Source organism: Homarus americanus, unplaced genomic scaffold (assembly GCF_018991925.1).
Source record: "Homarus americanus isolate GMGI-L3 unplaced genomic scaffold, GMGI_Hamer_2.0 scaffold4060, whole genome shotgun sequence".
In the NCBI taxonomy this organism is placed as follows: Eukaryota; Metazoa; Arthropoda; class Malacostraca; order Decapoda; family Nephropidae; genus Homarus; species Homarus americanus.
This window is the reverse complement of record NW_024746161.1, coordinates 3,995,882-4,284,239: the sequence shown is the minus strand read 5'-3', so window position 1 is coordinate 4,284,239 and position 288,358 is coordinate 3,995,882. Positions and strand designations below refer to the sequence as shown.

The following is a 288,358-nucleotide window of genomic DNA, read 5'->3' as shown; positions in this document are numbered from 1 at the left end:
AGAATGGCTGTGTCGACATTATTTCTTTCTCTCGTCTATTAGCGGATCCAATATCTCTCAATGATGGGGAATTCTTGTCAGTTAGGAGAGTAGTGGGGAGGGGGACTAGCAGCTCCAGATAGCAAAAGGATATCCATTGACGGAAAAAGAATATTAAAATACTCATCAAAAAGCCAAACTCTTTCAATAGTTAAATCTGTCAAATTTTCACAACTGGCTTCATGATTTTATTGCACAGTACAAGTATTTTTGAGAGAATGTGTCAACAGTTTTTTTGAGGGAAACTCTCCTTCCAAAACTATTGGCACTAGTCTTACACTTTCGTCTTATATGCAAGTACACATCCTCCTATTGCTAACCTACAAGTTTGTATTAAGTGACATAGAGTTGCTAATCAGACCTCCGTGATTATAATAAAAGAATCATGATAAGTAACATAACACGCCAGGTTATGCATGAGAATAACAGATAATGTCACTGATAGATACATCATGTACAGTCACTCAAAAAACTATCTCTTCTTGGTGGTCGATGAATTTCAAAATGAACACTGCGACTCCTGTTGTCTCGGTAGGGTTGCCGAAATCCTTCGTCCATTGTGTCATTTTTTCAACACAATTTTGTATAGATAGATTTTTTTTTGAGTGACTGTATAGTACAATTAAATCAATATTTTATGTTTTCTACTTCCCTGCATTGATACGAAATGAGAGAAACACCTGCTATTTGTCACTGGTAAAAGTGATAAATTATGATTATTATCATCGTTCACACAATCATAAACACAGATTCACGTTCACTGTTAAATCCATGTGTTCATTTATTACACATATCGTTTTCTTTTGAGAGTAAATTGTCGACAGAAAAGTGTATGATGTAAACCCGGCCTTATAAAGTTGCACATAATATACACATTTGAAGACTATATTGAGACCATAACCTGTGAGGGGACAGTGAGACGCCAGGTGTAGAAGAGGGCGCGTTTTCGCTCCATTGTCAAGAGCGCCTGTAACTTGCTGGATATTGTCTACAACAATCACATCACTGCGACGAGGTTACAGTGGTTAGCGATGGTTTAATATATTTTACAGTATTTACCTAAGTATCAGAACATGTTGTTAAAAGGCTTAAGCGACACTCAATGGGGTTAGGTTAGGTTAGGTTAGGTTAAGTTAAGAGTATATAGAAACAAGATTGACTAAGATTTAGTTATAAACTGCGTCAACATGGGCTGGTCAGACGTAAGTCCTCTTAGTTCTCATCCTATCAGTCTCTCAGGTATAGTGTGCACAGAGGCGATTGACGCAACTAAATATCAGGAATCTGGGTAAATATAAAGAATAAATAAACATTGGCAGCAGAAACACTTAAAACATACTGACTTTATATTTCGATCTGTTGATTATTATTGTAATTATTATAATTATTAATATTATTATTATATTATATCCAAGTGAGTTAAACAATTATGATTCAACTTTTATCTCAGTGTTCGTCTCTTGACTCCAGCTGTCAAAATCATTTCTGCTTCTGAATATTTTTAAAGTGTTGTTATTTATTCTCAGTTTTGGTTTTGGTTTTGATGCTGTACATGTTCTTTAGCGCGATGTTATCAGTTCAGCTCAAAGACGACTTATCCACTTAAAAATATCTAGATCACTTTACAGTAGTCTTGAGTCAGCTCAGGATAAAGGAACTCACTGAGCCAACTGTACATATCAACGACTAAAGGAGCAATCATCATCGTAGTTGTCGGAATATAAGCTTGAGGATGGTTATACACTGCTGCCATAGATACCAGAAAACATAACTAATCGTAAACTGGCATTGATTAAACTGATCAAGACGTAATTTAACCTTAAAAATTATATACAATTAAATAATGAAAAATATATATTTTTTTTATTCTACCACTCTAACTTTGTATTATATATCAGGACGTGCAATAAATATGAACCTAAATATCACTAGGAATAATGTTTAAAATATAGTAATTATCTAGGGTTCTTGAGTAAAAAAAAAATGATCTCGTATTATTTTCCTTTTTGTCTTATCTTTACGTAGATTTTATACATAGCTCAGCATCACAGCCCAGCATACGACAAGTGTAATCATCAGTCCAATTGTGTACCTATAGCTCAACGAAGACGGGGTAGAACTGATCATGTCAGTTAGTACTTAACTTTGGAAGTAAAAAACAAAAACATACTTGATTGATTCACTTCTTAATATTGCCTCTGGTTCTTTTCATGTATTTATTTGTCTTTGCTTAGAGAGTTGGGTGTGAATTGTCAATCAGATTTCATTGATTTTTACTTAATTGGGACTAATAAAATAATGTATATGCCGTAGTTTCTGTCCTCATGCCATAGATTGGAGTGAATCTATTATATACGTTACATAACTCAAGTGGGAAGAATATAACGTGAAAACATTGAGAGTCTGGGCCCGGGTGAGTTAGGCTACACTGGCCCTCTGGTGGCGGGGTGCGGCGGGCAGCCCTCTGACGTGATCATATCTTCATAATGAAACCATAAATCATTCGCCTTCCCCTCATGAGCTACGGGACATTGCGAATGATTTGTCCTTCAAATTTAATAGTTCTTGAAGTTCTTTAGTTAAAACAGGCGCAAGTTTAACTGATGAACAATAATGTCACGAGTACCACACGACCACTGAATAAAGACGAAAACGAGGAGGATTTTGTTGTGACAGTTGTTGATGTCGTGTGGAGATGGCTGGTGTTGAGGATTCTTGACACTCATAGTGCATGTTCCCCGTGTTGAAGGAGAGGAATTACCTGTGTTAAAAACGTAGTTTGCATATCTGTCGTGCCTCCCGTGCATCCCAATGATTGTGGTACTAATGGTCGTCTCGTGTGTAGTTCAAACAAAGGAAAGGAAAGGATATGAGGGGCAACTGGGGTGGTGAAAAGACGGGGATAGAGGTATGAGGATATACAAGTACATAAACCAACAATAAACTGTTTTTTGTGGTCTATATATTGTGTTGACGTAATCCTTCTCTCCAGTTATCAATTGATCTGTTCTTTGTAATATATCAATGCTTTAAGAGAGCAGCATTCAGTTATTTCTATGTGTAAATAAAGTTATGAACATATGTTGCATAAATCACAAGGTGACCCGAGTTCAATAACCGAGCCAACAGCTCAAGAGCCAAACCCCGCACTGTTTACCCCTCTGTGACACACATCCTTAATAAAAGAGATCCACAGACGTCAAGTGTACATGGTTACGGTGGCTGTACAAAACATGACTGGCACACTCAACTCTTATCTGTATATGAGAGCCTGGTGGACCAAGTAACATACAGGTATAGTTGCCTTTGTCTACAAACTTGGTCCAACATAGCCATATTAAGAAAGTTTGCGCCCCTCAAAACAGCTAAAATAGCCTAACGTAATCGGTGATAAAGATCACTGCCATCATCTCACTCTGACATACACCGCAGAAAGCTTGAAAGCTTATGAAATGTTTACCCTCTATACTCATTTACTTTGATATTGACATTGAAACAGTTCATTTAGACAGAAGAACACAGATACATATTCGATTAAAAATTATAATATAGCATCATAGCTTTTTCGTTGTTCATACCGTCTCCGTCCAGTCGAAACACAGGAACATAAACTACATTGTACTTGATTTTGGAATAAGTCTTTAATAAGGTTTCCTAATTGGCTTTGTTATTTTATCCTCTACAGTTGAGGTATCATTGTATGTCCTCCTTTACGCCCTAGATACTTCCTGCGAGAGGCGATCTCATCCTCAGTGTTAATGTAACTTTCTGCGACTCGATAAGCTTTGCTTATGTATTTATTTTTTACACCAACATTCCATTTGAACTTTTGTTGATCTGCATACAGCTTTTAGTAAAATAAGTCTGTACTCCCTCGTCTTTATGAACGTTTTATTTTGGATATCGTTATCTTACAAAGTTTAATACCAGCTGTTAACGTAGTGAGTGTTGCAGAGTCTAACTAGGTTTACAAATCCTCCCATTAAGTTTTGAATAAAACTGACAAACATTCACTTACTCAGCATCTCATCCAAGACACCTTATTTTTGTTGTGTTTTTTTTTTTTTTACTGGTTGTAAGGCCTGGTGGTGCCAAGTCTTGTTTCCCTTCTAATATTTTACAGATCGGTTGTTACATTACAGCAACTTCCTGCAGCCTTACCTATGGCATGATTATTTAAAAAATATAAACAACAGTATCAACAAGTTCATGACAACAGAAACACGTCTTCACATCTTAACTCACATCAAAATCTATGAAGAGTCCTTAAAATTTGTCAACCCCGTCAACTAAATTCCACTCATTTCCATATACCTAATTACATTTTCAACTCATCTTAGGCACACTTTACCAACACTGTTACCCTTCTCCACCACACCAGTTATTACCGGTTATTAAAACCTCTATTGACAATATGGTGATTTGTTACAGCACTTCCGATCATCACTTAATAATTAGGCAGGATTACCAACCAGAAGTTTCTACACCGTAGTCAAGGTAACGTGTACTCAAGGTATGGTAGAGGGTAGGTAAAACGAACAGTGAGTTTTCTTATTATAATTAAGAATACTTATTTACATACAAATATTCATAATGAGCTCACACAAGTACACTATTAAGATTAAGTAAATACTTGTAAGAATGATAGAAGTGGTTTTCTGTTTATTGGCACCAAGAACCATATAAGATAATGATTCACTTTAGTTGTGTTAAAATCCACTTGTATTGGCGATGGTCGTATGAATAAAAAAATATATGAAAGAGGTGGCGTAATCGGGGGGGGGGGGGGCTGCTTCTCCGGGGCCCGTGCCTATTAAGGGGGCCCGGATTAGGCCCATTTATATATAATAAATTCGCAATAATCCCGTTTTCCCAAAAACCCCAAAATTATATTTATATAATAAATCTGGAAAAACCTGTAATATCTGTAAAATTATGTACGCCTATATAAAATCGTAATAATCTGTAAAAGGCGTAATAAATCTATGAATTTGGTAATGGTTTACATGTGAGAGTTAGCAACTCTGCCTTGGTGACCACCGTGATCTTGGTCAGCTGTCATTTACGAGATTCAACAAAGGTTTCTCGAGTTTGTGGACTGCAATAAAAAGACTAGAGAAGAGATTCCAAAGCTAATTATTAATACACTTTGTATGTATAATATACCCATTTCAGACTGCCGTGGCCAAGGATATTTACAATGGTAGCCATATGAGTGGATCATACAAAGGTGCTCAAGCGCATCTTTTGCAAAAGAGTCCTCGGGCATTCAATCACCTTGTGTGTGCCACAATTTAAATCTGTGTGGTAACTGTACACTCGGAAACCATATTCTCTGGCCCACCTGGGTCGGTGCTGGAGGTTTGTACAGTGTCCTTTCTGAATGGGGGCCCACTCTATGTATAAATATTGTATAATGTATATGGCATTTTATACTCTGCATTATCTTTATTATATATGAACAAGAAGAAAAATTACCATAGGTTGTAGTTACGAAAGTATGAATGGAAATAAACACTTCCAAACCACCCAGTGAGTCCACACAACGTTTACAGCGCTTGTGTGTGTGTGCCAGACCACAATGCTTCCACCACACCCCATCATTCGCGTAACTATTTGAAAAATTGTTTAATATAACTAAATATTTCAAAAACCTTAAATTACATGTGGATCAGTCACTCCTCATTTGACACACTTATAGTATAATACTTTGGCCATCCCACCTGGGCACATGGAGGCCCACGGTAACTCTAACGGGGCAACATACACACGAACACACAAGTTATGATATGAACCCTTCCAGGCTTCACTATCTTTATCATGTTATGTTCATCGTGCTCTGTATCTTGGTAACTAGTCATAGTATCAATACATGACAGTGTTATTAGTATAATATTGTAACTTTTTACCTACAGTTATTGTTGTAAATCGTGGTCAGGAAGGATACATAAATTGTAATATCAAGCGTATGGTTCGCAGGTGTTCCTCTATTACGAGCGACTGCCTCGTGGCTAACGTGCCATCAGACAGTCAAGGACGATAATGGAGAGCCACTGAGAGAGTGATGCGTTGGAACAAAAGATGACTGAGTTAATGGAACACATGGCAGCCCTCATCAGGCTGCACCTAAGGAATAAGATTTTCATAAATGAATTTCACCCCTGACTGGAGTTATGGTAATATGTTAATGTAATTGGGATACCATTTTGACCACTCTGTTTGTGCCATATGTCCTATATTTCTGTTGTGGTGACTTGTGGTGTTATGGTCAGCATGCTCACCTCCCAAGTGAGCAGACCCGGCTTCGAGAAGTGTGAAACTATGGGCAAGTTTCTTTACGGCATTTTCCTCTGTCTTCCCAGCAGTAATTGAGAACCTGGATGTTAATCGATTCGCAGATCGTGTTCCGGGGTAATGGTTAGCCAGTGCAGTTGGCGAGTTGTCAGGTCTTCTTGGACTACTCTTGACACTGGGTCTTGCAGCTCGTTAACTTAGGGTGTGGTTGTTGTGTTGGAGACACCTTAAACAAATTCATGCCAAGGTGGCCCTTGGGCCGGCCATCCTCGTTACACGAGGGGCAACCATTATTTATTATATTTCTGTAATATGTAATCCCAGTTATTCGGCACTTAGGGGATAGAGAGGTACCTTATAAAGATATTTTCCGATCAATTGAGCCTCACTCTTAGGATCCCCATATAAATCCTACAATTCACTGAGCTACATGCTTACCTTACTGCCATCTGGAACTTCACCACAGCACAGCATCTCTTACAGGGGTGCTGACACGGGGGGATGGGTGTTGGAGTGGTCGGGGAGCTGTCGGTGGGGTGTGATGGAGTGGGCAGAAGCTGACACTGGTGGGGTTATTGGGTGGGCAGGGGTACTGACACTGGGGGTATTGGAGTGGGCTGGGGGGGAAGCTGACACTGGTGGGGGTGTATATGTGGTAAGTGAACGTGTGTGGTGGTGGGCTGTAACTGTGTGCTTTCCTGATGTGACGTCATGGCATACACAGCACAGTGCAGCAGCCACACATCTCAGTCCGTTGGTTGACAGCCTGGCTAAACTGTGTCATGTCAGTCAGAGGATAATTTGAGTGTGGAAGGAGCTATTAGTTTGTACATGAAATGCATTATTGTATTTTGTGATATGTTATGTTTTTCATAACAATAAATATGGCAGCTCATCCCTGTTGCGCGCGGTTAGAGGAAATGTGTATAACATCTCAGGTAAGGGACACTATAACCAAGAATACTTACAGGAGTGTAGTTCAGGATCCTAACACTGCCGGCGCTGCATAATTTCATTTAGTTTCGATACCGACTCGTTCAAGAGACGCGGACTTTTTGATGTGACTGGACATCTCTGTGCTAAACTATACTTTCTATACGTCAGGCAGGCGCTCCTCTTCCGTAAACTATAGTAAACAACTATATCGGACAAGGAAAGATGTTTGGTTGTAGTTTACTAATCACAGTGTACTTGCACCAATCAGGAGACCGAATGTCATCTGGGACGGACGGTATAGCCAATCAAGTCGCTGCTGCCGTGAAATTACCTATAATTCCTTGTCTTTCCATGGACGGTTATTTTGTAAAATTACCGGCATGCATACTGATAATTTTGCAAAATAACTTAAAAACAGACAACCTAAACTAACCTAACCTTATGGTTTGGTTAAGTGAGATGTTAGATTAGGTTAAGCTAGGATGGCTCGTATAGACTGATACACAGTTAAGTGGTTCTGTTCTTTTTTTTTTACTTTGGTTAGCCTGTTTGTAAGTTATTTCTCAAATTACCAATATGCATGCCGGGAATTTTGCAAAATAACCGTAACATATACACTACCTCCTGATGTATTGTATGGGAAGTGCAAGTTTTTCTGTGATCTAATCAGGACTGTTCCCCTCTGAACCTGTTGCCGACTGAAGACATAAATATCGTTGTCGTGACTACTAAGTGTTCGTGAAGTGCAATATTGAAGGTGATGTTAGAAGCTATGTGGGGGTTGTGTTAACTGCGGCCACATAACTTACAACTGTTGTTTTGGAAGTTAGTTTATATATTAGTAAATACTGTCCATGGTGTTTAAGATTTCTAACCCGTCTAAAGTGGACTAGTCAGAGACGGTACATGACCTCGACTCCGACAGAATACGACATTTTTAATGTCCAGCATATCACAAGTGAGAAAGCTGGCACAGTAGCTGTGATCGAGAACGATGCTGACAGTTCTGGTTTGTTACAAACCCGTTATCATGTTGATATAATTGTTTATACTATGAAAGTTACCCAGATCAGGTTTGAAAAGTAATTATTATGAACGTTTCGTTTGAAACGTACCGCCCCCTCGTTCCTGACCTGTTAGAGCACACGTCCTCATGCCCTAGAATTTGCAACAGTATAAAACTTGATAGTACTACGATCCAGTGTACATTCAGTAAGTCACTTGCGTGTTATTGGTTTAACCTCTCATAAAAGTCACGAATTAAATTAAGACAGTCTGGAGTGTTACCTGAGAAGACAACTCACCATCTTACGGTCCCACTGTTTAAGGAAGGTGCCGAAACGATTGTTAAAAAATCAGAAACTCCGTCTTTGGTGTTCTGCTCGACGTCTCTCTCATATCTGTGATAAAGACACCAGGCAGCGAGGGATGCAACACTGAGACAAGATCAGTATTTATAACCCATCTCTTGTTGTTGTTTATTTCAGTAAAGTAGATATCATGTGTTTACAGTTGTTTACTGGTTTGGATTATTTCCATGCACTTTTTCTTTTTAGGGGAATATCCCTATATAACATGGAATTAACGATTTAATTTAAAACACGTAATGTGTTCAATTGTGGTAGCCAGTGTGGTATCATTATTAGGGTGGATTGTGATCCTGTTAACAGCAAACTGTGGGTTATTCAGCCGCTGTCACTTGGGACGGGAGGACAGTAGGGCTCATTCAGTTAATGACTGGAAAAGTTTTGTAAAAAATCAACGAATATATGACATTACAGTATCTGCCTGTGTCCGGACACGAGTATTGGAGGTTTTTTGCATGATTTGTCGAAGGCATAGAAGGTCATCAAGGTGACAGTGTCTAAACCTTTATGACGGATCGAAGTCTTATATCAGTGTCTAGATCCCAGTTCGAAACTTTGCACCTAGATGTGACTCGCTTTACTTAGGCTGTTTTATAGAAGGATTTGCCACAGCCACACACATTATGGGTGGTTGATTAACAGAAGCAACCTTCCCACTTTATTAGATATCTCGTAGCTCCTGTGTGCAGCAAAATAGCCTAAACATAATACAACAAACCTCCGGGAGAGCCTCGTCTTCCTGCTGTGTCCAAGCAAACTGGAGATACGGCAATTTTTATGTGGGATCCAGGCCCTCCACTTCCGTTCCCTTGACGCACTACACTCAGCATAGATAGTGTATCGCTCTCGTTCTAACTCATCGCCACTTAAGTCTCCAGAACGACAGTTTACAAAAGCTGATCCTGCAGTGTTACAGGTTACCAAGTACGAGGAAACAGGACACGTCATTAGCTGAACCATTAGTCCTTAGTGCTACTTCTGACACAGAGGACACCCCACAACAGAGTACCCGGAGAGAGGAAGACATGTGTTAATAAAATATACCCGACCTCATCAACCAACTGCTGGTGTAATCAAGAAAGGGTTAGAATTTCTGACCCTGGACTCTGCTGTTAAGCCGACACAAGTATTCCCCACTGTAGTGATTAAGGGTAACAACATACAAAGGTCCAGACAGATGCAATAGTCGACTCTAGATATCGATCTTTCATGACCTACAGTAAGGTCATTGACAGGCATGTGTAAGATAACGTGATCCATCGACACCCTTCCTCGTCATGAAATGTTTTTCGAGACAGTCATCATGGCCTGGGTACTGCGTCTTTAAAAGCATTATAGTATAAAGAATTTCAATCACAAGGGTTAAAATCACGTGCATGTAAAAGTATAAATATTATGGGTTATAGTGTAAATATTAGCGGTGTAAAGTACAGGAGTGTATTGTGGGACCATTATGTTGATAGACGACAAGTTGGCGCGTCGTGGCTGGTTCCCGGGAGTTAAGTAAAATGATTGTGAACTGTTAATTTAAAATGAATTGTCGTACGCTGGAAAAATTGCCATAAAATATATATGACTTTTTTATATTTATTACGTCTGCATTGTTCATGTTAATGATATTATTATATATATTTAACCCCTTCACTACGGGGACGTCATTTTTAATATTTTATTTGCCTAACGCCAGAAGATTTTATGCAGCACAGATGGGATCCCCGTACACTTGCTTATTTATTCCATGAGAAATTTTAGAATATATGACATCTCATTCATTGTTGACCATTTTCTATTTTTTTATAGTACTTCCATTAGTCACATATGAAACCCAAACAGAGAGGGGGGGGGGGGGTGCGTGCGTCCGTATACAACTATCCGAGAACCTTTCCTCAGGTTTTAAATGCCTCGCTTGCCTATTTAAAGTACCCTGTGTCAAACGTAGCTGTTGGACGTGGATTTTCTGATCGAGGCCATGTTAAAACTGAACACGGAGATCCTCTTTCTGTCACAACGGTTGATTGCGATGATTTTTGCCAAGTATACCGAACGTTACTGGTCATAATAAGAGTATTTAAAGTTGTCTAGATACCCGCGTACCAGTATTGTAACAACCATCTGTTAGAGTATTAGCCACAGTTAAACAAGCTTTTATCAGTTATGGACAACCTAATATTCATTCCTTACAAACAATGACCATCCTTAAGAGTATTTAAGCAAGTTAATAAAGGGAGCTTTCGGTATGAATGTACCAAAACATGTCCTCAGATTATGAACCAACTCGAACAAGCATTTTAAAAACTTTTCTGACAGCCGAGCCCATTTTTCTTGAGTGAACGCATCAGTTGTTGCCGCTTGCACAGCCTTGTCATCGCTTGCATAGCCATGTCACATAAACAAGCGAACGAGTGTTTGGTTTATGTTGTACAACTTTTGATGACAATCAGGCAAGGTGTTTTGTCAGATATAATAAATTTTTGACCTGTTAAAATTGCCTTACGACAGTTATTTGAAAATATTATAGGTCACCATGTGAAGAGATTGACGAGACAGGTAGAGAGAGCTCCAGCGTTACTCTGAGCACAGGCGATGACTAGTGGACGCCTCAATTAACTAACAAGTCTGCAGCTGCTCTTGAACTGCGCCCAGGCAGCTGCTGTACAGCCTATCTGGGCAAATAATTATTTAGTCAAGTGCACTCTTTCTCACTAGTTGGGGCACTATCTTTGGCCTGTTACTACAATGAACTGTCTAATTCGGCCCGGCCAAGCTCAGATAAGTAACCTTGGTGTTTTGTAGCAAGACTGCGAATCCTGATGAACTGAGTGAAATTAGTGGGTGAGACACAATGAGGTTATGTAGGTATCACTTCACTGGGAGACAAAGTGATTCTTATGCCCTCTCCTTGACCAAACTCTAGGGCATTCACTTTTCGTATTTTAGTTAATTAGTTAAGAATACATTGATGAATTGGGAAGATTGAACCCATAAACGGCAAAGTAAGTGATTTGAAGTTTGATCACTTTTCCATACAGACAGACTATCTCTCACCGTCAGTCACTGATCTATACAGACGCCCAGGCATCTTCATCTCACTTACTTGTAATTTATCGGGGACGTACAACAACAGCTAACATCACCCGTCGAATAATGTCACCAGTTTCTGTAATGACCAAATAGCCTTTACCACGACCTCTGACAACTGTTGTGTTCTAAAACATATAAAAGGCGGATTAGGCGCCATGTTTACAGCCCTCAGTGGCCCAGGATGACACACTTGGAGCACAACAGTTTAAATCTATTGAGTTAGGTAAAGGTTATTTAGGTAACTTCCTGACTGGCACCCTCACTACTGGAGCTGCGCGCAAGTTTTGGAAGTTTAAAACAGCTGTCAAACTTGGTCAATGGGGAAACTTCCTGAGAAACCCTACCACCAACACATTTCCTGGGAAGTAAACTACTGTAGTCCAGTCCGTCACTGCCCGTGTGACTACGCTGCTGACCACTAACAATGGTCCACCCAATTTACTGTTAACTCCTTGCCAGACGTTACCCAAGGCTACCTGAGGAATACCAATATTACCTGGTCGATCAATATCGAGACAACGTGCAGTGAGAATGGTGATACACCCATCACACCTGGATCACTATACCGTGCTCTCTTTATATAGTCTAGCAGCTCATGTTAAAACACAGGTGAAATTGAGCACTTGAGCCACCCGACGCACGCATCTGTGTACCTCGTGAACAGTTGGTAGGCTCTGGAACCTTTGGAAAGGGTGGCCAATTACACCACTGATTAGCATATTTACTTTATCTGATGATCATTCGTTAATGTAGGTGTGCGTGATCCTTGTATATGCTGATAACCGCATAGGAAATAAAGAAAAGACGAAGTTCCCAAGCCCTTTCGTGTAATTCACATCTTCAGGGGTGAGTACGGACTAAGGAGTAGTTACTAACAAGGCTAATATATACAGTAAAGGAGAGTGAGATGTCCCTAGGGACAGCAGCTTTTTTTTCTTACGGGGCCCAGGGGGCGAAAAAATAAGATAAAAAGAATTTAAAAATAGAAAAGAAAAGGATTATATTAATCTACACCACGAAGGTGCCGGAAAACCAGCTTTTTTAAGTGAAACAGATTGTATGAGTATGGAAACACAGAAAAAGGCAATGTATTCCACAGTTTGGCTGTATGAGGAAAGAAGGGTGTATTATAACGGGTTATTCTAGTTCGACCGACATCCACAGAGAAACGGTGTGCACCTCGGGCAAAACGAGTGTTACGAGACTACGATCTTGCCGACGGTACACAGAGTGCCAAATCCACCGAACATTGCCCGTTAAAGTACCTGTAAAAGAGAGAGAGTGAAGCAACATTGCGGCGCAGAGAAAGGGAAGAAAGATTATCAACTAAAGGAAGAGAGTCAATAAGACGAAATGCCTTTGATTCCACCCTATCTAACAGTTGGACAGAAGAAGAGCCACCCCCAGATATGAGAGCAGTACTCCAAGTTGGGACTAATGAATCCCTTATAAACTTCAAGCAACTGCTCAGGAATGAAGTAGCTACGGCATCTGTACAGCATTACCAGCTTTCGGGAGGCAGCCTTAAAAGGAAGAGGAAGAAGAAGAAGAAGAGGAGGAAGAAGAAGAGGAGGAAGAGGAGGAGGAGCAGGAGGAAAAAGAAGAGGAGAAGGAGGAGGAGGAAGAAGAAGAAAAGGAGGAGGAAAAGAAGAGGAGGAGGAAGAAGAAGAGGAAGAGGAATAAGAAGAGCAGGAGGACGAAGAAGAAGAGGAGGAGGAGGAAGAAGAGGAGAAGGAGAAAGAAGAGAAAGAAGAGGAGGAGGAAGAAGAAGAAGAGGAGGAGGAAGAAGAAGAAGAGGAGGAGGAAGAAGAAGAAGAGGAGGAGGAAGAGGGGGGAAGAAGAAGAGGAAGAAGAAGAGGAGGAGGAAAAGGGGGAGGAAGAAGAAGAGGAAGAGGAAGAGGAGGAGGAGGAGGAGTAGGAAGAGGTTGATGAGAATATTAAGCAGTGCAGGAGGTACTGTAGATGCCAAGATCCAGGGGAAAATAATGACAAGGCATCAAGTCTGGGAGTGGGGAGTAAAGATTAAGGAATGTGTCTGAGAAGCAGGGAAGGTGACGGTAGACTGCATATAAGTCAATCTGGACAATCCTCCATGGCAGAGTGTGAACTATACTGTAGAGTGAATTCTTTAAGGTCCAGCGGGATGCACCTAATTATTATTAGCTCTTGTATTTGAAGGTTATTGAAATATGTGCTGCTAGGTTACGGTGATGCAAACCCAATGTGGCAAACGTCTTTCTTAATTAAGGCACCGACAGTGCAGCTTTACAAATTACATAGAGCGCATTGTGATATGAACAATGTACGTACACAGACAACAACAATAATAACAATAATAATAATAATAATAATAATAATAATAATAATAATAATAACAACATTAATAATGATGAGAATAACATTAGTAATAATATTAATAATAAAAATAATAACAGTAATAATGACATTAATGATGATGACTATGATTATGTTGAATAGGCTATTGAAAAGTACAGCAGTCCAAAAGCTGATACTATACAAAGAAGGCATACTGCTCTATACTGTACATTATTAGGTATAGTGATACAGGGGAGAGGATTATTTTAACAAAAGTTATATATACGTCACTGATAATGTGGTGTTGTAGAATATACACAGATGGTTGTAGTACTTCCCTCTCTGGTGGTAGTGTAGAGGATAACAGATGGTTGTGGTTGTTGTACTTCCCTCTCTGGTGGTGTTGTAGAGGATAACAGATGGTTGTAGTACTTCCCTCTCTGGTGGTGTTGTAGAGAATAACACGTGGTTGTAGTACTTCCCTGTCTGGTGGTGTTGTAGAGGATAACAGATGGTTGTAGTACTTCCCTCTCTGGTGGTAGTGTAGAGGATAACAGATGGTTGTAGTTATTGTACTTCCCTCTCTGGTGGTGTTGTAGAGGATAACACGTGGTTGTAGTACTTCCCTCTCTAGTGGTGTTGTAGAGGATAACACGTGGTTGTAGTGCTTCCCTCTCCGGTGGTGTTGTAGAGGATAACACGTGGTTGTGAGTACTCTGGTGGTGTTAATGAGGGATAACAGATGGTTGTAGTACTTCCCTCTCTGGTGGTGTTATGAGAGAGGATAACACGTGGTTGTGGTCTTCCCTCTCCGGTGGTGTTGTGGGGATAACACGTGGTTGTGAGTACTTCCCTCTCTGGGGTGGTGTTGTAGAGGATAACAGATGGTTGTAGTATTTCCCTCTGGTGGTGTTGTAGAGGATAACACGTGGTTGTAGTTGTTGTACTGTACTTCCCTCTCTGGTGATGGTGTAAGAGGATAACATGTAGTTGGTGCTTCCCTCTCTGGTGAGGGTGTTGTGGGGATAACACGTGGTTATTAGTACTTCCTCTCTGGTGGTGTTGTAGAGGATAACACGTGGTTGAAGTACTTCCCTCTCCGGTGGTGTTGTAGAGGATAACAGGTGGTTGTAATACTTCCCTCTCCGGTGGTGTTGTAGAGAATAACACGTGGTTGTAGTTGTTGTACTCTACTTTCCTCTCTGGTGATGGTGTAGAGGATAACATGTAGTTGTAGTACTTCCCTCTCTGGTGGTGTTGTGCGAAAGATAAAAGTTGTAAATACTGTCAGCTGACCGCGACAACAGCAATGTTTTTACTGACCGCTTCACTGTTACAGCATCACATTCATTCCTTTTCTAAATGATATTGTCATCACTTCCTGCAGTGTTCTCTTGGTGAAAGTTTGCTGGTATATTTTAGGAGAGAGGAGTTGAAAGGAGGGAGGTGGTGGGAAGGGGTCTTCATGTGACCCTTTGGCAGCTCACTCACAGAAACGCCCAGATAGGCATGGCTTCGTGGCAGTGTGTGTATGTGTGTGTGTGTACGCACGAACATGAGAATTTGCTCTGGAACATAATCAATTAGTAATGTTGAGTCCCTTGAGTTACTTTAAAATGAACCTTTACGCAGTGTTGAACACCAGTGCTTGTCTACACTGCACCATTGTAGAGTAATGTGCTGTGGGAGCTTACTCACATCCTGCTTACTGATATGGAAAATAATAAAGCCAGAATAATGAGAAACTAAGAAATATTTCAATATTCAAAAAGGCAAAAGAAAAGTTGAGAAAAATATAAGATTAAAAATGTGCCAGGGAGAGTGGCCGACTGTTGTTGTCTGTCCACCCTTCTGTTAGGACGGAGAGGAAAGAATGCGGTGTGGGGGGGATGGAGAAAGGAGTGAGGACGGAGGAAGGAAGGGAGCCGATACGGAAAGCAAGGGAGAGAATCGAAAGCGAGTCAGAGAGTCGAGAGTGGGGGAAGGACGAAAGCGAGGGACAGAGAGCTGAGGGGGAAATGGAATGGAGGGAACAAAAAGAAAAGAAGGAAAGGAGTTGTGAGGAAGGGAGGGTGGAAAGAGAGAAAGAGGGAGATAATCGACAAAACAGGAGAGGAGCGGAGAGAAATGAAAAAATAAAAAATACAATAGAGAGAGGAAGGAAAAAGGACGGGAGGTAGAGAAAGAAATAATACGGAAAATAGGGAGGGAAGGATGAAAACGGAAGAGAAAATGAAAAACGGAAGGGAGAGAAACAGAAGGGAGGGAGGGAGCCGGAAGAAACAGAAGGAAAGAGACGAGAGGCAGTGAGAATGGAACTACGAAGCGGCAATAAAAATTAGAGAAGAGTGAATTTAAAAAAAAGGGACGGAAAACATAAAAGTATTTGGCTCTATTGAGGGATGACTAAAGGAAAAAACAAGGCGGAGATATGGTGTCTTTTTTTTAAATTACAACTTTTTAGGGTAGACTTTTTTATCAGAGGATCAGATAGTGGCAAAGAAAACACAGGTGAGAGTGATAAAGAGGACACTGAAGGGGAGAGTGATAAAGAGGACGATGGAAGAGAGTGATAAAGAGGACACTGAAAGGGAGAGTGATAAAGAGGACGATGGAAGAGAGTGATAAAGAGGACACTTAAGGACAGAGTAATAAAGAGGATACTGAAAGAGAGTGATAAAGAGGACACTGAAGGAGAGACTGATAAAGAGGACACTGAAGGACAGAGTGATAAAGAGGACGATGGAAGAGAGTGATAAAGAGGACAATTAAGGACAGAGTGATAAAGAGATTGCTGAAAGAGAGTAATAAAGAGGACACTGAAGGGGAGAGTGATAAAGAGGACAATGGAAGAGAGTGATAAAGAGGACACTGAAGGAGAGAGTGATAAAGAGGACACTAAAGGACAGAGTGATAAAGAGAATAAAGACATGTTCAAGAGAATGATGAAGGAGAGTGATGGTCGACTGGTAATGGATATAATTATTACTTGTGGTGTGGCCCTGAGGGAGTAACAGGGGCTGGTGGCACCTCAAGGGGTGACTTAGAGGAGTGACTAAGGGTAATGGTAGACCCTTTAATGTGAGTAGAAGTCTCGGGGTGGAAAAACAACGCCATGTGTGAGGGGGTGAAGCCTTCAGGGAGTAATGGCGCTCCTAGAGGTGTGGTGAAGCTCTCAGGGGTGATAGAACCTCCAAGGAAGGTGATAGAACTACCAGATGAGGTGATAGAACCATCAGAGAAGGTGATAGAACCATCAGAGGAGGTGATAGAACCATCAGGGGAGGCGATAGAACCATCAGGGGAGGCGATAGAACCATCAGGGAAGGTGTTAGAACCATCAGGAGAGGTGATAGAACCATCAGGGGAGGTGATCGAACCATCAGGGGAGGTGATAGAACCATCAGTTGAGGTGATAGAACCATCAGGAGAGGTGATAGAACCATCAGGGGAGGTGATAGAACCATCAGGGGAGGTGATAGAACCATCAGGGGAGGTGATAGAACCATCAGGGGAGGTGATAGAACCATCAGTAGAGGTGATAGAACCATGAGAGGAGGTGGTAGAACCATCAGGAGAAGTGATAGAACCATCAGGAGAGGTGATATAACCATCAGTAGAGGTGATAGAACCATCAGGAGAGGTGATAGAACCATCAGTTGAGGTGATAGAACCATCAGAGAAGGTGATAGAACCATCAGAGAAGGTGATAGAACCATGAGAGGAGGTGGTAGAACCATCAGGGGATGTGATACAACCATCAGGGGAGGTGATAGAACCATCAGGAGAGGTGATAGAACCATCAGTAGAGGTGATAGAACCATCAGTAGAGGTGATAGAACCATGAGAGGAGGTGGTAGAACCATCAGGGGAGGTGATAGAACCATGAGAGAAGGTGATAGAACCATCAGAGGAGGTGATAAAACCATCAGGGGAGGTGATAGAACCATCAGTTGAGGTGATAGAACCATCAGAGAAGGTGATAGAACCATCAGTAGAGGTGATAGAACCATCATGAAAGGTGATAGAACCATCATGAGAGTGTGATAGAACCATCAGAGAAGGTGATAGATCCATCATGAAAGGTGATAGAACCATCATCAGTAGAGTGATAGAACCATCAAGAGAGCTGATAGAACCATCATGAAAGCTGTGATAGAACTATCAGTAAAGGTGATTGAACCATCAGTAGAGATGATAGAAACCATCATGGCGCTATGATAGAAACCATCATGAGAGGTTATAGAACTACCAGTAGAGATGATAGAACTATCAGTAGAGATGATAGAACTATCATGAAAGGTGATAGAAACTATCATGAGAGATGATAGAACCATCAGGAGAGGTGATATAACCATCAGAGAAGGTGATAGAATCATTAGGAGAGATGATAGAACCATAAGGAGAGGTGATAGAACCATCAGGGTAGGTGATAGAACCATTAGGAGAGATGATAGAACCATCAGAGAAGGTGATACAACCATCAGTAGAGGTGATAGAACCATCATGTGAGATGATAGAACCATCAGTAGAGGTGATAAAACCATAAGGAGAGGTAATAGAACCATCAGTAAAGATGATAGAACCATCAGGAGGGGTGATAGAACCATCATGTGAGATGATACAACCATCAGTAGAGGTGATAAAACCATCAGAGAAGGTGATAGAACCATCATGAAAGGTGATAGAACCATCAGTAGAGGTGATAGAACCATCAAGAGAGTTGATAGAACCATCATGAAAGGTGATAGAACCATCAGTAAAGGTGATAGAACCATCAGTAGAGATGATAGAACCATCATGAAAGGTGATAGAACCATCATGAGAGGTGATAGAACCATCAGTAGAGATGATAGAACCATCATGAAAGGTGATAGAACGATCATGAGAGGTGATAGAACCATCAGTAGAGGTCAAGAGAGGTGATAGAACCAGCAAGAGATATGGTAGAACCCCCAGAAGAAAGATAGAACTACCATGGGAAATATAGAACCACCAGGTAGGGGAAAATCGTAGTTTCTCAGGGGTATGGCGAACTATAGGGCTGTGAAGGGAATGACCACAATTGTCAGGTTTTCAAGTTGTGTTGTGTTTGATCAGCTGACGTTTGGATGTGGCATGAAAGAGGGTAAAGAACTATAGGTGAATATTTTTGTTTGGTGTGTGTGTGTGTGTGTGTGTGTGTGTGTGTGTGTGTGTGTGTGTGTGTGTGTGTGTGTGTGTGTGTGTGTGTGTGTGTGTGTGTGTGTGTGTGTGAGGGTTGGCCAATCACTAGGACAACACCAGCTGTGATACCTCACTTTTGGGAGGAGAACAATATGGAGAGATTCAGGGGTTATAAAATTGCGTGTTGGTGGAAGAGATCTGTGTCAGATAATAGAAACTTAAAATAATTGTATATAAATCATAAAAATATATATTATTACATATGGCTCTGTATTTACATTCCGGTAATATATTAAGATGTGTGCTGCATATTCTTTTTGTTTTAGTTCCAGTTCCAAAAGCGGTTTGGTTTTCTAAGAAAGGTGATATAAAAGATGTGTGTCCTTTAGTTAGACTTAGTACATTTGTTTGTATTTAATTTGAATTATATTGGTTCAATGAAATTCTTAATATTTTGTAATCATATAATATTATGTACTTATACAAAGAAGTTTCGAGTTATGACTCTAATTGTAAAAAAATATATACATATATTTAGAAGTTGCCTTCTTCCAGGGATGAATACAGGGTGTCGATGTGAGACCAGGAAAGTGATTGTAATCTTGTTTCATTCATTGTATATCCCAAATTCTGGCATTAATTTACTCACCAGCATTTGGGTGTGAAATCTAAGAGATATTTCTGTGAATGGAGGAAGAGCCATATTGGGAGATTAAGATAGATAAATTACTAAGTCAATTGGGCCACAAGGCCATGCAGTGTCAATGTCTGTACTCTTGTTTTACTGTAAATATATTAGTTGTTAACTATTATAAATTAGTATTTCTCAGTGCTGACTCAATTTTTACAGTATAATGAATAGTTTCCTTGGATGTATTGTCACAGTGTAATAATATTAAATGACATCTTCAACTGTCAGCTAGATGAAGCAAAAGATTGTCAAAATGATTCTGGTCTGTTAACCAAAGCCGATATTTCAGAAAGTGAGTCTGATTAGTGGGCCAAGGAGTTGGAGCACTGCTGAAAGAAGAAGGTTATTCAGGAGTGGCCGTAACAATATATACTGTACTTACAGAATGGGATAGAAGGGAGAGGAGATGTACTGATTATAAAATAGTTACTAGAGTTTATGGACAATACAGTGAGAAGGTTCATTGTATATATATATATATATATATATATATATATATATATATATATATATATATATATATATATATATATATATATATAATATATATATATATATATATATATATATATATATATATATATATATATATATATATATATATATATATATAAGGCATAATGATGTTATGATTCCTATATGGAGCATTCTTAGGGATGAGAGGCGCAGTGAGACACATTTCTGTTTCTGTTGTCAAGTTGTCACCAGTTACACATAACGTTACTTGTGTCTCATATCTTTGTTAACTGACAACGTTTTATATAATATGAATTTTTTTTGTAAATTCATATGTGAAATAGGATTAGTTGACTTAGATCACAAAACATTTTCATAAGACGTGGGTGGTACTTTAATGCTAATGGTTGGACATGAGCAACAAAACTTATATATCTAATTACATGAATAGAATCAGCCGAATCAATTGCTCATATATGGAAATAATTCGTGAAAACTTAGGTCGGTATATCGCGACGTGGACTCTAGAATGGATGTCCAAATAATTTGATGCTAGTGGAAATCTTCAGCTCAAGTGGAAACGTAAATTCACAATGGAGACGTTTTGCCGTCTCTGCCGTCGTGCCAGCCTTTGAACCATAACAAATACACATGATCTCGCCCGACTAAAATTCGAAGAGAGGAGAGAGACACGGCCCTGATAAAAGAGACTTGACTGTAGGCACTGGTTGTACAACTTATGTACTGTCGTTTTACACAGGCGTTGATTCTGTCTCATTTGTACAACTTTTTGAACACCGAAATTGACCAATAGATTTTTTTTTAACGTAGGCATTAATTTAATTATTATTTTTTCGCTGTTAACGTTGATTCCTAGTTCTGAGCATAAGTGGCGGTTGGTGCGCGTCAGCTCTATGCACTGGCCCAATATCCGGCACCTAGTAGAGTCGCTTTTAAAACCAATATATTTTGAAAGTTTTGTATATATATATATATATATATATATATATATATATATATATATATATATATATATATATATATATAGTATCGGCTGGACCATCAGTGCGTCAGTATTATTAAATTAAAACGTTGGTTCGTCCGTCGATCCAGAATTTGGACGTGACTTTACTAAACTGAAACACTGACAGGCTTTCACAGGGTCGTTGATTGAATTTCATAGAGACTTTAGTTTGTACAAGTGATCGTGGGCCCTTCGTGCCCTGTGGCGAGTCCGGTGGTACAGTTTACCGAGGTTGTTATAATCATGGTCGAGGTTGTTATAATCATGGTGGTGGTTGTTATAATCATGGTCGGGGTTGTTATAATCATGGTCGTGGTTGTTATAATCATGGTCCTGGTTGTTATAATCATGGTCTTGGTTGTTGTAATCATGGTCGTGGTTGTTATAATCATGGTCGTGGTCGTGATACTTACAGTATCTAATATACTATAAGAAGGAATAGAATAAAGGTTAGAATAATTAGTTAAAGAAATATTCGCCATAAGGAGAGGTTAAAATCATAAAAAAAAATTATTATGAATCACCGATGATCATTCAGAGATAAATTATATTATGAAGAGAAGTGACCTTGATTCTGGTTAGATTAGTCACCATCTGCTTAAGTCATCACCTGTGTTAAGTCATCATAGTCATTATCTACATTAGTTAGTTTTAGGCCCATCTCACATGACTGACCGACCATCGATGTTCTTTCCGCGCGAGGGTGTTAGTTTTCAATGCATCTTATTATTTACTCTGGTGGATGTAATACCTCCTACCCTCACTGACGCAGCTATGGTCAATTTGGTGTTATTCTTGTTTATAAATGCCTTCTAATCTGTCTCAAGTCTATCCGTCCTGTCTATTGCCATCCCAACTGTCTGTTCGTCTGCGTGGTGTTTGAATGTAAGCCCGTCTGTACTCTTTGTGTCGTCAAATCTGTCTGTTGTTGGCGTGTGTCTGCCTGTTTGTCTAATGTGAACCAGTCAGTCAGCTGTCTGTCTGTCATGTTAGTTGCCATATTGTCTATTTGTGCATGTATGAATCTGTCTATTTTTGTCAACCTCCTGTCTGTTTCACTGTCTATATTCACCCTGTGTCTATTGTAGTCATCTTCTCCATGCATTCCTGTTATTATCTTTTTATCTCTTCTCCTTTTCCATGTACAGTCAGCCACAGGAATAAGTGTACACAGTAGCTGTAAGGTCGTCTAGTAACATTGAAACTGCGGATCCAGACGCATGATGAAACTCAGCTCCCCCTCCCCCCCACCTGTTATCTTTAACTATTTCCTGTTTCCCCTTCTTTATTCTTCTATTTACTCATCTTCCTTCCTTTACTAATACAAACAACATTAAAAAAAAGTAGGCTAAGAAAAAACGTGGGGAAAGGAGGAGGAAGCCGTACGATAACTGCAATCTTGGGCTGACAGTGTACAGCGAATGAGGGTGCGCCAAGTCAGTACACTTGCATCGTTTTCCAGCATAAATAAAATGGTTAATTATTGGCTTCCTAAAGAAACCATCGATATGGGACCAGGTTTGTTCCACTCTACGATTTTTTTGCGATATTTCCACCAAGTTTGATGAAAAACGATTGTGCCGTTTCGGCTGCCCAGAACAGACACACACACACAAACAGACAAACAGACACACGCCTAGTCCTATAGTATATTAGATTTGTTGGTAGTTAGAGTAATATAAACTACTGTATTTACATGCAGGGAGACAGGGAGACGAGAAGCAAGACAGGAACTACCATGTCAAGTCCCAGTGAGGCTGTCTCCCTACTCTCGCTCATCCCGCTGTGCTACCAGTGGAGGCTACAACAATGGCCAGTCACCCAACTTTTAAAATAACTGCTGCCATTCTCACATGAGCCAAATGTTAAAGCTGAAAAATATCTGAGTGTCGGCAGAAACTCAACAAAAATGTGGTTATCATCAAACAATTATAAAAACATGAAGTAACAAATCTATGAAATTCATAGACCAGTGAGGGAGGACAGAGCCAACAGCAGGAGCCACCATAAATCGGAAAGCGGTGGTATAAGGGCGAACCTTTCGTTGAACAGATATGAACATTTCGGTGAAATAGTTTCTCCACACACACTGTGTTGTGTTTCGTCAGTTTGTGGTAACACCTTTCAGTGAATGTAACAAAAATAATTCATTGAAGAAAGTAAACACGATGTAGAAGGATCACTGTGAACTAAACTGAAGAAGACATGTTTCTGGAGGTTAGGGCACTTTATAGGAGTGTTAAATTACTTAGAGGAAGTTTTCCCCTTCTTAAATCAATCAGAAGTGACCCACCTTGACACTCATTATTTATGGTAGAGAGTTTTAGGAGTGAGGCGCTGTAAATGAACACTGAAATGAAGGTGTAATGAGACTGACATAACCTTGCGTTAAAGGTTCAACACCCTGAACTTTCTTGTCCTCCCGCCCCCAGGAGAGTGTATGTGGCGCAGATTACTAACTTACTTTTTACAGATGTACGGAAATGTTTTATGATATCTGATAACTACTTCTTTCAACTAGACATCTGCTGACAAAACTACAGCTTCCTCATTGATTAATAAAGTTCTTGAAATACAATCACCATTACGAATTCTGGAAGTGTTTTGTGTTTAATAGTAGAATTTGTATAACTGACAATGAACGAACTTATTCTTTAGTGAAATTTTTTAGGGATTTTCACATCTTGTGTTAACATTATGAGAGGTAATAATAAATCCTCAGAAAAGTATCAAATGCTTCCCGTCACAAATAATAAGAGGTTCAGTCGAAAGCAATACTATACAGTAAGTCGTCACTGGTGGGGAAAAAAAAGAACATTTAATAAACCGAAACCTTGATGTTATTTTTCGCTCTCCTTCCAGAACCTGATGCTCTCGACTACCAGAGAAAAATAATTATGTCGAAAAATTTCGCAATATAGCGATGGTCACATTTCCACATAGGCATAGTACTCTCCGGTGTCCTGTGTGAACAATACTCCTGTATACAAACTTTGGTCCTGTACCTCCCTCACTCTACCTGGCCCTCCAACCTGTACACCAACACCAGCTGTCACCAAAGTCTCTCGTCCCCCCACTCTTCACTTGTACAAGCTCAGTGGGTGAGGATAGTAATGGCATTTATGGGATTTTCTCGAGGGGACTTTGTAACATATACTGTAAGTATGTCGAGATGATAATACAAATACGTATGTGCTGGTCAACTCCGACAGCAGATATACTGTATATATATATATATATATATATATATATATATATATATATATATATATATATATATATATATATATATATATATATATATATATATATATATATACACATATATATATACTCACACACACTTGTATGGACATTTACATTTATAGAATATTCCATACTATCATACTATGTTAAGTTCGTTTATATTTTCTATGAAACTATTCATGTATACGTAATACGATGCACTACACGGCCGTCGAATAGGGATAACTTTTTGGCTGCATTGCTTTAAAGTAGTGGAAATTAATTCGTGTGTGGTAAAATTTAGTTTACTTCATTAATTAAGACTTGATTTACTGTTATATGATAGCCAAATAATGTTTGTTAGATTAGGTTAGTTAGGTTAGCTTCGCTTAGCTTAGCTTAGCTTAGCTTAGCTTAGCTTAGCTTAGGTTGGGTTGGGTTGGGTTTTGTGTTAAGGTATTCATTTATGATATGCATGACAGTAAACAGGCGAAGCAGGTAAACACTGGTTTGGAAATAGAGTAGTGGACGAGTGGAACACGTTACCAAACATTATCATTTACTTGAACACGCTGGATAGCTTCAAATATAGGATGGACGGATATAATGAGCGATAGGGCTGCCCAGTAGACCCCTTCAGTTTCCTCCATTCTTATGTTCTTTTGTTCTTATGTTTATGGTCAGGCAGAAGTTTCCAGAGAACAGGAAAATTAATTGAATTTAAGAAAATGAAATTACATAAAAACTAAATGACATGTTCTAATGACAACATTTATACCGCATATCGCACAGCTTTATCTGTAATATTGTAATTTAAACCTTCACATATCTTAAAACTAAACCCAAACTCAGAACTACAACAGTGTTTGTTCTTCCACGCACTATTTTGGTCCAGTTGTTGATTCTATGAGTACAGAAAGTTTCAATAAGATTAGTCTACTTTACTTTTTATAGTTTGATGAAGTACAAATAAATAAACAGTTACATAATTATATGTAGTGACCAAACGCAGAGTAAGATATCCCGGTCTCGGTGTCATTACTGAACCGTATATAATAAAAACAAAAATAGGATTATAATTTGTGATACTTTAGTTTTTACTTTATCCACTTTTTTCTTCCTACCAAAACTAAATTTTTTTACTCAGGCGTAGACAATCATCTGTCTCTGCCTTGCACACCCTCGTCAAAGAGGTACGGAAGCCAAAAAGCTCTCCCACTCCCTGTCTTACTCACACTAACTAAAGCCCTTCCCCTCGTCCAGTACCAATTACCAACCCTCCCTATATATCGCACTTAAATCTTTATCCGTCCCATATTCACCAGTGCCTTGCTCAACCCAGAAGTATCATTTGATAATTAAACCAATCTATTTGTTGTAAATGTGTCTAATTCTTTTTTAGCTTGCCTTTATGTATCGTAAGGATGAGTAAATTCACGTGTAAAGTTATATTATTGGTCAAGTCTAAATCCTGTTATGAAGATGTAATTAAAGGAAGTCTTCTTGTGTTTTCACCAGGACCTGTCACGTCTGGGAGGTAGTGAGCGTGAGGAAGGTGAGGATCTCCCTGTGGGTGGTCACGTGCTGGCTCAACTAGGCGACTAATGACGGTTCTTGTGTAGTAATTGGTAATGTTCGTCGTACTGTCGCGTGACATATTTTGGTGGTACTGTACGTTCGTGACTGATTGACACACACACACACATACACACACACACAAACACACACACAAAAAACACTATGTACAAAAAGTGACGCACACAAACATACACAAAACTGTTCTCAACAAAAACAGACAAAGACGCAAAATGCTCGTACAAGAAATACTTACAAAAACATATACGCACACAAAGAATGCATAAAAACAAACACACATGAAAACATACACAACACGAAATATAAAATCATACACACTTACAAAAGCACGCAGTCGTATGAAGTTATTGTCATAATTTTTACATCCAGTTGTATTACGTCATTCATGACTGACAGCGTGACGTGTTTTATATTTATTCTGTCATGTTGGTCAGTCACATACCTTGGGAATTTTCTGATGAATGTTGAAGGTGTGTCACAGCAGGAAGGAGCTACCTCAAGTGATGATACCTAGTCAACAATTAATATTTTCTGGTTGTCTATCACTGGTCTTGCATGATAGATATATAATATATAACCACTCTCTGAGGAAGTTTTCCCTCACCAACAGATCATCGGTCGTGCGGTAATGCCGGGTGTATGATTCTTTTCCTGGTTCTCATGGAAAGTCTATACATATTTTTTTTAATCTCTGTTTGGTTTCATCTATTAATTTATTGGATACACTGACCTGACCTGACATGACCGGCCCCTGAAACCTAACCCTTATATTAATGTCTTCTATCTTAGTTTGAAATTTCACCCAGCATGGCTAAGCAGACACTCACAAGCAGCAGTAGTGGGGTGTTGAGCTTGAGAGAAAGTAACACAATGTCGGGAAAGACCTCAGTAGCTCTATTCCATCCCCTGTGCATGCCAAGTAGCTATCAAGCTCCTTTAGTTGAGGAGTTTGTCGATAATTGTTGCCTCCGTAGTGCCGAACAAGGAATTGGCGGAATGGGCGGCTTGGGAGCTTAAACTTAGTATTCGGCTCTTGGGTACACAGATGATACGTGAAGAAACGCTTGTGATTGGTTAGCTTCCAAGTTTGTCCTGCGTGGGGCATGAACAAGTAACGAATTTTGTTTTTTCAATTGTATTGGGGCAAAAATAGAGGTTGATCATACAGTACTTAAGTAAATGTAAAAGTACTGAAAATTTCGAGGACTCTGAAACAGTAAATACCCCAGAATGTTACTTGAGTACAGTATTCAAGTAAATTTACTTAGTTACTCTGCTTGTCACGTGGTACAGTGGTAACTCTCACTCGTCAGATTCATTACTTTTCAAAGTGCATATTCTATTAGAATATATGGCTTAGTTCCAAGCCATTCTAGTCCATTTTGATTAGTAAATTGGTGTGATTTCGCTTGACTGATCTTCATACAGGAACACCAAGTGCCTTAACTATGTGTGGTGCATGACTTCTTGAGGTTTAGTTTACTGACCTCCATAGAGCCAAGGAATCATGAGCGTCGTGCTGAACATATTTTGCTGGCTTCCTGTTCTTGCAGTCTTCTGGTTGAAGGATCTGTGAGTGTAAGAGACCTTCAATATAACAATCTTACAAAAGTGAGGTCAAACTTTCACAACCCAGCAATAGTGGTGGTTATTGTAATAACATCCGACGGTCATATTCAGAAACCCAGTATTAAACCAGAACTAGACGGACATACACTAAGAGCTAAAAACATAGTAAACACAATTTGGATATTGGTGATACACTTGTGTGTTAATGAGGGTCAGAGGTCAAAGTCATATGTTAAGATCAAGAACATCCGAAAAACAATTGAATTGTTGACTTAAATTTTGCATAGCATTTGCATCCCGTTTACTTCTCTATCGCCCTGTCGTCTGTCATCATTATCATCCACTGGTAAAATTCTTTGGCGGAAGGAAGGTGAACACATGATTTACTATAGCATTATATTTGGTACCTTTTCTTCAAGTAATTAATATGAAAACTTTCCGAGTACCACCAGAGTGAGGAATATCACGTGTGCAAAATGGCGTCAGAGATGGTAAACAGTATAGTGATCATATTAAAGTTACTCATATTATGGAAGTTATAAGTTATAGGATAGTACAATAATATAAGGTTTTCTCTCCATCTATGTTTGTAGCATTAACTTATAAAGAAAAAATGTCAATGTCATATTTCCAGGATTGGGTCAAAAGTGACTACTCAGATATTGAGACACGACCATAATCTAGGAAACCTTTACATTTTTCAGTACGTTTATTACCTCGTCCCCGAGGGGCTTATGAGGTAATGAATGACTTTTTTAAGAAAATATCATTTTAAGATTATCCTTTAACTTGTATCTCCTTTTACTAACGTTTGAAAAGTATAAACTATTTCTAGTACTTGTACTACTGGGGTGGCTTGCAGAATAATGGGTGTCAGGGACGCTTGTCACTCAGAGCCCTGACAGCGAGGTCCAAGTCCACCGGCTACTGGTCACACGAGAATATTGTTGACGTCATGGGTCAACGTCATACATAATAGGGTAGTCCCAGTAGGTCGCTTCACTTACATCTTACTGTAAACTTTTAAATAAACTTCATTGATGGACTTCAGATCATAAAGTAAATATTTTTGTAAAACAATGCTTTTTGTTCTCAATATATTCAGAGACGTATTTAACACTCCCAACTACTCGCTACATTTGCCTTAAGTAGCCGTGCCTACTGATCACTTATTGAAATTCGAATATTGACTTCCAAAATGTCAATGTTATAAGATTAAATATAAAAATTAACAGGTAAAGACCGTTAGAGATTTTGCAATTAATTAATAGTTAGCATCTTAACAGTACTTGTAAATAATACAAAATGTACTTTCAGAGAAAACAAACACCGAGGTACTTGACCATCTTTTGAGAGATATAATCGATGAATCAATCACAAGACAGAAAGATTAACCAGACCTAATGAATTTCTTATATATTATCTTTTTTCTGGTGTTATATTTGAGGGGCTACTTTTTACTTTTAACGCGAGTAAATTTTAAAAATTTTTACTCTAACTTAAATACATTTCACGAGTGATACTTTTACTTCAGCTTAATTAACTAGTTTCCTTATGATTTCCACTCCTCCTAATCCCATAATTTGTGGTTGTCGAAGGATGAGGAACACTTCAGGAGGTACATTAGCCTGTGTAGTGCTTTGTGAGGAAGTTTGTTGCTTTTTAGAAGCGTCGAGGATATATATACCTACTTTCAATCTCATCATACCATCTGACTTATCTTCCAAGGTGTATGTGATCACACTAAGTTAATGGCTCAGGCTCCAGGAATACAACCTTCACTTGAATGGTGATAGAGGCTGGCCAAGACCTCGAGTATCACCCAAGTTTTCATTTAGATATTAATATTTATTTATGAATTGTGCCGTACACGTCACACTCCTAATGTCTAGGAACTACTGTAAATGCTGAGGTTACTTGGTAAGTTAACGGTGATATCCTTTGTCGTTAGTCTAAATATTTCCTAGTCTTTGAGGTCTTGGATTTTTGCTGAATTTTGCCCAAACGTACGATAGGCTACTTGGGAAGGTGGTTGATGACTATAACTACTACATCTGTTTTAATGAAAGCGAAAGTGTTCTTGAAATGTAGTTAAACTGTCAGTCTCCTTTAAGTAAAATAGTTGATTTTGTCCTACACAGCGTAAACCACTAATCTGCTTCCCGAAACAAAATTGATTTGGTGCCATGAACCCTTGAACTTGTCGGCCTGCCTAAACGAGGTATTGGTTATAGTGAGGTTGTGTGCAGCACACTGGCTGAGGAAGAGTAGGACGTTGGGATTATACTTGCCTAGTCCATTTCTCCCTATGATTCCCTGCCATAAGTCAGCATCTCTGCCAACTCTGGTATTGAAGTCACCTAGAAGCACAACCTTATCTTCTCTGGGGATAGAGGTTAGCAACCTGTCAAGGTCGGCGTAAGAAGCCTCCTTGATGTCATCCTCTGCATCCAGTGTTGGGGCGTATACACTGATGAAAAACGCATGACGAGAGTGATTCAGTGGGATTCGGAGCGTCATAAGGTGCTCGTTGATCCCAACAGGTATTTCCGTGAGCCTATGTAGGATGCAATGGCAAATGGCAAAGTCAACTCCATAAATGCGGTTATTCTCCGCAGCAGGCTTATCCTTCAAAAAGAAGGTATAGTTGACCCTCGTCTGGGAGCCGGGACTTGCTAATGGCTACTATGTCGATGTTATATCTACCCAGCTCTTTTGCCAAAAGAGCAGATCTTCTTTCAAGATGTTCATTTGTGCCAGTATCCAGAAGGGTCCTGATAGTCCATACAGCGACCATTAGAGGTTGCATGGTTTGTTTTTGTTTTTATATGTGATTATGATTGTGTTTACGACCTCATGTGGATAACCTTACTGGGTGCTGTTGCCCAGTCAGGTTGGTTCTTTAGGCAGGCTATATTTGTGGCACCTTTTTTAGCCCTCTCCCCATGTGTTGTGAGCAGAGTGGGTCCGTGAGAAGGCTACTCAGTCGTATAGACAGGACCGGATTGCACTGTTGCCTAGATCCCAGTGCATAAACGACCACCTTATCTGTGCCGCCCATGTGCAGAGTTGTGACAAGAGACTCCCGGCAGTCATCTCTACCTGTTCCCATCGCCACTCGTCCGTCGTCATAGGACTTTTGGGGGTATTGGGGTTTTGATGATGATGAGAAGCATGATGAGCTGGATGATGGCTACACGTGAGTTGATTTATGTGGTGAGGCAGGAGCGCAGGCTGCAACCTCACATCTTGGCTCTCTCTCTTTTCCTGATCCAGTGGTGCAAGTGTTGCATCGACAGGGGAGAGGAAGAGTTGCCGATAACTCCGTTTGTTGGGTTCTCCCTTAGTAGCCTTTATCCGCCGGTGTAGTCGATGGGTTTCCATGTTGGTCATCTCTTCCGCCTATACTGCCGTTGGGGTCTTGTTGGAGTTCTGTAAGCATGTCTTCCTGATGCAGGGCTGTACAGCAGATTTTTCTATCAGCATTTACTCCCGTAGCCATATACCTACTAAGGTTAATCCGCATGGCAGCGGGGCAGTGGTTGGTAGGCGCCAGGACGTGTCCACATGCCAGTGGGCATATGTGCGGTCCCTCTGGGGCCCACTGCTGCTCCGAAATTCCCTGCTGGTTTAGCAAGTTGTTTACCTGTTCACCCCGACGGCTAGCCAGTGGCGGTAGCTGAAAGCGAGAGGGAGCGGGCAGTGCTTGCACTTTAACACTAACATAATGTTGGCACACTAGACGCATTACACCACCCTGTTCACACGCACACACACACACACACACATACACACACACACACACACACACACACACACACTACAGTACAGTACAGTACAGAAAACAATACCCTGACCCAGCAAGGTGATGGCTAAAAGATTAATAACGATAGGATAAATGGACCTTCCATAAATAACTACTACCATCACCTCACCTGCCCCTTGATCGAACACAATGTCTTTGGTGAGTTTAACAAGATATTCGCGGTCAAGTTTTGTGGAGGAAGCCGCTGGAAAGTTGATCCCACGTTAACTGGTAAATAACTCCATTATTTTAGTTAAATGTAAGTGGTAGACATTATCGTGGGAACAGGGTGTTACCTGTTGTATTATATATCCTATATATCTGTATTTATTTATTCTGTAACCTTAATACATATATAGCCAGCTATCTTATTTAGCCAGGCACTTCAGGAAGATATGGGCCAGACTTTAGGGTCGACCTGGTAGTTTGTGTCGTTTACCCCTTATTTTTAATGTCGTTCCTTTTATGGTAAGATGAAGTTTAGTTAAACCGTATATATCAAATTTCTTCATAAATTGTTTATTATCTAATTTTCTAACGTAATTTGAGCCAAACAAAGAACAAAGAACAAAGAACATCGTTCATCACAATAGACATTAAGGTCTAATAAAACAATAGGGTCCTTTTTTAATGAAGTCCTGTTTGATGGGTGAATGAGTGTTTATGTATATAAATTATTAACTTTGTCGCGAAAACTTCAGTGTGCATAAAACATAAATTATCAATTTAACGTCATGACTGGGTTTAAGCAAGATATTTTATTAGAAGTTTCTCGGAAGTGTGTGTGTGTGTGTGTGTGTGTGTGTGTGTGTGTGTGTGTGAGTGTGAACTAACTAGTAATAACGATATTTAGAAAATAAAATTAGGAATTTTATGTTGATTTCCAGAATACTTTTGTCAAATTATTCAGTGACAGTGACACAATCATTATGGGTGACTTGAACGGCCGTAGAGGCAGAGACAGATTTAATGGGATATTTTGGTTATCGGATAAGTAAACGAAGAGGGAAATAAGCTCATAGATTTTTGCCTTAGAATAGTTGGTCCACAATGACAACCTTCTTTCAGCAGCATCAATCGCATAAATACACTCGGTATGCTATAGACAAAATAGTCGAGCTTTTTTCTTTTGTTTCTTTTTTTTCAGGGATTAGTCAAACAGGGCACAGGTCACTGACCCACATCAGGGCTTGGGGAGCGAAAATGTAATAATACTAACAATATTAATAATTAGTTCATAGTAAATAAAATTTATCATAAGAAATACAAAATTAAAAATAAAATAATAATTATAACAACAACAACAACAATACTGATAATAATAATAATAATAATAATAATACTAATAATAATAATAATAATAATAATAATAATAATAACAATAATAATAATAATAATAATAATAATGATAATAATAATAATAATAATAATAATAATAATGATAATAATAATAATAATAATAATAATAATAATAATAATAATAAAAGATCCATAAAGAAATACAAAAATTAAAAAAAAAATCAAAAGTGAGAAACAATATATGTATGTTGTGTTGTCACTAGTAAGAGAAACAATTGAGACCCTGCAATTGTGTGTAAATGAGGTAGAAAGTCAGATCAGCAACCTGGGACTTAGTCACAATTTTTGTGATGCTATATGGCAGCAGGGTCTACTATTAAACAATACATTATGCTTCCAATATCTTTCCAGGCGGTAGTACCTCCGTGTTTGGTAGCTGCCTACTACCTACACAGACACATTTTATCATGACAAATAAGGAATATGTAATAAATGATATAAAAAGTATCTCTTATCGCCTTAGTCTCTTTTGCTTTGCCCATAGATATAAATAATAAAATAAGGGAGAAAAAGAGTGTGAGAGGAACATATAAAAGATGTTAATGAAGATATCGAAAGGAAGATAAAAGATGGAAAGGAAAATATCGGAGGTAATTCCTAAGAGCAAAAATTAAATTCTTTTAGAACTCTCCTCCAACAAATTCAGACTGACTTAGACTTAGTGACTCTGGGGGTAAAAAGTAGAAAATAATTCATGCTGGTCAGGAGGCAAAAGAATAGGCTTTCTATATAGGTCACAATTCCAGTTAGCAGAAGAGAAGATGAAGTTGGGGAAGTTTAGATGATCGAGGGCAGTGCCGACCATGCTGCCTCCTTGCGTACCGAAGGCAGTGGGATGTATCCACCTCATCCCTATCGGGCAGAGTTATACCCACGGGATCCACCTTCATAGTGTTAATTTTAGTGTAAACCGACCTGCCCCTGGAGACGAAAGTTGGGTAAGGGCGCAGTGTGCAATTTAAATAATGCCTTGTATGCGTTTCCCTTGGTACTGAGGAAGGGGGGAGCGGTGTACTGAATAGTATAATGTAAACACTGAGCGTAGATCCCGCAGACTTCCTGCTTCTGGTCGTCTCCCTCCTCACCACCTAACAACAATTATTTCAAAATTTTTCTTTGAATATATGATTAAGCTTTCCAAATGCATTCCGACCCATTATCATTCTTTTTATCTGCTTTTCATTTGGTGACACCAATTACCCTAAATATGTAGGATCATTATCTTTCTCTGGTGTTAAACTGTTCCCCTGTTAAACATGGTTTTGTTTAACTTAAATATCAATCTCATGTATCCCCTTATATAGCTGTTGTATATGTGTTTATAGCTCTCCGGGTTTGAAGAAAATATCAGGTGAATCAAGCAGGCTCCGTTGATATTTCATATGCCTTCCTCAGTGACTTGAAACTTTCTTTTAATGCCACCGTAAGGAACTTCCACGAAATAGTGTCATCTTGAAGCACTCCTCTCTTGTGTTCCTTGGTGGTAGGTTTAACATTTTTATACATGTTATTGATGATGTTAGTGTAACTCTGAAGACATTACTCACTGTATCAAACACCTTCCATAGTCGATGTATCCTAGTATAGACATAGTGGCACTTCATGGCCATTGTATCTACGGAATTATTTCTGTCGTACTAAAGCGGTTAAATTATTATACTGGAGGGGTTAAATTATCGTACTAAAGGAGCTAGGTTACCATACTAAAGGGGTAAAGTTATCGTACTGAAGGGGTTAAGTTATCGTAATGAAGGTGTTAAGTTATCGTACTGAAGGTGTTAAATTACTTGTTTTCTGTTTCATATCGAGACAATTGCAATCCTATTTTTGTTGGACTGTCATTACCTCTGCTACACTTACACCACCTCTGCTACACTGACGTCACCTCTGCTACACTGACGTCACCTCTGCTGCACTGACGTCACCTCTGCTAAACTGCTGTCGCCTTTGACATTGGCATCGCATCTGCTTAACTGGTTTTACACGCTGGTCTTTCAGGTTATGTTGTCTCCGCTTCTTCAGTCTCACTGGTCCTGGGCTTTCTCCTTCCCAGGTCTCATCTGATCTTCTGTGGACTTAACTACACTCAGCCGAAGACACATAGCTCTCACACTGGTCCGTTAAACCTTCATGCTTTGTACTGGGCCACTCTGACTGGATCCATACTCCGGCGGGACGCAGACTCGCGCATTAGGTTAGTTTCGGTGATGTTACTCAGTTAAAATATTTCTGTAAATTAAAGTTCCCAGTACCTTCTTGTACTTGGCAAAAGGTCAATGTGGGGTCTTTGTGAGACCATTTGAATGCATTATTGATCACATAGACAGTTTCAAAGGAGAGGATAACGAGAAGTTGAAAACCTTAAGGAACGGTTTTGTTGAGGATGCATTCTAACCTCTCCTGACAAGATGTTGGCAAGTGGGTTGCATCAGTCCCGATGTACATCGGGACTGATACAACCTCATAAACCTGGGGGAACGGCAGAGAGCTATTATGGGATTATTCCTATGTTTCTGTCTTGACCAATACCTACCTATATTTAATTTAATGAAGGATTTGAACATTTGACCCATTTTTCTCCTTGTTATTAAAAAATCGCTCTCACTGTGGTAAAAGGGTATACATGTAAATATTCAATTAGAGTTTTAGGCCACCAGCTTCCTATTTCAACATCTTAATATTACAATTGTTACCAAGGAGGCGGAGGATATGTAGAATCTTTTGAGTTTAGTGTTTCTTTGGGGCTGACTTTCGTATTTTCAATTAGCCTATATATACCAGTTTTAGAGTGTTGTTATACACGTTTGTTGTCATCTATCAATAATCTGTTAGTGATTATATAAATCTTTGTACAGTATTTAGTTGTTCCATGCTATTGCATGATCATGTATGGGCTTCAGGTATATCAAAGTATAATGTTTCTCTGGATCCATGTGGCCATCTCATAGTCACTAAGAGAAACAACAGCGAATATTGTATATAGGTGGACGAGATTGTTTTTAATATTTAAAATTATAATCTCAAATACAGTAGGATTAGTTTCGTTGGGTAACTTATAAATGTAACAATAATAGATAAATTTGGTGGAATCGAAAGGTGAAGCCAGAGCAGATGAGGCCTGGGAAGACACGAATGTTTGGCTGACAGGCGCAAGAAAGATCAAAGGGGATAGGAAAAAAAAAACAAAGATTTATGCACAGGAAAGAATTTAAAAAAAATAGTTCTCAAAGACATAGTATATTGGGACATGCTTGAAGAGGGATAAGGTTTATGTTAGTATGGGTTATATTACACAACTATGATAACAGAGTTGAAGAGTATCGTCCACTGTCATTAAGAGATAGTTCTGAAGAAAGAGGCAAAATGGTATGAAAAGAAGCGAAGTCTCTGTCTCTACCCTTCAACTCTCCGATTGTCTTCTGCAACTGGGATACTAAGACACTTGCACCTGCACACAACACTCTACTTGGTACTGGCTTGTCCAGGATGAGTATAAAGTACACTGAAGCTCGTGACATCTTCTGCTTCATCATCACATCATCAGGAGTCTAATGTTTACTCTCTATCATGCGATCGAAAATCCACTTACCTTTCTTTGCACAACTCACAATGAAGTCGAGCTGCACTCCTGGTCAGACACAATCGGCCTGAATTTTCACATAGCCACACAGATAGTCTTACAGGGAGTGCCTATCATGATTCACGAGTGTAAGACTTCCTCTATGTTCAGGAAGACACTCAAGAGAATGCCCTTGCAGCGTCATCACTCAGATCAGTTCCATCTCCTAGACCAGTTCCATCACCCAGACCAGTCCCATCACCCAGACCAACCCCATCACCCAGACCAGCCCCATCACCCAGACCAGCCCCATCATCACCCGGACCGACCCCATCACCCAGATCAGCCCCATCACCCAGACCAGCCTCATCACTTCAGACAAGTTCCATCTCCTAGACCAGTTCCATCACCCAGACCAGTCCCATCACCCAGACCAACCCCATCACCCAGACCAACCCCATCATCACTGGACCAACCCCATCACCCAGACCAGCCCCATCACCCAGACCAGCTCTATCACCCAGGCCAGCCCCATCACCCAAACCAGCTCCATCACCCAAACAAGTCAAATCACCCAAACCAGTCCCATCACCCAGACCAGTCCTATCACCCAGACCAGCCCCATCACCCAGACCAGCCCCATCACCCAAACCAGCTCCATCACCCAGACCAGCACCATCACCCAGACCAGCTCTATCACCCAGACCAGTTCTATCACCCAGACCAGCACCATCATCCAGACCAGCCCCATCACCCAAACCAGCTCCATCACCCAGACCAGCACCATCATCCAGACCAGCTCTATCACCCAAACCAGTTCTATCACCCAGACCAACCCCATCCTGGAAATATCACCACAGTAATGTATAAGAAAGTGTCAGATTAAGAGATCGCCTGTATTCAAGCGGTAAGTGCCCTTATGCCAAGAACTTCCTTCTGACCATCGCTAATATTCTCTATAAGTATCCACCTTTATCCTCAAATCATATGTATCAACGTAGTTCTTCTCCTTGCCGGTCTATCCATCCTGAGCACAAGTGTTTCTGAGGAGGTGATAATGAACCACCAGGGGCTTCGTGGCCTTCACTGTATAAAATATAATGGATGATACATCGATGTCTCACCGCAGTCCAATGTTCAGCGTTTTCGGGTCTGACTACTCCCGAAAATAAATGTGACAGGGCAACCACATCTCTCTGGTAATATGACAGACAGCTGGTGTACTTCTGTTTTGGTCAACATATATCTTCGTCCCAGTGAAGACGCTTCGAATCTCAATACTATCTTATCCCAATAGGACCAGAAACTTATGGTCCTCGGTGGCAATGGTTAGAATTTTTTAATGAGCTGAGGCGACCGTAGATGTATATCAAGCAATCTCCTGTTCCATAATTATAAGCATTGTGATAGAGCGAGGGAGTGAGTGTTGCTTTAACCCTGCGTAGATCCACAACCTGTGCTCTTAATAACTTTCAATTGGTTCAATCTGAGGATAAATCTATATATCACGAATCTACATTTAAAAACAAAATTCAGAAAATAATTTTTGAAAAAATCGAAGGGCAGTAGAAATGAAATTGACAAACTAAATAGAAAACATATTTAACGATGTATTGTGTCTCATATCAGTTCAACACTGGTAGTGATCATAGAGGATAATATAAGGCTGGATATAATGTTGAAATAAATAAAGCATATTAAGAAGTAGGCGTCCTAAACTCATTAGGAAGTTCAATAATGAAATCAATCAGGTTTCGAATTTTACGAGAGAACATATTTAGCGTAATGAGGAAAATAAACTAAGACGCAACAAAATATACAGAGATAAACATGAACTGGGACACACAGTAGAAAAGCAAACTGCAACGCAGGATCAAAATTATAAATGGGAAGAAAATGAAAGACGAAAGTTGTCAAAGGAATTAAAATTAATGACAGATTGTGTAAAAAATAAAAAAAATAATGGAATTATCTCATAATCTAGCATTCCACAATGAAATAAACTTACGATTGTGATATTGCTGTTTTGTCTTACAACTGTTAATCAAATGGTATACTCGTGAGTTGTATTAGGTGACCACATGAACGAACTCAAGTGCCTATTTCTGCCTTTGTTTGAGGTAAACTTCTTTTTAATCACTTGAAGAAATTTCACCCAAGATTATTTCACCTAAATCTTAACCATCCTAATACTATACGGGGGAATGAGGTTAAGTTAGGTTAGGTTGCTTAATCTTTTGGTGAATTAAGCTGGGGTGGAGATTCTTTAGGTAATTTTTTAATTTATGAAAATTCCAGGAAAACTTAGAAAATGGGTTTTTTACCCAAGGAACCTTATTTGTTATTAGAAGAAACGTATATCAGACTTAAGAATAGTTTATTGTCTACCAACTTTTTCTTTCACTAAAATCAGTCAGTAAATAAAGATTATAACACAGGTTCGTAAATTGGAGGTTCGAGAAACTGGTGTGTAAATTTTGTGTGTGTGTGTGTGTGTGAGTGGGCGCAGGCGGGTGTGTCTTGCCCACGTAAAAAAATATAAATCTAGTAATTACGTTTCAAATTTGATAAAGTGCAGAGTATTTAGTACTATTTACATATTTTTATTTATCAGTGTTCATGAATAAGGTTATATGTGGAGTTCCCAGAATCCTCTGACCAGAGTCTTGTTTTTCAATACATGTCTTCAGACTTCTGATAAACGTAGCGAAAATATTCGTACTACTCGTTCTACAATGGGTCTGTCCCCCAGCACTCAGACTTACTTGTTGAACCAAGGGAGCAGCAGGTCACTCAAGGGAAGGAACTGGTAGAGGCGATCAATTGTTTCCTCAACCTCTTGACCAATGCCATTAACTTTGTCTAGTGATAGTTACTGGTGATGTAAGGAGCACTGAAGATTTGAAAAATCCATCAGTCTATATCAGACATTGATGCAATTTTAAACAGGGCTGAAAACTGCCATCTTCGGGGCTAATTTTCGTGAAACAAAACAAGACGTGTTACGTATATCTTCATAAAGTTCAGGTAGCCTCTCAGTGAGCTGCTATAACTTCTATCTTCCATACTAGTAATTAAACTCTCATAATTTACATTTGGTAACCTTCTTACCACACTTCTTACACAGTTCAGTGAATCTGATAACTCTTGATTCAGGATTCAAACACTTTATGACATGCATCAACTTTAGATGCTTATCACACTTCTCTATCATCACTTAGCTTATTGGATTTTCTTGTATGTGACTTTCGTATTTCTTCCTGAACACAGCGAAAGAAGTGATAATTTAACATGCAAACATATCAACAGTGAAAATAACACTGTAGTAAAGGTGAAAACAGTCATAATCCATCCATTACCAAAACATCCATCATCTGTTTTAAAGCCTTGTGCTGCTAACTCTCCCAACATTGTCAGACAGACGGTGTGCTCTGCCTATCTAGATGTGTCTCTTACAAGCGTTGGCAACAATTTTAACTAAATTAATTTTAGTAGAGATGGGTTTTAACCCTTTAGGGGGCAGGGGTTTCTCTCAGCTGAACTGAATAAAGGCGTCTGGCACTAATTCACAGACACGGGTAAAGTTATCAGTTAATACTAAGGTATATTTGTTCTCTCGCTCTGTTGGAGCCAGGCCTCCGAAGCTTACCTTGCCCCAGGGACATGTTGGTGCTTGGTGTTTTATAGCAGCCCGATAGGCGACGGGATTACCCTTGTGCTCACAGTATACAGAACCTCAATTTAAAGGCAAACACCTGTATCTGTAGCCAAGTGCGGCTTCAGATATTTAAGACCTGATATAAGTTAAATACCCAAACATTTACCCAAAGAACGCGCGCGCACACACACACACACACACACGTGTGTGTGTGTGTGTGTGTAATAATAAATAATAATAATAATAATTAACGGTTTATTGAAAAAGTTCTGCGGTCCGAAGGCTGAAAATATACATTGGACATAAATTACTTATTACATACATTGGTGGTTTAACAAAAGCCTTCATTAGAGAAAGGTAAAGGAACATACAGTGAACATACAGATAAATGTAGGTGTTGAACAGCAAACACGTAGTGTAGTAACTCCCTCCCAGATGGTGTTAGGAAGGCCCTCACGTGGTGTAGTAGTTCCCTCACAGATGGTGTTAGGAGGGCCCTCACGTGGTGTAGTAGTTCCCTCACAGATGGTGTTAAGAGGGACCCCACGTGGTGTAGTAGTTCCCTCACAGATGGTGTTATGAGGGACCTGGCGTACTTTAGTAATTCCCTCACAGATGGTGTTATGAGGAACCTCACGTGGTGTAGTAATTTGCTCACAGATGGTGTTATAGGGACATCACGTGGTGTAGTAACTCCTGCCCAGATAGTGTTAGAAGGGGCCTCACGTGGTGTAGTACTTCCCTCACAGATGGTGTTGTGAGGGACCTGACGTGCTGTAGTAATTCCCTCGCAGATGTTGTTATGAGGGACCACACGTGGTGTAGTAATTCCCTCGCAGATGTTGTTATGAGGGACCACACGTGGTGTAGTAATTCCCTCACAGATGGTGTTATGAGGGCCTCACCTGGTGTAGTAACTCCCTCACAGATGGTGTTATGAGGGGCATCACGTGGTGTACGAATTCCCTCACAGATGGTGTTATGAGGGGCCTGACGTGGTGTAGTAATTCCCTCACAGATGGTGTTATGAGGAACCTGACGTGGTGTAGTAATTCCTTCACAGGTGGTGTTAAGAGGGACCTAACGTGGTGTAGTAATTCCCTCACAGATGGTGTTATGAAGGACCTGACGTGGTGTAGTAATTCCCTCACAGATGGTGTTATATGAGTGAGGTGTGGTCCCAGGCCTTCATATCGTAGACGGATTAACACATCGCTGGTTGTTGTTGGGTCTCACGGGTAGTTGTCACTGGGTGCTTGGGACCTCACTTTGTGAAGGTTAACTTGGGTACGACTCGGCTGTTACTGTTGAGTTGTTCTCACTGAATTAAGCACCGTTCACCACTGTTCACCTCTATTCAACACTGGTTCCATTCCTTTCCTAAATGAAATTGTAACTTCTGGCGAGAACTTGTTGATATTCCGGTGGGGAGGAGGGTTCAGGGGAGGGAGTTGGTATGGGCCAACTTAACAATTGACCTGGCTGCTCCCAGAGGAGCGCCAGGTATGTGTTGACCCTTCGGTGGTTAAGGATGTGTGTGTGTGTGTGTGTGTGTGTGTGTGTGTGTGTGTGTGCGTGTGTGTAATAATAATAATTAACGGTTTATTGAAAGAGTTTTGCAGCCGGAAGGCTGAAAATATATAGTTGCATATTTAGGGATGGGTCACTTGATTGACAAATAATATACAAGTAACATAAGTGATACAAATATGATATGCAATAACTAGATAGGGAGAAGGTTATACTACAGGGAATGTAGCAAAGTGACGGTGCAAAAAAGGTAAGATTGGCTGGGAGTGAACACACTGGTTGATTACGAGTTGTTGGTAATTTTTACAATGGTTGGAACTGGGCTGTTTTTATAGCGATCAGTTTGTGTGTGTGTACGTGTGTGTGTGTGTGTGTGTGTGTGTGTCGGTTATTTTGCAAAATGACTGGCTAGCTTGCTGGTAATTTAGCAAAATAAATTGCAACAGGCCAACCTAACTTAACCTAACCTAACCTTATGGTTGAATAAGGTTAGGTTAGATTAATTAAGTTATAAATTAGAACATTACCACGAAACTTTCAATCTAGCTACTTTGCTGTCACTCGGAAGAATCGAGTATGACGATCATCCAGCAATGATACAGTGAACTCTGAGGTCACTCCAGAGGCCGATACGGGACCGGCAGCCGTCCTCAGATGTTGCACATGTGGAGGGTTAAATCTAGTGCGGGGAGGGCAGCAGCACTGTCTTTCCGGCGCTGGCGCTTGTCTGCCTCGGTATGCAGTCGGGCTAACTCGAAAGTACTGACACTTTCTCGTGTGGTGCTCCTCCAAATGTTACGGTGTGGAGCGATCGTCTCGCAAGTGAGGGGGTCGATTGGTACTTTTTCAGGTTTTTCTTAAGTCTATCCTTATATCTTTTCAGTTGCCAGCCAACGTTACGTTTACCATTCGTTAGCCTTGATGCTCCTACAGTTGGTGTCAGCGAGAATACTGACATTTGTTCTCATGTCTTTCCAGCGAACTCGGAAGGTGGAATGTAGACTACATTGGTGAAAGTTTTCAAGTACCTTAAGGTGCCTCCTGTACAGGAGGGGGGGGGGGTTTATGTGACTCATGTCTCGCTATCATACAGCAGCGTGGTGAAAACCATTGATCAATATGCTGCAGCTTTGTAGATAATTTCCGCTCCCTACAGCTGAAGACCTGGGTACAGAGTCTGCCAAATGGCGGAGGTGCACTTCTGATCAGATGTTGAATCTCATCATCGATGTCCGCGGTGGTGGACAGGTGGGAGTCGAGATACTGAAAGTGGGTAATGTTACTCACTTTCAATGGTACCGTTAATCGGGATGGATGGTGGAGGTGTGGCTAAACCAGAGGCAGACTTTAAAAAAATCTGAGTGTTACATGCATTCACCTCAAGGCCGAAGTGTGAATATACATCTGCATGGGTATTCAGGACCTCCTGTCGGTCACGTTCAGTATGAGCGACGAGGGTGAGTTGGCCTGCATACTGAAGTTCAGTAATGGAAGCGACCGACACCTTTTTTCTTGCTTGGAGTCGTCTTATGCTAAAAAGTCCCTTCATCCAGAACTAGATATCCACCCCACCGGCAAAATTGGTACTGGTATGAGTAAGGAAGGCAGCCAAGAAAATGGAAAAGAAAGTGGGTGCCATTGTGCAGGACACTGCTGTTCATGCCATCGTGGAGTTGCATCACAATGGCAATTAATTTTGGTGGGCAACCATATGACTGAGGGTCCGCCAGAGGGCTTCCCTGTTGACCTAGTCGAAGGCCTTAGTATGGTCAATGAAGGCCATGTACAAGTCACGACGCTGTTCTCTGTATTTTTCCTGTTTCTAGCAGGCATCAAAGATCATGTCAGTGATGCCGCACACCGCGCACGTGATGGTCTAAAGCCGCATTGTGATTCTGTTTATGACTCGGGCGATAATCATTGCTAGCTATGGACACCCGCAAATTCCCGTGGTAGTTGCCACAGTCTGACCCGTCTCCCTTGTTCTTATAAATCTTGACGATTTGGGGGGATTTCCTCCTCCTTCCATAAATTCTCCAGGAGAGAGTGGAGACTGCTGGTAAGCAGAGGACTTCCTGCTTTATACATCTCGACTGAGATTCCATCAAATCTGTTGTTTTGTTATTTTTTTATCTGCTTGATGACAGTAACTACATCATTACGGGATGGAGGATAGCTGAGGTGGGTCAGCTATGGGTGTTGAGGTACCTGCTGGGTAGTCAGGACATCTACATCGGTGTTTCGGTTGTGCAGGGAATGGTAGTTCTCTTTCCAGTGCTGACGGATGCCTTCTTCATACTTAATTAGGGAGTTACCGTCTGATAAACAGAGTTGGGCTGCGCCATGAGTAGTTGGATCATAGTTTACTTTAGTGGAATTGAAAAATTTCGTGCATCTTGTGTTGATCTGCAAATTTGTGCCTTTCAAATACTTTATTTTTCCACATTTCGTCCTTTAGATAGCGATGTTTGCACTGGGCCATCGCTTTCTTCTGGTGGAAATTATAAGCTTTGGTCTGAATCTGACGGTTGTTCTGCCAATCAGTGAGAGCAGAACGTTTACCATTGATGAGTACGTTGATTTCCTGGTTATTTTCATCAAACCAATCCTGGTGTTTTCTTCCGATCTGGCCAAGGGTCTCGCTGCAGGTTTTGGCACTCGGTTTTAGCTTGTTAGTTGTTGAGTTGTGTATCAGCCCATTCTTTGAGCATGTTCTACCTCCATATCCTCCAGTCGCTTGTTGTTAAAACCTCTTCTGGAGGCTTGTTGTCTTTGCCATTGGGGGGTGACGTGAAGGGAGAATTTGGCTCTGCTGAACCAATGATCTGTGTCACAATGGTCTGAGCCACGCATGGCTTGGGTGATGAAAACATTTCAGTGATCTCTTTATCTGACAATGATGTAGTCAATGGGATGCCTATGTTTGGATCGTGTGTGTTGCCAAGATCCCTTGAACTTGTTACCCAGCCTAAACAAGGTGTTGGTGATGGTGATGGTGAGGCTGTGTTCAGTGCACTTGCTGAAGAAGAGTAGGCGTTGGGATTACAATTGTCCATTCTGTTTCTCCCTATGGTTCACGGCCATAAGTCAGCGTCTCTGCGAACTCTGGCATTGAAGTCACCTAGGAGCACAGCCTTATCTTCTCTGGGGATATAGGTTAGCACTCTGTCAAGGTCGGCATAAAAGGCCTCCTTGATGTTTTTACCACAGGAAGAGAAGGAATGAGGGAGAGAGGGGAGAGAGAGATGGGGGTTGTATTTTGAAGCTACAGCGACAAGTCCATTAGATACTAGATAAGAAAATGAGATGTGGTGGCCAGATGTGGGGTATTTAGCTATGGTTGAAACATACCATTCGGAACATACCTGGTTGAAACATACCATTCGGAACATACCTGGTTGAAACATACCATTCGGAACATACTTGGTTGAAACATACCATTCGGAACATACCTGGTTGAAACATACCATTCGGAACATACCTGGTTGAAACATACCATCGGAACATACCTGGTTGAAACATACCATTCGGAACATACCTGGTTGAAACATACTATTCGGAACATACCTGGTTGAAACATACCATTCGGAACATACCTGGTTGAAACATACTATTTAGCTATGGTTGAAACATACCATTCGGAACATACCTGGTTGAAACATACCATTCGGAACATACCTGGTTGAAACATACCATTACCGGAACATTACATTGGTTGAAACATACCATTCGGAACATACCTGGTTGAAACATACCATTCGGAACATACCTGGTTGAAACATACCATCGGAACATACCTGGTTGAAACATACCATTCGGAACATACCTGGTTGAAACATACTATTCGGAACATACCTGGTTGAAACATACCATTCGGAACATACCTGGTTGAAACATACTATTCGGAACATACCTGGTTGAAACATACTATTCGGAACATACCTGTAGTAGAGCAGATAATGGAAAAATCGTGCAAATGGTGATACAAGCATGAAATTTGGCATGATCATACCCTAGGGGCTACTTGTCAAATCTGCCTGATTGGCCATTTAGAAATCCAGGATGGCGGCCATTTTTCAAGATGTCTGCTAAATTGACTTTCGAAAGATGATTTTTTTTATAGAAATTGATGTAGTTGGTCAACCTAAATGATCTTAGTGTCGATATGTATTTTTTCAAGCATGTTTAGATGATTTTTTCTATTTCTGATACTCTCAGATATATATTTGTCTTATTTATGACTGGTTTTATGTACTGGTTTTATGTTTTTTCCAACTAGGTGAGGGTAGCATGCACAAAAATCTTTCTTTGAGACGGTGGAAGCACATTCCAAGGTGCTGCGGGAGATAGGCAACCCTTTCCCAGAAGAGTCATCTGACCTTCTGGTGTTAGACACAAAGAACATTGCAGATCCAGATATTGATAAAATGGTTGGTACACACCATGACAGAGGAAAAGAGCAATTCCAGTCATTCTTAGAGGGACTAAAGAATGAAGGTAAATGTCTGTTCTACCATCCAATCAAGAAAAACAGATCCTCCTTCTTCAAACATGAACACGTTGTTAGCAGTTCCAAAGAGAAGGTACTGAAAGATGACTGTCAGCTGTTCTCGCGACTCATCTCCAGTCAGAACAGACAATATGACTTGCAAGAATTCTTCAAGCATGAGAACCAGTCAGCTCCTGCCTCCCTCAGTGACAATGGCAAGCTTCATACATGTCAGAAGTCACAGCTGGCTGAAATTCTTCAAGCACAAGTGAATGCTACAGAGAGAGAACCACATGGAGATGCTATCATCATAGATGACTCAGCGCTGATAAATGCCCTGCCTCCACGCACCTCAAAGACTTTTGATGCCTATGCCAGAGAAGACATCTGCCCAAAGCGGAAGTCTATGGTGCCAAATGCAATAGGGTGGATGTAGTGTTTGATGTGTACAAAAAGTCAAGTCTGAAGTTAGAAGCCAGGTTGAAACGAGGACAGGGGATCAGGAGAAGAGTTACAGGAACCAGTAAGACTCCCCAAACGGAGAAGCTTTCTGCGAGATGACAAAAACAAGACAGAACTATTCCATTTTCTCTGCGAGAAAATGTGTGAAGCACAGACGACAAGCACGTTGGTTGTGACAAAGGGAGAAGATGCCATCAGTAACACAGAGAAGTCCCTAGAAGCTGTGGCTCCATGCTGTCATGAGGAAGCAGACACACAAATATTTGTGCATGCTAGGGATGCAGCAATGGAATGTAACATGTCCCTCATCATCAAAGCCAATGACACTGGCGTGGTTGTCATAGTAGTATCTGTACTGCCATCACTAGAGGAGCTTGGTCTTGATAACATGTGGATTGCCTTTGGCCAAGGAGCCAGTCATCGATGGATTCCAGTTCATGATGTAGTTTTTGCGATAGGGCATAAGAAAGCTAGTAGGATCCTATACTTCCATGCTTTCACTGGCTGTGACGTTGTGTCTGGCTTCCGTGGAAAAGGAAAGAAATCTGCATGGCAGACATGGAATGTCTGTGACGACGTTTCAGAAACATTCACCAAACTCAGCCACTGTCCAACAAAAGTTGCTGATGTTGACCTGCAGAAGCAGGAAAGATTTGTTGTCCTCATGTACGACAGATCTAGTGCAGCCACTGGTGTAGATGAGGCAGACTAAATTTATTTTCCCGCAAGCAGAGATCATATGACTCCACTCCACCAACCCAGGCAGCCCTCAAGGAACATGCAAAGCAGGCTGCCTACCAAGCTGGCATCATCTGGGGCCAGGCAACAATCTCCAATCCAGAAACCAGCAGTCCTGTCAACTGGGGATGGACGCAGAAGGGAGAGGCATAGCAGATACGTAGGACGACTCTTCCCCCGATTGCGACATGCTGTCAGGAGCTAACCAAATGTTCCTGTAAGAAACACTGCAACCAGAGATGCAAATGCTTTCGCTCTGGACTTTCCTGCACAGCACTTTGCAGCTGCATATGTGAACAGCAGTAAATGCACAAAGATGTACTGTCAGGAGAAGTCAGGAGTACTTTTTTTTAGTAAGTTCTCTTTTTGTTATATTTTTTTACTAAAAGTGTTATTTTATGTGGATAAAAATGTTACAATGGACTTAAAACTATAAAAAATCATCTGAGCATGCTTGAAAACATACATATCGACTCCAAGATCACTCAGATTGACCAACTACATCAATTTCTATAAGAATAATCAACTTTTGAAGGTCAATATGGCGGCCATCTTGAAAAATGATCGCCATCTCGGATTTTTAAATGGCCAATCAGGCAGACTTGACTAGTAACCATTAGAGAATTACCATGCCAAATTTGGTGCTTGTATCACCATTTGCATGATTCTCTTGAAAAATTGCATACCTGGTTGAGACATACCCTTTGGAACATACCTGGTTGAGACATACCCTTCGGAACATACCTGATTGAAACATACTATTTGGAACATACCATTCGGAACATACCATTCAGAACATACCTGGTTGGAACATATCATTCAGAATATACAAGCCGGAACATATCAATCAGAACATGGAGCTGAACAGGAAGAGGTAGATGGAAGAGTAATGCGAGCCCCGGCAACGCCTGAAAAGGGAATACGAGTCCCAGTTGGGTCCATGGCTCCTGGTCAAGGATTGACACTAACTGAAATAGAACCAAGGAATGTGGTGGGCACCAGTAGGCCCACTGAACAAGGAGGAAGATTAGAGGCATGGACAGCAGACAGGGACAGAGAGGAAAGAAACCCTAATGACGCCTACTGGCAAAGTATTATACAAGCCATGAAGATGCTTCAAACCCAGACCATGACGCTCCAGGCGTTCTTGACGGAACTGGAAGGTACAGCAGAAGCTGAACAGATGATTAATGTCACGTCACGAGTGTTACCTGAGGTAGTTGAGAGGTCAATGGGGGAATCAGTCCGGAGTGGCAGTACTTATGAGCGTAAACATACTTCAGAGACACGTAGCCGAGTGGTAGTGGGAGTGAAGCATTACAATGTTCGGTAATCCAGGAAAAGGATGAAGAAGCTCACAGAAGGCTAGCGGACGAATTGGGCCCATGCATATTGAGTTTGGAGACTGTTAGGACGATACATGAACTTGACACAATCCACGCAATGGAGACTTTATCCCGTCGGTCGTCTGGGAGAACAATCGTTCGATATGAGGGTGAAACTTTCTCGTTTAATAAACGACATGGCCACTATCCGGGAGTCGAATGAGTGGGGAACTTCATTGGGTGCTCCCGGGAAGCACTCATAATGACTACATCCAGTGAGCTCAACTATGCGAGAAAGGGAACGCCCTTATCGTGTAGAAGTCGGGAGAAGTGATAGGGCCAAGACACGATCGGAAAAAAATAAAAATAAAAAAATAAGAAAAAAATATATAAATAAATAAATAGGACAGGCCTACGGGAGCATGTGAGAAGAAGAACGAGCTGATGAGTCCTGGAGGAAGAACACTCGAGAAGTATACAGCCTCTGAGGGATAGGATCAGTTGGAAAAAGAGACCCTAAGAGCTCAAAACTGGAGAAAGATACTAGCAGGAACCAATAACTAGCTCTGGCGACGAGAACATCACAGATTCATAAGGTGGCATTACCCATAGTAGAAGTGAAGGTGGCGGGCAAAGGATCAAATGATACTGTATGAAGGAGAGCGCTCCTGGATTCCGGCTGTAAGGGCTGTAATGATCGGGATGGTTGTATGCCGCTCGTTTGCTTGCTCGCGGCCCCACTCGGGGGTTAGACGGAGGTGAGAAGGTCGCTGCTGCCTCGTCTCTCACCAGGCCTTTACACCGGCAGCAACAGAACGATTTGCGCCGAATGGTTAGCAGTTCACTTGAAGGCAGCTCGAAGGATTATACTTGACACTATGACACAAGTAACGGAACAACTGGTCATTGAAGTGGACTTGGAGGTTAACTGGGTATGCTTTCACAAGCCTAATCGGAGGATATTACCATCCTATGTGATTGTCACACAAAGACTGCCAAATACCTTAAGGGATTCAGTTGCCTCCATACAAGATGTTGCGCAGTGGAAACACTTGCAAGGGATGGTGCCATTGAGTATGTACGAAAGGAAGATACGATTGTTCGTCGGACTTGATACACCACGAGCATTAAAACCTCTGGAAGTCAGGTCCGGGGGGAATGGAGAGCCCTTTACAGTAAGGACACCACTTGGTTGAATCATCAATGGACCGGTATGGTACAGGGCAGGTTGCGTTGCAATGGCGAACCGTGACACAAGAGAAACACGATTGACGCGATTCGAAGTACAAATGAGACAGTTTTGGGAGTTGGATACAAGTGGCTTGAAGAAAGGTAATGCCGTATCAGTGGAAGACAAGAGTGTATTGGAGCTGTGGTCCAACCAAGTGATACAGGTGGCCGAACGTTACCAACTATCAATACCTTTTCGACAAAACCCACTAAAGTTCCCAGGCAACAAGACTCAGGCTGAGCGGAGGTTGGAGGGTCTAAAGAGAAGGCTACTAAGAGATCATCATCTTCACTGACGTTATACAGAAGAGATGCAACTATTACTATACAAGAACTATGCCGAAATGATCCCTACTACAGCACTTATAGTACGAGAGGCCCATGAGAATGAAGCGGGACACTCAGGAAGAGAACATACTCCAGCAGGATTACGATAGAGGTTTGAGTTTCCAAAGGGTGTAGAGTGATTGACAGGGTGCCGAAGCAGTGCTTTTGTTTGTCGACGGAATAATTGGAGGCGAAACCCGAGGAGGATGGTGTAGTGAGACACGTGAAGGTAAAGACGTCTGCACGCAAGAGTCTGCCTTGGCCTGTGAACAAGTTATGTCTAATTGGAGGGAGCAAGGAGTAAAACAAAAACAAAACAACAACAACCTACCTGCATCATACTCACATGTAATATATCTATACACGCACATTCACATGTCCTTCAACTGCAATCATGTAAACCTATGAACATGTTAAAGGTTTAGTTAGATTTGACGATAAGTGTCCATATACCTGGTGACCACAGCAATTGATCTTCCTCTAGGTCCCATTTTACGCCGAGTGCCCTTTCCAAAAGGAGTATTTGCATTTCAGATCACCTTCTTTCACCCTCATGTGACTTTCCTCCACAGGTATGGAGTCAAGTACGTCCTTGCACTTACTCAGCCTATTTAGTGAGTCGGAAGACCCCACCGCCAGAACATGTCGCAACTGCTCAGCTGGTCATATCTCTTCATTGGTGGACTGCAATGAAAGGAGTAAATCGTCCGCATAGAAGTTCCGTTGGGCGTCCATTACGTCAGCATGGAATATATCTTTATGATCATGGAAGGTCCTTTGTTGAACATATGTGGCGCACGAGGGACGCCAAATACCGCCAAAGAGGTGTACTGCCATCCTGTAGGAGAGAGGGGCATGTAGCATGTTCTCTTCTGTCCACCACAGAAACCGTAGCACATCCCTGTGCTCTGGCGTGACTTTCAGCTGACGGAATGTGAATGAACTTGGTCGTCACTGACCAGCAGGGGGAGTTTTACTGAAGGAAAGAGGGAGAGAGAGAAGAGAGAAACGAGGGCTGTATTTTGAAGCATCAGCGACAAGTCTATTAGCTACGCGATAAGAGAATGAGATGTGGTGGCCAGATGTGGGTTTTTAGCTATAGGATGACAGTGTGTGAGGACAGTGAACAGACATGGCAAGGAAGGGCAGTGTGTGAGATACAGTGAGCACACGAGGTGGTCTTGCAACGTGTCCGGAGACGACTTCTAACCAATATCAAGCAACTGTGCATCAGTGACCCAGCTACAGAGTTCAGTGTACAGTGATAACTCACCCAAAATCGTCTGCTACTGTTCTTACGCATGTCATAACAACAGATCCGTCAGAAGTGAGTTTAATCAATTGCATTCAGCCAAATTGGGAATTTAGTCACTTCATTGCTATTATTATTAGATATGAGATAAATACGAGGTATGATGGATACTGTTTGTGTGTTTGGTATTTACAGCTGATAGTGGGACATGTATTTCCAGGTATGGCCGAATAAACATTGTCGTGTAATACTGGACGAATCTCATTCAAAACCCAACCTCACTCCAGTCAGGCCGTGAGCGTTGGGGCATATGCACTGATGAAGAAGGCATGACGTGAGTAATTCAGTGGGTATCAGAGCGTCATGAGGCGCTCGTTGACCCCAACAGGCATTTCAGTCAGCTTATGTAGGATGGATTGGCGAATGGCAAAGCCAACTCCATCAATGCAGTTACTCTTCAAAGAGGGCTTCCCCTTCCAGAAGAAGGAATAACCTGACCCCCGTTCTGTGAGTCGTCTCTCGTCTGGGAGCCAATCCTCACTAATGGCTGCTATGTCGATGTTGTACTTAGACAGCTCTTTTGCCACAAGAGCAGTTCTTCTTTCAGGAGAGTCCATGCAGCGACCATAAGAGGTTGTATAGTTTGTTTTTGCTTTGAACTGTGATTATGTCTTTGACTGCATTAGAATGATTTTACTGGGTACGGTTGCCTAGTCAAGTTTTTTTTTTAGGCAGGCTATGTTAAGGGTACCTTTTCTAGCCACCTTCCCATGTGGGGTCAGCAGAGTGGCTTCTGGAAAGGGCTACTCGGTCACACATACAGGAACGGATTGCACTGCTACCTATATCCCAGTCTTGAGTTGTGGCTAGAGACTCCCGGCAGTCATCTCTGCCTGTCCCATTCGCCCTAGAACTTTTGGGGGTTTAGGAATTCTGATGATGATGGAAAGTGTGATTAGCTGGATCAAGGTTACACATGAGTTTATTTATGTGGTGAGGGAGGAGCACAGGTTGCAACCACACATTTTGGCTCTCCTTTTCCTGATCCAGTGGTGCTGTGATACACCAGGCTCCAGCTGACAAGACTGTCGTTGATTGGTGGTGGATTTGCTGACCAACGTGAGGTTAGAAGTAACAATCAACCCGTACCCTTGGACCTGTTGGAAGCCATGCACGAGGAGGCAGACACCCACCTGGTTCTCCATGCAATTTACAGTAATGCCAACACTATTGTTGTCAAGGCCAGGTATACAGATATCCTTCAGCTGTTAATTGCACATATTAAACAGATACATCCAAGAAACCAAAATTCATCCCTGTTAGACAGGTGCATTCTCAACTTCAAGCAGGCTGGTCAGAAAATCTCCTTTCATTCCACGCACTGACCGGCTGTGACACGACATCATTCAATGCTGGTCACACAAAGAAGTTACTCTGGGAGGTGTTCAAAAAACACCATGAATTTCTCTGGGGTATAGGAAAAGAAGTTCTTACACAGGAAGCTACTGCATCAGCTGAAAAGTTTCTGTGTAAACCGTACAATGCGTCCAATAATGTGGATACAAGTAACCAGGTTCGATATCTATTTTTCTTCACAGCAAAGAAACTGGAAGCATTACCGCAAACAAGCGATGCTCTGAAGTACCACATGATGTGAGCACATTACCAGAGCATGGTCTGGAATCATGTAAACAGTCCACAACCTAGCCTTTCATTGCCAGAGGAGAGTGGATGGATGCATGGTGATGGGGGGACACTCGTCCCTATTCTGATGAAGATTAATGCCATTCCAGACAGCTGCATGGAAATGCTGAAGTGTCAGTGCAGAATTGGCTGCAAGACTCTGCGATGCAAGTGTTGAAAATCTAAATTACTCTACACCCTGACATGTCAGTGCATAAGCATAAGTGAGGAACTACATTATGAACACAAGGGACCAGTAACCCCAGTTATTCAGTCAACGTTGTATCATAACGAACAACAGTGAAATAGTTTATAAATAACGACTTTATTGTTCAGTAGTGTAAGAGTAGATAACTGTTGGTTGTATGTTAAGTGAATTTATTATTCATAGTGGCAGTGATGTCTTGAGCTCTGCTTGTTAATCCATCTGACCAAGCATCTAGTCCAGACCGGATCAAATTTGTCATTGAAATGTTCACAGTAGCTACTAGTATTATGGGCAATGGTTTACATGTAATTTTGGGAGGCTCTAGTTATAACAGAAATGTAAAGAAACAATGCACAAAAGTATCGTAGATTCTATTGCATTCACGTAATTCCCTCATACTTGAATTAACTTAAAAAGGTTATTAACTAGTTTGTAACAAAAAATGCCTGTGGGTGTTAGAATTCCTGAAATCTCCACCTGTCTAGTTTGAAAGGTCATATATCCCACGACCCACGGCACTATTTACTGGAACTAGTTTGAAAGTTAGTTGCCATTCCATTCGCATTCCTGTCGTAACCCCTTAAGACTGAAGGCTAGAAAACTTCGCCATCATATTAACATATGTACTGGTCAACCTACAAGGAACATGTCTTCTTTAATAGTCTGACCCCTCAAATTCAGATTACCTGAGCACCCACAGGTTATGAGATGCGACCTTATGATCAGACCTTCATTTACTGCTTGAAGTCTGGGCTAGTCAACTCAAGCAAATAATAAATGGAAGGAAGGAGGCACATACGTTCCATGTGCTAGTGTAACATAGGCCAAAACAGAGGAGTTAATCTCAAGGGGCCACAAAATCCTGAAAATTAGTTTGTTTTTTCCAACCCAAATCGGGAAAATACAGTAAATCACATACAAATTCCAATTGCTCAATGGAGGAGAAAATGTCATCTGTCCACCATCTTTAGCCACCACTACATCAACAACAGCCACTGCAGGTACCAGCAGCTGGCTAACCATCTCAACTGAGAGGGTGAAAGCATAATTCCTTTCCAAAGTGACACTATGTGCTTTCACCCCGAGGACCTTGATACATTCACCTCGAAACAATTGATTACTCAAAGACGTTGACATTAAGATATTTAAGCGTCTAACAAGATAAACAATTGAAATTTATGAGATAAGACACACTGTTATCAAAGAGTAAGATTCTTGAGACTTTGGATCTGACATAGTGTAATGGTGTTTGTTTCCTATTATATTTCATCCTTGACTTAGTTACTGTAGGACTTTTCTTCCTCAGTATTGTATCTTCTTTCACCAGACAAAACCTAGCGATCTTGTTCATTTGACCTTGATCGAAAAAGTAAACAACAAATGAGTCTTAATACACCAGGATGACAGCAAAGATATCTGGAGGAAGACAGATTCAGCTATGCACCTTAACCTTGAAAAACTATTGCCTGGGTGCCAGGGTTTATATAACTTCCTCAGACTGGGTCAACAGGTTTTATATTAATCTAATCATAAGTTTCTTAAGTTTAACCCAAGAAAGTTTAGGATCAAAATGTTTTTGTCTGAGTTATCCAAAAGTTGGTGAAAAACAGTTAAGTGGTGAAAATGTTCAAAAAAGATCTCAATGTAAAGTACAGGTAGTGGGCATTAGTATAGTTGATAATACCACTAGCTGTCAGACCATGGACTGGAACTTGAACTGAGAAGACCTGAACCTTAAAACACTCCGTCTTTAAAGGGAACCTTAACAGAAGATACTACAAATGCCTGTGTCAGAGTCTTAGGGCCCAGGCTGAGGAAATAAATACTCCTGATCACTTTTGACCGTAGCAAAAACTTCTACTAAAGGGATACATTAAACACCCAGCAAGGCATATTCATAACACAAACTTTTGTGTCCAAAAGTTGGTTTCCACTTTTACTCGATCCCAAATTATCCCTCCCTGGGAATGATGTCTTGAATTTCATGATTACTCACGTTCCCATTCTCGTGAGAAGAAATTAAGGATGGGGAGAAATAAATTATGTAAATATTAAAGTGAAAATTACCTCCTTACTCTTCCTATGACACAATTCACCTAAGCTCCCTAACAAAACATATTATGAATGAAAGGTAATTTAGCTCTGTATAGAGGAGGTGGGGTTGAGTTGTATTAAAGGCTGGTCAGGTAATGGCCGCCTCCCTAGCTGTGCAGGCTTTAGGTGCTCGTTCCTCTTAGCCGCTTCCTCGGCTTTCACCGATGTTTGTAACCTCAGTTTACACAACTGAAGTCTTCCATAGATTATTGCTGATTGTATTTAAATTGTGAATCTTAAAAAAGGCTTGTCAATAGAACTTGACTGCGGATTGCTTTTGAGAAGATGTTTTCCTCGTCAAACTTGCAACAGAACTGTCCAGTTCCCCTACTGAGAACGGGGAGCAGTTTCATCTTTACCGAATCTACGTCTACCATCAAATTCTAAGATATACACAAAAGCTAATTATAATATTAATAAATGTTAATAATTAAATATGAGTTTATATACAATAATAAATTTTAATAGTAATTAAATAATAAATTTTATTTATTTACAAGAATGAAACATAAATTAATATGATCCCTTCACCTAACATGGTGGGAAATTTCCCACAAATGGTCAGATAACGCCTTCCAATGAAAATATAATTGTCTGCATTTTCGACTGTGACAACTTTAGTAAGGTTGTCCAACAATCCCCAATCTTTACTACCCACAAGTTGCATCAGGTGTCTGGGACAAACCTGTAATAAGTTCTAGAGCCCAAACCTACTGAGAACACAGAGTACCCCTAACTGTTCAGAGCAGGAGACCAAGAAATAAATAAAATTAAATATTTGCAAAGGTGGAACAAGAAATTCCAAACATTTGCGAACCCAATTGTTTTTATGTAAGTTTGAGTGGAGCTTACTTGTTGTTTCTATTAACAAAATTCAGGCGAAAGTTCAGTTGTCTTTAGAAATAAGAAACTAACATCAGTATCAGGAACACCTGGTGGAGTGTCATATCTTACATTCATGGATCATATGAATATAAACAGACGATTTGTAACCCTGGAGTCATCTTGTGCAAACAACAATATTCACGAATTTTATATTAAAACCATTCGTTGAGACTGATCGTTCCAAACAACAATTAAGAAACAACTATTCAATTCCCTCGGGTGTCTTACCTGGGATATGGGACTGGAGTAAGACCTCGGTGGAGTTAAAGGTAATGTTATTTGAGGTGGTAACTCAGGCTTAGACGTAAGCAGGACATAAACGGCCTGATTATTCTTACTAAACGACCCAGTGCAGAATGAATTTGCTGTGCGAACCCAAATGTTTTTATGTAAGTTTGAGTGGAGCTTACTTGTTGTTTCTATTAACAAAATTCAGGCGAAAGTTCAGTTGTCTTTAGAAATAAGAAACTAACATCAGTATGAGGAACACCTGGTGGAGTGTCATATCTTACATTCATGGATCATATGAATATAAACAGACGATTTGTAACCCTGGAGTCATCTTGTGCAAACAACAATATTCACGAATTTTATATTAAAACCATTCGTTGAGACTGATCGTTCCAAACAACAATTAAGAAACAACTATTCAATTCCCTCGGGTGTCTTACCTGGGATATGGGACTGGAGTAAGACCTCGGTGGAGTTAAAGGCAATGTTATTTGAGGTGGTAACTCAGGCTTAGACGTAAGCAGGACATAAACGGCCTGATTATTCTTACTAAACGACCCAGTGCAGAATGAATTTGCTGTCAGTTTCCTTCATGGTTTCGTTATATCCAAATTTGGACACAAAGAAACACAAAGTAAACTCTCGTAAGATAAAATCATGGGTATAATTTATCAATGTTGTATTAACTAAAATCCAATTTTTTTCCTGAGGTTCCATTCACCTAAAAACATAACTGAGGCTCCATTCGAAATCCCACAATAATAAATCCTTCTAAAAGACACAGGCCAGGCACCTGCATCCAAATTAAAACTGCCATAACATAGACCGAGTTCTACACCGTGGACTTTTACATGGTGTTAAGCTGTGAAGGCACCAACACCCCAATTTGCCAGTCACTCTCATAAAAGGTTTTTAACAAATGTAGGCATTACTAAGGAAACCACACAAGCACCTGATATTTTGAGGCTACAGCCAACACTTGAGTAAACTGTTTCAAAATATTATCAGAGTATCTTGGTTCCAGCACTTATCTTTCAACAGGACCAGCGCCAATCAGTTCATTTGACAGGATTGAAGGGTCGACGACATTTTGAAAGTCACTTTAGTGTCGAGAAATGCACATATAAGTGTGAGATGAAAGCTTCTTGGCCTTCACCCTAAGTGGTGACTTTCTTCCATGACCCTTACTGTCTATGATGGATAAGGTTGCGATGGAAAGGTCGACAAATATTTTAATTAGTCCCAGTCAACAAAATTGGGGATTCTAGGAAAATTAAATTTTTCAACCCATAACCTTGACTGAATAAGCGTGCATCCCCCGACCCAGGTAATAAGCTGGATGAACACTGCAACAGTGAAAATGTAATGAACAATGTAACAGAGAATAAACTCAGCATATATAGATATATATGCTGTTATGTACACTATCCCAAAAAAGTATTGGAAATGAACACAGTAACACGTGCACAACAATCTTGGTTTGGTTGGTATTTCTGATTGTGAGTTGCACCTTTCGTTCTTTCTTCTTGCACCTGCTAAGATCCATGATATCTGCAGTATACTACCTATTCTCTACATAATGTAATGAAATAGGATGAATTGTGATACCATAATGCAAAACCAATAACGTCATGAGTAACCCCGCTGATTTATTCACCTTAGATACTATTTCAGCCTCAGGGGATGGGTTACCAAATAGGAATATAACGTTACTATGTTTTCATAAACCGAGGTTAAAACAGAATCGTTTCAAACGAAATATGAAACACTATGATCCGATATTACAATCATTTACAAATATAGTAATTACATGTGTATTATGGTGTCATATCCAATTACAATGACATTATGTGTTACTGCATTTCGATATTATTTCTACCTTAATTGATGAGGTAACAATTATGAATATAACGTATCATCTCATGATTTGTGCCGACAACGGAACATTATCTGATACACACTACGAGACGATGTCGTCAAGTCACTATGGAGACACCACAGGCAACACGAGGCAGCATCATCGCCCTTCACGACATAGGCCTAAACAACAAGGATACAGCACGACGGCTTGGCTAACAACCGTTGATTTATAGGTAACTGTTATTCGGAAAGTGACATTTCTCCATGTCTGTCGGTGCAAGCTGTGTTTTCCAATGAGTCTCGGGTACTAGTATTGGTCATGGGTTTCCAGCAGAAAACACCCACTATGTATCAGACTGCAGTTGATATATTTTCGTTACATTAATATCATTATATTATTCTGCTAAAGATGGACCACGGTAATTACCCATATTACAACAAATACCAGAAATTATAACTGGCAACCTCACAGATACTAGGAAGGCTGGCCTACCAACATAATGCAGGAATCACAATTAGTGATTGGAAATATTCGTCCTTAGTGACACATAGTATCGATGAGGAAAGGGGCCGATAGATTTTGGGAGAGTGTACAGCTGTGGAAATTGATTTAGGCAATGTTTGGGAATGTGCTTTATAGTCATGGATGATGTAGGGTGATTGAGATTTCAAAATCTTTTTACTCAGATTTTCCTTTACATTCCATTTTTTCATGCTACACTGACATAACTAATAATGAAAAGCAGACACTGACTCTAAACCAATCCTGTGTGGATATAATTTTGGCTACAACTGTACATGAACATATTTTGCCTGTCTATGTGAATTTTCGTGTTATTCAGGGGGAAACATTGGACAATGATGTTCCTACTTAGCAGAAATGTGAGCTGCCAAAGTCAAGTCAAACTGTTGGTGCCCTTCAATGGCCCAATACATTCATCTGCTAGGATGATCAGCTTACCTGGGATGATGTCACTCCTGCTACTTACTTTCTGCTTTAATTACTGTCAGCGTCGTCGTCGTCTGCGTGAAGTAGTTTCTTTCGTAGCTCCTGTTAACTAACTGACTGTGACGAAGGAGGTTAAGAAATTGATCAAGGCCATAGTTTAAAACACGTTTATTTTTGGAAAAATCATATACACAATACCCAGCATTTAATGCTTTCATTGAATGCAGACTGGAAAGAAGAATTTCGATAACGGCTCAACTAAATTCTTATGATTCTATTATAAGAGCTAAAAAATGTATTTTACAGAATTGCAGACATTTTGAACTTTGTTGTAACAATGTTTTCTTCATGAGAAGTTGAATTTAGGATACAAATATACAACCACTGTAGAAATGTCACTCTACACTGCAGTCACGGGAAGAGGAGCGGCCCAGTCACTGGCACAGGGAACGTCCAGTATGTACAAAAACAAGGGAAAGCAGCTCAGAAATCGGATAGATTTTTACTACTACACAGTTACCTAACCATACGGGGTCCACTGACGCCAAAAACAGCTTTATAATATTACAATGTGGCAACACAAGAGCACAGTAACAAGAGAAACCATTTCAGTTGCTTTTTTCTTCAGGATTTATGTAATGAGCAGTTAAGAAAAAAAAATTAAATCATGTAACTTTATATATATATATATATATATATATATATATATATATATATATATATATATATATATATATATATATATATATATATATATATATATATATATATATATATATATATATATATATAATCCTTCAGACTGAGTGCGCGCTTGTGCAAATTTTTTGTCATATGTAAGTTTTTTCACATTAAAATATGCCAGTAACTTTAGCATCATCCAGAATTTGATTCCTGATTTTGTTCGTTGAATTTTGCTGATAACTATAACAAAAAAATAAAATAAAATATTGGGGTAGCAAAACATTTTTTGCTCTTTAATTAAAGACTTTCATTTGTTATACTGTACACAATTAGTACATAATTTTATGGTCTGAAATATTGCCAAATCATTGCAGAACAAAACTTCTTTGTAAAGGTGCACTTGGCGTACACACACAGCTCCTATCTGGATACATATTTTTTACATAGGAAGAGATAATAATGATAATTATGATAATAGCAATAATAATGACAATAATAAAAGATAAAATATATATATAGAAAAAGGAACCGTAACAAAGCAGTACTCAATTATCATTGCCGGAAGTGAGCGCGTGTTAACATGTTTACCAGTGTGTAACACAGCGGTAAGTTGTCCAGTCACAACTGCCTCCTGATGCTCTACAATGGCATCGGACAGCATTAACACAGAACATCACAGAAATAATATCAATATTGCTGCATGTGTGAAAAGTGTGTTTGGTTATTTTATTAACTTCTTGCTTGGTTTTATTTTATTTTTATTTAAATGTTACCTATTATACAAAGTTAAGTAGGAGTAGTAATGAGTCCCCGCATGACACAAATGTCTCTGTGTTACCAACCAGTGTTGCCAAGCATGACAACGTCGTGAAACAAGTGCTAGTAATACGTATACACTGCCATGTCGGAGCTGGTATCACTGCTATGTGCCGGCCTCCTGGGGTCAGATGTGGGGACTCTTGACCACTAAAGCGTTTATATTACATTTATTGGGATCATCTGCATTGTCTAGTTTTCATTTTCTCTGACCACATTATTTTTTACCATCGTGTACCATAACATGATATCAATCGCAAAAAATTAGAAATTGAAGCTTGTTTAAAATCGAGGTATTTTTTTAGGCATTCTGATACTCCACAAGCTATTGCAGAAAGTCACTTCAAAAAGTCATTTAAAAACCACCAAAAGTAACGTACAACATACAGGATGAAAACTCCAATCGTATACTGAATTCACAATCGTATACAGCCGCCACAGTCTCTCGATTACTTTCTGCAATATCAAAGTGCAAAGGTTTGTTTGATGAGGGAGAGAGGGGGTACTGCATTGAATGGTTCTGCTTGGGGGTTCTGCTGAGGGTTAGGGACGTATTGTAGAGGTCAGGCTGTCAGAGATCAGGCTGTATGCTAGTCTGAAGTGAGGTAATTGATGATCCACAAGATGGTAATTCAGGATACTTGGAGAGAAGGGGGGGGGGACGGAGCTTGGGAGGTTGAAGTGGGAAGGTTGACTTGGGTAAAACAAGAAGGGATAGTCTTAAACTTTGCAGATGGGAGAAGTCAGATATAGGTAGGAGTATAGTGTATGTTGCACATTTACACTGTGGGTAGGCTAAATTACCACCATGCCAGGGTCATCCTGCCATCACACTTTTCCTGAGTTTGGGGGGTCACAGAGGCGAGCTAGGTCATCTTAGGTCATCTGTCTGACCCGACCAGTGGCGCATCGCGGCGGTGTGGATGTTGGTTTAGCAGTAGGCGGATTATTGTAGTTGTTACCGGTAATGTTCTCTGAGAGTTCCCATTTGTCACCACTGCACTGAAGTATTTGTCATATTTTTTTTCTGATTGTGTACGAATTTCTCATAAAACGAAAATCTGGTGCAAAAGAATTACATATATCACTTTCATATCATTTAAGGTATTGATCTCCGGGGCATGTGATGCTGCACGGCACTTGAGAGGTTGTCCAGGACGAGCACTATGCCCTGCTGTTGGTGCAGCTGCTGCGCCAACTATAGCACACTGCTGCTGCTGCCGATGCTGCTTCTGACGATGGTGTCGGTTACAGTGACGTCGTGGAGAGGTGCTGCTCCTGCTGCTGTGATCCGTATGACGTCATGGGAGGGTTGGTGCTGCGGCCTACTGCTTCTGACGTCACGGTGCATACCGTGAGGCGCAGGCTGCTGGTGATGTAGTGTTGAGATGATGACAGACAACACGCACAGCGGCGGGAAGGAGGGCGTCATGCCCTACCCTGCCCTGCCGCGCCCTGCCACGCCCCTGCCCAGCCCGCGCCACCGTCCTCACCCCTGGCCGTCCTCACAAACTTACGCACGAGACACCAAGATTATGTACACTGTTCCCCTGACACCGCCGCCACACGGTACACACGGAGCACTGGCTACGGCCGCCGGCGTCTGACAGTCCTCTCTGTCGCCGGCGGCCGTCACACTACTACACCTCCGGACACTCTACGCGGGGCTGCATGCGGCTCAGGGCATCAGGGACCACCACGCTCATGCCTACTTACGCCGCTACACGCTGTAACAATGTAAAACGTAAGTAAAACAAATATTAGTGGAGTGGGTCTGTATTATCTTCCTCTTACAATGAAAGCTGTCACACCAAACACAGAGAACTTTATCAATGTGCCATGATACTTCACCAAGAGGTAATTACTTACTCACTTTACTTATATCATTCAATTTCATCCAGAAATAACAAGAAGAAGTACTCGAACACCTTACACCAGCAGAGTAACTCACCGAACCTATAGATGGTGTGGGTAGTTGTACGCGGCTGCAGGATGACCGTAGTAGGCTGCTGCTGCGGCGTGGTCGGTGTAGGGGTCGGAGGCGCGGAACATGTGCTGCTGGCCGTCCATCATGTACCCCATAGACGCCGCATCCGGGGAGTACGCGCCCGCCGGACCTGGAAAATGCGGCACTGTGGCCAACATATTCATTACCCCGATGAACCGCCGTTAGTCACTACCTATTGGCGAGCTGAGAGGCAAGACTACTTCCTAAGATGACTACAAGATGCTCTTCAAGTACTGTACTTAGGTAATTACAAACTAATAGATATAAACTAATGCAACTTAATATAGAAATACTTCAGAATTACATATGAATAAAATCAACATATTGTTAACTACAATCTAAGAAGAATTATAAACTATTAATTACTTTATATATATATAAAAAGTGAACAACAAATAATAGTCTCACTCGTCGGGGATTTCTGATTTTTACTTGGAAGACGTAAAAACTTCATCTCCAATGAATGAGAAATTAATTACCAGTCTATTTAGAAGTAGAAGGAGACTAAAAAAAATGAACAACGAAAGGTGTTCATTGTTGTTGTAGTAGCAGGATTAAAATAAAGGCTATCCTCCCCCACTGACTTTTCATTCCCAGACAATTTTAGGAAGATGAAGAAGGGGCGCCGTGGGCAAGACGCCGACAAAAGAGGGTGTTGGTGTCTTTGTTTTGGTGATAATGGTTGCGAGGATGTGTGCCACCGTGGCAGACTAGCCGCCCTAACCTACTCCACTAACAATGTTCCTTTGTCTTAACCTTCCAGGACGGCCGGAGTCACAAGACGAAGGTGGAACACAGTTGGTGAATTTAGAATGAAAAATTCTGAGGTTCTATTTGATAGAGGACAATAGTGATGAGACACTACTATTTCGTTCTGACAGAAGGAAATTTAAAGTATAGACAGACACTATGAACTTTCACAAAAACCTTCCCTCACTCTAGCTGCCCAGCAATCCGTCATGGGTTGTCAAAATGCATAAAAGTAGGCCTATCCTTCCCACAGGCCTAAGAGGATTTCTCAATCAGCTGATGAGGATCTCCCCTCCGGCGACTGCTGGAGGCGAGAACACGAGAAGCTTTGGGGAGACGCAGGGAAGAGAGGGGGGAGAGGGAGAGGGGGAGAGGGAGGGACGGGAGTGTTGGAGGGGCGGCAGGCGCCGCTGAGTAAGTACCATTGATAAAATGAATCTGTAAAAGTAATGAAATATACTGTACCGTATGTAATATCAACAAGAGTGTAATGTAGTCAGTATGTGAACTAACAAGACTGCACATTCTCAATAGAGGAACCTCCCATGTTCAGTGGTATTGAATCTACAGAAATGAAAAGTCAGCTGGAGAAACAGTATCTGAGGTACTCCTAACCATGAACAGTGCTAAAAAAACTACAATCTACAAAACAGATGCTCACGCCGAGCACACACCAAAGTGCAGTGTAAAAGTAACGTTAAACAGCAGTTAATTATTATTTGTAGGACACCGCAATAACTTCAGCAGCCAAATCTTCGAGAGGTGAGTAACTCCCTTTAACATTTGGCCGCCAAGTATACGGAGTTAAATATTGGCAAAGCAGAAGTGGTGGCAGAGTCAGGATCAAGGAGACATCCAGTAAGGTTGTTAGCTGTGTGCAGTTAGTTCTAACTTTAACAGGCAGTTAAGAAGGTTTGTAGTAATTAATACAATATCAATTCATCACAAGTTAGTGTACCATTACGTGATCACATGCTAGTAATTCGTATATTGCTGGTTAATTATATTCAAACTTCTTGTACGTCCTTAACGGGAGACCTTCAGTAAACTTATCCTCTGACTGTCTAAGGAAAACAATAAATAAAAATATCGATTATAAATTTCCTATTGTCTTTACTCCTCTCCCCACTCTTGATTTTGGTGGGGGGGCGGAGGGGGGGGGGGTGCTAAGAGCCTAAATAAGGGAGAACTAATAGTAAGAACTGTGCATGATAAGGCAGGAAACATCTTGTACGCACAGGTATTTTATTTACTCATTACAGTTTACTTTTTTTAATTAGTGACATCATAGTTAATGATAACTTCCCTGTCGGTTAATCTTATTAAGTTACTTCATCGTATAGATCCATATAAAGTTAAAGTCGATCACAGAGTCATCTAAGGAAGTCTGGTAAATACAGTAATAGTATTGGGAAAAATAAACCAGTACTAGCCGACAGTATTGTTCTAACCTATAGATTTATCATTACAGTATTTTTCTTGTAAATAAACCATAAAAAAAAATGTTTTTTTCTTTTTCGTTGAGGAGTTCGTTCCTGTGAGCTAAGATCAGTCGCACATACATACATACATAGAGTACATACAATATGTTACACATATACGGTATATGAATAATTTCATTCAAAACCTAACTTAACCTACTTTAGGTATAACGTGATTATATACCTTATGATGGTAAACGACGTCTTGTTTTGTTCAAATTAGTTTCCATTAATTTGTCGTAATAAAAACAAAACGTTATCCCTACCTAACGCGACACACAAGACACAACAGTAGTAGAAATAATTAGCATATTTGTTCATACAGACGAGAAAACTTCATTCTTTTCCTTATGGCATTTACCCCAGATGTTATTTTAGGTCGACAGCATTACAACACTAAAAAGAAAACCATTAATACTCATAATATAACGGAAGCTATATATGGGATCATTCTGTCCAGGAAGGCAGTGTAGCTCCCCGGCCACGTGGAGGAGGAGGAGGAGGAGGAGGAGGAGGAGGAGGAGGAGGAAGAAGGGACAAATTAGGGGTCATACATAGGTCAGATGTCATAAAGAAAGGAAACATTACAAGATAAAAATAGTTTAACAAAAATAAGGATAAAAGCCAAATGAAAGAGCAAAAGAAAACGAAGGGTAAACAATGGTAGAAAGGAGAGACTAAGAAAAAAATGAGAAAGGACAAGAGCAGAACGAATGGGAGGGAGAAGGAGGAGGCGGAGTTGAGAAGATACATATGGGAGGGGAAGGGTGGAAAAGAGGGGGGAGGAGATAACACGGAAAAGAAGCCGGAAATGTGAGGAAACTTTAAAAGGACAACGAAAAATGGAAGGGGAGACAAAACTATAAACGAGAGGAGGGGAAGAGAACAAAGAAAAGACGAAGAGAAGGACGGAGAAAGGGATAAAAGAGACACAGAAAAGAAATGAGGACGAGACAGACGAGGAGAGAGAGAACAAAAAAGAAGAGGAATGGGTAAGAGAAAAACTAAAGAGAGGAAATTGTTAGACTAGGATGTGGACGCCAACGGAGAGAGAGAGAGAGAGAGCACTAAAACGTAAAAAATATGAACAAGGAAGAGAAAGGAAAAATGAGGAGGAAATCAGAGAGAATAAAATGAAAGGAGTCCGGAGAATGCTGACAGAAGGGGGAAGAATGATGAGGGAAGTAAGACAAAAAAGAAAAAGGGAACGAAAAGGAGGATAAAGAATAGAAAGGTGAGAAAGATGGTGAGAGCAAGGAAAGGGGGGTGAAAGTTGGGAAAGGGGCTGAGAGAGAAGGTATGTAGAGGTATGTAAGTAAGAATGTGGTGAAGGAAGGAGAGAAGAGATGGGGCAGTGTATATTGAAGGCAGAGTGAAAGGGAGGCAGGGGATGGAATAGGAGGAGGAGCAGGAAAAGTGATGATGTGGGATAAAGAAAAACATGAGAAAGAATAACTAACACACATAGTACATCACTCTCCCTGTTTATATGTGGTGGTGACGCTCCCCCTCCCCCCCCCCTTACTACCATCTCACCAACATAATTAATGGCATAGTTGCCTGGCTACTGGACGTGACTTCTCCCTCATGGTATATATATATATATATATATATATATATATATATATATATATATATATATATATATATATATATATATATATATATATATATATATATATATATATATATATATACATACATACATACACACACAATGAAATATAAGCTTGTTTTGAATCTCTCCGTCATCCATAATTTTGGTCATCAGTGCAGGTAACCTTATCAAGGTCTACATCAAGGTGCTACGACCAGTCACTCCTTCCTAACGCAAAGATGGCAAGTGCAGTCACTCCTGCCTAGAATACTGTGTGTGTACCATGTAATCATAGAGATATATTCCATATTTTTTTAAACTACATACAAATTCTCTCCTAGCCAGCCAGTCAGCCAGCCAGCCAGCCAGCCAGCCAGCCAGCCAGCCAGCCAGCCAGCCAGCCAGCCAGGCACGCAATAATCTTACTTCCCGTCACGTTGAAGTTATCTTATATCCTTATTTCATTGAATCTTATTATCATGAATCCTTCTCTCTAAAAAATTTCCCTCCCAGGAACCGTCTCCCTATTAAAACTCAGTTCACGTTGTTGGACGGTGCGCTGCTGAGTAAACTAACAACCACAAGGGCAAACTAATCTCCAGTAAATTTCCGGAGGCTGGGGGAGTTAGAAACTTAAAATTTTCAAATACAGTGAAAATCCTCTTCCACCGTCCAGGATTTACAGTTTCTCTTGCTCTGTTTGCTGATAAAGTGACTATCACACTGACTATCATCCGGGCCTCCCCCTGCTGGCCACAGCACCCTGATTACTATCCACACTAACGGATGACGGTAGTTCTCCCAGACTATTTACTTGTGATGCTGGCCTACAACTACTACTGGTCGTCCCCATAACCAGCGTCACACCAGGCTCCACTCGCCACACCTCTGAGACTTGTTTACGAGAAATACTCTCCCTCGGCGGGGTGCAGTTGAGGCCCCAGAGAAATGTTTTGAAGAATAAACATTGTTATTTTCGACACAACACGTACCCAGCCGCAGGGAAACCTGGACACTGGGAGACCCAAAAGCCAGGAGACCTAGCTACCAGGAGATTAAGCTGCCAGGAAACCTAGACGCCAGAAGACCTAGCTGCCAGGAGATCGAAGCCGCTAAGAGACCAAGCAGCCAGGAGATCTACCTGCCAGAAGACTTTGTTATTAGGAGTCTTATCTTCCAGGAAACTTATCTGTCGGAGTTCTAGCAGTTGGAAGACCTAATAGGTATGTCCTAGCTGTCGAGGAACCCGTAGAAAATCTTTTTTACCCAACGACATAGCTGCCGGAGCCCTAGCTGCTACAACCTAGACGCTAGGAAACTAAACTACCAGGATATCTAGGTGCAGGAGGCGCTAGTTGGATTAACCCTAGATAGTACCGTACATAACTGTACACACTTGTTGACTATTACAACCTGGACATCAAGGCACCCACAGCTTCCTTTCCTTGAGTCAGATATAAGTTTGTTTTAGCTGTGTTTTCAGTTCTACATATGACCGACTGACTCACTCACCCACTGCTTAAAACAATCGATTGCTAATTTACGAAATCCACTTATTGTGACCTAACAATACAGTGAACTAAATAATTCATCTTAACTTACCATTTCTTACTTAAACTATACATAACTTTATCACTCTCACTCAATAACATTGGAAAAAAAGGATTTACCCTACCACGGCTTTGACTATACTGTATATGGAACTGTATTCAACTAAACCCAACAAAAATTGCATAATTCTGCACTTTATACCTAACTGTCTATGACTATGAGCATCACTTAATGAACACGAATCTCTGATTTATGTGCTGGTTACTTGTACTTGTTTCCTACTTGGTTATAACGCAGCTTAAATATCCCTCGTGATTCAACCCTCCCAACGAGACGTCCTCCTCATATCCCTCAGCAACCCCCTAGCCAGACGTTCATCATTCTCCCAGCTAGATGTTCCCATTGTCCCTAACATTGTCTTAGCTAGGTTTTACTTTTGTCCTTAACACTGTCCTAGCTAGAAGTCCTCCTAGTTCCTACAATCTTTCTTGCCAGCAGAGATCCTCTTGGACACCCCTAGACAGATGCTTCCCTTGCTCTCAACACAGTCGTAGCTTCCCCCCCCCCCATCACCGAACACTCCGCTCCCCCTTAAAAAATGCCAGAGGCATCCCCCTGCAAAATACACCCTCAGCCATTCACCCCCCTAGACTGGGCCAGACTCCGGGGTCGTCCCGTCCACATTTCCTCCCGGCCGCTTCCTCTATCACTAATAGTTATCTACATGATGGTCTCCTCCCCGTGTTGCCAATTATCACTTTAAAACATAAACATATACGCGTTATTTGCCTTTCGACCTTGGCTGAGGGAGAATCTTGAACTGTCTGTGTGTTCACCAAGGAGCTGTGCGAGAGGTAATGTACTTTGACAGTTCAAGATGATGAAAAAGAGCGTGACCAAAAAGAGAGCAGAACTCGTCTGGTCTGGTGGTACTTAGCAACTCCCTCCGGCAAACCATCTAGGGGGCCATTTATCAATACTTTTGGGTATAATAATGACACATGGGAAATGGGCCGCAATATCACTTTCAACGGCACACAGCACAGTTTCATTAAGGCAGCGGACGGGCGGCTCCTGGACCGCTGGTCGCCACCGCTTGGTGCTCGTGGTCAACATTCAGGCCTTGATGGGATGACTTTTGTGGTCTAAATGGTTCTGTCTCTGGTCCATACGTTATGTATTTCCCTTTATCCTCCTTCACGTTCCCTCCTCTTTTTTACTGGTAAGGAGACCAGAGATAAGGAAGATGAAGGACAAGCGCTAATGTTTCATTTATAAGACACGTAACATATATTAATTCATTTTCCTACTAAATTTAACATTAATATAAAAACATTCTCAAGTTACCATTCTATCTATATTTACGATACATTCTATGATAATAATTACTTATCAAAAAGGGAAAATTTTTGCTCCTCCAACTCGGCGAAAAATTGGGGGCTTCAACAAGGGGGCCACCAGCCGCCTGGAGAGTATGAAATGACTGGACAATCACATCCCACATTTACATCTTGTTCAGACCCACCCCAGCCCTTCCCCTACACCACCCCTGCCCTACCCCATTACCACCCCTGCCCTCCTCCACTACCACCCTAGCCCTTCCCCTTCACCACCCCTGCCCTACCCCACCCCTGCCCTCCTCCACTACCACCCCAGCCCTTCCCCTTCCACCCCTGTCCTCCCCCACTACTACCCCAGGCTTCCCCCTCCACCACCCCTGCCCTCCCCCACTATCAGTTCCCTCCATCCCCTACTGTCCCTACCCTCCCCTACTACCACACCCCACCCCGTTCTACCCCTGACCCCTTCCACCCCAGTCCTCCTCAACTACCACCCCACCCTCCCCCACTACCCCCTGCCCTCCCAAACCACCCCCGCCTCCACCAGCCCTCCTTCACTACCAACCCCTGCCCTCCCCAATATCACCTCCTTCCCTCCCCACCACTACCCCTGCCCTCTCCACTATCACCCCTGTCTTCTCCCACCACCCATGGTCTCCTCTACCACTCCTAGCCCTCCCCACAAATTTCTTGCCATCCCCAACACTCCTTTCCCCTACCCCACCACTCCCTGCCCATCCTTCACTCTCACCTCTTGTCCTCCCCACCAAAGCCTCTCCCTACCACCACCCCATGTCCATCTCATAGCCCCCTGTCCCCACCCCCGCCCCCTACCTCCTCACACGATTATTTATTCGTAGTGGGGAAGACCATCAGTGGAGCGACGAGTTGTAATCGGCCCTTTTGTGTCACCACCATACTGGAAGAGGGGGTGGGGGGGGTGGTGGGGGGCTATGTTGGATGATAGTGGGTGATAGGGCTGTAACATGATAGGGGCTGTGATGGATGATGTGGTAAAAAGAAGTGCAGTCTGGTGGATGAGTGAGGATGATGTGGAAGAGATAAAGGTTATAGTGTATGATAGAGGGCTGTGGTAGGTGATAGGGGACTGTGGTGAATGACAGGGGGCTGTGGTAGATGAAAGAGGGATGTGGTAGATGATAGAGGGCTGTTTTAGATGATAGGGGGCTGTGGTGAATGACAGGAGGCTGTGGTAGATGAAAGAGTAGTAAATGATAGAGGGCTGTGGTAGATTATAGAGGGTTGTTGTAGATGATAGAGGGCTGTGGTAGATGATAGATGGCTGTGGTGAATGACAGGGGCTGTGGTGAATGATAGGGGGCTGTGATAGATGATAGGGGCTGTGGTGAATGACAGGAGGCTGTGGTAGATGATAGGGGGCTGTAGTGGATGATAGGGGCTGTGGGTGGATAGGGACTGTGGTAGATGATAGGGGCTGTGGATGATAGGCAGCTGATGATGGGGGCTGTGGTAGATGACAGGTGGCTGTGGTAGATGACAGGGGGGCTGTGGAAGATGATAGGGGCTGTGAATGGATGAAGATTGAATATGGTGAAGTGGAAGAGGAGGACTGACTGTGGTGGAGTGGAGGGAGAGGACTGCCCGTGGTGGAGTGGAGGAGAGGACTGACTGTGGTGGAGTGGAGGGAGAGGGTTGATTGTGGTGGAGTGGAGGGAGAGAGGACTGCCCGTGGAGTGGAGGGAGAGTGGAGGGAGGGAGAGGACTAACTGTGTGGAGTGGAGTGGGGAGAGGGTTGACTGTGGTGGAGTGGAGGAGAGGGTTGACTGTGGTGGAGTGGAGGAAGGTTGACTGGAGTGGAGAGGGTTGTGGTGGAGTGGAGGGAGAGGACTGGAGGAGTGGTGGAGTGAGGAGAGGTGACTGTGGAGTGGAGGGAGAGGACTGACTGTGGTGGAGTGGAGGGAGGGGTTGACTGTGGTGGAGTGGAGGGAGAGGGTTGAGTGGAGGGAGAGGACTGACTGTGGTGGAGTGGAGACGACAGATAAAAAAACAAGCAAATGAGTAGGAGACAAGAAGATACAGGTATACAGGTGACTGAAGAAGATGAAGATGGTTGGAGAAAACAGAATGTGGAGAGGAGGGGAGGATAGGGAAGGGGAGGATAGGGAAGGGGAGGATAGGGAAGGGGAGGATAGGGAAGGGGAGGATAGGGATGGGGAGGGAGGGATAATGGCGTGGGAGGGGATTTGGACTAGGACAGAGGGGGTAGGGAAAACATTAGGGAGCTACCTACCAACTCGTGTCCCATCCTATAGGCCTCAGACAAGCAGGTTATAAATATAAAAAATCTTACCTTATTAAGTTTGAAAAGTACGACCCACTACGTCGGTATATTTAATGAACGGAGGAGAGTTTCTCAAGTATACTCGCATAAGTGTGAGTGTGAAACGCCAGGGGCTGTCACTCCTGTAGTAGGGATGAGCCAGTATGCGGGAGGTGGTGACTGGCAGACCTATCCTGTAGTAGGGATGAGTCAGTATAAGGACTGGCTCGACACTCCTAGAACACCCCCAAAATAGTGCCAGGCTCGCGATGTTACGCAGGGAAGCCGCAAGAATGGCGGCCCATTCCTCACTTCTTTTACTTCCTCCGCGGGCGACTTTTGTGTTGCAAGGAAATAAAGGCTACACACTCTTGCTGCTGTAAATGATCTTAGTTCTTTCCTGGCGTATCAAAAGCTCCCGGACCCCAGAATTAATTGGAAGGATTCAAAGCAGCCTTGGATGTGAAGCGGCCTATGTGTGGAGGGTCGGCCGTCCTGTGTCCTGCTAATGGGACTCTCGCTCTTCTGGTCATCTGGCGCCCCTGGCTCTCCCAGGCTCTACCTTTCCAAAATTCTATTCATGGTGTGCTATCTTAGCTCCCCATTGTATTCGGCGGATGGGATGGGAATCAACTAGCTATTTGTGTAAGTTTTCCTTACTCTTCCAGCGGCTAGGTCAGGGTCATCATCTGTCACCTATCCATTTCAATTTCCTCCATCCACTAACATAGTGAGAAGCCCCAATTTTTCCCCTTTACGAAGTCTTTCTATTCCGCGCCTACCTGGCTTCCCTACCCGCCACACCATGCAATAAGAGGCAAAGAATAAGCCTTGATAAAAAAATCACATTTCCTTCAATTGTTAATCCAAGAAAACACAGAGTTGCAAATCCGCTGCCAACTTTAACGCCCGTTTTCTATAACAGCAGCGAGTTTCACCCCTGACTATGTTAATCGAACATCGGGCTCAGTCACTTGTGGTAAGGTGCCTCAACACTCCCTTACCCACAAGTAAAACAACACACATCTATCGTTAACCCATTAATCTGTCATACGCAGTCCAAGAAACAGCAAAAATTATTCCAGAAGAAGAGGGTCAATGCGCGTTAAAGTATATTGAGATTCCCTGAGTCGGGTAACGGCCAATGGAGCCAAGCCAGGAGTAAAGTTTTAAACAAGCTCGCAACATGTTAATGAGGGGGGAAATGGAAAAACATTTATGGAAAGTAGGCAACCGTGAATTTTTCATCAGCCGCCTAAATGGAAAACTTTAGGGAACGCTTTTAATTTGATGTGCGGCAGAGCTGGTGAATGAAAAGTCGGGGAGAGGGAAGGAGGGTTAAGGCCCCTCGCACACCCATTTATTATTCTCTTACTACACTTCTCATTTATTTAGTCTACAATTACCAGCTCTGCGAGTTTACCAGAATTTATGTACACTTTTTAAACCGATTTAAATGTGTCCTTGTCCTGAATTATATATCAAGAAAAATATATTTGTAATGTTCAAAGATCGGGAGTTACTTACGAGTTATCTAGTAATTCACACACATAATAACCTTACGTGCATACCTTTCCTTTGTCTTACCAGTTCGTCGATATCACTTTTTTTTCTGTCAGTTGAACCATTGAGCAGCAAATATAATTAATATCGCAAGTTGTTAGGTGTTAGTCTTAAATTAGTTAGAAATCATGCAGACATGCAATGGGCCAAGCATTTAGTACAGGATCAGTGCTGCAAAGTTGACAGTTTGGTCAGGGAAGAATGTTACACCCCAACTCAACTCTCCAGAGTGTGTGTAGATGGTCACTTGGTGTACTCCACTTAGTTCATCCTCTCCATCTACAAATCACTCTACTCCAAATATCTTCATCTACATTGATCGTTATGTTAATAGAAGGAAGACGTTATCTACCAGTCACAATATTACGTCTCTTTTCCTCTACGGCAATCAAATGTCTACTGTAATTTCAAACTTCCGCTACTGAACTACCATCCACTCGTGCTTATAAGTGGTGAGAGTAGCGACGGGCGGAGAAGGCTGCTGTACCTTCACACACTGCCCCAATGCTCTCTATCCCAAGCCCCAGGATGCTTCCAGATAATACACACTACAGTGATCACCGACCAGGTCAAGCCAACACAGTTTGGGGAGACTTTGTTGTCTCTTCCACTTATGGACTGTTTATTGACTGACTTACAGGTCATTTTAAATGACTGACTGTCTATTTGACGGACTGACTTACCAGCACGGTTACTTTGATCAATCATTGGCTGCACTATACGACGTCGCGCATTGATGAACCTTGGGGAGGAGAGAGAAAGAAAGAGGGTTAAGACGTGAAGCAGTGCGGTACCAACACCACGCCCTGCCGCGGCCCCATTTGGGAGAGGTGTGGGGAAGCTCAAGTCCCGCGGGATACCCACTTAGGACAATACAGGGCTTCAAGGTCTTAAAGAAGCCATGGGGAGAGTCTGGGGCCATGCAGTAAGTAATAGATGAGAGAAACATAAGCAACACAAGACTTGGCCAGGTCGTGGGTGTCTTGTGCGCCCGTCCTCTACATGTTGGCAATATTGCAATGACCTGAAGAAAGATAGTCAAGACCCAGCAAGCAGAGGTGACCCCATGGCCTCTAGTGACCGCCGGCTAACCCCGAGGGTAGCCAGCTACCCAGACAGTGGGTCTGTGGCCGGGCAGGTGAGGCAAGCGTGAAGCAGAGGGAGACAGTGCACGCGTGGGTGAATATGGGCGTATGCGTAGGTAGGAGTGTGTGGACATGTGATTGGTGTGTGCTACCCTCACCCTCAGCACCTGAAAGCCCAAACAGGAGGACAAAAAAAAAATAAAAGAGACTAATGATCATGTGATATTGTTCCTCCTGCTTGTGGGCGTGCATTGCTGTAGGCTTGGGCTGGCGTGAGCTGTGTTACGGAACGACTTACCACTGGCGCCCGCACGGTTCGATTGATCTATGAGAGGCTGAACTATCCGCCGGCGGGCATTGATAAACCTGTGGGGTAGTCATGACAAAACTTAATGCTACTAATTGTGCAATATGTGCAGCCCCTCTCCATCTGCTACAGCACGACTCCTCCTCAGAACCTGTCTGTGGGGAAACTGACAAGCAAGAGTACACCATTATCTGCACTCTTCTCATCCACATAACACATAATTATAACACCGAATATATTGAAACACATATGTATAGTTTTAACCAGTTACGTTATAGTTTATATACTGTCTAAAATTGATCAAAAGTGTGAAAATAAAATATGTAATAATATGTATTACTTAAGAGGTATTAAAAGTATAATGAAATATAATAATCAGATAAAAATTATCATTCTAAATCTAGGGGGAATCAGGACGCGTGTGATACAGTACCTGGAATGATTGATAACATTTAATTAGTACATCATTAAACAATACATGAAACGAAATTGAAAGAGCCACGTTATGGTAACCGGAAGAACCTTTACCACCCTGTATTATCACCCTATCATCAGTATTACCACCCTACCATCAGTATTACCACCCTAACACCAGTATTACCACTCTACCATCAGTATTACCACCCTACCATCAGTATTACAACCCTACCATCAGTATTACCACCCTACCATCAGTATCACCACCCCACCATCAGTATTACCACCCCACCACCAGTATTACAACCCTACCATCAGTATTACCACCCCACCATCAGTATTACCACCCTACCATCAGTATTACCACCCCACCATCAGTATTACAACCCTACCATCAGTCATAACCACCCCACCATCAGTATTACCCCACCATCAGTATAACCACCCCACCATCAGTATTACCACCCCACCATCAGTATTACCACCCACCAGCAGTATTACCAATCTCTACCATCAGTATCACCACCCCACCATCAGTATCACCACCCCACCATCAGTATTACCACCCCACCATCAGCATTACCACCCCACCATCAGTATTACCATCCCCACCATCAGTATTACCACCCCACCATCAGTTACCACCCTACCAGCAGTATCCCACCATCAGTATTACCACCCCACCATCAGTATTACCACCCCACCATCAGTATTACCACCCACCATCAGTATTACCACCCTACCAACAGTATTACCACCCTACCATCAGTATCACCACCCCACCATCAGTATCACCACCCCACCATCAGTATTACCACCCCACCACCATTACCACCCCACCATCAGTATTACACCCCACCATCAGTATTACCACCCTACCATCAGTATTACCACCCTACCATCAGTATTACAACCCTACCATCAATATCACCACCCCACCATCAATATTACCACCCCACCATCAGTATTACCACCCTACCATCAGTATTACCACCCTACCAGCAGTATTACCACCCTACCATCAGTATTACCACCCTACCAGCAGTATTACCACCCCACCATCAGCATTACCACCCACCATCAGTATTACCACCCTACCAGCAGTATTACCACCCCACCATCAGTATTACCACCCTACCATCAGTATTACCACCCTACCATCAGTATTACAACCCTACCATCAATATCACCACGCCACCATCAATATTACCACCCCACCATCAGTATTAGTACCCCACCATCAGTATTACCACCCTACCATCAGTATTACCACCCCACCATCAGTATTACCACCCCACCATCAGTATTACCACCCAACCATCAACATTACCACCCTACCATCAGTATTACCACCCTACCATCAGTATCACCACCCCACCATCAGTATTACCACCCTACCAGCAGTATTACCACCCTGCCATCAGCTGAATTTTTCACACATCTTCACTTCCTTGTAAATTAAAAACTTTTCTCGTCTTCAGTTAACTAGGAGCATAAAACATTTCCACAAACCACAATGAAATACTCAAGTTTTGAATCTTACGTGTACTCGTCTACCGTGCGTCGCCGAGGTGAATTATTGCTAATACTCGTAAACACTTTCAGTCTGAGATGAGTCCAAGTTGCTGGTCTAGTGGGAATGTGGTGGCAGGGTGGTGGTAGGCGGAAGTGTGGGTGGCAGGTGGAGTCGTGGGCGGAGGTGTGGGTGGCAAGAAGGTGGTGGTGGGGGAATTGTGGGAGACAGGTTGGTGGGGGCGGAGGTATGGGTGGCAGGGAGGTGATGGCGGACGTGGGATGGCAGGGAGGTGTTGGTGGAGGTGTGGGTGGTGGTGGCGAGGGTGTGGGAGACAGAGTGGTGGTGCAGGCAACAGGGTGGTAGTGCTGGGTGTGTGGGCAGCAGGGTGGTGATGCTGGGGGTGCAGGCGGGGAGCTCCTCGCCCATCACTGCCACCGCCCTGGACTCTCATTTTCCAGCTCACCAGAGACACAACACCCGTGGTAGTTGACCTCCTGGGGCTAAGGTTTTCAACTTTTTTTTTTTTTGGGTGGGGGATCTTTCAACTTTTAATGTCTTCTGTTATCATTCACTAAGGTCTAAATGTACTTAATAATAGTAATGGCAAAAATAAGTTAATTTTCAGCATCATTATATTATAAGCATACCACATCTACAGTAGCCTAGACCTCCACCTTCAGTATATGCCACCACCTACCATATCAACAAGCACCACCAAACGTCTTGGGAGTAAACGACCCGAGAGCAACAGCTTCCTCTCCTGAACAAAATCCAACCCACAACATATCCAAACTTAATCTTCCCATAGACACACTTGGGGAGGCGACATTTGCCGTTCCATCGCACACGATCGACATTCAGTCGACTTCCAGGTTCCAGAGGCAAGCTTCTGGACGTATCTCAGCCTCGAGGACCCGCCAACTGTCCGTAAACACACGCACGCCGTCTTGGACTTAATTTTCCACCTCAGTTGAGATCCCTACTGGAGGTGCAGCGATGGAGGGTGAAGGGGGATGGGGGGGGCGAAGGGGGATGATGGGGGCGAAGAGGGGTGGGGTGGATGTAGTTGGGTGGTGGTAGGGAGATGAACATTGTGGTGGTAGAGGAGTCGTTAGCACAAAGGAGGGTAGTAGAAGGTAGGCTGAGTCGGAAGTACAAGGGAATAAGAGTAGGTTTATTTGATAGAACAAAGAACCATAACACAAATGGAGCTGCGACACAAGAAGTTTCTTGGTCGTAACAAATGGCGGCAACAAATAGAGGAACGAGAGGTGGTGGGCTGTAATGAACGAAGGCAGAATATTTAAAAATCAGAATAATTCATCGATGAAACAAACACATGGAAAAATCCATTCGGAAAATCTTAACTGAAGCATTTACGTATCGATCCTCTATTATCATTCTTCCGAATTTCTCACAGATTCCTAAATCCGAGGATAAGGAGGAATAAATCCAAGGATATCGGAAACGCGGGAGTCCCAAAGCCAGCCAATCCTGGCTTGCCATCGTCGCCTGGGTTCGCATCCTCTGGGTGTCGGCTAGACGTGAAAGTCCAGGAAAAGAGAGAGAGAGAGAGAGAGAGAGAGAGAGAGAGAGAGAGAGAGAGAGAGAGAGAGAGATACTGTATATAACACCCCATACGAATTCCATACATTTCCTTTTCTTTATAAAAGTAATCAAACATTTTCATTTTATATTTATCAATCCCTCTGACTGGTTAAGTTTTTATAACAGAACCTGAACTTTTAAACTCCAGAATCAACCCAAAACAGTATTTCCTCTAACCTACTGTACACAACCTTAACGACTGTAACAATGAAAACGTTACAAATATTCCTGCTGACCCTCGACTTTGGTAGCACAAATCACCCCATTCCATCTCGAAGGGAGTCTGGAATCTGGAATCAGGAATTGGGTGAGGTTGACGAGGGCGGCGACGAGTGTTCCCAGGAATCAGGGTGTTCCATCTGGGAATGACTGGAATTATCGACAGCGGCGGCCCCTTGAGAGAAGAAAATCTCGGCGGCCGCTAACAACTTGGAGAGAGAAGGGGAGGAAGAGGGTGGTAAGGGGGAGAAGGGGAGGAAGAGGGTGGTAAGGGGGAGAAGGGAAAGGTAGGAGAAGATTAAGAAAGGGAGGGAAAACGTATAAGGGAAGGCGGAAATGACTCAGCAACGGAGAGGCGAGAAAGAATGTATGTTAGTGTAAGAAAGGATGACAAGGAGGTGAGGAGGAAAAGACTGGCAAGAAGTGACAGAGGACAAAGACAAGAGGGGAAAAAAATGTTACTATTCTGTAGAGAGATGAGGAAGAGGAGTTTCTTGACTGAAAGAAAAAGTTTATAAAGGGAGAGACAAAGTAAGGAGAGAATACGAAGGAAATGAAAGAAATGAAAAATATAAAATTAGTCAGGGAGATCCAACACGAATGGCGTTACAAAGAGTTACTAGAGAATGTAACAACGACAATTGATCAGCGTAAGAAAGAAAGAAAGAAAGAAAGAAAGAAAGAAAGAAAGAAAGAACTTAAATACGATGATAAACAAAATAAAACACAGGTGAAAACGATGACCTTCGTAATAAAACGTGGTATAGATCTCAGACAAAATACAAGTCCCTTTATTAACACAGTAACAGCAAATATATAAAGGGATAGAAGTACTGCACTGGTCACACAAGTAGTCATTTACACAGCAGAATAGCCAGGGAGGAGATGGAGGTGTGTTGTGGGGGAGGGCGGGGCGGCTCAGGTGGCCTGGCCGGGGTAACATGATGGGGCGGTGTTTCCCTCCTCGGCCAACAGAGGGTGCGGCCTTGCCCGTCTGGCCCATCCTTGTCCCCCTTATGCCAGTGTCATTAACATGGAATTGCATCACAACCAGCTGTTTGTGTTTACTGTGTACTAAGGCACAACAAATAAATGTTATTACTGACTGACTGACTGACCCAGTGAGCCAAGTCTTCTCCTTCAGTTCACTCCCGTGGTGCTGTCAGTATTACGATTTATACCATGTTAAATGACTCACTCTCGGTCACCTTTGCTTCTATTTTGAATAAGTTAATGTTGTTTGTAAATTTTATCCTCACGATAAAATAAGAACCGAATAAAATCTGAAATAAACAATATATATTATTACCGGGAACAGTTTGTGTCCACTATGGTAGATCTTTAATATTTTTCCCATCACAAACTGACTATGAGGCACCTTGGGTTACGGACAACGTATAAGAATCGAAATCTTGATCAGAGAGATCTTGTGACAATGGTGGCAGGGTGAGACAGATCGGTAGGGTGAGGACAGGAAATTTTAGGGCGACAGGGTAAGGGCCAGAGGACTGGATCGCTAAAGGAAACAAGGGTTAAATTCACAAAGTGCTTTAGGGTGGCAGGGTGACAGCAGAGGGTCTTGGGATAGCAGGGTGAGAGCAGAGGGTCTAGGGTTGGCAGGGTAAGAGCAGAGGGTCATGGGTGGCAGGGTGGGAGCAGAGGGTCATGGGGTGATAGGGTGAGAGCAGAGGGTCATGGGGTGACAGGGTGAGAGCAGAGGGTCATGGGGTGACAGAGTGAGAGCAGAGTGTCATGGGGTGAGAAGACAGGGTCATGGGATACTAGGGTTAGGAGAGAGGATCTTGGACCAGCTGGCTCAAGAAAGAATGCCTTTGGGGTGGCAGGGTGAGGGAAAGTTTTATTTTTTTTTACGAGACATTGAAGCAACGTGCGGGTGGAGGGTGAGTGTTGGGGCGATAAGGTGAGGGTGTTAGTGTGACAGAGTGGTGTCGGGGCTGTAGGGTGAAGGTTTCGGGGCGACAGGGTGAGGGTTTCGGGGTTGCAGGGTAAGGGTGAGGGTGTCGGAGCGGTAGGGTGAGGGTGTCGAGGCGGCAGGGTGAAGGTGTCGATGCGGCAGGGTGAGGGGGTGTGTCGATGCGGCAGGGTGAGGGTGTCGAGGCGGCAATGGTGAGGGTGTCTGGGCGACAATGGTGAAGGTGTCGGAGCGGCAATGGTGAGGGTGTCAGAGCGGTAGGGTAAGGGTGTCGGTGCGGCAAGGTGAGGGTGTCGGGGCGGCAGGGTGAGGGTGTCGGGGAGGTAGGAGCGTGGCAGCAATTTGGATGCTGGGTGGGTGAGGGGGCCAGGGCCGCGATAGGCCCCGGATAAACTGTTATTACCTCTGCTCGCTGCACATTGATTCCTTTATTAGTCCTCAGCTGAAATATTACCACGGGAGGATATACTTCTTCCTTCACCTCGGCCGCCACCCAGCACCGCCATACATTCCTCAGCCGCTACCCAGCATCGCCATACATTCCTCAGCCGCCACCCAGCACCGTGATACACTCGTTAGCCGCCACCCAGCAGCACCGTACATTCCTTAGCCGCCACCCAGCACCGCCATACATTCCCCAGCCGCTACCCAGCATCGCCATACATTCCTCAGCCGCCCCCAATACCGTGAAACACTCGTCAGCCGCCACCCAACAGCACCGTACATTCCTCAGCCGCCACCCAGCACCACCATACATTCCTCAGCCGCCACCCAGCCCCGCCATATATTCCTCAGCCGCCACCCAGCACCGTGATACACTCGTTAGCCGCCACCCAGCAGCACCGTACATTCCTTAGCCGCCACCCAGCACCGCCATACACTCGTCAGTCGCCATCCAGCACCGTGATACACTCGTTAGCCGCCACCCAGCAGCACCGTACATTCCTCAGCCGCCACCCAGCACCACCATACATTCCTCAGCCGCCACCCAGCACCGCCATACACTCGTCAGCCGCCATCCAGCACTCGGTTACATCCAAAGCATATTCTCTTGTCGTCACATTTTCTTAAATTTTTGTAAGTCAAATTTTTAATAAATACAACATGGAACTTCGTAAACATTTGCTGTCATGTTGTCATCTATCACTTGTTCTTTAAATAGTGTTGACCTAACTAGAACTATTATATTCTTTATGAATCTCGGTGGCAGATGAAGACTGGCACAGATCGTCTACTTCTACAATATTATTATTCTACTATTCTACATGAACAGCGGCAACCACACTCCGTAGACTTCACTAACTGTGTGTACTGTACGTCAGGTGAGACGCCTGCCTGTCTTGTTACGTGGTAAGGGGAGTGGGTAGGCTCTCGCAGCATATCAGTTGTGCTGCAAGTCTAAGACGTTATTACCGGTTAGTCGCTTCCTTGTGGTAGCATTGCCGACCCGTCAATATCCTAGACCTTGTTACCTCTACATTGTACCTGAGAGGAAGGATGCGGTGGGCGAAGTTTTTGGTGGCTGTTAATAACATGGACAGTAATAGTGTCACCTGCACCCTGGTTGATGAGCTGAGAAGACGGAGGAGCGGATTTATTAGGGGCTGTGGTAACCCTGTTTTGTACACCAACGACACACAGCCAATTAAAATACAAAGGATATAAGAATGAAAAGATATATAACAAATCAGGATTAGTGGAATGTAGAGTAAAAAGGGACAGAGAAGAAGAAGACAAAGATAAGACAAAGATATGGAGAGCGAGAGAAGGAGAGTTGTTGCGGATGAGAAGGTAGCTGGCACCCATGATAAGCTGGGTGATGTATGTGGCTGCCGCAGCTGAGCGCCTCCGGTAAATTGGCTCAAGTCTACGCCGACTGCTCCCTCCTTCTGCTTCTACTGCGTTTACTCTTCTGTTACTGTGTCTCTGCTAATTGGTGTCATGAGGGGGCTTTACTGCGCTCGAGACTAACCCATGGGCCTCTCCTCCTATTTGAGTCCCCAGTTTGTGTCATGAGGGGGCTTTACTGCGCTCGAGACTAACCCATGGGCCTCTCCTCCTATTTGAGTCCCCAGTCTCATACTACCGTTACCATGCGAAGTTTGCCGCAACCGACTGGTTAATCTTTCAAGACAGGAACGACATCGATCTAAAAAAATAAATTCTGCTGAAAATCTCCCTAAAATATATATTCGTAAACACGTGAGCTCTCCCCCTCAAACATTACAAATTATATTTCTATTTTATTTTTTTAGCCCCCAAGACGGACAGGACGAGACATAGCTAAGGCTCAAATGGCCGCCGGGAGGGAATCTTCTTACTGACATTTTTTTCTTATCTGACATCAATTATCGGGGCGAAACCTTGATAGCGTTGATATTATGTTACAATTTCTTTTTCTTCTTTTCGCCATACAGAAAACGGCGGCTTTTATTCTGGGTTCGTTGGCCTCAGGCAGTGGGAGCTATAAGGTTACAATCCAGCTCATTACGGGCCACACTGCCTCTCAGGACACGATTAGTAATGGTCAGACATTTTTTTACGGATATTAAATATTTCGCAGCATAAAAGATACGTTGAAGAAATGTCTGAATCACATTTCAAGCAGAGAGACGAAATGAGTTAGTCAGGGCAACTATGACCCCGTGCTCAACCTACTTTTAATGTTCTACTTCATTTCGTATTTCCTTATTACATAGATTTTTGGTACAGACGATTTTCACGCCACTTCATTCAAGGTTGAAAATAGTACCTGTATATACATCGGACTGATCCTTCAACAACAAGTTACTCTAACAGTCTGGCCTTACAACCCATCCTTCAATAGTTTATCGGTAATCCCGTTTCCCGTGTCCGGTCGCCGCACTATACAGTACACTACGTTCCTCTTTGCTTTTATTGACATTCTACTACGGCACAAATCCCATTTTCTTTCATAATCGTTTTTTGTCCCAGATAGAAGGGGTAACTCACACACGTGCTGCCAGAACTCGACACCGCCTGAACAGCTGTCTTTCATGTGTAAATGTGGAGTGTGAAGTGTCATGTTGGGCGGCGGCTTGATGAGGGGAGCTGAGGGTAGGATGTGGCGTAAATGTGTATAGCATTCAATAGACCACGAATTACAGTATTACGTATGTGTTTACCGGCAGATTTAATTTGGATTAACGTACGTGTTTTCGTGGCGGACTTTGCCTACAAAGTCTTTTATGTTTCATCTTTTAGCAGTTAAATCTATTTATTTTTCCTTAGTTCAAAATTCTCAGCAACGATTACATAATGGATCAGACTCACCCACGACAAACCGTGATGCCTTTTACTCGGCGTTTCTCTCTGTGCATTACGGCAATGTGTACATATCGTGAGCTCCTATCTCCCCGGGCCAAGATGCTGGAGAGATAGAGCGAGACGGTTAGTTGGGCCGGCTAAACAGAGGGAAACGTCTTACTGCTACCGTCTCTGTCTCTTTAGTTGTGGGATAAAACCTACTCGGATGTCACCCGCTGGGGCATGTTTCCCCAGCAGGTTACGGTGATAAGCGACCTCCAGATATTAATTTAGAACGTAAACATTGGGACTGTGTTCAGCCATGCGAGGAGAGAATAAATAACTTAGACATTTTATGTAAGGTCCTGTCAAAACGCTGAAGAGTTATAAATGTTCCAGTGTTTAGTATCGGCGTCCGCATGCGTGGCCAGGGCTGCGGCTTGGCCCTCAGGCGTCGTCGACCCGTTCGGACGCGCTACCACTATTGTTCCTCACAGATAAATCTTGGAAATCTGGCCAGCGGTAATTACACGCCTTCATGTGCCTTTTGTTCGCTGTGAAAAACAACATTTAATAATATGTAATTAGAGATCCAATGCCGAGCTTGCAAGGGCGTCCTAGCAGTGGCTCACGGATACGAACACGCCCACGCCCGCGCCGCTTCCCCGCCCATGAGGCTACGTCTACCAGACCATCGGATCACGCCCACACCATACTTAATGTACCCCCGCTGTCCTGAGTAGTGGCAGTTGTTTATCAATACAGAACAAGCGATCTGCCGCTACTTGTGTTCCGCCGCCACACCTCACTTCACCAACTCATCTCAACATAATGATCCATCGTATATAAGTTGGAAAGATCCTTTTACTGTAATTTTGACTGGGAATTACTGAAATCTGCAATGCTCGTTAGTAGCTACTGCCATTACTATGTTAATTATAGTATACTGTACAGTCGTGAGAAACAGAGGAACACCAGGAATTTAAAACCCATCTCATGTACAACTGATAAGCTCAATATTATTCACGTGTCGCTCATTATTTAGCGGCCATACAAGGTCAGTCTTTCTAACTAAATTACCTTCTTCTCCATAAATAAAAAACGTCATTCATAACGTCATTCTTACACCAAAAACTATACAAAAATCCCAAATGATCCACACACCAAACACCTCGGGTCTACTCCGACATTACAGATTCTAACAAGCCAATCTATTATACCATTACTAGATGCATCCAGAAATATTCACAGTCGAAGTATTTTCATAGATTTACATACCTGAAGTGCTTCCCAACGACTATAAGGTGACCCAACATGGTATAATACACAACAGTGTATCCCCACACATCAAGATCACCTTGAGAATCAATACTCCAAGCGTAACTACACCTAGAGAGAGTAACACCCAAGTGTACCAAGAAGTAAACATTCCATACAGGTGTCCCAACACTACCCAATTCTTAATCCATGTACCAATATTCCCCAACCCACTACCCAAGTGCATCCTGACCCAGGTAAGTGTACCAACATCCACATCAACGTAATAACACCCACCAAAGTGAACTACCGCCCAGGCCATCAAACAAGTGTAGATATACTCCCAGGACCCCTCCCAGGAATACCATAGCAGACAAGTGTACCAACACTCCCAACCTGCTCTCAAGTGTACCATCATCCAACACAAGTGTACAGTAGACACACTCTCTAACACCTAGAAGCAGCCAGGGCCACAGAAGAACACGTAGCGCCATAACCAGCGTCAAACACACACATCTCAGACATTTACTTATGATATTATCTGTCGTTCCCGGAAGCCGTGTATATAAGCACGAGTTCTCGGGGTCGTGCTGGACGCCACATTTTCCTCGCCCACTATCAAGTTTCGACCAGCGGTCAGCCGGCCGGCAAATCCCCGAACAACTGCCCTAAGAGGCTTACTGCTGACAGCCTCGGTGCCAGGAGCTGCAGCAAGACCAGGAGGAGGAATGAGGAAGAGGAAGAGGGAGAGGAGGAGGGGGAGGAGGAGGAAGAGGAGGAAGAGGGGGAGGAGGATGAGGAAGGAGAGGAAGAGCGTAGAAACAAGAGAGAATGGAGAGAAATGGAATTAAAAATGAGGAGAAATCCTGCCTTTAAAATACGGGAAAAATAAAAAACAAAGTGAGAGGAAGAGAAAAAAGTTTAGAGGTAACGATGATGTAAAATAATAGTACCGGGAAAAAGATGGATCGAAATTCTTTAAAAACTAGAAACTTTTGTAAGACGATCCAATGCAGAAAACAGACGAACAGACGGACGGACGGAAAAGGCAAACACTTTATGTCTCTTACTACAGGTGCAGAGAGGAGAGGAATATAATGACAGATGCTGAAAATTCTTAAATACAAGAAGACAATGATAGTTGAAAGAAGAATTTAAGAGGACCAGCAGTTGTTGTCAAGATATTAAGACTTCAAAAGGAAAGACTGTTGTTGATACTCGCCTAAAACATCACCATACTATCCTACCATCACCATCACCATACCGTCATACTATCCTACCATCACCATACTATCCTACCATCACCATACTATCCTACCATCACCATACTATCCTACCAACACCATACCATCCTACCATCACCATACCATCCTACCATCACCATACTATCCTACCACCACCATACTATCCTACCATCACCATACCATCCTACCACCACCATACCATCCTATCATCACCATACTATCTTACCATCACCATACTATCCTACCACCACCACACTATCCTACCATCACCATACCATCCTACCACCACTATACCATACTACCATCACCATACTATCCTACCACCACCATACTATCCTACCATCACCATACCATATTACCATCACCATACTATCCTACCATCACCATACCATCCTACCATCACCATACTATCCTACCACCACCATACTATCCTACCATCACCATACCATCCTACTACCACTATACTATCCTACCATCACCATACCATCCTACCATCACCATACATCCTACCACCACCATACTATCCTACATCACCATACCAACCACCATACCATCCTATCATCACCATACTATCTTACCATCACCATACTATCCTACCACCACCACACTATCCTACCATCACCATACCATCCTACCACCACTATACCATCCTACCATCACCATACTATCCTACCACCACCATACCATCCTACCACCACCATACCATCCTACCATCACCATACTATCCTACCACCACCACACTATCCTACCATCACCATACCATCCTACCACCACTATACCATCCAACCATCACCATACTATCCTAACACCACCGTACTATCCTACCATCACCATACCATACTACCATCACTATACCATCCTACCCTCACTATACTATCCTACCATCACCTTACTATCGTACCATCATCATACTATCCTACCATCACCATACTATCCTACCATCACCATACTATCCTACCATCACCATACCATCCTACCATCACCATACCACAAGACCGTCACCATCCTACCATAACAACACCATACCGCTATAGCCATACCATCCCATCTTCTCTATCTATCATCACCACTACCATAATAGTACACCACTACCATCAATTTTACGATAAACACCATACTATTACACCATCTGCTATTGCTATCACCATCATACTCACCATCACCACCAATCACCATCGTCAATAAGCCTTAGAACTAGCAACATCACTCATCACCATCAGCATTTCCACCACCATTACTAAACATCATCATCATCACCATCATCATCATCATCAGTAGCAGCAGCAACCAGCTCCACCATTATCATCACCTCTACCAGAACTATCACCATCACTACCGTCATCACCATCAACACAACCACCACTACCACCAAACACCACTACTACTTCCGCCGCCACTACCAACACCAAAACACCACTACAACCACCACCAAAATACCACCACTACCACCACCAAACACCACCACCACCACCTCGGGCGGTAATAACCACATTTCTACGTCTCCAGTGAATTTGGTGTATAATTTACGCACGAGCTCATTAATGCCGCTTTTACCGTAATGAACCAGACCCGCGACGCTTAGCATAGTGAGGGGGAGTGTGTTGGTTCACGGGGAGGGGGGGAGGGGGAGTTATCCACCCAAGGTTTATCATGGGTGGTGGAGGGGAGGGATAAGGAGGAAAAGGGAGGGAGGGAGAGGGAGGGAAGAGAAGGGAAGGGGGAGTGGTGGGAGAGGGAGGAGATGAAGGCAGAGGGAAGGGCTTCAAGGCTTAAGGTTTATGTTGACTGGTGAAGGGGGATGAGACAGTCGGAAGAGTGAAGGGGAAGTAGAAGAGGAAGAAGAGAGGGGAAGGAGCTGAGGGGAGAAGGGGAAGTGAGAAAAGAGGGATAAGGGGAGCTGGAAAGGATGGAGAATGGGAATGGTGTAGGGAGGTGAAGGATGAGAAGGAATGAGGGAGGGATGGGGAGGTAGAAGAGAGTTATCAAAAAGTCGGGGAAAATGAACGGGGAAGGTTATAAGAAGAGGGTGGGGGGGAGAAGGGGAGAGGAGGAGGGTAGGAGAGGAGTAGAGGAGAAGAAAAAGAGGAGGGTGAGAGGACGGAGAGGGAGAAAAGGGAGCACGAGGTTGAAATAAACGAGTGGTTAGGTGGAAGGCGTCTGTCTTTGGCACTTCCATCCTAACATTAACTCATCAACACAGTCCCTTGGTCACATACACCGCAGTACTGTATAGTAAGTAGGACCAAAAATAAATGAAAACTAATGACACTAAAGTATTACTCAACAACACGGGTTGGTTATAAACATACTAGTATACCATATCCATTATTTGTATTCAATCATTTTAGTGTTTTGTTGGCGTTCAAAGTTGGTGTAAAAAAATATGATTATTAATATTGTTGTTGTTGTTGTTGTTGTTGTTGTTATTATTGCTTCAGTGAGACTATCAACCACTTATAATTTACGCTTAACGCTTACAACTTTGGCGTCTATAACAGTTAAGAGCCCTAGTGATGGTCCTCAGGAGTGTCTCTATACTGTACAAACATCAGAGGTGACCAGAAAAAAACATTATAATACGTCGTGACTGTACTCACTCCCGTACCCAGGAATATTTTTAATGATGTTATATATGTAAGTACACATGTATGTATGTATGTATGTATGTATGTATGTATGTATGTATGTATGTATGTATGTATGTATGTATGTATGTATGTATGCATGTATGTACACAGACACACACGCACGTACAAAAGTATAAAAAATATGCCACCTCCCTTCCATCTCCCCCTAAATAAGAAGAAAAAAAATATACAGGGACGAACAGTGTCAAAAGCCCATTCAGGGGCGAGTTTTCATAATACTAAAATTTGGGCCTGGCGCCCGCCCCTCCCGACTGTCACGGGTTTAATGATACGACAAGATTAATCGATTCCACGCTGCACTATTCTCATTCTCAGCCTCATGAATATATTGGACACGCTGGGGAGAAATGTATGCACGCCGAATCTCCTCCTGGCGGGCAATTTCCAGTGTTGATCCTCCGGGCGGCGACGACGACGGAGGAGGTGGAGAAGCAGGAGAAGGAGGTGGAGTGGCCAAGCCGGAGGAAAAGAGGAAGAAGATAGTGGAGGAGGCAGGAGATTGATTGGAGAGGGTGGAGGTGTAGGGGCTGGATGGTCGGAGCAGAAGGTAGTGAGACAGGTGGAGGAATATTAAATGGGAGTGGAGGAGAAATTTTTACTACACACAGTACAATATGTAAAGTATAAACTGTGAAAGAAAAACAAAAGATAAATGATGTATCAAATGTCCAGCGCTGAAGGGGGAGAGGATGAAAGCGTAATCATACAAGGGGAATAATGAAACATATTGGGAATAGAAACACAGAGAGAAACTGGTTGCCGCTTGTTTTCACTCGGTGGGGTCGTTCTGGCGAGCGGGTGAAAAATTTGAATGCTATCTTTGTAGTCATATTGTTGAAGCTTTCCTGCGTACACACACGGCGCCGTCACTGTTGGCTGCTTGTAACACCCAGTTAGGGGCAACTCACTGCCGGGATTACTCCTGTTAAAATGTTTTTGCTCAGCCCTTCCTTATACCCCACCACCGTCAGGTAATCACGTGCTCACTGATACCCTGCACTACTCGTCTCTTAAATAAATGAATTCATATATAAATTAACAAAAAAAAACTTCGCATGATACGTTAACGAAAAATGCGATGTGTCTTTGGTAAGGTGAGCTAACCAATTAAAAACGGTAAGTGTAAGGAAATAAACCAGGAAAAAGGATAAGTTTTCCGTTAACAAAGGAAAAACGTATCGCAGCACATCACTGTACAGCTCCACTACTCTAACACTGGCAGCTCAGCACATCACTGTACAGCTCCACTACTTTAACACTGGCAGCTCAGCACATCACTGTACAGCTCCACTACTTTAACACTGGCAGCTCAGCACATCACTGTACAGCTCCACTACTTTAACACTGGCAGCTCAGCACATCACTGTACTGCTCCACTACTTTAACACTGACAGCTCAGCACATCACTGTACTGCTCCACTACTTTAACACTGACAGCTCAGCACATCACTGTACAGCTCCACTACTATAACACTGACAGCTCAGCACATCACTGTACAGCTCCACTACTACAACACTGGCAGCTCTTTTGACATAGTCAACCTGGCGACCTCTTAACTTTGGTCCGAGACATTGACGTCACCCCGCGGTGGGAGCGAGGGTACACCGGCAATGGCTGAAGGAGTTGGCGGCTGCCTTCTACAGGTGGTAGCTGACGAGAGCTGACACCTGAGTGGCACTGACAGCGGCATTCTCGCCTCAAGGTGCTGACTGCCAGAGTCTGAGCAGCTCTGGGAGGGAGCGGGCTTGTAGGTACAGGGGTGGATGGGAGTATAGGTACAAGAATGGGCGGGCGTGTAGGTACAAGAATGGTAGTGTAGTGGGTACAGAAAAGACCGAGTTGGTGTGGGTGTGGATGTGAGGTAATTGGGTAGTGAGTGGGGGTGTGGGTACGTATGAAGAGGTAAGGGTGGAGTAATGAGAGGGAGTGTGGATGTTAGGTGAGGGTGGGATAGTGTGTGGTAGTGTGGGTGTGGGGGGTGACTGTGGACCGGTGAGTGGTAGTGTTGGAGAAGAAGTAGGAGGCCGAATCAAAACATAAAACATTTACTAACACAATTATATAAAATCATACAAATAATAATATAAATAAACACAAGCCTTATTAAAACCGTATTTGTAACTAGGGCGGCTGGTGGAGGGTGGCTGGCAGGGGGGCGGCTGGCAGGGGGGCGGCTGGCAGGGGGGCGGCTGGCGGTGCACTATGTATTATGGTCTTCGCTGAACAGGATTTATAAAATGAAATGTTTACCAAGCCATCCAATAATGCCAACATAAACTCTGGCAGTTCAGATCCATTCACTACAAACTATTCCTATAAAATACACAACCCAAAAACATGAAATTTAACTTTTCCCAAACCTGTGTCATTCCCTCTCTCCACACACACTGTATTGGCGGGCTGGAGGGGCGGTGAGGGGCTGTGAGGGGGGGTGGATGTGAGGGGCTGGAGGGTGGATGTGAGGGGCTGGAGGGTGGGTGTGAGGCTGGAGGGTGGATGTGGAGGGTGACGTGTGAGGGGCTGGAGGGGTGGTGAGGGTCAGGTGTAGTGAGGGGCACGAGGGATGGTGAGGGGCAGGAGGGATGGTGAGGGGCAGGAGGGATGGTGAGGGACGCTGAAGGAGAGATGGGTATGAGAGGGGCGCCCACAGCCACACCCACGGGAACACAATTAAAACTTCCGCAGTTTGGGCTAACCTCGGCAACACACCGTGGTTATCCGTGTTGGCGTTCTACTACCATCACGTCCGGAGAGCTCCTGTATGGCAAGGGATCACGTATGGCAAGGGATCACGTATGGCAAGGGCTAACACATGGCAAGGACTCACGCATGACAAGGGCTCACGTATGGCAAGGGTTCACGTATGGCAAGGGCTCACGCATGACAAGGGCTCACGTATGGCAAGGGTTCACGTATGGCAAGGGCTCACGCATGACAAGGGCTCACGTATGGCAAGGGTTCACGTATGGCAAGGGCTCACGCATGACAAGGGTTCACTTATGACAAGGGTCCACGCATGACAAGGGCCCACGCATGGCAAGGGCTCACGTATGACAAGGGCTCACGCATGGCAAGGGCTCACGCATGGCAAGGGTTCACGTATGGCAAGGGGTCACGTATGGAAAGAGTTCATATATGGCAAGAGCTCATATATGGCAAGAGCTCAAGTATGGCATGGGTTCACATATGGCAAGGGCTCACGTATGGCAAAAATCGAGAAATATCCGGATAAGTGAGGTTACTGAATACTAGATTACATAAGTTCAACAAAAAAATATACGGATAACTGAGGTCACTGAATTATCAAGACATTCTGGAGTTAGGGACTGACCGGATACCTGGTATGGTACGTCCAAACAAATGAATTCATTGACCGTTCAGAAGACTGGGATCACTGGAGGTCCAAATAACAGAGAATCTAGAGTTAGACCTTTATTTACTTGTTAATGGTATATTTTGTAACATGTTATCTGCTATACATGTGATGCACCAAGTATGTATTACCCTCGTGTGTCCTTCCACAACTGTCACGAGAGAAGGATAATGATACCATTTTATACGACTAGCGGACTCCTGTCCACAGCCTGGTAACTAAACTATTGACTGCTTGAAATTCGTTTATATTTTTGTAACGTGAACAAGTTTTACAGCGAACACTATTTTGACAGCGAAAGTCCTCTAAAAAACGATCCCATTTATACCCCTCATCCCTCAGCGGGCCGTCACTCCCCTCCCTGACCCTGACTCTTGACCTTACCCCTGACCCCTCACTGTTTACTCACGTCAACATTGTACCGAAATCCTCGCTGTGAGGGGAAACAGCAATAAGACGGAGGTAAAGACTTAGATTAAAGTGTCTCCTTTATTGATTTTCCGTCACCATAATACTGCTACAGAATTCAGAGGCTGATAGTGAACAATCTTGTCAACAACAAGGGTGCTACATACGAGGGGACAATGACGTCACCAGCTGGCGCCTCATCAACAGCCAATCAGCGTGCGTCACCTGCACTCAATAGAGAGGGGAGACTGGACACGCTGGATCATGGGACGAGGGGACTCTTAGGCCTAGCACAGGCGCGGGGAGAGGAGGAACTATAGTCACCCAACATGTACCTCCACACACGGCCAACCTCTCCTTCAACACGTTGCTCTCTCAAGGACCGTGGTGTGTGTAGTGCAACAATAACCTCATTAATCTCGTACAAAAAAAATAAAAATAAACAAACAGAACCTTAGGACATGTACTGTACTTTTTAGGTGCAAGTCGGGATTGTTAATGTGTATTCATGAGTGACAAAATTGTAATGTAACATGTGGGAGATGTCTAGTACGTGCCCTTACACTGTTGATGGTATCGGGTTGCCCCAGGTTATGACCCCTTTTATAGATGCCACGCCAACCCACAGCCCAAATTATGATATTGGCAGATATCCGTCACCTCTTCCATGATAAATAAACGGCTCTCAATAACACCAAGAAATACAAATAAGTAGAGTGGAAATTGCCAAGCCAGCTGGCAGAGGAGATAATGAAATATCGGACAAAGAAGAAGTAAACAGTGTGGGTGTGAGAGAGTGGCGTTGTGAGGGAGGGCGGGCGGGGTGGGCGGCAGGGTGGGTGGGTTGACTGCTGGGTGGTCTGGCCGTCTGATAGCAAAACCAGGACCCGGCTGATTCAATAAACAAGCCCGGTTAGACGCCGTTCCTCCCCACCTCTACTATCCAACCCCCTGTGATCCTCGAATACGCTTCAAACTGGTAAACTCCGCGTGCGTGTATGTGTGTTCTTGCTAGGTGTGAGAGCCAATTAGACAACAGGTACGTCCACGGCCACCTCCTGATTTGCGACGACGGCAGGCCACACCCACCTAGTAACCCCCCCCCCCCTGACAGTGGTCCATAACCTATCAGGTGTGGCGATGACTCCTTGTTTACCTTCAGCTGCTTCACATCTTCCTTACACCCAGATGTTTGAGTCACCCTTTATCCCACCCTTAATCTCGCCCCCTCTGTCACTCCTCTACTTCCTCTATCCCTCCCTTATCCCTCAGTCCTTACCTTAATCCTCCACGACTCCCCATTCCTTCTATCCTTCCCTCATTCCTCACTCCCCCCCCCGCCATCACTCCCTCACTCATTCATCCCTCTATCAGTTTTCCCCCACACACCCTCCATAACCCTACCATCTCCTCCATCACCAGTACACATCATTCTCTCACCCCTCCCATCACTCCTCCACCCCTTCGTTCATTCACCACCCCTTCGTTTATTCACCACCCCTCCATTCACCCCTCCACCCCTTCTTTCGCCTTCAATAATTCCTTCATTCCTTGTTCTTCCATCTTGCCATCCACCATTCCCTAATCACCTCATGTGTATTCGTTATCCCCTTCTCTCTCACCTCCCCTCAACCTCTCACATCCTTCTCATTCTTTTTTCCCTCTCTCTCCTATTCCCTCTCATTTTTCCTCCTCCCTCTCATACACGTTATTTTTTCTCGTTTACTCATTTTACACACCTACTTCAATTCCCCCATCCTGTCCTAGTCATCCCCTCCACCTTTCTTATCTACTGTACCTCTCTCCCTCTCTCTCCCTTTATCCCTGTCACCTCCCTCTCATCTGTTCCACATTCTCTTTATCCCTTTAACTTTCCCTTTATTGCCCCCCACTTCTCTCATAACTATCTCACTCTTATTCGTCTCTACGCCAAACTCTTCTTTATTGTTCTTTTCACTCCTTTTCACCATTCTCATCCCTCTCTCGTTTATCTTCTTTCGATTCTCCACCTTTTCTTTTCGCTCTCTACTCTTTTATTTTCCCTTTTCAACCCTCTCCACTCTCCCTTTCTCACTCTCTCTCTCCTCTGCTCCCCCACCTCCACAAACACAGCGGCGTCATTCTCATTTAGATCTCGCGCTCCAGAGTTACAGGACATTAGTTACGATTTCACAAAGAGATACGACACTTCCAATTTCTAGGTTTCCAGTTTCCAGAGACAAATGTGCTGGAAGGCGCCTGCACTTTGCCGCGACCCGATAACGAGGGGCCCTGAACCCATTACGTCGTCGGTATCACTCCTCGGTCCAACACCAGGCGCGCAGGGCTGGAGGGAGGCTGCTGCTGTTGCTGCTGCTCTTGCTGCTCCTGTTGAGGCAAGACGGGGAACTTGCTGAGCTAACCTGACCTCATCTACCGAGGAACCCAGCTTGCTAAAGTAACGGAGGGAAGTTTGAGGAAAAGGAAATCTGGTTGCTTTTTGGGAGAAGACGGAGTATTTATCGGGGCGCTGAGGTGAACCTGGCCTGTTAGGGGAGACAGAAAGCTGCTGGGAAAGATGAAGAAAAATGCGAAGGTTATTGGGGTGCTGAGGAAACCGGAACTGACGTGAGGAGAACTACTAGAACTCTCTGAAGACCGACCCAGCTACTAGGAGAGAGGAATGCTGCTAACGGAAAGCGGGTAGACTGTTGAGAAAGAAAATGAAGGAAGATGAGGTTCGAAAATCTTGGACTTCCAACGAAAGAGGAAAATTCGCTGTCGTGAAAGGTGTTCCAGAGAGTCAGAGCAGCTGCAGAATTTACCGAGTGTTGAGAAAATAGGGAGAATCATCAACTGAATGAAACGGGAGACTATAATAAGGTGAATAATGTATATATGATTCTGAGGGTGATTCTGGGGCTAAGTACTTCTGGGGAATTAAAAGCCTTCACCAGCAACTCGGATGAGAGGTGAAGGACAAGCTACAAGGAAGAGAATTGTAAAGTGATATAACACTGATAGAGCTCTCAAACAAAAAGGAAAACGTCCCCTAAAAATAAAGTTGTTCTTATTAGTTACCCTGTATATCAGGTGAAGAAATATTACAGGCGTAATATTATCACTTAACCTACTATAATAATCTTTCTAGCGACAAAGCATCTGCCTATTTCCCGTCCCGTACACAACAAAGTGTTTGTTTATGATCTTTTGAAGAAAGATCTTTCCCAGCAAGCCACAACCGTGTGTGTGTACCCCAACACCAAGGCAGCGAGGGAGGCGCCACGTGACGGTCAAGGCGCCCCTAATGAGTGGTTGTGGCCGTCGACTGACACTTGACGTGTACACGGGCTCTTGGACGCCAGGGGAAGTTCCTATCAACCACCACTCACCATCACCCACTCTTCAACAGTCACGACCACCAAGACACCTCTCTTTTCACCTAACCAATCTTTAACAGCATTCAACTTGACATCCCACTACCTCGAACTAACGTTTTATTTTAACGAGTCTGTACCAGGACCCCTGCAACACCTACCATCCTAAGCACCACTGCTACCACCACACCACTATCGGTAACAACAATATACCACCTCCATGTGGTCGGATACACACTCATCTCTGAGACTACACCACAAAACACCTTCCGTCCTCACACCAGCCGAACCTCACACCCATGACCGAGCACTAAAACATCTTGTAAAGTTCCTTATATGGCATAACCTCCACTACCAAGGGCGACATCCCTCACGTTGGTAAAATGATTCATGATCTACTACCTGACCACACCATCGCGCGAAGCCCTCCACATCAGATCACATTTTAATTAAGACATGTAGGAGTCATAAAGGAAAATAGGCCAGTGAAGATGACGGGGCGCACGGGAGGGAGGGTAAACATTTTAGTCGGCGTGTACTTGTGTTTGTTGATATGGGCATTCATTCATCTGGATTGGTTTACACTGGGAGGCCACGAGGGCTGTCTGGGTGTAGCGTCTCCCTCCCCTCACCAACCACGGAATACCTCACGACACACCGCAATAATATCTCTTTTATTTCTTGTACTCATTTACGTGTAGTGATCTTTTTTTATTTACTTGATAATTTTTTATATACCTGCATTAATTTTAACAGATATTCATATTAAAATTCTGCAAACATAATATTTTTCAAGGTAATTTTGTGCAACGGAAAGTACTTATTGCGTTAAAGCTTTTGTTTAGTTTATGTCGATTTCTAAGTAAATTATGTCGGATTAACTGATCCTTGTGCAAAAAGTTAACGATCAACAACTTGACATCAACTATCTAATTAGTTAAACAGAGGAACAGCATCAATGAAGGTTGGGTGTGAGAGGGACGGCACCGCTCCAGCTCTTGACTCTCATATGATTAAACTGGCTCCTCCATTGCCCAGCCTTACAACACCCACAACAAAACACTCCCACAACACTGTCACTCGCACGTCCACTCGATTCGTCTAGCAATTAAAAATAAATTAAGTTATTGAAGGTGGGTTCAATACGTTCATTTATATATCCTGATTTACTTATAATTAGATCCTTTATAGTGGACACCAGTTAGATTTTTACAAGCTTTAGTAATTTTAAAGATGGTTGAGGGTAAGAAGCGAGGAAGGGTATGAGCAGGAGGGTGGCGGTGCGCGTGGTGGCTGACAGCAGGGGTGATGGGCGGCCACGTAGCGGTCGGTTGTGTTTGTTTGTGGTGGGCGGCGGTGAAACACGGCCGCCACAGTGCCACGGTTATCACACCTCCCACACGGCACAGTCCTGGCCGCTCACCTGCCACAAGACTCACCACAGCAGCTGTAGCCCGGGAGAACCGTCCATACCGACGAAGCTCTGTGGCGAGTTATGTCGGCCACCGGTAGGGATGGATTCTCTGAAGGAGTCTGATTTACAGTGTCATGGGAAAACCATAGCATTATAATATTAACCAAATAAAGTATCGGAGACATAAACCATGTGACCCTGAGTTAGTTTATTTGCAGCAACCACAGTGGTCTTTTCTTATAATGCCACTGAAGCCAACAAGTGTATTTGTATGTGTTGGTAGATATAGGCAGAGAATATGTCATTATATCTCCACCTGAGATAAAAATAAGAAGAAAATCATAAACACCACATTAAGAAAAAAAGTGTTTTATTTATTCTACTAAAAATGAAGAAACATACATCAGTTAAATCCATTCACCATGACTGTGGCTTCGAGCAATTCAGCCACCCTTCCTACAGCCCAGAGCTGGCATCAGGCAACTAATGTTTAGAATCCTGAAGTTTTGAGCCTCCCACTATTTCACTCGGGCGCTGCCAACACTACAGTCTACAGACTCTACAGTCTACAGCCACCGACACTACAATCCTGAACTGCTAACATTACAGTCTACAGCCGCCACTACTACTGTCCTGAACCGCTACAGTCTACAGCGGCCACCACCACATTGCTGGGGTCGTCCCGTCGAACATCACAAGGAATGTTCCCCAGAATATTTGTCATCCATAATAATAACATTTCCTACACTCACGCTAACAATGGAAGATTAAGCTGGCATCGAACGGACGAGGGGAGCCGTGGAGACGAGAAGAGGGAGGGAGAGATAGTCCTAGGGAGATAGTCCCAGAGAAAGTGAAAGGGGGAAGGAGAGAGAGTGAGAATGGGACGTGGGGGAAAAAGAGGTTAGTTTATAATGATTTTTTTTTAAGGATGAGAAGGCTTCCTGGGTCTGTGTGTTATCATGTGATGTAGAAGTAATATTAAACATGTGATGAGAGAGATAGAGAATAAATTTACGTTTGTGTGAAAAAAAATACACCGATGAACGAACACAAAAAAAGACGAAAAAAGATGAAATGACATATAGTTTCAAGGATTAAATGATCTGAGAAAATAGTGATGCGCTCTATAAGAAAAGTAAACAATGTCGACCTAAATGGGAATCTCATGTAACAGGACCTTACTGGAAATAAGCATATGACGTCTTTATTGGGTATCCTTGGTCGAATCGTTTTCCTGTTTACCATTGTTTGTATACCTGCACTGTCTATAAACATTATTTGTAGACTTGCACATTAAAACTTGATAAATATTCACGTATTACTAGCAAAGAACTATCAAAGCATATGACCACAAACAGTTGGCACAGCTTCAGTATGGGGGTGAGACAACCTACAACAGCAGCAGTAACAGCAGGATGAGTAAGGACAGTAACAGCAGCAGTAATAGGAGCAGTAACATAGGCAGTAACAGGAGTAATAACAGTAGCAGTAACAGTAACAGGAGTAATATAACATAAGCAGTAACAGGAGTAATAACAGTAGCAGGAACAGTAACAGAAGCAGTAACAGCAGCAGTAACGGTAGCAGGTAGCAGTTACAGCAGGATGAGTAAGGACAGTAACAGTAGCAGTAACAGAAGCAGTAACAAGAGCAGGAGGAACGCGGGTGTGTTTGTTGATATTAGACCCAGAACCCTTCCCACTCTCACTCTGATGTTTACTCTCACCACCACCTACACTACAGCTTATATTTTCAGCTTTTGTTGGTAATTCTCCGTCACGACCATGACTCTCTTGCGTCACCGGTAACACAAACTTTTACACACAAAGCTAAAGATTTCATTACTACATAGAAACTTCCTCCCTCTGTTCTTAATCTCATATTTTAGGCTTCAAGTACAGGTTTTTGTTTTGTTTTAGATGCATCACTGTTTGTAAACATTGTGGAAGTGATCATTAGACATAGAGAAGTATAACATGAAATCAACCAGAGAAGAAATACCAGACGCGTTTGAAATGATAAATGTATTTGTTTGTCCTTGTCAGAGTGTGTGTGTGTGTGTGTGTGTGTGATTACAGAAAAAATAACATTCCCTCTATTCTCAAGGGTTTATTATTAAAACTACCTTTCACTTCTCTATATATATATATATATATATATATATATATATATATATATATATATATATATATATATATATATATATATATATATATATATATATATATATATATATATACGTGTACCTGTGTTAGCGTTAGTCCAGCTGTGAACTCCTGTGAACTGATGCAAATGTAAACACCAAAAGTAACGAAAATAATATTTATTCTCCAAACTGCCTCTATACCCAGACACACCACATGTGCTTTACCTCAAAACACCGCTCCTAACGAACTCTGCTCTAACAATACTTGGTTATACGTCATTGGTAACAACTTTCGTGAAATACTAATGAAAAATGTTGGACGAATTGATTGCACACACACACACACACACACACACACACACACACACACACACACACACACACACACACACACACACACACACACACACACACACACACACTAATAATACTAAAGGTATGATCAGGGAAAGAAATAATCTACTGTCCAGGATGATTTAAGCTTCCAGACAGCGTGGAAGGTCAGAGACATTAGTCAAGAAGACGAAAGGGAGCGGACGTTATTACTGTCAGTATAAAGGCTTGAATCAGCAGCGTCTCCAGAGTCATAGACTCAGCAGTTTCCTTAGAGTCAGCAGCGTCGCCAGAAACAGGAGCGTCGACAGTCAGCAGCGTCGACAAAGTCAGCAGCCTAGCCAAAGTCATGAGCATCGCCAGTCACCAGCGTCGCCAGGGTTAGCGTAGACGCCAGTAGGCAGAAACTTCGCCAGAGTGAGCAGCGTCGCCAAGAACCAGCAGCTTCGCCAGCATCAGCAGTAGAGGTGGCGCGGGCGGAGGCGAGAACGGGTCAATAAGTGGATAATGACGGGTATTGTGTTTTGGCGCGTAATCCTTCTGTCACCCGCGCGCGAAAATCCCGGGATAATTTTGGCGGGAGAATCAAAGAGTAATTTCCCTCTCTCTCTCCCTCTCACCTCCCCCCTCACAGCTTCCCCTCTTGGCGGGCGGCAGCGGCGGGAGAGAAAACAAACAGTTGATTCAAGCAGCGCTCCCCTTTCTTTCTCCCCTAACCTTAATGAATTTCATTATAGTCTCTGAAGCCCATTGGAGGTGGGGGAATGACTTAGGCCACAAACGGGCTACCGCCAGGGAGCGGAACCCCCAGCTTTTCTCTTGTAAGTTAATGTTGGCTGGTACTCGTTCCTGCTTCCTGGAGGATGCGAGGTAACCCCGCTACATTACCACCAATTACCGCTGGTACCAAAACCACCACCAACTCCATCTATCCAATTTCCTGAGGGTAAATCCATGGGTCACGTGGCCACATAATCCACCAATCAGGTGACAGCTTGTCCTCCGTCCACCAATCAGCGTGCAAGGCTTCCGGAGATTACTCGATTAAGAAGTGTAATTGTGAGCATCAGGTTTTCATTAGGATTACTCGAGGGCAATCCGGAGGTTCCTTCCTCCATCCATCACGATCTCCTCCTCCCTATCAACCTTTCCTTTACTTCTTTAAACCTGAGAAAATTATTTAAACGTGATAACTATATAGGGAGAGGAGGAAGGAACACCGGAGAGCGCCTGGAGAGGAATAAAAGTAATTATCGTCATTAGCAAGAGTGACCTTCGCTCTCAGTATTGTATTTCTATTTCCACGGCAATAATTGGGAAATGGATATTGCTCGAAGACCTACCACACAGGGCGTGATGATCGCCACACCCCCCTCCCCCCACACACATTTACGCACATAAATATATAAGTACATACAGTACATATGCGCATACTCAAACACACATGCCAACGTACACACACACACACACACACACACACACACACACACACACACACACACACACACACAAGGGTCTTCCATAAATAACAAACAATACAAACAAGAAACGTTAACATACTGTCCCGCTAATACAATCCCTGCACAGTAAACGAAGAGCTGCATACACCCAAGTGGAGCTACATACACGAGGAAACCACATACAGTTATTGTACTGTATCTACACTGTTCGTAAGAGAGCAAGATTTACTCAAGACAAGCCACATATATGAATGGAGAACCACATGTGCAGAGGGGGAAACATATATACCAGCCACATGTACAGTGGAGCCACAAATAATCAAGGGGCATCCACATATACCAAGATGATATATATGTAGGCAGGAGCCAAGCCTACACGGAGCAGCTCGACGATGTCTGGGGTAATCCCGCGATGGTCCATTTTCTTCCCACTGCTGAAATTAATGGCTGAGAAGACGAGCCGAGATGGTCGCCCGGGGAGCACAGGTGGCCCACTACCATCGACAACAGGGCCGTCACACAGTGTAGCGTCACCATCGACAACAGGGCCGTCACACAGTGTAGCGTCACCATCGACAACAGGGCCGTCACACAGTGTAGCGTCACCATCGACAACAGGCCGTCACATAGTGTAGCGTCACCATCGACAACAGGGCCGTCACATAGTGTAGCGTCACCATCGACAACAGGACCGTCACATAGTGTAGCGTCACCAACACCAGACAGACACACGACAAGAGTAACAAGTAGCCCCAACATAAACAAATGCTCATATTGGACACGCCGCCACCACCACAGACGACACAAGGAAGGAAAAAGAGAGAAGTTACTACGACACAAGAGCCGTATATATAACACATACGGCATAAAGGAGGAGGCAAGAGAAGAGATGAAATAAGAGGTGATGGTGCCGGTGCCGCCTGGGAGTGGCTAGCAGCCACTACCGCAGCAGTAGGAGCGACACCCGTAGGGCGTCGCCTGGCGTGGCAAATGAAGCCTTTCCCTGAGCCACCGCCTTAATAGCATAATTTACGCCTGGTTCATTACACAAATAGTTTTAATCCGGCGCGGTGGGCTCACCTCCCCCCCTCGGCGAGCAGGCGACGGGGGGCCTACAAAATTTGCCGCCTGTGACGTAATTACTCGCTCTGTAGCATGAAATTATATTTTCTACTTCTGGTGTCGTGTTGACCGTAAAAAATCTCTTAAAATATGCAGCCGCATCCTGAGTTACTGAAACAGTGAATTATACTGAAATAAGAGTCACCAAGCGACATTATTGTGTATATACACAGACACACACACACACACACACACACACATATATATATATATATATATATATATATATATATATATATATATATATATATATATATATATATATATATATATATATATATATATATATATATATATATATATATATATATATATATATATATATAGTGGTGCTAATACAAGTTTACTGGTCAATCACAAGAGGTGTGTCTAGAGCGACACAGAGGGCGCATCACTTGTGTGGGGCAGCTAAGATCATCTCCACTTCTCCATTCATCGCTCCAGCGGCCGGAAATTTAAAACTCCATTGGACTGGTGCGAGTGATGCATATCACCCCACGTTTCATTACCGGCTTCTATTCACTGTTTTCTCTTGATCCCGAGATATGACCTGATCTGAAGGTCGCGCCGCCCCGGAGACATGACCCGAGAGTTCGACAATAAAAAATAAATAGCTGAAGAAAACGGCGTGTGGAGGGTGGTGGCGCTGGACGTGAAGGGGGACTGTGACAGTGACGGATTAGCTGGCCGAGGGGGACTACCCACCTGCACCATGTACGATAACTACGGCCGCACACACCCCTCCTGCCAGCCGCCTCCACACACACACACACACACACACACACACACACACATACGTATACACAAACATACACACACACACACACACACACACACACACACACGTAAACACACACACGTATACACAAACATACACATACACGAAAGGTGCTTGATGGTCATACTACACAAAAGTATTAATAAAACCCTTTGATGTTGGTTAATATCACGGTAAAGTTGGACACGACATGAACAAAACCTGCGACCCGGTAGGCTACATTACAGACCAAGTCCTCCTGTGGTTAGTTTCATGAAAAATCACATCCCTACTTAATCCCTCAGTTATCTGCACGCAACTGACAGATTAATTCGTTTTTACTGTTTGTTGAATGCCATTTTGCATCATTCTTCCGCCATTTTCATCGTAGGTAAAGCAAGAACGGGCATGACGTCAGAACAATGGCAGAAATGATGATACAGTAATGAACGAGTAGCGAGGATCACTTAACTATATAAACACAACTTCTTCAGCGGAAAACCTTCATCGATTATTCCAACGTGAGTCTTACAAATGATTTAATCTTTCTATATTTTTATTGTTATATAGATATTTCATAATTCTCCCTCTTTATAATTCCCCTATTTTTAGTAACTACGTTGTACATATATCCTTTGTCTCCCATCTCACATTACGTATTCGGTGTAGTAATTATCCTGTATCTTCTTTCTCCCTGATATTCGTTGTTCCTTCTCCCCTTCCATCTCGACCTTGTCTCCCCCTTCTTCCTCTTACGTTCTGGAGCCTATTTCAACCCGGATTCTTTCCCCTTACAACGGCAGCATTTTCCGGCAAAGCCCCCGCGACCCCTCATTTCTTCCCCTTGTTTTCCCTTCCGCGAGCAGCCCAGGAGAGCAGTCGGTTACACCAGACACCAGCGGCCAGCGGATATAAGAACCCTGGGACAAGGAGACAGGCAGTGTACAGGCAGCCTTGAGATGCAAAATGTTTAATATATCACACACAACAACCCCCATTCTCGCGAACCTCACAGTGAGTAATGGCGTCCTGTTACACTTCCTACAACACATACATCAACTTTCGCTTGTATGCTTTCTGGTCTTTTGATATTCTTCAATCGTTCCCTCGTCCTTCTTTCACTGCCTGTGTATTTTTCCTCTTGCTCACTTCCTCTGCTCCGTATTCCTCCACCCCCCCCCCTCCTCTTCTCCCCTCACCCCTCGCTCCCTTCTCCCTATTTCCCCTGCCGGGTCAGAAGGGTCAGGTGGTGTGAACCCCATTTTTTAAAGTTACCAGTTGGCCCCCGTGAAAAATGTCGTCTTTGTAGAGGCGTGGGTAAAAAGGCCCCAACCTGTCACGGCCGCGTCTAGGAGCCCTTTGACGACTCCGTGCCTTCGTCGCCGCTTTCTAAGGCTCGATATTAGCGTTATTTTTTTCTTAACTTTTTTTTTCTTAACCACTTTATGCTTAATGTGATAAATGTTCGGTAATTTATCACAGTGTTGTAGCCATCACAACAGCCAACATGGTAGATAAAGTTCCACTGATATAATTTCCACCTTCAAGCAAATTACTTTTTCCCTGCTTTGGTAGGTGATGTATCTGATTGCAAAAATGTTTACTAGACTACATAGCAACGGATTTTAACCACATTTAACACGACGATATTTCAAAATAAAATTTCAAAGGAGTTCAGTAATTAGTCTTTTCTATCATCACGGTCACAAGTTATGGAAGTGTGCATTGTTAGTGGTGGGCGGTGCGGCAGGGGACTTAATCACCTTTACTAGCGTTTTCTTTAAACTCTCAACCACCTTCCCCCTTTCCCTCCCTGGCCACACTGCCTTTGGTAGCTTCGACTCATTGGCTTCTTAGTAATTGTCATAATAATGGCGATTCTGCGGAAGTTTATACATTAGTTGTGAACCCGGGCAATCGCATCCGTTTTCTATGACGTGATCACTTCCCATTTTCGTCGCGTTGTGCCTCGTTGCCAACTTTCCAGCAGGAAATGACTCGGAAGACTGGGCAATGTTGCGTGGCGGCGACGCTAAAATACGCTGCCGGCTGCTCCTACCACCGCTCCTTCTCTAACCATATTACTTTAAACAGCAACATACACGGTACCTCAAGCCTAATTACTCTCTTCACCATTATATGAGAGAAAAACTCTTTGAGGATTGTTACAGTGAGTGATATGTCCTACTGCTACAAGATAACTGGTCCTACTACTACTGCTGCTGCTGCTGCTGCTACAGGATAACTGGTCCTACTACTATTACTACTAATGCTACAAGATAATGGGTCTTGCTACTACAAGCTGACTTCTTGACCTCACAGCAGATAACCTCCTTTAACCAGCGACAAAATAAGACACCAGCACATAAATCTCTAATAATAAAACTTGACACATTTTCGGCCTCTTAGTGAGTAATATTAGTAAAGTATAAGAAGACATCAGTATGGGAGAATCAGTAACTACACACACACACACACACACACACACACACACACACACACACACACACACACACAAGTACCAGCATGATGGGCGTTCTTCCTGCAGCTACGGTAAACGGAGGTCGGCGGAAGTGTTGATGCCAGGATCACGGGGTTGGCATCCGGTACCACACACTGAGACACTCCAGGGGAAAGAAGTGGCAGAGAAGCATCCAAAGGGACGAGGTGCCATGGAATTACCCAGGGATATGAGGTTCCACTGGTATACCTTGGGAGAGTAGATGTATCTTTGTGTGTCCTAGAGGAGGAGGTGTTCGGGCTTGCCAAGGGAGATGGAGTGTCACGAGCTCGACCAGGAAGATGAAGTGCCAATGACGGGTGCGACCAGAGGGACGGAGTGCCATGACTGTACCCGGGTAGACGAGGTGACATGGGCATATCCAAAAGGATGTTCTTGAAGGTGAGGACAGGCGTGAACGGGAGTAACATAAATAAATGCCTGTGTAGTCAGTTAAGTGTGTTCTGGGAGCTACTTGTCCTAATTTATGTTCTGTTGCAGCTTTAATAGATCGTCTCTTAGGAGTGGAAACAAATGAAATTTCTATTATTCGACGAACTTTATGCACCAAGCTATTTTTTGTCCCAAGTTTTAGTTTTGAGTCATGATTCTGCTTGTGTCTTTCTTCTCTGTTCCAATTGTCGAATTAATTATAAATCAGCTGCTCTTCACCGTCCCTACTCCAGTACGTACGTCCACGAAATTTATCTACAATAAACACTTAGGTACACCTTTTGAGGCTCTCTTCTCGCCGCGCCTCTCTACGCTCCTCTCCTCTTTACTTTAGTCCAGCTATCTCCCGTCAAGTTTTCTCTCTTACCTTTTTTCTACTTAGATTTCTCTTCATACGTTTCTCTCTGTCTCTCTATCCCTTTCAATAACCGTCTCTTTATTTCTCTCTTTCTTTCATACACAAACGTACACAATTTCTGCTGGCCCTTGCTCCTCTCTGGTGGCAAGGCGTCCCCTCGTGCCAGCATCATCAGCCACTGCTACAGATACGACCGCGATGCTGGCCGATCCCAGCAGAGTCTCGTTTCCCAAGTCATTTTTCAGGTAAATGTTCTTCCTCTCAGAATCTGACAGTTGCCTCTCTTGTACAACGTTTTGAGGAGGGATGGAAGGAGGCAAGGGGGAGGGAGGGAGAGGGAGAGAGAGAGAGAGGGAACGGGAGAGAAACCGAGAGGCAGAGAGATGGAAAAGGAGAGAGATGGACAAGGAAAATACGAGATATAAAGAGAGAACGAGAGAGAGAGAACTGAGGAAAGCTATTTTCTTCACTGGGTGTGAACGAGGGACCTGTAGGCCCGGCTCGGTAAGAGCAGTGTAGCTACAGCAAACTGTAAACTAAGCCTTTGAACACTAAGAAGTAGCTATCGCCTTCACTGCTGGATAGACTAGGAGTGCCCCGATCTTAAGCCAGCAAACGTTATGACAGAATGTCAGAGCTGTATCCATGGACCACAGCACCCTTAATTAGAGTACATTATATTATCATATAAATTTATAAAAACTATATTTACCAAACGCAAAAACTCTGGGGAAAAAATCTGTATCAGTATTTTGGGTGCAAGAGAGCCAGGAGGTGAGGGTGTGTGTGTGGGGAGGCGGCCTGGAGGACGAGGAGCCACACGAAGATAAACCTCCCCTGACTAGCCACAGCTCGCATGATGTATGTCTCAATCTTTCTCACCCCTCCCGTATCACCTCACCCCCTCCACGTCTCCTCCCCCACCACACCGACCCTCCTCACCCCCTCCCCTATCTCACTACATGCAACTTTTCTATTGTTTGCGTCACTTACAGTCTTCAGATATGACAGATCAATTTCATTTAGGCGTATTTGGATATTTTCCTCTTCATATTACACATATTCATTAAAATAACAAATGTGGCTTTCGAATATATAAGAAAAAAAAACTATTACAAAACATGTCATAATTGTTAAAGTCCGGTTTCGAAAAAATGCATAAATTCCACGAATAAAACATTTGAAAACGCATTTCATGAAAATATAGAATTAAATCCCCTCCAGCGCTTGATGGCAGCGGGTCAGACCCTTCATCACAATATGCATAATATACTCGTTTATTTCACTCGCTCTCTCTTCGACCTCCAGTCCATTCCAGATTTTTGTGGATTCCAGCAAAGTTGTGATTTGATTTTGATATCTGGCGCGCTTTTCATAAATGCATTAATCTTCCCAAGTGTTGCAGTAAATATGAGGAAAAAAGAAGCAATATGCACTTTATTGAAACGCAAAAAAAAAAATTAATCCATTAAATTTAGATGCAAAACTAAAAGCAAAAGTGAATGAAATCGTCATATTTCCTGGTGTCATCGAAGATTTTTATTATTTTTTGACAACACATCCAGTACATCTATCAATTATTTCAAATAAAAAAAAGGAAAAATATAAAAATACTACCAGCGGAAATTCAATAGCACGGCTGTCCAAACAATCATAGTGATGCAAAAATAAACTAAATAACTAACACGGTCAGCATAGTATGTATCGCATTTTCCATTTTTTATGTGTCATCGCCCCCCTGCCTCGCCTATGTGTGTGCTGGGCTCTGGGGACACATGAACTGGGGGAGACGGAGGGGAGAGAGAGAGAGAGGGCCGGGGAGCGCTGGGAGGGAGGGGAGAGAGAGAGGAGAGGAGAGAGAGAGAGAGAGAGAGAGAGAGAGGGGCGAGCGCTGGGGAAGGGAGAGGGGGGAGGAAGGAGAGCAGTTGGACGGGAAGCAACGCCAGGGGAGAACTGGGGGAAAACGAAGGGGAGGGGAGAGCAAGAGAAGAGTTGGTGGGGAGTAGGGGAAAAGGGTAGATGTAATGGGGAGTAAGTGAATGGGGAGAGCATACGCGGAGCAAGAGGAGGGGTGAGGATACGATGGCGTGAGTGGAGGAGAGAATTATTTGGCAACAGAGAGCTGAGGAGTAAACGTAGGAGGCAGAGAAAAAGAGTGAGAGAAGAGGAAGGTTGGAAGGGAGGAGGGAGGTATGGGGGGTTCGGAGATAAAGAGAAGTGTAAGAGAATGGTGAGAGGAAAGAGATATGAGGGTGAAGGATGAGAGGAGTGGGGGTGGGGAAAAAGAGAGATGGAGAAGGGTGAGAGGTGAATGAGATGGGAGAGAAGAGTGAGAGGTGAGGGGGGTAGGAGAGAAGGGTGAGAGGTGAGGGAGATGTGAGAGAAGAGTGAGAGGTGAGGGGGGTAGGAGAGAAGGGTGAGAGGTGAGGGAGATGTGAGAGAAGAGTGAGAGGTGAGGGAGATGAGACACTTGACCAGAGTTTACACAACAGCTTCTGACACCTGGATGAAGCTGTCTAACTCAACCTCCTCTCGTAAGACTTCTTCAGAAGACTCAATGATCCTTACATGAACTGATAAGTCTTATGAAATATATTCGTTCAAAGTTTATTACTTTATCCCCAAAAAAAAACTACGCTATCGTTAAAATGTCTATACCTAACAGCCGTCTCAACTTCGCTATAGAACAATGAAAACATTAATCATCTACCTTGACCTAGATGATCATGATCAGAAGCTGCACTTTTAGTTATTGAACGAAAACAACAGATCATATGGACTGATCAAGTGCCTCCAGGAATCTTACACTATACTAGGTAATCCTTGCTTGTATATGGATTACACTGTTTGTAGTATTTCTCTTCACAGTGCACATTGTTTTGTCTACCTCCCCAAGTTCATCACAGTGCTGAGGGTAAAATGATGGCGTGTGTAGTGTAGGGCGCGTGAGTAGTGTAGTGTAGGGCGCCTGAGTAGTGTAGTGTAGGGCAGGTGTGTAGTGTAGGGCGCGTGTATAGTGTAGGGCGCATGTGTAGTGCTGGGCGCTTGTGTATGTTGTGTAGGGTGCGTGTATAGTGTAGTGTACGACGCGTGTGTAGTGTAGTGTTCGCCTCAAGTAGCCACATCACACCTACTCTAATACTTCTTAAGCTGATGTTTCCTTCATAACGTATACAGTATACTGCTATAGTCTTTCTTCCTCACCTCACCTCCCTCACTCACTATAACCCATTCTTCCCTCAGTGCTCACCCTTACCTCATTCTTCTCCCCCTCCCTCTCTCCCCTCCTCCTCACGCGCCCCCTCGTGTATGGTAGAACATAGTTTCTATTTTATGTTTAATCACATTAACCGCCGCCACATTTCATGGGCACCGCACCAAGGGGTTTCCTGCCGTTTTAGTTATCAACAAATATTCCGCCTCCCGTGTGTAGTTCTCTGGTGCTTTGTTTTATCCAATATTCTGGTTGGAAAAATCAGTCGAAATTGTATTTTGAATCGATATCCCAGAAGGACATTGTCAATAGGGGTTCCAAAATAAAACTAAAGACAAATATTTTATATCAAGTCTTCAATTTTTTTGGGAAAAACTCGATACTCAAAAAATACCTAGAACAGGATATCAATGTTCCAGCTGTTGTATAACAAACTTAATTTTACCGTCGTTAAAGAGCAAATTTCATATTGTGCATTTTTATGCAACATATTTCAGCGCTGAAGTAAATTATACGTTATCAGTGGTGGGTAGGTTGACCTGGTAGCGGAAGTGTAGTGTGGTGCTGGCCGAGGCACGCTACCCAGTGCACCTTGCATCAAACACTCTACATCACCACACTGCACTACATCCGTCTTCCTCCCGGATGACATTAGTGTTCCAGCCACCCCACACTCGTGAGCACCCGAGGCAGAGTGGTGTGGTGGTGCTAGTGGTGATAGTGAAGGTGAGGAGCTATGGGTGTGTGTGATGGTGCTGGTGGTGATAGTGAAGGTGAGGAGCTCTGGGTGTGTGTGATGGTGCTGGTGGTGATAGTGAAGGTGAGGAGCTCTGGGTGTATGTGATGGTGCTGGTGGTGATAGTGAAGGTGAGGAGCTCTGGGTGTGTGTGATGGTGCTGGTGGTGATGAAGGTGAGAGCTCTGGGTGTGTGTGGTGGTGCTGGTGGTGATAGTGAAGGTGAGGAGCTATGGGTGTGTGTGATGGTGCTGGTGGTGATAGTGGTGAGGAGCTCTGGGTGTGTGTGATGGTGCTGGTGGTGATAGTGAAGGTGAGGAGCTCTGGGTGTGTGTGATGGTGCTGGTGGTGATAGTGAAGGTGAGGAGCTCTGGGTGTGTGTGATGGTGCTGGTGGTGATAGTGGGTGAGGCTATGGGTGTGTGTGTGATGGTGCTGGTGGTGATAGTGGGGTGAGGCTATGGGTGTGTGTGTGTGGTGGTGGTGGTGAGTAGTGAGGTGAGGGAGCTATGGGTGTGTGTGTGATGGTGCTGGTGGTGATAGTGAAGGTTCCTGGTGGTGATAGTGAAGGGTGAGGAGCTATGGGTGTGTGTGATGGTGCTGGTGGTGATGGTGAAGGTGAGGGCTATGGGTGTGTGTGATGGTGCTGGTGGTGATAAGGTGAAGGTGAGGACTGCTGGTGGTGATAGTGAAGGGTGAGGAGCTATGGGTGTGTGTGGTGGTGCTGGTGGTGATAGTGAAGGGTGAGGAGCTATGGGTGTGTGTAGTGGTGCTGGTGGTGATAGTGAAGGTGAGGGAGTGGTGTGTGATGGTGCTGGTGGTGATAGTGAAGGTGAGGAGCTATGGGTGTGTGTGATGGTGCTGGTGGTGATAGTGAAGGTGAGGAGTGTGTGTGATGGTGCTGGTGGTTGTATGTGATGGTGGTGTGGTGATAGTGAGGTGAGGGCTATGGGTGTGTGTGGTGGTGTGGTGGTGATGAGTGAAGGGTGAGGGCTATGGATGTGTGTGATGAGTGAAGGTGAGGAGCTATGGGTGTGTGATGGTGCTGAGTGGTGATATGGTGAAGGTGAGGGCTATGTGTGTGGTGGTGCTGTGTGGTGGTGCTGGTGGTGAAGGTGGTGAGGGCTATGGGTGTGTGTGGTGGTGGTGATGGTGATGGTGGTCCTAGTATATTGGTGTGATGGTGGTGGTGGTGATGTATGTGTGGGTTGAGGGCAGGAAGATCACAAATCGTCTAAGCAATCCCTCATCGTACACCCCTCACCCGTCACCCTACACCAGCGTCCACACCTCCATCTCTCACCCCTACACCATCCAACACCTCCATCCCTCACCCCTACACCCCCACCTAGTTTGGAACTGTCTCCTTTACCTGGTTTGATCCAGTAACCCATAGTATCACCTGTGTCATCTGACTAATTGATCGAGTTTGTTTGTTTTCTGGTCAGTGTAAACTTCTTCCTTGTTATTTCTCCGTCAACAAAAAAAAGGAATTTTATGGTAACCGACTTTCACTCTTATGAACCCGAAACAAGATCAATCATCCTTCCTCACATCCTTGCACATCCTAATCTCGTCCATACTGTCTCATTCCTCCCTCATTTAGTTAAAGTCTCCTCAGATCATGATATACACGAGTGATTTGGGTATCTAAACGAGTCAATAATAAGGAACCCCCCCCCCCACCCCCCGCTTCTCTCCCTCCTCCCCTCCTTCCCTTTTCCTTTTGATGACACACTACCAAACGGACCACCATACAATAATCTACTTGGTCAAGGTACACCTGTTGACATGCCCGATCATCAGCCTTAAGAAGGTAAGAGTGGGTAAGAATTATCCCCTACAGACGTTCTCAAGAACTTAAAAGAGCTCGTAACTGGCTTGAGGAGAGGGGATTTCAACCTCGTAAATGCTCTTAAGCCTTTTTACTATGGTCCCCTGGAGGCTGCCAGTAAGATTCACCGTCGATTTGTGTAATTTGTCTTAAGTTCATGATTTTGTACTATATACCCGTATATATAACTATAATAAGAACTAAAAAAAAACATTAACCAAAACTAAATTATGTCCTCATGACGCTAGATAATACAATTCAAGCACAGTCTGACTTTCGAGATATTGTGGTTATGGTATTGTTCACGTCCACAATCTACTACAACTCTTTACAGACTTCAGATGATCCGAATGCTCAGAGATGTGTAGATAATTTTGTCCGTCAGTCGTAGGTAAAATCATTTTTAGTCATTTTTAAAGCGATTCTTGTTTACATTCATCTTATTTTATTGTTCTCTCATTTTTTTTTACCTAAGGCGCTTCCAGTGGTTCCCCTTTCCACCCCCAAAACACCCCAATCCTTTCCACTTTCCCTCGTCACCCCTACCTACCCTGTCTACCCTTCCCCGCCCCGCCACCCCCTCTCTGCGCCAGGGTGCCACAGGAGTGTATAAAGTGCTAAGCGGCAGGGTGAAGAGGGCCTCTTTGTCCCGCTATCGTGCAAGCAGATAACGCCATTTACCTTCGTTTAGACACATTTAACTCTTATCGCCATCCTGCTTCGACTGGCCCTCTACTTCTCTTGGCTTACACGTATTATTATCATTACTGTTGTGGTTAGTCATCATCTCTGCCTTCAGAACGTTATCTTGCTCTACTCGAGTTATTATATATATATTTATTTTTCTTATGATGTTCTTCAGGATAGTATTGGTTCGGTGAATCTGGCTGAGTGAAACAAAAAACCAAGGCAAAAAATTCACGGTGTGTTATTACAAAGTGACACCATCCATTACCTCCCACCCTGCATACTTCTTTACTTGTGTCTTGAGTTTCTTTCTCTCTTCTCTTCTCACTCTCTCTGTCCTCCTTGCCGCCCCTCACCTGCCTGCTATATAACTCTGCCTAAGTGAGAGTTATCTGATCACCTGCTTCTCTTAACAGACTAAAATATATTTACTCTCACCACAAGTGCATGGTATTAAATAGCGTTTAATTATTATTGAAAATTTACGTCGATATGTTTATAGGAAAGATAGCAGGAGAGAGTGAGGGGGTGTGATGTGGGGGTGTAAAGAGGTGGGTGTGTGAGTGAGGAAGGGGAGTGATAAAGTCAAGAGGCCCACCACCACAAGTTATAACAACTGCCCATATACACTTTCAGACCCACCACGATGAGCGGAGGGAGGGAGGGTGGGTGGACACGGGTTAGGGGAAAGGTACTGTAGGATCGGTGGGCAATGGGGCAGGAGTAGGGAGAAGAAAGGTTTAGGTAGGTTAAGGAGTGGGAAGAGAAGTGGTGCTGTGGGAGACGAGGCGAGGGTGAGCACGGGTGGGGAGAGATGATGGTATAGGTACATAGGTGGACCCGGGTGGGGAGAACAAGGGGTGGTTGACCAAGGGTAAGGGAGAGTCGTCAAGGTGGGAGAGTGGTGGTATGGGTGAGAGCCAGTGGGTGGTAGTGGGAGGTGTGTGTGTGTGTGTGTGTGTGTGTGTGTGTGTGTGTGCGTGTGTAAGAGCATAATCATATGCATATGTTCATTATTCAACATTTGAAAAAAGTTTGTGTGTTGGATTAAAAGCAAGACAAGTTTATATCACAGCCACAGCCACAAACCCCTGTCTACCCCTCTGTTGCTCCTGTTGATGCAGTTCTCACGCTACTAGGATACACCAGCCAGCCGACCCGCGCTGCCTTCAAGTTATCTACGAGACCTAATATATGAACCTATTTATTTCAGACCACGTGGTTGCGCCGCCACAGGGAGCTTCACGTTATTCCTACCACAGAAAACGTAACTTTATTTCTACCTCCCTCTCACAACACTATCACGAGGACACAAACTTAGCAACATCACGAGGACACAAACACAGCAACATCACGAGGACACAAACACAGCAACATCACGAGGACACAAACACAATATTACGAGGACACAGCCACAGCAGCATCACGAGGAGGTAACCACAGCAACATCACGAGGACACAGCCACAGCAGCATCACGAGAACGTAACCACAGCAACATCACGACGACACAACCACAACAACATCACGAGGACACAACCACAACAGCATCACGAGGACACAACCACAACAACATCACGAGGACACCGCTATAACACCATCAAACCGCCGCCACAGCAACATCAAGGGGCGGCCACCGGAGCAACATCACGGGGCGGCCACCGGAGCAACATCACGGGGCGGCCACCGGAGCAACATCACGGGGCGGCCGCCAGAGCAACATCACGGGGCGGCCGCCAGAGCAATATAACGGGGCGGTCGCCGGAGCACCATCACGGGGCGGCCGCCAGAGCAACATCGTGGAGCAGTCGCCGGAACAACATCACGGGGCGGCCACCGGAGCAACAACACGGGGCGGCCGCCGGAGCAGCATCACGGGGCGGCCGCCGGAGCAGCATCACGGGGCGGCCGCCAGAGCAACATCACGGGGCGGCCGCCGGAGCAACATCACGGGGCGGCCGCCAGAGCAACATCTAGAGGGCGCTCGTAAAGGACTCGGTCACCCCCACCGCCTCCCTCCCATCTTTCCTCCGCCAATACTCACGATGGCCTCAGTCGCCATCCAACCATCTCGCTTTCTTCGGCAACCCCGTGATGCTGCGACAGCTATGGACCTCCACCAATCACATCTCACTTTGTTGGCGGGAAATGCTGTCATTGGACGAGGCGTGCGCGCGAGTAAGGTCGAAGTGCCACGTCAGAACTCGCCTAATGGCCGGCAACCAATGAGGCGTAAGGAACAGGGGACTCGGCGGCAGGAGAGAAACGACATCTTCCCAGTGAATATTTCCCTTTAAAATCACCTACACTCTCACAAACAAACCCCGGCTACTCCCGCCCACCGGCAAATAAAATGAATAGGAAATATTCTTGCCATCAAATTCTTTTCTGCTGGCCGGCCTAGCGCCGCTCCCTCCCTCGGTCATGCAATATTCCCAGCTTCTTTTTCAGCGGACAGACACAAAATTCCCGAGAACATTCCCAAATTGTGCGCTGTGCCAGTCAGCGGGGCGAGTGACGTCGCCGGAACATTTGGTCGACTAATGACACATACAGCGACCCTCGGGACTTGGCTTACCCACTAACACACTCGCAGCAGACACACACACCAGGGAAAAACTGTACCCTAAAAAATTCCAAAATAACTCCAGCTTGAGCAGCTAAGATTCATGCCGTAGTGTATAGACAGATGGCAGCATGGCTGTGTGTGTTAAAATGGTTGGTGTAAAAATGCAGCGGTTTCCATTTCTGGCGAGCTCTGTGAACACAACATTTTCATTTCCGTGAGTCTAAACTTCATAAATCTTCCCTGACCTTTTTGCAGCCAGTCGGGGAATCTAAGATTTTCCTTTTGCTGGAAGTTATCACATGAATAAGACTTGTATTCATAGGGCAGTGTATCCAATTTTCCTTACAATCTTAAATTCTTTTTTGTCGAATATTTTTGTTCTACTGATTTAGGAATGGACTGAACGAGGGACGGCGCATGAGATGTGTGTTGTGTTAGTTGTATACCGCGAACATATTGGATGTTAGGGAATAGTGAGTCTAGGTGTACGTATCCCCTGCACCTTGATAGTACACAGGACCCGAGATGAAGGGAAGGAGTTAAATGAGAAGGTGGTACACATTCTTGACCATGACCCTCCAGCCATCCATCTTCCACACACCTGTCCCGACCTTCACCGTCTGATGTTGTTGCTCTTGTTGTTCCTCTTCCCCTTCAGGATATGTCTGCTCCTTTGCTTCCGCCTTTATCTATCACACCTTCCTGCCCTTGTCACTCGCACCTAATTTAATATTTCAATTTCAGGGTAACCGTACTTCATGTTTAACCCAAACTATATAGTATAGAAACGTTTTTTTTGTCACAAAGTTTCTCACAAAAACACCACCACTTCATGTTCCCACATCGACCGTCCTACTACCACCATCCCCACGCTCTTCCTTCAGGGATCAGGGATTAAAGCCTCCCTGGAAGCGGCTCCCTCGACTGCCATAAGCCAGTACCCACACCTCACTACCTTTATTTCACTCTTTTTCATTGTATCTCCCCACAGAACATGACAGCAGCTTCCGGCTGAGTGGGCATCTCACAGGCGGCTCACAGCAGAGTGTAGTGACACCCTCTCCCTTCACCTCCCCTCTGGCACAATGCTTCCTGGCTGGCCGTCTGGCTCTTTCCCATAGATCCATCACACTCTGGTTAATAACGTGCCAGCGCTCAGCGAGAGATACATCGGCCTTCTGTTCTCCTCCTATAAGAACTATATTAACTACTCATTGATCTAAGATGCCAATCAACGATAGTGTAATATCGACGCTAAGCGACCAGTAACTAAGGTTTATCCTGCCCCGTCCACCACACCGGACGTAATGAGAGGTTCAGCTACAGGGTGATTCTCTGCTCGCTAACTCCAGTCATGTACTTATAGACCTGCAGTATACTGAATGAAACGAACAATTTGGAGTGAAAAATAAATAATAAGTAACACGAAGAACACCAATTCAGGACAAGTAACCAGTCACGATAAAGAAAGACAGACAGACAGACAGACAGAAGCCTATGTTTACTACCATTGATTGGAAATGACAAACGTGACTACAGTTCCCTCGCCAGTAAAACAAATATCCATAATTCATCCTACATGTTACCCTCTATGCCATTGTTAGGTTAAAGAGTAATGATAATTCTCTCCCATCTATAATAACTACAACCAAGTTATACTTACCTCACACCTGGTTAACTACCATCAGACTCTCATACTCAGACCCGTCTACCCACAACTACCCACACCTTTATGTCACCTCCTTAAATACCCGACAACTTTCACACCAATATCCACTTAACACTTGCACCTACTTAACCCTAATTAATCTATATAACTTATAACAAAGCCACCATCGCACTACCCACCCTACGGCACCACAGTTGCTAACATTGGCATCATAAGCGACCGCCATCACATCCTAGGGATCTAAACGTGTCCACGACGCCAACCATAAATAATCTATAATTATTAAGTGACGGCACATCCCTTCCACCTGCGCCCGTGCACCTGAGAGTGATGACACCGAGGAGGGAGGTGCGGTGAATCCTCGGTACACTGTTAGCAACTTTAAAATATTTGTGGGGATCCTAAACGATTGAGAGATCCTGCAAGTTCTCAAGAAATAATAAAAAATATCAAAATATCTAATGGCTTTTAAAAAGTTTTAGAATATTTCAACAGGTTCAATAATTAAAAAATGTCTTAAAAATTCAACTTAAAAAGGATAAAAAAAAAGTTCCCAGCGATTAAGAAAAAATAGCAAAGTCTTGAGATCGTAAGACACTACGAAAAGTGTTCAAAATTTCAGGCAATCATCAAATTAATGAATTATATTTAAAAGAAAAAGAATCTAATGATGTCACAGGTTTCGATATACTGTACAGCTCCCGAGAGGTCTCAGAGGCTACAGAATGACTCCCAAGTTACTAGAACATTATTTAAGCTTAAGAATGGTAATTGGAGAATACAGGACGTTACTGTTGGTCAAGTAAACCAACATTTCATTTAGAATTTCAGATCAAACAATGAATCAATTAACGTCTTACAGATAATTTCAAGTTCATCATATAATTGCAAGTCCCAAAAGGTCACTACTGGCCATAAAAAACGTCATTGCAGGTCACAACAATCCCAGCTCCTTCGTGTATATATATATATATATATATATATATATATATATATATATATATATATATATATATATATATATATATATATATATATATATATATATATATATAGCAAAGTGGTGGGGAGCAGCAAGAAAGGGAGAGAAGGAGGAGGGGAGGTGGAGATGGGAGAGTGGCAGATGGGGAGGGAAGAGGGTGTTCTGCATTTTTCTTCACCTGATGGATGGCCAGGATAGTCCCTTGCGACAGCCCCCTACCAGTCCTCCCGTGCCCACAACCGCTAGTTAGTCCCACAAACCATCGTTCGTACTAATTGCCTCTCCCATTTTTGGCATCGATCAATGATGGAAGAGACGATAGTGATTGGTCGGTGGGCTGGTAATTAACACAAACACAAGTAATTAAGAACTGAGCCATCAGCAGCAGCCCCAGCCACTATACTACAAAAATACCTCAAGCTTTTACAGCCTCACCACTGGGGAGAAGACGGGCATTACACCCTGAGGCCGCGCTTCTTTATTCTTCTCTCTCCTTCTGTTTCATGTAATAAAAATTTGCGCATTTTGAGGAAAGTTGATGTCCAAAATGGGCGGAGCGGCGTAGTAGATCGAGCGCCTCCCGGTGACGGCCCGGCGGCGGGTTACGCCCATATAGTTTCCTGCACCGACGAAGCAGACGTCCCCAAACGCATTATTCGAACCATCGGCCCGGAAAAGCGAATTACACTACACGAAAAATGCATAAATTGCAATGTTGCTGACCTAAAACTCCACCATCGAGGGCTATTCAACCATGCAACGTGTCGTTAAATCTCGACACTTTATTGCTACACGGATAAAAAATGACAATAAACAAACAGGATTGGAACTCGTGTGGGCGTAATAGTAAATAAATTCAGGAATTTGGGAATGCGTTTACAAACATTTTCAAAACGTAGCTTATGGACATTATTGCCAATATCACGCAGGCGAAGCGACCACAGAGCGGCCCCTGCTGGTCCTCTACTCATGCCACCATCTGTGATGAACCCAGTAATAAGGTCTATAAAATATTCTCCTCTGCCAGGACACTAACTAATAACAGTTCCCCCAATTAGGTTCTTCATGCAAAAAGTAATAATAAATTAAATCAAATCTGACCCTTAAAAACAATGATAAGGTACCAAGAGTAGCCCCGAGTTGCACATTATGTTCATTGCTGTGTCGTAGAGTCGTGCACAGCAACAGAGATTACAACAGAAGCGTCTTAAAAGATGCTAAATAAATATCAAGCGGTCCTCGCATGGTCACACTGGTGTCGAAAATGGTTACAAAAAGTGGCATTTGCTCAAACTAATTTATAATGATTTACAATACCCAGACCCCTCCAAAAGTAAACTAATTAATATATAGATATTCAGTATACGGTTGCTACATAAACATATAAATCATCCTCCAAGCAAACAAAACACAACGTAAAGAAAACGAATGTTGGCAAATTTCCACAAGCTTCCCCTAACGAGAAAACTCCTTCTAAATCACCACAAGCCTAAGTAAGATCCTGCCACCAACTTTCAAAAACCAAGAAAACTCCCTCCAACACTCAGCGCCTAGCTCAAGCCGAGATAAATCCCAAGCGTCCCCTAAGCCTAAGAAAACTCCTTGAAGCACACCTCTTGCCGAGCACCACGGAGGAGGCCCCTGCGCACTCCGAGACCTGAGGCTGGGGCTACAAGACTCGCGTTTATTTGCCTCGCCACAAGTTTACTCCACAGGTACACACACACACCGATGCCAAATAAACACACTCAACCTTACATTCTCATCACCCCCGACATACACACCCTGCTACTGTATACACCGGCCGTTTACATACATATACACGTTGTCTCTTGAAACATCTGTCATTATGCACACGTATATTTCTTCCCAGGATGGTGCAGACGCTGAAGTAGGGGAATATCGATAGTATTTTACGGTGGTCTAATGGTCACCACTATCTGTTCTGCCAACATGTGAACGTGAAAGAATTAATAATGACTGTGACTGCTGACATAGAAGGCGATAACTGAGCGTTGCAAGTTACAATATGTTTGTGTGTATACCAAGTACCAAACGCAATTTAAAGTTACTCTTGTTATATATTATGATACTACTTTGGAATAAACTAACTATATTTCAATTCCATCACTTTCCTCCCGATTACGCTGAGTGTCTGTCAGTCTGTCGCAACAATTTACTACACGCACGTATTTACAATACACCCAGAACATCTTTCATCAGGTTATCGTCCAAATAGATTCGAGGCACAGGCTGGAGGCGTACATGAAGGTTGAGAGTCAAGTGGAGGGATGAACGGTAGAGAGCGCCGGCGTGAGTGATGGTCTCCCACCTCCCGGATGTAAGCTCATAATTACTCCCACAACCATACATTACAACACCCACATCATCCCCCAAAAAACATCAAACGAGACTCGTATGCTCCTGTTTCAAATTTAACTCTTAAATATAACCATTAAAATACAGAACCTGACATGCAATTTATATTTGTTTTGAAATGATCAGAAAATAGAGGCGTTATCGTTTTTTTGACGGTTGAGCCTATTGTAATGCAGATCAAAAATATTTCCCGATCCATCATCCACGCCCTCCCTCGTGCCCCAAGCTCAAACACCCAAAGTCCACTATGACAATGTGTCTGTCTGTATTCGCCTGTCCCGGTTGACGGATCATGTACCGGTTACGGGGACATGTTACTCGGCTCTTCTACCGTAGACTGGGACAACTGCCTGGGACCACTCTTTGAAGCACGGCCTGATACCACTATGTGAGACCACAGCTGGAGACTAAAGCTTGGACTGTAGCAACCACTATCACCTGCGATCCTCAGCGACACTACTGAGTCTGTTCTCGCCGTGAACCTGATCAACTAGTTCATCCGAGTCTCGAGGTACTGAGACCTTATAGTGATAATATAAAACATTGCCTAAAATTCTGACTGTCTTCTTAAGACATCTAATGTCTCGCCATAACTGGAAAAACAGACGTCAGCAATAGATCGCCATACTTGAGCCATAATGAACCATATTTCATCTTGTTTATGAATACATGTAAAACCTACAAGTAAAACTATATAATTTTTCACGATCAGAGGAAGAGGCCTAATGCCAGTTACGAGTTGTCTCCCCTTCAGACTGTACACCAGTTATCAATACCTCAAACCAAACATTAGGGAGCTCCTTCCCACTTCCTGTCGGCCCTGCAGGAAACTAACCAGGGGTGGTGGTGGTGGGGGAGGGGGGCTGGTAAGGGAAGAAGGGGATGTGCACCCCTTGTTCCGACTGCCTGTAGGGAAGGTCAATAATTAAGCCGTTCTGTTAAATGAGGCAAAGCATCTTCCTCTTGCCCTGAACTAATGTTGCTCCGGGTACAGCGACGGGGGAAGGAAGACGGGACGGGAAGAGATGTAACTTGTGCCCTCCATAGTGTACATGTACAGTATACATCTCGGATATAAACTAACTCAAAACATGTTTGTTAACGCCAGCGTATGGTGATGATAATGACAGCCGCATCTTGTAACACTATGTTACTCTCCATTCACCCCAGCTCCCTCACACAGCGGTTCATCCATACATTATTAAATACAGTTGGTTTCACTTGTTCTACTTATAAAATTTACTTCCTATAATGCAAAAAATTAAAATAAATAAATAAATAAATTTTAATTCTAAAAGCTGAAACCTTTCATGTTCGACGCTGGGCAAGAAGCCGCACAAAATATTCTTTGCTAGTATTACCGTAAAAGCCGTACTGTATATATGTCCCTATAAATATACGCCCTTGGCCCTCCTCCAGCTCAACCTTTTCCGTAATCTCTGCCGGAGATCTGTGGCCAAGTCGCGACGACACTTGAAAAACAGTTTACAAAAAATATTTCATATTCAAATAGTTTACGTACCACTTTATATATATATATATATATATATATATATATATATATATATATATATATATATATATATATATATATATATATATATATATATATATATATATATATTTATATATAAAGAAACTTCTGTACATCACAGACAAACTAATTACTAGACGTAAAAAAAAAAAGCCCAAAACAAACCGACAATTTATCGCCCGACTGTGAAATAAAACTTTGTGGAGCCAAGTCCAAAATCTGAAGATAAGGAACATCCATAAACCTAATTTCCTTCTGATTTCCGTTGCTACGTTCCTCTATCTCTTTCGCACTCTTAATTCGCATCTTGTTAACATTACCCGTGAAAGTTGGTCTTGCCCTAGAGTTGTCTTGAGCGACTGTGTGACGTAACGGCAGCTGGCAGTGTGGGAGGCGAGCGACGGACTGAGACGTTCGATGGTGTCATGACGTCATCTGACCTCGTCTTTGACCTCTACAAAAATGTGATGGACGTCGCAGAATTGAACCAAGAACGTGATGTATGAGGACAGTAATTCACTGACTAAATCATCCTTTTCAATTGTGAATTTTTATAAAAAAATTCATGGACGGAAGCTGTTGTAACGTTAAAAATGAATGAAAGGTAAAGGAATGGAATGCGTAGGCCTGCGACGAGTAACAAAACCGAACTGCTATACACTAGAAAAATGTATTTACTTAAGTTAAAGTGCGACCTCAGAATAAGAATTTAAATCCGTCCACTGTAGTGGATTCTCGTCCTTATAGAGACCCAATCTCAAGTGAATTAAGATGGGATCAAAATTCGCCAACTGTGGCCCGGGTTTGCCATCACCATTCATCATTCACTGTCACACATTCACTGACCGCACCAGGGGCGTATGCAGCTCCCACTTTGCATACCAAACGCGACCTTCATCCACCAAACAATAAGACCCATTATGGCTCAGCGGGGGCGCGCACGTGAAAGGGGTATATGGTGTGCAAGATCGGTTAATGAACAAAGAAGTTACATTAATCGATTGCATTAATTGAGTCCATACGCCGCATCTGGGAGCTCCCTCGCCTGGAAACCCAGGAACTGGAACAGCCTAACACGAGGTCCTCCGCTCGCCACCATGCACCCCCCCTCCCCCCTAGCACAGGACCGCCAGCAAGAAATGGAGGTCGAGCCCAAGTGATGCTGACTTCAGTCTCCATAAATTTGAGATTTCAAGCGTGATTTGGGGTCTAATATCGTAGTGCAGTATCTTTCCCGGCGCGGTTCCCAGAGACATTGTTTACGAGGACGAGTCTGTGCTAAAGGGGCAGCATTAACGCTCAGCTGTTGTCATTAACGACCCCGTTACCAAGACAACGGAGATTCCACCCCAGCCGCCCGACACCACATACTCTTGCTACACCAAACACAAACTTACTTCTCTACCCCTAACTTCTCAATATTTGTCCCGTGTACATAAATCAAACAATTACATACTGTCCTTTCCGGTATTTATCCAAGACTGAGTAATGAAAGCTGTAAACACTTGTGGTCGTCATGTAAGTAATGAGGGATGTTATGCTACTGGAGGGGTTATGATCGCCTTAGCCAGCATCACCTACCGTTAAAGGCCATCCCTTCCACGGCTACCCTTTTACCTCGCCAATTATGACATTAGTTACCTGGGGATTACTGCTTATGTCCTACCTGCTTACTCAAGTTTCTCCGTCGCCTCATTCACCCGTCTACCATTATTCTTTCACCCTGGTTTTGACTTACACACGCGTATATACAGTATATTAGGAGTACATCTTACTTAAACAAACATACTTCTAAGGGAAAATTCAGACCTTCCCTAAATGTAGAAAGAATTTTGCTCATCAGTTATGGCAAATTTGTTTTATTTTATAGTTCAGAAATCAATTTGTTCCACACACACACACACATACACACACACACACACACACACACACACACACACACACACACACACACACACACACACACATTGTATATATATATATATATCACAGGTCTTCCAATAAATAATATCTAGATGCACAAAACAGAGAAAACTATATATGAACTAAACGAACATTCACTACAAAAACCCAATAATAAGAGATCCTAAACATTCAACAAAGGTGTATGACATGTACCCTGTATTAGTCTCCATGAAGGAAGGGACGCTGTGTGTGTGTGTGTGTGTGTGTGTGTGTGTGTGTGTGTGTGTGTGTGTGTGTGTGTGTTGAGAGATATAAGATAAGAGCCTGATGGTGAGGGTATTAAGTGTTGTGGTGAGGGGTGAGGAGGGAGCATGTTGTGGTGAGAGGTGAAGATGTAATGTGTGGTGAAGAGGAGTGAAGGTATGATGGTGATGAACGATGGTGATGGTGATGAACGAAGGGTGATGGTAAAGTTTGTGGGAGTGAGGGTAGAGAGGTGATGGTAGAAGGGTGAGGGGAGAGTTGAGGGTGAGGGGGAGTGAGGGTGGGTGAGGGGTGAGGTGAGGGTGAGGGGTGGGGAGAGTATGAGAGGTGAGGGGTGGGAGAATGTAAGGGTGAGGGGAGAGTGTGAGGGGTGAGGGGAGAGGGGAGGATGAGGGGTGAGGGGAGGGAGGATGAGGGTGAGGGGGAGGGGGAGGGGTGAGGGGAGAGGGTGAGGGGTGAGGGTGAGGGGGGAGAGGGTGAGGGGGAGAGTGAGGGTGAGGGGAGAGGTGGAGGATGAGGATGAGAGGAGAGTGTGAGGGTGGGGGAGAGGTGAGGGGTGAGGGTATGGGGGATGAGGGGGGAGAGGGTGAGGGGTGAGGGTGAGGGGTGGGATGGGGGGAGAGGGGTGGGGAGAGTGTGGGGTGGGGAGAGGGGTGAGGGGAGAATGTGAGGATGAGGTGGGAGTGTGAGGGTGAGGGGAAAAGTGTGAGTGAGGGGAGAATGAGGGGAGCTGGACGGTGGAGGTCCAGCCCTCCCTGTAGGGGTCAGGGAGTTAGCTAATGACCTGTGTGTGACACCGGTGGCCGCTGACAGACAGCGGAAGGCTATTAACATACACGGTTTACACCACCAAGACGACCCTCCTGTACATTTTGGAGACGTACACTATCACCAAACATTATACAGAAGCCCTTGTGCACACACACACACACACACACGTACACACAGACACACACGTGTGGGTAAGAGCCATCACAGGGGAGGAGAGGAGTGGTGTGCTGCAGGAGGCTGTGGGCACAACAATCTAAATCATCCTACGGTAAAAACATTCTAGATTCTTCCTCCATCAGCTCTCTCAGGCCCCTCTATCTCTCCATCTAGAGGTACCCTTCTACTGTTCTCCGTCTTCTCCATCTTCCTCATTCCCTTTTCTCCCTCCCTTCCTCTTCCCTCCCTCCCCTCCCAACCCCTCCCCTACCTCTCCCCCTCTCCACATCTTAGCCGGCGCTCATAACATAAGTCACTGTCGTCTGAAAGGCTCTAGCCAGCAGGCTCTCTTCACTGCAAGCCATTTTCTACCCTACATCCTTGGGCCATTAGGATTATATTCATATGGCAGTGGCCAGAGGGGGCGGATGCGAGAAAATATCCCGAAATGGTATGAAGTAGAAAAAGAAGGTATTCAACATTCACTCGTGTTTCGAAATAGGAAGCCATTATTGATGCAAAGTAAATCGAAAAGGGTACAATGGTCAATTCAGTGATTCTTGAGGGCGATGCCTTCCAGCACTGTTGTCACTCTCACACATTTAGATCCAGTTAAAACGAGTATTTCTTCATCTCACATATAATACGCCTCCCTCTTACAACCAGCTCTAACTTGCCCTGGGAAATACACCAGCGGTTAGCAACAATTAGTGTCAACACATTCACTACTACACTCCTCATTCATATTTCCATTTTCCACGAATACAAAATAAAAAAATAGGGACAAAAACCGATGAAATTAGCGTCATAGCTCCACAATTCTCACGTAAATGCAGCTTAAAATTAACCACCGTGTATGTAACATGAACACCAAGCTTAAATATTAATTCTCTTTATCATTATATTATTGTTTTTTTTATTTATTTCCTTCACCAATTTACACATTTATACAAAACATTTAGTACGTCACACTATCACGTCACTGAGGAAATCAACCAGACAACCACATTACCTTTAAGTACTGTACTACTCACACAAATCCAGATCACTCTATTAGTTTCCCTAGTATCCTGTCTACATTAAAATCTACTCCTATCATCATATCTACCTGTCAATATCTGCCCTTCCATCCTCTATGTCAATATTTACCATACCACACTATCTACCAATCAAAATCCATCCTACCATCCTATCTACCAATCAAAATCCATCCTACCATCCTATCTACCAATCAAAATCCTTCCTACCATCCTATCTACCAATCAAAATCCATCCTACCATCCTATCTACCAATCAAAATCCATCCTAAACTTCTCAAAATAACTCATTATATTTTTTCTACCATTCACTCGAGGACTGAAATATCACACCAGTATTTAGCAACATAATTTAAACACGAGTAATACCTTCCCCTAGAACCTATAACCTGGAAACACATTCATGCATACCTCTTCTCCAGTACTAAAAACATTCAGAAACTACAACTAAGGACACTGGCATCATTCGTACAGTAACACCATAATGTCTCTGTACTCATCAACAATCTACTAGTACAACTATTAATTACCTTTGGTTATCACTACAGCTACTATTATCACATACTAACACAATTAACACCACTAACATAAATAAAATAAAAATCTATTACATAAACAGAATATGATGTTAAATTGATAATAACAACGATATTTACCATGTTATAGTAACCATGATACACTATTACCTTCATCATCACAATAATTATGCCAACTACTAACATCTACCACCATTCACCATCACCACAATAACCATCACAATAATTATGGCAACTACTAACATCTACCACCATTCACCATCACCACAATCACGATCCCCACACACAAGGATCACCTCCCCCCCTAACCCTCCCGACACTGGTGGAGGCGGCAACCATCCTAAGGTGTATCATGTTTCCCTCTTGTTGGATCACTTACACTATAATGAAGATCACGGCGGCCTCCCTCACCTTGATTGGTGGGGTATACATGACGCTGTCCGCTACCCTGGCTGGACATTACTGTAGATGTCCGCTCCCCTAGCTGGACGCTAAATTAGATGTTCGCTACCTTGGCTGGACACTACCTTAGATGTCCGCTACCCTAGCTGGACGCTACCTTAGATGTCCGCTACCCTGGCTGGACACTACCTTAGATGTCCGGTACCCTGGCTGGACACTACCTTAGATGTCCGCTACCCTGGCTGGACACTACCTAAGATGTCCGCTATCTTGCTTGGACACTACCTTAGATGTCCGCTATCTAGCTTGGACGCTACCTTAGATGTCCGCTATCTTGCTTGGACCTTAGATGTCCGCTACCCTAGCTGACGCTACCTTAGATGTCCGCTCCTGGCTGACGCACCTTAGATGTCCGCTACCTAGCTGGACACTACCAGATGTCCGCTACCTGGCTGGACACTACCTTAGATGTCCGGTACCCTGGCTGGACACTACCTTAGATGTCCGCTACCCTGGCTGGACACTACCTTAGATGTCCGGCTACCTGGCTGGACACTACCGTAGATGTCCTCTACCCTGGCTGGACGCTATCTTAGATGTCCGCTATCTTGCTTGGACACTACCTTAGATGTCCGCTATCTACCTTGGACGCTACCTTAGATGTCCGCTACCCTGGCTGGACACTACCTTAGATGTCCGCTATCTACCTTGGACGCTACCCTGGTTTTCCACTATTCAGCGAGTCTGTTACCTTGGCTGCACGCTACTTCGGCTTGACTCTTCCTTGGTTTGCTAACTGTCTGTAAACTCGGGAGATTTAAGCTACCAGTACAAGACAAGATGGAAGGGTACTCGACCACCTTTGAGACGGGATAACTTAACAGAATCCTAAACTAAGACGGTACCTGGAGAGATGAGTGTGTGTGTGTGTGTGTGTGTGTGTGTGTGTGTGTGTGTGTGTGTGTGTGTGTGTGTGTGTGTGTGTGTGTGTGTGTGTGTGTGTGTGTGTGTGTGTTTCTATTACCATCACTAAATTTCAATACCAACTCAAATTCAACAACCTATCTTTGAGGGTTAGACTAATTAGCTGAAAGAAGAGGCAGGTGGGTGATGAGGTGAGGTGCTGAGTGGCTGGTGAGGTACCGAGTGGCAGGTGAGGTGCTGATTGGCAATTGGATGGTGAGGTACTGAGTGGCAGGTGAGGTACTGAGGTAAGTGGATTGTGAGCACTGAATGGAAGGTGGATGTGGTGGCAGGTGGGTGGCAGTTAGAGTGGCAGGTGGGTGGCAGCAGAGTGGCAGGTGGGTGGCAGTTAGAGTGGCAGGGGTGGCAGTTAAAGTGGCAGGTGGGTGGCAGTTAGAGTAGCAGGTGGGTGGCAGTTAGAGTGGCAGGTGGGTGGCAGTTAGAGTAGCAGGTGGGTGGCAGTTAGAGTGGCAGATGGGTGGCAGTTAGAGTAGCAGGTGAGGTACTTATTGGCAATTGGATGGTGAGATACTGAGTGGCAAGTGAATGGTGAGGTTCTGAGTGGCAGGTGAGTTACTGAGTGGCAAATAGTAGGTAGTAGGCAGCTACCAAACAGGGAGGTACTACCCCCTGGAAAGATATTGGAAGCATAATGTGTTGTCTAATGGTAGACCCTGCTGCCACATGGCATCACGAAAATTGTGATAAAGTCCCAGGTTGCTAATCTGACTTTCTGCCTCATTTACACACAATTGCAGGGTCTCAATTGTTTCTCTTCCCATTGACAACACAACAAACATATATTGCTTTTCACTCTTGATCTTTTTTTCTTTATGGTTCTTTATTATAATTATTATTAATATTATTGCAGTATTATTATTATTATCATTATTATTTTATTATTTATATTTTTTTACTTTTTATTATAAATTTTACATATCTGAATTATTATTATTATTATTATTATTATTATTATATTTTCGCCCCCCAGGCCCCGATGTGAGTCAGTGACCTGTGCCCGGCTGGCTAAACCCGTGTATTTTTTTTTTTGAGGAATTAGCCCACCCTGGCACAGGTCAAACGACCCACAACGGAGCCTGGGGGGCGAGAAAAAAAAAAGAACGGAAAGAAATTGTAAATATAGAAAAAAAAGGTTATACTGTATTAATCTACACCACGAAGATGCCGGAAAATCAGCTTTTTAAAGTGAGACAGATTGTAAGAGCATGGAAATACAGAAGAAGGCAGAGCATTCCACAGTTTGGCTGTGTGAGGAAAGAAGGAGGTACTATAGTGGCAGTTAGAGTGACAGGTGGGTGGCAGTTAGAGTAGCAGGTGGGTGGCAGTTAGAGTAGCAGGTGGGTGGCAGTTAGAGTGGCAGGTGGGTGGTAGTTATAGTAGCAGGTGGGTGGCGGTTAGAGTAACAGAGTAACAGGTGGGTGGCAGTAAGAATAGTAGGTGGGTGGATCCATGGTGGTTGGATTGCATGGTGGCAGACCAGTAGATAGCTGTGCGACGGAGGGAGGGGGGTGGTTGGGCGGTGGGGTGGGGAAGGTGGGTGTATAACCGATTGGGGTGACTGGGTGTTGGGTGGTAGGGAAGCGAAGGATCCTCCCTCTGCATGGCTTAGTCCCCAACGGACCACACCTCGCCTGAGCCGTCCCAACACAAGACAGGCTGTACACGACTTACTATATGTGACTGCTAACCCTGAATTACACGTATACGGCCAGGCATGATCTCCCCCTGACTCTCTATACACAGTGAGGCAACAAACCTTCAATTTAACACGAACACTTTCCGTTGCTGAACCGATAAGAATTAGTATAAAATACCTATAAATTAGATTAACACTGACACTCACCCCGGCCACCATCGCGCCATCTTCAGTCACTTTTTTACGGCAATGACGAACGCGACATTCGCTATCTATAACATTCAATTGTACATTTAACGCGGCTTGGAAAGTCTTCAGAATTATCTCTACCTTAGATATTTGGGTTGAATTTGAGCCCCAACTGTAAATATCCTGCCATGAATCGGCCAAATGAAGCAGAAAGACACACATCGCCATAAACACGCCCATTTCGACCACAGGAGGATTCCGCGGAGGCCGGCGTATAAGGGCGCGTCTCACCGTCGGCTGAGCCTCCGCCGACGCTGTCCGGCTCAATGGGGCGGACACAAGGGGCATTCTCGCCCTGTCATAAAGTGTCGAAAAATATTTGCCACATCGCAGGGATGGAGACAATCCAACAAAGAGCGGCGGTGTGGAGCCTAATAAACTAACATGAAATACAGTGGCCAGACTTCGTGGTTTACCCCTCCCCCCCTTCCTTCTCACCCCTCGCCCGCAGCCAGTGCATCCCTGGCTGATTATGTGATGTGTCCGGTTATGTGACGCTCCTGATTATGTGACATGGGTCCTGGCGCTAGCTGACACAGTATGTGTGTGGCCAACAGATCGGGTGGCCTGGGTAAGGGTATACGGGTTGGATGGAGCCATGAGGTAGTCATGAAGTATGTATGGGAAAGTTGAGGTGGATTTCGTTAAAAAGATTTTTTTAATAATATAAATGATCTGAGTTTTGACAACTGTGGTGTGATGTTGGGGAATCTATCATGTGTGAGGACCAGCTGCCGGACCCAGGAAGCAACGCTCACCTGACACAGTACAGCAGGTACTCAGTGACACGCCAACACACTTAAAGGCCTTGTTAACATACATCTCGACAAGAAGGTCTTTGTGGAAAGCAGACTGAGTAACTCTCCAGCAACAAATAATTAGTAAATATCACCATAGTCAGTAAATTCTAGCTCAGATATTCAATTTAGACAAAAGGGGAAAGTTAAAGTTAGCAAGAACCAGAAACGCTAAAGTGGGCCGGACTGAGGTAGAGTGAGCCGGTAGCTGTATACGCGGAGGAGGCGACGGGCAGCAGGCGAGGGGAGGCGGCGACCAGCCCACACACCCTCAGGCTCCGCCGCTGCCGCCGGAGAAAGGTTTTGTTGTAAGTGAACGTTTCTGTTTTGTTGGGGTATACAAATAATAGGGAACAGGGGGATGGTGGGAGGCTAAGACAATCCGCCTGAGAGGTTCAAGGTGAAATGATTCTAGGTGATCTTGGCACGACTGAGGGAGGCCCGTCTATCAAAGCGCGTTCGACCTGAGAGTCAGATCAGCGTCGGAGGGGGCGGTCCAATGCTTACTTATCTGCCATTAGCGTCCTCATAACTCAGGCCCCGGGGACCTGCTCCGGCACGCGGTCGCCAATCTTGCTCAACCGGTGGAAACTCGCACCAAAATGCTCCATCATTGGTATTCGTGGTGGCCAACAGTAGCACGGGTACACTGCTTACCCGTGTCGCTGCTTGAGTTGAGATATGGCTACAACCAGCATTATTTATCCAGAAGGTGGCCACAGCCGGCCAGGTACCCTAGCCACGGCCTCCCGCCACACAAAATCAACAGCGGCGCGCCCACCCACTGGTAATCATTCCCAAACTGATTCGGTATTCCAGAGGCGGTGGTATGGGCGCGGGGGGTCGCGGCGGAGCCCTGTGGCGCCCCCAGGGGACCCTGCTGGAGCGCCGCGCCCCTGGGGAGGCCCGCAGGACGCCCGCCGCCCGCAACCCTCATTACAGCCATCACCCTGCTAAGTGGCCCTCCCCGCCGGTAAGTCCTTGTGTCGGGGCAGCGGGACCTGAGCCTCACCAATATCACCATCAGCGCCACCACTGTCCGCTTGTCACCCCGTCTCCGTCCATCACACCGGCGGTCACTTTCCTTTGAACCTATCCCAGCCGTACATCATATGTGTAATGGTGCCACAGACAGGGGGTGTCAGGGTGCCAGCCGCGTACACTCCTACCCACACCTCACCCAACTAATCCCTGTCCCACTTTAATGTTCCCTCCTGCAGCAGAGCGTCCGGGAGTATAGACATAAGCTGAGCCTATTTCATTGACATTTTTTACGATCAACAACACACGGTAGCCTGGCAATGTATAGGCAACAGATAATTCCATCCTTACTCCCTCTCATTAGTCTCATGCCAGTGTGCCAGTATCAAACATTCCAGGCCGCACACACAAGTGTAACCACTAACTTCTGGAACAGCGCGACACAACCCATGCATTTTTAAATATTAATTTCTTAGGCTTCTCTCCTCCCCTGTTCCCCTAACACCTGCTGGTCTAGGAAACATCAAAATTCTACCCAGTAACAGAACCAGGTCATGTCGCAGACTCGCAGTTTCCCCCTGCCGGGATCCTGAGCCCCCAATTTATACCCTTTCCTGGTTCCCTACACTCGCTTAGGCGCTTCCTTTAACCTCAACACATATTCATGTATCTTACCCCCCCAAAGGTTATCAAATGTTCCATACAACTAATCTCAAAATATCCTAATACTGTACTCTATTGCCGTGGAGGTTATCAAGAAACTCGCCAGCCCCAAAGCTCACTGAAATTCAGTCTTTTCTGCCCTCTACCCACTAACACACGACGACTCAAAAAAGGGATACTCAATTTTGTGGTCCCCTGGCACAGACTTCCCCCACTAGATGGCAGAATTCCCGCCGCAGGATTACTTCTGGTAGGCCTAGGTGGGTGAGGTTTAGGGCAACCAGGCCTAAAAACAATGCAGGCGCCTCGACGCAGAAGCTAACGAAAGTGACGGCGGGAGGGTTTACGTTCGCCTCACCGTCACTCGCCATCTCCAATTTCATCAACACATTTTTTTTTTTCAGTTTTTATTCCATTTTTTTTCAGATCTGTTCCAGTTCAACATAAATTGCTCAGCGTTTTAGGGAATATGTTCAGTTTAGTCAGTTGTGGAAAGTCAGTTTTAGGTATATGACGATAAGCTAACGAGCTAAAACTACACTATATAATACAACTCGGCCAGTACATAAATGGCTGTGTAAAAATAGCAATCTAAGGAATAATTACTCTGGCTATGGTAAGAGGAAGAGGGAGAGAAGAGTAAGGATAGGTGAGACCTGAAAGGTGATATCGCGGGAGTATCGCTGTAAGCCTCGTCGCTTGGACTCCATGAACACCCTGCAGAGGTGAACATACAACCTCCGCGCTAATCACCCACTTCCCAGGTTGGCCGAGTTAGGGAGGTGAATAGAGGACAGAGGAATGGGGAGTTGAGGAAGAGGAATGAGGAGGGAGAGGGGAGGAGAGTAGAGTAGAATGTAGCGTGGGCTATATTCTGAATGAAAGTGCGGTGTGAGAGAGAGTGAGGAGTGAGTGAGAGTGTGGGAGAGGTGGTGGGTGGCGGTGGTTGAGGTGGGCGGCGCGTGGCGGGCGTGTCAGCGCAGGTGCATAAGGGGTGGCCGCCCAGCCTATCACCAGCCTCCTGCCGGCATCCTGGCTCCACCTACTCTTTCCTACTACCCTCCTACTTTCCCTCTCTCTCACTCTCTCCCGAACACGCCTCTCACACTCTCCTCGTCCAGTTTACTTTGTCTTTGGCATATTTTTGACGGTTTACTTACTAAATTTTAGATATTTTATTTGTATACTTTTTCGCATTTTGAAATTAGTGGCTAAGAGACGATCCCTCCTTCAGGATGAGAGTGTAAGGGATCCCAGCAACAGCACGTCCTTCTGAGAGGTATTAGGGGCCTCCCATTAATACCTGCCTTGTTTTAAACTTTTTTTTACGCTCCCCTGAAAATTACTTTGCTATTCGGTAACCTGTAAGTGTTGTTACCCACAATTCACGCAGTAGCAAAGTCTCACTCTACATTACGTTCACAAAGTCCCACTGCTCTCTTTCTCTCCTCCTCTTTAAATTCTCCTTCCCAAACTTCATCCATCTTCTTCGCAAGAGTTCCTTCAAGCCCGAAGGTTGCTCTCCCTTGTTTGGATAGTTTCACCTGTTCACTGCTTCCACTCACCTGTTTTATCTTCCTTCTTGAGGTAAACGTGTTGCCTCCCTTTCTCATCAACTCGGCTAATTCCTCTCCCCTCCTCCTCTGTCGGAATTTTCTTTTATTGGTCTACGTCTAAATATATTGTTTCTTGCTTCCCTCTCTACCCATCATCTTCTATCGTCGTTTTTATGCCTTGTCAGCCCATTCTTTTCCCCTTCACCTCCACATTAAGTCCTGCTCACGCCTCCTTATTGTCTTTCTCATCAGTTCCCCCTCCCCTCTACCCCTATCCCCCATCCTTCCCCCACTCCGTCTTCTCTCAAAACGGGTTCACCAGAGACTCAAAAAACAAACATTGCCACACGGCGCAGAAGATAATTTCAGTGTGTGTGTCGCATGCTTCCAGACAGCGGTGAGCCCTCAAGCCCTGGATCAATGGCTGAAATATTTCCCATAAATCCTTTCTATTCTCCGCTTGGTTTACTGGGAGCTTGTTGCCAGCCTCTCTCGGTACCCTCGTTAGTCTCCCAGAGTCTTCCTGCGCCTGGCGCTTGTTAGTTAAGGCCTCCTCAGCCAAGACTCAGCCGACCAGCGTTACAACGCTTGTTTTATGATGGACTTTACGATCCAATTACAAAGTTTATTGTTACTATGACTCATTCATTTTGAGGCGAGAGGACAAGGTTTAAAAAGTTTAATAAGTTTTTAATCTATACTGAAATATATTACTGGTTAACATGAAGCTGACCTTGAGGTTATCCACTGGATTATAACTTGGTCATGAACTTTCAACATCACCGTGTCTACTCGTAAGATTAAAAAGCTGATGTTACTGACAGTCTGTTTTACACTCCTTCCGGTAGTGACGCTACTTATTTCATGTTTTTTTTTTTGTTTTTTTTTACAGAATGGAACTACTATTTCTATATAGTTAATGTTTAGGTTACTTTCCTGGACAGTATACACTACTTAAGTTCATTAAAGAGTGTTAGGAAAATCAAGCGTATTTACTGTTACTATTTTTACTGAATATGAGGTCACAACTTCTGTAAACGTGTTGTTAGTGACAAGCTAGGTGTGCTGGCTGTGCCGTGATTGCCTAGTCACACTTAGTACAACACTCTCCACCCACCGCTCTTACCAGATCATCACGAAATGTAGAATACGAAGGTGCTGCTCAGACGCTCAGCGATTGTGTGGATCAACACATAAGTATAAATTAACATTATCTAGATGAAAGCCTAGGTGGTGGGAGCAGGCGACCCCTCACTTCCCCTCACAGAGAGAGATTCTTCTCCCGCTCGTGCCAGTCTCCCCTCGCCAAGCGGTCCCGGGGAAATAATTACTAGGAAACAAAGCCGGAGTTTATCAGTAATTACGAGGCCGCCGATGACGCCTTATGGGAGCCTTCAGGAGAGGGGAGATGTTCGCGCTGGAAGGTCTGGAGGGCAAGCGTGGAGAAATGAAAGGTCTCGACGGTAAGAGAGAGGTCTCGAGGGCCATGTTGGACACTGGAAGGTCGACAAGATAGGTGCAGCTGTACCTCAGGTCCAGGGGGCAGGTCCTGTTGCTGGAGGGACCTGGAGGTTGGTGTTAAGAACTAAATGCTTCTGAGAGCATATTACGGGTCTCGAGGACATTTCCTGAGCTCGAGGAGGTTAGGTGGACAGGCGCTAGACATTTGGAACACCTGAAAGGAAAGTTCTAACTACTGGAAGATATGGATGGCAGGCACTGGTCACTGGGAGCTCGAAGGAAAGATATTAACCACTGAAAGGTTTAATGGTGTAGGTAATAGAAACTGGATGGTGTTGAGACCAAACAGTACCACTGGAGAGTTCAGAGCTCTAAAGGCAAGTGTTACAGCCTGGAAGACGGTCTCTGAGCATTATTTAGTTGTTTTGAGAGTAGCTGGTGGGCGTTAGAGGTGCTGGAGGTAAATGTTGGACACTGAAAGGTCTTAAATGTCAACTGATAGACGTTAGACCTCAATTGTTGGTTGATGTGATACTGGTCAGTTGTAATTATTATCTTGTGGTGCTCAACTTCCTCCTCTAGACCTATGTGTACCCTTAAGAAAAAGCACAATTACGATTTTTAAGATCGTCACTACCCATTCGGTCATTAACAGGAGGTTACGCTATAGAGGGACCCTAATGATCTGGCAACTACTAAGAGGCGTGATGGGAGCATGGGGGTAGTGTGAGTGGGGGGGGGGGGGGGGATGGGGGGAGTGAGAGGGATGGGGAGTGATGGGTGGGGTAGTGTGAGTGGGAGGAGTAAAGGAGGGGATCGGCGGTGATGGGCGTGAGAGAAGGATCTTGGTTATGACTAAACGTGGGTTAAGTAACTCTCAATTTATGTCTTATGGTGTTAGACTAAGTAAATTGTATTCTTCTCGGCGCACAATATGCCCGGAGACGCCTCTTCTGCCGCAACAGTAGAGGATATTCTACATTATTTATGGGAGAACAGTCCCACAGGTCTCCTTTGTCCCAAATTCCACAGCCGCGAACTAAATGCAAAATTCACAGATACACATTATCATAAAAATGATTCCCACTCCCTTACCCATGCATAGTCGAAACAAAAATGGCCCCGCAGAGTATCTTTTGAACATCGTCCTTCAAAATTGCTTCAAGCTAGTTCGTCCCCTGGGTGCCATTAAGCTGTTAAACCGAGGGCCAGGGCGGCGGCTGGTGGAGGCTTCGGCAAGACTACCAAGGCTACAGGAACCACCTTCTGTGTTTCAATTCCGTTCCAACAAATTGGTGGGAGTTGGTCAGGGTCTACGAGGTGTTGTAAATATTACCGGAGCGTCACTGCTGCTGCTCCAGCCACTGGGTCCTCAAGAGTGTTTTTGCTCATTCTTATAACACTCTCTTTCTACTGCCGTTTTAAGTTAAGTTATTCCCGTTCATAAATACAGGTGTCAATGACTCCTGAACTCCAAATGCCTCTCCTCTCATTACTGCTCAAGTAAGTACTTAATGTTGTGCTCACTAGCAGTGTCTCCTTCGTGCAACACCTGCCAGCTTGGGGCTCGTATCCACTCAACAGTTTAGAGCGGAGAGTTTTCCCATTATCATAAAATACGCTTGCGGGTGGGATGCCGAAGGGCACATGCATGCTCTCCTGAGCTCTATATTTGTTGTCATCGAGAGCACGTGAAGGTCAGTAGTCACCCTCCCTACCACCACCATCTGCCTCATGCTGCTTTCTAAACTGTTTACTGCCAATAAATCTTAAATTTTAGATTTTCGAAGTTGATTTTTTTATGAATTGTAAGTGTCGCCTAATAATATCAAGGCAAGAATAAGTTTAAACTGTCTTTATGTCAATTTAATTAATATTGTCATACGCACTACCTCCTCACACCAGACGCTGATAGCTCCCCCTGTCAGACCTCGCCCCTGCAATCCCCATCATATTAGACTCTGCCAGACCTGGCCCCTGCAACCCCCATTACATAGAGGACTTCGCCCCTGCATCCAGACTTGCAGACCTCACCCCTGCAACCCCCATCATATTAGACCCTGACAGACCTTGCCCCTGCAACCCCATCATATTAGACCCTGCCAGACGTCGTCCCTGCAACCCCCATCATATTAGACCCTGCCAGACCTCGCCCCTGCAACCCCCATCATATTAGACCCTGCCAGACCTCGCCCCTGCAACCCCAATCATATTAGACCCTGCCAGACCTCACCCCTGCAACCCCATTCCCTCAAAACCTTACCAGTACTCACCCTCGCAATCCCTTGACTCAAAAACTAAGATACGAAACTTTATTTGGTGTAGATAAATGATGGGGCAACTGTGGGCCAGGGCGACGCTGATACCAACGGTGTTATTTGATGGCGAGGAATGTTACGGCCCCCGAGAGCTTGTCTCTTACTTCTGTTCACATCTCAGATTTGCTCTGGTTACGAGGATGGTGGTAGCTTGGTGGAATAATAGGGCTGTAGGCGAGCTGAAGGTTGACAGAGTTTGGTGTGAGGGAGAGCTATCAGAGTCTGGTGACAGAAGCACTCAGTCACGGGCTTTTGACGTTATGGGTCTCATGTAGACCGAAGCATAAAATAACACTAACATTCACATTATATATATATATATATATATATATATATATATATATATATATATATATATATATATATATATATATATTTATTTATTTATTTATTTATTTATTTATTTATTTAAGAAATACTTGCCCCTTGATGGTGTTACAGGAGGGAAGTGAGGGGGCGAGAAACAAGCAGGACAACCTAAGTGGCCACCCTGGGCAGTGGCCGCTACAACAGTATACATGCATCACAAGCAGCAATAGGGCAGCAGCAATCAAAGCTGGTGGGCGACCTCGTAGCTCCTGCCCCTCCTCATCAACACCAGGCTCTGATCTCACTCACCCCTTCAACACATCAAACGTAGGCGCGCCTTTGCTGCGGTCCACATCCCCCAGTTTGTTTAGTTTAAGCCCCATTTAATAATATTTAATCCCATTTCATACCGACTCTAATCCCCTCAACTGATCATTAAAGGGGTCGGTGCGCTGGCGATGCGCTTTTATCTCGGGTCCCAGATGGCGGGAAAAGCGGTGGTGGCGGCGGAGGGAGGGCCGCGCGCCGCCCGCCCCGCGTTACGGCCCCCTGGATCAACAAACCCGCAATACTCCCAAGATTTACTCCAGGGCTTACGCCGCCTTGTAAGGTTCTTGGCAGAATTTGTGCTATTTAATGTAACACTAGCCAGTATGAAGCAGCGGGGACGACCTATCTGTTGCCGACCTTCTCCGCTGCCGCCTCCCTCTTGGTATAGCTGGGACAAAGACGCTTTCAATGACCGTTGTGTCTATGGTGGTGTTCAACATTTTCTTGAGGTCACAGGCGTGGAAATGGTCACAAAGGAGCTACGGTCGCCAGGAGTCAGGAGTAAATTAGTTTAAGTGCGTTGGAAACCAAAGTTAATCAAATTCTTCCCTCGTCCCCTCGTATTTCCCCCGCCCAGGATGACTTGACCCGATTTTTACTCTAGAGAGCTGATGTATTTACCCGCCCAGGGACCCACTCCGCTCTATATTACTTTGCCCATCTCCCAGTATTTTCCAGTTACCTTCAAGTAATGTCAAATGTGAGGAGGAAGGCACTTACACTGAATTAAATTATTGCTCGCTCACGCTTCCACCTGCGGGACCAGATTTAAATATGCTAATGCGTTTTGTTTTATTAAAATTTAATCTTTCAAGTGTGTTAACAACCACCACAGCATGAACCAATAACCATTTCGTTGCTTTTAAACGAATTTACACAGTGCAAACCTCCTTCAAGCATGTACTGCGGCTACGACCTCCTACTCCACACCCGTAGGACTTCCTCTTCCACACCTGTAGGACCTCCTCCTCCACACCTGTAGGACCTCCTCTTCCACACATGTAGGACCTTCTCCTCCACAACTGTAGGACCTCCTCCCCCACACCAGTAAGACCTCTCCACCTCCACACCTGTAGGACCTTCCACCTCTTTCACACTTATAGGACTTCCTCTTCCACATCTGTACGACCTTCTCCTCCACACACATTGGTCCTCTTCCTTCACACCTGTAGTGCTTCCTCTTCTTTGCTACCACAGAACTTCCTCCTTCTCACATCCGGAGTATCTCCTACTGAAGGACCTCCTTCCTTTCTGGTTCCCCATACAACGAAGCTCCCTTTACCTATCACGGTTCCCCATACAACGAAGCTCCCTATCACTGTTCCCCATACAACGAAGCTCCCTTTACCTATCACGGTTCCCCATACAACGAAGCTCTCTATCACTGTTCCCCACACAACGAAGCTCCCTTTACCTATCACGGTTCCCCACACAACGAAGTTCCTTATCACTGTTCCCCATACAACGAAGTTCCCTTTACCTATCACGGTTTCCCACACAACGAAGTTCCCTATCACGGTTCCCCACACAAAGAAGCTCCCCTTACCTATCACCTCACCGAGAAAAGAATAAGAGGCGAAACGAGTAACAAAACAGAAACTTTGCCTGATGGCGGAGTTTTGCCAACAAGCGTGCCACCTCTCCCCGGACCGCGAGAATAACGTGAGTGAGGTAATTAATCAAATCGCAGTGGCGGGGGAAGTGCATAAAGTGAAACAACATTATGTGCCGGGAGAGGGCGGTGTGGGAGAGCGGCGGGAGAGGGCGCCTAGTGGAGTAGGGGAGAAGGAGCGGCGGGGGAGAGAGAGAGAGAGAGAGAGAGAGAGAGAGAGAGAGAGAGAGAGAGAGAGAGAGAGAGAGAGAGAGAGAGAGAGAGAGAGAGAGAGAGAGAGAGAGCAGCTGAGGGGAGAGGGAAGGGAAGGGAGAGAACGACTGAGGGAAAGGGAAGGAGAAGGAGAGGATAGCTGGGGAAGAACGGAAGGAGAGAGCGGCTGCGGGGTAAGAGGGAGAGGGGTTGGGAAGGGGTTGCCGGTGAAAAGGGAGAGAGCTGGCGTCTTGGGTGAGAGGAGAGAAGGAGTTCTAGCAGAGGATGGAAGCCTTGTGATAGTTCATCCGGGACACTGGCTGGAGAACAACTACGAAGAACAAGGAAGTGAGGGAGAGGTGGTGAGAGGTACAATAAGAAACAGAAGAGACGACAAAGAATAGGAAGGGGAGAGGAGCTATGAGGGAAGCGACGAAGGACCGGTAGTAGGGAGACGGGAAACTGGTTGTGTACTAGACAAGGGGGAAGCATGTGTACCGTGTGTACGACAACACCGAGGTGAGCGGCTACAGTCATCCATAACCTGTCCAGTGTTTAGCAGGCCAGGAAATAAACACTCAAGACATTATGCAATGGATATTCAAATGTAATGAATATAGAATTCATACTATAATGAAAATCAATAGCCAACTTATTAACAGTCTCTCTCTCTCTCTCTCTCTCTCTCTCTCTCTCTCTCTCTCTCTCTCTCTCTCTCTCTCTGTGCGTGTAAGTTACTCAGCTCAAACATTATGCAGAAGCGTGTAGTCCCCCCTGTGAGGCGGGCTGAGCCAGGCCCTAACAACCATCAGCTGACGAATTGCACCATCCGCATACTGTGGCTGCGAATAATGAATTAATTAGGGTGTCATTTTAACCCTTCCCCCCAGGCGGCCATTTTGACTCACAAGCCATTGCCTCCCAAAAGGCTCCCCTTAACATCCCTTCGTTTCCCCCCTCTACGTCCTCTAACACGTCCCACTCCCCCCTCCCGTATCCTCCCTACCTCTCTCTCCCCCCTACCAACAGCCTCTTCCTCCTTTCCACATCACTTACTCTATTTCGTTTCATTTATCTACGTGTCTACTCGTTTTATCTCCGTAGGGTGATTTTTTCTTGTTATTCTTTGTTTCCATTGTTTATCTCACTGCTCATTTGCTTTACTTGATCATTCTTGTCGAGTTCCTGGCTGGCAGGCTGCCAGTGCGTGTTGTTTATCCCCTTTCATCCCTTCCCCTTCTTTTTTTGTGTGTGTTTAACGTTATTATTATTCTACGGTGCCCATTTATTTAATTTATCTTTCTTAATCTTTCACTTATTGTCTTCTTTCCTGTAGTTATTTTTATTCCATTTTTAATCCCTTAACTCTCCACCCTTCCTTCCTCTGTTCATTACCTCTTCCCCCTTTCTTTACCTCCTCATTTTACTTTTTTTCCTACTCTTCTCTCCTCCCCGTGTGTTTCCCCCTCTGCTCCCCCCCCCCCCACTTCCCCTATACGATGGAGGCTCCGACAGATATATAGGATAGTGGGAAACTTTAGTTGGATTTACTGAGACAGTCAGAAAAGGCCGTCGGAAGTTTCTCACAGTTTGCAATATTGCTTCACAGAACTGTCCTCGCCTGATTTTATACTTCCTTATAAATAATATAAATTGCGATCATACGTCCATATATCTTGCCGGCGTAGAGAAAACCAGACACAAATTACATACCAAGGAAATAAACAAAAGATGAGCTCCTGGGAGGCCCGGCCTCGCACCACCGCTGCCGCCATGTAGGCGCCCATAACTCTTGGCCGCGTTAGCTCCAGTTTGCAATATGCGATCCAATTAAGCCCGCCATCAACTTATTCCATTTCGTGTGAGGCAATGTATGCATGCTTCCACGACAACCAACCCGGCAGGAGAGGCAAATTAAATTTCACCGCTGAGAACCAACGGCTCCCCTTGCCATTCTCCTCACTAGACACTACTCCCATTCTTGAGTTTATAAATGGATCGATATTTACCGAATTGGAATCTTATCGAACTGTATACATCATAAACTTGAAAACTTGTTATGATTATCTTATCGCCAAATTCATCAGATTTATTTGAGTTCCAGACCTCAATTCTCATAAAACTTAGACTTCCATCATACAGGAGGTGAGAACACTGCCGCCACTACTTATACTACACAATGGATTTTGACTAGCTTCTGGGATCACCTGTTACGTGCATATAAAAAAGCAACTTTAAACTGAAACGTACAGTATATAAGTTACTTCGTCAGCACCCCTCAGCAACGTCATAGAATTCTAGTTATCATCTATATCACCTACATTCACGTTAGCCCCTCCCTCAGAGACCTACCACCTACGTTAGCCCCTCCCTCAGAGACCTACCACCTACGTTAGTCCCTCCCTCAGAGACCTACCACCTACGTTAGCCCCTCCCTCAGAGACCTACCACCTACGTTAGTCCCTCCCTCAGAGACCTACCACCTACGACAGCCCCTCCCTCAGACCTACCACCTACGTTAGCCCCTCCCTCAGAGACCTACCATCTACGCCAGCCCCACCCTCAGAGACCTACCACCTACGTTAGCCCCTCCCTCAGAGACCTACCATCTACGCCAGCCCCACCCTCAGAGACCTACCACCTACGTTAGCCCCTCCCTCAGAGACCTACCATCTACGCCAGCCCCACCCTCAGAGACCTATCACCTACGTCAGTCCCTCCCTCAGAGACCTACCACCTACGTCAGCCCCTTCCTCAGACGCCTACCACCCACCCCCACCTCCCCTCCCAACCCCGGCCATTCCAACTCACATCAATACCACCAGCGCCCACACACACACACACACACACACACACACACACACACACTGGATTGCTCTTCGCAGATTTCCCGCGCCTCTACCCACCCACGGACTACTCCATCCCAAACTTGGAGGAGTAGAAGGTGGTGGCGGCCCCCAATGAGCGAGTTCGTCATTTTTCTCCGGGGAGCTTTGTATTCAATTGAGGGGAACTTTCTTGCGTGTTGGTTTAATACGGAGATAAGTGGAGTTTTATAATAAATTCATGGGGGAAGTAGTGGCGTGGTTCATTGTGGGGCTTATGGCCAAAGTGGTGAGGAGGGCTAGTGGTGATGACTATTAGTGGTGGTGAGGAGGGGTAGTGGTGATGACTATTTGTGGTGATGAGGAAGGGTGATGCCATTACTGGTGGTGAGGAGGAGTAGTGGTGGTGATATTACTAGTGGTGAGGAGGGGTAGTGGTGACGACTATTAGTGGTGGTGAGGAAGGGTAGTGGTGATGACTACTAGTGGTGAGGAGGGGAAGTGGTAATGGCATTACTAGTGGTGTGGAAGGGAAGTGGTGATGACATTTCTAGTGGTGAAGAAGGGAAGTGGTAATGGCATTACTAGTGGTGTGAAAGGGAAGTGGTGATGACATTACTAGAGGGGGGAGGGGAAGTGGTGATGACATTACTAGTGGTGAGGAGGGGAGGTGGTGATGACATTACTAGGTGGTGTGGAAGGAAGTGGTGACATTACTAGTGGAGGAGGGGAAGTGGTATGACATTACTAGTGGTGTGAAGGAAGTGGTGATGATACTACTAGTGGGAAAGTGGAAGGGAAGTGGTGATGACATTTAGTGGTGAGGAAGGGAAGTGGTGATGACATTACTAGTGGTGAGGAAGGGAAGTGGTGGTGACATTACTAGTGGTGGAAGTGGTGATGACATTATTAGTGGTGGAGGAGGGGAAGTGGTGACATTACTAGTGGTGTGGAAGGAAGGTGATGACATACTAGTGTGAGGAAGTGGTGATGGTATTACTAGTGTGTGGAAGGAAGTAGATGACATTACTAGTGGTAAGGAAGGAAAGTGGTGATGACATTACTAGTGGGGAGGGAAGGTGATGACATTAGTAAGAGGAGGAAGTGGTGATGGCATTACTAGTGGTGTGGAAGGGAAGTGGTGATGACATTACTAGTGGTGATTACATTACTAGTGGGGGAGGGGGAGTGGTGATGACATCGTCAGTGGTGATGACATCACTAGTTGGTGAGAAGGGGAAGTGGTGTTGGCATTACTAGTGGTGATGACATTACTAGTGGTGAGGAGGGGAAGTGGTGATGACATTATTAGTGGTGTGAAGGGGAAATAGTGATGACATTACTGGTGGTGTGTAGGGGAAGTGGTGATGACATTACTAGTGGTGTGGAGGGAAAGTGGTGATGACATTAGTAGTGGTGTGGAGGGGAAGTGGTGATGACAGAAACTAGTGATTAAGAGGTAAGTGGTGTTGACATTAGTAGTGGTGTGGAGGGGAAGTGGTGATGACAGAAACTAGTGATTAAGAGGTAAGTGGTGTTGACAGGTAATAGTAGTTAGAGGTGTGTAAGAGTGGTTAGTGTGTGGTACAGCAGTTACATGTGTTTTCATGTAGGTGGTAGTGACTCCTTCCTACACAGTCACCCCAACATACAACAGCCCAAGAACAACCACCACCACTGTTCATCAAGGTTACCTTACTAATTAGAACACCTGTATTTAAAAATTTCAGTATTTCACCAAAAAATAATATCCTCCTAATCACCTACGCCAGCCCCTCCCTCAGAGACCTACCACCTACGCCAGCCCCTCCCTCAGAGACCTACCACCTACGCCAGCCCCTCCCTCAGAGACCTACCACCTACGCCAGCCCCTCCCTCAGAGACCTACCACCTACGCCAGCCCCTCCCTCAGAGACCTACCACCTACGCCAGCCCCTCCCTCAGAGAGACTAAATCTAATCTCAAAAAGGGATAAAAGTTTACAAATAAAATACTCAGATCGGTAAAGAAAAATAGAGTTAAGTAAAAATAAAAATAAATAAAGCAAATAAGATAATATTCATAAGAGCGAGTAGAGCGAGAAAGGAGCTCCCCCTCTTCCCTCCCCGGCTCCAGAAATCCCCATCGCTAGCGTACCCGGAGAGTCTAATGCATAACATTACTCAGCGGGTCCGGGACGGGTGTTATAGGCTTTTAACACGATGAAGATCCACTTTCCTCCACCGCCTCCTATACAGCGGCTCGTCCCAGCTCCTGCCTCCACTATCCCGGCTGTCCTTAACTCATCTTAGCTGCCTCTTGTACTTTCCCAAGTACTTCAAGAACCATCCTGGCTGTCACCAAATTATCCCATCTCGGCACTAGGGCTCTTTTTATATATTTCTACCACACTCCTGGTTGTTTCTTACTCGTCACAGCTATACTCCTCATATTCTTATGAGTGATTCTGGTCCACAAATGTGATACGAAATAATATCAAAATTCTTTTACTTGTATTTTGGTAGCTTTCAGCGTCTCGACAATATCTTCTGGTAACACGGTAACCTCTGTTTATATCTCAACTGATTCTATTTACTTCACCTTGACCACAGACACCTGTATCCACCCACCTAAACTGCCTGTTGCATCACAGTGATCAATTTAGGATATTTTAGCAAATTCAAGAACGTCTCATATCTTTTATAGGGTGGTGACTGTTCTCGTGTTAGGTCGGCTTTACTTCCCCTGTGTCTTGGTCGCTAACAAGTGTATACGTAAACGGACAGTTGTTACAGCTTAGTTGGCTCAGTAAACTAATATTGTTTAATACTTTATCCTAAAATTCTGGTTAAATAATAAAAACTTTAACTATAGTGAGAAAAAAAAGGTGGACAATAAAACCTTGAGTACAATACACCATCACAATTAAAGTCCTTCACCACTCGGCCACCATTTTCAATTAACAAACTTCTGAGAACATTTTCCCGAAAAAAAGGGAGAAGAGGCAGAAAAAACAAACTAAAAAAATACAGCTAATATCAGATAATAAAAAATAAACATAAAAAATAAAGATAAAAACCGGAGTTTACAACGAAGGCGTCTTGGTCAACTGGGTACAGAGGCGGGCGGTTCTTTATCAGACGGAGAAAACTACTCCACACACACACACACTAACCTGATGATGCCTACATAATTGACCTATTAGGTGACCTCCCACTGACCTAGTATCTTAGGACAACAACGTTAACAAGACTTCTTTTCGTAATGTGTAAATTAATAAAGTAAATACATTCTTCTTTGTCACATATTGCTACCTGCAGTAACGATAAAATTGCTACTTATATAAAGGTAAGTCCTCGGGAAGGTAATATCTTGACGCAACAGAGTATTCATGTGGTTATCATGAGAGAGAAACAGACCTACACCCCCCCCCTTGTACTGTGTATTATTTCCCGCTCACAACGTTTCTCCCTCAACGCCCTAATCCTCAGCATCTAAGGTTCAGTTTATCAACAACAAAAATGCCTAAAATATTATCAAGAGAGCATAATATAGGTCCGGTAAAATTCGTGGAGGTAAAATTCGCCAAAGTTAAGACGGCTGGTGCACAATTCACGCCCGCTTTATCCCGGCACAATGAAAATTCCCCAAAGTTGAATCCAATTACTTTGTTTTATTGCACGTCCGGCGAGGGCTCTGGGGGAAGTTTTAAAACTTTTCCCCCCTTCCCCTCACATTTCTTCAGAGTTAAGAACTAAAGACAATCAATTTAAAGTTGGTTAACAAACAGCAAGTGTTGCCTGGGGCGCGTGTTACAGCTGTTTGCTGATGCTAGGGCTAACACAACGCCTTCTGCTGGAGGTCTGGACGAGAACCACCGTCTGCTAGAACTGTATCTAAGACGACACTTTCTGCTAGCACTGTACCTAAGACGACACTTTATGCTAGAACTGTATCTAAGACGACACTTTCTGCTAGCACTGTACCTAAGACGACACTTTATGCTAGAACTGTATCTAAGACGACACTTTCTGCTAGAACTGTACCTAAGACGACACTTTATGCTAGAACTGTACCTAAGACGACACTTTATGCTAGAACTGTATCTAAGACGACACTTTATGCTAGAACTGTACCTAAGACGACACTTTCTGCTAGAACTGTATCTAAGACGACACTTTCTGCTAGAACTGTACCTAAAACGACACTTTCTGCTGGAACTGTATCTAAGACGACACTTTCTGCTAGAACTGTACCTAAGACGACACTTTCTGCTAGAACTGTACCTAAGACGACACTTTCTGCTAGAACTGTACCTAAGACGACACTTTCTGCTGGAGTTAAAACTATGAGTAGACAATTTCATGGAAATATAAATATGAAAATTTTCCGTTGAAACAAACTATGCCGACTGTCTTATGAGGTGGAGACGTTGTGTGTTTTTACGAGACTTTCTTAAGCATATACCATTTTTATTACAATCTCCTGTTAAGCGCTCCAGTAATTATTTGTCAAAAGACAAATTAAGCGTATGAGTTGGCCCGTCCCACTTCACAGGACCAACCAACAAAGAAACACGACAGAGGCGGTACCAAACAACATTCACTCCTGTACAAACACTTGACAACTTCTAATCAATTGCAAAGTCTCATAATTCGACCCCAGACCATCACACGATATATAATAGTCCTGTTAACGCATCAAAGAGTTCTTAACTTGGCTTCACCCCCATAAGAATCCTCATAAAGACGGATTCCAGAACGGCGATAAACTACGATAACTTGACCCTGAAAATCACCTACGGGATATGGCGAGGCTCTCTCTCCTGGCTTCACGCGTAATTGCTTAATTCCTTGCCGCTGAAGGTCTCGTCATTAACATAAGTTTTAATTTGGCTAAGAGCTAAAGACTCGAAGATACCGCCCGGGGTCGTGATGGCAGGGAAATGATGGTGAAAATGGTGAAGTGGATGGTGTTGGTGAAGTGAAAGTTGAAGTGAATGGTAGTGGTGATGGTGAATTGAAAGTTGAAGTGAATGGTGACAGTGAGTTGGGAGTGGTAGATGGTGTGGCAGTGCTGATGGTGTGGTAGTAGTAGTTGATGGTGTCATAATGGTTGCTGATGGTGTGGTAATGGTTGCTGATGGTATGGTAATGATAGCTAATGGTGTAATAATGGTAATTAATGGTGTAATAATGGTAAATGATGTGATAATTGTAGCAAATGGTGTTTTATGGTAGCTAACGGTGTAATAATGGCAATTAATGGTGCGATAATGGTAGCTAATGGTGTATTATGGTAGCTAATGGTGTATTATGGTAGCTAATGGTGTAAAAATGGTAGTTAATGGTGTATTAATGGTAGCTAACGGGTGTTTAGGATAAAGACACCGAGAGAAGAAACAGAAGATGAAGAAGAATAAAGCAAAGTTAGTGATGATGTGATGGAGGAGAGATGATGATAATAATAATAATAATAATAATAATAATAATAATAATAATAATAATAATAATAATAATAATAATAATAATAATAATAATAATAATAATAATAATAAAGGAATAGTTAGCTAAGTAAATGAAAGGTGTGGGATAGGGAAATTAATGAGAGAAACATAATATAGGAGGGAATAGCGTAAAAAGGCCAATATAAAGAAAGAGGAAGGAGAGTGAATCTTGGCCAGCAAGGAATCAAATGTGAATGAGAGAGAGAGAGAGAGAGAGAGAGAGAGAGAGAGAGAGAGAGAGAGAGAGAGAGAGAGAGAGAGAGAGAGAGAGAGAGAGAGGGGAGAGAGTCGGGAGAGGGTAGTGCCATTAGCGTCGTCTCTTAGCGGAGGGGAAGGAAAGTTTCCGGGTCATTAGTTCCAGGGCTCACCACGCTCCATCGCACACCCGGAGCCCCTTCCTTCTGACCGCCACTCCTCCCTTCTAGATCTGCGGGTCAACTTTCCGGGCCTGCAGGTCAACCTTCCAGGCTTGCACGTTAGTATTCCAAAAATGCAGACTCAAATACTATATTGCAAGTCAGCCTTTCCAACTGGCTGAAAAGATTGCAACACAGTCACCAATATTCGATGGTTGGGATCGCTGGTACGGAAACTCTATCCCTTTATGTTTGTTTCCTATCAGTCTATATGGAGCACTATGTATGTATACAATATTGTGAATTAGTGAGACAGGTTTCTATAAAATAAAATACAGTAGAACAGCACAGTAAAAAAAAAAAAATAATGCTGCTCTTCTTCGACGAAATCAAGTCTGATGTCTACCAATCCAGGATCCTGTAGTGTTGGTATGGTGGGCCAACGTACCCAGCAGGTACAGGGCGCCCTCCCCCACATCACCCACCACCAACTCCTCTCAAACCACACAACTGCCAGAGTCCTTCCAGGTCCTGTAGATAAATCCTTCCAGTTCATTTCCTAAACCCAACGAGTCATCATTCCAGTCTAGATCGCAGTCTCCAGACCTCCATCTTTATTGGTTCCCGAGTCTCGTCCATTCGCCTTCTTACTGGCGGTAAACATTGCGAACTGGCCAGTCTCGGGTTACCTTCGCTCACCCTTGTCTCTCTTTATTCATGTCTCGATATAATAAATTTATATTATCAACAAAAACTGTTTGATTCTAGTGGAAGTTAAACTGATAACCTTTAAATAAGGAATACGTAGATATGAAGAGTTAAAAAATAGTGAATCGCGTCAGCAAGAAATTAACCAGTCACCATCTAGGTGACAAGAAATAAACCGGTATGTACACACTGCAGACGAGCACCTCAGACGAGCGCCACTGACCAGAATCAAGACAAGATGGTGGATTATGCAGCTCAATCATCGTTGTCTTTTCTTGTGCCGACACCAAGGAACTTGCACAAAGCCCGAAGAATCCCTGGCGCAGCTATTGATGCCAAAGTGTTACGGCGTAATCTTCGCTCGACCAGAAATCATCAATAGCAATTAGTTCTGATCTGCTGGGTGACCATCAACGGCGACCCCTGACGCCTCTCCTCGCTGGACATTCGCACTTCCCAGAATATTACGTTCTGATAATCGAAATGACGGGATGCGGGAGATGAACGATGCTGGTGAGGCTTGTGGCCGATACTCACAGGATTTCGACAGGCACTAAGAGCCCAACAATGCCAACGTAATAACAAAAGCACACGGCACTGCGGACAACATTATCTCAAGGGACCTTTTGTTTGTTGGTCCGGGCTTCCACTCCCGGAATTGGCTAAGAGTAAACACTTAGTAAGGGCCCTCGACCGGACCTTCAAGTGCATACCAACTCTTTAATACTCCATTATTGCTCCGTTTATCATCTTTGGATATTGGATACGTTTCCTTATTTTCTTAAGATATCTCTAGACAGAAAATAAAGACACTACAACATAGGTTTCAACACAGATCATTAACATCCATAAATCATGACGCCACCAGACACAAGAGCGTGCACTTCCTGTTCGTCCTCAGCTTCACAATATAAAATCAATACATTTTCTTTAACCATTTTGTGATCGTTCAGCGCCAAGGTCCTCTGCTTCATGTCACAAGGAGGATCACATCACGTTAATGTTGTGTCATGTCGAGGCGGGTCTTTAGTTTAATGCTCCGTCACTATAAAACCAAAATACTCCTGCATAGTTACGTAGAATATCGCATAATTTCTTGTTCTTTTAAAAACTTACGGTTTCAAGTGGCATTTTTGCAGACCTCAGGGACTTAGGCAAAAGTTACCTAGTTGGACCAAGGACGTAGGTGGAGGAAATAGAACCCTCCTCCTCCCTCCATGATTTTCTCTCACTTTCTAGTGATTTGGTTCTTCATGATGGTACTTCTGCGTGCTATTAACATATAGTTCCTTGGCTCTAGTTAGCAACAGTGTGCTTTTCTATTAATTGATGTAAACACAAAGATCTTTGAAGCAAAACTCAACATCGTGGCTCTTTCAATTTCAATCAACAACATAATACTAATAAATAAATCATAAAAAAAATGTGAAGTCCTAACCTTCAAAGACCACATTATCTTTTACACTCATTGGAAAATATATAAACATGGATTAAAGTGTCATTCCCAAATACATATATATCATGAGGGGTAAATTTTAAAGAAACAAAATATTATGTCTCTTGTTATAAGGTTATGAAGGTTAGGACTCAGGAGGTAAGGAAAACATAATGGCTCAGGTACTCACCAGTTGTTGACTTGTAGGATAGTTAAGCCCGTGTCCTGTGCCAGCTGTTTCTTCTGGTCCTCGGAGGGGTACGGATGCTGATGGGGGAAAGCAATGGGTTAGTATTTATCCTCACATGTTGGACTCTAATGAAGGAACATATATTACTAATATTACACTATGCTCATTTTGTATTAATAAGACTCTAACTCCTATTGGTATACTGTTAATGAATACACTGATTGAGTACCATTACTGCTACTAGTTTGTATCACTATTCATAATAATAATAATAATAATGTGAGAAATGTTTAAATCAAGGAAGTGAGAAAGTGATAAACAATACAGTCAACTTAAGGGTATTCCCCCACTGTGTGTTCCGCCAGCCACACCAAAATCTCACCTAAACATTCAAAAGTTGACCAGAATGTATCTGCTGTCAGTCTGCTATGTGGTTAACTTGTTACTAATACTAGGTATTGGTCAGCTACAGTGTGACAGGTGATAAAAAATGTGAACTCTTACTCATAGCCTTCAAATTCCATGTGTTTAGTATGTGGTTTCCGTCAAGTACAGACAGTACAGTATGTTGTCCGTACACACAATACAAAATTCTTGAACAAAATTTAAGTTGAAGGAACATGAGTACAGTGAAAGAGACAAGATAGTACAGTAATGTGGAAGCTTAACCTGTTTAACTGTGCAATGACGAGAACGATGACCCTGAGTGTCAACATAGTTTAGCTGTTTTAAGTCATCTTAAAGGCGAATATATTCCTATCCAGTAGTCATAGGGAGGATCTTTATGCTGTACACTAATTTATATGTAGAATACTGTATATAATACATTCTGTCTGCATATTCCTTATGCATTTCCACAGTTTAGAAGATAGAGTTGAAATTTGGTAGGGAGGTGCGGGTGGTTTATGGAATGATTGTTTACTCTCTCCTGCCCTTTCCAGCAGGTGAAGCCGAGATCTCACCAAGTTCTATGTAAACTAGAATACAGTAACTCTTCACCCCTTCACTACAGGACATCACTTTTAATATTTTATTTAGCTAACGTCAGGAGAATTTATTATGCTCAGAAACTCCCTGGGTACCCAAGGGGTCAGAGTCACACTGCAGGTCTTCTGTACGAAAGTTATCAAGACTCAAATATATTATACAAATTGTTGGTAGAAATATAACATCCTGTCAGTGTTACAGTCAAACTACCGCAGAAGTAACCAACAACAAATACAAACATTTTCCCAGCGCCTCCACCACACCCTTCCCCCCTCCCACGAGCCTCCCTCCCTCCCAAGTTTTGTTAAACATTTTGGCTCTTTCACCGACACATATGTCGCCGATGTTCATTTTAAAAAGAGAGTTTTTCAAGCCATACATCCATTGAGTCGGCTGGGTCGGGGGATGATACTGTGTTATAACGTGTTTAGTCGGCTCCCAGATCCAGATAGTAGCGTTCACCCGGGCGTAGGGGCCAGCCACCCTCACCACACACCCTCTACTTCTATGGCTCATGTTTTTTATATCATTAGAGGCTCATATGTCCATTGTGTATATCCAACTCATATGTGTGTAATTAATCCACTGGAAGTCTCACACAAGGAGCATAAGACTCAATTCGTCCGTCTACACTGATGTGAAAAACAACAAATCGTAGGGAAAAACACATACCCGCATCCTCTCCTCCTCCACATCGCCGAAATTGTGTGCGTGTGTCCGTGTATGTGCGTGTATGTGCATGTACGTATATCAGCGTCCTCCCCCAGCGCAACAATCAGTAAAGGGCGACCCTCCCCAGATTATTTCGGACGAGACGAGAAAAGAGGCTGAGGACTCCGCCACGTCACCTCCCGCCCTACTGATCGAATTTATTTGATAGTGAACGCACACATGTTGGATTTTTGCAGCGAGGGGACGGATGACACCACATACACACACAAACACGGAAGTTTTCCATTTAGAATAACAGCTAATAATCTCATAAGCATTTCCTAAACTTACTTAAATTTATAACGGAAGGGAAGCTTTTGAAATTGAGTAAAACTAATACACTGTCTTTTGAAGTGATGCTCCTAGAGAAATAAATTAATTCTTCTACGACCTTAACAAGCTGTACAACAGTATCAAGGTATAACCCAAGAAGACCGGACAACTCGCCAACTGCACTGGCTCACCATTACCCCCCCCAACAGAATTCATCATTCAGTATGACGCATCTCCCCCAGCATGACGTATCTCCCCTTAGCATGACGTATCTCCCCTTAGCATGACGTATCTCCCCTTAGCATGACGTATCTCCCCTTAGCATGACGTATCTCCCCTCAGCATAACGTATCTCCCCCAGCATGACGTATCTCCCCTTAGCATGACGTATCTCCCCCAGCATGACGTATCTCCCCTTAGCATGACGTATCTCCCCTTAGCATGACGTATCTCCCCTTAGCATGACGTATCTCCCCTCAGCATAACGTATCTCCCCCAGAATGACGTATCTCCCTCTCAGCACGACTTATCTCCCCCTCAGCAGGACGTATCTCTCCCTCTCAGCATAACGTATCTCTCCCTCAGCGTTATGGAGGTGACAACAAGTACTCTCGGTGTTGGTGGCAGGACAATGTAAATAATACGAGTCGTGAATAATGTAAACGACACAATGTAAATACTAATGGATATTTCCTCATTCTCACACGGATATTCCCTGATATTCTCGCATGGATGAACCCAACTTTTTTTTTTTTTTTTAGCTTTTCTTTCGCGTTTATTCACACGTGCGTATAATTAAATCTCCTTTTGGTGTTTGTAATAGTAAAAAAAATATATATATTTACTTAACACACACACACACCTATATCTACTCAGATACGTAAACAAATAATTAAAAAAAAAATTACTTACTGTCAGATTAGTAAATAAAAGTTTCAGTAACGTTCACAAACGCCAAAATAACTTCCCAGGATGCAGCCGGAACTGTTCTTTGTATAAGTGGCGTATTGAGGTGCAAATCTGGCACTTAGAGCGACAATGATAGGTGGACAGAACGAGGCTGACGCGCACAATCAAATAATACTCACACAATGGCACAAAAGAAGACAACAATTCAAATGCAGATATCGAGGAAAACAATACCCCAGGGGATGGTTGTCTGTCTGTCCGTCTGTGTGTCTGTCTTTCTGTCTACTATTTGTCGATCAGTTGGTGTTTACTTGCGTTTCTTTTGATCAGTGTGTGTGTGTGTGTGTGTGTGTGTGTGTGTGTGTGTGTGTTTAGCCGTGTTATCCTCTGGGCGTGTTGTGGGGCTGTCTTTAATTCCTACAAAATCATAACATTTCATTCATCAGTGTTGTATGAACTGTGTCCACGTGTCAGCTGTGTCCTGATTTATTTGGCCGTTTGTTTTAGTAAAGGTTCTGTACAATGTGTTGGTCTCTTAAGAAGTTCTTTTCTGTACCTAAAATATGAAGTTAAATTGCTGAATAACTTACACACACACACACACACATATATATATATATATATATATATATATATATATATATATATATATATATATATATATATATATATATATATACACACACAGAGAGAGAGAGAGAGAGAAATGTGTAGTACAGTGCATGTACAATTAAAGTTTGTGTGTGTGTGTGTGTATTAAACCTAAACTCCCCCACCACCATACACACAGTATTGTCTAACAACAGTGTTCATGTGTGGACACACATGTGGGTGTCTATACATAGGAATATATGTATACAGTATGTACGTATCTAGACTGGCTGGGGCGCGTGTTGGGTAGCCCACTCACGTCAACGCGAGCGGGACACAATATGCGGCGGTTGTGACAGGCATGCAACAAGGCTTATTTCCATATGCAGATGAGACGGGCTGGTGGCGTTATGGGCACCAGGGGCGACCAGCTCCTCCGCCCGGGGGGGTCACCACAACTCCTACATTTTTTACTACATCTCCACAAACTCCACGTGGAGGAAAATGTTTGTATTATCGGAGACTTTTCTTGTGCGTGTGGCTGACCACCCGACTGAAATGATAAATAATAATAATAACGTTCAAATTTTTGTATTTATTCTTTTTGTTATTTCGCACGTGTAATGATGTTCTTAAAAAACCTTTAGTGCTATGAGGTAGTGAATCTGACTCAGCTAAAACTAAACATATTTACAGATAAGGTACGAACAAGCGTGTATACCCGGTGCATCTTTAGGCTAAATCTTAGAACCTCTCAGAGTATGTTGAGCATCAAGGAGCCAAGGATTCCTAAAACGCAACATAGGTGTACATAACCCACGACACATCCTCCTGAGTGACAACCTACACCAGTTACTATCACCTTGAATTCGTGAGCGCTCAAAATATTTTTTCTGGTTACTGCTGTATTTGTTAAGCAAGTTCCCAGGTAGTTTCACACAGCTGGTTCAACAACCTTGTAGTCAACACCGCACCTGTGCACCAACTATGTAAATTATTATGTACTTATTATACACGTTTATTCAGCAGCTGACCCTGTAGTATTCAGACATTACTTTTTCCTTCTTCCAGTGCCTTCTTTCTTACTCATACAACTACCTGGTGGTTGTTTTTGTCTTTGTTTAATCTCTTTACTGCGAGCATCATTCACCTCGTCCTATGTTGCCCTTTAACACACACTTTTCTTCTCTTGTTAAATTGTACCTTTGGATTTCCTCTGCTCTCTCTCTCTGTCCCTATTATCTCTCTTTCTCTTTCTATTCCTACCCTCTCCTGCTCTACCCTCTCCCTCTCTGTCTCCTCCTCCTCACCTCTCCTCCTCCCTGTGCTCCCTCTCAGCGTGACAGTGACAATGATTTATCGTCTCCTCAGCCTCCCTCGAGACTCCGCCTGGAATACGCCGCCCCTCCACAAACTGGGAGGCGGGAATTCAGGACTGGGAATTGGAATGGTACTTCAAATGGAATTGGGGCACATGGTGGCAAGCGGGAGGAATTCTTCTGGGGCTTTATAATCTCATGACTTGCAAGACCTTACTCACCAATGACAATCCAATGTCACAGGAAAGAAATATATTAAAAAGTCTCTTATAAGCGATAAAAGATAAATATAATGAATTATAGCAAACAGAGTTAACAGATAAGAAAAATACATACGAAAGAGGGAGAAAACTATTAGGAGTCATGGCCAGTTACGGTCGGGAATGGTAATAGACGGATCAGGAATGGTAGGAATGCTAATATTTGCAGCTGGAACGCGTCAGTGGTGGCCGCCCAGCCCACATGTTAACGCCGCCGCTGCCTCCTGGATTATCACCAACCCTCACAGTCTTTCTCCCACCGCACCCCCTCCGCTTCCAGCAGCATCACGCTCCCAGCAGTATCACGCTCCCAGCAGCATCACGCTTCCAGCAGCATCACGCTCCCAGCAGCATCACACTCCCAGCAGCATCACGCTCCCAGCAGCACCACGCTCCCAGTATCACACTTCCAGCCTCAACCTCACGTTCTTACCATCACCTTCCCAACCTCTCGCCCCCACCTCACCCAACTTCAATGTCTCAATTCCTAGTTCTCAATTTCTTGCTACAAACCTTTCATTCCGTAATCTGCCGTTCCCAATATAACACCCCAACCTCACCCCCGACCCCACCCTCCTAACTTCACGTTCCCCACTTGAAGTTCCCTGCTTGACATTCTTTCCTCTGCCTCACCTTGTCTCCTCCCACCATCACACTCCAACCAAAGGTGAAGGGTTTCCCCCCCTACCATCCACCCTCAATGTTGTTTGTCTTTCACCTTAACACTGTAAAGTTCGGAATTCCTGAGATATCTCTATAAAATTACATACTAGAATGGAAGACCTCAGCAACTACACGATCGTATCCTTAATGCAATGATGTGAGGTTCTCGAAGACTCAAGAAGCCTTCATATCTTTTACCTCCTTTCCCCAGTTCCTATATTAAGCGTTGGAAATAATTTAGTGTGTGTGTGTGTGTGTGTGTGTGTGTGTGTGTGTGTGTGTGTGTGTGTGTGTGTGTGTGTGTGTGTGTGTGTGTGTTTTAACAAGCTTGGGATACATATGCGAGTCATAATAATTTCAGGATACATAGGTGCCATAATAAGCTCATGATACGTATGTTGTGAGCCACATAAGGCGCAGGATGCATTTGAATGAGGCATCATGCGCAGAATAGACAGGCGAGAGGTGCGCTGGGGAGGAAAAGGCTATATACAGTATTTCCCCGTGTTTGTGGGCGGTGTTAGGTACGGCCCAAAACAGCAGCGGGAAAACATAAAATGCGTTATTATTGAATATTTTTGCATAAATTAATCAGCCTGCCATGTAAAAAAAGAATTGATTGAATTAACTCCCGTGCGAATATCATGATTTTCCGAACAATTTTGATGCTCTTTTTTTCCACAGATGAATTAGTGGAAAAAAAAGAGAAAGGGGGGGGAGGGGGAGCTGATGGACAAGTGCTTTACTCCTCTTCATCAATGTTATCCTCTTTAAAACACGAGCACGCCCATTTTCCACCCAACTTGGTCGTAACATCGATACGACAAGACCACCACCGTACCCCCACATCTTTAAAATAAAACGCCCCTCCGACAACTTCTTGGCGTGCACTTCTTCCCCTCGACTCGAGTGGGACCTCCCGGTGAGTGCCATGTTGAGTGCGACCCCAAGTGTTTGTTCGTGCTATTGTCACCCCCGGGCGTTTGTTTTTATTCCTCTCGTGGCGGGTGGGTGTGTGTTTGGAGATCCGCTGTCGATTGTGCTGGAGACCCTTCAAGAGCTGTCGACAGCCCTCTTGTGGGTTGGCTTGAGTAGTGTTGTTGGACGGCTGTAGGTGTGTAGGTGAGGGTGTAGGTGAGGGTGTAGGTAGGTGTAGGTAGGTGAGGTGTGTAGGTGAGGGTGTAGGTGGGTGTGTGAGGGTGTAGGTGTGTAGGTGGGTGTAGGTGTGTGAGGTGTAGGTAGGTGAGGGTGTAGGGTGTGGGTGAGGGGTGTAGGTGAGGTGTAGGTGTGTGAGGTGTAGGTGAGGGTGTAGGTGAGGTGTGTAGGTGAGGGTGTAGATGAGGGTGTAGGTGTGTCGGTGAGGGTGTAGGTGAGGGTGTAGGTGAGGGTGTAGGTGAGGGTGTAGGTGTGTAGAGGAGGGTGTAGGCGTGTAGGTGAAGGTGTATGTATTTAAATAAGGGTGTATATGAGTGTAGACATGTAGGTATAGGTAAAGTTCTCGAGGTGTACGTGTGCAAGTGAGGGTGTAGATGCAGGTGAGATGTTAGTGAGGGTTGGGGAATGTTGGGTAGTGTAGTGGTGATGGGGTGTAGCTGTGACGGTGGTGGGGGTGTAGGTGTGACGGTGTAGGTGGCAGAGGTCACATGTAGCCAGGTACTGTAGATCGAGCTCTTAGCCCAGGTTAGTGTAGCTCTTGAATTATGAAGTGTGTGAAGGAGGTAATAGGTCCTTGTACATGTGAGAGACTTGAGAGAACCTTGATGAGTGTCTGAGAGAGTGCGAGAACCTTCATGAGTGTCTGAGAGATTGAGAGAACCTTGATGAGTGTTTGAGAGATTGAGAGAACCTTGATGAGTGTCTGAGAAGTTGAGAGAACCTTGATGAGTGTCTGAGAATTTGAGAGAACCTTGATGAGTGTCTGAGAGATTGAGAGAACCTTGATGAGTGTCTGAGAGATTGAGAGAACCTTGATGAGTGTCTGAGAGATTGAGAGAACCTTGATGAGTGTCTGAGAGAACCCTGATGAGAGTGAGAGACTGAGAGATCCTTGATAAGTGTGAGAGACTGAGAGAACCTTGAAGATGGTGTGGAGGAGGGATGGGGAAAGGGTTGGAGGAGGGGGAGGGGCATGGAAAAGAAGGGGGCGATGGTGGAGAAGGGGGAAGGAGGAGGAGGAGGGAAAGAAATAAGGAGGGAGGGGGAAGAAGGAGGGGAGAGGAAGTAGGGGGATGGGGAGGAGGGTGAAGGAGGAAGAAAGGTGAGGAGGGTGAAAGAGGAATAAGGAAGTGTAGGGGAGAAAAAGGAGTGGGAGGGGGAAAGGAGGAAAAAGAGGGGAATGGGGAGAAGAGGGAAAAGTGGAAGGAAATGAGGAGAAGGAAGGGGGAAGGAAGAGGAGGGGGGATGGTGGGTTAGGGGGAAGGAGGAGGAAGAAAGAAGGAAGAAGAGTTTCGAAAGGAGTGGAAGGAGTGGGAAGGTAGGGGAGGAGGAAGTGTGTGTAAGAATAAACGCTACTGACAAAACCACTATTGTGTTAAGACCAAATCGACGATAAATCCTCCCGGCCACTAATATATTTCTGGTTGGTTTAAACTCGTACTAGAAATTTAAATCCTGGTAAGGAAGGAAGCCTAGAGGTAGTAAAAGCCTGGTGGTTATAAATCCTGGTCAGTAATAAAGCCTGTTCAGTAATAAAGCCTGGTCAGCAATAAAGCCTGGTCAGTAATCAAACCTAGTCAGTAATAAAGCCTGGTGGTTATAAAGCCTGGTGGTTATAAAGCCCGATCAGTAATAAAGCCTGGTGGTTATAAAGCCTGGTCAGTAATAAAGCCTAGTCAGTAACAAAGCCGGGTCAATAATAAAGCCGGGTCAGTAATAAAGCCGGGTGGGGAGCCGGGGAACAAGACATCAGTCACAGTGTCACTCGTCAATCTGCTCCAATAATACCTGACTAATCCCGCTCGTGTCTCTATCAGCACCCCGCCCCACCCCCGCCCCGTTCCCGCCCCGTCCACCCTCATCCACTCCACCACCCCCCACCCCCCAACAGTAGCTTATCATCATCCACCCTCAAACTCTTCGTTTCCGCCATCCACCTACTGTCCCAATCCACTACCAAACCTCACCCATCCCTTCACCCTCCCTACCTATCCTCGTCCATATGCATCCACCCTCTCCACCACCTATGCCATCAAACTACCACCCTCCCTGCCACCCTAGTCTATCCTCAGCCACCCCCAGCCACCTCCATCTCTATGCCACACACATATCCTCACCACGATCTATGCTACCCCACCCACCCTCACAGCCACCTATGCCACCTCAGCGACCCTCATCACCACCTACGCCACCCCAGCCACCCTCACAGCCACCTATGCCACCCCGATCACCACTTATGCCACCCCAGCCACCCTCACCACCACCCCGATCACCACTTATGCCACCCCAGCCACTACCTATAGAACCCCAGTCACCTTAACCACCACCTATGCCACCACAACCACCCTCACCACAACCTATGCCACACCCTACCACCACCTATACCAACCCAGCCACCACTTTTGCCACCCTGACCATCACCTACGCCACCCCAGCCACCCTCCCCACCACCTGCACCACCCCTACCACCATTTATGCCACCCCAGTCCATCCTCAGCCACCCTCACCTACGTTACCGCAACCACCCTCACCTCCACCTATGCCTCCCCAGTTACCCCACCAGTCACCCCAGTCCATCCCAGTCCATCCCAGTCACCCCAGTCCACCCCTAGCCTCCCTCACACCATCCCAGACTCCTCCTCAATATTGAACCACCTGCCTATTCTCTTCACAGCACCACACTACACCACCACCACCACCACCACCACCACCACCATCATCATCACCATCGTCTTCTCCCGTCAACCATTTATCTTCTTATCCTCCTTCACCGTCATATCATCACCACCATTGCATCCATTCTACTTACTCTATCATCACCACCACTCACGGCTCCATCACCATCACCATCATCTCCACCATCACCCCCACTCACGGCTCCATCACCATCATCTCCACCATCACCACCATCTCCACCATCACTTGCTATGAGGCACAAAGAGAGGAGGGAAGGCAGGTTCATCTGACTATAAAGTAGTGTTGAACAAACAGCTGTGACGGGAGAGTCAGCGTTGGTGGATGCTGTGTTGGAGGATGTTGTATTGGATGATGTTGTGTTGGGGATGTTGCGTTGGAGGATGTTGTGTTGGAGGATGTTGTGTTGGAGGATGTTGTGTTGGGGGTTTTGTATTGGATGATCTTGTGTTGGAGGATGTTGTGTTGGAGGCTGTTGTGTTGGGGGGGTGTTGTGTTGGAGGATGCTGTGTTGGGGGTTTTGTATTGGATGATCCTGCGTTGGAGGATGTTGTGTTGGGGATGTTGCGTTGGAGGATGTTGTGTTGGAGGATGTTGTGTTGGAGGATGTTGTGTTGGGGGTTTTGTATTGGATGATCTTGTGTTGGAGGATGTTGTGTTGGAGGCTGTTGTGTTGGGGGGGTGTTGTGTTGGAGGATGCTGTGTTGGGGGTTTTGTATTGGATGATCCTGCGTTGGAGGATGTTGTGTTGGGGATGTTGCGTTGATGTTGTGGGGGGTGTTGTGTTGGAGGATGCTGTGTTGGGGTTTATATTGGATGTCTTGCGTTGGAGGATGTTGTGTTGGGGGATGTATGTGTTCGGGGTGTTGTGTTCGGGGGGTGTTGTGTTGGGGATGTTGTGTTAGGGAATTTGTTGTGTTGGGGATGTTGTGTTGGGGATGTTGCGTTGGAGGATGTTGTGTTGGAGGATGTTGTGTTGGGGTGTTGTGTTGGGGATGTTGTGTTCAGGGGTGTTGTGTTGGGGGATGTTGTGTTCGGGGTGTTGTGTTGGGGATGTTGTGTTGGGGATGTTGTGTTGGGGTTTTGTATTGGATGATCTTTTGTTGGAGTCTGCAGTGTTGGGGATGTTGTCTTGTGTTGTGTTGGGGATGTTGTGTTGAGATGTTGTGTTGAGGATGTTGTGTTGGAGGATGTTGTGTGAGGATGCTGTGTTGGGAAAGGTCATTTGGGAATATTGTGTTGGAGGATATGTTGTGTTGGGGAAGGTCATTTTGGGGATATTGTGTTGGAGGATGTTGTGTTGGAGGATGTTGTTGTGTTGAGGATGTTGTGTTGGGGATGTTGTGTTAGAGGATGTTGTTAGAGGATGTTGTGTTGGAGGATGTTGTGTTTGGAGGATGTTGTGTTGGAGGATGTTATGTTGGAGGATGTTGTGTTGAGGATGTTGTGTTGGAGGATGTTGTTGTTGGAGGATGTTGTGTTGGAGGATGTTGTGTTGGAGGATGTTATGTTGGAGGATGTTGTGTTAGAGGATGTTGTGTTGGAGGATGTTATGTTGGGGATAAAACTGACGCAACACAATAAGTAAATAGCATTTTATATTGGACGAAAAACAAACAAGAAGAATAAAAGCGATTTACGGCTGAACAGCAACCAAGCTACGTGTATGGGGAGGATACTGCTGTTGCCACGTGTATGGGGAGGATACTGCTCTTGCCACGTGTATGGGGAGGATACTGCTGTTGCCACGGGTATGGGGAGAATAATGATGCTAACAGGGAGCACACAACAAGCAAAGGTAAATATAGAGCAGGTGGGCGGACAGTACAGACATTCAGTGGAGGATACAGCAGGTACAAGGAGAGTACAGACACTCGAGGGAGGATACAGCAGGTGCAAGGAGAGTACAGACACTCGAGGGAGGATACAGCAGGTGCAAGGAGAGTACAGACACTCGAGGGAGGATACAGCAGGTGCAAGGAGAGTACAGACACTCGAGGGAGGATACAGCAGGTGCAAGGAGAGTACAGACACTCGAGGGAGGATACAGCAGGTGCAAGGAGAGTACAGACACTCGAGGGAGGATACAGCAGGTGGAAGTGGATACAACAGGTAGAGGGAGGATACAGCAGGTGGAGGGAGTGGTGGAGAGAGAGACAGCAGCTCCCCGGGCGACGTGTCAGGAGGGTGACAGACCAAACAAGCGACACTTCTCTTCCATTAGCGAGCCACGGCCGGAGCGCCCCAGTGGTAGAGGGGCAGCCCACCACCTTCACCCACCGAGGCAAAACAGCCCCTACGGCGCCTCTTGGGTGAGCACAGAGGCCCGGAGGTCGTCGCCAGCACGTTTACGGCGGCGGTGACGTCCCTCGTTGCAAGGTGACAATAAATGGACATCATCGGTGGCGTTTTATTTGCGCGACTGCAATCCATACACCAGCACACGTAAACACAGGAGTGTCCAGCAATCCATACTCCAGCACACGTAAACACAGGAGTGTCCCACAATCCATACTCCAGCACACGTAAACACAGGAGTGTCCCACAATCCATACTCCAGCACACGTAAACACAGGAGTGTCCCACAATCCATACTCCAGCACACGTAAACACAGGAGTGTCCCACAATCCATACTCCAGCACACGTAAACACAGGAGTGTCCCACAATCCATACTCCAGCACACGTAAACACAGGAGTGTCCCACAATCCATACTCCAGCACACGTAAACACAGGAGTGTCCCACAATCCATACTCCAGCACACGTAAACACAGGAGTGCCCCACAATCCATACACCATCACAGGTAAACACAGGAGTGCCCCACAATCCATATACCAGCACACGTAAACACAGGAGTGCCCCACAATCCATACACCAGCACACGTAAACACAAGCGTGCCCCACAATCCCACATGGTACTATGTTATCACACACGGTGCCACACTAATTCCATACGGCGACACACTATCCCACACGGTGTCACGTGATCCCACAATGACACAAAATCTCACAGAGTTCCACATAAACCCACAATGTCATAAAACTCCACACAGTGCCACAAAATACAACACAATACCACACTGCCTAACTCGGTGTCACTCAATTCCACATGATGCCACACAACGCGCACCACTCCCCTGACGTACTACACAATTTCGCACGGTGCTACACTATCCCAAATGACGCCACAATATCCCAAACAGTGCCTTAATATCCCATACGTGACCACTATCTCACATGGTGTCATATTATCAAATCATCCCAGAAGATACCACATCATCCCCGACGAAGACATATCATACCACACGACACCACATTATGCATTACACTACCGCATCATCCGACACGATACAACATTGTAACACATCATCCCACAGGACAATGCATTATCCTTCACATCATCCCACATACAGGGTGACACACAAACCCCACTATATCTGTTTCTCGTGGCCATCACTAACAGCACGTCCACGACCTCCGTGAGCATCATCACTATCAACCTACATCAGCAGCACCTACATCACCATCATGACAAACACCACCGCCCATCCTTACTATCACCTCGTGGAAGAAGATGACAGGCGTCTTCATCACCACCATCAACATTACCATAAGCATCTCACACTCACCTATGTCGGCATTAACAAACGGCGCTTTGAGAGACGCCGCTCCATCACGACCCTCACTGTCTGGTCGCCGTACCTGAGGTGGCTCCAGGATCTTGAGTGATCGCGGTAACTTGGGTGATTTCGGTAAGACTGTGATACCATAAATGACCGCAGTACACGTAGAGGATACTGTAATGCCTCAAAATGACCTCAATCACTTTACAGAGAGAAGACCACCGGTAATCATACACCTTCAGGAGGCATTAAACTAGCGCTTTATCTGACAACAGGTCACGAGTTTGACCGTAGTCGCTACCATGCTCTGCCACTCACGTTAACCAGTATATTTTCCCTAAAGTCCTATAATGTTTTGGTGTTTCCTACTTACTAACTTCCGTCTTTCGTAGCAGTTCGGTTACACTTCACAAAATCCTTGCAGTTTGTGGTTTAATGTTACATGATTTGCTACGAATATATCAAATGTATTTCTTTATTCATTTACATTCACGTGTTGTTTGCATTTAACTGATGAATTAGTCATTATCTTCCCGCCTCCCGCCACCTAAATTTCATCCCCTCAAACGTGTCCTTCGCAGCTCCTCTTTCGAGTCTTTGTCCCCCTTGATTTTCTGACAGCGTCTGGTGGTCACAGCATTATTCAGGGGCCAGCGTCTCGAGGTGTCAAGGAAAAGGACAGCTGCGCCGAGTTATCAAAGATGCAGAGTAGCAAAAGCCTTTGTCCTTCACCCGGCAACGCCAAATATCATGATCCTTCAACTATGACTAAGATACACTCCTTTCAGGTTTCAAAAAACATGCCGGAAGCACAACATAACCACCTAAGCAGAAGATCCAAGCTGTTACAATTCTGCTTTACCTTGCTCAAGTTTACTATGAAGCGAACCCCTTCATTTATGAGTAAAATAATTTATTTGTCCAAAGATTAAACATTCCAAGACGGTCGCTAAGGCCAGTTGGTCGGTGTGGGGGGCTGGTGATCATGTCCATTAGCCTTGGGTGAGTTGCTTCAATAATTCAGTGGGTGAAGCGACCCCTTGGCTCTCACGGGGAACGGTGCCGCTCCGGACATCTTGGCAGACACCGTCGGGTCTCCTGGGATACCCAACAACTTCAACTCAAGAACCGTAGTGGTGCGTCTTATCTCAGTGCTGTTGGGACCCGTCTTTACCTCACTTGACACTCATACGTAAACTAGAGCACAAGTCAAACCTTTAAAATCATACAGTCTGCATGACCATCTGTCTGACGTCACAGGGACACGACTTATATCTGCTTCTCAACTTTACCTGCCCTCCCTCAGGCCCCTATCTACAATGAAAGGGTCGGCATAATCCAGAGAAACAGAATTCAATCATCGAGGTAATACGAGTTTTCCTCAAGACTGGCATGGGCACCTTAGAAGGATTATCCTTTGGAAACGGTCTCTTGACGTCTCACATGAAGCTATTATCTAGGTGGACGTCGCGTGATCTGAAAATCGAGGACACCTTCATGATCCTGGACTCAAAAACTATTTCCCTCACGCAGCAACACGAAATCAGCAAATGTAGAGCGACTAACCACTCCATTGACCTGCCACTTTCATCAGGATTACCTGCTATTGTCATTTCGATGGCGTGTAATGATCAGCCAGTTGACTTCAGCCACCAAGGTTTATAAGAGGAAACAACAATGCTGAAGTTAACGCATCTCTATGGGCATTGTAAGGCTGCATGGGACAGGGGATCGAGGACGGTAAATGGGGAGGTGGGCAAATGAGGTGGTGGGTGTAGGAGAGGCAGGTGGGGCGGTGACCCCGCTAAGTGGCCTGCTGCATTATGTAGGTGAGGCAGGGGCGCCGCCCATGGCCCTCGACCCACCATTCCCCACACAGTTGACTCACTTACCTTCGTAACTTGTAGTGATGATGAGAACAAGAGTGGTAGTAGTGGTGATACTACTATACTACTGCTATAGTAGTAGTAGTAGTAGTAGTAGTAGTGGTGGTAAAGCAGCAGCCCAGAAGTTATGTTGCAGCCTGGTTGAGATATCGACTGTTCTTCTCTCTGCTTAGGTCTGCATTGCTTTGCCTCAGGGGAACGAGAGAATCGGCCCCAAAGCCGACAACAGTCGCAGATATGGACTTTGAGGCAACAGTCACTGAATGAGCATAGATCTGCGGTTTAACTAATTCAACACAGCCATGGTAGCTTCTTTTGTATTAGGATATTTAATTTTAAGGCAATAAAATGACGGCGAAGGTGTGGCTATTGGGGGAGGCTGGAAGCCACCTTAAAAATAGTAATGTTGACGTCAGTGCTCGAGGATTCTGGACGCAGGGACAGCGAGCCTTCTTCGACATCAGGATTTTTTATCCGCATGTCACCGTAACTTAGCTCTCGATGCTGCACACAGGAGGAACGAGAACGACAAGATAAGGGGATACGGGAAGAGAATTCAGAACGTTGATCAAGGCAGCTTCACTCCTCTAGTGTTCACAACCTCTGGTGGGCTGGGACCAAGTGCAAGATGCTTCTACGCCAGACTCGCGGAGGTGATATCCGAACAGAAGCAGCAGCCCAGAAGTTATGTTACAGCCTGGATAAGATGTCGACTGTCCTTCTCTCTCCTTCGGTTGCAGATATTGACTATGAGGCTACAGTCACTGAATGCCGCACAGATCAGAGGCTCAGCTAACTCAACACAGCTAGGATAGCTACTTATGTATTAGGTCATTTAATATTAAGGTAATAAAATGGTGGCGAAGGAATGGCTATTGGGGGAGGCTGGAGGCTATTTAAAAAAAAGTAGTAGTAGTAATGGTGGTGGTGGTAGTCGCGGCGGCGGTGGCAGTGATGGTGGTAGTAGTGGTTTGAAAAGAAATAGCGGTAGGCAGTGGTTCAAGTAATGGTGAGATGCAATAGCAGTTGGTAGTGTTGTCACTGGGAAGGAAGACTGGTGGTAGATGAGGGGAATAACAGCTGGTAGTGGTAACAATGGTTGTATTAACAGTAGGAGTGGTGACGTCACTCCCTGCAACTACCCGTTTACAGCGCCACAATCAGACACCCTCAACAGAAGGTCTAGGAATAAACAAGTGTTTTATTGAATATTTCCCTTCTTCTTGTATTACTTTCTAGAGAACCATTCCCCTTCTCAAACAGCCACCAGCATTTCGATCGAGGGAACAGTAGAGAAAACCAGCTCTTACCATCAAAGGTAAAACAAGGATTGATCCTGAGTAATCTTGCTCAAACATCCACCCAACACACGCCATCATGTCATTACGACCCCTTCCCCCTCCCCCTCTCCATGCCCCCATCCCCCTTCCACTAAACAATATACTAGTTGTTCTGAGAAATCTACACCATAACTTCTAAGAATCCTTTTTTCTTCACAATTGCCTTACATACATCAGACAACTGTAATAACTTTCACAATGAAATGGTCCTGAGAGGTTAATACTATGTCCTGTACATCTCTCATGGTTATCAATGATATCAATGATGTGTCTGCGTCTGATTATTTGTTCATCCTAATTATAAACATCATTTAATATTTTTTCTCAAATATCCTTTCATATAATTCTACTCACTATAAAATATTAAAAAATACTATTATTATTACATATTGCCTACCTCTATAGCTACTACACATACAAAACAAAGACACAACATATAAGAAAGCATGAACACACACAAAAACATACAAAAGACTGCATGAACGCACACAAACTCACTTCAAAACAACTACAACAATTCCACTTGCCTCCTCACAAACAAACAGGAAGAGCCTAACTAACAGCCGCAGAAGCAACACCCGAGTCCCCCCTCCTCCCTCTCCTCCCCTTCCCTCCTCTCTGCTGTATCCTCTTACCCCAGGGCCTCGGTATCAGCGCCAGTCAAACACCTGAGAGTATAGACCACACCTCCTAACAACACCACAAACACCCCGACCCTCAATAAGCAGTTTTAGAATCGATGGAAGCAGCAACTTTCAAATCCGGCGCTCCGAGAGGGCAATCAGATAGCATTACGGCGGCGACAATTGGCCATATCCTGAGTGGCGCTTCCCCGAGGCTTCTGACACGGGGAGAGTGAGGGAGAGTAGGGAGGGAGAGTGGGAGAGTAGGAAGGGAGAGAAGGGAGAGTAGGGAGGGAGGGTGAGACAGAGAGAGACGGAGGGGATAAGTGATAATAGAGCGAGGGTGGATGAGTTGGGAGAGTGAAAAGAGGACAAAATGTAAGAGTACGGAATGAGGAGAGAGAAGAGAAGAGTAAGAAGATAAAAGAGCTAAAGATGAATTAAATAACGAGATGATGGAGATAAAAGGTGAAAGAAGGAGATAAAAGATACACAGTCCAGAGGCTGGAGAAGATCGTTGAGATTAGAGAGAAGTACACGAAGAGAAGCCAAGAGAGAATAAAAAAATGATAGAGATAATGATATATTATGTGAGATATAATGAAATATAGTGAAGGTCGGAGGAGAAGGTTGACTAAGAATAGAATAGTGGATGAGAGAGACGAGGAGAACAAGTAAGCAGCACAGGAAGATGGAGAGTAAGAAGGAAAGAGGAAACAAGAGAAAAAAGTAAAAACACAGAGAAAAAGAGAAGGAAAGTAGAAAGGAATAATACAAGACACAGATAGAATGTTTAACAACATGTGTAGGAACAGTCACTACCAGTACAATAATGAACACACACACAATAACAACATATTATTCACTGAAGCTGCGAGAGTAATGACATCTCTGCCTTTTTGTTGCTCAGCCTAATTCACCCGGTCCTATGTCCCATCTTATGTCAGTATAATTTCTCCACAAACAAGTAAACTTGGATTCTCATTTCCTGTTTGGATGAACTGCCGTCCTCAATGATTTGCCGAGCACGGCGACACCACTAGAGACCTCTCCACCCTTTACTACAACATGTAATAAATAAATACAAACAGGTTTTCTCATTTCCTTTAATCACGCAGAGCAAAAGTTATGAACAATTTCCCCCGTGCAGAACTCCAGAGAGTGCAAAGAGGAGAGTGCCAGAGTGCCACCCGGCCGGGGTGCCACTAGCTTCCCCTCAGCCCTCTGATGTGGCACCGACTCGGTCTGCCGCGGAAATTGGATTTCAATATGTGAGGGAAACTTTCAAATTTCCCGCCTCTGTCGACCTGCGACCCCCCATTGAAATTTTAAAGTTCAGTTTCCTGAAGGGATGAGATGCCTAGCGCGGCACCGCCGACATGGCCAACTCCAGTCATTTGTTTATCGGAGATGTCAAAATCAGTGTGTTTTCACACTGCACCGCATGCCATTACCACACTTTTCTCCAGTTACGAAAGTCTCTGTCCTTTTTTACAGCAGACAATTTAAACAGGTTTTCGTTGTGTTTGTTTTGTTCAAAAAAGTAAACACAACACGTGGGCGACACACTAAGCAGCCAGCGGAACCAACAAGAAAAGCTACTCCAGACCCTCTCCGCTGATCGTATTGAAAATTTACATAGATTTGAATCCGATATGCCTATGGAATGTCTTCGATCTACAACCCTCGTATTTGGAATCTGGAATCCAGAATACCTCCTCTCCCTCACCCTGTCCCATCTTTCTCTCTTGATAGATGGATTAAGAATACCACCATGAATATACCGAGAAACGAAGAGAGGCGAAAAGGGTAAATAAGCACTAAGACGTATGTGTTACACTTTATAGGTTGTGTGAAATGTAAATAACGATAGTGGAAAGGCAGAAGCAAGAGGGGACCTTTGTGAAGGATGACTCTTGAGGTTGAGTATGGTGGTGACAGCTTACGAGGACCAGCTAGCACGCGAGGACAAGCGGGGGGGAAGAAGGAGGAGGGAGGGGGGAGGTCAGTAGGATGAAGGGATGAGGGAGGGGATGAGGAGACCATGGACAATGAGATATGACAAGACGAATGGTGAAAGTGACATGATAGCAATTCTTGTCCCAATTGTGGCAAGGAGGCCAAGAGAGTGAGGGAGGTGTGTGGCCTCGCCGCCACCACCTCCTGTCACCTCGCCGGCCTGATGCCCAGCTGCCCCTGCCACAGTTTAAGTGGTGATTTCCTCCCCTCCTCTTGCTGCTGCTACTTCTCTTTTTCTATCTTCTCTGTCCTTTTTATTCCCTTATTCAAATATTATTCCTCTTACGTCGTTTGTTTTTCACTCGTCACCTCATCATTTACCTCTATACAGTCCTACTACAGTATTTCAGCTTGAATTTTTTGGTTCCTTCAGATATTTTCACTTTATTGTTCTATAAGTGAGAAAAACTCCTCACACTTTGGTGGCACCTGGCACTTCCTCTTCCCCTTACGAGCAAGCTTTCCGCCTCTCTTCTTCCCTCTTCCTCCTACGCCATTAGTCTTTCCCGAGGTCTTCTATTGAAGTGACTATTCCCCTCTCAGCTGCTTCCCCTTAAAACCTCAGAACAAGGCAGTCGGCTCCTTTATCGGAAAGCCATAAAGGCGATCTCTGTGACGCACTTGTCGACTGTGCTTCGGAAAGGAAATTTAGCGCTAAGAAACGATCCAGACAAACACGCCAGAGTATTAACGCTCTTAACACTTCCCTCTTCCCCACGCTTACAATCCTTAACACACTTCCTACATCCCGAATATGAGGCCCAGCAGCACCAACAATATTTACATCATGCTTCCAGGCAGAAAGGTGAGATACTTTCTCTCCAGGCAACACTTTCACACGACACGGTGGCAGAGCAAGACAACTTGTGGCACCCAAGTAAAGCTACATCACTAACTCATGGCACGTATAACACCGTCCTTACGAGGCAGCAACAGAAACTTTTAAAGGATTCGGATTACGTGAATATCCTTCCCTGTCAGAGATCAATCGTTGGGAATAGAAATTGGTCCGTCTCCCTTAAACCCCCAACAGTGTGGTGTTGTTCCTTCTGCCTCCTCGTGTCTACAAACTTCCGTGCAGAATGTCCATCCTTAACCCCCCCCTTCCCCCTCCACAGTAATCGGTACAACTCGACGACGGTGCCGTCCTAAAGTCTGTGTGTCACATGCAGGTCTAGTGTGACGCAAATGTGTCATAATGGCGGAGATGAAGGATGGGTCGAGTGGACGGTCGCGTGAGTTGCCGCTACCACAAGGGGTCTGCCCCCAATTGTTCCTGATCTGCCTATTTGCACGCTACCCACACCACCACCTCGCCCCCTACACATACACCATTTTTTTTACTTCTCTTTCACTCCTGCCTTTATTAACCTTTTACTGTCATTCCTTATTCTGCTAAAAAAAAAAACTTTGCAAGTGTCTTGTTTACAATTCATTCTAACTCATTCCCCAACATGAGATCAGACTTTCCTATTAAGTTGCTGGTAGATTGAGAGAATTCTTACCTTCGCTACTCTCCCTGTCGCCCCTCACAGTGATGCATGGCAAGAACAGTGTGGACGTCATGCACATCCCCCCACAATCCTCCATCACATCATGCCGCGACCCTCATCACAGCATCTCACACCCTCCATACGGCCAGCTGACAGTATCCATCACGGCCTGTACAACACCAGCCTTCCACTGTCACACCTTACAGCCTTCACCATGTCACACCACGGCCTGTACCACACCAACCTTCCACTGTCACACCTTACAGCCTTCACCATGTCACACCACGGCCCACCACACCAACCTTCCACTGTCACACCTACATAGCCTTTACCATGTCACCCCACGGTCGTACCACACCAAATCTCCAAATGTCACACCTGGCAACCTTTCACCATGTCACACCACGGCCTGTACCACACCAGCGTTCCACTGTCACACCTTACAGCCTTCACCATGTCACACCACGGCCTGTACCACACCAGCCTTCCACTGTCACACCTTACAGCCTTCACCATGTCACACCACGGCCTGTACCACACCAACCTTCCACTTTCACACCTTACAGCCTTCACCATGTCACACCACGGCCTGTACCACACCAACCTTCCACTGTCACACCTTACAGCAATGTGCAATCTTCATCACAACTTACAACTATCATTACAATACACAATTTTCATTACAATAGCTAGAACCGTAATTATAACCACTTACAACATTCATTACAATTACTTATGTCTTCTATTAAAGCTTATAGAGTTCATAACAACTCACAACCTTCATTACAAACAAATACAACCTTCATTAGAGCAACTTATATCCATCATTAAAACCAATTACAACTTTCATTAAAACCACTTATCCCCTTCACTATAACTTACAACCCTTCATTACAGTCACTTACAACCTCCATTACAACATGTGATCAATACAACTTACAACCTTCACCACAACAACAGGTATAACACTATCAGAGCATCTTTCTACCGCCCCACCCACCCTGATAATGGACCACGACACATCTGGGACCCCCATCACATCTGCCGGACACAACACGCCGCCGCCCACACCAACACACGAGATAAAACATTCATAAGCCTCAAGTGTATTATGACCTTGAAGTGGCGCGGCGTAAAACAAGTGGCACTTCCGACTTATTGTACAAGGCACTGAAAAGGATATGTAAGACGTCAAGTAACAGCTCTCCACGGAGTTACACGATGCCCCCCGAGTGGACACGATGCCCCCCGAGTGGAGTGGTGTGAGAAGGGTTCGAAGGATACCATAATGATTTAATTAAAGTATATACTGTGTATAAAATGAAGCTGATAGTGAGGTTCAATATAGGAATTTATTTATTAATTTATTAAAAGAAATGAACGATGTCTTCTGCAGCATGAGTGAGCAACAATGTCATACTCCTCTAGCATCAGTAAAACAAGAAAATCTACATGCTAAAAGGCAGGATGTAGGTACTTACTGTGAGGTGCTGGAAGAGCCAGGCTCGGAGGATGTTGGTGGCCACTTTAGGGAAGATGCCCCTCTTCTTCTGGTTCTTCTTCGTACCATCGTCATCTTCTTCTGTTCCTTCTCCTGAACCGATGCTGGCATTGCTCGCGTCGCCTGTGGGTGACAAAATACGTAAATCAGTTTTGAGTCAAGACAATGTAGACAGGAGATAGACATAATTTATTAGAATTATACAAATCATAATGTATCAGGTCAGGATAGCTTTCACCAGACGCCCTGCAGCCAAATGATAATTTTGGCAAGGAGTAACCACCATGTACATACTATCGTTAATACGTGTTGAGAGTTCTTTAGAGTGAAGTGACGCAGCTAATAATTATACACTGAGGTCTTTAATAATACAATGGCAGAGGTGCGCTTTAGTCATGATGTATTCCAGGGAGAGGAGGTAGGAGACGGAGGTAAAGAGGAGGGATTGAGGGAGGGAGGAAAGAGGTAATTATAGGTACTAAGGACCCTGGCGTAGAGAAGGTGTAGGCAACATTAGCGGCGGTAGTAACCGGTGCAGGAGGACGGCCGGTGACGTTGAGCGATGCGGCGGCCTCTGATAATGACAACACTGCCTGCTGCAATGGTCCGTCACGCCAAGTTATCCCGAGGTACCAGGCGGCCGTACCTCTGACTTGGCGTGACAAAGACGTTTTTAACTAAACCTGACGAGCTGACATACAGGTAACTACGAATAATTATTATAAAGAGATTGAGATACATTGCTCGTGTAACAAAACATGATCTTCCAGAGAAAAAGCAGAGTTATATATTAAAGCCATCACTGGAGGTGACAGCCGCTGAGGAAGCGACAGATGGAATGTAAGAAATTACACCCTGAAAATCGCCACAAAAATCACGCGCTGTTCTTCACGTCTCCGCGGCCGCAATGGATCCGTCCCTCAGCTGATGCTGCTCAGGTTCAAGCTTGTCAGCTGATACACAAACATCATGAATATCCTTCAGCTTATCGAGTCATCTTTGAAATTTTCTGAAAATGAATTGGCATTCACTTAAACAGTTCCCACTTGCCAGGTACCTTCACAGCTCGACAAAAACGCAGCCTTCGCTTTGCAAATGAACGGTCATAACTAAATTTGCATGGTGTGCAAGGCTAATGCAATGATGACTAGGAAGTGGTGACGGAAAATGACACGTTATGCGTTGGTGAATGATGGCGCCGAAAAGGTAATGGCGGCAAGCATTGTGACTGGTCGTCTGGAGGCCGTAGTGGTCTCTGATTGGTGGAATCTCACTAGGACGCAGGTGACAAATGTCTACCGATTTAGCAAGTGGTCCCTACACTATGATTAACTGCATAAACAACATACCTCTTAATGATGTTAATAATTTCCAGTTGCGGCGTTGGGTGCGTAAGGATGTATTAGACAACTGTGATTCCATCAGTATGTCATGGGTTGGACGAGGAAACGGGAGGAGTCCAGCCACCGTCCCCACAAGTCTTGGCGTGGCGTGAGGGAAGACACACAGGCACCTTGGTCCCACCTGCCGCCTACCATCATTCGTCAAAGGTGCCAAGATCGCATTGGCCCATGACTGCTGGCGTGTTGTTGCTGTTCTTGTTTTTCCCGATGGCATCCTTCTTGTTGTTATCTCTGTTAATGTTTTTCAAATTACTGTAAATATCGCTGTTGGTCAGTTCCTGTTGGTGCTGTTACTGCTGCTATTGCTGTCATTTTTGCCGTTTGGAATATAATTGTTCTTATTCTCGTCATTTTTATTGTTTTTACTGCTTTTATAGGTGATGTTGCTAGTGGTGGTCAATGTTTGACAACTTCTATTCACAACTCTCTAATGATCACCATGCTGGAATACGGAGGATGCACGACAAAATTACCATGACAAAAAGTGGTCTTAGAAATCAGTATCACAGTTTCTTTGATCTAAATCTCGGAGATTCTTTGGAAATGGTGTGTTTGAAAGTTGTTTTTGTTGCTCGCGATAGAAAAGTGTAGCATCAGTATCATAAAACCTTCGTGGTTATATATTTGAGTCACTGTGTACATCCGAAAACCCTAGACAGGTCAAGACAAAACACCGAGGTACACCACCACGCAACAACGACCAAACAGCAACATATTACCAGTGGCGTGGCCTGTTTACCGTCCCTGATGGATGGTGTGTGTTGACTCCCAGCACCTGGTAAGGCTCTCGGTTTAGTTGGCTGTCTTTACGTACGCAAATGTTCCGTTTATGTGTCTGGGTAGTTAATTTATCTCAATGTTCTCGCTTTTTAAGAGTGCGGCCAATTATTTGTCACTATTTGGGTTTACAAAAAGTTGTGAACTTGCACTTGTTCCTCGTGACTATTACTTCTGTTCCTCCACTCTACACTATCCCGGCTCTTTTTAACTGGAATATCTATTGCATATATATCTTGCACTTTCAGTTTAGTACGTATCTTACACACATCTATATCTACCATATAATGTATGTATAACGAGAGATCATAAACGATATTGTTCACATTTATTTATTAACATTTCATCTTCCAAGATTACAAAGAATTCACATTAAACTTGTATTCGAAAGATAGATCAGGTATATTCCATTATATATATATATATATATATATATATATATATATATATATATATATATATATATATATATATATATATATATATATATATATATATATATATAAAAAACACACACACACACATATACTACATATTTCGAGACAATGAGACGACAACGAACATTAGTTAACTATTTTAACAACACGTCTCTCCTACACTTTTGTTTTGCTGTCTCTGTTTCCCTTCTTGTCTCCTCTGTGATCTATTTTAACTAATTCTGCCTTGCCCTCGTCTTTCTCTCGCCTCACACTTCTCCATCACTCTCTAGTTCATCCAACTATCCTTTTTTTTACCTGCCCCATCTTCTACCTCCCTTTACTCCTCAGTTCCCTCACCTACCTATCACATGTCTTCTTACTGTTTCCACCTTCATTCTTCACCCTTTCTCTCCCATGCTCATTCATTTTCTTCTTGCTTATCTATTCCCCCAGTTCTTATCCTTCATCCTCTACACCACCCTTTGCCCCACCCTTCAACACCTCCGACAGAGTAAGACGATAGAGAAATAATTCCTACCTTACAGAATCAGGTGGGTGTTGTCGGTGGTGGGCGGCTGCTGTGGGTGGTGGGCGGCTGCTGTGGGTGGTGTGCGGTTGCTGTCGGTGGTGGCCTGCTGCTGTGGGTGGTGGGCGGCGGTCGTGGCTCCTTGCACCTCTTGGCCACCGATTGCAAAACTTCCGGCTGGACAGTACTTAATGATGGTTAATAGTGATCAATGTGTCAGTGGATAATGATGACGTAGTGGGGACCATCTGTTGCCGGCAGCCAAGTTCACCTGACCACTAGCCACTACACCACCACTATGACCGCCGCTGCCTTCAACATGTTGTCATTATCACCTCCATCGCCACAACTACCACCATCATCACCATTTACACTACCACTAGGCCACTAACACCATCACCACTACCATCGCCATTAACATATCATTATCACCACCTACACCGCTACCACGAAAACCACCAACAACATTACCACCATCATCACCACGACCACCATCATCACCATGACCAACAGCAGCACCACCACCATCATCACCAAAACTACCACCCTTACCGTCATGTCACCAAGATCATCCCCACCATTTCTATCACCATCAACATACTGCCGTCATCACCACCACACCATCATCACCACAACTGTGCTGCAATCATCACCACCACAGTGCTGTCATCATCACTACGCCATCATCACCACCACCACACCATCACCACAACACCATCATCACTACGCCATCATCATCATCATCATCATCATCATCATCATCATCACCACCGTGCTGCCACCATCACCACCACCGCGATGCCATCATGACTATCACGACCGTGCTGCCGTCATCACCAATACCACATCATCCTGATCATCACCACCTCCGTTCTGCCATCAACGCCACGCCATCATCATCACCACACTATCATCACCACGCCATCATCATCACCACACTAACATCACCACGCCATCATCACCACCATGCTACTACAATCACCACACCATCATTACCATCACCGTGCTGCCATCATCACACGCCCATCATCACACCATCATCACCACGCCATCATCGCCGCCACCACCATGCTATCACAATCACCACACCATCATTACCATCACCGTGTTGCCATCATCACCACGCCATCCATCATCATCACACCATCATCATCACCACATCATCATCATCACCATACCATCACCACCACCGTGCTGCCATAATCACCACACCATAATCACCACCACACCATCATCACACCATCATCATCACACCATCATCATCACCACACATCATCACCACCCTCTGCCATAATCACCACACCATCATCACCACCACACCATCATTATCACTCCATCTCATCACCATACCATCATCACCACCACCGTGCTGTCATAATCATCACACCATCATCACCCACACCATCATTGCACTATTATCATCATCACACACTCACACCATCATCACCACTACACCATCATCACCACACCATCATCATTACGCTATCATCAGCACCACATCATCATCACCACCACCACCGTGCACTAAAGGCAGGCACAAGAGCCAGGTGTTTTATGTACTGGCTACAGTATGACGGGTGTTGAGCGCTGTGGTTTACAACTCCCGCTGTTTATGCTGTTGCAGGTTGTTGCTGTGTTCGACATACATAAAGAATTGATGTATGACAGCAGCTGTTTCTGCCTCACACACTGTTTTTATACCGGGGTTGTCGACTGGCTGCCTCGGCGAATAAAAAAACAGGAATTTATATTATTTAACTAATTCCACAAAATTTATATTGGAAAATAAAATTTGAATAGTAACATAATAAATTTTTAGTAACACAACATATACTGTCATATCACCCCACTACCACAACTATCAGTCATCTGTACCAACCGTCACTACCACCACCAGCCTGCCCACACTACCACCACTACCCTGCCGACACTACCACCACTACCCTGCCGACACTACTACCACTACCCTGCCAATGCTACCACCACTACCCTGCCTACACCATTACTACCCTGCCTACACCACTACCACCACTATCCTGCCTACAACACCACTGCCCCAATACTACCACCACTACCCTGCCTACACCATTATTACCTTGCTTACACCACTACCACCACACCCTGCCTACACCACTACCACCACTATCCCCACCACACTGCCTGTACCCACACCACCCGCCACACCATCACCCGCCACCCACTACCACCACTACCACCACTATCCTGCCTACACCATTACACCCTGCCACACCACCACACCACTACCACCACTATCCTGCCTACACCACCACCACCATCACTATCCTGCCTACACCACCACTACCCCGCCAATACTACCACCACTACCTGCCTACACCACTACCATCACCACCTGCCCACACCCATACGCCACACCACCACCACCACCCCTGCCCACACCACACCATCACCACCCCTGCCTAACCACACCCCGCCAACACTACCACCACCACCCTGCCACACCACCACTACCCCTGTCAAACCACCCACCACTACCGCCCACCATTACATCCTGCCTACACCACACCACACCTGCCACACATTACTACCCCCCCACCACCACCACCACCCGCCTACACCACCACCACACACCCCCCCCCCACCACCACTCCGCAAACACCACCACCACCCTGCCCACACCCCCACCCCAACCACCACCACCACACCCTGCCTACACCACCACCATCACCACCCTGCCACACCATACCCCGCCAACACTACCACCACCACCCCTGCCTCACACCACTACCATCACTACCCCTGCCCACCACCACCCCAACACACAACCACCACCTGCCTACACCACCACCCCTGTCAAACACTCACCACCACCCCTGCCTACACCATTACTACCCTGCCTACACCACTACACCACTCCTGCCCACCATTACTACGCCACACCACTACCACCACCACCCTGCCTACACCACTACCACCACTATCCTGCTTACACTACCACCACTCACCACCTGCCTACACCTATTCCCTGCCAACACCACCACCACTATCCTGCCAACGCCACTCACCATACCCAGTCCACATCATTATCATCCCACCTTGTCATCATCCCAACACCATTATTATTATCACCATCCTACTTACATCACCACCATCACTCTACTCACAACCACACCACCACCACTCTACCTACACCACCAGCATCACCCTACTCCACACCACCACCACTCACCATACTCTTACACCACCATCACCCTACTCACACCACCACCACTCCATACCTACATCACCACCATCACCCTACTCACACCACCACCACCACCACTCTACCTACACCACCACCATCACCCTACTCACACCACCTCCACCACTCTACCACACAACCCTTCTCCAAATCAAGGTATCATAGACACTTGCTATGATAGATGAGGCGGTGTCATGTAGTGGCTGGTGCACGGGGCTACGTTCCTGCCGTAATAATTGTCATTGGAGTTATCAAAAGAGAGTTATTCAAATGGTAATGGCGCGTCCGACCCCGCGAATCTCAGGTAAAACACATGTGACCCGCCAATCAATCATGGAGTAAGTACGACTCTCCTCCGCCACGGGTACCAACCGGCCCGCCCAGGCTCACACCCACCACCCTCCTCCTGCCTTGTCTTCGTCTCTCAGAAAAATAAGATACCGTATGTGTGTTAATGATGTAAAATTATACTTTTATGTATGAATGACAGAAAAGTTTATACTGGTAATAGATAATTTAGATTTAGTTTATTTGTGTGGTGGCTGTTGGCAGTACTAAAAGATGCGCGAGGCACACACACACACACACACACACACACACACACACACACACACACACACACATACTTCACCTATGGTTCTGGTGTGATGGTGTGCACGTAAACACTATCCAAGCACATCATGTAAACACATCACACTAACCCATGAGCCATCACACACACACAGGGCCTCGGCAACTCCAGCACTTTTTATTCACTTTAAAACCAGGTCACCGATGGGCTTTTGTAGTCTACCTGGAAATCAACAACAATGATAATATTCTCCCATTCTTGGAGCCTTTCGTCCTCTATAATGCTGGCGGCAGACTCTCCATTCATCTATACTTCTACCATACGTCTGCCACTCACCCACCACACCTCCCACCATACGTCTGCCACTCACCACCCCACCATACGTCTGCCACTCACCTACCACCTCCCCACCATACGTCTGCCACCACCCACACCACCTGCCACATCACCAGCACCTGCTCAACAACACCACCACCTGCCCACCAACGTCTGCCCTCACCAACCTGTACACCATACGTCTGCCACTCACCTACCACCTGCCACATCACCACCATATGTCTGCCACTCACCAACCACCTGCCCACCATACGTCTGCCACACACCTACCACCTGTCTACCGCACGTCTACCACACACCTACCACCTGCCACATTACTACCACCCGTCTGCAACACACCTACCACCTGCCACATCACTACCACCCGTCTGCCACTCACCTACCACTTATTCACCATACGTCTGCCACACACCTACCACATGTCCACCATACGTCTGCCAACGAACATCCATATATCAATCCACCACCTACCTACCATTCCGTCAGTCATTCACTTACCAGTCTACCATCATCTATCCGCTTATAATCCGCTCACCAACCCATCATCTATCCACTTATAATCCGCCCACCAACCCATCATCTATCCACTTATAATCTACCGCATCTATCCACTTATAATCCACCCACCCATCTATCCACCTATAATCCACCCGCCCATCATCTATCCACCAATCCACCCACCCATCATTTATCCACATATAATCCACCCGCCCATCATCTAGCCATACATAATCCACCCGCCCATCATCTATCCACACATAATCCACCCGCCCATCCATCCACCCGACTGCTTCCATTAGCTTTAAAACTAGATCACTCACCTAAGCTTTTATACACGTGGAAGTAGGTCTCAGGTCTTATATGCCTGTATGTATGTATGTATGTATGTATGCATGTGCATCTATGTCTGTGTGTTCCTATCCGTCTGTGTCCGTGTGTACCTATGGGTCCCGTACCTGTATCGTCTGTGTCCGTGTGTACCTATATCGTCTGTGTCCGTGTGTACCTATGTCGTCTGTGTCCGTGTGTACCTATGTCGTCTGTGTCCGTGTGTACCTATGTCGTCTGTGTACTGTACATGTAATAGTGAAGCTAAATGTATATTCCTATGAATTTAGGTCAATTGTAATGAATCGTGTGTGTGTGTGTGTGTGTGTGTGTGTGTGTGTGTGTGTGTGTGTGCACCTTGACTTGCGTGTGAATGTATAAGCTGGTCTCCGTGTGTATAATTCTCTCACAAACTGCCGTTATCAGTAATTCGGGCGTGATAAACGACGGCTCATTAAGATGTGGGCGTTGGAGCCGCTGCCTCGTGGGCCGACACTCCATATATGAACATAATGATTTTCGACCGCGTGGCTCTTGATGCTCGCAATTATCATGTCACCTAAAATGTAAATGATGTGAGCATAGAGTGGTGACGGTCACTCCTGCAGGGTAATATTGATCACAAACAAAACAAAACATAAACAAGGTCTGAGAAAAGGTGAAGGCAGAAAGAAGAAACGAAAGAAGAACCAAAGAAAGAAGAGAGCGAAGGAAAGAAGAAAGCGAAGGAAAGAATAAAGAAGGAAGAATGTTAAGCGAAGGAGAAAAAAGCGAAGCAAAGAAGAAACGAAGGAAAGAAGCAAAAGCGCAGGAAAGAAGAGAGCGAAGAAAAGAAACGAACGAAAGAAGAAATAAGGAAAACAAGTTACAAAGGAAAGAAAGAAAAAGATGGATTATAATTTGCATATCTGGTCCATTAGACATAATACCAATATATATTATGGGGTTATTGTGTCACCACACGCCCTCCGAGGCCTTGTATATACACACACTAAGTTAGTTTCATCCTCTGTTCCTCCTTCCTCTCCCCTTTCCTTCCTGAAGATTAGACACCCCAGCTGAATTCACCTTATGATTAAATCACCCTAACGCTCACCTAACATCCAAGTAACATTTGAGTGGTTAATTTGTAGGTGAAATAAGCTGATGTGTTTAAACTTCAGGTGAAATAAGTTGGGGTGTCTAAACTTCAGGTGATCATCATTATCTCTAAATTTCAAAATATCGTAAATCAAACTTAAGGATAAATACGTTTTGCTAAAGTAAGTAAACATTAAACTGGTGAGTTCTTAAAACATTCCATCGTTGTTATTTTCGTTTTGTTTTTGTTTTGTTTTCTATAAGACTGGCTGCACCTGGGTGGCCTCCACATCCCGATAAGAATGCACGACGCTCGGTTGTGAGGTGTGACCCAGCATACTGTCGGCTTTAGGGAACAGTTATGCACCACCTCTGTTATCGGTAATAATTAATATATTTTTTCACATCCGGTATAAGAGAAAGAGATGGAATATCCCCCTAAGATGCCCAGAAGAAGGAACGAGAGGGGGACTGTTTCACGTACCACAAAAAGAAAAGGTTATTAAAGGAAAAGGGGTAAAGAATAAGGGGAAATGTACGTGAAAAGGCATAAAGGGGGGTTTGGAGGGAGAGTCTTCATGTGTAGTGAAGAAAGTAGAAGGATGTTGAGGTGAGGGAAGGTCCAACTTGCACCCGGGGAGAGGAGGGAGGGGGAGTTGGTCAGAGGAGGTGGTGAGGGAGGAGGGGAGTTGGTCAGGAGGGAAGCTGGTCTTAAAAGAAGGAGAAAGAAGGAAGAAGTTAGATTAACACACAGGTGAGCAGCACGTGTCCATGTGTGTGTGTGTGTGTGTGTGTGTGTGTGTGTGTGTGTGTGTGTGTGTGTGTGTGTGTGTATGGAGTTTGTTTTCAAAAATATTAATCGTGTTCGTGGAATGGAAAGAGTAAAATCAAATATCAACAAAACTCAGAAGGAGAGAGAGAGAGAGAGAGAGAGAGAGAGAGTGTATGTATCAATAAGAAACAGTGAGGGTAAATTAAGTGAAGAGGAATAAGAGGGGTAACATTACAGTGAGGGGGTAACATTACAGTGAGGGGAAATTACAGAACATTACAGTGAAGAGGTTAACATTACAGGAGGGGTTAACATTACAGTGAAGGTGTTAATATTACAGTGAGGGGGTAACATTACAGTGAGGGGGTAACATTACAGTGAGGGGTTAACATTACAGTGAAGGTGGGAACATTAAGGAACATTACAGGAGGGGTAAAAAACATTACGTGAGGGAACATTACATGAGGGGTAACATTAAGGAAGGGGTTAACATTACAGTGAAGGTTAACATTACAGTGAGGGGTTAACATTACAGTGAGGGGTTAACATTACAGTGAAGGTGTTAACATTACAGTGAAGGGGTACATTACAGTGAGGGGTAACATTACAGTGAGGGGTTAACATTACAGTGAGGGGTAACATTATAGTGAGGGGTTAACATTACAGTGAGGGGTTAACATTACAGTGAGGGGTACATTACAGTGAGAGGGTAACATTACAGTGAGGTTAACATTACAGTGAGTTAACATTACAGTGAGAGGAAAATTACAGTGAGGGGTTAACATTACAGTGAGGGGTTAACATTACAGTGAAGGAACATTACAGTGAAGGTAACATTACAGTGAGGGGTTAACATTACAGTGAAGAGGGTAACATTACAGTGAAGGTGCTAACATTACAATGAAGGGGTTAACATTACAGTGAGGGGGTAACATTACAGTAAAGGATTAAGGAGGGGAAAAGTGAGGGGTAACATTACAGTGAGGGGGTAACATTACAGTGAGGGGGAAACAACATGAAGGGGTTAACATTACAGTGAGGGGTTAAATATGAGGGGGTAATATTATATGAGGGGTTACATTACAGTGAGGGGTTAACATTACAGTGAGGGGTAATATTACAGTGAGAGGGAAACATTACAGTGAGGGGTTAACATTACAGGAGGACATTAAGTGAGAGGGAACATTACAGGAGGGTTAACATTACAGTGAGAGGGAAACATTACAGTGAGGGGTTAACATTACAGTGAGGGGTAACATTACAGTGAGGGTTAACATTCCAGTGAGGGGTTAATATTACAGTGAGGGGTTAACATTAGAGTGAAGGTTAACATTACAGTGAAGGAATAGAGGGTAACATTACAGTGAGGGGTTAACATTACAGTGAGGGGTTAACATTACAATGAGGGGGTAACATTACAGTAAGGGTTAACATTCCAGTGAGGGGTTAACATTACAGTGAGAGGTAACATTACAGTGAGGGGTTAACATTACAGTGAGGTTAACATTACAGTGAGGGTAACAGAGGGTAACATTACAGTGAAGGGTCACTAATGAAGGGTAACATTACAGTGAAGGGGTTAACATTACAGTGAAGGGATTAACATTACAGTGAAGGGGTTAACATTACAGTGAGGGGTTAACATTACAGAGGGGTTAACATTACAGTGAGGGGTTAACATTACAGTGAGGGGTAATTACAGTGAAGGCAAACTAGAGTGAAGGGGTAACATTACAGTGAAGGGTTAACATTACAGTGAAGGGATTAACATTACAGTGAAGGGGTTAACATTACAGTGAAGGGAACATTACAGTGACGGTTAACATTATGCATCAGAGGATATTAATGTGCATGAAGGAGAAAGCACAGTACTGCATGTCTCTAATAATAACATACACGTGTAATTATGTGTGTGTGTGTGTGTGTGTAATAATAATAATAATATAATAATAATAATAAACGGTTTATTATCAGAGCGTGAGCCGGTGGCTGAAAATATACAGACTTACATTTGATTTAGACATAATGATATAATATGTGTTGAATACATTTACAGGACTGTACAGTACAGTACATAAATCAGGAGGTGTGTGTGTGTGTGTGTGTGTGTGTGTGTGTGTGTGTGTGTGTGTGTGTGTGTGTGTGTGTGTGTGTGTGTGTGTGTGTGTGTGTGTCATATTTAGATACTCAAAAACTTATGTCCTATACTCCCATACGTATAAAAGTTGATTTATATATTTATTCTCTGCTTATGTACGTTTTTAGGAGGTGTGTGTTTTTATTTATGGGCGATAACACTCCTTCAGTTGAGTGTATGGGCGTTTCTTAAAGTATCAATGTTTGTGTGTACATGTGTGAACGTGAATTTTGTGTATGTGTGAAGTCTGTTTGTGTTTGTAAGAAGACCATTTCGCTTATGTATAAATATTTGTCTTCCTGTATATAAATTTGTGTGGGTGTTACTTGTGTGTGTCTATATCAGCATACCTTTACGTGTGTGTGTATGTGTGTGTCTGTCCTGAATACTCTCTCTCTCTCTCTCAGGCGTATGTATGGCCGCAAGTGCGTGGAGAGTGGGCGTGGGTGCGGGCGACTCGAGATGGGCGGGTATAAATGCTGATGACTTTATGAACAAATGGTGATATTTAGGTCGGCTGATTTACTGACATGCATCAGCTGGGCGATCTGATGGTGGCGACGAAGAAATTAAATGGGAAGATCCTCTTAGGCAATGAATGATGATGATGGATGAACTGAGAAAACGGATATTAGAGAGAGAGACCCAAGTAACAATAGTACAGGAAAACGTATGAAAGAAACAAAGGAGACGAATGAAAGAAGTAATTTACAGCAAGACTAAACACATGATTGTGAACAGAGTGAAGATGGAGAGGTCAGGAGAGTGTGGCGAGGAACACAAGTGAACAAGTGAGTGAACTTGAAGAGAGAGAACTAGAGACACGCACTGAGAGTTTACAAATATGACAGATCTTTAAAGGTAATACTTCATTTCGTATATAAAATCATGAATATTATTATACGGTCTTTGTGAATTGGTAAATATAAACAATTGGGACGTAACTTGTTGTAATGTTATTTTAGTTAACCCAACGCTGAACTCTAAATGATTTACCCAAGACTATAATATTCTCTGAGAAGTAAACAGGACATCACCTTTACATTCTGTAGATAATATAAATATTTTAATTACCAGCAACAAAGATACTGCCAGTTTATTTGGAGTTCACTTCAGCCAAGAAAAACTTTTTTTGTGAGAATAACATTTCAGTAGTTTAAGTTGGAAAAAAATGACGTAGTGTAAGAGGTGAATCTTCTACAGGAAAGTTTTTACACGTAAGCCTAACCAAAGTGTATTGGCCAGACGCCCACTAAACTCTTGGTGCTCGTAAATCCACATTTCACTCGAATTTTAGCAGGACTTGAATAATAACAACTTCTCAATATGGCCACCCTGTTGGGTCTAATGAATTTCTGTTCTGTTGCTAGAGGAAGGAATTTGTTTTGTTTTCCTACTTTCTCTTATGGTACTAAATTTAGTGACTTTGAGGCCGTTTTCTGTTTCTGGCCCCCACGCTCTCTCTCTCTCCCTTCACAACAAAATATAATACTGTATTAAATTTCTATGAAGTTAATGTCAATTTGCTCACTACGACACACATTCTCACAGCTCTGTAAAGCAAATAATAATGTCTTACGTCCACAAGTGAACACAATTAGTATCGTAAAGAATTTTAGATTCTACGAGACTCAAAGTGACTGTGGGTGAAGGGGACCTCTGGCACCCCTACCCTCCTTCAGCCCATTGATCCCTATAGGAGACCTCCTGTGGCAGTGGCTGAAGGGGAGAGGGACCTCAGGGGGTCATTGGCACCCCCGAGTCCCCGACCCCCGACCCCTCTGTGCATGTAGCCGTCAGCCGACCACAATGGCGGCGGCTGACGGACGTGCGACAACTGGCCTGCCTGCCCTCTCTCAGCCACAAGACGTCTCCCCCCCTCCACTCTTTCTCAGCAACTCAGACGCCCCCTCTCTCTCTTTCAGTCACGCAGACACCCCCCACTCAGCAACACAGACGACCGTCCCTCTCAGCGAAGCAAACGTCTCTCTCCTCTCCACGCAGACGACCGCCCCCTTTTTGATATATGATTGAAGCAGTGCACGAGAGAAAATAATCTTTCAATCAATCCCGGATATTAGGTTAAAAGCAGGTTGTGATTATGGCGATTGAATCCTATAATTTTGAGATCAGCTTTGTGTAATCGTCAAAAGTCGGCATTGTTGTTGTGCCAGCCGTCCCCCTCCCCACCCTCCTGGGAATAAGCTAACCAAAACAACTGTAATTACTCGCCGGCGCTTACCGTGCCCACACCGGCCAATCACCTTCCACCAGTCCCAACACTAGCGGAGGCCTTTTACAATGGCGGCTGAGAGGAATTCAAGAGATCGCTGAAATGGCGGAAATCCTGTCAGCTTCCCCTTCCCTTCCCTCCCGCAAGAGGAAAATGAGCCAGCGCAAGCGACGCCTCGGAGCTAATGACCATGAAATGAGAAAAACGTCTAAAAAGTCGCAAGTATTCGGTAATCTGTCAGCGAGTGTCAGGTGAGGGCCATCGCCCAGCCACAACACTCGTCAAGACGGGGGGGACCGCGAGTCTCCTCAACGACGGCGTAAAACAGGGCCAATGGTACTAGAGGATTGTGTTGTGGTGGGAGCCGAGAGGGAAGGGATACAGGGAGTGGAGGTAGTGTGAGGGAAAAGGGGTGACACAAGGAGTGGAGGTAGTGTAAAGGGGATATATGACAAGTATAGAAATTATAATCAGGCTATATAAATTTGTATAAATTAGTGTCAAAAATACTGAATAATGTATTATCACATGACAGTCAACACAACCATGAAATAATTACATTGACACTGTATATACTGAAGCATTGGTTGTCCGGTTGTCGACATTACGAGAGGACTATTACCTTGACCTATATTACCTGTACACATTCCTCACCTCCAAGAACTCTGTGATTGTTACGAGTGAGCTTTCCATCGTTGGTTGTGGATTCGCAACGTGAACCTTTTTGTTTGTGATGTCATTTCTGCCGCGTCCGCTCGCTTTGTTTACTTTAGTATGGGCCCGGCAGTGTTTAGTTAAGTACAGAGTATCTCCTTTCTTATTGTACAGTATGTTTTAGTGGTATAACGTAACTTTGCTCAACTTTTATAACACCAAGTAAAGTATTATTTTGAAAGATTATTGTTAATCATATTTTGGAGTTCCACGGAAAATAACTACTTATTTATGAGGTTTCGTGTGGTGGATAGACCACGTTGTTCATCTTAGTTTCAGACTAAATAAGTCTTTACTTTTGTGTTCATTATTTTGTCACTCGGTTGAGTCATTTATTTGATCAGATTTAACTTGTATTTGTTTATTTTGTACATACTCGATATATTTATTTTATTGATTATTTGTTAATATATTGTTATTAAAACTTACTGTGTATTTCAAATACCCCATAGTAATGAGGTGATAATTTGTGATCTATTCTGACCTATAGTAAAAGTGTAATTTGTGATTTCAGGATATTGTTACACTCTAAGAGCTAGTCGTAACAATATAATAACTACTTGGGATTTTGGGCGTTTTCGAGATAACCGTATCGGAGAGATCACCAGTCACGTACAGCTGTATGTACCAATAACGTATGAGCAATGGTTTTACTGTGGTGGGGGAGGGGTATACCATGGTCAGTGTCAAGGAACAGGGGTGTCATTAGACTTGTCACCCGTCACCATGGTCAGTGTCAAGGAACAGGGGTGTCATTAGACTCGTCACCCGTCACCATGGTCAGTGTTAAGGAACAGGAGTGCCATTAGACTCGTCACCCGTCACCATGTCAGTGTTAGGAACAGGAGGTCATTAGACCTTCACCGTCACGGTCAGTGTTAAGGAACAGGAGTTCATTAGACTCGTCACCCGTCACCATGGTCAGTGTCAAGGAACAGGAGGGTCGTTAGACCGTCACCCGTCACCATGGTCAGTGTCAAGGAACAGGAGGTCATTAGACTCGTCACCCGTCACCATGGTCAGTGTTAAGGAACAGGAGGTCATTAGACTCGTCACCGTCACCATGGTCAGTGTTAGCAGGAGGTTAGACTCGTCACCCGTCACCATGGTCAGTGTTAAGGAACAGGAGTGTCATTAGACTGTCACCCGTCACCATGGTCAGTGTCGGAACAGGAGGTCATTAGACTCGTCACCCGTCACCATGGTCAGTGTCAGGAACAGGAGTGTCATTAGACTGTCACCGTCACCATGGTCAGTGTTAAGGAACAGGAGGTCATTAGACTCTACCACCCGTCACCATGGTCAGTGTTAAGGAACAGGAGTGTCATTAGACTCATCACCCGTCACCATGGTCGTGTTAGGAACAGGAGGTCATAGACCTGTCACCCGTCACCATGGTCAGGTTAAGGAACAGGAGTGTCATTAGACTCGTCACCCGTCACCATGGTCAGTGTCAAGGAACAGGAGTGTCATTAGACTCGTCACCCGTCACCATGGTCAGTGTTAGGAACAGGAGTGTCATTAGACTCATCACCCGTCACCATGGTCAGTGTCAAGGAACAGGAGTGTCATTAGACCTGTCACCCGTCACCATGGTCAGTGTTAAGGGTCATTACGACTGTCACCCGTCACCATGGTCAGTGTTAAGGAACAGGAGCTTAGACTCGTCACCCGTCACCATGGTCAGTGCTAGGAACAGGAGGTCATTAGACTCTCACCCGTCACCATGGTCAGTGTCAGGAACAGAGTGTCATTAGACTCGTCACCCGTCACCATGGTCAGTGTCAGGAACAGGAGTGTCATTAGACTCCACCATAGTGTTCAGTGTTAGGGAACAGGAGTGTCATTAGACTCGTCTTGTCACCATGGTCAGTGTCAGGAACTGGGAGTGTCATGGGTCAGTGTTAGGAACAGGAGTGTCATTAGACTCGTCACCCCGTCACCATAGTCAGTGTTAAGAGAACAGGAGTGTCATTAGGCTCGTCACCCCGTCACCATGGTCAGTGTTAAGGAACAGGGTGTCATTAGACTCGTCACCCGTCACCATGGTCAGTGTTAAGGAACAGAATTGTCATTAGACTCGTCACCCCGTCACACCATGGTCAGTGTCAAAGACAGGGTGTCATGAATCGGTGTTAAAGGAACAGGAGTGTCATTAGACTCGTCACCCGTCACCATGGTCAGTGTTAAGGAACAGGAGTGTCATTAGACTCGTCACCCGTCACCATGGTCAGTGTCAAGGAACAGGAGTGTCATTAGACTCATCACCCGTCACCATGGTCAGTGTTAAGGAACAGGAGTGTCATTAGACTCATCACCCGTCACCATGGTCAGTGTTAAGGAACAGGGGTGTCATGGTCAGTGTTAAGGAACAGGAGTGTCATTAGACTCGTCACCCGTCACCATGGTCAGTGTTAAGGAACAGGGGTGTCATGGTCAGTGTCAAGGAACAGGAGTGTCATTAGACTCGTCACCCGTCACCATGGTCAGTGTTAAGGAACAGGAGTGTCATTAGACTCGTCACCCGTCACCATGGTCAGTGTCAAGGAACAGGAGTGTCATTAGACTCATCACCCGTCACCATGGTCAGTGTTAAGGAACAGGAGTGTCATTAGACTCATCACCCGTCACCATGGTCAGTGTTAAGGAACAGGGGTGTCATGGTCAGTGTTAAGGAACAGGAGTGTCATTAGACTCGTCACCCGTCACCATGGTCAGTGTTAAGGAACAGGGGTGTCATTAGACTCGTCACCCGTCACCATGGTCAGTGTTAAGGGAAAACAGGAGGTCATAGGACTTGTCACCCGTCACCATGGTCAGTATATGAACAGAGTTATTAGACCTCGTCACCGTCACCATGGTCAGTGTTAAGGAACAGGGGAGTGCCATTAGACCTGTCACCCGTCACCATGGTCAGTGTCGGCGAACAGGAGTGTCATTAGACTCGTCACCCGTCACCATGGTCAGTGTCAAGGAACAGGAGTGTCATTAGACTCGTCACCCGTCACCATGGTCAGTGTTAAGGAACAGGAGTGTCATTAGACTCGTCACCCGTCACCATGGTCAGTGTCAAGGAACAGGAGTGTCATTAGACTCATCACCCGTCACCATGGTCAGTGTTAAGGAACAGGAGTGTCATTAGACTCATCACCATCACCGTAAAGGGTCAGTGTCAAGGAACAGGGTGTCATTGGAGCTCGTCACCCGTCACCATGGTCAGTGTCAAGGAACAGGAATTAACCATTGGAGCTCGTCACCCATCCATGGTCAGTGTCAGGTAAGTGTCATTGGGCACCATCACCGTCACCATGAACCAGTGTTAAGGAACAAGTGTCGTGGAGCTCGTGACCCATCACCATAGTCAGTGTCAAGGAACAGGAGTGTCATTAGACTCGTCACCCGTCACCATGGTCAGTGTTAAGGAACAGGGTGTCATTAGACTCGTCACCCGTCACCATGGTCAGTGTTAAGGAACAGGGGTGTCATTAGACTCGTCACCCGTCACCATGGTCAGTGTTAAGGAACAGGGTGTCATTAGACTCGTGACCCGTCACCATGGTCAGTGTCAAGGAACAAGTGTCATTAGACTCGTCACCGTCACCATGGTCAGTGTCAAAGAACAGGAGTGTCAGTGGGCTCTCGTCACCGTCACCATAGTCGGTGTTAGGAACAGGGGGTGTCATTGGGCTCGTCACCGTCACCATGGTCAGTGTCAAGGAGACTTAGGAGTGTCATGGGCTCGTCACCCGTCACCATGGTCAGTGTTAGGAACAGGAGTGTCCATTAAGACTCGTCACCCGTCACCATGGTCAGTGTTAAGGAACAGGAGTGTCATTAGACTCGTCACCCGTCACCATGGTCAGTGTCAAGGAACAGGAGTGTCATTAGACTCGTCACCCGTCACCATGGTCAGTGTTAAGGAACAGGAGTGTCATTAGACTCGTCACCCGTCACCATGGTCAGTGTTAAGGAACAGAGGTGTCATGGTCAGTGTCAAGGAACAGGAGTGTCATTAGACTCGTCACCCGTTCGCCTTTGTTCAGGTTCATTTATAATAATATACAATTTATTTTTGTCTATCCTGAACTATATTAACATTGGCCCTTTTTACACTGAGGTCAAGAACTATTCTGTAAATCCTTCTTGATGCCGTCCTGCTTTATGTAAACAAAGATATGTGACGTAAACAAAGATATCTAATGTAAACAAAGTTATCTAATGTAAACAAAGATATCTAATGTAAACATAGATATTTAATGTAAACAAAGGTATCCAATGTAAACAAAGATATCTGATGTAAGATAAATGACCCACCAAACTCATCCACTGTCAGGTAAGACTAGAAATTTTTATAATGAGTATTTCTTTTTGTCTTTCCTTATTCTTCTTTCTGCACTATCATGTAAACAAACATATAATGAAATGTTTAGGCCAAAAAGACGTGGAAAACTAAAACAACAACAACAACAACAACAACAACAACAAACATCTTGAGTATCAGTGACCTCCTGATATGGATCTTTAACTCGTGACCTTCAACAAATACTCAGGCCAAGAACTTTACTTGACCGAGGGAGGGACAGGTTGGATGTGACAGACCGAGGGACGGACAGTTTAGATGTGACAGACCGAGGGAGGGATGTGACGGCCGAAGGAGGGACAGGATGGATGTGACGGACCGAGGGAGGTAACAGGACGGATGTTGCAGACCGAGGGAGGGATGTGACGGCCGAAGGAGGGACAGGACAGATGTGACGGACCGAGGGAGGTAACAGGACGGATGTTGCAGACCGAGGGAGGGACTGAACGGATGTGACGGACCACTAAACATACAGGACAGACAGAGACAAACTAATATACCCCATCTTCTCAACAGGGACATAAGGGCAGAGAAACTGACGCAGAGAAATAAAGGTAAGAGAGAGACGGGCAGGAGGGAAGGGGAGAGTGCAGGCCGACGTAGGGTAATAACGAGGGTTGGGGGGGGGACGAACACAGGACGCGACACATTTAATTTGGTTACGGTGACGCGGCCACATGTAAATGAGATGACAATTGAAAACTCAGCACCGTGAAGTGACTCGAGTTTTACGTGTGCGATTAAAATTGGAGGATAGGGGAGGAGAGGAGAGGGGAAAAACGTGCAAAGACATAGTGATGTTTGGAGTAGTTATTGGAGGAGTGAGATGCTGGGTGGCACCACAGTCGAGTGTTTATCACGATTACACACACATTTATATGTAAGGGTTGTAGATAAGGTATATAGGGGTTGGGTAATAGTTAACAAACGTGTGTACAGTGTTGGCCTGACGAAAAACTGTAGATACCTGATGTTTGTCGTATAATATTTTCACACACACTCATGAATAACCCATCAGCATTTCTCTCGCCCTCCAATGCACCAAATGAGATATACATTATATAGTTTTATCAAGAAGAGACCTTATGACTGCATTAAATCTCTTTACCATTTTATGCTAACAATTATGGCAACAAGAGAAGGGATGTTAGCTCCATTCTCGGCCAATACTGTACTTCCAAGGCGCTGAAACTAATTCTGAAACTAATTCTCAAAGCTCATAAATCAATATTAAAGAGGTGTGGAAGAGAGGTTATGAATGGTAATATCGCTTTCACGACTTTACGCAGTTAGGAGAGTCTTTTTTTAGGATTGCCTTTGCTCAGTCGTGGGAGTGTGTATCCAAGATCCTCTGTACGTAATGCAAACAAGTTTACATTGAGGTCAGACAAAGATCTGGATACTAAAATAAAGCAACAATAGCACAGTACCGTACCCATACTGGACAGGAATCTAATGGTTTGTGTGTTCATATGAGAGAATCCTTTCATTCCATTTATTGGAATAAAACTTGTAAAAGAGTTTCATGTAAATCTAGTGTTAATATGAATATTATTGGTTTTAGTATTATTAGGAATACCGTCAACAATTATGTTATCCCTACTTCTGGTTCTTATAAATTAGATTCGTTCATCCTTAAAGAAATTGTCCATAGCCTTAACTTTATGGCCACTCCTACGTCATAATTCTGCCTTTGAATGTATATATATAAATATATATATATATATATATATATATATATATATATATATATATATATATATATATATATATATATATATATATATATATATATATATATATACAAAGAACTACACTACTTTTGTCTAACTTTTGTAAAAAGAGATGAGAGACAGGTTGATACCCTTGCTAAATGGAGGATTTGTCTTTTGTGTGGTACAGATTTATTTTATTTATAGGCTATTGGAAAATGGTAGTAGATACAAGTCGTGTAGTTTACGACGGATCTGTTGTGTCGTGTTCTTATTGTGGCCCGTGAGGGACGACGGCCGGCATGGTCTCTTTATATATATATATATATATATATATATATATATATATATATATATATATATATATATATATATATATATATATATATATATATATATATATATATATATATGTATATAGTATACACACACACTATCTCTGAAGATAGGCTAGACAATATAATAAGGACTAAATAATACTGTAACTTACCTGGATGCCGACGACGTCAGGCACCTCTCGAATACCTACGTTATTATATCTCATGAGATGGTTCCGTTCTTTTAAAATTCCAAGATTAGAAGATAACGATGAGCTCCTGGCTGTCACTCTTGACAAATGACCTAAACTTCCCTCTGGGTGATTTCCAATGGAAACAATCATCCCAGTTCGACTCAAAGGATTACATATCTGCAAAGCTTCCCATTTCTATTTTGCTGAGTAGTCTCTAGGAAATTTGAGATGGATATCCTTCCAGAACACAATGAACTAAGATTTATTCGCCGACCAAACGCCCACAGTACCACCTCCAAAGAACCTCAACAACCCTGCTGACTGGTCATCATCCAAGGTGTCACTAGTCTACTTCCAACTTGTGAGTAATCCTCATGCTGATGACTAAACTGATGATCCTGAACTATTCCTTAGACACTTACCTAAGCCACAGGCTCTCTGTGCTATGATTGCTGGTCACCTTGCATACCATCTTTATCCCACTCTGTATTCCACTGGATGTGCACCATTGTGACTGCAGATCAATATGGCCTCCATACCCTAAATTGTTGTTCCTCTGGAGGGAGGCATGAAAGACACAATGAAGTCAATACTACCACGAAAAGAAGCTTTGTCTTCATGCAGTGTCCAGCACAAAGACGCCCCAAGATCCTTTGTTCCAACATCTCTCAGAAGCACCCAAGAGATGTCACTATGTTTCTCTTAAGAGACTACAGACAGATGGTATGGGATTATGCATATGCTTCCATATTTGCTGCAACGTATCTTCCCTAAAGCAAAACCAGTGAAGGCTGTGCAGTTATTTACGGATGCTATTTTGTCCAACTGTACTCAGATACTCTTGGTCTACAGCCACCAGTGTTTTTAGAGTTTGGAATGAAATGGGCTTCAATCTCCTTGAAAGTACCAATGACTTATAGATTATACAGCTACATATTCTAGTACTTCAGTCAATGGGAAAAAGCCTTCGGAATAATTAATTGCTCACGCACAACTGCTCAGTCGCTTCAGCAATGTAATATGAAGTTTAATGAGTTGAAATCCTCCAATTTTTTTTTTCATAAAATAAAGAAAATATTACGTAACTGGACTGAAAAGTCAATACAATATTCAAATACAGTCAAAGAAAGTTATTCCAGTTTTCCTGAAAGACTTTATTGTCGTCTGTAAGGCTCTCTCTCGCTCTCTCGCTCTCTCGCTCTCTCGCTCTCTCTCTCTCTCTCTCTGTGTGTGTGTGTGTGTGCGTGTGTGTGTGTGTGTGGAGCCTAAAAGCTCTCGTATAAAGTGAGACATACACGTGCTCAGTATATTATAAAGGGTCGTCAGGGCCCAGGAGCAGAGGCCCCTCCTCGTCCCCTAAGTCAACACGGTATTAGGCGCCACCACATCTACAGCTCATCAGCAATATCTTATGATAGCGGGGAATATCAGGCCGGATTTTACTAATGGAAAAATAATGAAAAATATTTCCATCCCCGGCTGCTTTATCCTTAGTGATCGTGTGCCTCTCTCTCTCTTTCCCTCTCCCGCCACCCCACGTTGCCAGGGTACGATGACATCACAAAAATACCTCAAACGTAAGAAGCCTATTATTCATTAACTTCAACAATATATTATAGTCATCTTTAAACTTTAAGTTTTTGTTATATATTTCCCATAAGAAACATTTTTTAGTAATAACAATGAAAAAAAGGCGCTATGTTCAAACTCTGGGTCTTGAACTTTGATAAGGTAAAGACAAAACCCGTAGAGTTAAGTTTCTGGTTCCAGCAACCATCGCTAATCGGCCGTAATCACTCAAAATCTCTCTCCAATACGATACACGATACCCACAGACAACATATTTTGGGTATAAATCGGGCCTCGCCATCTGCCAACACCGACACACCGCCTTTTTTCAATATTTCCCTAATGACGCGGGCTTTGGGAGGAGGGGAATTGGGGGTAGGGAGGAGCTATTACAGAGGCGCTTGCCAAATTGTTTGCACTCCCGCCATTGTCGTCAGATAGTCGTTTGGGTAATGGGATCGTGCTGGGGGTATTAAGCTCGTTGGGAGTACAGTGTAGTTCGTTCCTTTAGGGAGTGATTGGATAGGCCGTTGTTGACGGATTGGGTGAAGGCAACTCAACGGATTGCTTGAGGTCAATTGGTTTCTGACATAGACAAAGGAGAGAAAGAAGGCAATTGATAGATAGTCAGTAACAGATATCGTGTTGATGTTAATCATTACAAAATTGCTGAAGTTAACTGCATAATATTGATTGACAGACAAGTATAAAGAACTGTCTGGTGGCTAAAACACCTGACGCAGCCGACAGTGGATTACTTCGTGATTATTACTTTGAGGCCGAAACGTGGTCACTTATTTACTGTAATTCACGTCATGATCTTTATTTCAATAGCTGTCATCCTAAAGATGTCCTGTCATTTGTCATCATTAATCATCCAAATATGAGTCGATGTTCATGTTCTCTTATAAGTCACAATAAATGAAAGGAAGGTTTATCTGTGTACATTATTATACCACGAGAGCTGAAAACAACAGTTTTATCGTAAGTAACTTATGGGTAAGACCTGACCAGTACCCATATTGAGACGCATGCTATTCCATACACAAGTCACCCATACTAACTAATAGCCTCTTAATTACAGTCAGGTTCAGAGGACACCGGTAATAATAGACGACTTACTGACTGGATATACATGTAATATTTTCACAGGAGTCTCACCGCCGGTACCCCTTTTGTACACTGTATTATATGACAGAATTAAAAACACCTAACTACATCACAATCACTTTACCGCCACGTTCACTACCTCTACTTCCATCACTCCCTACACCTCCACCACTATCTCCTTACACCACCACTACCATCACTACCTCAACGTCCACCACAACCACCACTACCTCTACCTTCACTAACACCACTCCCCACACCTTCACCACTAACACCACTCCCTATACCATCACCACTACCACCACTACCCACACATTCACCACTAACACCACTCTCTATACCATCACCACTACCACCACTCCCTACACCTTCACCACTACCACCACTCCCCACACCTTCACCACTACCACCACTCCCTACACCTCCAGATATTGACAAGCTGTCTAGAATGGGATTGCTCCAAGATATTACGGGGGGTCGCTTCCCAGACAGCGGTGGTAATAATTAACTCTGGGAACACTTCTTAAACCATTTGGAGGTGGGTCGGAAGGCAGCCTCACCAGGGGGGAAGTTTTGATCACTGGCGAAGTAGTTACGGACTTCTGGCTAGTACAGGTGTCTACCTTGTCCTCATCTTATTATAACCAATGAACTAAAATTAAACCTACTCACGATATGTAAAGATAAATGTCGAGCACGCGCTAAAATGTTTATGCCCCCCTAGAACACACACACACACACACACACACACACACACACACACACACACACACACACACACACACACACACACACACACACACACACAGACGCGCGAAGCTGTAAAATATGCAAAACCACAGCTCCTTACCACTCCCTCCTCGTCCACTTCCTTTCTCCTCTTCTTGTCCTCTTCCCCATCCCCCACCTTCTTGTCTCTCCTCCCCTCCTGTCCCTTTCTTGTTTCCCCTCCCCTCCTGTCCCCTCCATTCCCCTCCTCTCCCGGCCCGTCCCACGCCCCTGTACGCCCATAACTATGATTGTCGCCCATCAAATATGCATCAGTCTGGTGTCCAGGCAAAGGAGCGGCGAGCTGGTCGCACTCCTCAGGCAGGCCGCTGGAATTTGACATTTTGTCACGGGGGGAAACCGGTTCTTCTTTATTATTGATCAGCGGGAATTCCTTTATCGTTGAAGGGCGGAGTGTGCCCTCGTAAATAATGCCTCGCGCTCTCTAACTCGCCCCGAGTAGTCATTAACTTGTAAACACAACATCTTCATTATGTGTGACGATGCAATGGGGAACGTGTGAGTGTTTCATGCACTTAATGGATCTTTGTATGGAAGGCTCCTGGAAGGTGAGGGCAGGTTACGGAGCACAAAGGCAGGTTCGTTTCTTCGTATAGGAGAAACAGCGCCCTCTACTAACACTTCCTTCCCTGCCACTATTATATAAAAATAACTTCAGGATTTAACGGGTTTAAGACGTAGCTGTGACGTCAATTATAAAAAAATCCTCTCATCTAAATAACTTTGTAAGGTTAATAACAAGTATATTTATTAAAACTAAATATTCCGTGAGAACTCTGCAAGGTTCCTGTTTGGTGTCACATCAGAGTAAGGAGTCACACACAAAACTTAATGTGTTACATCATAATAACACCTCGTAGGTCTCAAGGAGGTGCTGGGAAACTTCTACCCTTGGCTGGTAAGACCTTCAGTGTCCCTCACTCTTCTTCATAACGTTTTTATTACTCGCTGTTTCTCCCCCTTTCTTCTTCTGGCTCACCCAACCCTTACCTCCCCTTTCCCCTTCATCCACACTTCCTCATATCACTTCTTGTTCTTCCTTCTATTACAACCTCCCAGACCCTCCCACCACGATCGACACTTCCGCCTGTCCACAATCCATCACGATTTTACACTCCCTCCTCATCATCACCACCCATACCCCCTCCTCCTCATCACGATCCTCACTCCTTCCTCCTCATCTCTATCACCATGATCACGACCTTCCTCCTACTCCTCTTCCTCTCCTCCCTACAACCACCAAACTTCCTCTTTACCACCACGACGCTCCATCCTACCACCAGCGAGATCGTCCCCGCTTCCTACCACCAGCACGACTCTCCTCATCCTCGCCCACTACCACCAGCACGACCCTCCTCCTCATCCTCCCTAAAACACGCAACATCCAGGGTGGGTCGTGAGGGCCTTATTCTGCCTTATTTTCTTATTCGGATGTTTTATTGAGGTTGCTGTCAGTCCTCGGATATTTACATTGATTCGCTCCGTCGTGCTCCAGGGCTTTTGTGTTATTTATATAATGTGCGGCGAGTCTTTTATGGCATTTATATAAACCTGTCTGTTTTATGTTGACAGTGTTAAAATAAGGACACCTTCATCCGCTCTCTACCTTGTGGCTGCCGTTAACATATTTGAATTTCACACCATTTGGGATATTTTTGTTGTTGTTGTTGTTGTTGTTGTTAAGGTTGAACGTTACATTTGTTGTGGGTTTATAAATTGGAGTTAACTAAACTACAAAATCAATAATATTGGTTAACTTAAATGTTGGCCTCTCTCTCTCTCTCTCTCGTACACACACACACACACACACACACACACACACACACACACTCTCTCTCTCTCTCTCTCTCTCTGTAGTTATACAATTTTAATTCAGGCTTCAACACCATCATTTACAAAGTGTATTTTCACGTTTCCATTTATTGTTTCTTCACACTTTGTTATACTGTGTTCTTCCCCTTTTCCTCCAGTTCCCCTCCTCTTCCTCCAGCTTCCCTCCTCTTCTTCCTCCAGCTCCCCTCCTATTCTTCCAGCTTCCCTCCTCTTCTCCCTCCAGCTCCCCTCCTCTCCCTCCAGCTCCCTCCTCTTCCCTCCAGCTCCCTCCTCTTCTCCTCCAGCTCCCCTCCTCTTCCTCGAGCGTCCCTCCCCTTCCTCCACCTCCTCCCTCCTCCAGCTCTCCTTCTCCTCTTCCTCCAGCTCCCTCCTCTTCCGCCAGCTCCCTCCTTCTCTTCCTCCAGCTCCTTCTCCTCTTCCTCCAGCTCCTCCTCTTCTCTCCAGCTCCCCTATTCTCCAGCTCCCTCCTCCTCCTTCTCCTCCTCCTCTATCCTCCCACCTCTGCCCCCCCCCACTGTTGTTGTTGGAGGCAGGGGCCTAAAAGCAGGAGGCAATTTTGGCACCATTTGCTCACTTATGAATATTGAAGGTAATGTTGTTAAGGTGGGTGAGGGAGGGGAGGAGGAAGAGAGAGAGAAAGAGAGAAGGGGGGGGATGGAGGGATGGAGGGGGAGAGGGAGATTGAGAGGGGGGAGGGAGGGAGGGAGGGAGAGGGGAGAGAGAGGGAGCGAGGGAAGCCGAGTGATGTAGTAGGGAGAGGTCGGGAAGAGACAATGCGGATGAGGAAGATGGTCAGTGAGATAACGAGAGGAGTGGATGACGGAAGGCACACGGGAGGAGGATAAAGTGGGGAAGTGGGGAGGAAGGGAGGATGAGGAGATGTACGTACGTTCGCATGAAGAGAGAGAGAGAGAGAGAGAGAGAGAGAGAGAGAGAGAGAGAGAAATGCATTAAGAGGTCATACAGTAAAATAAAAAAAATAAAATAAAAAGTTAACTTCTCCACCCTCTCCCTATAGTACTTAATGAATCTGACAAGGTTGATCAGAGCTCTGAACTGTACACCTGCACCTACCTGTTACTACACTACCTAATTTCACTTCACCTGGGCAATCACTCACCCATTGACCACCATTCAATATATAAACAAATCTTATATGACCATCATACCGCTGAGGACAACACTGACACCCATTATTGCCATCTGAGACAACACTGACACCCATTACTGCCACCTTATCCAACACTGATACCCATTACTGCCACCCTACCCAACACTGACACCCATTACTGCCACCCTACCCAACACTGACACCCATTATTGCCACCTTACCCAACACTGGCACCCATTAACTCCAGCGGGGCCAACACTGACACCCCTTAACCCCAAAGGATATCACAGAGCTACGACGAATTCAGCTCCCCCTAGACACGCCGACCCAAGATGATGGTAGGGGAGGGGGGGGGGGAGGTTCTTGGGATAATTTAATTACAAAGGGAAAATGTCCAACCCCTCTCTCTCTCTCCCTCCCTTCCTCTCCTTCTCCTTCTTTCCTTCCTCCAGCACCGCTACTGTCACCGTTATTTCGTTTTTATATTTTCGCTTCTGTTGGGTTTAGTTCTTCATACTTACTGATGGTAGTGTCTGTGTTTTGTTTTGGCTGATATAGGGTAGTGTGAGGCGGTGTACTATAATAGCATTGACATAGAAACATTCTTAACAATAACTGAATGTTCAATCCCCTTTCTATGACATCAGAAAAGGAGTTACGTCATTAACTTCATTACAGAGAGATAGTCAAATCGCTTACGTCTCTTACTGTCACTTGTGTCTTTCTGATTAGCCTCACAGCTGCACTGTCCTCCTCCTCCTCATGCCCACACACTATGACAATTCCTCACACCTATCCTTTCGCCCAATCTAGCCTGTTATATCTACCTACTCACCAGCTCCTCACACTTAACTTCCAGTCCCTCACACCAGCCATTCACATTTAACTCTCAGTCCCACCAGTCCCTCACATTTAACTACCACCCCCTCATATCCTCAAAATTATCAACAATCCCCTCACATCAGCCCCAAAAGACTCCCCTATCCACGGATCCTAAGGCTCACATTTATCCTTTCATACATCCTAACATTTCACACTTCGTCATCAACCATCGCAGCCCTTCACAAGTAACACCCATATTCTTAGTCTTTCACATTTTTCCATCTCTCAATTACAATTCCTTACAACTACCCTCCCCCCATATCTACAATCACTCAACCACACCCTCTTCTACCTACCACAACCCTACATACACACACACACACACACACACACAGAGCCACCTCGTCCTAGCTCCCCTCCTACTCATCGTAAGCTTGCAGAGGACAAACAGAGAACAGCTAATGTTGAACTTGCAGGAGGAATGGGGGCCAATGACATTTGCAAAAGCAAATTTTTCAACCTCTTCTAGGCCAAACCTTTTCGGACAACACCCAGACCCTTCCTGACAGACACACAGCAACTTTACTTTGGCCTGCAGAAGGGTGACGCGTGGTGCAACCTGCAACGTCACGGTTCCTGAGAGTGACTGACGAAGGTGCGAGAGGGAAGGTAATGCCGAGGTCCGGGATGTGAGCGAACACCTCCGGGGGGGTTGGGACTCCCAGACAAGACAGGTCGAGGAGACAGAGGTCACGCAACAACAACTCCGGAAAGAATAAGGTAACCGGGAACTCTCTTACACTAAATTGGGTACTGGGCTGTTCTGTACTGGGTGACGACTCTCAATATAATGAGAGAAATGAAGTACTGGACTGAAAGCTACACTTAGTAAGTTGAGAGTAGCGAAAGAGTCTGGTAACCGAGGACGAACCAAACAGGTGGTTATACCATAGTTAAAAAGCGGAATGACAGACAGTTTACGGGTAAAGAATAGACCATTCTTGGACGCGGCAGACCTCCCTCCCTGAAGTGCAACGACAGTACTTCACTTGTCAACCTTTGCCTCAAACCACAAAGTATGTCAAAGTTCTAGGCTTTTGTACAGAGCCACTAAGAAGAATCTAACGAAAAAAAATCACAGAATTTATCATATAAACAAAAGTTAGCGCCAAGGTTTTCTTACTAAAATGAGAACATTCTTCTCTAAAACAACATCCCAGGTTTCTAGAGTGGCAGTATGAGGAAACACAACAATAGTTGAATTCTGAGCATTGCAACAAACCACCGACCTGAACACTTGCCAGTTACCTACACGTTTATTCACTCAAGTTAGTATGTCTGGTGAGAATTTATCTGATAAAGTATTATTTCTTTAATAATTCTGACATCATTCTCGTCACGGTACAGTACACGTCAGCAACTTGTCTCGCTCCTCCATAATGACAAGGGAAGAGGATTTTCTTGTGGCCACAACACTGACAAAATGCACACTGGACACCCTTAACATACACCATGGTGAAAGGACACCCTTAACATACACCATGGTGAGGGGACACCCTTAATATACACCATGATGAAGGGAAACCCTTAACATACACCACGGTGAAGGGAAACCCTTAACATACACCATGGTGAAGGGACACCCTTAACATACACCATGGTGAAGGGACACCCTTAACATACACCATGGTGAAGGGACACCCTTAACTTACACCATGGTGAAGGGACACCCTTAACTTACACCATGGTGAAGGGACACCTTCAACATACACCATGGTGAAGGGACACCCTTAACTTACACCATGGTGAAGGGACACCTTTAACATACACCTTGGTGAAGGGACACCCTTAATATACACCATGATGAAGGGAAACCCTTAACATACACCATGGTGAAGGGACGTCCTTAATATACGCCATGGTGAAGGGACACCCTTAACATACACCATGATGTAGGGACACCCTTAACATACACCATGGTGAAGGGACACCCTTAACATATATCACAGTTTCATTGATTCGCCACAATTACCTGGTGTTTACCTGGGTGGACGTAGGCTTTACCTGCCCTTAGCTTTGGCGAGTAATTCAATATACGACACAAAAGTTCCTTATTTGCTAGTCATCTGGAGACCTCATCGACCACTGGCGGCACTCACACTCAGTCACCCTAGATGCCTTCAGTGCCACAGTTTCAGCAAATGACGCCTAAAATATTCATGAGAGCCGTCTCGCGCCTCCCAAAAGACATGTATGACACAAACTCATCTAATATGTACGGGCCCTTTGCACTTAGGTCTCACCCCACTGCCGCTGCTCCCTTCCTCATTTACATCGCGTCTGCCACTTGCCGGGGTCGTCAGCACAATCGTATCAACTGTGTAGTCAAATCACTCTAAGGAGGTTAAACGACTAGCTTCCCACATCGTGAAGTATTTATATTAGTTAAGGCGAGGAGATTACAGTTATCAACACTTCCACCCACAGCTCTTTCAACCCACTATTGTCTTTCCTCTGCCTATGTACTTTATCAGTATATAGGTCTTTCCCCGTTCCTCCTTTCCTCACCCGAGCCCTTCTCCCCTTCCTCCTCCTCCTCACTACGACCCTCACGAGTGGCTCGGCGTAGTAGTCTCGGCGTAACGATAGTCAAACACTGGCAGAATACCCGCCACACACGTTGATTAATTACCTTTGATAAACACTCGAGCCTCCGATACCCGCAGTGGACGTGAGCGGACCCCGACAGCCGCCCGCCCCGCGCACCTCCACATTTCCACCCACTTCGCTCAGGAGACCACCGTCTGCGAGCGATTTTTGAGAATTTCTTTTTGGTCATGCAGACGTTACAACAACAGTGGAGTCAAGGTTATTGTGCCACTACGTTTAGGCATTTTTAAGTATTTTACGTTGGTGTATGAGATGGACCTGATGAAACGAGGGGTTATTTTGGTTAAACTCTGATAATTCACACACAAACCTCCTCTTTTTGAAAATTGTACGTTAACCGCAGCGATAAACAAAGCATCTCTACAGTGCTAATCTTACATATATTCTAAAGAGTAAAAGGATCCTCTCTCTTCTCTGCCCTTCCTAACCTCCCTCCCGCTTTCAACCGCTCTTGTGCAGTGCAGTGCCCTAATCCCCCTCCCCCCCCAAGACCCCCACCGCCGTCCACTTGGCAAGAAGGAGATGCAATCCATCTTGTGAACATCAAGGGAACCAACACACGGACGTCCACGCCGGCTACCGGACATTCACCACCATCACCCCCGCCACCCTCTCTTCATCGCCTTCCTCTCTTATTCTTTCTCTTTATTCGTTGTTCTTCTTCATACACATCCTGTTATTTCAACCCAAATTAACATCATAAAAATGCTCAAAATTTTTTCTCGAGAATATTACACGTTACAAATAAGTTTACTCTTAAATACCAGGGTAAAGTAAACAGTGTTTAGACACGCTTGACGTGGCTTCCTACCAAGTACTCACGTGCTGAGTCAACTTTTAAATCACATAAGTAAAATGCTTGTGTTTTACTTAGACATAAATGTGAGTTAGAAGAACACACACACACACACACACAATCTAGTAAAACACTTACGCTATTTAATTACTTAAAATAGTTCAATCATTACTCTAGTACTACACTGACACTAGTAAACCACTTCATATTAATAACAGACTGTCATACAGGTAAATAGGTCACCTGTGCATCATTACCACATTATTTACAGGTTAATAGGTCACCTGTGCATCACTACCACATTATTTACAGGTTAATGGGTAACCTGTGCACCATTACCACATTATTTACAGGTTAATGGGTAACCTGTGCACCATTACCACAAAATTAATAGGTAAATGGGTCACCTGTGCACCAGTACCACATTATTTACAGGTAGATGGTCACCTGTAGACCACTACCACATTACAGTTACAGGTAGATGGTCACCTGTGCACCACTACCACATTAAAGTTACAGGTAGATGGTCACCTGTGCACCACTACCACATTACAGTTACAGGTAGATGGTCACCTGTGCACCACTACCACATTAAAGTTACGGGTAGATGGTCACCTGTGCACCACTACCACATTACAGTTACAGGTAGATGGTCACCTGTGCACCACTACCACATTACAGTTACAGGTAGATGGTCACCTGTGCACCACTACCACATTAAAGTTACAGGTAGATGGTCACCTGTGCACCACTACCACATTACAGTTACAGGTAGATGGTCACCTGTGCACCACTACCACATTACAGTTACAGGTAGATGGTCACCTGTGCACCACTACCACATTACAGTTACAGGTAGATGGTCACCTGTGCACCACTACCACATTACAGTTACAGGTAGATTGGTAACTTTTTGTGAAGCCTTTCCAGACTCCCCCGGGACCATGTCTTGTGCCGACGGGTCCACTTGACGAGGGCGTGTTTGACCCCACTGTTTGACTCTTGTGTTTGGTCTGCGAGTTTGTTGTTTGAGCGCTGTGTTTGTCTAGTAGCCGGGCGGGTGTGGGTGGGTCTGGCCGGCCACGGGCGTGAGGGCGTGGGGACGTAGGCGGCGAGGCGGTATACGGGGGAGGGGGGGTGGTGGTTAAGGTGCTTATATGGCATTATATATGAACCATCAGTTTCTTCAGACAGATACACAAATCATAACACAATGACAACCTACAGTACGTCGGTGGATCAGTTAAACTATTTCACATATACTACATGGCAGCTTCCAGGATCACACTTATTATAAATGTGTAGAAATTAAGTATTACTCTTTAATGAAGGCTTTGTGTATCCTGTGTTCCATCAAGTAGGTCCTCGGGGATAATAACCCAAAAGACTCCTCCTTGAGCAGCCTGGTCCTCCCTTGTGAGAGTGACCACGCCCGGGTGCAACGATAAATAACGGAGTGGCAATAAGGTTGTCGACACATGGGGTGCAGAGTGCCTGGCCTCGCAGGGGGGGCAGTCACGTGACGAATGAACACAACCATGACGTCATCAACAACACTACTCCACGACATATGACTACTTTTTGAATCATTGAAAGCTTTTGGTGCTAAAGCTGCCTCATCTTACTCAGGTAATAAGCTGTCAAATATTTTAGCAGTCTTCAGTTTCATGTCAATAATAATGATCATTAAAAGGTTATATTCTGTAATAGCAAGTCCAGCATGCGGCAGTAGTGCTTAATTAAGTATCCATTATTACACCCCAAGAGGCACCACCCATCTCCTTCACCCACAGGTCTTCAAAAGAGTTCAAATGAAAGTAAAAATAGTGGGAGGTGGCAACCAGAGCCATGTAGTGTAGTTACCTCTTCGTACCTGGCCACAAAACGCGTAATCCCTTTCGCTCTGACTGGGTCCGGGATGGCGGCGCTGGCCTCATCCATCTCCCACTGTGTCCGGCACTACTTGGCACCGTCACCCAGCCTCACTACTCACTACCCTCCTCCAATGCCAAGGACGAGGTGGGAGGAGAGGTAGGAAGTGAGGTACTGGTTTAACAATGTACAGTAAGGAAATTATGAAACCAAAAGAACTGTGTGTTAATTACAGTTCAGGTTTCTGTAATTTTTTTAACTAAGTGGATAGAGATGCGTGCTGTGCTTAGGCTGTTAAACTGATTACAGTATGAATATGTGACATACGAACATATATTGATTTCTTCACACATGCACTCGCGCACTAGAAATGACTCTAATGGCCTTAAAATGTGAACAAGAGTCTTAGTGTGTAGCAGCCCTCGCCTCCAGCGGTCAGAAATAAATAATCATATTCTTACCACCCTCACTAACATCCACCTTATACAGTCCTTTTCGTGAATATGTGTCATCAACCATATATCAACTTCACACTACACCTTAGGAATTTCTTAACCTTTAGTGGCGGGAGACAGAAGGCCCTCCCTATGTGTCTTAAGTGGCGGTGTGCCTGGTCAGTATTTAAAACGTGTAAGTATTGTACTATCTTAATATTAGACAAAAAGCTTGATAATGCAGTGGTTGGAAGTAATATGTCAGATTAGTCCAAAATATACAAAGATAAACTTGTGTGCCTTATAATAAACAAACAAATTGGTCCCTTGATAAATTCGTGCAGGAAGGACCTGGCTGACGCTTGTCATAAGTCACAATTACCACCAGGCCTGTCAGTCCCGGTAAGATACACATTACACCAGAGGTAAAGAGACAAGAGTAGATGGAAAAGATAGCGAAGAGCAACAAGCGACGAACAGTAGACGGGGGACTGTCACTTGACGGATGTGAAGCAGATGGTGGCGGGGCGGGGAGGCGGCGGCTTACCCTACACCACTACCCCAACACCCGGAAAACGGCCAGTGGCTCAAACCCGACACCTAATTAAACATACCTAAGTGAAATATTTATTATTTACATTTTCGGTTAATGAGAGGAACTACCATTGGCAGACAACGAAGGCGGCCTTACCTGCTGGGGTGGTGGCACTGTCCTTCACCGGGTTAAATAAATGTTAGCACAACAAGCATACAATGTACATTACCATAAGAAGAATCACTTTGCTTACCTGAAACAAAAGAGAAAATATTGTAAGTACGAATATAAACATTATCTTTGTATTATGACAACTACTAACATTTGATGTGTAAGTAATACATAAGTGCATGAAAATGTTATATATATATATATACTGTATATATCAGAGTGTAGTTCAGTATCTCATATTCTTCACTTAATACAGAAACAAGACAAAACATGTATAATGCACAAGCCATGCACAAACCGGTAAACAAACACACATACACAAGGGGTCAGGCAGCAAGCCACCGCAGGCAGGACGGGGAAGGAAGGAAAATAAACAACAACGGTAAGAACAACCAGAATAGCGCCCCACCAAACAACAGCCAATCCGGCAATTTTCAGATGTGACTGCCACTTGGGTTTGCCCCCCGCGGCGCGATACATTCAACAACCATTTTCATATCGTTTAACAGCCATTAGGCCCGTTAAATGGAACCTTGCAATTGCACATAAACCAATCGATGGTAGCCTCCCCCAAGCCCAGTGTTTTTCAGAGTGCGTAAGGGTAGGCGGGGCGGCATTGTGTCCACGCTCCGTATTATTGACAACCAGTGGACAGGTGGAGAAAACCCTCCGGCTCCCTCAATGGCTCTCATTTCCCACCGCTTGTTTGTTTAATGGTAGACACCAGGGCCCGAGGTATCAGATCCTGCAGTCTACTGTTGCTACGTTTTAGTCATATTTCCTTTACAATCTTCTTGTCTTACTGATAACATCTAGTAAAGCAGCTGTTGTTACCTGCCAGTTGACGCAGCTAAAGCAACAGAAACAAGCTGTTTCATCACGCTATGTATTTGTAGTGATCGCGTTATTAAAGAAAAATCAACTGTTTTGTTGCGACTCCTCCGGAGTTATTACGAGGCGAATAATTGATGAGAAAAGATTAGCATCACATCATAGTCCAACTTTGCCATCTTGCTGTAGTTCTTGTGTTGGCCCTGAAGGAGGGGCTGGCACGCGCGGCGGTGCACCGCCCCTTCCTCCTGCCCACCACACTCTACCACCGAAGTCACGGACGAGTTTTGTGTGTGACGGTCAAACCTGACATGTGATATGACTTTAATACCTTTAACACATGCGCTCACAACAATGGCCCTTAGTGCGAGGCTCCGTATGTTGGCGGAGCACAGGAGGGGTACAGGAGGCACCACCGGGGGGTGAAAGAAACAGGAAAAGGGTATGAAAAGACACGGGGGAGTAAAACACAAGGAACAGAAAGAAGAAGAATTGACAGGTTGGGTCCTAATAAAAAAGAACGGCTAAAATATATGTATGTGTGGTAATCAATGAACACGTCGAGCGTGAAATAATGTGATATGAATTAATGAAAAGAACAAGAAAGAAAGCAGTAAGAAATACACCAAAAACAAGAGCGTTAGGAAGTACGCATAAAGGGTACAACTAAATTAAGTAGACTAAGATGGGAAAAGCTATACTTTTCTATTAAGGACTTACTAAAGGAGTCTTTACACAGCCACCCTCCACCCCCCCCCAAGTCACCATGATTGCGTCATCAAAGTCAAGCAATACCAGAAGAGCAATTAACTCTGGGTAGGAGGACGTTTTCTAAGATTATACGTTAACAAGACGCTACCTGTCACTAACCCACGCATTCCCCTGGACGACATCCGGTGGGCAGCAATATTTATAACATGACAAGCTATTTTGGAAACTTTTCATCGAATGGTAATCAGGTATTTGTTCCTCTACCCTGAGCGTGAAAAAGGCTCATGTATACCACGAGCAAAAGACAGTTTGTTACTCACGAGATTCAATGAAAATAGAACGATACTCGAGGCTTTAAGTTAAGTAAAAGTGTGGTGACTATTACCGAGGGAGGTATTTATAGTACAGTTGCCTCACTACCATCTACAATTACCTTTTCCCTACTGTGAGATACGTAATGACCCCTTATATGAACACAGGTCTCCCCCCCCCCTCCAACACTACACATACGTTTCCTTCACGTGACTTTTTCTTCAGAGCCAAAAGCCTCTTGCTCTCCCTATCCATGTGTCTCCAAGAGGCCTGGTGGGAGTGGTGATCAAACAAAGGCTGGCACCCCCTGACAAGTTACGCCACACGGATTTTCATCCTCTACCGACTACCGAGCACGAGACTTGATAGACAAATTCGACACACGACTCATGATGCACGAACACCACGACTTCTCTACCGCGAACGATCACGAATATCATGCCGCGTCACTTCCTGCTCTTCTTGCTATGATTGACGACTTGGCCTGCTGCGGTTGCTAGACCTCGGATAACAAAGTTGCAATCCTATTGAAGCCCCGACACGCTACACTGATCCCTTCAGATACAGTACAGAATTAATACCGTTTTGTGGTCAAATGCCATGATTTAGGTCTTCAGAGAACACTTATATATTGGTACGTAGACTCGGATGATACTTCTAAGTAATTCACCTCAAGACACTCGCAACCTTAACTGATGAACATTAAAATTTACTTGAAAAATCAAATATCGTGGCGAGTCTATCTATAATACTTTTAGTGTATACCAGAGATAAACTGACGTATAGTGTTGCCAGACAGGTGCACCATTACAAGGTGATGACCCTCAGTGTTGCCAGACAGGTCACCAATACAAGATGGTGGCCCTTAGTGTTGTCAGACAGGTGCACCATATATGGTGGTGCTCCCCCATTATACTTATGTTTTTCAATTCCACTGTAATTTATGTATATACTTATGATATAAATAAAAAAAAAATAATAATAATAATAAATAAATAAAATAAATAAATATTGAAGTGATAACCGTGGTAGCATTATGAGATGTTCTTATTACCACCTTGCTATTGTACTATTCCAGATGATACTAAATGTTACATAATACTTCCTTGAGATAAATGCTCAGGTTCTCAACTGGCTCAGCCATGTTAATATTGTTATTATTATCCACTCTGTATCTGTGTTTTTCTGGCTAAATAAACTGTTTCAATTCAATTTCAATTCAATCAGTGTTGCCAGACAGGTGCACCAATACAAGGTGGTGCCCCTCAGTGTTGCCAGACAGGTGCACCATTACAAGATGGTGGCCCTCTGTGTTGCCAGACAGGTGCACCAATACATGGTGGTGCCCCTCAGTGTTGCCAGACAGGTGCACCAATACAAGGTGGTGGCCCTCAGTGTTGCCAGACAGGTGCACCAATACATGGTGGTGCCCCTCAGTGTTGCCAGACAGGTGCACCAATACATGGTGGTGCCCCTCAGTGTTGCCAGACAGGTGCACCAATACATGGTGGTGCCCCTCAGTGTTGCCAGACAGGTGCACCATTACAAGATGGTGGCCCTCAGTGTTGCCAGACAGGTGCACCAATACATGGTGGTGGCCCTCAGTGTTGCAGACAGGTGTGGTGCCAGACAGGTGCACCAATACATGGTGGTGACCCTCAGTGTTGCCAGACAGGTGCACCAATACATGGTGGTGACCCTCAGTGTTGCCAGACAGGTGCACCAATACATGGTGGTGCCCTCATTGCCAGACAGGTGCACCAATACATGATGGTGACCCTCAGTGTTGCCAGACAGGTGCACCAATACATGGTGGTGACCCTCAGTGTTGCCAGACAGGTGCACCAATACATGGTGGTGACCCTCAGTGTTGCCAGACAGGTGCACCAATACATGGTGGTGACCCTCAGTGTTGCCAGACAGGTGCACCAATACATGGTGGTGACCCTCAGTGTTGCCAGACAGGTGCACCAATACATGGTGGTGACCCTCAGTGTTGCCAGACAGGTGCACCAATACATGGTGGTGACCCTCAGTGTTGCCAGACAGGTGCACCAATACATGGTGGTGACCCTCAGTGTTGCCAGACAGGTGCACCAATACATGGTGGTGACCCTCAGTGTTGCCAGACAGGTGCACCAATAGACATCTCTTCAGCATTGAGGATAAAAACAGTGAGGTTACCGACAATTACTTTACACGCTAAAGAATAATGATAGCGAAAGTTTTTAATATTGTTTGATAAGACGACTGAGGCGCCTCTAGCTCTTACAAATGTGTTCTCCAACACTACACTCCTCGCTGGTGTTGTGTTCTCCAACACTACACTCCACACTGGTGTTGTGTTCTCCAACACTGCACTCCTTGCTGGTGTTGTGTTCTCCAACACTACACTCCTCGCTGGTGTTGTGTTCTCCAACACTACACTCCTTGCTGGTGTTGTGTTCTCCAACACTGCACTCCTCGCTAGTGTTGTGTTCTCCAACACTACACTCCTCACTGGTGTTGTGTTCTCCAACACTACACTCCTCGCTGGTGTTGTGTTCTCCAACACTACACTCCTCGCTGGTGTTGTGTTCTCCAACACTACACTCCTCGCTGGTGTTGTGTTCTCCAACACTGCACTCCTCGCTGGTGTTGTGTTCTCCAACACTACACTCCACACTGGTGTTGTGTTCTCCAACACTACACTCCTCGCTGGTGTTGTGTTCTCCAACACTACACTCCACACTGGTGTTGTTCTCCAACACTACACTCCACACTGGTGGTGTTCTCCAACACAACACTCCACACTCGTGTTGTTCTCCAACACTAAACGCCACACGGGTGTTGTTCTCCAACACTACACGCCACACGGGTGTTGTTATCCAACACTACACTCCAAAATTTGTTTTAATTTTTCCAAGCGTGTATATTTAAATGGCGTGAAAGAAAACTCCAAAAAGTAGGTAGTGGTGGTGATGAAGGGAAAGAGAAGGGTAGTTACATGACTTTTGTTTTACTTTTGTTTGGACCGTGTCTTAGTTTTGTTCCGCTATTGTTTCGCGTCATTAGCGCGCCGCAGCATCTCATTAGAACTGTCAGCAGAGCGGATTTTTCCTTTTCATCATTATGATCCGCCATTGTCTCTCCTGTGACGCTGACGACAGGTGAGACAGAGCTATTGTTGCCCCCTCCCTCCATCCCCCCCCCTCCCTCCCGCTACTCGCTACCAACAACACTCAACTATTATTCGTACTTAAAGATGCACGCAATGCTTTCTCTATCTCACTTTCTTTTAAATTAAATGCTTCAGAAATCTTTGTTCCCATTCTTTTCCGCAAAAACATGATAAACTAACACGAATCCAAATCAGAGGAAAAGATTCACCACTATGCTGAAACGTAGTGATTCTAACACTGCCATCAAACACTCATACAACACCTTTAGATGATTCTAACACTGTCATCATAAGTCATACTACACCTTTAGATGATTCTAACACTGTCATCATAAGTCATACAACACCTTTAGATGATTCTAACACTGTCATCATAAGTCATACAACACCTTTAGATGATTCTAACACTGTCATCATAAGTCATACAACACCTTTAGATGATTCTAACAGTCATCATAAGTCATACAACACCTTTAGATGATTCTAACACTGTCATCATATGTCATACAACACCTTTAGATGATTCTAACACTGTCATCATAAGTCATACAACACCTTTAGATGATTCTAACACTGTCATCATAAGTCATACAACACCTTTAGGTGATTCTAACACTGTCATCATAAGTCATACAACACCTTTAGATGATTTTAACACTCAGTCATCATACACTCATACAACACCTTTAGATGATTTTAACACTCAGTCATCATACAGTCATACAACACCTTTAGATGATTTTAACACTCAGTCATCATACACTCATACAACACCTTTAGATGATTTTAACACTCAGTCATCATACAGTCATACAACACCTTTAGATGATTTTAACACTCAGTCATCATACACTCATACAACACCTTTAGATGATTTTAACACTCAGTCATCATACAGTCATACAACACCTTTAGATGATTTTAACACTCAGTCATCATACACTCATACAACACCTTTAGATGATTTTAACACTCAGTCATCATACAGTCATACAACACCTTTAGATGATTTTAACACTCAGTCATCATACACTCATACAACACCTTTAGATGATTTTAACACTCAGTCATCATACAGTCATACAACACCTTTAGATGATTTTAACACTCAGTCATCATACACTCATACAACACCTTTAGATGATTTTAACACTCAGTCATCATACAGTCATACAACACCTTTAGATGATTTTAACACTCAGTCATCATACACTCATACAACACCTTTAGATGATTTTAACACTCAGTCATCATACAGTCATACAACACCTTTAGATGATTTTAACACTCAGTCATCATACACTCATACAACACCTTTAGATGATTTTAACACTCAGTCATCATACAGTCATACAACACCTTTAGATGATAATACTGAAGAATAATCAACCTCATTCACCATAGACTAAAGAACATTTAATTTCTTTATCAATGATCGACACCCAATTTTGTGTAAGGTTTCCTGTACATAATTTGAATACAGTACTGGGAAATTCTCCACAGTATTACGAGATATTTCTCCATCCAGTTCCCTAGTTACTAGTAAGACACCTAAAGGGTTTAATACAGATACACCGATCAATCGTAATGGACAGCCGTCTCGGTACTCTCCTCGTGTTGGCTCCTGGAGTGTGTTTACCCTGGAGTTTATACCCGAACCCCGTCTTCAAGGATGTAGGGATGCCAACATGGTGTCGGCCAGTCACTTTTTTTACTCCCTAATATCTATTTGGATATTGTTCTTGAATATAGCCATATGTACATTCTTTAATAATTACTACACTATTCTCTATTAAGAAAATAAGAAATAACATAAATTAATATCATAATCAGCGACGCATCAACTGAGTATTATCGAAGAGGACAAACCTTGACCGAAGAATATTAACATTTCACCTTTTCTCTCTATAACATACTTGAAGTAATGAGCCCGATGAGCATCTAACAGGCGTCACTACCTGGTGGCTCATCGATTTACGAACACAACAGTCACAGGCTTAACAACCCATTAAAGAGCAGGTCCTATAAAAGGAAAGTTGGCATTTTTCTCCCCGGGAGGATCTGCGGGCTGGGCCTTTCATATTAGTTATCGCGGAACAAGAGGGAGCACATGCGAGAAAAAAGGCGTGTAAGGAGCTGTTAGAATAATTAGAAGGTTGCTGAGCCGACGGCAGGCAGCGACGGGCACAAAGACTCCGCTGTCAGGCCTGAGACAAAGGCGAAAACACGGAGCCTTGCCTGGGTGACGGGAGACTCTACCCACCTACCAACAACACATCCAAAAAATTGCTTCCTGCTGCGAGATTTTGGAATGAAACCATTGCTACTATAAAGTATAATGCAAACCCAAATTCGGCTCATAAACTATCTTAATGCCACACGAGGGAAGGGATGCGGTAAAATTAGAGTTATTATGTGCTAAATGAGAGAGCGTCGTGACCGCAGCCAGCACCCGCCCCCTCTCCAGGCGATAATTACAGCGGCGCACAGGCATGGGGACAATGCAACGTCGGAACCCAAAGAAAACGCTGTCGATATTGCACACAATAGCCACCGAAACGCTCTCCTCCTTGCCCGCACGCCCACAACTGTCCGCTTTCAACCAAGGAAGAATACAGCATCTTTTGAGGTTCTTACAAGACACATCATCACACTCATTTTGTTCGGGTACAGTGATGATACAGCCGCGTGACAACAGGGTACGAAAACCTTGCTGCTTAGACCATAGTGCTGGACCACTCCACCAAGCTTGTTGTGTAAACAAGCAGCTACATTACTTCATCAAGTACTTTGAGAAATTAAATGCACTAATCACATATCATTAATATGATAGAAGACAGAGTAAAATATAACTTACTAATACTATATATATATATATATATATATATATATATATATATATATGTGTGTGTATGTGTGTATGTGTGTATGTGTGTGTGTGTGTGTGTGCGAGTTCAACAAACATTAAGTGAAACAGAATGAAGATTAAAGTCAACAACAAACGCCTAACCACATCACCCTTCCCACCACAACAAATCTCTTCATTAACAAGAGACAATAGTAAAAAGGCGGCAATAATCCGGAGGATAGAGCACCAGGCCCCGCCCCCACACCTAACCAATACTTATCGCACAAAACCAGCCAGACGTCAGGAAAAAGGGGGGAAAATTGGTGTGTTTTGTCACCAGTGGCTCTTGCCAGGTAGAGTCGCTTCAACGTGCCCGGAATTAATGGCGACGGCGGGGGTGCCGGGCTGCTGCTGTCCTACTGTGCCACTCTGTCCTCCTCGCTCTCAGTGTTAAAGATGACACGGCGGCAGGTGGAACACTTCTAGTACGTCTAGTACTAGTTTAATTAACTTACTTTAATATGAACTTTGTGTAATAGGCGAGGACCATATGGAAAACTACGAGTAAACTCCAAATAAGACATTGTATAGGAAACTCATACGACACTCAACCAGAGAAGAAATAATTGTTTTTCTCATTAATGTTGGGAGTCGCATATAATATTTGACGGTCAGTATGAGAATCAGTAACTCAGCAACATGTAGAACTACTGGTGCAACAAAAAGCCAAGGGTAGTCATTTCATAGTTATGAATAGAGGTGCACTAAACCAACTTTAAAGTACCGCATCTACTCTCTCATAACTGTGAGTGTTACTAATGTTGAAATACCTGGGTCCTCCTTCCCTCTCAAAACATACTTGTGTCTGAATTGTTGTCCTGCACCGACTAGTGTAATAAGTGTAAGTGATCACGCCAGGCTCTTTGCAACAATTTTCTGGGTGCAGTATGGAGGGTGATTATGTTGTCGGAAGTCCTCGTCTCTCTTAACTGAGGTCCCACCACCTTACAACCCAACTAGCTCCCTCAACCGCAGTATTACGGGCAGTGTTTGGTGGAGGACCTGTCAACCAGGCGGCGTACGGATTATAATTCTTCATTATAACAAACAGGAAAATAATTTGAAGCCACAAGCATATACAGACAACATGGAATAGATCATCAAGGAACTCGTGTATGAAAAAAATAAAGAAAAGGGGAAGAAAGAGGATAAAAAAAAACACCAATGTTTTGTTTCCCACCGCAGGTGAAAAAAAATCAAGGAGGGTTTTAATTAAATGAGGAGCGCGGTGTTTTTAACTCATTAGGCCCGCGGGTCGCCTCACCACCCGGACCGTCCACTCCTTCGCCCAGGACTCATCGCCGCCACTTAATTGGCAGCGGGTACATGGCCTCCTGATGTAGCCACAACTGGCCTCTTATTACTGCTTCAGCCCCAGACGCTCGAGTGACAGCTCCCACCCGAGGCCTGCATAGCGCACCGTCTCCCTCACATCAATCCCCCCTACCCCCACTCCCCTCACCCCCACCTCGTTAATTACTTCTGTTCATCATCACAGTGTGTCCTGATGAAAACATTGTTTTTTAGGTAAGGAAAAGCAGTTATTTTTTCCGAGTTCGTCAACACATTTTCTTATATGCCTGATCATCAGTTATTTAAAATATAAACTATAAACTACGCAAAAAATATGAAAAATATATTCACTACTTAGATGATATTTGTAGATACTGACTGACTAATTGCCTAATGACTCGGGCCCTTTGGCCAACTTTATACTTCTCGTTCTTTCTCCTTTTATTTATATCCTTATAAGTTCTACCAAACATTTGTCACATATGCTTCTTAAAATTTTAGTTCCATTTCCCAAAGTCAAAAAGATTTTCCATGTTTATCATATTCGTGCTTACATTAAACTCTATATCATTTTACTACATCATTTCCACGTCTTTATCCGAACAGTGACTTTCTTTAATGTTTCGTTTTATTTCTTCTTTGTTCTGTATCACTGACATTGTTCAACAACTCGTATCACAGTTAAATGCTCGTCCCCTTATCCGAGTGTTTGTGTCCTCCTGTGGCCTGGCGACTCTCCCGTGTCCCATTGCCACATCTCGTGGTCGACCTCACTAGGGAAGATTTTTCGGTAATTTGCCCTGTTGTTGGACAAGCGGTCGAGTTAGTTTTATCGCGGCCGCATCTCCCAGGGAGCCAGTCGTCTCAGGGACGCCAGGGACCTCCCACAGGACTCAGGTTTACAAGATGCAAACCTCTCTACCAGGGTATCGGGGATTTCAGATAAACCAACGACGGAAGAAAAAACTTAAGTCGTACTATTAAGGTTCCACATCCACAAGGCGACTCGACCTTTTTTTCTTGAGGAGTAAGTAGCTGCCATAACAAGCACTGTAACACGTGAGAAAAAAGAACGAAAACTCAGCTTCTGTAAAAGAAACTTGCTTTCATTATGGGGTGTAAGTCATCACTGGTCGCACGGGTTCATTCGGGATGTTTTAAGGAGTCTAACATTCTCACGACTCAAACACCTCACGCCGGCACAACCTACCCAGGAGGGCAGGAGTCCCCAGGGGGTGGGTGTGGTGGGCCCCATAGCCTCTCCTTCCCTACCTCTCCAGTTTTTTTGTTTTTGTTTTTACATGTTCGTGTTACCTCTACATCCTACTGTGTTTATTTCGTTAAAAAACACCTCAACTATTTTACTTCAATAATTTAGTGATATACTATTGAGCAGTTGGCTTCCCCCGATATCCCCAAATAAGTATAATGTTTAATTTATATCACACTACTGGTACTGTACTTATTAATTTTAATTCTGCCAAGTTTCTAATGGAGCGAACGTCTCTAGTACAATACGCGTTCTTGCGAAGCTCAATTTACTTGTTTATTCCATAGGGTGTGGAAGGTGTTGTGGATATATATATATATATATATATATATATATATATATATATATATATATATATATATATATATATATATATATATATATATATATATATATATATATATATATATATATATATATATATTATGTTAAAAAGTTCTTCACATAAATTGAAGAAAATTCTATTTGCAGTGCACGTACTATTAATTATAATGTAAACAAAATTAATACAAGATTATTATCTTTTACTCAGGAATTTAACTGGGTTACGACCCCTGAGGACCTAACTCCATTATCATATTTCTAGTAGACGAAACACATGTTAGAAATCCATGGTGGTGGAGAGTGGGCAGCCAGGTACTGGGGTCAGGTAGGTGGGCCACACCGACCACAGCCTGACCCACGCCCGGCCCATAGTCTCTACCTGAGGCCCGGGGACCAATAGGTGCCACAGAATATATTCCCGTTCACAAATACTTACGAATGACTAACATAACAGAAGCATATCGCAGGCAGACATGAGACATGTACACAGTACACTATATAGCCCCTTCGTGTATAAATACAGTCGTGGGTTCAAGCACACACAGGATACAAAGAAAATAAAACCCGAACACGATTTAACTCAGTAGTTTGTACAGGTTTCAGAATAAAGGTTAAAGCCTATCTGTGAGCCGGGCGAGGGCTGGAGGGCCTCGCTGGTGGTGGCAACAACGACCATTCTTCAAAAAATGGTGAGCCCAACATCTGGCAGCGCGCCCGGCGACCTGCCATCTTGTCCTACAAAGCTCCTTTTATCGTTTTATGATACTTGTGGTCTGGTTTAGGATCCCAGCGATCTCCGAAGCGCGTTTTTAAAGGTTATGAACTCTTCGGCACTGTATTTGGTTTAGTGTGTGGTTACCGGGGATGTAGAGGCTAGACCTTACACTTGGTCCCGTGAGACAGGAAGACAGAAACGTAGAATATTGTTGAGGGGAAATAACTGGAATAATAAAATCATACTCCAGTGTTGGGTGAATCGTTTATGAAAGTCACCCATCTGAGAGAAATATGTAAAAGACAGCTGACATGACATTAAACCTAAACTACGTCACCGCACTTTCCCAGATTAACAAGCGATTTTTTAAGCTAAAATATCTAATCACATTAAAATTATCTCTATTCATAAATTTAGTGTCGTTCTTCATTAGAGAGGACCGGCCATTATAATGTGGGGTAACAAAAGCAGCCCAGCTCACAACACCAGGGAACATCTCACACACAACCACAAACACCAACTTTTTCTCAACGGTCCAACCAAATTTTTTTCTCTGGGTTGTTCCTTGTTCTCCGCCGACCTTGTGAACACGGTCACGCCTGAGCACACGACGCCTTCTCTTGTGGTAAAACGAGATAATTAAGGGAAAACAATAAATGAGCGAAGCAAATAAAATAATAATGATAACCGCGAAGAATTATCAAATAAAGCTACCACACTTACACTCACGCCGTTCTACCACACTTACTATGATCTATCTATCTATCTACCAGCACGGTGAGACTAACTGTTAAAATAAGTGATGTTTACCGTTAGGTCGTCAAAAAAAGTGCTGTCATCACCAATCTAAATCACTGTCTATTTCGTTAACCATCTTTTAACAATATCCACCGTGTCATCTCAACACACAGGAGGAGCATTTCACATATTACACTGCCCAGTTCTCCTCTCACGTCGTACACCAGACAGTACAGGTGCTCTAGATACGACAACACCTGTGCTCCTTCAAGTTACAATATAGTCTTCTGGTTTGTAGTCCATCTTATTACAACATCTTCACTACTAAAGCCCTCCTCTGTGCCTAGCTAAGGTCTTCGTTCCCTTGGGAGTCATCAGGTGAGGTCGAGGTGTCTTCTAAGAGGTGAGGTAGTAGTGGCGCGGTGTGGTGGTGTGAGCCCTACCAGCGAGCAGGCCACCAGCACCGTCTCCGCCAGGTTATCAGGGCAGCATCTGCGACCACAGACCTGGACCACATGTCTGACCCGACCACGATACTACCTTGTGGCCGGGGCACTGGAGAGGGACGAGTGGGGAGGGGGGGGGTGTATCAGTGGGTTGACGAGACACTGGAAAGGGATGAGTGGGGTTGTATCTGGGTTCACGAGACACCGGAGAGGGACGAGTGGGGGTGTATCAGTGGGTTGACGAGACACTGGAAAGGGATGATAGGAGTGTATCAGTGGGTTGACGAAACACTGGAGAGGGATGAGTGGGAGGTGTATCAGTGGGTTGATGAAACACTGGAGAGGGGGATGAGTGGGAAGTGTATCAAAGGGTTTACAGTGTGGGAGAGGGGAGAGGCACTGCTAGAAATAGGTTGTGGAAGATTTGGATATGTAATGGGGTAGAGGGAGGGCGGGAAGGAGGGAGGGAAGGTACAATCTGTGGGGGGAAGGGAGGGACTGGAGGAGTTGATGCGGGAAGGGTTAATGGGGAAGCACAAACAACAGTGATTGGGGGGTAGTGGAGAAAGAGAGGGCTGTAGAGCGGGGGCACTTCAGTTATGTGATGGGTACTCAGAATAGTTAGTAACTTCAGGTTCACAGAATGTAATTTAAGTTAGGGGAACATTTAAAGACAAGATGGCATATCCAGGTGATGGAGTTCCTGTAATCATACCTGAATATTCAAGCTCATGGTGCCACAGGTAAAGATGAGGCACAACGATAAATAAATATATATGTAAAACTGAGATTGTGGGTACAGGACTGGTGACAGTAAAAAAAATCAGAAATTCACTAAAATATTATTTGAGGATAAAAGCTTTATTGAGATTGATAAACACGAAAGCTACTTGATTACAGAACAGTGATGAAGAATTTTAAATTATTATGTTAAAGGGGCACGGGGGGTACCAAGGAGTTACAGAATACTACTATAGGATAAGAGATCACAAGGGGGGGTGTAATCTAGGGCTGAGAACATGTACTGATGACATAAACCGGATCTAAACACCAGTTGTTTCCCAGGCACGACAATGAGGGTCAAGTGTAAGAAGTGTGATGCGTACCTCCGACTAGCCCTCACCCCGGGAGCTCAAGTATTCTGTATTTTGTGCTGTTAACCTCAAGTCCGAGTACAGTACAGTACAGTACAGTACAGTACTTATGTTGCCTCCTCACATAATAGTTGTCATACTTCATCTTTTATTTTAGAAGAATAAAATAAGATCAACGGAGGTAACTGGACCCAAGCTGATTACTTCCACTAATCAAACTTGACAAGTGAGTCTGAGGTAAAGGAACTTACAGCTGTTCTGAATATCAGGTTGTGAGAGTTACGATGTTGTTGTATCCACTTTAACAGCAACGCGTTGGTCGTGGCGGTGCCTGCGTGTGGTGTCGGTGGTTCGTGGGCGGCGGCGGCGGCCAGGCTGAGGCGGTGGGCTGAGCGGCGCGCGGTATGGATGAAAGGCGCCCCCCAGAGCGTGGCCGTGGCCCCCCCCTGGCTCCCCGCCTATCCACTCCTTACGAAACCTCGTCTCTAACTTTAGGTTCAACAAATCAAGACTCATATTCATTATTTTTGCGCTTTTATACTTTCCGCGACGAATATATATTTTCCCTAGAGAGGCAAGAAGACCTCACCAAACACCTATCATCATCTTCCACATTTTATCAGGTATACTGTATGACATACAAATTATTCAAATGGAATGTATATACTGTGTATATAAACTGTTATCTCATAACTGGCAATGCAAAATTTTTCTAGCTGAATTTTCTGAGGATGTGAATGTTTTAAGCTTGCATGCACAACATAAATTTTAGTAATGTAGTGCTGCTGGCCACCTTAGCGTGAATTATATCCAGTACCGTGGAGAGTAAAGCCTTCCCAAGGAGGAGCGAGGCACAGGACACAGCAGCTTCTGGTGCCGCCGTCACCTCCTGCCATAAACCCACCACTTTAATTCCTTCCTCTAAAAATGGGTGGCAGAGTGGAGGTCAGCGGGCGGGTCGTGCCGCCGCCCGCTGGGCTCCGTGTACGCGCCGGTGTCACCTCCACCTTTACATGCGCCCGCGCCGCCCACCCGGGCCCCCCACCACCCTCACTACACTTCCTTGCCCCTAAAACACCGTCCTGCAGAAGATGGTCCAAACTCCTTATAAGACAGTCTCTCCTGAAAGAGCCTAAACAACCCACATAGCATATCAAAGTTAGGCTCACCAGCGAGAACATAACGGAAGGAAGGATTCCCTTCATGGTACAGTCATCTGACACAACAGGTGTGGCCAGGTATTACCTTGTCGCTCCCCTGTACACTGCTCCCTGCCCCGCTCACGCCCATTCAAGTATTTATTCACAATTAAATCTACATTCATATTAATACTGTGGTTTAGTATTAATATATATATATATATATATATATATATATATATATATATATATATATATATATATATATATATATATATATATATATATATATATATATATATATATATATATATATATATATATAAATACAGGGAAACTTTTTGTTTTCAGTGTTATAACTTAATGGAAATTATTTGGAATACATCAAAATTTACTGCCTTTAATAAAAGGCATCGTTTACCATCACAGATAGCCAACGTAAACCTAAAATAGGTTAGGATTTATATGAAACCCTTCATTTATATGTAAAATGACGATCTACATAATCGTCTATGACAAGTTAGAATTTAAAAAAAATACATAGAAGCTATCGCTAGAAGGCAATCTATATATGTGTGCATATGTGTAGGCTATACATAAATACACATACCATAAAAATGCATATGCAAATATTCTCATAGGCAAACGTGCCTATATGAACATGAAAGTCACATCTTAATATGTATTTTATAAAGCACAAATACAAACACTAATATATATGCACACTCACACGTCTTTCACATATTTATTGAGCGAGAAAATGACAGTTATTGATAGAGAGAGGAGAGATAAGAGTGAGATAGTGGTGGGGCAAGACGACCACGCTGCGGGGGCCACGACCTGCTCCCTCTTGTGGTGTGACCCACAACAACCTTCTTATTTTCGTTAGTCCTACACCCACGGAAGAGCTTCTCCCCCTTCCCTCACCCCCCACCAACAGCAGTCTTCAACACGAAGCTTGGCGTGGACCGACGTCGCGTCGGTCCACGCCTCCCACAGTTGTTTCCATAGTTCAAGACCTGAATAATGGTCAACCTATATATTATTCCGCATCGCTTCGATTTAAAAAAAAAACACACAAAAATGGCAGTTTAGAGTATCCGCCATTTTACGCTCGAATCAATCTGAGAATAATAAAGGTGTGTTATTAGTTGTGGTGTGTGGGGGAGGTGGAGCAGTGCCTCGGCCGCCGCTCAGCGGACCCCGCGCGCCATCTGTGGACAGCCGATACACTCAGCTGGACGCGCTGCCACAACCCACCTTCCTTTACTATACTTTATGTTTCACACAACTTGTCTGTGCACCATACCCATTTTCCTCAGGACTGTTGGGGTATAACATAAAAATATTCCACACACCACTTCACATATTTTCTCCGCTTCATATATAATAATAAAAAAGTATAATTATAATTATTTGACGTAATTGTATAAGCAGCTGGGTAAATAAAAAACTCACCATTAAATTCTTACCCGTATGTGTACGAGGTGACAAGCACCGACCATTAGGTTGGTCTGACCCCACCTCCCCCCCCCCCTTTAGTTAAGTCAACATCGTCTGGCACAAGCACTATCGCCCCGCGGCCGACACACCAACTGACGAGAGATGCGTTCTACAGTCTTTCATTCATTGCCTAACTACGTCGAAGCTATGGTAAGTGGGTGTTTCCCTGCACGTAACTACCAGGTAACAATCATAAGTACCTGCTAATGACTCATCGCCTGTCATTCCCATCATGTCGAGACGGGCGGGCCGTGTTCCCTGATAACCTTGCCGCCCCGGATATCATTAATCAACACACCTCAATTCCCGCTACTTCTTGACAGTTTTCTCACACGCAAAGTAACAATAGAGAAATTGATACTTTTCGTCCAGAAACATACAAATAAACACAATCTGTACATCCCTGCCTTGCAGAATGGATTAATAGTCAGTGAGTAGAACAGTAAACTTTAGTAGTAGTAAGAGTCGGGTAGCCAGCATGCGTCCGAGGCAGCAGGTCACACCTACGCTGCTAAATTGACTCTGGTCTGTTATCAGGTGAACAAAATGAAGTCAGAACACCTATGATCAGTCCATTAGAGTAAAATAATGAAGTGTAGTGGGTCCCTGAGGAGCCGAGGGGAGGTAGCAGCGGGCTGCAGTTGAGGAGTCTCGCCACATGTGGTAACCGCCGCGCCTCTCACTCGCCCAGCCCGCCATAAATCACCCTGCGTGACGTCACTAGACAGTTTCACAACAAACATGGCCGCCGCGCGAACATGGCTGCGCTTAGGACCACGTGACACGTTTCTTTTTGTATTGTCTTCTGTTTTCAGAGGACGTTGTTTCGTCAAGAATTATTCCAAGTGATTCTTTACAGAGTTGCCGGAACGGGAGTTGTATTGAACGTACCAAAATTAGAGGGTTAAGGGTTCGCGTCTACCTGCTTGACACCCATTGCGGCACAATGCCTGAAGGGAAAACGAAAATTTATGATATCCTTAGCCCCTCCCAAGTTCATGAATGAGCAGTTTGATGCTGATCACAAGGGGTGTTTTGGGCAGGTTACTATCTAATAATGTGAAAACTTGAGTATGTCAGTCGTTCTAATACTTTTATTGGTAATAGCTGGCGGGTATTTGACGTCTCTAGGAGAGGAGGAGGAGGGAGGGAGGGAGGAAGGAAGAGAGGAAGAGAGAACTGAGGTAATGGCATTGCTCCTGACGTCCTTGGAGATGCCGCTGAAAATCCTGTTACCTCTCTCCGTGCACGAGAAGTAATAAGTTTGGCCTTACTGTTAACACATTCCTGTAGATGAATCATACGTGCGGTGATAACACAAGTCAGGTCTCTGAGGGCAACAAGTTTACCTTCTAAGTATACTCCCATGAAGCCCCGTGAGAATTATGTAACCAGACTCTAGAGCAGAACAAACTGATAAGAGCCAACACTGGTGCAGTAAATCACGTCCACCACAGCCTGCTACCGCTCTTATCACGCCCACCACAACCTGCTACCGCTCTTGTCACGCCCACCACAGCCTGCTACCACTCTTATCTCGCTCACCACAGCCTGCTACCGTTCTTATCTCGCCCACCACAACCTGCTACAACTCTTATCACGCCCACCACAGCCTGCTACCGTTCTTATCTCGCCCACACCTGCTACAACTATGACGCCCACCACAGCCTGCTGCAACTCTTATCACGCCCACCACAGCCTGCTAACTCTTACCATGCCCACCACAACCTGCTACAACTCTTATCACGCCCACCACAGCCTGCTACCGTTCTTATCTCGCCTACCACAGCCTGCTACAACTCTTATGACGCCCACCACAGCCTGCTACAACTCTTATCACGCCCACCACAGCCTGCTACCGTTCTTATCTCGCCCACCACAGCCTGCCCACCACAGCCTGCTACAACTTTATCCGCCCACCACAGCCTGCTACAACTCTTATCACGCCCACCACAGCCTGCTACAACTCTTATCACGCCCACCACAGCCTGCTACAACTCTTATCACGCCCACCACAGCCTGCTACAACTCTCACGCCCACCACACTCTTATCTCGCCCACCACAGCCTGCTACAACTCTTATCACGCCCACAGCCTGCTACCATTCTTATCTCCCACCACAGCCTGCTACAACTCTTATCTACCACAGCCTGCTACCATTCTTATCTCGCCCACCACAGCCTGCTACCACTCTTATCTCGCCCACCACAGCCTGCTACAACTCTTATCACGCCCACCACAGCCTGCTACAACTCTTATCACGCTCACCACTACCTGCTACCGTTCTTATCTCGCCCACCACAACCTGCTACAACTCTTACCACGCTGCTACAACTCTATCACGCCCACCACAACCTGCTACAACCTTATCACGCCCACCACAACCTGCCACTCTTATCTCGCCCACAACCTGCTACCACTCTTATCTGCCCACCACAGCCTGCTACAACTCTTATCACGCCCACCACAGCCTGCCACCCAACTCTCACGCCCACCACAGCCTGCAGCTCTGCCCACCACAGCCTGCTACAACTCTTATCCGCCCACCACAGCCTGCTACCATTCTTATCTCGCCCACCAGCACCACTCTTATCTCGCCCACCACAGCCTGCTACAACTCTTATCACGCCCACCACAGCCTGCTACACGCCCACTGCTACAACTCTTATCACGCCCACCACAGCCTGCTACAACTCTTATCACGCCCACCACAGCCTGCTACAACTCTTATCACGCTCACCACTACCTGCTACCGTTCTTATCTCGCCCACCACAACCTGCTACCGCTCTTACCACGCCCACTGTCCAGCCTTCGATGCCGCACGCGAGCTGACCCATGCTGTGATCCCCTATCAAACACTTGCTGTGACTCGCTACCTGATCCATGTTACCTGGCCCATTACCTGACCTAAGGTGTGGCCCATTGTCTGATCCACGGTGTGGCTATTTACCTGACCCATGGTGTGGTACTTTACTTGACCCACAGTGTGGGCCTTTACCTGACCGACGGTGTGGCTCTTTACCTGTCCCACAGTGTGACCTTTTAACTAACCCACGGTGTGGTCCTATATCTGACCCATGGCGTGGCCCTTTTATTGACCCACGGTATGGTCATTACTTGACCCACAGCGTGGCCGTTTACCTGACCCACCCACAGTGTGACCCACTATCTGGGTGCTCTATCTACCCAACTGTGGGGTCTTTTACCAGACCTACATCGCAGCCCGCTGTCTGGCCTACACCGTAGCTCGCTAGCTGACCCACGGTGTGGGCTATTAAGCCTGGTATGGTCTGTTACCTTTCCGAACAACAGCGCAGCCGACAAGCCGAGCCACGGTGTGACCAAGGTATGACTCGCTACCCAGCCCACACTGTGGCCCACTTAGCTACGTTATGGCCTGATAAATGACCCACAGTGTGCTCTCTTACCTGAACCATGACGTGAATCATTATAATGGTCCCTTGACCCATGGCGTGGAACGCTACAGGACCCATGGCGTGGACCACTAGAAGATCCCATGGCATGGACAACTACAATACCCAAGGCGTGGACCACTACAAGATCCATGGCGTGGACCACTACAGGACCCATGGCTTGGACCACTGCAGGACCCATGACGTGGACCACTACAAGATACAGGGAATGATCAGAGACCCACAACCCATAGCGCGTTTCAATACCCGCTTAACAAAAATTGCCAACCACAACAAACACAGAGCCTCTCTCCCCGCTATTACACAACACAACTTTAAATGCCTACCAACAAGCCTTCCGGTTTACACATGTTGGCGGGAACTATAAAAATATCTCCCATTATAGGATGACAAAGTGAGCGGGCTTGAGACTAATGTGAGTGTGTCCTCGCCAACATTCTACAAGAAATACTGCTTGTCGTGACAGCTCGCCCCAATGCTATCCTCTCATTCAATCTGACAGTCCACCCTTCAGATTGTTTGGAAAGTAGCCATTTTATGAGGCATTTATAGGCATACTGTGTTTATTACCCATTGACTCTCGACAGTTATTAGGTTGATAGCATCGTGGACCTGGTCACGGGAGGGGGGGGGTATTACTGAAGTAGGGGTGGTAGAGTAGGAGGAGGGAGGGGGTGAAACTGTCATGCAGATACTGTATGTGCCTCGCGGGATGAAGGGTTCGGGGGTTGGGGGGCGCTCATGATTTATAATACTAATCTAGAGGTAACATGATAAGTGGCCATGATATTAACACCAGTCTCAGTGTTACACCTGCTGTCTGGTGAAGGTTAAATATTACACACACACACACACACACACAATATATATATATACTGTATATATATATATATATATATATATATATATATATATATATATATATATATATATATATATATATATATATATATATATATATATATATATATATATATATATATAACGAGTGTATATAATGCATTAATGCATTTCCATGTAAAATACATATATAAAGAATATGCGTACATAATTATGCTTACCTGTGAGAGCGGTCGCTGATTATGTGTGAGCCAGACACCAGATAAGCGGTGGGTAATTTACATACCACTACCAGGTTGTGGGCAGCAGCGGCGGGCATGACGAGCTACAGCAGCGCCACCTCTCCCCATAAATAACAACCCCTTAAGTTTCCCCTCGAGCCAACACAAGGGCTTAATATAAATGGCTGATACCACACTGCCACTGTTGCCAGATGACGCCTGGGTGCTTCAGAGAACCACACACACACACACACACACACACACAGTGATCGCTTGGTGTCTGCTCTAGCTAGGAGGGCGAGATATAAAAAGAGCCAAGCGAGTGTCAAGACTGTGCCGTCCCAAGTCGGGCCTGAGGTGACAGTCCCCGCCGTGTCACGCCTAAAAATATCACTTTTCATCGGTCTTTTCCTCACTCTGTAGGCTATTCAAGCATCTCAGCTGGGGAAATATTTCTTTAGCAACTCTTTCGAGGGTTACTTAAGTACTTCATTTAATAGGTATTATTTTTTTTTTTACTTTAAACACGAGTCCAGTGCTTGGAGAAAATATGAAGCAATATAAAATCAAACGAGAGTTTATTGAACATGCATTGTCATATTTTTAGAGCGCGAGAGATGACACGGGAACTCTTCGGTCAGCTGACATTTTTGACCTGACAGTCGGACGACGTGGGCCCATTGTATGATAATTTCTCTTAAACGTTGCCACTTAGAAGACATTAGATATCCCGGGTAAGTCTCTGAACCCTAGCAGGCGTTATGTACCTACTGGGGGTTTATGTGAACCTTCTACACGAGTACACCTGATGAATGACACACTTCTGCCACTCATACCTTAACTCCACTAACTTCTTGCTGCACTCTGTCATACCTCAAGCTGCCTTCACACACCCAGAAAGTGTCCAGTAATACCCGCATCTCTTGTCGTCCTCGCGTACGAAAAACACAACAACATAAAATTTATGGTCACGTGTGTGTGTGTGTGTGTGTGTGTGTGTGTGTGTGTGTGTGTGTGTGTGTGTGTGTGTGTGTGTGTGTGTGTGTGTGTGTGTGTGTGTGTGTGTGTGTGTGTGTGTGTGTGTGTGTGTGTGTGTGTGTGTGTGTGTGTGTGTGTTTTATAAGATAGGCAAGATATATCTGTGTCACAACTGAATGTGTAAATTAATAATTAGTAATCTAAAGGTCAATATATAATCAAGAATTAGGTCGAAAATTACAAATAGCTTATACTGTTTCTTAATAAACTTAAAGTCTCCATAATCGTGACGCAGCTGTAATGCCTAGGTGTAGTGTGCACACAATGCAGGAGTTGTCTGACTGAGCCACATTGGGGCGTCACACTTCACCTTGGGAAGCACTATATGTGCCCCAATAATAACACCTCCACAACACTAACAGATGCAATACTCTTAAGCTGAGGCTCCTTCCTTATGGGTGATATTGATAAAGAGCGTGGCCATATATATACACGGTTTGGGATGTTTGCAAGACACTCGATAGTAATATTTCAATAAGTCACATGATCTCTTCTTTAAAACCCACAGGATCTTGCCAATGATGTTTCCAAGAATAATTTCCCTTCGTGTTGATCGTCGCCTCCTCTCCCAACTGCGATATAAGGACAACCTCTTTGATTATATCTTGGCATTTAAGATTGAACATTCAATGCCTCCATGCCTCCATGTCCACCCTAGCCCTCCATGTCCACCCTATCCCTTCATGTCCACCCTAGCCCTCCATATCCACCCTAGCCCTCCAATGTTCACCCTAGTCCTACAATGTTCACCCTTGCCCTCCAATGTTCACCCTAGCTAACCTTCCCCTCCCTTCCCTTCCCATCCCAACGTCTTCCTCCCCCTAGCTCCCCTCCTTCCCCTCCCCTCTCAAACCTCTCCAGTCCCCTCCTCCCCGGCTCTCTTGTTATGCTCCCGAGGTTTACAGGGACATAACGACTCTTAAATCCGTTAAAGGTGTACTTGGCTCACCAAACATTACCGTCTCACCTCCGCGGCTCCTGCGGGAGGGAGGGAGGGGAAGCTGGTAAGACACTCGCTTAGGTAACACATGGGCTTCGTAACACCCTCAAACTAGGTGACACACTCAGGCCAGGTGGCACACTCAAACCAGGTGGCACACTCGAGACAGATGGCACATATGGGCCAGTTGAAACTCAGGCAGGTGGCACATTTCTGTCAGGCTAATATTTAAGTATGGTAAAAGACTGAAAGACAGATTTGATTACTTTATCCCAAACTACTGTACTTTGTTGGGAAATATAACCAACACAAACACTGGGAGAACAACAGTATAAAGAATAACACTAGAGTCTACTCCCCTCCAGGCATATATTATGCCAGGTTATTCTAAAACTTTATCATGGGACCCAGTATTCTCACCCCGACCTACCAATATAGAACTCCCGTCACTGAGGACATTACCATCGTCTCCACATATCACTCTTGAGTTTAATGTCTGCCACACTCCGTCAACACCTGCTGACTAGAGCCTCAAATTAAGAAGAACTTATTGCTACTGTAACCATATAAGTGAGGCTATGAAGGTGTGATAAAGGTGGAGCTGCTTGTCAATAGGTGGTGGAGGGAGGGATGGCTCTTGGTGGAGGGAGGGTGGCTCATGGCGTTGGAGTGAGGAATGGTTCATGCTTGTGGTGGAGGAAGGGTAGGTTCATGGTGGAGGTGATGGTGGAGTGTTGGTTCATGGTGCAGGGAGGTGGAGAGAGGGATAGTTCATAGTGGTGGAGTGTGGGATATTTCATGGTGGTGGTGGAAGGAGAAAGGAATGGTTCATGGTGGTGGAGATACAGGAGGGAGCACACCCTTGACCCTCCACCATCACCACCACCACCACCATCACCACCACCACCACCACTGTCACCCTCATCTCACCAATGTTGATAACACTCACACTTTATCTTTGTTATCGCTAAGATTCTTATCGACCTTATCAGACTCTCTAATAAGGCTGCTCTCTTTATCACATATCATAACATTCCAAGCCTTTGCTCATCTACTGTTCAAACTGCAGTTACGTGAGAGGTAAGGGCACTGTGCTTGATTGTGCCTGAAACTCTTTTTCTTTGACCTAGTGTGATAAGGGGGGGGGGTGGAGGTAAGGGCGATGGGAATTGGTGATGAGGGTGGGTGGGGGTGGAAGAGGAGAGAAAGTATGATGAGGGAGAAGAGGCAAGGGTGATAAAGGAGAGTAGAGGTTAGAGTGTTGAGGGGAGCAGAGGGAAGGGTGATATGATGAGGGGAGGCAAGGATGATGAAGGGGAGTAGAGCAAGAATGATGAGGGTGATGAGGGGGAGAAGAGAGCAAGTGAGATAATTGTGAATGGAGGCAACGGTGATGAAGGGGAGGAGAGGAGAGATTGATGAAGGATTTAGGCAAGATGAAAGAAATAGGAGGAGGTTGCGGAAGTGTGAGAAGCAGGAGTGAATTATGTTGTTGTTGTAAGAGTGTACTACGAGGAGGTGTTAAAGGTGGCTCATGGGTGTAGTGGCGCTGGGAAGGGGAGCGTGGCGCTGGGAGATGGTAATGGGTCGAGAAGGGGTAGTGGCGCTCGGTGTAGGAGGGGTAGTGGCGCTGGGAAGAGAAGTGTGGCCCTGGGATGTAGGAGGGGGAGTGGCGCGAGTAGTGGTGGGGTCGGGTCGTGTACTATCAGTACCTTATCACAACCGGGCAGGTGGGTCGAACCCGCCGCAAAAAGGCAGATATATCCCGGTGAATTTATCAGATTTATTAACTCCGCTTACGAAAGGACGCCGAGTTCTTAATAGAAATTGTTATCGCCTTCAGATACTAATGTGTCAAGATGATAAATGGAGGTAATCGCCTCACGCCGCCAGAAACAACTTCTCTAATCAGCTCCACCAACACCTCCCCGACGCGTAGAAAACTTCCCTCAGTCCAGTTCTCTTTTTTTGTGGCAGGAGATTATTAGGATTACCATCATCATAAATCCCCGAGAGCAAATGCAACCGTATCAGAGCCTGATGGTAAAGAAGCTCACACATATAACTTAGCGACCTAGATGGAGTCTACCAGCGGGTAAAATAATACCTTGGGACACCACAAACAAGAGTCACAGTGTCACTCAGGTCTGGAGAGTATTGTAGCATATAGCCGTCCACAGCTATACTCGTTCCCGGACGAGGAGTAAATATCGGGCTGTATTCCATCATCACTGTGCAAGTGCCTCAGGTCACATTCTCCTGGAATCACCTCCAGCTCAGCTCTTCACTCGAACATTATCAAGAAAACCTGTCTCAACGGTATTTGTAATCAGACAACACAGTGGTTCCCAGTTTAACCCGTCACAACCTCCTATTTGGGCAACTTCACACAACCATAAACAAAACTCTCCCGCAGAGCGAGCCAACATGCTACATCACAGCGCCATAACACAAAAGTGCCACGTCAGAAAGTTAGTAGCCATTCAGTGCCATCCCAAAGCCCTCTTAACCTCACTTTCAATGCCGCTCAGTTTTATGAGCTTTAAAGTGTTAAAGGACTAGCGCTGATCACCTTTATGATGTAACAGATAACAAAATTGAAGCGAAAGACTCGGAGGCTCTGTCCAGGCGTGTGACGGTGTTCCTCTCTAACCCTCCCGGCCCCCTCCCCACCCCCTCTCTTCTCCAAACTGATCAATCCACGGTGCCAATCGCTCTCCATGACGTCCTCTTGACACCCACGCTGGCATTGGTTTGAAAGAAGAGGGCGAGAAGGATGTTGGAATTGTTGTGCTATAAAAGTTAACTCACAGACGAACATTTGAATCAAAATTTAACAAATTCATTGCACATTTTTTTTCCAATCTTTAGTCCCAATTTCTTATAGCGTGTCATAAAATCGAGCTATTAAAAATTCGTCAGAACACAAACAAATAAAAAAAAATAGGGAAAACCTACATTTAAAAAAAAAAAACAATAAAACATATTTTAGCCAAGGTGAAACAAACGCCAGTGTCAAAGGACGTACTGTAGTTACTAGTACCTGGGTCACAAATCATAACCCCGTAGGCACATCCAGTCCCCCGTAAACTACAACCCTGGAATGGACCGTGGCAGGAAGACTACAAGGGCTCTTCTTTCTCCAGTTTCCAGGAGTCCATTCTCAGGGTGGAAGTGGGCGTTCTTCGGCCTCACGGCACCGCCATCTTGTCCAGCTTAAAGGGGACCTGTAGCGCTGGATCAACGACTGGCTGGAACGAAGCACGCTCGTCTGGAAAGCTGCTTCCAGGGGGAGGAGAGCCATTCCTCTGTTGTGGCTTCTTCTCATATCCACCTCTTCATTTATCGCAGGAAGCTGCAGTTATCACGATGATCAAATGGGATTTTGCTTTATGTTATTAATACACATCAGCTTGAACAGTACAACAGGAAACAACGCGTCGTGATCCTTATGGAAACATTAACTACATTACTCTGTGGAGTTCAGGAGCGAGGTGAAAATAAAGGCAATAAAATAAACCAATTCTTAACAATAAAAAAATTCTTTGTTGGGGCGAGCCGTCAGGTCGTGTCTATGTCAAGAATCAACTTCAATTGTTAATGGTGACCCAGGCAAGTGGTGGTAGTGTTTGTTGTTGTTGTTCTGGTGGTGGTGACGCAGTGCTATAGTCGATGATGGTGGCGGTGCTATAGTTGTTGTTGGTAGAGGCGGTAGTGATCGTTGGTATTGTTGATGTTGTTACAGGTAGTGATGGTGTTAACGGGTGACAGCGGTGATACCTGGTGGTGATTGTGATACATGTTGGTGCTGGTGGTAGTGCTAGCAATTGTTGTTGTTGGCGCTAGTAGGTGGTGGTGCTAGTGGTGACGGTGTTGTGTTGTATGTTATGGAGAGTGGCGCGATGCTGTTGTGTTGTTGTTGTTGGTAGTAGTGTGATGCTGTTTTGTGGTTGATGTGATTAAGGGTAATAGTGTGGAGGTGGTCGGCTGATGTAGTTATATGATGGTGGTGAAGGTGTAGTGTATTATGTTACTCTGAACAATGATATCAGTCGTTGTGAAGGTGTGTAGAAGGCGGGTTTTGGTGGTTGATACGGCAGTTAGAGAAGCAATGACTGGTTGTTCTGACTGTTGTATAGATGTGATGGTTGAGATGGTTTATGATTGTGGTACTGAGGGCAATAATGTAATTCATATTGGAAGATCAAGAGAGGTAAAAAGGCTATTACTGTGAAAATAACGACTGCAGAGTTTGACAGTAATGCTTATGATTATTAACAGGGGGCGCCCACTGTATTAACAATGCAATAAAGTTATAACACCTGCCACCTGGACCTGGGTGGCGCGGTGAAACCTAAAGCAGCGATGAACACTTAAAGCTGCCATAGGATAACCAACAGGTCTTGAGGATCTCCCCACTCCTGCGGTAATGTGTGTAGCGACCCTCACCCTCCTCACCTCACCTCTCTCTGTTTGTAGTTATGGTCCTCTACTCTGGTATCTTTGGTGGTGAAGAAAACAGAGGAAATGGGGGAAGATGGTGGAGTACCCAGGCAATGGGAAAGGATGGTTGGAGTAGTGATGGAGATGATGATGGTGAATATGTTGTAAACGATACACCTGATCTGTCGTCCCCGGGATACTGTGGGACGGTCCTGAGGGGGATGAAAGAGAGATAGATGGTGAAGAGGATCATCCCTAACACCACCAACAGAGGGATTACGCCAACTAACAGTATACCTCGCTGAGGATACGGTAAGAAACCCCTCCATAGGATGACACCGTGAAATTCTCAAATGAACTCGTGGAATCTACAAAAAAAAAATATATAATAAAAAATACAAAAGGTGGACCCATCGAGGCCCCCACACGGCGATGAGACTCATATCTTAAGCCTTTGGGTGAAATTTTTTACACATTTTATTTTTCTAGAGAAACATTAATGTCGTCTTACTTCATAGAATTTATCATAATGAAGTTTGGAATTCTCAATTTTTTTTAAGTAATGAAAATTCATACAAGATCTTTTCAGTACGATAACGCTAACATCATTATATACCAAATGTCAATATATTATTTTTTCTTTCTTTTTACTAATGTCGCCCTCATATCGTCCCCACACTATCCTACGGCCAGATCCTCGTTCATAATTCGGCGCGCTGGTTGGGTGCGCTAGATACCCGTTTGACACTGTCCGATTATACCAGGAATATTTCTCCTTTGATACCCTCACGACCTGCCACTCGCATCTGTCTCCTTCCTGCTCCACTCCGCAATCCCAGGCGCTAGTAAACCCGAAGACCCGTTGAGGATGACAAAAGCCTGCGGGTGTAGGGTTGTGGATCCCCTCCAGCGGCGCGGGCAGGAGACGAGCATCGACGTAGCCGCTCAGACAAAGTGTTTGATCAAGTGAACATAAACGGTTGTGGACCCTTATAGTCTCGTCTGCTTTTGGGTCCAGCCCTCCCTTGGTCCGACCACCAGTAAATAACTTCATGATCCTTTGCTCTTCCTTTTTTAATTTCTTATTTATTAATGACTGCAGTTCAGTGTTACTTCCCTTTTACTTAAGATACAGGTTATTCGGTATATTAACTACAGTAGCTATGGTTAAATTACCCTTTTGTGCATTTTTACATTACATTTTACGGTGATCATAAATTTATTCTCCATTCCAGTAGCTTCCTTAGTCGGTATTTTGGCCAATTATGAACCCAGTATATCAACTCCTAGGCCAAGAAAGCCTTGACACATCCAACACACAGTCCAAACAAGTGTTCTCCCAGCACCCAGGCCAGTAATCCCAGCCGCATACACCAACTAATATTCAGATCACAAGCTAAGGGTGGCCCCCACACCCACCACCAACTTAGCCAGGTGTGTCCTCTAGATAACTCACACCACTTGGGTCAGGTATGCTCCTCCCTACGCCGACTTATAAACGGAACAATAACCAAAATGTGTCATCTATATAACACCCAGGCAAGGTCTTCTTTACCCCAGCCAGTACCACCTCAGCCGTATATATCTTGCTTCTCACGATCACTCAAGCCAATGTCCCTTCCCTAAACTCACAGAACCACCGTCAGGTTACGTTTCTCCCCACACTTCTCGCATCAGGTATGTCCCACCTCACATAAGTATATCCAGCACCATAATACTTACATTAAGTGTGTCCCAACCCACACTACTTACATCAGATCTGTCCCACCCAACAATACTTACTTTAGGCATGTCTTACCACACAATACCTGCCTGAGATATGTCCCCTCACCACAGGACTCACATCGAGCATGTCCGACCCCACAGCGCCCACAACAAGTTTGTTCCAACAGCACAGGCCATAGCACCTCTCCTCTTTGCTGTGGGTGGGGTGTGGTGTGCGGCACCCAGCACAAGAGGCGGGACATAATAAGAGCTATACATCACAGTGGCGGGTGACGGCTGGACCATATGGCCACCGCCACCGCCGCTCCGCCACCCCACACCTCCCTACCTCCCTGCACAACAACATATTCTGGATCAAGTGTAAAGGCTACTCCACTTTCATAGTCTCCATAACTGACTTCCAAGTGTTTATATATATATATATATATATATATATATATATATATATATATATATATATATATATATATATATATATATATATATATATATATATATATACTGTATGTGTGTGTGTGTGTGTAATTTTTTCTTACTACAGTCCAAGTAAAGAGCTATAGAGGAAGCAGGCACGGAGTAGCAGGGAGTGGTGGAAAAGGAAGGAGGAGGAGGAAGGTGCAGCAGTAGACAGCAGAAGAAAGCAGCTGATGATGGCCAGCGGGAGGTTGGGTCGGCCTGGCTACTGGTGCGTGTGATCATCTGCGACGGCACGATATGGCGCGTCCTAGAACTGTGGTGCTGCGTGGTGCTGTGGCGTAGCATTGTGGTGATAGTGCTGGCTGGTCCTGTGTAATGGTACGTGGTAATGGTGTGATGTGGTGGAGGTAGTGGTATGATGTGGTGGTGGTAGTGACGTGAAGATGCACTACATGACCAGGATTCTAGACAAGACATTATTAACGGTGACACAGGTAGACGTGGCCAGTCTAGCCCACAGACTTTATATGTATGTTGTGGTTATATGGGTGATGTCTTTCAACAGCAATAATAATCGGGTGAAAACAACTTTCAACTGTTAGTGTTGGTGTGTGACAGTAGTAGTGTGTGTGTGTGTGTAGTGTGTGTGTGTGTGACAGCAGTAGTGTGTGTGTGTGTGTGTGTGTGTGTGTGTGTGTGTGTGTGTGTGTGTGTGAGTGTGTGTGTGTGTGTGTGTGTGTGTGTGTGAGTGTGTGTGTGTGTGTGTGTGTGTGTGTGTGTGTGTGTGTGTGTGTGTGTGGTGTGTGTGTGTGTGTGTGTGTGTGTGTGTGTGTGTGTGTGTGTGTGTGTGTGTGTGTGTGTGTGTGTGTGTGTGTGTGTGTGTGTGTGTGTGTGTGTGTGTGTGTGTGTGTGTGTGTGTGTGTGTGTGTGTAGTAGTAGTGTGTGTGTGTGTGACAGCAGTGTAGTGTGTATGTGTGACAGTAGTAATATTATGATGTGTTAAGGACTACAGCCTGGCTCATGATTTCCTGCCATACTCCTAATATAAATGTCTCATAGCTTCCCCCTCCCGAGATAGAAGCAACACACGCTGATTCTCTTGGGTAATTCGCCCGTTCACACACACTATCTATCTTAAAGCCGAGGTGTCTGACTCTCTGTCTGTCTGTCTGTCTGGGATATGTTGTCACTCTCACTAGTATGTGTGTATGTCTGTGTGTTTTGTGCATATGTGTGTTATGTGTGTGTGTGTGTGTGTGTGTGTGTGTGTGTGTGTGTGTGTGTGTGTGTGTGTGTGTGTGTGTGTGTGTGTGTGTGTGTGTGTGTGTGTGTGTGTGTGTGTGTGTGCGTGTCAGTCTTCACCCTCTTATCGTCCTTACTTTCCAGCAGCGGGCAAGGAGGAGAGTCACTTTTCCAAGCGGCGGCTTTCAGAGCCCGAGGTGTCCAGAGGCCGGAGTTCCAGGGTGGCGTGGGCAGCGATCACCCGGACAGGTAGAATAAATATGCAAATATCTTGTGTATTCACCCCAACAGCGTGCATCTGTTAGCCGGACAAACATGGTGGTGGGGCCAGGAGCCAGCGGCGGCCGTCCCTGCCTCACACATGGTCCACCCTGCCCTATACCTCCCTGCTCCCCACACACCAACCACTACCCCCCAAAATACGTGTTCAACTGGATATAATCATATGTGCTTTAAACTAAATTAATATTTCTTACTCGGAATATAAATAAGTTTTACTATAAAAAAACACACGTACACACGCGTATATATATATATATATATATATATATATATATATATATATATATATATATATATATATATATATATATATATATATATATATATATATATATATATATATATAAGCCACCAACACACGCACAAAAGCACCGCCAACAGCACTGGGGAGACGAACTTGACGACGCAGCACAAAATCACTGGAGTGGAAACATGAATAATCAGGACAAAATTTAGGTTTGGGCGGCGGTGATCCAGACTCCTTGTGACGTGACTCTAATATTACCACCCGCGGAGGGAGCCGCCCCACACTACATACCCACACCCACCCGGCCGCCCCACACCACATATCCGTACCTATCCAGGACCACCCCACGCCACATTCAAGCAACCACTTCGGACAGCCCTACGACAAACCCGTACCCAAACTCACCCGGGGCCGCCCCATAACACATTCCTACACTCACCCGTTACTTCCCCCAACACATTCCTACACTCACCCGTTACTTCCCCCAACACATTCCTACACTCACCCGTTGCTATTCCCAACACATTCCTACACTCCAGGGCCTCCCCACACAACATTACTACACACTCTTTAGTGTTGTCTCATCCCCCCCCCACACACACTCACTATATGTACAATAGTGCATTACAGGAAGCGGTGGTAAGGTGTCCTGTAATGAAGCCAACTCTGTAACAACGGGTTTGGCTGTCAAAAGTAAAAAAAAAATCACCTTGATATCGGACAGCACTCTGATCTTAAAAAAAGCCCTGATATTTACACGCGGCTCCTCCCCGTCTCCCAACACGACCCCGCCTCCACACAAGGCTTTTCCCGGATAATCCACAGAAGGATAAAAGCCACTATGACAGCGCTTAACTAGAGACACCGGTGAAGACGAGAGAAACAATACAAAAGACTGATGACAAGAGGAGTGTGGGCCACAGCCTCCCTCACCCATGCGTTATAATGGCGCCCTTGCATCATCAATTTTACTTATTCAAGAGCTGGAGTCGTGAGTATGCCAGGGCTAATAACGCTGCAACGGAGAGCATTAAAAAGCCTGGCCCCTTTATAATGAAAATGGGAATTAAGGGTGCGGGGAGGGAGGACGTGGGGGGGGGACGGGGGGGGGCACGGGGGAGTAACGGGGAGGGGAGGAGACGCGGAGAGGAGGATGCAGGGGAGGGGACGGGGAGTATTGTGGGTATGATACGCCGGATTTTCAACCTGGGGTCCCAATGGTGAGGAGCTGTGGAGGTAGGTCATGTTCGTATCTTCATTAGTGTGAGAGTTTAGCGGAGGGGGGGGAGGAAGGAGTGAGAGGGGAGAGGGAGGGGAGTGAGGGAGGGGAGGAGGAGGGTGAGGGGGAGGAAGGAGGGGGGGGAGGAGGGGAGAGGAGGAGTGAGGGGGGAGGGAAGGAGTGAGGGGAGGTAAGAGGGGAGGTGGGGAGGAAGGAGCGGGGGAGGGGAATGAGGGGGAGGTAAGGGAGGGAGGAGGTTGGGGAAGGAGGTGGGGAGTGGGGGGGGAGGAGGGGGAGTGGGGTGAGGGAGGAGGGGGGAGTAAGAGGTGGGGAGGAGAGTGAGGTAAGGGGAGTGAGTGGGAGTAAGGGGTGAGGAGGAGGAAGGCGTGAGGGGAGAGGTAAGAGTGAGGGGAAGGAAGGAATGAGGGGGGAGGAAGGAGTGAGGGCAGAGGAAAGAGTGAGGGGGAGAAAGGAGTGAGGGGGAGATTGAGGGGGAGAAAGGAGTAAGGGGAAGAAAGGAGTGGGGGGAGGTGGAAGAAGTGAGGGGGAGATAGGGGTGAGGAGGAAGTAGTGCACGAGAAAGTAAGAGAACATGAGACACTCGCTATATGTAATAACAGAGCCTATAAAAGACTTGTGAGATATTCCTCGCTAAACATTATATATTAGAACCAATATTTATAAATAGCGGTTAATAACATATATATTATACTGAAAATAGTTACTAATTCACATTTTTCTGTGTCACTGTGATAAGTCTTAGCTTGTCAAGTCGACCACAAGAATAAACCGATTCCTGACAGTGGAGAGAGAGAGAGAGAGAGATATTTGTCTCCCAATGTTTATGAAACATGTCATACTGCATAGGTACTATTGGTCTCTTTGTTGTCGTCGTAATTACCCTTGTGTGTAACCAGATATACGATTAGATCGTAAAGTGGGTCCACCATATAAAGACTATTTGGGAAACACGGAACAACTATGTTATAATTCAACTGAAGGGAAGCAAACAGTTTCTTTTTCTCGTTATTGTGGACGATATGACCAAAAAATCCACCTGAGTGATATGTTTACTCAGCACCAGCATCATACTACCACTCGAAGCTTCCTTTCACTGTCTCCTCATACTCAACCTTTCGCTAGTACCAGTTAAATAAAGTTAAATAACAACCTCAATATCGAGCACAAATGGTGAAGAAGTACCGAGAATACGTGGCCTTCCCATCGACTCACACAGACAGCAAAGCCCCTACTCACCTGCTATCCCGTGCAATCAATTAATTATTCCCCACCTTGATCTTAACCTGGAGACGAGGTATGAGGCCGTAACTCAAACTATGTTGTCTGTCTCTTCACTAAATTATTCGTGAAGTTACGACAATTTTCTATTCAGTCAAAAACTAAATAAGGAGTAATTAAAGTTTTCACAATCCATCTATGTCTTTCTGCTTCTCATTTAAGCAACCACGCACACAGTCACAAAAACCCAGTAGGGTCAGTGGGTGGAAGAGAGGAAGGAAGAGAATGAAAACTTCGGTGAGGTGAAATAAAAGTAGAAAAGGGAGAGAACATGTGGGAGAGAGGAAGGTGGCAAAGCTTGGAGTACAGTTTGGCTATTCTGAGTAATTCAGTCAGGTCTTGACACTGAGGGTACTATCACTTCTCACTGCCACGCAGGCTAGAGGTTCATACACAGAGAAATCGTTCATATTCATTAATAGTATACATAGGTCATATTTATGTGGGGTGATATTACTGTTCACTGCCACACAGGACAGTGGTTCATATTTTATTTGAGGACTAATCAGTGTGAGCTAGCAAATTTTGGATAGACAGTACGAATATCCTCAAGCACTCCTGACTCGATGTAGTAATTACATCGTTCGTGATACAATAAGCCATGTGGCCTGAAGTCTTTGACAGTGTCACATTCAATAATATAGTGTTCAAGTGTATGCTTTAAAGGTTTATCACAAAGTTTACATGCTGAGTGTTCCGGTACGGGTATAGCGCCACTCACTTGCCAGATGTGTCTGTATCCTACCCTAATTCTGGCCACGACTACATCACATTGTCTGGTTCTGTCCTTGTGCTGGCCATACCGGTACCTCTAGTCCAAAAATTTGTCATATTTACAATGGGATGGAGAGAAGGTAACAGGGACAGGTAGATGTACTGTACGTGGGTGTCACACTGCTAACGACACACACACACACACTACTACTACTACTACTTTGCTGTCACTCGGAATCGAGTATGACGATCATCCTGTCTATGATTAATAATATGAGTTATTAAGGATGTAACCTTCGTTGGTGACTCGAGAGTCCGATACGAGACCGACAGGGTCGTCCACAGATTTTGCACGTGTGGAGGGCTACATCTAGTGCAGGAGGGGCAGCGGCAGCGTCTTTCCGGCGTTGGCGCTTGTCTGCCTCAATATGCAGTTGGGCTAACTCGAAAATATTGACACCTTCTCGCGTGGTGCTCCTCCAAACGTTACGGTGTGGAGATATCGTCTCCCAGGTGAAGGGATCACCCGATTTAGCACATTTTCAGGTTTATCTCAAGATTATCCTCATATCTTTTCAGTTGCCCGCCAGCGTTACGTTTACTATTCGTTAGGTGACTGTAAAGTAGCTGCTTTGGCAGTCTACTGTCGTATATGCGGGTAACATGGCCAGTCCAACGTAGTTATTCATGGATAATGGTAGCATCGACGCTCACACACACACACACACACACACACACACACACACACACACACACACACACACACACACACACACACACACACACACACACACCAGGTAATTGTAACTTTTCACAAATAAAAAAATAATCATCTCTAATTTCATATCTTATCTCCACCTCCTGTTTATTCTTGGTTATCGTTTCACATTATACAAAAAATAGTTTTATTAACTTCAATGCATCTCAAGCTTAGTTTCGTTACAACACAAGTGAACATAGAAATAAAACAACATGCCACCTTCCATTACTCCAAGATTCCTTCACTGATGTTCGCTTAAATATGCCTCAACTCTCCTTACTTCACAGTCTTCCTTCCTCTCCTCGGTTCCTCCCGTTTCCCTCTCCCAGGAACCCCCTCCTCCTGTCCCTATCCCCCCTCCCCTAGGACACTTGGCAGCAGTACAGACATCCAATTAGAATTCATCATTTGCGGCCGCGTGTGTACTGACACCCGCGAGATGAGCACACGCAAAATATGGTGACAATTCCCCCACTAGCGGCAGAATGTATGGTGATGACTTGTACACCCTGGCCTAGATGACGGCGCCCAGCTGCTGTTGACTTACTGCTGCTGTGTCGCTGAAGGTGTTGGCTGATGGAAGAGTCTGGTGTAGGGGGGCTGATGGAGGGTGTCTAGTGTAGGGGGCTGAAGCAAGGGTCTGATATAGAGGACTGACGCAGGAGTGTAAAGGGAGGAATTCAGAAAGGGTTGATGGTTAGGTGTAGTGAAGCAGACGGTGGAGTGAGGCAGGAGGCATCGAGATCTGATTGAGGGCGCTAAGGGAGGGATATGGAGGGGGGGGGGCTGAAAGGGCCTGATCATGGAGATTAAATATGAAAAACTGATGAGATTATTAAGGTGGAGTCTAGTGAGAGGGCTGGTGGAATGGTTTCATACAGTAGGGGCTGGTGATGAGGGCCTACGGAGCCAATTAGAAAAAAGTGAAGGATGAGTGTGATTGTCTAGTGAAGGGGGCTGATGGTGACCGATAGAGGTGGGGACTGTAATAACGAACAGGTCTACAAGTGCAGGGATACATAATTAATTGGTAACTGGACCATTGGTTATGACGACCGACACACACACACACACACACACACACACACACACACACACACACACACACACACACACACACACACGAGGTACACCATTCTTACTCATAATATGTGTCTATTTCGTCAAAGATTTCAGGTAACTACACTTTTTATCGTCATTTACCAATTTAATATGAATGCAAATCAAGAAAACGTATGTAAGAAAATAATAAATAATTGAATATTGTCTTGAGTTTTTGTGTTATGCTGCTCTAAAACTGTTTATCTTTTGTCCTGGGGAAAATACTAAGATATATGAATGTATGAGTGATGGAGAGAGGAGTAAGCTGGCGTCTGATGATAACTCGTTACTAGTTGGTGGTGTTTCTGTAAAGGGGGAGAAATCATATATTGTGTTTGAGTTTTGCAAATAGTATGTAGAGTAATAGATAGAGAATGTGAATAACTGTAAATAGGTGTTAATAAGTAGAGAAGGGAGACAGGGGGATAATGAATGTTAACTGTAATAGAGACAGAATGAAGTGAGTTGTTGTAAGTTGTAGTTTATTTAAAAGTGAATGTGTCAGTGAATGGCAATAATAAATCAGAGTAGTAGCCAAGGGAAGGATTGTAATAGTTTCAACGAGAAGAGAGTATGGAAACGATGGTGCTATATAAGGTAATAAAAGGTAGGGATGTTCAAGAGTGTAAAGGACCCCAGTGCACTGTATGGGTGTAAAGGTAAGAGGAAGGTAATGTAATCCAATAGAAGAATGGGTGGGGTGTGGGTGGGATGGAGTGTAGCTGGGTTATGGGGTGGATTGTGGGTGGAGTGTGGGTGGGGTGGGGTGAACAGAGTGGGGTGAACAGGGTGAATATAAACAAAAACACCGAACACGAATATAAGATGTGGTAAGAAAATATGGTAATTATCGGACAGGGGGTCAGTCACGGTTTGTTTTACGTGGAATGGCTGTGAGGAATTAATTATTCGTCATGAGAGAGAGAGAGAGCAGCAGCACATGGTTAAAGAGTGTGGTGTTGAGTGATTTATGAGGATGGACGTGGTGCTGACGGGTAGTACTGGCCGAGGAAACTACATGAACATTATGAAGCCATGTTGTGAAAGCAAGACATCGTAACACAACACATCTCTAACAACAGCCGAGATAATGAAAGACTACTAATGGTGGGGAAGTATTCATTGTTATTGTTCCGGTCATCCTACGTCAAACAGGACACAGGCTTATATACGTTCCTGAGGTGATACACGGTGGCCGGGTGGGTGTTCCTGCATCCCTCCCTTCACCATACCGTCTAGGCAGGATGTTGGTCCACCAAAGGATTGTCTCGCCATCAGCAAGCAAACCTGATAGTGTACATACTTCATTGTTAAGTATGCAAGGATAAGTATGTAAGGAGCGAACCCGGTCTTTCCTTCCAGCCGGGAATCGAACCCCCGGGAGACTTCGATTACGAGGCGAGTCACACCAAAATAAAAATTTGTGCACATCATAATTATACACTCAGTACAAATCTCAACAGGAATACAACTCACACACAATCACGACCCCAAGAGTCATCAGCTACGGATAATTCATCTCGGTTAATTGAAAAAAAAGTATCGGGTGGCTATAACTTCGGGTTAACCGGGTGTGACTGTGTATGACTGGCGACACCCGCTGACTGTGACATATGTGGCGTCACCACACACACACATTTTTAGCATAAGGAACACTAGAGAGAGAAAAGTTGAGTTGTTACATAATGCCTCGCACTTCAGCTAGAGCGAATATAGAAAAGATGTCGAGAAAAACTGTAAATTCTTTATAATTAAATCCCTTTCTTTTCAAGCCTCTGATCTACAGAGGATATAGTCACATATAACTTGGGCCGTGATCAAACAGCGCAGACAAATTTAAGTTTGTCATAGCAAAAGAATGACTGGATGTCCTCACCTGTCGCCTCCCGCATGTTGTAAATTTGTCAGCACAACATATGGGAAGACTCGCATTCTTCGCAAGACCACAAGCTGCTGCTGTACCGAATGAATGAAGAAACATACACACGCCCCCAACTATCAGTACAGTGTAGGGTGTTTTCAGTATTGATTTCAGATACAGGTGTCGTCAATAACATCAACATAATATCCACAACAAGTCGAGGACACTAATACAACTCTCAAATTAGTATAATAAATAAAATCATGAATATATAAAATAAACAATGGGTAATCTTCAGTAAGATATGTCTCACTTGTTTTCCTTTCATTTCAGATCATTTACGAGCCTTAGGGGTCACTGACCTCCCACCTACTTTACTACAGTACAGGAAACACGGGAGGTAGTCAGTGTGTCAACCTGTTCCTTATTCCCTCTTCTCTGAGTAATGGAACTTGACAGCTGTTGGTTAAACTGTGGGCTTCAACATCAATGGGATCAGCTAGATACATACTATGACTATGAACATTCTAAATGACCACCCACACCACCTTGACCGCCCACATCACCCACACAACCTTGGCCGCCCACATCACCCACACCACTTTGGCCATCCACATCACCTACACCACCTTGGCCGCCCACATCACCCAAACCATCTTGGCCGCCCACATCACCCACACCGCCTTGGCTGCCCACATCACCAACACCACCGTGACCTCCCACATCACCCACACCGCCTTGGCTGCCCACATCACCTAAACCACCTTGTCCGCACACACCACCCAGACCACCACCTCAGCTACCCCCACAACTAGCAGGGACACCTAAAATCACCTGGGTCGCCTACAACTCCCACCATTCAAGTCACCCACAACACCCAGACCGCCTACAACACCTAGACCGCCCACATCATCCACACTGAGACCCCAATTAACGCCCCCCTCCCACCTCCCGGGAAGGCGCGGGCGGCGGCCGTGAAATACGACTCCAGGTTTCCATTAATGTCAGGTGGAGCAACGACATAAATACAGGCGTGGGGAACCGGCGCAGGAATTTGAATACTGCCTGGTATCAAACATTTCACCGCGCCAATATACACCACAAACTACTCCCACAAACACTGACGCCATAACCAAGGATAATTAAATGTTCCTTTATGGTTTAAGAGCAAGGGTATACTGTGTGAAACGTGAAATGAAAGCACAACTGATTTACACAATAAAAAACAAAACCAAAATAACAATAATGTGTCATCTTGTCCAGCAGACACAAGTTCACATCACGATAAAAAAACTCGACACACCAGTCACTGACGAACAATAATAAACTACATACTCGTCCCACTGAAAAGTTTTAGTCGTGTGTGAACCAAATTTGACTCTATGTCAGTTATTGTCTCCGCTGGACACGAGGACATCTATCCAGGAATCGAATCATTGTTAGTGTAAAGATTCACACCCTCGAACTGTTAGACGCATTAACAGTTTAAAGTATGAGTCCAACAGCTTTCGTCTTTTAAGGCTCGAACAACCACTAGTTTACGTATCACCGTAAATTCCGTCTTTATAAGCCTCTAGTCCTTAAAGTCTCTGAATCAAGTCGACCACAAAATAATATATTTACTGACCCAGCAAGTTGATATAAGACTTCTACATGAGTGAAGAGTATTTATCAGGGACGAACTTCTTCAATACTCTGTCAAACTATCCCTGACCATAGTGTTATTACATCTCATACTGAACAGCTTCCATGAGTACCAGGAGTAAAAAAAAAAAGAAAATATGCCGATTACAGTATTATTGAGGTATAAATCATTCATGGAGATAGCCAGTGGGCGTGTGGCTTAATAAAGATGATGGGTGGTACACATAACTACACCCGCAGCATAGTCACTAGTTGTTAAATTTGCTCCCCAGTGTTCCTTAGTGACGATCATCCACGACAAGACTGGCGACATGTCTTCAGTAATAGTACAAGTGTTACCAACAGCTAATACAAAAAAAAATATATATATTTGAAGTAGGAAGTAAAGTAAGAGGTTCATTCACTGTAGGCTCTTAAACTTCATAAATACGCATTTAATTTACCTTTTTTTATTCCTACACTACTTATTTAGAAGAGTGTTCGCTTGAGACATTAAATAAACATAAAATAAATTGCAAACATCATAATACTGCACATGGTTGTATACTGAACAATCTTCACTACCTGGCGTCGTTCATATGAGTACAGACTAAAGAAGAAAAAACCCTACTAATATGGAAAGCTTTAACATGACAGCGAGTTTCAAATACTTAAAAGCAGAGAGACATTAAAAAGCTTCAGAGACCCATTAAAAACAAAGAGAAGGGCGTCTCAAAAGAGCCTCATGAGGATAATGGTTACAGGAAATGCGAAAATAAGGAAAACAAAACATAAGAGCCGAGAGAATGTTGGTGCTTAGGCTCCTCCCAGACATACATAAGTTTCGGGTTGTGGGAGTGGTCGGGGCAGGCATACTTGGCGGTGTGTGGATGGGGGCCGAGGTATGCCGACTATGCCTACTACACCAAACTCCACCGCCACTCACAGGCCTACTACACACTAGCGCTACCGTGACTCACCGTTACCAAGACTCACACTGACACCTTGATACACCGTTACCAAGACTCACTGACACCTTGATACACCGTTACCAAGACTCACTGACACCTTGATACACCGTTACCAAGACTCACTGACACCTTGATACACCGTTACCAAGACTCACTGACACCTTGATACACCGTTACCAAGACTCACTGACACCTTGATACACCGTTACCAAGACTCACTGACACCTTGATACACCGTTACCAAGACTCACTGACACCTTGATACACCGTTACCAAGACTCACTGACACCTTGATACACCGTTACCAAGACTCACTGAAACCTTGATACACCGTTGATACACCGTTACCAAGACTCACTGACACCTTGATACACCGTTACCAAGACTCACTGACACTTTTCTCATACAACAATATCTTCCTTCACTTGACAATGCCACACTTAAAAACATAACATCAATAGGATAGCTGACTACGAATACAACACACACACACACACACACACACACACACACACACACACACACACACAGCCCCTTCTTCCCTATCCTCTTCACAACAAACTGGTGCGGTGGTTACATGCAAAAAAAAAAATATTCTAGGTCTATTAATCTGGACATCAACATTTCGATAATGGCGGCGCCGTCAACCCCCGCCGCGTCGAGCGTCAAACAACAACGAGTGTAATTCAGGCCTAAACTCCTCCACCCCCAGCCTGGCACCTCCCTCCCTCGTCGCCGTGATTTTGACCGCTCTCGTCTTTGTGTGGGTGGCGGTGACTGGCAGGGCGTCTCGCTTTCATATCTGCCGTCACAGACCAACAAGCGACCGTTAATAAACTGATAAAACACAAGATAATAGAGAAGCAGAGGGGTGGGAAGAGGAGGGAAGGGGGGGGTGCCACGAAGTGAGGAGCTCGAGGGAGGGGTGAGATACGGAGGGAGGGGATCGCAGGGGTGGGGATGAGGAGACTGAGAGCGTAACTGGAAGGAGGAGAAGGAAAGTTAAGGGTGGTTGGGAGGGAGAATAAAGGGAGAAAGTAGGTAAAGGAGGCGGCGGATAGATGGATGGAGGGGAAATGTGTTTGATTGGACCATGAGGATAACCTACGGTGGGTGCTGGCCTTCCAGAGTGGGTGTGTGTGGACGTGTACTGGCAAATGAGATGAACCCCATACACACACACACACACACACACACACACACACACACACACACACACACACACACACACACACACTCACACTGTACCTGGTGGTCATACCATACCCTCTCTCTACCGGGTATCCTGCTCGGTATCGCGGGGAATAATAATATATATAATACGTCCAACTCCCCCACAAGGTGTAGTCATGACCTTGCACGCCAGGATGCTTCACGTCGGCGCACTACCTGCTTCACTGGGGCAAAAATATGAATTCTCGGCGGTGCGGACAAGTCATAACCCGGGGCCAGGCTGTTCAACGAGCCCTTTAGATTCATTAAATAGAACGCTCACAGCCGCACAAGAAATATCTGTTTTTGTTTCTCAAAACAAAAGCCGACGACCAACCTTGGCTGCCTCTATCCACCACCTTTTGCCCGAGTTGTTTTTTCTGCTTCTATACTTACTCTGAACCTTTTCCCATCTGAAGTTCTCAACAGCCAGGAATAGTGTTAAAGTTTACATAGGCGCTATCATATATAAACCGTTCATATGTGTCCTGAAAGAGAATACAAATCCAGTATCCCGAAGTTCAGTTAATGATACATAAGTGTCAGTATTAATTTAAGAATACATATATGCACTGAAATAAAACGTATTAACTTTTAAGTCGTTAATCAGCGAGAATATCTCCAGTATGCGTCTTAATTCCAATTGGAAATGCCAATACATGCAAATTTACGCGCATTTATCATTAGATTTTAATAATTTTGCACTACCAACAGCACACAGATTTTGCCGTAATGTGACTATAACTCAGGGGTGAGTCTCTAACACGGGGTGTTCGTGGCGGGGGAGGCGGGGTGAGTAGTAATTATTATGCTTCTACCACATTATCCGAGCATTATGAGTCCTGCTCGTCTCGGCTCCTGCTACTGACCCATGAAAACACACACACACACACACACACACACACACACACACACACACACACACACACACACACACACACACTTCATGGTAAACCATTTCAATGAGACAAACAGCAACACGAGATATTGAATTAGAATTTTTCATGTTTAATACTGCAGCCTAAGTGTTAATATACCCTGTGTTGTCTAAGTCAATGTACATATCTCATTACGCTTTGTTATCCAACCCAAAGTTAATAAACAAACTACCAATCAAGGATAAATACGTTTCTTCTTCATTATATCCGGTTAATATGTTGTTATAGCTCTAGTGCTGTATAATCAATGCTTCCTACACCTATGTATAAGTGAAATAAATATATAATATCATGAACACAGAGGCAGTATCATCGTCTTCATTGAAATAGGTTGTACCTTTTGAGGTCATTAATGCAAAAGATTCCAAGTAGAGATGTAAATACTAGAGTCCACATCTCGTCATTATAATGGTAGAGAAAGGATGATAAAACTATTCTATTAAAGCACATAAACTTTAACAGTGAAGTTTACAGAACAAGAAACAAGCACCTTCAACAAGCCGTATCCTCGCAGTCCCCCACCCATGTCGCCTCGACCCACGAAACTCTACGGACACAACTACTACAGTCTGGCCTCTACATCTTGCGGTCGTTTACCTGGTACAGTATTTACCTGGCGCTGGCTTGAGGGGTCTGTCTTTACCCCCAGCTAGCCCGGTTCTCTGCTGCGGGCAGTGTAGTATATCTATAATCGGCCGAGTGGTTACAGTGCTCGCCTACTGTCCCAAGGGTCATTGGTTCGCGTCCGAGACATCCCCAGTTCACCTAACTGTGAATGAGTCCCCGAATTTTTCAATTGAAGAATGTAAATGGCCTTCTTGTGCAAAGTAGCCTTAGTGTACAGTGTGCTGTATCCTCACTGCCCTAACGGGCCTATGGGGTCCATTTTCAATTTGGGTCTCAGACACACACCGGTATTCGAGGTCTTATAAGTAAGTTGTGTATTTTTACCTTACAACAGCGATAAATGGCAGCTTTAGCATTATGACTGAGAAAAAAAACCTAACTTCAAAAGCTTTATATTAGCACGAGAGAAATTATATAAATTCCCTCATTTTTCGATGCCCACGTTGTCTGTTACTAGTAATACTCGTAAAATTATATCCTTCAAGATTGTGTAGATGACATAGCTATCATAACAGCTAATTACACATATTTTGTTTCATATTCTCCCTTGTAGACCAACATTAGTACATCACTTTCTTCAATACATTCTTGTTAGCAGTTTAATCTCCTACCTCACCCTCGTCTTCAACACAGGAGGTTCTCATCTCAAGGACAGTCAAAATCGTCACCAGAAAACCTTGAGCCTCCGTACAGACCTCCAGTATCGTCCTCACCTGCTGTCTAAAATATCCTTTCATTATCCTTTCAGATATTAATATTATCAACACCTCCGATATCTTTCACTATCCACATCACTATCACCACAGCTATCGTCTGATATATCACCTTCAGTATCGTAGTCAATATCACTCTATACTATCCCTTTTGTTATTGACTTTTGGTAACGTCTCCCATATCACTCCCAATATCGCCTTCAATACCGTGTTTTATGTCGATTCTTACTACAGTACCGTCAATATGTATTGTCTGCAACATCTCAAGTATTGTTTGCAGCATTACTTCCAATATATATTATGTCCGCAATAACATGGTCTGTATATTTGGTGATATCACTTACAACTTTGCAACACCGCCACCGATACAGTGTATTATATATAAAATAGTTTGCAACTTAACCCTTCAACATGTCTACATCACCACCTGATATATGCTTCGTGTGTGAGTCTGTTTCCTGTAACATGAGAAACTGCAGGAAAAATACATCATCTTCTGTACTTTGGTGCAACACATAAACTCTCTGTCCTTCCTTTAAAGAACAACCCAGAGGAATAAACGGGGACTCCACTTTTAATATTTTATTTGGTTAACGCCAGACGATTTTATTCAGCTCAGAGGGACCCCCGTAAACAAAGATTTAAGTGACGTTTACATGTTTCATATCTCATATTAACACCTTGTGTACGGGAGTCACCTCTGAGTTTAATAAAATCGTCTGGCGTTAACCCCGTAGTGAAGAGGTTAATGATGCTTTCACAACAAAACATGACCTATCACAACCACTTTTTCTTGATGTTAACTCAACTTCTGATGTAAAAACTTGCAGATTCGACCAGTTCTCAGCAGACGTCAGTGAAGATGGGAACAGAGAGAAGATTCCACTGCCACATTTGTTAAAAAAAACTAATATTTTCATGATTTCAACCTCTAATTGTCCAAGATAATCGTACCAAAATGACCTTAATTAAGAAAGATTAATTGACTAATGCTAACAATCATAGTAATTAATCTCCGGGAGAAATACAAGTCTTAAGAAAATATAAGAATGTTGTGCGGGGGATCTAGTGACTGACCAGCTGTGTATTAACCTTCAACTACTGCAAGGCCAATACAACATTACAATATATATATATATATATATATATATATATATATATATATATATATATATATATATATATATATATATATATATATATATATATATATATATATATATATATATATATATATATATATACACACATATATATATATATATATATATATATATATATATATATATATTTTTTTTTTTTTTAATCTAACGTGTACCGTAGTGTTTTAGTGTTTGATTTCCATATAAATTATACCATACATAATTGATATAAAATTTTAACCCTATACTATACTGAAGTAAAATAATCACCCTCGCTAATTACTGTGAGTCTCAAGGTTAAATGATCTTCAGTACCTTGATGACGTCACGCCGCAGGTAGCACGCCCGAGTATTTTGTTCACACGTGTTTATTTTTACACGGTTGTTATACTGAAAGTTTGCTATGAGAACAAAACATTTATTAATGGTTTCATGGTCAAGGCAAATATCAACAGTAATACGAAATAAAACTTGAGAACTTGAGTTGAATTATGACACAGGTGTTTATCACGGTGAGTGCAAGACGTCATCCTGGCGTTCATATTCCTGATACAAACTTTATCCAACACTTTGTATTAGAGTGACACGTATTCTCATAGTTCAAATCAACCGCAGCGACAATATACTCTCAGCTCTTCCTCGACACGTAGTTATTCAACACAAGTTATTGCTATTAGATTTCAATATTTTTTCGAGTAGAATAAAAGCAAAAATGAAGTTGTTTAGCTTTTGGTCGACAAGTTTGGGTAACATCCAAGTCACTATCATGACATAGAAATCCCTTTATTTTGTTATTTCAACCCACTGTATGCATTCAGAAACCTTTTGTTCAGTGCATGTCTCTGCAAAGCACTTTCTTTAATTTTATCTGATGCCCTTCACTATCTCTAAAATATTTTGTCCTCTGGGATACTATCATATCCTCTTTCATGCCACAAAACCTTTACCTGCGAATTGTGATTATACACAACATCTCTTTCCACCAATGAATGAAAATTTGCAGTTGTGGTTCTGGCAGAAACAAACGGTGTCTATTCCTCCTTACAATTTGGAGACTTCATGGAGATTGTCCACCAGGCTGACGAGGCTCCTATACTGGCAAGTTTATGGGAGAAAACAATGGGAAAGAAACGACACATGATGCAAACCTATGTTAAAAAGTAACACGTCATGCGTCACAGAGATCAGAAATTGTTCTCAAGAAATTAATTATAATGAAACAATAATGTATTTCTATATTGAAAACATGACCCGACAGGCAGTCATACACAGTCCTCTATACAGGTATCTAAATTCATTCCTTTGAACATGCGTCATACAGAGGCACAACCATATGCATTTACCATATACCAATGTCTACAGTTATGGAAGCCAAACTATATATATATATATATATATATATATATATATATATATATATATATATATATATATATATATATATATATATATATATATATATATATATATATCACTCAAAGGAGCTACAAAAGAAAGAAAACTCACAATAAATCGCGTTAAACTGAAGATAAATGCGTTATGATCGTTATCGTCACAGGCAACACCACTAATCTGACAGGTGACAAAGACAACAAGAGAGCCAATGACAGATCTAACAGCCCGGTCAAGGCGACAACTTCGACAGCTACTACCAATAAAATACTACAGCAACTGAACTAGCAAATGACAATTCTATCAACTCGTGACATTGGTATGGTGATTTTAGAACTTGTATCAAACAGTTACTAGTATCAGAACTAATAGTACCAGATACAGCTACAAGTACCAAGCAAAACTACTATTACCGGACTCCTAAACTAGCAATACTCCCCCACACACACACACACACTACTGCCCCACTATCCACACAATAAATCACTGGCAGTAGTTTTAAGATGTGAGTACCAGGCCCCTCAGATCAAACAGGCCGTCAACAACCACCCCAGGGCCTACTACCACAGTAACACAAGTACCACAACAACAAGACAGGGCAGGCAATGGTAATTAGTTGACCCCTACCTTCGAACTCGTGAAAGAGGCGAGAGTGTAGACCAGCGGGGCTCTTCTTACCTGTGGGGAGAGAGACACGAGGTTAGCGAAAATTGAACGAAAGAAACACATGAAATTATTATTATTATTATTATTATTATTACAGCTCCCTCAAGCAATTCTAAACAAGTGAGTAATTAAAACAGGAATGTCAAACAATTTAAATACATGTGTGTGTGTGTGTGTGTGTGTGTGTGTGTGTGTGTGTCACTAAATAGGGATAATCGCCCGATTAAACCAATAACTTATTGGAGATTAATTCATATGTGGTAAAATTTGCTTTATTTAAGGCGTCGTTTATTATCATAACGCAACCTAACGACACCTAATGTTAAGGTCAAGTTACACTAGTTAGTAAAGATATTATTCGTTTATAGTAATGTTATGATTTATCTACATCTTTACTTAAACACAATCAAATTTGTATAATTTGTAAACAAAGTTGGTGAGCAAAAAGCACACAGACATACACCAGTTTTGCCTTTTATCAAGTTTCATCGTCAACAGTAATACGTACATGGAAGGTTATAACATTATTGTATCTCTTTACATGTTCCTCCCTTGGTGACAATACAGGAATATTAAGAAAACATTATACTTCTCACATATATAATTAATAAAACAAGACACAAAAAGACAAAGTAGTTGTGTATTCTACCCCCCAGTCTCCGGCACCATGTGTATTGACAACAACATATTATTACGCAAGATGGAAGCTAAAACTGGCTGGCCGTGCTTGGGTCCACACACAGGTAGCGGCCGAGATACAATCATACGACAACCAATTTTTTTAATGTTTCCAAATTAAAAAAAAAAAAAAAAAGATTTACATGTTTATGAGTAGCAGTGTTTGTCATCAGCAGTGCTCATCGTGTAATTTGTATTTGATTACTGTGTGTTTTCATGCCAGCAACACTGAGCCTTTGTCCTAGACTGATCTTACTGCGTTAAGGTTGGCAATATATTGTGTAAATGGGAAGGATTACTTAAATGCTGTCTCCTTGAACGGACAAATTTACCTCAGTAGTGACTGGCAGATAGATTCTCTCCAAGACATGGTAAGTCCTAATGCTAACGAGCCTGTACAGAGCTTTGGCCTGAACACCTGAACCACGGACGAGGTTTACGTAACACAGGCTAGTCTCAATCACATCGACAAATGTGACGACGTTCCTCCTACTTCGAAGATTATAAATAGAAGGTCCAACTCTTATTTGAGGATATCGATTATCTATATCCGCCAAGACTATGTAAGTTTACACCTCTATCACCACAAGAATCCTAGCCAGGTATCTAATCATAGTGTATTGGAGCAGTGCGGGTGGGCAGGAGCAGACAGGGACGACCGGCTGTATGCTCCAGAACCTCGGCAAGTGTGGCCAGGCTGCACCTTGTTGCTCGGGCCTGTGGGGGTGCTGCCAACCAATCAGATTTATGGATGCTAACTGACAGCCAATTGGGTTTATGGATACCCCGAGTGGACCAATGAGAGGCCGAGTCAGGTGCAGGGGAGGGGCCGGGGCATGGAGTGGGCGTGGACTGTTGCAAGGTTGGGTCAGCGGGCACTGCAGCTGCAATACACCGCTGGCGCCACCACACTGCCGCTGTCTACACCACAACTACCATCAACTCGACTGCGTCTCGCCGCCACAACCTAACGTATCTTCACAACCACAAGCTATCTATTCAAGTAAACTCCCCGCTCGGCCACCATAAGGGCATTACCATGAACCATCACTAAAAATGGCAGTATAATCGTAAAAAGCAACAAATTATGATGGTAAACACGCGCGCCAGATCTCACCCCAATCAAAACAACCTCGGAGAACTTTGCCACCCGCCGTCATCACAACCCCTGACGTTTTCAACAATAATAGGAAGTTATTGCTCATCACAATCACGACGTGGACACCTTCCCCCTAACACCTTCTGAAGCAATCAACCCCTCCCCAGGAATCCCCCCCCCCTCCCCTAACAGTAAGACTACTGACCCCATTTCATACTCCCTATCTTCCCCACTCTCTTGCTACCGGCTCATCAGGTTACTAAGCAAATGATCTAAAAGTACCAAGTGTACCGTCTAGCTGAGGTGGTGTCATCGTGATCTGCTTTACACGGAGGCAACACGGGATAATGGTAACATTTGAGCCGTTGACTTCAATACTCTGGACTAACATGCATAAACTGTGTGCAGTTAACTTTTTGAAATACAGGATTACGAAGGAAAAAGGTCACTTAATTTCTCTGTAAACTTGATAACTGATAATGAAACAACTCGGATTCTCTTTGTTAAAATAAAACTAAGTTTAACTCTCTCTCTCTCTCTCTCTCTCTCTCTCTCTCTCTCTCTCTCTCTCTCGGCATTAATAACAGTCCTAATATAAGAAAAAAAGTATATATATAATAAAACAAAAGAAATAAAATACATATTCAATAATAAAAATAAATAAAATATTACATATATCAACTCAAGTCAATTAAACAAGGATATAATACCATAAAAACAGTTCCTTTAAGGCAACAATAGTTATCAGGAACAGGAGCAGAAGTAACAATGTCTTTGTGACCAGTTAGTGCTTTCATCTTAGGCTCGGTCATCCTCCCTTACTGTTGTTTTTGTTACTGTTGTTGTTGTTGTTGTTGTTTTTGTTGATACTGGTGTTGTTGTTGTTGATACTGATGCTGTTGTTCTTGTTGTTGATACTGATGCTGTTGTTCTTGTTGTTGATACTAATGCTGTTGTTCTTGTTGTTGATACTGGTGTTGTTGTTGAAACTGTTGTAGCTATTGATGTTGTTACTGTTGTTTTTGTTACTGTGGTTGTTGTAGCTGTTGATGTTTGTTGTTGTAACTGTTCTTAATGTGTTGTCACTAATACTGTTACTGGTGTTGTTACTGATACTGTTACTGGTGTTGTTACTGATACTGTTACTGGTGTTGTTACTGATACTGTTACTGGTGTTGTTACTGATACTGTTACTAGTGTTGTTACTGATACTGTTACTAGTGTTGTTACTGATACTGTTACTAGTGTTGTTACTGATACTGTTACTGGTGTTGTTACTGATACTGTTACTGGTGTTGTTACTGATACTGTTACTGGTGTTGTTACTGATACTGTTACTGGTGTTGTTACTGATACTGTTACTGGTGTTGTTACTGATACTGTTACTAGTGTTGTTACTGATACTGTTACTAGTGTTGTTACTGATACTGTTACTGGTGTTGTTACTGATACTATTACTGGTGTTGTTACTGATACTGTAACTAGTGTTGTTACTGATACTGTTACTGGTGTTGTCACTGATACTGTTACTGGTGTTGTTACTGATACTGTTACTGGTGTTGTTACTAATACTGTTACTAGTGTTGTTACTGATACTTTTACTGTTGTTACTGATACAGTTACTAGTGTTGTTACTGATACTGTTACTAGCGTTGTTACCGATACTGTTACTGGTGTTGTTACTGATACTGTTACTAGTGTTGTTACTGATACTATTACTAGTGTTGTTACTGATACTGTTACTGGTGTTGTTACTGATACTGTTACTGGTGTTGTTACTGATACTATTACTTGTGTTGTTACTGATACTGTTACTAGTGCTGTTACTGATACTGTTACGAGTGTTGTTACTGATACTGTTACTGGTGTTGTTACTGATACTGTTACTAGTGTTGTTGTTGATACTGTTACTAGTGTTGTTACTGACACTGTTACTGGTGTTGTTACCGATACTGTTACTGGTGTTGTTACTGATACTGTTACTGGTGTTGTTACTGATACTGTTACTAGTGCTGTTACTGGTACTGTTACTGGTATTGCTACTGATACTGTTACTAGTGTTGTTACTGATACTGTTACTGGTATTGTTACTGATACTGTTACTAGTGTTGTTACTGATACCGTTACTGGTGTTGTTACTGATGCCGTTACTGGTGTTGTTACTGATACTGTTACTGGTGTTGTTACTGATACTGTTACTAGTGTTGTTACTGATACTGTTACTGGTGATGTTACTGATACTGTTACTAGTGTTGTTACTGATACTGTTACTGGTGTTGTTACTGATACTATTACTAGTGTTGTTAACGATACTGTTACTGGTGTTGTTACTGATACTGTTACTGGTTTTGTTACTGATGCTGTTACTAGTGTTGTTACCGATACTGTTACTAGTGGTGTGACTGATACTGTTACTAATGTTGCTACTGATACTGTTACTGGTGTTGTTTCTGATTCTGTTACTAGTGTTGTTACTGATACTCTTACTAGTATTGTTCCTGATACTGTTACTGGTTTTGTTACTGATACTGTTACTGGTGTTGTTCCTGATACTGTTAGTAGTGTTGTTACTGATACTGTTACTGGTGTTGTACTGATAGTGTTACTAGTGTTGTTACTGATACTGTTACTGGTGTTGTTACTGATACTGTTACTAGTGTTGTTACTGTTGTTACTGATAATGTTACTGGTGTTGTTACTGATACTGTTACAAGGGTTGTCACTGATACTGTTGCTAGTGTTATTACTGATACTGTTACTAGTGTTGTTATTGCTACTGTTATTAGTTTTGTTACTGATACTGTTACTAGTGTTACCGATCCTGTTACTGGTGTTGTTACTGATGCTGTTACTAGTGTTGTTGCTGTTGTTACTGATGCTGTTACTGGTGTTGTTACTGATACTGTTACTAGAGTTGTTACTGTTGTTACTGACACTGTTACTAGTGTTGTTACTGTTGTTACTGATACGGTTACTGGTGTTGTTACTGATGCTGTTACTTTGTTACTGATGCTGTTACTAGTGTTGTTGCTGTTGTTACTGATGCTGTTACTGGTGTTGTTACTGATACTGTTACTAGAGTTGTTACTGTTGTTACTGACACTGTTACTAGTGTTGTTACTGTTGTTACTGATACGGTTACTGGTGTTGTTACTGATGCTGTTACTTTGTTACTGATACTTTTACTGGTGTTGTTGCTGATACTGTTACTGGTGTTGTTACTGATACTGTTATTAGTGTTGTTACTGATACTGTTACTGTGTTGTTACCGATACTGTTACTAGTGTTGTTACCGATACTGTTACTGGTGTTGTTACTGATATTGTTATTAGTGTTGTTACTGATACTGGTGTTGTTTGATGCTGTTACTGGTATTGTTACTGATACTGTTACTGATGTTGTTACTGATACTGTTACTGGTTGCATTCATTATTTTTGTTCTGTTGTTCCTTCAATTCTTTATTATCGGTTTCTCTTTTTTTTATTTTTTTTTATATTGGTGTTGATATTGTTGTTGTTGTTTTTGTTGTTGTTGTTTTTGTTCTTGTTGTAGTCTTAACTGGTGTGTTTGTTATTGTTGTCGATGTTGTCCTGTTTGTTCTTGTTGTTGGTAATTCCTTAGTTGTAGATTCTGATAAATTTTCTTGTGTTATTGTTGTTACTATTGTTTTTGTTGTAGTTGCTGCAGGTGTACTGTTGTTATTGATGATACTATTGTTTCTATTATTGTTTCTGCTTGTTGTTGTTTCTGTTACTTTTGTTGTTTTTGTTAATGCTACTTTTGTTGTTGTTACTGTTACTGTTGTTGTTAGTTCATGTTGTTACTGTGGTTGTTTTTATTGCTGCTTGTGGTGTTTTGTTTATCATTGTTACTGTAGTTGTGTTTGTTGCTGCTTCTGTTGTTGATTATTGCTGTTTTTGTTGTTATAGTTACTGTTATTATCAATGTTGCTGCTTTCCGGTGTTGTTGCAACGGTCGTTTTATGTAATACAAATTCACCATCAATAGATTATGGTAGAGTGGTGTTGTTACACGGGGATCTCCTCGATCTGTACATCATTAACGAGAATGAAAAGGTTGGAATAAAAAGAAAAATAGAGCCGTATGTGTGTGGCAGCCCATGTCAACTTTTGTGTCCGATGTCATATTTTTAATGTGCCTACAAAGCAGACCATCAATAAGTGCACGCATGCGCAAGCACACGTAATGATAATAATCATGATAATAGTAATAATAATGGTGATAATAATAATAAATCATAACAGTCACAACAACAAGGGCTATATTAATATTAAAGGGTAATAAAAATAATTGCATCAATACTAATTACCAGTATTGCCAATGCACCATCAGGAATGATATTTCCGTGTGCTTTCTAAGAGCCTCCAGTCTCTTTATGTAACATAAATAACTTGCAGTAAAGCCGGCATTTAGTATAAACTCCCTAACAGCTATTCAGAGTTGCTCTTATATGTAGCATACAGCTCTTGGTCCTATATGAGGAGTAATTACAAACTGTAATCATTAAAAAACACAAAATCACTGTCAGGAGCACATAAATATAACGTATTTGGTTCGAACTTGCTGTAGTCATAGGAATCAGCGTCTTTAGGATTCTAAACACACACACATCTCCTCCCAATATTTACAACATCCTCTTGTAACAACTCTTCCTTTCTACACAGTCATTATCAACCACAACAAAGTGATGCAACATAAGCCAACCCCGCTACAGCCCTGCCACCGACCATTAGCAGTGACCACCAGCCAACAAACAAAGTGGAGGCCGGGCAGTGACCACCAGCCAACAAACAAACAAACAAAGTGGAGGCCGGGCAGTGACCACCAGCCAACAAACAAAGTGGAGGCCGGGCAGTGACCACCAGCCAACAAACAAAGTGGAGGTCGGACAGTGACCACCAGCCAACAAACAAAGTGGAGGCCGGGCAGTGCTCGGCAGCAGCACCATCATCAGACAGTCGGGTCACGTAGGTTCTCCTTGGGCCGACAACGCCGCCGCTTTAGTGAGGCGGTCGTTAGAATGCGACGGTCGCTGCCAATTAATTACAAACGGTGCTGTTATCGGTGGAGTTACCAATCTGGCCGCACGGGGGAGGACCTGCCGTCGCCAGCCGCACCCTACACCCTTCACCCCTCTAGGAACTCTCCACTATCTGGAACACGGCCTACACCGCATTCCTTCCAGGCATCTCTCACCACAACATCCATCTTCTCTTCCAGACATTTTTCTCCACATCCACATTCTCTTTTGTGCATTCCTCTCCACAGCCAGCTTCTTCTGTTCCAGGCGTCCCTCGCTACCACATCCACTTTCCCGACTTCACTGTTCTAAATACAGGTCGTACACTTTCTTTTCTATTGTTTTGTTTATAATGCAATTTGTACTCTTCTCTCATTCTCCATGTCATTCTCTTCTCTCAGATAACAATAACATATCTCGGTCTCACTATAAGTTATATACTTCACAGACGTAAATGTTACACTTTTTATCCTCTTCTTCAAACCATTATTATCTATAGCACTTCATATCTTAAATATCTGTCATTATCCCCATTTTTCTCTCATGCTCTTACCCCCCACCACTCACTACATCCCCAAAGTACTGTCTTAAGTGAGCCATAATCTCTTACTTGTGCGTATTGCTTCTATTTATATAACATTTCGTTATCATGTCGGTATATCACTCTTTATAACATTAGCGACCAGTGTAAGGTTCAGGAAAATTCCTTACGGCCACAAGCTAGTTCGTTAGTTTAGTCACCTTTTTTACTAATGGGTTTTAGCGTAGTTAATTGCAGCCATATGCAGGTAAGGAGGAGCAATATGTGGTTGGCTTGTTAGCTATGCAGGGGTGCGAGCCGTTCAGCTATTCCAGTGACCCAGACAGGCGAGGGGAAGCTATGCAGTTCGTACGGAGACGTTTTGTTAAGATCATTACCGGCACTAGACTGGAATATCAAGCAGGTCCCGATTACACTAAAGGGCTGTTACGGCGGCAACCTGCGGCGCCCCTCCCACCATAACCCCCTCAGATCACACGTACACATAAACACACACACACACACACTTGTACGTATACACACATACACAGACAACAAGAGACTATCCACTGTCACAAATTAACCCCCCACCACCACCGTTAAGACCATCCACCCTGCCACACCTACACTTCAGGAGGCCACTGTGCTCTACGCGACAACCAGCACGAACCCCAACGGTGACACACATACTACTGCAAGAATTATGTCAACAGTGCTTTCATAGTCTCAGATGGCACTGTAGTCTGAGATCCTGTGAATAAGTGTTTTGTTTACGTTTAAGAGTGCCGTAGTGCCACCTGCAGGGTGAAAGGATGATCGTGGTTATGATGAAGTGTAGTGTCATGGTAATGAATGGCACTTGCATAGGCAGCATAAGTGACACGGGCAGAGCTTGAGGTGTACAGTTGTGGAATAACACAACAGGGTACAGGGTGACACGGACAGAGCCTGGGATGACAACAGTGGTGGTGTAAGAGGTGACACGGGCAGAGCAAGGGGTGACATGGTCAGTGTATAGAGTGATATGCAGTAGACACGGGTAATGTGACACGGGCTCTGTATGGGATAGCTGCCGTAGCACTTAAATGTTACCATCTGAAGTGGAGGATACAAACAGTGTTGCCAGATCCAGTATACAGTAACCTCCAACATTCCATTAGGAGTGCACTTATTAGCACGTGAATCTACATGAATGTTGATACACCATTATTGCCAGATATCACACACCTTCGGCCTAGTAGTTGTCTTATAATGGTGGAGTTACCATACTTAGTTCAAAGAATATTATTGATGCCATATACAGTTCACAATATACTCCGCTTAACAATACAGTCTACAGTCATCATCAGATATAACACACAGGATAGCTGATATATATATATATATATATATATATATATATATATATATATATATATAGTGTACTGTATAACTAATGTTGCCATATACAGTTTAACAATGCCTCCAGTGATGCCACAACCAAAAATTTATAAACCTTTGATAAGAAAAACCAGCAAAAATCCACACGAACACGAAAGACTTGAACTATTTTTTTTCAAGGAACTTACTATTACTTATTATTTCTTATTTATTTTTACCATGCATTAACTTCCAGATTATGAACAACGTTGAATAAACTTTCGCCAGAGTAAAAAAAAAAATGTATGCAAAACTTTGTGGAAATATGCTAATGAGAGTTTGAGTATCGCATAATGTCGATGGACGATGATCAAACTGCATTTGCATGAAACCACCATCAAATTATATCTAATCAGTCATGAACGTAATTATGCATTCACGTCATAAGCATAAATATCACAAATGATCACGAACACCCGGGGCTGACGGGGGGCTGAAGAGAGCAGGGGGTGACGGGGGCTGAAGAGGGTAAGGGGTGACGGGTGCTGAAGAGGGTAAGGGGTGACGGGTGCTGAAGAGGATAAGGGGTGACGGGGCTGAAGAGGATACGGGTGATGGAAGCTGAAGAGGTAAGGGTGACGGAAGGAAGAGGGTAAGGGGTGACGGTGCTGGAAGGAGGGTAAGGGGTGACGAAGTTGAAGAGGATAAGGGGTGACGGAAGGAAGAGGATGTGATGGAAGCCGAAGAGGGTAAGAGGTGACGGGGCTGAAGAGGGAGGTGGATGGGGCTGAAGAGGGTAAGGGGTGACGGAGGCTGAAGAGGGTAAGGGGTGATTGGAGACTTAAGAGGGTAAGGTGACGGGGGACTGAAGAAGGATGAGGGGAGGATGGTGGTGAGGGACTATAGTGAAGAGGGGAGTGGAGGGGGTAACTATAGTGAAGAGGGGAGGGAGGGGTAACTATAGTGAAGAGGGAGATGGAGAGGCAAGATGGAGAAATGAGGATGTGGGCGGGAGACGAAGATAGTGGAGGGAGGGTCGAGGGAGAGAAGATGGGTGTAGGTATAGGGATGAAAAATTAGTGAAGAAGGGGGGGGTGGAGGGGGTGAAGGTGGTGGGGGAGTGGGTAGATGGGTATACTGAAAAACCTTGTGTCCGTTGGTTGGAATTCGAAGCGAGTCGCCAATTAATTACAAGTTGGGCATTATCACAGACACGACCTCAGCGGCGGGAGGTTTGATGGAGCCCTCCACTCCTGCCTTCCCCGCCCTTGATCGACACTTGATTGGGCTGAGGAATGGTTAACTACGCCGATTGGGAAGTTAACTGTGTTGTTGAGAGATGGGACTCCGGTTGATTAGTAATGACAATGATTAGAGGTCTAGATGGAAGGTAGAGGGGACAGGTGAGGGGTGTGTGGATAGTGGGCAGGTGAGGGGTGTGTGGATAGTTGGCAGGTGAGGGCTGGGTGGGCAGTGAGTAGCTGGAGAGGTGGGTGGATAGTGGACAGGTGAGGGCTGGGTGGAGGGGTAGGTGGATAGTGGGCTGGTGGGAAGGTGGGTGGATAGTTGGGTAGTTGGAAGGGGGGGGTGATGAAAGAGGGCGGGATGATAGGGGTAAAATATGAAGACGGGGAAGAGAAAACAAGGAGAAGAGGGAGTGGGGTAAATTTGGGGGAAAAGAGGAAGCAAAGAAGGAGGGGGAAGGATTGGAGAGGAGGAGGGGACATGCGAGGGTTAGGAGATTGCATGGGCGTGGAGGGGGTAAGGAGGGGAGGGGGGGGGGTGGAGGCTTTGAGAGGAGGGGTGGATTACGAGGGTGTAAAATATAGAGTGAGAAGAATGAGGAGGGGGGGACAGGGTGAGGGGGGGTAGGAGCAACGAGGAGGGAGGGGTTGTAGGGAGGGAGAGGAAGGAGGAAGGAGGGACATGATAGGAAAGGGCTGAGTAGGGACATATGCCGGGGAGGAGCAAGAATGGGGAGAGGCAAGGGCAGGAGGGGGAGGCAGCAGGGGGAGGGCAGGAGTCGGGGAGGGGCAGGAGTCGGGGAGGGGCAGGAGTCGGGGAGGGGCAGGAGTCCGGGAGGGGCAGGAGTCAGGGAGGGGAATGAGTGGGGGAGGAACAGGAGTAGGGGGAGAGGGGGGGGGCAGGGGACAGGAGTGTATATCACCATTCATATACAAAACTTGCCACCCCTCATTAGTACTCTTGCTTTCATTTATCACACCATTCATTATATTCATACGTAATTAGTATGCATAAATTTCGTTAACTTGGTAATAAGCTGCTCAGAGCTTCTCATCAGGTGTAAATATAGTTTCAATGAAATCCGAAGCTTGATACACCTTCCTGGGTGTTTATGAGATCGGTGTATCAGAGATCTCACACCCCTTATCTCACCCATCATGCACCAAGCAGATCAGGACAACCAAACAACTGCACCTGGTGATTTTTCTGTGAGTTTTGGCGTGGAAACTTCCTCCCAAGCTTTAATCCCAACGCTTTAAACGAAACAAAAATCCAAGCAGGGTGGAATAGTGACCTTATTGGAATGAGATCAAGGAAAAGGTAAGCCGAGGATGCTGAGATAATGTTACACACACACACACACACAAACACACACACACACACACACACACACACACACACACACACACACACACACACACACACACACACACACACACACACACACACACACACACACACACACACACACACACACACACACACACACACACACACACACACACACACACACACACACACACACACACACAGAGCTTAGTTAAATAAATAATATTGACATTAGTATTATCCATAGTAACATGACAAAGAAGAATGAAAAGAATGACACACTTATAATTTATACAAAATATATAACTCCGGTTAAAGGAATTTTTCCACCAAATGTCTCAACTAGTGCAGCAAAAAACTGGAGAGCGGCCACGTCTGCGATGTTAGTGTTGGTTGTGAACAAAGAGAGCCTTCCGCACCAGCTCCATATATTCCGCGCCCGCCACAACCGCAGATTTGGGCAAGAGAGCGAGCGAGCCGCACCACCAGGAGAAGTATGCCCTAATTTGCATCAAAAATTAAATTTCTTGGGAGACGCAGACAAATCGCGGACATTGTGAGGAACATCGCGAGCCTCCTCACGCTTCTCCGGTCTGCGTTCCAAAGAGCGTCTCTTCCCCTTCGTGGAAATACTTTATAAACATTGTTGTTTACTCTTGTAAAAAGTTTAATAAACAGTGTTTGTTTACTCTTGTATAAAGTTTAATAAACATGTTTGTTTACTCTTGTATAAAGTTTAATAAACAGTGTTTGTTTACTCTTGTATAAAGTTTAATACACAGTGTTTGTTGACTCTTGTATAAAGTTTAATAAACAGTGTTTGTTTACTCTTGTATAAAGTTTTATAAACAGTGTTTGTTGACTCTTGTATAAAGTTTAATACACAGTGTTTGTTGACTCTTGTATAAAGTTTAATAAACAGTGTTTGTTTACTCTTGTATAAAGTTTAATACACAGTGTTTGTTGACTTTTGTATAAAGTTTAATAAACAGTGTTTGTTTAGTCTTGTATAAAGTTTAATAAACAGTGTTTGTTGACTCTTGTATAAAGTTTAATAAACAGTGTTTGTTTACGCTTGTATAAAGTTTAATACACAGTGTTTGTTGACTCTTGTATAAAGTTTAATAAACATGTTTGTTTACTCTTGTATAAAGTTTTATAAACAGTGCTTGTTTACTCTTGTGTAAAGTTTAATAAACAGTGTTTGTTGACTCTTGTATAAAGTTTAATAAACATGTTTGTTTACTCTTGTATAAAGTTTTATAAACAGTCTTCGTTTACTCGTTAAAGTTTAATAAACAGTGTTTGTTTACTCTTGTATAAAGTTTAATACACAGTGTTTGTTGACTTTTGTATAAAGTTTAATAAACAGTGCTTGTTTACTCTTGTATAAAGTTTAATAAACAGTGTTTGTTGACTCTTGTATAAAGTTTAATAAACAGTGTTTGTTTAGTCTTGTGCAAAGTTTAATAAACAGTGTTTGTTGACTCTTGTATAAAGTTTTATAAACAGTCTTCGTTTACTCGTTAAAGTTTAATACACAGTGTTTGTTGACTTTTGTATAAAGTTTAATAAACAGTGTTTGTTTAGTCTTGTATAAAGTTTAATAAACAGTGCTTGTTTACTCTTGTATAAAGTTTAATAAACAGTGTTTGTTGACTCTTGTATAAAGTTTAATAAACAGTGTTTGTTTAGTCTTGTGCAAAGTTTAATAAACAGTGTTTGTTGATTCTTGTATAAAGTTTATAAACAGTGTTTGTTGACTCTTGTATAAAGTTTAATAAACATGTTTGTTTACTCTTGTTAAAGTTTAATAAACAGTGTTTGTTGACTCTTGTATAAAGTTTAATAAACAGTGTTTGTTTAGTCTTGTATAAAGTTTAATAAACAGTGTTTGTTTAGTCTTGTATAAAGTTTAATAAACATGTTTGTTTACTCTTGTTAAAGTTTAATAAACAGTGTTTGTTTAGTCTTGTATAAAGTTTTATAAACAGTGTTTGTTTAGTCTTGTATAAAGTTTTATAAACAGTGTTTGTTTAGTCTTGTATAAGTTTAATAAACATGTTTGTTTACTCTTGTTAAAGTTTAATAAACAGTGTTTGTTGACTCTTGTATAAAGTTTTATAAATAGTATTTGTTTATTCGTGAGAAAATTCTTTATAAACAGATTATTCATGTAGATGTTCTATATAAACTGTTTCTCGTGTGGAAAATATGCCGTAAGCGCAAATAAATTAAATGGGTAATACATTCTAATGAGCGATTCGATTCCTTTATTTCATCTTAATAAACATCAAGAAATCCCGAAGAGTCGTTTCTGTGCAGCTGGCAAGTGTGGTGTACACGTCTTACTGCCAGACCTCCTCTCCGCCGTACACCGCCCCTGCACCATCCTTGCCATGCGGAATTATTCTTTTTAGGGTCTCTCTCTTCATCATATTTTCCGCTAAGCCATTCCTGGTCGGTGGCAGTGGCAGCGTGGTGGAGGTCCCTCACCGGACAGGACAGGTGGTGGTGTCCCTGGCCTGTGCCTCAGCTGGGTGCTGGGGGCCACCTGGAGGGGTCGTGGCAGGGGGCACTGTAACGCCCTGTAGTGCCTCCACGCCGCCCACTGTAATGTCAGTAATGGCTTGTAATGTGTCCACTACCAACACCAGATTTATAGCCACAGCGGCGGAGGCTTTTATTTCTTTAATAAGAAAGAGGGGAGGGGCATTTATTCGCACGGTGATTTTAATGAAGGTTTTCATCCTGGGTTTACGTCAATATACGGGAATATGGAGTATATAAATAGCGATATACCCGGCCTGAAGTAATTCTCTCTCTCTGTCTCTCTCTCTCTCTGTCTCTCTAAAAAAAAAAAACACTTGATTTATGTTAATCGTATAAAATTAATAGAGAGGCAAATATCTGGGAGTGTTCATTAAAACTGAGGGAGAGTGTACGCATCCCAGGCTGGTCACCAAGAGTACTCTAGGCAGTGTTGGCATGACACGGGTCAAGATGGATCACGTGGCGCCCACCACAACCCACCCTGGCCTTCTCTCTCTTACGCACATTGTAGACAGTTTCGTTTGCATAATCATGGATGCTCTTGGGGTTTGTTGTTCGTTCTGTGAGCAGGGTGGATACCGGAGCAGCAGGGCGAGAGAAGGGAGGGAGGGAGGGAGGGAGGGAGGGAGGGAGGGATACGATATGGTGAGGGAGAGGAGGTGATATGGTGAGGGAAGAAAGTGGTGATATGGTGAAGGAGAGAGATGGGAAAGGAGGTGATACGATGAGGGGGGAGGAGTGACATGGTGAGGGAGGGAGGCGAGGAGATCCTGATATCGTCAGAGAGAAGAGAAGAGGCTCACTGACTCCAGGTAAAATTCAATAACGTACGGTATATGATGTTCTTCAGGTGCTGAGGCTAGATGATAAGGTAAACCCCTAATTAATAGCAAACAATAACTATTTTTATTAAGCTGAGGTTATTTCCCAGGAACGAATATACTTTAATTACAAACATTTAAAACAAAAACAAATAACAACTAAATGAATTTCTCGGTCATTAAATGTACTGTCAGGTGATACTCCCCCTGCCATACAACCACCAGCCAAGAGGGGGATGACTCAGCGCCGCCTGCTGCTGACACCAACACTCTGGTCGGCAGTGATCATGATGTCTGCCTCCTGCGACCCTCCACAGCCTCGCTCACCGTGATGGACACATAACAAGGGTGATTTATGTCGACGCATGAACCTCCATCTCATTTTGAGGGGCGTTAGAGTGGTTATGAGTCTGTTGATGTCTGTACGTCATGTGTGTGTGTGTGTGTGTGTGTGTGTGTGTGTGGAGAACTATGGATGGGGTGAGTAGGTGGCGTGAGGATGTTTATAATTACGAAGGTGGGTGCGTTTGCCTGGGTGTGTTCGATTAAGGGTATGGGTGAATCTTAGTGTGACTTTGTGAAAATGTGAGGGGGATCTGTCAGTGTGTGTGTGTGTGTGTGTGTGTGTGTGTGTTTGTGTGTGTGTGTGTTGGGGTGTGTGTGTGTATTGGGGTGGGTAAGTGGTGTGGGTGTGTGTGTGGGTGGGTGCCTCTTCCTATACCCCACTGCCGCGCGCCACTGTGTCAGGCTGGCGGTGATTGGCAGTTGTAAACGGCTTATTTACTGCCCGCCGCCCATTACGTCATTAGGTGGATTACCTGGCCCGGGATTTAACAAGGAACCAGTGGATTTTATCTCTCCTATAGTTTATGGTCCACACGTACCAGGAATTCCGAGCACCCACGCCCCCCCCCTTTTTTTTCTCCTCCTCCCCCTCCTCTTCTTAATACTGTTCCATTATCTTTCCCCTTGTTTTCCTCCTCTTCCTCCTCCTTTTCTTCTTCCTAGCAGTCATCGTGGTTTTCCTTCAACCAATTCCTCATTCTTTTTCCTCCTCCCCATCTTCTATTATCTCTCCTGTTCCTTACTACTATTACTCGTTTTACCCCATGTCCTTGATTCACACATTTCCTCCTCCTCCTCTCTCTCTCTTCACACACTCTTTCTCTCTCTTTACGCTCTCACTCTCCATCTCTATCACTTTCGTCTATTTACCAAGTTAACCCCGCCCCCTCTTTTACCTCACCTAACCCCTACCTCCCCCACCCACCCCCCCTAACGTTAATCAGGCGAAGGAGGAAAATTTTCTCCTTTTTTTTCCTCCTTACCGCTATCTCCTACTTCCCTCTTCCTCTCTCCGCCTTTCCCATCTCTGTCTCTTAGTTCCCTCGCGGAGAAAACGGGACCATAATCACTTTTTTTTTTAAGATGAGTGTGCGAAGGATTAAGGGTGCAGTATGGGTTAAGGGTAAGGTTAAGGGGTACAGTATGGGTTAAGGGGTGTAGTATAAGTTAAGGGGTGCAGTATGGGTTAAGGGTAAGGTTAAGGGGTACAGTATGGGTTAAGGGGTGCGGTATTGGTTAAGGGGTGCAGTATGGGTTAAGGGGTACAGTATGGGTAAGGGCAAGGTTAAGTGGTACAGTCTGAGTAAGGGTAGGTTCAGGGGTACAGTCTGGGTAAGGTTTAGGGGTACAGTCTGGGTAAGGGTAAGGTTATGAGGTACAGTCTGGGTAAGGGTAAGGTCAAGGGGTAGAATATGGGTTAAGGGGTACAGTATGGGATAATGGGTACAGTATGGGTAATGTTTAGGGGTACACAATGAGTTAAGGGCTAGGGGGTAAGGTGTAAGGGAAAGGAGAGTAGATACACGTAGAGTACTTCAGGTAAGGATCACTCACCCACCTTCAACGTCTACCTGTGTTATGAAACCTACTACAACAAGCAGATGTAGCCCCTCACCTGTAGAGTTAACCTCAGTCTCCTTCCCTCTCTCAATCTCCCTCCTCTTCTTTCTTGCCTCTCTCAAAATCCTTCCTCTTCTTCCTTGATTCTCTCAATATCCTTCCTCTCCCTCCTTGACTCACTCAATCTCCCTCCTCTTCTTTCTTGTCTCTCTCAAAATCATTCCTCTTCTTCCTTGACTCTCTCAATATCCTTCCTCTCCCTCCTTGACTCTCTCAATCTCCCTCCTCTTCTTCCTTGCCTCTCTCAATATCCTTCCTCTTCTTCCTTGCCTCTCTCAATATCCTTCCTCTCCCTCCTTGACTCACTCAATCTCCCTCCTCTTCTTCCTTGCCTCTCTCAATATCCTTCCTCTTCTGCCTTGCCTTTCTCAATATCCTTCCTCTCCCTCCTTGACTCACTCAATCTCCCTCCTCTTCTTCCTTGCCTCTCTCAATCTCCCTCCTCTTCTTCCTTGCCTCTCTCAATATCCTTCCTCTTCTCCCTTGCCTCACTCAATCTCATTCCATTTCTTCCTTCTCTCTCTCTCAATCTCCTATTCCTTCTTCCTTGCCTCTCTCAATTTCCTCTCCCTCCTTCTCTTTATCACCCTCCTCCTCCTCCTCCTCCTCCTATTCCTTCCTGTCCTTATCGTCCTTCTCTTGTTTTCACCCCTCCTATCTTTCTCTTCCCCCTTTTCCTCAACTTTCCTTCCTACATTCCTTCCTCCTCCTCCTCCTCCGTCCCACGTACCTCTCACCCATCTTCCTGCCTCACCCTCAGCCAGCTCAGACATTATCATAACCAATGAATTTTAATTACTCGCAACGTCTCTGTACAATCAAGATGGAAATGTAATGTTAACCTCAATCAACTGTATTAATGAAATATTTTCTGTTCCTATACGTACGATTCTCATTTGCATAACATTACACTCACTCACTCACTCACTCACTCACAACAACTCACAAGTGTACTTTACGCACTTCATAATACTCATTCACCTCACAATAGTAACTTTATACACACACTAACATACCCTCATAACACACTCCTTCACCTTACATATACTTACACATCTTACAACACCCTCACGCACCTAATCATACACTCATCCAGTTTATAACACACTTATTTATCTTGTAATACATTCATTCAACTGGCAACACACTCACCAACTTCTTAAATTTCGCAAGACACTTCACCGACACATAACACACTTCACCGACACATAACACACTTCACCGACACATAACACACTTCACCGACACATACCAAACTTCACCGACACATACCAAACTTCACCGACACATAACACACTTCACCGACATATAACACACTTCACCGACGCATACCAACTTCACCGACACATAACACACTTCACCGACACATAACACACTTCACCGACACATAACACACTTCACCGACACATAACACACTTCACCGACACATACCAAACTTCACCGACACATAACACACTTCACCGACACATACCAAACTTCACCGACACATAACACACTTCACCGACATATAACACACTTCAGCACCAACACATAACATACTTCACACTTCACCAACATACTTCAGCAACACAGCGTAAGAACAAGAGATCATTATAAGAGGTAAATCACCTGTATCCATCACACCTGGCGGCTGTTAATAACGATACTCCCTTAACAAGCGGAATACAGGGGCGGTAGTTTCCATAGGTCGTTAACCGCCCAGCCAATGGTCAGGTCGTAATTAGCTGACGGGAGTGTTATTGAACCTGCATTAATTACCAGCTCTACACTCTAATTTGGTAGACTGTAGTAATGAGCCACCCCCCCCCCTCCCTTCCCAACATTACCTGTCCGTACCTTAGGCTTACAGCACCTTAAGAACACGAACACGGTAACGAAAGCTTAACGCGTACAGGGTGATGAAAGCTTAACGCGTACACGGTGACGAAACTTAACGCGTACACGGTGATGAAAGCTTAACGCGTACACGGTGACGAAAGCTTAACGTGTACACGGTGATGAAAGCTTAACGCGTACACGGTGACAAAAGCTTAACGCGTACACGGCGACGAAACCTTAATACGCACACGGTGACGAAACATGGACACGTACACGGTGACACAGCAAGGATAAATACACTATTATCGTGGCTTCAAAACATACACGGTAACCAGGAAGTGTACATTGAAATACGGGCTACAAACATATAGAGTGACATGGTCTGGGCACGTACACGGAGACACGGAACACGTTTGAGAGAGAGAGAGAGAGTCCTGTAATGAATGAGAGACGAGAGCACGAGCGTGAGTGAGTGAGTGAGTAGGGGAAGAAGAGAGAGAAGGCCCAGGTCAATACGGACCAAACATGGCCATCTTCCAGGGAGCACCACCTGCCACAACCCAACTGTGGCCACCAACAGCCACAACCCAACTGTGGCCACCACCAGCCACAACCCAACTGGCCACCACCTCACCACAACTGTGGCCACCACCTGCCACAACCCAGTGTACCACCTGCCCAACCCAACTGTGGACCACCAGCAACTCCACAATACAACTGCAACCACCACCCAACTGTAGCCACCACAACTCACAACCCAACTGTAGCCACCACCTGCCACAACCCAGCTGTGGCCCCACCACCTGCCACAACCCAAGTGCTTGTACCACCTCTACAACCCAACTGTAGTACCACCAACACAACCCAACTGTGCCACAACCCAAACTGTGGCCACCACCAGCCCCAACTCCAACTGTGGCCACCACCTCCACAACCCAACTGTGGCCACCAGCCTTACAACCCAACTGTGGCCACCACCACTGTGTACCACCAACCACAACCCAACTGTAGCCAACCACCACCACCAACCCACCACTGTGGCCACCACCTGCCACAACCCAACTGTGGCCACCACCTACAACCCAACTGTGGCCACCACTAGCCTAACCCAATAGCCACCACCAGCCACAAGCCAACTGTGGCCACCAGCCACTGAAGCAACTGTGGCCCACCTCCTGCCACAACCCAACTGTGGCCACCACCTGCCACAACCCAGCTGTGGCCACACCTGCCACAACACACCTGTGGTCCTGTCTGCCACAACACACCTGTGGTCCCCGTCTGCCGCAACACACCTGTGATCCCCGTCTGCCACAACACACATGTATTATCACCTGCTACAACACACCTGTAGTCCCTACGTCTGCTACAACACACCTGTGGTCCCCGTCTGCCACAACACACCTGTGGTGCCACAACATACCTGTAGTCCCCGTCTAACCACAACACACTTGTAGCCATCCTGCCACAACACACCTGTGGTCCTCCTTGCCACAACACACCTGTAGTCCCCGTCTGCCCAGAACACACCTGTGGTCTCCGTCTGCCCAATACACTTGTGGCCATCACTTACCACAACACACCTGTAGTCTGTCTCCGTCTGCCACACAAACCTGTGGTCCCCCGTCTGCCTGCACACCTGTGGTTCCCGTCTGCCACAACATACCTGCGCTCCCCCCTGCCTGCCACAACACACCTGTGGTCATGCCTTGGGAGAACACACCTGTGGTCTCGTCTGCCACAATACGCCTTGGCCATCACTTCTTACACACCTGTGGTCCCCGCCTGCCACAACAGCACCTGTGGTCCTCGTCTGCCACAACACCTGTGTCCTCGTCTCCTGTGCTCCCCCGTCTGCCAGAACAACCTGTGGTCTCCGTCTGCCACACCTGTGGTTCCTCGTCTGCCACAACACACATCTGTGCCTCCCGTCTGCCACAACACACCTGTGGTCCCAGTCTGCCACAACATACATGGTCCCTGTATGCCACAACACATCCTGTGCTCCGTCTGCCACAACACACCTGTCGTCCCCGTCTGCCATCATACCTGTTGTCACAGTCTGCCACAACCACCTGTAGTCTGCCACATCATACCCTGATCTGCCACACACCTGTGGTCCCCGTCTGCCACAACACACCTGTGGTTCCGTCTGCCATAACACACCTGTGGTCCCCGTCTGCCACATCATACCTGTTGTCACAGTCTGCCTACAACACACCTGTGGTTCCGTCTGCCATAACGCAACACACACCTGTGGTCCCCGTCTGCCACATCATGTCCTGTTGTCACAGTCTGCCACAACACACCTGTGGTCCCGTCTGCCACAACACACCTGTGAGTCCCCGTCTGCCTAACACACCTGTGGTCCCGTCTGCCATATACTTACCTGTGGTCCCCCGTCTGCCACACACACCTGTGGTTCCCCATCTGCCATAACACACCCCCGTCTGCCACAACACACCTGTGGTCCCAGTCTGCCACAACATACATGTGGTCCCTGTATGCCACAACACATCTGTGCTCCGTCTGCCACAACACACCTGTCGTCCCCGTCTGCCACATCATACCTGTTGTCACAGTCTGCCACAACACCTGTGGTCCCCGTCTGCCACAACACACCTGTGGTTCCCGTCTGCCACAACACACCTGTGGTTCCCGTCTGCCATAACACACCTGTGGTCACCGCCTGGCTACAACCCGCCTTTACTATACGACGTAAACACTCACCTTTAATGACTTTTTGCTGGAGTTTCAACTTGGGTAGTGCAGGAGACGCAAAAGTACAAGTTTTTATGTTACCACTCTAATATTACACAAATTACTCTCTTTGTATACACAAAAGTTTCCTTTATTATACTCATTAATGACTACACACCTTTCACTTAATACATAACAAGGCAGTCATCGCAATGGCCTTCGTTAGATCAGGTTCCAGTTCCTGGTTGCCACCTGTGCCTCAAAATACACCTTCGGGCCTAATTACGTCTGCTAATTGCTCGTTGAAAACTCAGTCACTGCTTTGTTTACTTAATCGTCCACAACGTCGTAGCCTCCATCCCGGCCGCCCGCGCAGGGGCAAGGGGAGGGGTGTTAGAAGGCTTCACTGCCATGCTAAACGTACAGTGTCGTCGACCTTTTCGCGGATATTGCTACTGCACATAGCAATAACACAACGCTGCTTAAATGAAAAACAGATAATTGTAATGGCAATCTTACTGTGCACTTCATCTACTGCTCCTAATTATTGTAATACAAAGAGAGACTGACGTCCCCATGAAAGCCATTTATTGATTCGCCACAAACACGAAGTGATTGGAAAGGTAGTTAGAGGTGGGATCCCTAGCGGTGTAGCCAGTAGGAGGACCTCATAAGAGCACATAAAACCCACAAATGGAAAACGGAATATATTAGAAAGTCATCCAAGGTTTCGATCCAATAGCCATCGTTATGAAGTACCTCATCAGTACTCAGACGAGAAGCTAAAACTACTCACAGATGCAAGCTTGCTTTACCAGCCACGTTCATTATGCTCCAACGACACTAGAATTAACGGATAATAAAAGCAATTCAATTGGCGATGATTATAATGATTAAGTTAAGTGCAATTACCTTAATTATCAATGTAGGTAAAACTTACAAAGCGTCTGCAAGGTGTTCTTGCCTCAATGGTCGCTAGTTACTGAACCCGCAGCCATCACGCTTCCTCTTAAAGGGGAATAATTACTCTTTTACACGAATTATACCGTATAATTTTTGATGTAGTTACCACTAATGAATGGGTATTTTTAATGTAGATTATCTTTTTCTTTTGAAACAAGAGATCAGGTAAGAAAACAGCCAGAGATTAGCGGATAGATAAGAGGAAAGGAATAATTAGACGTGAGTTAAAGATGGTTGAATACTTGTAGACAAGTAACACGGGATGATCTGACAGACAAATGGCAAATTATGGCTGAATAAACAAATAATGAAAGGTGATAAGACAGACAGACAGACAGACAGGTCACAAGACAGTGTTATGCAGACACACCACATAAGATAAGCTACACCATTCACACACCATCTTCACCATGGCTGTGGAGTGTCAGCTTATGGAGTGACCGGCGCTTACGAGCAATAAAAGACGTTATTGTAGAGTGTGGTCCTTTGCCCCGTCCCTCCAGCCGTCCTGGACCTACCCCTCAAGTATGACAGACAGGCTGGCGTCGCCTTGGGCCCGGCTAGGATTGTTACATATCTCGGGTCTGGATGCTGGTGACAAGGATCCATGTCGGGTTCCATCTTATCTCCCAGGATTTCCAGCCGGCGACCAATCACGTGAGGAGATCCCGGACTGGAAGTTGCTTTTGCCACACGGGGCTCCTGGAATTTCCGCGAACGTTGTTTCTTCATTTCCCCTCTCTTAAAGACGGCCTGGGGGGAACCTAAAGAGTACATTTGATTCTCACCATTTTCTCCCAATTTTCGGTCAGAGTTTCCATACTAAGGAGTTTGTTGCATGAGAAAAAATAACCACCATATTTGTAGATTCCAGGCAAAATTCCAAGGCAGAGGGCGGACCAATCCGAGAGCGCTGTGTGTTCCAGAGCATCCGGGAGGCGAGGCGTCTCCAATTGTCTTGGGGATCAGCTCAACCTGGGAACCTGGCTGAAGGGGCCACTCTTTACTTTATATTTCTGTCTATAACCTTCATCATAAACTACAACTTCAGACCCTGGCGATAATCGGTTTATATGTATAAACTAAATTGACAATCTAAATCCGTCGTCGTATAAAATCTTAATAAATCGCTGAAGATAAAACTTATTCGTTCTATTTCCTCAACAATCTCAGCATGGTTCTTCCCTTTCTCCTCCCCCTCTAGCTATTGCTCTCTCTCCCTCTTCCATTCCACACTGCTCATTCATGATACTCATTTTTTGTTGCTCTTGCTTGTTGCTTTTCATTGAATTCTCCCATTTCCTAGTGTTACTTCTCCTTTACTGCAGTACTGTACTATCTCTCAATTTTCACTACCATTATCACCACTACTATACACATCATCACCACAGTAAAAACTCTCACCACTTTAACTATTAATTAACCTCTTTCATCACCACCACCAACTCAAGGTAACTACATTCTACTACTACTACTATTACTATTAACACCACCTCCTCCTTCACCACAGTCTCATCAAAACTACTACCATCGCTACCACTATTACCACGTCCACCACCATTACGATCACTACCACCGCTAATATAATCACCACCACCACCATTACCACCACCTTCAGTACCACCACTATCACTTATATTATCACCATTCCTTCAACTTCAACGTCGTCATCACAACCCTCGCCACCACCACCCACCACCACCACCTCCTCCTCCTCTTGTATATTGACGGTCTGGAGGAAAGCGTGGCGGCGGTCGAGTCGCTATAGCAACACTGGACAACACCGCCCACCTCCTGAACCCTTACAGACGGTAACTGTGGACCAAGGACCCGTCAGGCTACCTGTCAACGAGGCTGGTCTAGTACAATGAAGGAAAAAAAATATATATAAAACCTGCCGCCATTTACTTTAATATTTCTTTTGTTGAAAATCTTGTTTGATGTAAAAGCTAAGGCCCAGCGGGAGGTGAACGAGGCCAAAGAGCGACGGTTGGGACGCGTCCTTGTGATCAATATTGACTATGTTCTATTCGCAGGTGAGTTTCAGGTCAGCCCAGCAATGGACGACAGGGAACGAAGCTTTTTTTTCTACTCTAAAGACTATCAATTTCATGGTAGGGGTGCGAAGGGAGGCGAGGTGTGAGGACGAACCAAGATACCAGGAATATAAACAATGACCTTATCCTTCTTCGAACTCGGTTGATTCAACGTCTTCTCTGTGCCAAGTTTTCTTAAGAATAGGCACGTGAAGGTAAGAGATGTGCTCATGCAATACTCTTCCACAGCACAAGGATGTATATACTACACTAAACAGGCGACGAAGATAGGCCTCGAGGGACGCCCACCCCCAGACAGAAGCAAGAAACAATCGCCGCAGAAGCAAACACAAGAAGCAGCAGAAGCCACGGTAGAAAGCAATTACCAGTTCAATCGGTGGGCATTAGCGGGCGGCGGTGATAGTGCTGAGTAGGGCGGTGGCGGTAACCCTGCGCCCTGGTTGACCCTGCTGCTGACCCCGCGCCCTCCTGCTGACCCCGTGCACTCCTGCTGGCCCCAAGTCCTCCTGCTGGCCTCACGACCTGCTCTTGACTCTCCAACTCTTCTGTTGATCCTACCACCTCCTGCTCGGGTCGTTGCTGATTATTCTATACCTTATCTTATGATATATCTTAGTTCCTCAGCGAGCCCCTCTCTCTTCTCCTACCCCGCCAGTTCTCTCTCAACCTGACCACCTGCCACCCTCCCATTGACTCCCTTAATCCCTCCTGTTGACCTATCTAGCTACTCCTACTGACCTACTTAGCCCCTCCAACTGAAGCCCCTGCTGCTGATTCCCCTAGCCACCCCCACAGATCTATTAACCCCTCCTGCTGAACCACCTCCCCCCTCCTGCTGAAGCATAATCTCCCTCTCCGTGCATGACCTTGTTCCTGTCGCTAATATTGTTTTTGTCTCTTCGTTTCTCCAGTTTTTCATCATCACGTTTGTGTTATTCACTGTGTATGTGTGTGTGTGTATGTGTGTGTGTGTATGTGTGTGTGTGTGTGTGTGTGTGTGTGTGTGTGTGTGTGTGTGTGTGTGTGTGTGTGTGTGTGTACAGCCTCCTCGTCCAAGGCTTTGAAATAATTTTTATCCTATCCTGATGATTCTTACAGTTCGCAATTTTTTTTCCATCTTTTCATATTCTTCTTTTGCTTTATTTTTTCTCAGTCGTTTATTTATCTTTTTTTTGTCAGTAATAAAAAAAAATCATTATTCTGTGATGTTTTTCTGTCGGCTTTTGATTTTATTCCCTTGATTTATAAAAAGACGAAGAAATTATTTAATACAGATAATTACCCAAACATGAAACAAACTGTTTTAATTAAGTAACAAAAGTAAAACAACATAAACAAGACCAAAAATCAGTGTAATGGTAAACACACACACACACACACACACACACACACACACACACACACACACACACACACACACACACACACACACACACAATACCAATAAACCACACTTATCTTTACCACCACCACAAGTGTTGGCAGAAGACACAGCTCCCCAACACAACACAACACTGGCAACACCTTAAACATACTGTACAGTGGGCTGGGTAAGAGGCTCCTGATATGTGGCTTTTAAAGACAAACATTACTCGACCTTTGACCCCGACCTTCAAAAATTAATCACTTTTGGTCATGAGATCCTGTGCACACAAGATTGAGACGGGCGAAGAGACTGACGGAAGGACGGACAGGTTGACGAGCGGAGAGGCTGACGAACTGACGGACAGATTGGCGGACGGACAGACTGACGAACGGGCGAACAGATTGACGGACGGACATGCTGACGGACGGAAAGGCTGACGGACGGATATGTTGGCGGACTGACAGGTTGATGGACGGACAGATTGACGGACGGACAGGCTGACGGACGGACAGATTGACGGACGGACAGGCTGACGGACGGACAGATTGGCAGACGGACAGGCTGACGGACGGACAGATTGACGGACGGACAGGCTGACAGACGGACAGATTGATGGACGGACAGGTTGACGGACGGACAGGCTGAAGGACGGACAGATTGACGGGTGGATAGGAACAAACCAATTATATCCCCAGTCTTTGGAAAGGACATGAAAAGCTAATATTTATTAAAGACAACGATGATGATAATGAAAACAACAGACTACCATGTCAACAAACACTCAACTACTCACAGAAACAACAATCCAACGATATTCAACTACTCACAAAACAGTCAACGCTATCCACACGAAGATGTTTTACCCACAAGAGGAAAACAAACAAACAAAGCAACATAAACAAACCATATTAGACACAAAACTAAACAAGAGAGTAAGCCAAACAAGGCCACGAGTGGTCGAGAAGGCAGGCGCGGAGTTGTCGTGCTAACTGTATCGGCATCACAAAGGCCCAGACTGACAAGTGTTACTGCAACGCCTCCACCAGCTGAGCCGCCACCCTCTGGGGACCCCGCCCACCACGGTGCTAACGGGGAACCGAGGATGGCATGAGGACTATGACCAGGAGGACAAAAACTGGGGGTACCAGGGTATGAAAGGGCGGGGCAGCTGATACCAATGCCAGAAGTGCCAAAGTTAGAGAAACAAGACCAACAGGACGAATACCAGAATGAGCCAAGTAACAGAAATGTGAAAAGTAGCGCAGCCCAAACTACCAGGAGCACCACAGCAGACCCAACCCATCAGGCACATCACAGAACCAGCCCACCAGGGGGCACCACAGCAGAACCAGCCCACCAGGGGCACCACAGCAGAACCAGCCCACCAAGGTCACCACAGCAGAACCAGCCCACCTGGGGCACCACAGCAGAACCAACCCACCAGGGGCACCACAGCAGAACTAGCCCACCAGGGGCACCACAGCAGAACCAGCCCATCAGGGGCACCACAGCAGAACCAACCCACCAGAGGCATTAGAGCAGAACCAGCCCACCAGGGGCACCACAGCAGAACCAGCCCACCAGGGCATCACAGCAGAACCATACCCAGGGGCACCACAGCAGAACCAGCCCACAAGGTCACCACAGCAGAACCAGCCCATCAGGGGCACCACAGCAGAACCAGCCCACCAAGGTCACCACATCAGAACCAGCCCACCAGGGGCACCACAGCAGAACCAGCCCACCAGGGCACCACAGCAGAACCAGCCCACCAGGAGCACCACAGCAGAACCAGCCCACCAAGGTCACCACAGCAGAACCAGCCCACCAGGGGCACCACAGCAAACCAGCCCACCAGGTTCACCACAGCAGCAACCAGCCCACCAAGGTCACCACAGCCAGCCCACCAAGGTCACCACATCAGAACCAGCCCACCAGGGCACCACAGCAGAACCAGCCCACCAGGTTCACCACAGCAGAACCAGCCCACCAGGAGCACCACAGCAGAACCAGCCTGGTCACTCACAGCAGAACCAGCCCATCAGGGGCACCACAGCAGAACCAGCCCACCAAGGTCACCATCAGAACCAGGGGCACCACAGCAGAACCAGGGGCACCACAGCAGAACCAGCCCACCAGGGCACCACAGCAGAACCAGCCCACCAAGGTCACCACAGCAGAACCAGCCCACCAGGGGCAACCAGAACCAGCCCACCAGGTTCACCAGCAACCAGCCCACCAAGGTCACCACAGCAGCCCAGCCCACCTGGGGCACCACAGCAGAACCAGCCCACCAGGGGCACCACAGCAGAACCAGCCCACCAGGTCACCACAGCAGAACCAGCCCACCTGGGGCACCACAGCAGAACCAACCCACCAGGGGCACCACAGCAGAACTAGCCCACCAGGGGCACCACAGCAGAACCAGCCCATCAGGGGCACCACAGCAGAACCAACCCACCAGAGGCATTAGAGCAGAACCAGCCCACCAGGGGCACCACAGCAGAACCAGCCCACCACGGGCATCAGAGCAGGACCAGCCCACCAGGAGGGAGTGCGCATTATACAGGCTACAAGAGCCGGAGTTTGGAGAACAACAAAACACGTGTGTCAGTGTATTAATTTTGTATCTGAGCATCCCGGATATTAGGCCACATAAACCAGAGGAACAGACAATATAAAATAAGGAAGAGAAAAAAGAAAGAGGAATAATAAATAATCACCAAACAAAATAAACAAGTCACAAAAGAAGTAAGGTGGTGGGGTAGGACAGGATAGAAAGATGACAAAAAAAGGAAGAACATAAGATAAAAGTAGACTATGGCCCAAAAAAAGATGTAAGAATAATAGAGGTTATGGGGTGAGGCGGCAGCTAGAAACAACAAGAGTGAGAGAGAAGTGAATAAAAAAAAAAGACAGGCAAGGCTTGTCATCCTCTACTGATAATTAGATCGTGATTCCCGCGCTGACAGGGCCATGAGCCACATGCTGGCGTCATCACCTATTTTGTCAGCTTGGTCAATGATTCCTTAAGTCTTGTTTGGGTTGTTGTGTTGGTGACTGAGGAGGCCAGACAGTTTAGGGCTGATTGTGTTGTTCCTTGTGGGAAGAGGAGAAGGATGGGGAGTAGTAATTAGTTATTGTGTATCGTGTGGTGTTTGTGTCACTGTTTATAACTAAATGATGTGATATGATGAACTTTTGGAGGGGGGTCGTTTATACGTTTATTTTACTCAGTTGCTGTCATACTAAATTATGGACGGAGAAAAGTGTTTAAAGTGAGGACCCCTACATTTTTTTTTTCTCTCATTAAAATTTTCTGTAACAGCGGCACCTCAATCGTTGTATTTTTTTTTTTCGGTATCACCCATGAAATCGGTTCCTTATTCCAATTTCCTCTTTATCAAATCCTCTACTCCCACTACTTCACTTCCTCCACCCTCCCCCTCCCCCCCCCATCATTCGTCTCTCCTCACCTCCGCTTATCTCATTCGTTCTCTTTGTGACAGTCTGACTCACTCCTAAGCTTTTCTGATCCCACTTTCTCTCACTCTTCACACATTTGTTTCTCGCCAACGCAACGCAATTAGGATCTCATTATGCCTCGCCATCCGCTAATCAACACACCACTTCTCGCCCACCACACCACTGGTCTCTGTGCCAGCGTCAGCAGACACAACTCCCATGTAGTCTCACATCTCCAGGATCCCCCTCAACTCCTTTAGGGGAATTGAGGACGTCTCTGCTCTGATGTTGTTCGAGGGCCCCACCAGACACTGCTGATGAGCCTAGCCGGTGCCCTTGTCAACACTAGACAGCTCAATTTTTTTTAATCTCATGTTGACGTAGGCGACTCATGATTTTTACTTTTCAGTTATTTCTCTTGTTATCCATCGTCGAGTATAGAGTCTCAAACACACTTGTAGCTCTTCACAGTCTTATGACGGCAAGTTTATCAACCAGACAAGCCTTTCAAACTTGACGAAACTGTCCATCAACATATTTTGCTTCAAGTTCACTTAATAAAATGTACCTTTGAAAAAGTGACCTAAGACATAAAAAGATTTGCCAAAAAGTTCACTTGAAGTCTTAGTAGCACAATTATGACAAAAATCCATTTTACAGTTACAACTGCCACTAAGATCTTAACAACCTAACTAAGACGTAGCAAGTCATGTTGCTCCAGCATGACGACCACATAAAGCTTAACAGGCGAGCGCTAGGAGGTGGAGTCGCCTCCCAGTCCTCGCTCCCTCCTAGTTAGGTGTCGAGCGTGGCTGCTGGCCTGTAACTTAAGCTTTATAATGACTTACAACACTTGTCAGGCTTAACGCCATAAGTTCACTGTTTTTCTCACGCATGATCGGGTGTCAGCTTAAAACAGTCTCAGTAGAGTGTCGACGGAGATGGAATTTATAGTGAGGTGTTTTGAAGTAGTGTAATTGGAATTCTTAATGGATTTTTTTTATGCACATAATCAATTACTTACGGAATGTTGATATTTTGATAATGAGTGATCTAGCGGCTGAGGCAAGCACTGTTATAAACGTACTATCAAGAAATGATCCAGTTTATGGTCGTAAACATGAACAGCCACCCGAGAACAGGTCCAGCTGAAGTCTAATGCACCCTACCAGTGTTTTCCCAGACGCAGCATCAGCCCGCTCCTTCCTTCCTCCTCCTCCTCCTCCTCTCTCCTCTGCAGGTCACCTTAATCGATTTTAATCCCGTGAAACTATTAAAGACAAGCGACAAGTGATCCGCTTCACGCGACGCCGGCGACACCTCACGTCGGTGGAAGCAAGAGGAGAAAACCCTGTACTCATCAAACACAATTCGCGACGATTAATTTTATGCCGTGACATCAGCTTGGAGTTGCCAAGCCTCGTCGGACAGCCCGCAGTAATTTCACCTAGTATAATTCAGTTACTCTTATAATGTACATCCATTTGGATAATAACCCTGGTGAACAAAAAGAGGACAATTGTTGTGACTATCTAGGTATTAAAAATCCACATGGAAAGTTGCCGGAAAAATAAAACCCGATCAGAGGCGTCAACGCGTCAACTTCGTCGGTGTTTATAAACAACACACGTTTTTACGAGCTACAGTTAAACGCCTGAATCCATGTACCAACTGACAGTGATCTAGGGCTCGTAGGACGCTACTCGAGACGTCTGGGAGGACCCGATACCACAAATAAAGGAGAATCGATCCCACAGCCTAGGAGGACTCGGTACTACGCCTGAAGGGATCCGATACCACACTCAGCTGAACCTGATTCAGCATTTTTCATGAATCCAATACTTGAAAGAGCCCGATACCTCACCCTGGAAACCCGATACTACATCCTGAAGAGACCCGATACCACACCCTAAGGGAGACCCTATAACACACTCCGGAATGGTGCTAATGCTGATTCTGGTACTGCGGGGTGTTGTTGTTGGTGGTGGTGGTGGTGCTGCTAGTTGTTGTTAGTGGTGGTAGTAGTTATTGTTGTTGTCGCTAGTTGTTGTTGTTGTTAGTAGTGGTGCTGGTGGTATGTTGTTATTATTTGTAGTGCAGATGGTAATTGATGTTGGCTAGAGTTGTTGTTGTTGGTGGTGGTGGTGGTGGTGACTGACACTGAGTTATGTCTGACACTTGATGTTATTGGGAAGTTATTTTAGATGATGAAATGCTAAAAGATATTCTGTCGATGTCGTGTTAGTACAGTAATTGAAAGTTCACAATAAATAACATTTGAGAGAAAGATGTCCTTTTAGCTTCATCAATGTTGTAAAATATTGAGAGTACCGGGGCAGGTGTGTACCAGGGCGGGTGTGTACCGGGGCAGGTATGTACCGGGGCGGGTGTGTACCGGGGCGGGTGTGTACCGGGGCGGGTGTGTACCGGGACAGGTTGACTCAGCGAGTGTCGCTACGTGTCTCTATCTCCTAATGTAGAGTTTCTCTGAATGAACCGGAAACGGACTCCGCACCCGACCCCAGCCCCTCGGGGCCGCCCCTTTCTAGGCTCCCATCACCAGTCCCCGGAGACTCCCTCTTGCACTGCCCCAGACACGGGCCCCAACACCAACCCCAGGGGACCCCCATCCCCCAGCTCTGCCCCAAATACAGGCCCCAACACCCCTGAAACCCTCCGTCCCCCAGCAACGCCCCAACACCAGCCCCCCCGGGGCCGCTCCTTGTCGCACCGTGTTGTCCCACAATGCCATAAAACCCCAACACTCTCCCTACACAACAATATGGACCAATCTTTCCCCACGGGCGCCCTCCCACACTACACCTGATCAGAAATTCCAGCGCCGAAGCTTATGATCCCCTTGATATCAATGGAAAACCATCACAGAGCTATTGTATGGGGGAGGACCAGGGTGGGGAGGATGTTGATAGTCTCCCGGGGAAGGAAAGGGAAGGAGAGAAGTGAGGGAGATGGAGAAGAGGGAGGTTGAGGGAAAGGGGTGGGAAAGAAGGTAGGGGAAAAAGGGCAAATGAGGAGAAAAGGAGGAGTTTGGCACATGTGGTGGGAA

At 44.3% G+C, this 288,358-nt stretch overlaps 3 protein-coding genes across 3 annotated transcripts; 1 reads left to right on the top strand and 2 right to left on the bottom strand.

The window, feature by feature from the left end:
• Window positions 1–17,018: 17,018 nt before the first annotated feature.
• Window positions 17,019–18,110, bottom strand: LOC121878964 (sericin 1-like). The gene has a single exon (XM_042385415.1). It carries the CDS (start codon window positions 18,108–18,110, stop codon window positions 17,019–17,021), a length of 1,092 nt encoding a protein of 363 aa, XP_042241349.1.
• A 41,446-nt stretch (window positions 18,111–59,556) lies between these two features.
• Window positions 59,557–258,479, bottom strand: LOC121878963 (homeobox protein homothorax-like). Its single transcript, XM_042385414.1, has 7 exons — window positions 258,371–258,479; window positions 256,273–256,323; window positions 173,469–173,611; window positions 151,440–151,516; window positions 74,880–74,947; window positions 62,856–63,036; window positions 59,557–62,631 (listed from the first exon to the last, which is right to left on the bottom strand). Exons 1-6 carry the CDS (start codon window positions 258,477–258,479, stop codon window positions 62,861–62,863), a joined length of 624 nt encoding a protein of 207 aa, XP_042241348.1. The 3' UTR covers window positions 59,557–62,631; window positions 62,856–62,860.
• Window positions 258,480–278,930: 20,451 nt separating this feature from the next.
• Window positions 278,931–284,507, top strand: LOC121878962 (mucin-1-like). Its single transcript, XM_042385412.1, has 5 exons — window positions 278,931–279,060; window positions 280,353–280,439; window positions 280,689–280,810; window positions 282,873–282,975; window positions 283,105–284,507. Exons 1-5 carry the CDS (start codon window positions 278,931–278,933, stop codon window positions 284,505–284,507), a joined length of 1,845 nt encoding a protein of 614 aa, XP_042241346.1.
• The last annotated feature ends 3,851 nt before the right edge of the window (window positions 284,508–288,358 follow it).

Bases quoted from the DNA above. Each gene is read 5' to 3' on its own strand.
- LOC121878964 (XM_042385415.1), bottom strand. From the start codon at position 18,110: ATGGATCTATCACCTTCTCTGATGGTTCTATCACACTCTCATGATGGT.
- LOC121878962 (XM_042385412.1), top strand. From the start codon at position 278,931: ATGACAGACAGGCTGGCGTCGCCTTGGGCCCGGCTAGGATTGTTACAT. The intron at 280,811-282,872 runs GTAGAAAGCAAT...CGCCTCCACCAG, and splicing joins AAGAAGCAGCAGAAGCCACG to CTGAGCCGCCACCCTCTGGG. The intron at 282,976-283,104 runs GTATGAAAGGGC...CCAAACTACCAG, and splicing joins CAAAAACTGGGGGTACCAGG to GAGCACCACAGCAGACCCAA.
- LOC121878963 (XM_042385414.1), bottom strand. From the start codon at position 258,479: ATGTTAGTCCAGAGTATTGAAGTCAACGGCTCAAATGTTACCATTATC. The intron at 256,324-258,370 runs GTACTTTTAGAT...CTCTCCCCACAG, and splicing joins TCAGCTAGACGGTACACTTG to GTAAGAAGAGCCCCGCTGGT. The intron at 173,612-256,272 runs GTAGGGGTCAAC...TGTCACCCACAG, and splicing joins CCTCTTTCACGAGTTCGAAG to GCGACGCGAGCAATGCCAGC.